General features: G+C 42.4%; 6 protein-coding genes and 2 long non-coding RNA genes across 27 annotated transcripts in view; 3 read left to right on the top strand and 5 right to left on the bottom strand.

Moving 5' to 3' along the window:
- NRXN3 (neurexin 3) overlaps positions 1-24,807 on the bottom strand; it is a 943,812-nt gene extending 919,005 nt beyond the window's left edge. For 5 of the 14 annotated variants that reach the window (XM_052693471.1, XM_052693477.1, XM_052693478.1 and 2 more), the window contains exon 1: positions 24,602-24,805. The gene's annotated coding sequence lies outside the window, so the exon portion shown is untranslated. Of the gene's footprint in view, positions 1-24,601 lie in introns of all 14 variants that reach the window. The other 9 variants (XM_052693472.1, XM_052693473.1, XM_052693468.1 and 6 more) reach the window with 6 other exon arrangements.
- A 65,408-nt stretch (positions 24,808-90,215) lies between these two features.
- On the bottom strand, positions 90,216-169,147 carry ADCK1 (aarF domain containing kinase 1). Of its 7 annotated transcripts, none has more exons than XM_052695566.1 (11): positions 169,127-169,147; positions 162,875-163,012; positions 158,897-158,980; positions 134,916-135,119; positions 117,245-117,403; positions 113,732-113,890; positions 107,028-107,144; positions 95,128-95,277; positions 94,694-94,891; positions 91,115-91,308; positions 90,216-90,582 (listed from the first exon to the last, which is right to left on the bottom strand). In XM_052695566.1, the coding sequence occupies exons 2-11, from the start codon at positions 162,998-163,000 to the stop codon at positions 90,414-90,416; spliced, it is 1,560 nt and encodes a 519-aa protein (XP_052551526.1). In that variant the 5' UTR covers positions 163,001-163,012; positions 169,127-169,147; the 3' UTR covers positions 90,216-90,413. The 7 variants fall into 7 exon arrangements, with proteins under 7 accessions (XP_052551526.1, XP_052551525.1, XP_052551522.1 ...); XM_052695565.1 differs by lacking the exon at positions 169,127-169,147 and adding an exon at positions 168,735-168,916; XM_052695562.1 differs by lacking the exon at positions 169,127-169,147 and adding an exon at positions 164,425-164,519.
- On the top strand, positions 169,012-186,007 carry SNW1 (SNW domain containing 1). Its single transcript, XM_052695560.1, has 14 exons — positions 169,012-169,129; positions 169,650-169,803; positions 171,953-172,114; positions 177,316-177,411; positions 177,506-177,612; positions 178,232-178,336; positions 178,430-178,499; positions 179,226-179,291; positions 180,508-180,624; positions 180,948-181,089; positions 182,729-182,825; positions 183,870-183,987; positions 185,006-185,169; positions 185,248-186,007. The coding sequence occupies exons 1-14, from the start codon at positions 169,116-169,118 to the stop codon at positions 185,450-185,452; spliced, it is 1,617 nt and encodes a 538-aa protein (XP_052551520.1). The 5' UTR covers positions 169,012-169,115; the 3' UTR covers positions 185,453-186,007.
- On the bottom strand, positions 185,869-188,322 carry SLIRP (SRA stem-loop interacting RNA binding protein). Its single transcript, XM_052695574.1, has 4 exons — positions 188,213-188,322; positions 188,036-188,094; positions 187,434-187,541; positions 185,869-186,070 (listed from the first exon to the last, which is right to left on the bottom strand). The coding sequence occupies exons 1-4, from the start codon at positions 188,295-188,297 to the stop codon at positions 186,011-186,013; spliced, it is 312 nt and encodes a 103-aa protein (XP_052551534.1). The 5' UTR covers positions 188,298-188,322; the 3' UTR covers positions 185,869-186,010.
- On the top strand, positions 188,268-201,381 carry ALKBH1 (alkB homolog 1, histone H2A dioxygenase). The gene is made up of 6 exons (XM_052695571.1): positions 188,268-188,507; positions 191,102-191,210; positions 194,264-194,426; positions 197,954-198,044; positions 199,240-199,433; positions 199,952-201,381. Exons 1-6 carry the CDS (start codon positions 188,268-188,270, stop codon positions 200,367-200,369), a joined length of 1,215 nt encoding a protein of 404 aa, XP_052551531.1. The 3' UTR covers positions 200,370-201,381.
- LOC128086693 (uncharacterized) lies at positions 195,319-204,194 on the bottom strand. The gene is made up of 2 exons (XR_008209480.1): positions 204,080-204,194; positions 195,319-195,606 (listed from the first exon to the last, which is right to left on the bottom strand). It is a non-coding gene; the product is annotated as an uncharacterized LOC128086693 (long non-coding RNA).
- Positions 204,195-206,298: 2,104 nt separating this feature from the next.
- On the bottom strand, positions 206,299-208,326 carry LOC128086692 (uncharacterized). The gene is made up of 3 exons (XR_008209479.1): positions 208,113-208,326; positions 207,887-208,008; positions 206,299-206,735 (listed from the first exon to the last, which is right to left on the bottom strand). It is a non-coding gene; the product is annotated as an uncharacterized LOC128086692 (long non-coding RNA).
- A 14,907-nt stretch (positions 208,327-223,233) lies between these two features.
- On the top strand, positions 223,234-284,206 carry SPTLC2 (serine palmitoyltransferase long chain base subunit 2). The gene is made up of 12 exons (XM_052695559.1): positions 223,234-223,411; positions 234,608-234,802; positions 241,746-241,900; positions 242,902-243,050; positions 243,354-243,478; positions 244,063-244,156; positions 246,700-246,805; positions 247,614-247,833; positions 249,599-249,725; positions 277,029-277,164; positions 277,931-278,060; positions 282,213-284,206. The coding sequence occupies exons 1-12, from the start codon at positions 223,286-223,288 to the stop codon at positions 282,330-282,332; spliced, it is 1,683 nt and encodes a 560-aa protein (XP_052551519.1). The 5' UTR covers positions 223,234-223,285; the 3' UTR covers positions 282,333-284,206.
- Positions 284,207-288,358: the final 4,152 nt, after the last annotated feature.

Genomic DNA, 288,358 nt, shown 5'->3' with positions numbered 1-288,358 from the left:
AGCAGATGATAGATCCTCCCTACATTTCTTCTGTTCTTCTCATACACATATAAAGTGTAGAGAGCCTACCTATTGCTGGGAGAGGAAAGTGATTAACATTAACCAAAGAATTAAAAAAGAAGAGAAATAAACTAATATTCATCTTTACTCAGAACAGAAGCAATTTTTACTTTAATAGTAAGGGTAGAAATTCCTTTTTATCCAACTTTTTTTTTTTTTAATCAGCTACTTAAGGCAGGGGATACTTTACAAAGACACTAATGAGTTCTGAAAATGGAATTTGGACCTGCTCTTTCTTCCTGAAATTTAACCAGGACATTTCCCAAAGACAAGTGCATCTCCTCAGTATTCAGTTGAGATCAGCAGCACCCCAAAAATGCCTATTCTATAGCAGGTGCAAACTGACACAGAAACACACTTTTCATCACCAGTCCATCAGCCTCCTCTTCTGGTTTAGATCAGTCCTCTGTCTCCTTTTTAAATTTTGATTGTAGATAAAGACCCAGAATCTGGTTAACTCTTCTAGCTCAGTTTAAAACTGCTGCCAATTTATGCCACAGACCTTCTGGACTGTGTTCTTGCACTTTCCATTCAGTCTGTCCCAGATGTGTACTGCAGGCTATAGCATTTTTGAGCTATCCAACTTACCTGTGTACACACACTCTGGAATGATATGAATATTACATGCAGCAGCACTTGCAGCAAGCAATATGTTAAGTCCTATATTTTTAGTGCCACTTTTAGTATGCCTATAAAAAGACTCTATGCAAAAGATTGGATTATGTATTTTTGCACTGTCTGGGAATAGGATACGAGTGAGAGATGTGGCAAGTGGGAATGATCCCATCCAGGTGCAGCAGCCTTTGGCAACCAGCACTTACAAAGACTGCTGTAAAACATATCTTCCTACAGGCACCACAGCTAGTTAAATCCATGGGATTTCTACATCTCAGAAGGTTTCCAACAGGCTATCACATGAAAAGTGCTGGTGAATGCTTTCCCTTGCAGTGAGTGGATTACATGCTGCTCTTCAATTTCTCTGCATCCACTCAAAAATATGACAATTTCACATCTCATAGTGTGCTCTCCCACAGCTCATAACAGAAGGCCAGAAGGAAGAGAAATGCCTGCCAGACACTTTATCAACATTTGATGATATTTGGAGCCTTCTCTCATATTTTTCCTTACCTCTTATGAACTAAATTAGGGCACACGAACCCATTAGAGCTTTGTAAGTGTCTCACTTTCTTTCACATCACTCCTGTTTCTGCACCTCAGCTTTGGCCTGGAGAGACTTCCCCAGCAGCAAGAGAACATTTAACCTCTATGATCTTTACAATGTTTGATTTCCTTGAGATAGCAAATGTACAAAACAAGCAGGACCGGGAGCACTTTAAAGCAAGGATAACTCAGATTACTGCAAGGCTTTTTTTCCTTGTCATCATTTGCCAAGAGAGACAGACATTCCTCCAACAGACAGCATTTTCTAACGCTGCTTTCCCCAAATAACAGAGAAACTTACCAGGTAATTAGGTGATTAAAACAGAGAGCCTGACACACAATGAGGGATGAATCGATAAGTGACCTTTGATGAAATGGAGCCATTGATCAATGATTACTTTTTTAATAAATGATTCTTTTCTTGTGTCAGCTGGGACTTCTTCCCTCACCTATAGCACTAACATTAACCTTTGCCACACAGGGATTAAAGGAGATGACACTATACAGAGCTGTCAAGCAAGATGCCAGCAAGAGAACAAATGGCAAAACAGAGGCTCAACTGAGCCACTGGCTCACTATTTCCCTTTGATGGTTTAGCTGATGATGCTCAATTTCATCACCACCATTCCACCCTCTGTTTGCTGTACACAAGCTCTGAGATGGCAGGTTGGTCAGAGAAAGAAGGCAGCTCTCAATGGGGTTAAGAAAGCTAGGAATTCAGGGATAGCCAGTGAAGGCAGATGGGGCAAGGTGAGGCATAACATTAACAACATGAATATATTGGCTGCAGAACCACAAGAAAAATCAAGTTCTACAATTCCAAAGCAAGCTGTGATGATCCAGTTTCCAGGCCTTTAACTGATGTCAGGCACAACCCTGAATTCTTTCTATTTCACTGGCTGGCTCCATCCCAAAACACTTCTGCCTCTATGCATGCCAACCTGTTTGACTTCAAGGCATTTGCTTCTCCTGAGTGGACTCCATCAGTCACGTCAAGCTGCAAGAGTTATTTTGTGAGAAGGGGAAAAAAGCCCATAGGGAAAAGCACAGCTTATCAAGTGTACGGTGCCTGGGACTTGAGTTCAGTCTTAACCCAGATGTCCTGGTGTGAAGCATGCACTAATCAGATGAGCCCTCTGACACCATGCCCACAGGAAAAAGACCATCTGGAAACAGTTTTTAAAACCTTAAACAGGTAAAAAGGCAAGCGTAATACAGGAACAGGAAAACCTCAGCATTTGGCAGGGAAGCAGCTGCTTTCTGTTTTTAATGGTGGTACCCTCCAGTATGGCTCCTGCTACAATGGCTCTGCTGGGTTGTCCATACACTTCTTTAGTTGACATGTCTCACAGGAGCTGCAGGGAGGATCATATACGGTCTGTCTTTGTTACTCCCTGTGTGTGCTGCACCACGGTCCCCAGTGGAGCAAAACAACCCCATCTTGGTCAAGTGCCATGAAGCTTCAAAGAATGAAACACATTCCAGGCAGCTCAGCCGTTAATAAAAGGGAGTTCAGCTAAAGGGAGTAACTAGAGAATACCTCAAAAGAAGCCTCTAGTTCGGCTTCAAACATCTTGTGCATGTGTGACTCATTGCCATCCATGACAACAGTAGACACCCAAGTATTGCTCAGACAAATCTGAAGCATCTCCCCACACTATTAGTGAAAGAGGGGACACAGTCAACTGAAGCCCCACCTCACTAGACATTTCCAATGCAAAAACAGCTTCACTGTGGACAAAGAGGTATGCCTTGTTCTTCCTTCTCTGAAATTGGTCAGTTGGTAATTTTTTAAGGCACCAGCTTGATATATCCAACAAAACTTTGTCCCTGTCAGAATACAATAAATGCCTGCCATCTTCATGGGAGAGAATCATTCTGCCCATGTTGCCTCATATTGTTTCTGTCCACATAATAATACAGGAAAGAAATAAAAGGGGATGAAAGGAAATCATTCCCTATGTAGAATCAGAGAAGAAAGGTAAGAGTACTGGTTACCACCAGTACAGATCTGAATTGTTAGGGTGAGGATTGGGAGCCTCACCAACTGCTCAGCACAAAAAGAATCCACTGGATATGACAAAGCTCTCTCAACTGAAGAAGAGAGTAGGCTCTCAAGTTTTCCCATAGCTTTACATTAAGAAAACTTGCTCTTGTAGGCCTCACTTCCAAGATACTTATCTGCTCAATGGTGTCTCCAAGGACTCAATCTGCACATGAAACTGCTCTCTACACTCAACTTCCTCTCTTCTCTCATCAGAAGAGAGAGGCAAGGGATCACAGTATTAATTAGATCTTGTCTTTTAAAGATAATACAGTGTTACAGACTAAGAAATTTGATGATACACACCACTTCCATGTCACTCCATTTTTGTGCTTCCCTACTGTACTCAGTAAAGTTATTAGGCACTACTTCTTCCCAACTCCTGTGCCAACTCCCAACAAGCAGGTCTCAGCAGCCTTGTCAGAGCCAGGAAACATTGCCAACTATGGCAACACTAGCTCCCCAAGGGACCTTTCACAGAATCACAGAATGGCCAGGGTTGGAAGGAACCTCAAGGATCATGAATCTCCTGCCACATGCAGGGCCAACCTCCACATTTAATACTAGACCAGGCTGCCCAGGGCCCCATCCAGTCTGGCCTCGAACACCTCCAGGGACGGGGCATCCACAACCTCTCTGAGCACTTCACCACTCTTCTGTAAAGAACTTCCTCCTGACATCCAACCTAAATCTCCCTTCCCTCAAGGTAAAACCATTTCCCCTTGTCCTGCAGTCATCAACCCTTTCAAAGAGTTAATTCCCCTCCTGTATGTAGGCTGCCTTTATGTATTGAAAGGCTGCAGTGAGGTCACCCCACAGCCTTATTTTTTCCAGGCTGAACAAGCCCAGCTCCCTCAGCCTGTCTTCATAGGGGAGGTGCTCCAGCCCCCTGATCATCTTTGTGGCTCTCCTCTGGACCCTCTCCAACAGCTCTCTGTCTTTCTTGCACTGGGGGCTGCAGACCTGGACACAGTACTCCAGATGGAGCCTCACAAGAGCAGAGTAGAGGGGGACAATCACCTCCCTGTCCCTGCTGGCCACCCCTCTTTTGATGGAGCCCAGGATACCATTTGCCTTCCAAGCGGTAAGGACACACTGCTGGCTCATGTTAAGTTTTTCATCTATCAAGACCCCCAGGTCCTTCTCTGCAGGGCTGCTCTCAAGGACCGCTCCTTCCAGTCTGTATGGATGCCTGGGATTCCTCCAGCCCAAGTGCAAAACTCTGCACTTTGCTGTGTTGAACCTCATCAGGTTCACCCGGGCCCACCTTGCTAGCCTGCTGAGGTCCCTCTGAATGGCATCCCTTCCTTCTACCGTGTCAACCACACCACTCAGCTTGATGTCATCAGCAAATTTGCTGAGGGTGCACTTGATTCTGTCATCGATGTTGTTGATAAAGATGTTAAAGAGCACCGGTCCCAAGACAGACCCCTGGGGGATGCTGCTCATTACCAGCCTCCACCTGGACGTAGAGCCATTGATGACCACCCTCTGTCTGCAGCCTTTCAGCCAGTTTCTTATCCATCAAGTGGTGCACCCATCAAATCCACATCCCTCCAACTGCCATACTGAGACAAAACAGAGTGGTTCCACAGGACAGCACCAGCCTCTACCTCTGCATGCAGAGAAGCAGGAAGGGATGAAGATATTTACAGATTATTACAGATTCTGATCTCAGTCCAGTCATTTGATGGACAGTATGCTTTTCCATTCATTCATATATCCATGCTTTGTCCTTCCTGACACAAGCTGTATGCCAAGTCCTTCCCAGGTACTTGGTCAGACCAATATTTGTAGGGATTGGAGAACAGAGATAAGGAACATCATCCTCTTATCCCACACAAACTTGCTCCCTCCTTCCATTTCTCCATGATTCCATTCCACAATCTTCATTACCTGCAACCCTCTATGTAGCTCATTCTCATCATACTCCTTACTATGAACTTGTCCTATAAATTAATGGTCCAAAATTGTACGGTTCCTCAAACCATGGACCCAGATTTTGAGACACAACAGTACAACTGAGTGGAATCAAGGCAACTGATAATCATTTCATTAAAAATTGCCATAATGGGGTTCTTCATTAACAGGTCTTTAGAAACAAGTGAAAATTTCTAAATTTTAGCGTCTTACACTGTGAAAGAAGTTGTGGATGCCCCATCCCTGAAGGTGTTCAAGGCCAGGTTGGATAGGGTTTGGGCAGCCATATCTAGTGGGTGGCACGAGGGTCGGAACTAGGTGGTGATATTTAAGGTCACTTCCAGCCCAAGCCATTCTATGTTTCTTACGCTGTGATTTCTGGCATATTTAAAACTAAAACCAAGAACACATGTAGCTTTCTTGCTCTTTGTCTTGGATCCCAAACTAAATCGTGAGTGGCAAATTATATTCCATTAAAGGACACCAATTAAAGATAATCATGCTTCTATTTGAATACTTTTTATCCGGCATTGTTACAAGCGACATCTAAGATTAACAGAATTGAAGGATTAGAAGGAAAAATGCCTTTCACCTAAATGCTTGCTCCATGAGTCTGACAGCATTCCATGTCAAGTCAGTTTCACTGTTTCTGCTATAAGCAGCCATTTCCCCTGTTAGTTGAGCTGGATTAGACTCATATAAATAGGAAAAGAAAAATACATATGAAAATGTAACTACAGAAAGTCAAATATTAGCAAGAGAGCCCAAGGAGAACACTTCTTTTTTTCAGCTGAGTAAAATGAAGCTGCCTCGTACTCCTTAAACAACACACACATAAAAAATACTCTGCTTCAAATAAACACACATTTCCCATCAGGCACAAAAACACATTCAACAGACATTGTCAATATTGGCAATGGCCTCTTTTTTTCTAATTTCAGTAAAGTGAGTGATCTGTTTTTTCACATAGTCTACCCTAGAAATATGAAATATCTATGATTCAACCTACCTCTCCAGTCATACAACTGAGGAGGAAGGCACATTGAATGTTTTGTGGGTTGTTTTTTCTTTTGTGTGGGTTTTTTTTTTTTTTCCATCAGAGAATAAAAACATTAAAAGCATTGTGGATTTTTTAGTATTTTTTTCCTCCTCAAAAGTAGACTCATCACTCAATATTTCCCTTCCGCATTTCCCCACGTTTCCCCCACTTCCAGCCCACTACCTGGCACTCTTTCCCTTCTCAGAGTTTGTCTCTTTCCCCACTGTGCTCCTTTGGGACACCCAGTTCAGTGCTGCCTCCTGGCTCTCCCCTGTCCCTCTCCATGCTGAGCTGACTGGACTCTTGTGCAGCTGCCAGTGGGGTCAGTGCATAGAGTTAGCTGTTACATGTATACTTCATACATCAGAAAGCTCCCTTTTGTGCTTTTAATTCATTCTGTTCAGTTTGAAACTCTATGTATAGTCCTTCACCCTTCCTTCTTCCTTACTTCTACTTCCCTATATCTTTTTCCCTCAGCCAAAGCTTGGTAATTTTCTTCACGTTTCTCTCTTGGTCTTAAAACTTCCCATTTCTTTCCCATTCTCCACCTACTTCCTCTGGCTAATTTTGTTACCAGACTCTGCTTTAAGTGCCAGCCATGATTTCCAGTACTTCCACAACTGTATCATTTGTTAGACTCCTTAAATTTTCTCGTTTCTTGGAGTTCTAACACTGCCAGTTCTCAATCACACAAACACCAAATCTGCTTCAAAAAGCGCTCTCCTTCACTAAGAATTGAATGTTCCTATAGGAAGCAATCACCATTTTCACAGGGGTGCATCATGATGCATCAGCGTTAAGAGGGTGGCTTACTAAGAACTGATTAGAAGAGATGAGCAATGCTTTGATAATCAAGGCTGAATCCACTTGAAGTTAAGACAAAGGTTTGGGCTGTCAGTTCTTCTCCCTAGAAACTTAAGAGAAAAAAAAAAAGACTCATCTGAGATACTTAGGCCATGGACAACGCTAACCAGAGCTATCAAGAAATTCCAAGGCAAGAGAAGTCAAATCAGCTATCTGCAGCAACCATTTACCTCTTCAGGGTCCAAACTCTACACAGTCAACAAGCAACTGCATAAGACAACTTTCTAGCAACCTAAGGAAGCTAAAAGCTAAAAGCTTCCTTAGGTTAGTAATACAGCATTAAGAGCACCACAATTTTCACCTGGAAAATAAGAGAAAGAGAGTAGCATCTGTTCAGTAGGCTGAATGAAGTGGTACACCTGGGACAAAGATACAGACAATTCCCAAGTAGTGAGATGGGATACAGCCTTTCAAAGTTTAAGGCAGGACCCTCTCTGACAAAGTTGTTTGCAGTGACCTGTTGCTCCCTCACAGCACAGTAAGGTTGCTAGTAGCATCACTGCATTACTGCAGTTTACTCCTTAACATGACATGCTGCCCAGCCAGACACAAATGTGGGTGTGCGGGTGGCACAGGAGAATGAACATGCAGGCAGCTGCGATTGAAAACTCTGAAAGTCTAAGGTCTCTGCAAACACCCAAGTTAAAAGCAGAGGTAGCCTCCTGGATCGATTATGCATGCATGCCACTGAAAATACAGGCAGCTAAAGTGCCAGAGCCCTGCTGGATAATTTATAGGCTGTTGTTAGTATTCACAGAGTGGTGGGCAGAGTTCAAAGGAACAAGGTAGAGAATAGAAGTTTGAGCCTTATGAAAACACTGTCACAGCCAGCACGAGCTTCTGCTCCATAAGGGGCGCTGCTTGTGCTAGGTACAGGCAGAAGCCAGCAGACATCAGCATAGCAAGAGCTGAGAAGTGCCATCCTGGCACAGGCGCAGAGCAGCCAGGCAGAGTGCACAACCAGAAAGCACTAATGTGCAAACTGTGAGTGTCTGAGCACGTAGCTGCTTTGCTTTTTGGAGAGTACAGGTCAGCTGTGTGGCAAACAGCCTGTGACTCTTCTTTCCCCACAATCTTTCCTTGCTATACCTTTGATTCTCCTACCTGCCACACCTTGTGTTTCAGGGGCTACTTCTGCCATAAACACCAAGCAGGGAATAACTGAGGACCTTCAGATGTCTTTCTTACTTAAGGGTTTCACCAGGATTTGAAGTCAGAACTTCAGAGGAAAAAAATAATCACCCTAAGCCACTTAAAACATGAGCTCTGTTCAGGTGAGCTCAAGTTTTTCAGTTTCACCACTGCCTGAGCCTCTTAGCCATTAAGTTAACAGAGAGAAAGACGAGAAGACAGTGAGGTCACCACTTTACCAAGCTCCCTGTCTGCTCACTTTTGAGATTACACACAACACCAACAGCATTAGCATAAGTACTGGGTTGTTGCCTTCAGGAAAATGAAAAGCAAAACCTCCCTTGCCTGACTTCTCCTTCTGCAAGGCTCCTGTAAAACCAGAGCTTGCAGGCAGACATACAGGGGCACTCTGCGTGCTGTTACTATTCGCCATCAACTTCCTAGCACAGTAAAAGGAGTACAAGAGAAGGCATCATGCAGACAGATAAAAGAAGGGATTTAGCCAATTTTATACCAGCACCTGTACATCCAGGTACATCCACTTTTAAATTCCACTCTCACATCACCTCTCCACAGCACCTAGCATATTCATCTTCAACATTACACATTTCCCAAGAGTCTTGTCTGAAGGTACAAGTACTTACCTGATCTGTAAACTTTTCTAAATGAAGCTCCCTAGCCTTTGCAACATGCATCTGAACTGAGAAGTATCACACACTGTGCTGCTTCAGAGACACCAACAGCTTGTAATGAAAACCTTTTGTTCTACATTTGGACAGCACCAAGCAAAATACAATCCTAGAGTATGAGCCAGGATTATGGCAGTATAATTAAATAACAGTCACTTAAACTAGTCTCCACTCCATACAAGTTCAAATACAACATTTCTTTCTTTTTTTTTTAATCTCTGTAGAGTCTGGAGGACGAGAATATTGACAGAGGGGTGTTCTTTTAATCATTACAGTCAATTTTTAATTAATTATTTTATTTTTTAAACAAAGAAGCTGCATCTTTATTCTCTTGAGCACTGGCATGGATTTTCAGTGTAGTATCAGCCAAACTATTGAATGCAGTATGTAACTTGATTAGCTCAGTTTCTACACATGTGGTGGTCATTGGGGTCTTGGCAACTAATCTATAAAAGGTTCACAGCAATATTTCAGGTAGATATTCAACAGAAATGTTATTAAAAGTCAGAGGATAGAAATACATGTTGAACAGCACGGAATTTTGAAGAGTGGCGGCATCTGCTAATACGTTTGACAACCATTAACTTGCAGAACAGTTTGGGATAGAACCTCAAATCAATCCTAAGATGAAGAGCACACAGAATGTGATTAAATAAATCAGTCCATTGTTTAGGATTTTCAACAAAGAGGATTTAAACTCCTTCTATTGAATTTGAGACCCATTTTAGAGATAAGAGATAGCAATTTGCTCTTGTCACAAAACAACTCCGTCTCAGAACAAAATAAAAGTTTCTGCCTCCCATCCCCTCCATTTGATTGTTTACCTCTGGCAGTACAGAATGGAAGCTTCAGAAAAGAAAAAAAAAAGAAGAAAAAAAAAAAGGAAAAAAAAATAATAGCTGCATTTAAATGCATGAAAAAAGTCTGGACAGGGTCTGGAATAAAAAAAAGATGGTTGGGTGGAGCTATAAAACAGACAGAAAAGACTTGTGTGGAAATAGAGAGATTTAATGTGTTTAACATGCAGAGAGACAAAAATTACAAAGAACAACCACATCTGAAATGACATATAAATCAGTTTACAAACAGAACCATTTTCCCAGTACAGTTATGGTGACAGAATAATCACTGGAGAGCTTTAAGAAATCATTCGCTGAGCACTTACATGGGATAATCTAGCAAGGGGACCCAGGAGACCTGGTTGATCTTCAAGAACAACCTCCTCAAAGCACAAGAACATCAGAATCGATGTGCAGGAAGCCAAGTGGGTGTGGAAAGAAGCAGGTGGCTGAATGGAAAACTCCTGATGGAGCTCAAGCATAAAAGGAAGAAAATTGAAGATGAAAGCAAGGGCTGGGCTCTCCAGAAGTAGAATGAAACTCTGCCTCAAAACAACAGGATGAAAACTAGGAAAGCTTGAAATAGCATGAAAATTCACAAAATGTGAAAGGTGGCAAGAGGGGCTTTGTAATGCACCCTTGCAGCAAGACTACACAAACTACAGGCCCAGAGCTGAATGGGACAAGATACTATAGCCAGAAAGGGCACAGAAAATACTTAGGTCCTCAATGCGTAGGTCTTTACTTGTGATATCTGTTCTCAGCCTACCTGTTCCACATGCCCACTGGAATTATCCAGGGGACAGAAATAATACCTGCAACAGAGGAAGACTGACTTATGAACTGCTGAAGAAAACAGAGCTTACTCAGTACCTGGAGACCAGACAACATGTCCCAGCCAGAGCAAAGGGTGCATGAACAGCTGGTGTCCTTCTCTGCCTTGTTTGAGAGGTCACAGTGAATGAAGGAGTCTCCTGATGACTGAAAAAGGTTAATATCACACCTCTACTCATGAAGGGAGAGAAGGATTCAGGAAATTTCAGACAGGTCAGCCTAACATCAGTCCCTGGAAAGACTGCAGCAAATCCTCCTAGAACGAGGCACAGGAATAGCCAAAATACAGCTGGGAATGACCAGCAAGAGTCTATCTAGGGAAAACTCAGGCTGATTGCCTTATGTGATGAGATTATTGGCTTGGTGAAGAAACAGCTTTTGAAGCAGCTTCCAACAGCATACTAGTAAACTATATAGAGATGGCTGGAATCAGAAGAGCATACTGCAAAGCACATGGAAAAATGACCAGACCATTGAACTCAAAGACTAGTGGTCAGCAGTACAACACACTAATGGTAGCCCATTAGTAATGATGTTCCTCAGGGGTTCTTTGCTGGACTTCTCTATTTCATCAGTGTCGTCTTTGTACTGTACTGTGCTGCATATGTGGAAATAATCCCACACTATGACATGCTGTGTGTGCTCTTGCCAACATAGTTCAGTATATAATTAGTTTTTACAATGCAAGAATCAACATGATGGGTAGGGGCTGGAGCATGATAGGCAAAAAGGCTGGGAGAGATGTGTTCATTCAGCTCAAAATAATATCAATATTTGGTCCCCATTCTCTCCATAGCTGTGAAACCTCACTATTCTCTAAGGGAGCATAAGAGACAAACTGAAACATGGAGACATGTTTTAAGAACCAAAGGCACAGAGTTTTTAATTTCTCGTTTCCAAAGGTACATAGAAGTCTACAGGAGAGCCAGGAACAAACCACCAAATACTCCAACTCTCTTTTCCATAAGAGCTTGCCCCATAAACGTGTTCTAGCACTAATGGTTCCATAATTTTGCAATTTGTCTGTATTGGAGGGTTCTTGCCAATCAATTCACCCACGGAAAGTTAAATAAAACTCAAATGGACAATTAAAATTGTATTGAAGTTTTACATGACATAAAACATGCAGCCACACAGCAAGCTGAAGTGGAAGGGAATTAGGGATTCCAACACAGTTAACATAGTAAACTCACTTGTAACACGTCTCATGTTAGCGTACTATGTGATGACAAGACATTACACAGTAAAGGACAAAGAGCATCACAGCGCTACACAGTTACTCAACTTAATGTTCATTAAAATCATATTTATTAATAGTCATTTAAAATTCAAAAAGAACATAAACTCCCCTCAAAGTTACCCATTGTCTATCCTACATTTTGTGGCCCTTGCAGAACCACTCTAAACAAGATATACAAATGCAGCCAAGCAAGCCCAAGGTCCCCAGGCAGTGCAATACAGCCTCACAACCGGAAATGCCACCCTCTGTATAAACAGTTCAGAGCTCTCCATGTTTTTGGGCAGCCTTGCACTCTCTAATGTACAGTGCCAAATATATAACCTATATGTATAACTTCATATGAATGGCATTAGATGTTTTTTTCATTACCTTGGTAGCACTTTGGCCAACAACCCTCTTGCTGCGTGCCACTTACTTTGCATACTCATCCTGCTGACAACCTGAGACTTTTTTCTCGGCATCCTTCTGAACACTCAGCATCAACATCATAATTACTGTCTCATTTTCTTTTATAACAAAATATATATATATATATATATATATATACAACTACCTCCTTTCTTTTAAAACCTGCACTGGTCAGTTCACTGATAGATCAGTATGTCTCCCTACCTTAGGGATTAGAAGGATGATGGGAAGTTTTGGGACAGAAAACTTCATCAAGTAAGAAGTAAGCTGTTTAAATACAACAGATGGGAGATGCACAGACACAAACTCTGAAGCAAGGGCCGCAGCTTGAATTATTATTGTAATCCTTTGCCACATGCCTACAGAAAACTTGACAACAGCTAAGCTGTCAACATGCTATCATACCACCCATCCTGCTGACCAATCTTTGTTTTTCTGTACTCCCCCAGTTATCTGTGTCCATCTGTTGTCTCTTGTCTCATTATTAGCTTGCTAGCTCTTTGGGGCAGGGAACATTTTTTGCCCTGTGTTTGATTCTGGACTGTGTAGGTTCTACCACAATAGGCAGGGATAATAATAACAAAAATAATTAGACTGTCTCTCACTAACTCCTTGGATTTGAATGTTTCCCTCCTAACTTCACAGCAGGGTTCACAAACAATTATTACTTCATGCAATATGGAGCATCATAAACAAATAACTATACCCCAGCCTATCCCTGACCATTTCATCAGTCACCCCCCTTCAGGCCTGCATGTGCTGAGCAATCCATTTGCTTCAAATGGTGAGCGTGTGTGTGAACTCAGCTCCAGAGGAAAATATTGGCCTTGTAGTGTAGCAGAACCAATGCCCTGGACATAACCCTTGGATAGATTTTCCCTGGACAGAACAACCTTCCTACATACAAACTGTTGCCTCCTACTATTATGTGTCAAGCCTGACTCATTTCTACTGCCAAGAAGTAGAGGATAATTTCTTCGTCCTCCACTCTGAAAAATGGCAAGAACCTGCAGTTACAACTTTATTTAAAGGCAGAAAGAGGTTTTATCATGAATTTCAAACACACTCAAGCAGTCAATCCCAATGTTGCCCTTGTTCAACAAGTATATATTCCTGGATGCTCTGCTCTTTGAGATCTGTAGAGGAACTGGATCTCTGTACCGGATTTGCTCAGAAATTCACACTTAGACCCGATTAATGCCTGTTTATGTACAACTAAGATGTAGAAAAAAATGAAAGAAAGACACCACATAATGTCTTGAATTGTTTTCCAGCAGCCACTGAGGAGGTTTTGTTAAGCCCTGAGGGAGTTAGAACGGTAGCCTCTCTGGAAGTGCCATCAGCCCCTTTCACAAGCACTAAAAGTCTATGTCTTTACTGGACCAGGCTTTAGGCTCCCTTTTCTCTAGCCATCAGAGTCTAACACACCTCCCTGCAACGCCTAACCCACACTACTTTGCTTTAGGTAACTGGAAGAACAGTTCATTCCACAGATGAAAATCCTTTGCCTTTGTTCAACATATTTCATGGAAGAGCACAGAAAAATCATTTTTCAGAAATGACAACACACTATAAAAACCTGCAGTGGATTTTAACAGGTACAAAGAGAGGTGGAGGTCTTTTTTTCCATCTCCAAATCATTTCTCAAAATCTCCCCAGCACAAGTTAGTCAACGACTGGGAGATGAACCTCTAATGTCTCCAATTTTTAGTTAGGAGAACATGGAAAGCTGAACGAGTCCTCTGCTCTTTATCCACAGGAACAGAAGGACTTAGTGCTGGATGCATATGTGACTCTGCCAAAAGCTACAAGCTTGCTCAGGCCTTTTTGGGACACACAATATAAAACTGATTATGCCAGGGACACAGCAGGTGCTGCAGGGGCATTGCAGAGGGAGGGTTACACCCAGGTCCTGCCTCCAACACTCTCACCTCAATAGAAAGCAACTTTCAGGGAGCCTAGAAGGAGCTGAAACCAGACTCTGGGGGTTCGGGCAGTCCATTCCTCTCCTGAATAGGTCAGAATTATAACAAAACAAACTAGATAAAATCTGGCAGCTCTATGTCCCACCAGCTCTTCAAGCTTCCTGTGATGGAGGCACCGCAGCCTCTCTCAGAAGTTATTTTCATGCTTAACTATCCAGTCACAAAGCTCTTCTTAGTATCCATCTCCACATCTTACTTGTCACAAATTAAGCTGATTACTCTCGTCCCATTCCCATTTGACACAGAGAACAATTAATCACTGTCTCTTTTAAAACAAGCTTTCAAATACTGGAAGACTTTTCATGTCCTTTGTCAGTCTTCTCATCTGTAGACTAAACTAACTGAATTCTGTGATCTTCCTCTCAACAGGTGACACTTGCTGCTCTGGGCACCTTCTCCTCATCTCCTTCCACCTTTCTGGGTTTGCTGCTCATGCTGGACACAGTGGCTGTCGCTTCAGCTGTGGCTGCTAGAGTAGAAAAACTACTGCCTGTGTGCTACACGTGACATTTCTGTTAAATATACCCTGAAATGAGATTTGCTTTTTTGCAATGTCACCACACTGTTGACTCACATTCTGTCTCTGACTCACTGTAGTGCCTCCCAGATCCTTTTCTGCAGTACTGTTGCCTGGCTTGTTATTCCCCATTTTGCATGTAGGCATTTGATTTCACCTTCCCAAGCACAGTACTTTTCATTTATCTTCAATTAATTTCTTCTTACTGAATTCAGACTGTTTTCCAGTTTATCAGGTATATGACCAATGCTGTGCCAAGATCAACTTCCTGCTTAATGTTACACGTGGGCAAACAGACAGCGAGAAAGAACTGTGTTCATACAAACTTCTCAAAGAAGTTATTAAGAGAGCTATTGTCTTATAAAAAACCTATCAATTTGTCACTCCCTTTTCACTCTGCAGTTCTATGTGATACACCATGGTCTTAGTAAGCAAGCAGCAGCTCACTGAAGCCTTATAAGATGCATTTATTCAATAAAATTATAATCCACTGTCAGAAAAGGATTGGATATCCCAAGCACCACATCACTCTGCCCAAGTGGGAACCAAACAGAGCTGCTAGCAATGTATCAGTGTTTTAACTAGGTCATATGAACTAACAAGAAGGACAAAGGAAATATTAATAAATAAATAAATAAATAAATAAATAAAAATATGCATTTTGGTCCACTGTTGTTAGATACACTGTCAAATATGTATTTGATTAATGACTTGTATGAAAATACATAGGGGATCAATTTGTTTCCTTGTATTTTCCCACAGAGCCCTTTGGCTCCCAGAGATGTAGCCGGTATTCTAAATGTATCTGCATGAAATTCTGTTGTATCGAGCCCTCTTTCGAAGCTAGCCAGACAAACCAGCATATTTTGATTCTAGAGCTTCCACACAGGCATATGGAGTTCTGCAAGAAGGCAGATCCCACCACAGAATTCCTACGTTCCCCTTTTCAGTGCTGTATCTAAAGCTTTTTTCAGTAGTGCCCTGTAATAGGACAAGAGTCAGTCGGTACAAACTGGAACACAGGAGGTTCTGTCTGAATGTAATGAAACTCCATTTTGTGAGGTAGCTGAACACTGGAAAAAGTTGCCAAGAGTGTGTGCTCTCACTCCTTGAAGATATTCAAAAGCTCTATAGCCTTGGTCACCTGCTTTAGATTACCAGGTTTGAAAGTGGCATTGGACAAGATAACCTCCAGAGATCTCTCCCAGCTTCCATCATTCTTTGGGTTTCACCAGTCATCAACAAGTCAAATATTTTCCTGAAAAATAGTTTTTCTGTGGCTTAAATCTGTTCCACATACTACAGTGGAAACTCCTGTAGTCTGATATTGAGGGATGGTGCAGAAAGAAATTGCAGCCAACAAGAGTTCCTTCTTAGGACAATTCTGCCATTTTGATTATTGCATAAACTGACAAAGATCTTTGCAAGAACACTTTAATTCGGACTTCTGCTATGCTCAGAAAGGTCAGACAGGTTATTCCCTCCTTTCCATTATTTCCCAGAACTGGTGAAGACAGAAAGTTCAGTAGTCAAAATAATTCAAACTGTTTAATGCAATACGAATGTATTGCCCAGATCAGCTGAAAGGTTTATTCCAGACAAGATCTCAGACTAAAGCAAGGACTCATCTTCCTTACGACACGAAAACGAAAGGAGTGCAGCATGTCCATTCACTAGCTCTTCCAGCCTAAATGGAAGAGAGTGCAACCAAGTAAAGGAGGAAGATCTTGTCTCACCTTCCACTGCTCCAAAGACCAGAAGAAAAAATATTAAATACACACATTGCAATTTTATACCTGTGTTCAGCAACTGATTTATCTACATGCAGAAAATGAAGATCAGTTGAACTGCTGTATATCTGGAAGTAATGAGAGCAAGCACACCAGTATGACCATTCCTTTAACTTGCACCACAGCTTAATTTACCCAGAGATACAACAGTAACTACAGAAGTAAAAAAACTAGAGAGTATCAAACTGATCACAAAGTTTCTTGAGTGATAATATTCCTTGAAAAATCTCTCTTCAACTTTGTGCTTTTGATAGAAATGCAGCCCCTATATCACTTCCCTCCACGGTCATGAAGACAGCTGACAGAAGGTCCTTCCACACATCCCTTACCAGATCCCATTCCTCCTTGCTCCATTTAGTTTCTGCAGTTCAAGCAGATTCCTCTCTTCTCCTGAAATCAATGTTTAATTAACACATTATTGGGGAAAAAAAAAAAAGAAAAAAGGGCTGTAACAGCAGACTGAAATGAAGCCAGCACCCTCCCTGCTCTGCAGATGCAGCCAGTCCCATCAAAGAGTAACCCTGCTGGAGAGCTCCTCTTCTCTCAGCTGCCAGCAAACATCATTCTTTTCCTTGGTTACTTTCCTTTGCATCCCCATGGGACTCTTCCCCTCCTTGGAGGTGGTACACAAGAACAGAAAATACAGGCTCATATTGCAGAGAGCAGAGGGAGAGAGCAGCAAGTGCATTCTGGGTAGCCTTACACTATGGCCAGTGCCTCACCTTTAACCCTGCCATCCCTGGTGGAGCAGCACACGATTCCCCCGATGCCCTTCCCCTTACTCAACACAGTAATAGGAGATGTACAGTTGATACAGGACAGTAAGCCTTGCCATGAGCTCTCAGGGTCAAATTCACCAACAGATTCTGGGACTACACACAGTTACACATACCCAAAGGCAGCAGAAAGACTACTGGCAGCTTCAAAAGATTTACATCATGCCTCCCCCCTCACCTCCTCCCAACTTCATCAATTATTATTCTAGCCCATTCTTTGGCTCTCATCCGGCTGCTGGGAGGTACTTGGATGTAGGGGATGCTGCAGCATTGTCAAGGGCATTGCCTGGCAGGCTTTGGGCACCTTTCCTGCTGAGTACCCAGGCACCCTCATGGCAGGGTTGGTACAGCAGGCAAGATACAAGAGTATCAATGAACTCCAGGGTTGCCCTGCCCTAGTTTAAAAGAGACATTGGGATCTTTGAAAAAGGCTACTATCCCAGCACTGCCATTCCCAGGATTCAAAGCTTCTGGTGTTAATTAGTTCCTGTGATGTGATGGATGACAAGCGGCAGGGCCGGGAATGACACAGGCAGATTGTGAACAAAATAAGCCATCCCTCACCATCAAGGGCAAAGGAAAGGAATCTGGAAAGGACAGGAGCTAAGCACACCGCTGAGAGATGACAGGTATGCTGACGGATGCCCCCTCATGCCTGACATCCCCTTCCGATCACCCCAGATAACTCCTGCTGCCAGCAGACAAGAAACAGGCAGGGGAACATGCCTGGGGAGAACTTGGGCACAGGGATATGAAAGATAAGGGGAAAGCTCTGAGAATTGGGGAAGCAAGGAAGATGAAGGACTAACACCCTCTGTGGTAAGGGGCTACATTTCAAGACAGACCTGAGTTCCTGATAGCTGCAGGCACACCTCCAGCACCCTCTGCAAAACCTCAGTGCAATGTCTGCAGCAGCCAGGGTCCCAAGAGGCTGCACGCTTTAGAGGGCTCTGCCAAACCGTCTGCATGGTGTGCTTTTTCCATCTGCTGTCCACAGAGCTTATACTGAGCCTTTTTCTGTGAATGACAACAAGAGGCACTGCATCCCCACCTTCCCTTAAGAAAACACAGGATCTTCCAATACCATTGGCATTTTCCCACTACGAGTTCAAGTTCAACTGCCCAACTTCTCAAGCATAATGCTAAGAAGATACCAAGTTTAATTTCTAATAGATTTCAGTAAAATCATACTGAGTATGAGTTACCCAGGCCTGTGTCCAGTTCTGGGCTCCCCAGTACAAAAAAGATAGGAATCTCTTGGAAAGAGTCCAGCAGAAGGCTACAAAGATGGTGAAGGGCCTGGAGAATCTCCCCTATGAAGAAAGGCTGAGTGAACTGGGTCTGTTCAGCCCTGAGAAAAGAAGACTGAGAGGGGACCTGATCCAGGTCTATAAATACCTAAGGTGTGGGGTCAGAGTGGCAAGGCCAGGCTGTTTTCAGCAGTGTGTGCAGATGGACAAGGGGAAACGACCAGAAACTGCAGCATAGGAAGCTCCACACGAATGTGCGCAAGAACTTCTTTTCGGTGAGGGTGACGGAGCACTGGAACAGGCTGCCCAGGGAGGTGGTGGAGTCTCCTTCTCTGGAGATGTTCAAGACCTGCCTGGATGCCTGCCTGTGCGACCTGCTGTAGGGAACCTGCTTTGGCAGGGGGGTTGGACTCAATCTCTAGAGGTCCCTTCCAACCCCTACGATTCTGTAATTCTGTGAAATACAGAGTACTAAAGGTGCTCTGTCCACAACAAGAAAAGTGGGAGAACTTTTACTATGCTGCCTTCTTATAGACCTGTCTTGTTCTGGCTGCTTGGATTGACAGCAAGAGTTCAAAACACCATCTTTGATGCTCCAAGTCCTTTATACATTTGAATTGTCTTAGTCTATGTCTATGCAAGGAGAAACCAGAGGAAAGAAAAAGCAAATTACCTGTCTCGAGATTATATAGTATGCTGGTTTCAAGAATGCAACAATCCCACTAGCACCTTGTTTCAAAAATGCTAGTCTTCTCTCCGTTTGTTGTATGAATGAAGAGCTGACTTTGCTAGATTGACAGATTCTGCTATTAACTGAAAGAGAAGGATGGAAGAGAAAGACAGCTGATAAAAGCTCCCAAAGTCTAACCAAAATTTGGGTGATTTCTGGCTCCAGTACATTGGCAACAGCCACAAAATAAAATTTGCCTCCTTATTCTGCCGCTGGGGGCAGGGCACGTCTCTTGAATCATAGTCAAAGGTCATTATTTATCCTTGTTTTGGTCATCATGAAGTTCCTGACTCACTCATTTTGTTCTCAGCCATACCATTATGTGTGCTCATCCTTGATACAGCATATCCCCTGCATGCCCAGAGACAGGAGAAGGCAAAGGAAAACTTATCAAGGGAGTAAAACACAAGCTGCTTCTCTTAAGACAAACTGGAGCACTGGATGAAGACAGGGAAGATAAAAGCAAGAAATTCAGTAGATCCAGTGAAATACCACTGCTGCTACACCAAGAAAGGGATAGAATTTTCCTTGTCAGGAATGTACTAGACAAGAGCCAGACCTTGTGTATTTTGAAGGTATCCTTTAGGGTGATACTTTGAACCCAGTCCTAATGCAGAGAGAAAAAGAGCTGGCTGATGCCTTGGTAACTGGCTCGAAAGAGGAGAAAAGTAAGGAAGTCACCTACCCATTTCCTTTTTGCTCTTAAAATCCACCATTATTACCACCACAAATTACCTCTGGCACCACTGCTCACCCCCTCCAGTGCTCTGCTAGAATTGAATTCTTCTCTCATATCTAGGGTGCAAATCACTCAGGATCAGGAGTTCCTTCCACTGCTAAGTGAAGTTTACCCTGCACCACCAGCTGTGCAAGCTCAAACACTGACAGAGAACCACAGTCTACAAAACTCACTTTGGAGTCATCGAGATTTACCTACTGTAATGCTTTTTTTCCAATTCTCCCTATCTCTGCTAACAAACAGTAAATACCTGAGAGAGTGGGAAACAGAGGAACCACAAGACCAGGGCTCACCCTTGCCCAACAGGGTAGCAAGGCAGCAGCCCTGCGTGGATACTGTTCAGCAAGCCACTCCTTCATCATTCTACAGGAGCCATGCTCAGCCCACAGTACACAGGCACCACAACACGGATTCTGAAGGGGCTGAGGAAAGAACATAGCAGGAAGAGACCAAAAGCAGCTCCTGCTGAGGCTGGCAGCTGAGGGGGAGTGGCAGAATCAGGCATCTCTTTGGTGTCACCCACCACAACAGCTGTAACACGCACACCCTACCCCATTGTCCTGACCCTGGCTTACAATTACACCCGAAGGTCAGATAGAAGGGATTAAAGCAGAACGCAAACAATTGCCCTGAATACACCTAGTTGTTGGGCTTTTGCTGACAGTTCATGAAGTGGAAAGATCCAGACTATGCCCATGAGCAGGCACAGTCACATGCAGGAGATGAGAAGCAGCGGCTGGTAGAGCCCTGAGAGCCTTTTTCCTTTGGTCACCCTCTGGTGAGGTTGCAAGCAGACCACAACCCAGTGGGGAAGGTCTCCACACCCAAGGAGAGAGGTGCCACGCAGGTCTGCAAGCCTCACTCCCCACCCTGTGCATCAAAGGCTTGCTGGGCCCTTCCTCTTGCTCCTGCTGTGGGAAGGAAGGAAAGAAGGAAGGAAAAAAGGGATTTATGTCTTCCTTTCTTCTTCCCACCCTTTTCCCTTGTTCCATGCAAACCCAAAAAGCCACGTCCCTCCTGAACATCCTATAACAGAAACATAAGCAGCTTCCCCTCCTTTCAATTCACCACCCTCCATCAGGGACTGCACAGAAATGGCGATGTTCCCGTATCGTCTGGATCAACAGCACGGACGAGCTCAAGGAGGACAAGGGAGGCTGGCATGGGAGGACAAGGCAGGAGGCTTTGTTTGGTGCTGGTTCCACCCCCTCTTTCCATTGCAATGCCCTCCAGCTCGGACACGTGAGGAGGCGGTGGGAAGGGAGGGGGCCAGGGGTGCCTATGAATTTTGTTCCCCCCGTCAAGGGGACAGTTCACTCCCCCGAGCACGCCTGGCTCTGCTAGAGCTCCCTGGAGTAACCTTTATTCCAGTGTGTCGCAAGCATGTATTTCACGGATGGTTACACTGAATCATTATCACCAGACGTTCATTTGACCAAAATAATGTTATTAGCATCGTCAGGTCCAATCCCCCTTATCTCTCCCTCCCTCCCCAGTACATACGTGCTGCCTCTAAGCCCCGGGTCCCTTCCATCCACTTAGGGCACACCCCTCCCCGGCACAAAATCTCATGATGTGTGACACAATGTCCTGGAAAAGAGAGCGGCGAGATGGGCAGGCGAAATGGATGGACGTGCCTTTGGCATTTAATGTGCTTCCAACCCTCTGCCAATGTTTATCAGCCATACACACACGCACACAAAGACATTCACGCAAAAAATCAGAATTAAATCACAGCCCATCCTAGGTACGTGACCACAGGCACCTGAGCATGTGCACGTGTGCCCGAGCTGTGGTCACGGTTCTGCCGGTCGCCCAGATCTGTGTGGCATGAAGCAAAGGTCATCGTGCCACTGTTGTGATGCACTAAAAACCACCGCAGAGCCATCAGGTTGTAACACAGAATTTTCTCGTCAAGGGACAAGAAACCTTGAGAGGGGTGGAGGCTGGGAGGAGGAAAGCGGGCGTGCAGATGGGGGGATGGAGGGAAATGGCAGAAAATGGGGAGGAAAATGAAGAATACAAAGCTCCACTTCGCTAATCCAAGATAGACAATCCATCCCTTCCCCCTCTCTATGCCCTCCCTCCCCCCGAAATGTTGGTGCAGATGGATTTCTGTATCTCGGTTTTGCAGCAGTGGGTCTAATGACTCCTATACCAAACCCCCTCGCTATCATAACCCCTCCCACTATTTTTTTTTTAGACTGGTCTGAAGAATAATGTGTTTTTAGAGATAATGGGTTTTATAAAAAGAAAGAAAAAGGGATGCAACGCAGACATTATGTGAGTAGGCTGCTCCCCGCATCACCCCCATCTTCTCCCAACCGCATATCCCGATTTCTCCCCCTCCCATCTTTCTCCAGCCTTCCCCATCAGCTCCCCCAAGGAAAGGAAAAAAACCCACAACGCGATCTGGGTAGCCGATCTCAAAATCCTAAGCACTAATCCGCTTGAATTTGTTCTTCCCCTTATATAAGCAGCAGCACGTCAACATGTTCACTGGAAAGGCAGCGTAAAATGAGGCCAGGCTACAGCCATGGAACGGGGCTGATATCGGCAGATATCATGTCTATCGAGAAGCCGTTCCCACCAGGACGATGAAAGCAAGCGTTGGGCTTTCAGTCCCTTCTCTTCGTTTATTTATTTCTCAATGCTTGTTCTTGTTTTATTTCATTTCATTTTGGTTTCACTCTACTTCATTTTCTAAAGGACAAAAGTGAAATAAATAATTAAAAGGCAGAGACATACCCTACCGGAAGGTGCCCGAATGCTCCAGAAAGAGAATCCTCACCTCCTAACTTCTTTTCCTCTTTCCTTTTTATTTTTCTATTTTTCCTTAACAAATTTACACAGTCCTGTTGCTCCCGTTATCCCCTAATATCCAACAACCCCACCTACTACACCCTGCTCCCAAAAACCAGACGCTTTCTTAGAGAGAGACAAACGTTTAGGAAACTGACAAAGACCGAAAAAGAAACCGATAGAAAAATGGAAAATGAGCTCTACAATAGTCGAGTTTGTTCAACGGATAAAAGCACGCCCGGTTCAAAATCAACAGCAATAATCTCTGCGACATCCTTTCCCCAAAACAAGATTCACCCTCAGATAAACTTGCCCAACTTAACACTGATGACCATTTTAACTTAAACCAACGACAAACGTAACACCCTCCCGGCTCACGCTACGATTAATAACCGACTGTGTCACCCCGACAAACAAAACCCTTCGGGATGAATTTTTCCCCTCACCTACCCAACATCTCTCTTAGACTTTTCGCAGCTTTGGGTAAGAGTTCGCCCCTTCAATAGCAGCCTCTCCAAAAATGCCATCAGCAGAGAGAGTGGTGAGCGGCCGCGTCAATGCCCGCCGCTTTGGGAGGGCTGTGTGCTCACTACAGAACAATTGCGTGCAGGAAAAAATACAGAAGGAACAATTAATATTTAGAAAAAATAAATAATTTTTCAAAGCTAGATTCAACGAAGCGTTGAACTGTTTTTCCACGGAAAGGTGGAAAGAGCTTGAAAAAGCAGAAGGTTGAAAGTACCCTTTTTAAAAACAATTTGGTGCTTTTAGCCCAGGTTTCTCCTCCCTGGTGCTTTGGTTTTTCTGCCACTGATCTCACACCTCATCTTTTTTATTGTTTTCTTTGAGATGGGGGAAAAAAAATGAGATTTTGTTTGTTTGTTTGAAAGAGAAAGATTTGTTTTAACAAAAGGAATCCCCGGAGAGACCTGCTCAAATATGTTACTTCCTAGCTACAAAGGACTACAATTAAAATAAATTTAAAGAGTAAGCAAAAGGCAAGTCACCTGCAAAGCACCAGAGTCAGTGCCCTTAGGTAGGAGAATTACATCACTCCCTGACTGCACGATGTCCTCTTTTAAATTATAAGGCAGGTGATCTTTATTTATTTATTTTTTTTTTAAACAGGAAAAAAAAAATTGAAAGACAAAAATGAAAAAGTGGGTATTCCACGTATATCTTGCACGAAGAAAGCATTGAACCAACCTTTAAGGTCACTCACTGCCTGAAAACCCACAGCAGCAGCTCACGGTGGAAGTTTTCAGGGAAGACGGCTACTAAATCATTAATACAAACAAATGGAAGGCGGGGAGGAAAGGCGCTACTGTAATAGATCCGAAGACTTGGAAGAAGAAAAAAAATATTAAAGCAAAAAAAAATAAAACTTTCATCTTCAGCCTCTCTTCGTTCTTCGTTAATAATTTTTCGGAAAAGAAATCCTTAAGCTTTAGTCAAACAAGAGGCTCTTTCTAAGCGTCTCACTGCCGTAATTCAGCGTAGCGCCTTCTTCTTTTTCGCGAGCCCCCTCCCCCCCCCCCGTATTTCACTCCGAAGAGCCCCACAGCGAGAAGAGCCGTTACCCAAAAAGTCGGGCAGAGCAGCCCGGGCCGGAGCGTCCCGGGGCCGGGGGAGCCAGGCAGCGCCCAGCCCCGCCAGGGCGGCCAGGAAAGAAAGCCGCTCCCCGGCACTTCTCTTACGGGGGAACAGCGGGAACCTGCCCGCGGAGCTGCCGGCCGGGCAGCGCCCGCCGTGCCGAGCCGAGCCGCCCCCCGCCCCCTCTCACCTCCGCAGCCGGGCGGCCGCCGGCCGCCGCGCCAAGTCGCGGCTCGCCTCCGCTGCGGGGCAAGGGGCTCCAGCGTGGCCCCAGGCGCGGAGGCTCGGGGGTCCCGGGGAGGCTGGGCTGGGCTGGCCGCGCAGAGCCGAGCCGAGACGTGCGAACCGCGGGCGGCCGCGGGCGGAGCTGCGCAGGGCTGAGCGCGCCGCGGTGCCGGAGCAGCCCGAGCCCCGCGCACGCCGCCGCCGCCGCCGCCCCCTGCCGCCGCGCCCGGTCCGGCCCCGCCCGGCCCCGGCTTTTAAAGAGACCGCGGGTCCGCGCCCCGGCACGGCGCGGCTCCGGCAGAAGCCGTCTCTCCCTGCGCGTCCCGCGGCGGCGCGGACACCTCCTCCGGGACGGGGCTGCCGGCCGCCCTCCGCTCCCTGCGCTCCGGCGCCGCCGTTTCCGCGCCGACGAAGGCGGGGGATTTCCGTCCCTCGGCCCCGGCGAGGGAACGAGACCTGCTCGCCGGCACGCGCAGAGCCGTCCCGGGGCAGGAGGTAAGGCGCTTCTCGGCTGCTTACTTCCTTGATACTCCCTAGAATCCTTGAAGTTCAACCTTTAAGGATTTTTCTTCTAACTCGGAGTTCTTCCAAAGCTCCTCGATATTTCATACTCATTTATGTGCTGCCCCGTGCCCAGTTCATTTAACCGGCCCCCAAATTACCCTATTAATGCTCTCAAACTCTTTACCCATTCATCCACTGCTAAAGCAGAAAAAAGGGCACCATCTGACACCATGGACAGGAAGGGTCTGAATTACCCGAAGACTGTACATATGTCAGTTGATTGCTGTTTCATCATTAACACTTAGCATAGTAAACAAGCTCATTCAGAGTACCTTCTGTAGGGAGCATCTTTGGGAAGTTTCTGAGTGCATTACTGCACTAAAAGTCCATCTCAAAGAAGCACAAAGGAGCACCAGGCATACAAAAAGCACACACAAGCCAAAGTCGAAGTCCCTGCATTTGGGCCCTTCTCTCAAGCCCCTGGGATTTTGTAATGTTTGTGAGGGATGCTCGTTCTGCAAAGCCAGACACTTGGAATTTCATTTTCCCGTAGTGCAGGCTGTAAAGCTGCCTTTCATTCTCTTTCACATCACTACATAACGGTTTTTGCCCTTCAGTACTTTGAATAGCAGACAGCCTACTCACAGCACATGGTAAATAATTATTTTATACAAAGGTATGCATCACTTTGTCCACTACCAAAATGAAGCGGTGCCTGAGGTGTGCAATAGCAACACAGAAACACTAGAATTCACGCTTTCAAGTAGCATTAGGAGTCCCCAGGGAAGTTCTTCCAGAAAACACAGTCCACCACAGCTCCCAACAAATTCAGATACATGCACAGAGAGGCTAATGGGACCTATATCAGGGAAGTGGCAATGGCCCAGCAGAGAAGCATCTTCCAGACTTAAAATCAGATTCCCTAGAGAAAGAATTTATCCCATTATGTCTGCACCAATGCAGGTTATTGTTGGCTTCCCGTATTAAATGGACAGCATCACAGTGAGAATTATCAATCCCTCCTCGGGGCATGAGATTAGATCCTAGTCTCAGTCACTGTGAAAATCAGGTACTGCCTTATTTGCTTCAAGAGTTAACTCCAGATTTAAAACGCACAACTGGCAATAAAATCTGGCTTCTGGTACCTCTCTGCCCCTACTGATAGCTTGAGCAATTCTGCGTTTTGTAGTTTACAGTTTATCAAGTAATGATTTGATGAGGCAGTCATCCAAGATTGCACCATCTCTGGCCCTTCACTCTCCAATGTCTTCTAAGACAATGTCCCTGCATCAGACCCTGGTCTCGGCACCTATCTGCCATGCAAAAAATCAACGTCAACAGCAGAGACTCCACTTTCAACTCTAAGCTAAAACTCCTCAGTTTGATGAAGGGCAAACAGCACATATCCAACAAGGGGAAAAAGAAAAAGAAAAAAACACACACAAAAAAAAATAACCAAGGAATTCTGGCTCACAGACAGTTTGGTCAAGAAAGTTGAAGCATGAGTGGATTCGAGTGAGGTAAACTAGTTTTCATTTACTTCCTACTTTTTCAACTAGAAAATCCAGGACCCCCATGGAGAAAGTTCTTATAAATCAAAAAGGGAGAGAAGAGGTTTCATCAGAGGAGCTATTTAGAGTGCTATATACGAAACAGGGAAGGTAACAACTGCTTTGAAAAAGTCTTACTGTGCATAACTCGGACACATAGACCTCTACTTCTGAATAAGTGGTACAGTTAGGTACCAAAATAGCAGCCATCATTTTAAAAATAGGTAGAGAATAGTGGGAAAATATTAAGAGGGCAGGGAAGCTTCCTCAAGGCTGCTTCCTTTTGCTGGAGTGCAGAGCAAAACAGAGGCAAGAGGAAAGCAGCACAAAAGCTGCACAAAAAAAGTGCAGCACAAGAAATCCCACACCCAGCCCACAGTACTCCCATTGCTCTACAGCAGAGCAGATTTTTCTAGTTCTTCCTCTCACATCTGTAGTCAAGCCCTACAGTTTGCAAACAAGTTGTACTGAGAAGGGACAAAAAAAAAAAATCATCAGGACAATGAGCTTTACAGCAGCTGTCTCTAATGCTTCTCCTCACCCCAGGATACACTGCCAACATCTGCCAATCTTGTACACTTGCATGTCCATGTAGATGATCAGTAGACACAATAACCTTTCTCTGGTTTCTTCATTAAGATGACAGCAAGATCCCTGTCCAAGGAGACTGGCACAGATTTAAACATCTGGTCACAGGCACTTGGCACCCCTCTGACATTGCTCCCACCACTGGACAGAAGAGGCAAAGGTAAGCATACCTGAGCATTAGCAGTCATTCACCATCTCTTGCTTCCTTCCTTTACAATAAAACCACAAACTTTTCACCAATCTCACCTACTTGTTTAAAAAAAAAAAAAAAAAAGCCATAGTTGTGCCATTAATTTGGAGCATTTATCAATACGCTGCACAGTCAGACTGTTCATTTTCAATGCACTTGTACTTCTCTGAGATATGGGGGCTGGTAACTCAATACAGTGGCTATAGTATCCATGAGATAGCATTCACTCACACCTCTGAGGGGAACAAGTTGGCTCACAGGAGCTACCCAGCTCCTTAAAGCAGTACAACCTACATGTGTTATTATCATCATCATTTCATCTTCTGTCCACTGAGGAAGGGTGATGATAGGCAGATCAGGGTTTGAGATGAGCCCTGGAGATAGAACTTGCAGGAATTACAGGCATCACCTGCCATGGCAGGCTATCCAAATGTTGCAACACTAAAATGTAGGTGATCCCATGTAAACAAATGTCCTGGGTAGAGAAGCAAGGCATGGGAAGGGAGAGTGCACCACAATATAGCCCCACTTTATATAATCTTCCAGACTTTTTCCTCTGTTTCTCTGAATAGTATTCACCAAACCAATGATTTCAAGCATGTGTGTGGTACTATTAGTGGAAGTGAGATTCAAGGGGAATTTACTACTGAAAAAAGGGGCAAAGTAGTCTATGCAACAAGACAGGAATGTTCTTTAACTATGGCTTTTCTTTTTTTCTTTTTTTTCTTTTTTTCTTTTTTTGGCCACATTAGCACTTTCAGTTCTTTTTGCCCAGAAGTTAATACCCAAGGTGAATTTAGAAGCTGCAGTCCAAACCGCAATCAGATCATCTTGGTTGTGCCAAAAAAAAGCTGATCTTATCTCACTTGTGACCTTATCCTACTTGAAAGAGCAAAACTCATTACAATAATAAGCAAAAACAGATGGGAAAAGAGTAATGATGGCAGCATCTGGTAGGAACTCACTTTGCCATCATTTTGGAGAGGTAGTTCTAAGCCTTTCTCCTGCAAACATCATTTTTTCCTCCAGCAGGAGGTGCAACCTCCAACATTATTCTGGCCCCTTGTTGCAGGATGCATCTGTTTATTCTTAATTCACTGCCTTTTCCCTGCTCCTCCTAGCATTTTCTGTTGCACCTATTAAATAGCTACACAAAAGCTTCCTGTGTAGACTTGTCCACTGAGTACTTCCTTGTTCAGCACTTTGTACACAGAACAGAAAGTATACAGGTACACATTTGTATGTGTAGCAGTGTATGAATGAGAAAGCAAGTGCAAAAAAATGCAACTCAGGTACTCACATGTGAGGAAGAGCACATTCAATGAGAGTGTTCTCAAAGGAGTAAAAATGCCTGAGAAGTCTTGAGGGTGGCCAGTGCGTAAATACCACAGGTACACAACCAGAGCAAGTTGTGTACGGAAAGAGAGTATATGTCATTACACACATTAATTGTAAATGGAGGGGGGGAAAGATGGTGAAGCCCTTCTTGAAGTCTTCTATATAGTTACCCATTATCTTTTAGCTGCATTGTGGAAGAGTGTCTTGTATATGTATACTTAAGGATATGTAAATATAATGACAACTGATGATTCCTGCACATGAGTTTGCAAGGAAAGAAAAAAAACTATACACACTTTTCAGCTAAAGTACATATCTAAAATCTGATGGTTGTTAAACTGGCTTTTATGACCTCCACTACTGAGTATTATATCTGTACTTCATTCTAAGACATAGACTTTCCATCATATCCATTCAACAGAAAAACTTTCATTCCCACCTTTCATATTGTCAACAGTCCCACTACTATGACTGCCCAAATGTTGGCTCAAAAGGAAGACAGTCATTCGTACAGCCTTGCAGGCCTCCACTCAAAAAAAAAAAAAAAAAAAAAAAAAAAAAAAGAATTAACCAACTCTGCTTTGTTCTATCCATCAGGAAGCGTCCAGTGAAATGGTCAAAAACAAAGGCACAGTAGAGTTAACTCATAAGCCTTCCAACGACTATTTCCACCTGTTTTGAACTCCATCCTTTCTTATTTGTTCAATCTTCTAACTCAGTGGGATCACTCCAGTTTCTGTGATATCATCAGCTTCTGCAAGATCTAGGAAATCCTTAATGTTTACTGTTTTCTTCACTTAATTCTGCCTCCCTTTCTTGTCTCTAAATGCTCAGATGGGGCTGTGAAAATTATCTGATGACATCTGTATGCTTCTCTGGCAACAAATACTACATCCTACCTATTTGTTCATCAGTACATTTGGGTAAAAGCAGAAAAAGTAGAAAGGAGTATGGGCAAGTACTAAAAGCTACTCTCCGAAGAGCTCCAATGATTCCTCAAGCAAGATTATTTCCACATTTCCCTTGACCTCTTCAGAGACACTGAAATACAGAGATCTCAATTGCTGAGTATCAGTGGTATAAGATGGGGATACTTCCTGCTGAACCATTTGATGATACTCCAAAATAAGGTAGGAAACGACCATTTTTCAGATTTTGGATCTAGTCTTAGGTTCATTCTTTTCAGTTCAAACACATATATATGGTCTGCTGCACCTAAGACAGAAACCCTTCTCAGCCAAGAAGCACAGGTGGAATAAAAACATTAATGCAGGACAACACCATCACTGGCTTCTCAAGATGACAGTTAACTTTTTTTTTCTTTTACATGAATCTGTAACTAGATTTAAAATGAGATTAGGAACCCCAAATAGGATTCCATTAAAAGTGGGCTGAGGAGAAGAACTCTCTCCCTGATGCACTGAAACACTGCAAGTGGGAATTTTAACATAATCAAAATCATCTAACAAGTCAAGAAGCACAAAACATATCTTCCCACAGAGTTCTCTATGGCAAGTTTAAAGCCTTGATTTTTGATCTTTAAAGCACTATATGTTTTGGGTTTTTTTTAATTAATACAAATTAGATAGCTATGGTGTTGAAGTTCTTTATGAAAACCCTTATGAAGATATGGGTATCTATCCAAAAGTAACCAAGTTTTGAAGCTGAATCTTAAATGGCCTGGATCCTAACCTCAGAGGAGGTTATTCTAGCACTAAATCCCAGCAACAAAAGCATGAGGGCAGTGAGCCAACAGTGTCAGTCCAGGCACTGCTTGCCCCCTTACACATCTGTGCCCCCTTACACATCTCCCCTCTAAGTCTCGTGGCTCTAAATGAGGCCATGAGAGTGGCAGCTGGTCTATCATGTCCAGTTACAGATTCTGCACACCAACCCAGTCAGTGTATACTCTTGTATTTTCTGGGCTCAGTCAGAGCTTTAAGACAGGCAGGTTGGGAAGCTAGACAAATGCCTGCATTTAAAAAAGGGAAAGCACAAAATGGAGAGCAGTTCCCCTTCTCTAGCCTGGCCCCTGTGTCCCAGACCAAATACAAAGCTTGCTTTAGGGCACTATATAAATTTGTATTATAAATTCAGATGGTGCACCAGGGAGTGCCTCATTCTGTATGATTGGAATCATTCTCAGGAGCAGTTCAGGCACTCAGTCTGCCACATGCGACTGCTGCCCCAAGGGCTGCCATTACAGATGCATTATTACAAAGCTCCGCAATAAAGCATGAGCTAAAACAACTTCATTGAAATGAAGATTAATACAGAACATGTGTTCACCTCCTTCACACTCAGAAGGAACAGTCCAGCAAACACAAGCACCACAGCACTACAGCTGATGGGCTAGGAGAGCAATGCAACTGGCCGACCGTTGCTATTGCTCAAGGCAAGCAATACATTTCTGTAGCATCTCCTAAGCATCCACAGATAGATTTAATGTAGCATCTGTGAAGCAGAAAGTGAGGCAAGCAAGACACGTGGAGTGCTGGAGCATACAGGGAAGCATGCTGTGTCTAAGGCAGAGGATAGAGAGGGATGCTTCAGACTTACAGAAATAATACTCTGAAGAGTGATCTATGCCTTTAGTTAACACAGACTTCAATGGATATTGAGGATTCTCAGCACTTCAAAGTGTCATATCCACGTGAGAGTTACAGGTGAGAAAAAAAAAAAATCAACGAAGGTAATGGCTTATCCATCCCCCTCACAATCAGAGAAGGGTTATTGCCCAAGATCTATTTGTTAGCGCTACTGTTGCCTCACTTAAACTCTCCCATACAATTCACAACATTCCTTTTCTGGTGCCAACAGAGCCTTAAATTTCATTACTGGCATGAACTCTGGGACATTAATTTGATCTGGGAAAAATATAGATGTAAACTCACGATACTCTGTTATGGTTTAATGGCTCAGTTTCCATGCTTCCTTTTCCTGATGTAAGTTTTTCATTCTTCCTTTCCTTGAAAACAGTGTGAGGCTCCTATTGAAATCCAGCTGTGGCTAGTGACAAGTCCTATGGGATTCCTTCATTCCATCAACCACATCAGCCCCCAGCTTTGAGTAATACACATAAACGCATTCAAGATAGACACAATGCATCGCATCCTGAATATGTGAATGACTCTGTCAATCCTGAATGTACTTCCCTAGATCCTTTTGAAGTATCTGGGATAAGATCCAGTATGAAGGCACCGTTTATGAAGGAAAAGAAAAAAAAAAGGCAGGGGGAAGAAATATAATATTCATGATATTTCACCAGAGGTAGAAAACAGGATTGGAGGTGCAACGTAGTAACAGAAGTAACAGATTCATAATTAATCTGCACGATGAGTATTTGGCACTTGACAGGGAAAAAAAAAAAACCAACCATCTTTTCTGAGGACGCTCCTCACTCAACTGAGACCTTCAGCCTTTGGAACCAACTGCATGCAAAGTCTTTTATTGATTACTTAATAGTGCTTAAGACCTCATAGATGGTCTATTGCCCCTAGACAGAAACATTGTAATGGATGACACAGGTACTCAAAAAAAAAAAAAAAAAGTCACACAGCTCTGTATATAGGATAGAAGTGAGTGGGGAGAAAGGATTAATTAAGAGTAGAGAACAGATGCCCCCATGATGCTGGCATTTCTAGCACTTTCTGTTTCTGGAATGAAAATATCATAAAAATAAATGAACTGACATCAAATATTTGAGTTTAAAAAATAAGATTGAAGGAGAGATAAAAATACACAGTAAACAAGTAAAATCTACAGTTATCAGGCTTGCCTCTTCTCCCCAAGCTGACTGGCACTACACCAATGCACCTCAGAGAGAACAAGATCTGCTGCATGCAAATGATTCCTAACAAAGCTGAAACTCTGCATTTAACACAGACGAGCGGAACTTAGGAAGATGCCTTTAGACAAGGCTGCCATGTCACTGGTCATTCAAAGGGCAATACTGTAAAGAAATGGATATAAATTAGATTATTTCACAGCAAGGTGCCATCCATTCCTACTTGCACTGCAATTTTGTATCCCAAAAATAGAGTAGCCTTCACAGCCCTCCTACAGTGCACCTCTCATACCACCACAGATACTGCTCAGTAATACTTCATTGGCATCAATATTCCCCTAGCTGAAGATGACTTAATAAAACATTCTTAGAAGCCAATGAACATGGCTTATAATTAAAAATGAACCACTGTCAACCTCTGTTGAATTACTGCTTTCTCTCAGCTCTCCACACTTCTACTAAACCAGACATCATGCTATACTCTAAAGTGGATCTATGCTTAATGTCTGAGCAGATTCTCAGTGTACAGACCTCTTTTTTTTCCTTTTAATTATTTTAATATGTAATTTCAGACTTGCACATCTCAGACTTACACCACATATAAATCCCAACATAGCTCCATGTGTTTGTTTCTAAATGTCTACATAGGCCTGATCCCCATGATGGAGAAAGACATGCGAATCTCATGCAAGCTTAATACAGAATAACCATTACATTTCTGTAATAAGCATATTCCTTCTAGGAAAATGCTATTTGGATCCCTAGATTTCATGCTGGAAACTCTGAACCTTCCTACCCTTAGGATCAGGTATGTGGAATGCAATAAAACAATGGTTATATCTGGCTAAACAATGAGGCAGTGCCTCTCTGTGTTGGTTTCTTGTAAATGACAGAATCTTCCCTACAGGAGCTGATCCCTCAGGTGAAGGGCAGAAACAGTCAAAAGACCTGCTAGATCTGAAGTGGCTATGTCTCCTAGTTGTATCCTAATAAAGAGAAGGCTTTCAACAAATTCCAACCAATGCCTAGCCTGTCACTGCCACAGCAAGAGGCCTAGGGTTGAAATCAAGGGAACTACTGCAACCTGAACACGGCATGGGTCAGTCACAGCAGAATTGCAGTGTCTTGAGTATACTGCACTCAACTCTGTACATGGAGTCACAGAGATCACATGAGGCACTGATTACAATCACTCTATGCATAAACATTCATAATGGAAGACTCCACATGAAACTACAGTTTAGATTTCTGCCACTCCTGCAAACAACAGGTGACAGAGGACTTGGATTATCTCATCTCTTTGTACTGGGCACAATCACAGGACTATGGCTAAATCTACTTATGGCACTGCTGATCATCACTACAGAAGTGGCCATGTCATCTCTGAACTTGTTAAGCAATAATTTGCTTTATAACAAGAAGCTCTTTCTAGTTCTTGTATGCAGGAAAGTTTCACTGAGCCTATCTGTCCAATTTCAGAAATCTTGTTAAACAAGCATTATAATTCCCTGTGCAGATGCTTGCTGCAGGAGTTGCTATTATGCTTTCCCCAGCTTAAACTCCTTTCCAAGCAATGCAAGATGACATGAGAAAAGTTCTTATAACAAAACAATGAAATTATACTAGTATATCAATTTTAAGTTCAGACTCGCATACACCAGTATCACTACAGAAGGCAGACAACCTATTAGATATGAAGATATAGCCTTTTCTGCAACAAGAAGCTACTTCAGATAACAGCAGTGACAGAGAATTATGATTATTTCTTGGTTCTTGCCTCCTACTTTGGGAAGGAAAGTGTGATTTCATGTCCTGTTGAAACAACAGAACACTCAGACTTGACGATCTGCAACCATATCTATAAGCCAGTTTCCTTCTCTATGCTCCATCTTTTCCAACTGTGAAATGAAAAGCATTTCCCAACCCCTCCCAATATATTTTCCAAAGGTTGACTTGTTAGTTCTGAAGAAAATTTATTCAGGCAGAAATTGATGGAATGCTATATGAGGAAAATATTTTGAGACACGAGAGTAATTACTGGACTCTTTCAGTGTTTTACAATTTCTTTTTGAAGTTATTTAAATGTACATGTACCAGATTTCCAAGTTGCAGGTTCTCTGGCAGCTTCAGTAACAGACGCCTGGTTTCCCCTCATCATTAAAGACTTCTAATATTATAATATGTATATTTTATGTATATCTATAAATATATAAACTATATATATATAGGTAAACTATATATATAGTTTACCTATAGTAAAACATCCACAATTACTCCTTTTTCTCTCTCTTTCTGTCTCAGAGAAAATATTTTAAGAAAAATGGAAAAAAGAAAAAACCTATTGTAAAGGGTTATGATGCATATTTAATGAAGGAGCCAAGAGAAGTGCCTGCCATACAAAGGAGCTAATCAGTCAATCAAGAATCAGCTCACCAGACAGAAGCCGTCAGCGCCTAACTTCTCCATCTCCACCTGTCCAGAGAAACAACAAAACAGCATGGAACATGCCTGACAATTGAGTGCAAAATAGCACAAGCATTTACGTATTTCTAAGCATTAAAGGGGCAAGACATTCTTGCAAATCAAAATTTTCAAAAATAGAAATAACAAACCCAGCACCACACGTGTATTGATGTGCATTTGAATAAGGCTGAGTGACTGCCTTTCATCCGTTTGAAAACACTAGCAGTCCTCACTATGCAGTAGGGCAAGAGGTGAGAATTGCTATAATTGGGCTAAATTGAATTTTTCTTTGCCATAAACTTGCCAATCTAGATCAGTTAAGTGAATGGTAACTTAGAGAACAAAATATATCTCTTAAAACCAAAATCAGCACAGTTGTGGGAGCTATATGGCTTTCTATTATTATATTTCTATTATATGGCAAAATCATAAGGGTCATAATCTTTACTTCCCAGGTCTAATACTGGCTGACTGAGCAGGCTGAGGCAAAACACATTTTATCTGCCTCAATTTCCCAGACTAGAAAAGGATAATACAGCCTACCCCAATTATATGGAGATGATTTGGTTTTGCAGCTGGCTTCATTAATATTCATAAAGTGCTTAGAAACCCTTGCATGAAAATTGCTGCCAAGTACGGGTTTAAACTTGCCATTTTGCCGAGTGCTCTCGTAAAGAGCTTCGAATTTCGTCTTCCCAGCCCCGCGCACTCACGCAGGTCGGCGTTCGGCCCGCACCTCGCTCACGCCGCACCCGAAGCACCCGGCACGAGCCGCGTAGGGCCGGGCCCTCTCCGTGGTGCTGAAGGCAGCTGCGCAGAGCCGACCCGGGCCCTGCCTTCCATCGGCACCACCGCGCGGCGCGGGCAGGCTGCGCTGCACCATGCACGTCCTGTATCTATAATTTTATTTTGGTTTTTTTTTTGAGGGGAGGAATAGAGAGGATAGTCAGTACCCCTAGATTATCCGTCTTCTCTTTTTATTCCAAGTCCCCACCAAGTCAGTTATTTCTATGATCACAGCTACTTGGGCCAGCAGCAGGCTGTAGAGCAGCAGTGCAGCTGCTCTGTAGGAAATAGCCTGCAAAATTGGGAGAGGGGAGGGGGATGGGGAGAGTGGGCATCTCATCTCTTTGATCAAAAGACAGTGCTTTGGAAGTGAAAGAAAGCAGCCCACAGGTAGGCTCACATAACAGGAAAGCCTACCTGAACAGAGAATCATAGTGTGAGTCCCAGGAAGGGACAGGCCAGCTGCATAATATACAATACTCTATACAAAACAAACTTGATATTTTGTTCATTAAATATACAGTAATCAGCCCCTAATTCTCCTCAGCCTTTCTGCTCACAAAGAACAAGGATGTCAGTGAGGGAAATGCTCTGGTTCCCATCAAGTCTTCTGAGGCCCATTAAGTTACCAAATGCTTCCTAAACTGGATATTTATGCCCTTTCCTTGTGGAAAAGGACAGCAACTAAAACTGCAATCCCCAGTGCAAGGAACAAACTGAACATCCTCATCTCGTACTTCTTTCAGAGACCACTTCCAGGCATGAAAAGGGAGCTGGGAAAGTACCTCCTAGCTTCAGAGAGGTGAGAAACTAAATTCAGTCATGTTTTAAGGCTCAGATATTACAAGAATGCAGGTCATAGAAAAAGCTTATCAAGAAAATTAAATACAAGATCCTCAGTGCCTACCTCTAATCTTAGGAACACTCAGGATGGGAAAGAGATAAATAAAATCATACTTGCTTTGAGGGTCAAGTCTGTGTCATGGCTAAAATCCAAATTGAGTAATTACATTCTGTCTCCTGAGTGTGCCCTTGAATTTTCTGCTAGGCATGTGACTTCCCTTCACTTCCTGTTGCCAAATTCTGTTACATGTACCTAAATGTCAGCTGTACTCACCCATACAACCTGACTTGCATTGCAGGAAAGGGAATGTTTTGTTCATCCCCACTCTGAGATATTCTGACTAAAAGTCTTGCTGCATTTTCATACCTTGCACAAATCATAAGAGTTGCAAAGGCATTTTACTAGGGTTATTTCTCTGTTAACAGCAATGCCATGTTTGCTCGATAGCACATTTTATGAATACCCTTTCACAGTGACAGCAATACCGTGTGTGTGCCAATCTCCTAATAGCCACAACTACCTCTTTACATTCCCTTACTTAACAGAGATGCTAAATAGGCTGAGAGTATGCTGGCTGTTTTCTGCACATGGTTTAGAAGTAATGTTCAGAGCAAATATCATTCTCTGAACTACAGAAAGGGCCTATAAAAACCCCAAACAAAATCTCCTTGTGATATTAGCAGAGCATTGAATTATCTCTTTATTGCATATTTACTTAGGCTTCCTTCTTTACAGTGCATTTTTTCCTAACGGGAAACATGTTTTATATCACCCCAACATCACTCTAGAGAAACCAGAATGAAGACAAAGTAAAGACAGCATCTACTTCTTGCAAGTTACTTGACTTTCTTGGATTGCATCTTCAGCTTATGAAATGCAGGGAAAGCATTTGATAATCAGGGCCTGGTCAGGTTAAGAATGTAGGATTCGAGATTTGAAAATGTCTCTGGGACAGGAAAAAATATGAATAGTAAAGAATAAAGTTGCTTCTCCTAAGCAGATTCCCAACTTTAAGAATATATAGATACCTTATTCAAATGGGTATGGATTACAGAGAGCAAGTTAAAAAATTGAATAACTGGGCCCCAGTATCCTTATTACTTTTTTCACTTGTCTTTAATTTTAATCTCTGGACCCTGCTGTCCAAGATATTATATCATCTTATAAAATCTTGAGACTCAAAATCAGAAGGCTTCCAAAAGATATAATAGTGCCCATGTCCAAACCAGCCACTTACATTTCCTAGAACCCAGGAAAAAGAAGAATACAATTCTGAAGCTGAATCTGTTACCAAGGATTTTTTTATTTTTTTTTTTTTTTTAACCCAATACTACGCAGCAGTGGGGAAGGTAGCTTTTCACTACCTGGAAAATAATAAAAATAATGAAGCCTAGATCTTCATAAATGTTTTCCATCCACATGTCAGTAACCTCTATTAATAGAAGAGAGGCCTGTCTTGCACTGAAAATCTGCAGACCCATTTAGCTTTAATAAAGGCTGTGGGCATCAGAATGAAATCTAGACCAGGGCCATCTGACAAGTATTTTGCTATATTGAGGGCAAGAAATTGCTCTCATCCTTACCAGTAAAGGAACTAACTGCCATATGCAACTTGGTATTCCAAGTCTCCTCTCATTAACTAGCAACACAGAAGAATACTCACGTCTTCTTTGAAGGAGCAAGATGAAAAAGTATTTGAACGCAAGCAAAGCAGTAGCTTTGCAAATCAACATACTTATATTTGTTACTTGCATGAACAGTTGGGAAGGAAGAAAGGGCAGCTAGTTCTCTGTGGATCTTTAAAGTCTTAAACCAAAACCATTCAAGAGAGGAACTACCTGGACTATTAAGTGTCTATGATGTGTACTTCATGACTGAAAGGTTACTAGTCATTGCTAGTGACTGAAGTCAGTGGTCTAGGAGATAAATAAGCAGTTGATTCCTCAGCAGTAAACCCAACTTTTCTAAACTGAACATACTTTCTAATATTTCTGCTCTCAGGTCAAGGTGTCTGTTCATATGATTAAACCCACCACTGTCACCTGTATGAATGGAAGCCTCTGGGAAAACACTGAAGATGTCCCATGACTGAGCTGAAACCATTTGACAGTGAGAGTAGAAGCAGTAAGCTGCTCTAAGGATGTGAAGTACAACAGCACAGACTGACACAGATGGAGTAGCATCCTTCCTCCAAGAGAACATCACTGCTTTGCACTATTTTCTCCTATTCGCAACATAATCCATACTCCATGATTTCAGCTAATGACCATGTTCCATGTTTTACTTGGATATCTACAAAAGTGAAAAGGCTAGATCTACATAAAGACATGACATAAGCAATTGTGCTGATGACTGCTTACTAAAAGAGTACAAGTAACCTCATGATCTCCACTCTCAGCCCCCTGTTTTGTCACTGTATTGTATAGAAGAATATCACGACAAAGTCACAGCACTGCACACTCAGAGGATTGATGTAAAAATCCTGCAATACATCATACACAGTTCACGTAGGATAGATCTTTAACTAGCCAATATGGACTTCATCACTGCTTTGTTTCCCTGCGTTGCCTCATCTCCCCTGTTGGACTCTGCTTTGCCTCACTGAACTCCCATTGTTCACAGAAGAACATGAAGGTTGATAAATTTATCCTCACATTACTCTCCGGAAGGCAGAGAAGTGTCAACTTCTCATCTGCAAAAGGGTGATAATTAAATGCTGAGAGAATAAATGACATGCACAAGGTCACTTGGGAAGTAAGTAGCAGAGCTGAAAATTAAATGCAGATCTCCAGAGCTGCAGGTCAAGGCCTGGAACACAAAATCTTACTGCCCTGCTAGCATAGTAGAGATCGGACTTCAAGAATATTATAAGGCACTCTACAGGAATGTGTGTTTTAAGGGAAATGAACAAAACTCCCTACATGCAGTTTATCAGTAAGAAGAACTGGATGAGTATCAAAGAATCAGATAAATATTAGAGATCAAGGAAAAAGGAAAACACCACCAAATCTATCTGAAGAACATAGATTGCTTATTCAATACCTTATTTGAAACAAAGACATTTCTGTAGACTTCTACAGTTGTGCATGTCACTAAGTCCAGAAAAAGAGCTAATATCAACACATAGCGTTTAATGTTCAAAAGTAACAGAATGCAGCCATAGAGTCATCTTTGCAAATTAACATAAGGCATACTAGTAGGTATAAGATTTTAAACAGCTCTAAAGACTGGCAGGGTTACAGTCTAATAATTATGTATCTGCACTTTCTTTTCTTCTTGTTCTTCATACCAACTCCTGCTAAGCACCCTCATTTAACCTTCCTTCTCTTTCCTTCGCAGATGCTCTCTGCTGCTCAGTACGATCAGATTTATCCCCTTCCTTGAGTGCAACACTTTTTTTTCCTCATAATGCTCACTAAAAAACTTTCTAACCTAGAGCTTTTTAAAGGAAAGTATCATCTCAGCTGTTAATATCCCAGTGGCACAGCTATATTGGGTTCCTCAACATGTTTAACAACAAACAGTTGCCAATTGATAACAAGCAGTTATCGTTGCTAAGTATGATTCAGTTGCTGCACTCTCTCTCTCTCTCTCTGACCTGCATTCTAAAGCCCAACTTGGCCTCACTTGCCATGGCTCAATGTCTTTTTTCAGATAATCACAGAATGGTCAACACTGCAAGAGATCTCTAGAGATCATCACATTCAATCCACCTAATCCACCTGCTCAAGCAGAGCCACCTGGAGCAAGTGACAATGTCCAGGCAGCCTTTTTATGTCTCCTAGGAGGGAGTCCCCGCAAGTTCTGTCACAAGAGCTCAGTCACCCACATATGAAGTGTTTCCTTGTATGTGGACAGAATCTGGTGCTTCACTTTGTGCCCAGTGGCTCTTATCCTATCAAGGGACAACAGAAAAGAGCCTCACTCTATTCACTTCACATATTTGTACACATTGGTAAGATCACCGTAAGCCTCCTCTCTTCTCCAAGCTAGAACAAAAGTAGTTCTCTCAGCCTTTCCTAATATGAGAGATTTTCCAGTCCCTCAATCATTTTTAGGGATGTTTGCTGGTTCTCTCTTCAATAGCTCCATGTCTTTTTGTACTGGAAAGCCCAGAACTGGAATCAGCACTCCAGGTATGGCCTCAGCACTGCAGAGTAGAGGGAGAAATATCTGAGAAAGGTTATCTTGCTGGCAAAGCTTCTCCTAGTACAGCCCAGGATATTACTAGCCTTCTTCATGGAAAGAACATACTACTGACTTGTGTTCAGTTTTGTGTCCAACCTCAGGTCATCTTCTGAGAAGCTACTTTCCAGCCAGATGGCCCCCAGTACATACTGGTGCTTGGAGTTGTTCCTCCATAGGAGCACGACTCAGCACTTTTTTTTTTTTTAACTTCATGATGTTTCTGTCAGTCCATTTCTCCAATCTATTGAGATCCCTTTGGATGGCAGCTTGACCATCTGACATATAGCTACTCCTCCCTCGGTTTGACACCCACAGCAAGTTTAAAGATGATACATTACAGAATCACAGGGATGGAGTCCAACCTCCTTGCCAAAACAGGTACCCTACAATAGGTGATGCACATAAGCATCCATACACGTCTTCAGTATCTCCATAGAAGGAGATGCCACAATCTCTCTGGGCAATCTGTTCCAGTGCTCTGTCACTCTTACCACAAAATAGTTTTTCTGCATGTTAGTATGGAACTTCCTACATTCCAGTTTTAGGCCATTACTCCTTGTCCTGTCACTACACACTACTGAGAAGTGCCTGGCCTCATCCACTTGCCTCCTATCTCCTTTTAGGTATCTACAAACATTTATCAAGTCTCTTCTCAGTCTTCTTTTCCCCATGCTGAGCAGATCCAGGTTACTCAGCCTGTCCTCATACTGGAGATGTTCCAGGCCTTTGATCACCTTTGTGGCCCACTGCTGGACTCCTCCTAGGAGATCTGTCTTTTTTGAACTGGGGAGCCCAGAACCGGACACAGTATGCTAAATGTGGCCTCACCAGGGCAGAGCATAGAGCGAGGATCACCTCCCACGACCTGCTGGCCATGCACTTCTTAACGCACCCATTCTGTTCTATCAACTCATTAAAGAATATGTTAAATACACTATTAAAGACTTCTGCATACACTGCTCACAACTATTTTTCATGACATTGATCACCATGCTGTGGGTCCATTTGTTCAGCCAGCTTTCAATCTGCCTTCCTGCCTGCTTGTCCAGGCCATACTTCATCAGCTGCTCCAAGAATCGTAGTGGAAACAGTGTCAAAAGCCTTACTGAAGTTCTGGTAGATTATATCTACCACTTGGTCGTCATCTACCAAGCTCATGATTTCATTGTAGAATGATATCAGGTTGCTCAAATACAACTTTCCCTTGATAATTTTGTTGTTGGTCTTGTGCCTGACAATTGCTTCCAGGATTAACTGCTCCTGTCACAGGGGTTTAGGTGATGGTAACTTGCCTGTAGTTCCCTCAGTCCTCATTTTTAAAGATAGGAGTGATACAGAACACATTCCCACTGCCTCTCCAAAGCTGGAGAGGAAATGCTGGGACTCTATAACCAATAAAGCCTCCCTAGGGAAACAGCAGGATGTCAGGAAGACAGTCAAGTAGCAGTGCATGCTGAGGTGCTACAAAAATGGAACTGGGTGGGAGCCTGTGAAGGCATCAAGATGGGTGCAGGCAAACAATCAGGGAGGGAATTGAGAAAGGAAGGAACTGACCCAGGTGGACACTGATCCAGCTGCACACCTGATCCAGCTGCATCCAAGCTCTATGTTTGATTCCAGAACAATCAAGAAGGTTGGAATTGAGAAGACAAGACAAAGAAATGAGACTCTTGAAAAGAAATAAGATCTTGAGAACTCCCACAGATCTCTATCCAGAAAGCAAAACAGTATTTTGTGATTCATTCTGTCTTAATCCTTTTTGGTTATCAGCACCATAAGGAACTTCATTGGTCCTTGCTCACCACAAACCCCAAGCACATTCTTTATCTCAGCAGTGATTCCTCCACACATGTAACACAGGTAACTACACCACTTTGCTGCAATCTGAACTCTGCTGTGAAGTTACAGAGCGGCTCTTGTTCTTAACACGTGCACAAAGGAAAGTCAACAGGCAATATTAAACAGTGACAAAAATAATAAATCAAATGCTGTCACCACAGTCCTTGCAAATTTCTACCAACTTCAAAAAATCTGCATTTGTATTCAAAAACCTCTCAAATTAAAAAGTTGCAGCAGCTTCACCTCAGCATTTCAGTGTTTCATATTGGACCCCTGTTTTTACGCAATGCAGAGTATTTCAGATGACAAAATATTTGGGGAAAGTCTTTAGCTACAATATCTTTACACCAGACATTCCACCAACAGAGCAGAGTTGTTTTGCTGGTTTTCAGTTTCTTTGTTTTGTGCTTTTTTGTTGTTGTTGTTGTTTGTTGTTTTGTTTTTTTAAGGAATACAAGCATTTATGCTCAGGAGAAACATCTGGGATGAAGAAAAAGGTCAAACAGCTAGAAAAAAAAAAAATATACCCCAAAGGGGGATTTTAAAACTTAGTTCAGTTTTTCAGCATATTAAATTATTAATGATTGTTTTTTCACTCTCAAACAATCCATTTATTGCTCCAAAGTAAGCGGGGGGGAAAAAAAGAAAAAAAACCCCACATTTTGAGGGCTTCTTTTTAAAACACTCATCTAACGTTCTTCACCCAGTCACTAGAGCACCTCATCAAAATATAATTTTGGACATTCAGTCATACTACAATTATCTCAAAGATTGTCCCCATCTGGGACATCTGCACTGTTCTGTATAAGAACCTGACTGTGCTCACTGTACTTGCCTGAATATTGCAGAGCACTCACAGACAAAACTGTTTTTATTTCAGTGAAAAATACAATTTGCTGCCCTGTCTTGGTCCTGGATTTCACACAGATTTTAGTTATGAAGAATACAAGCCAAGTAAATAACCTTAAAATTTTTCTTCCCCTCCTCTCGGAGGATGTATATGCTGATACATAAGGATAATGCCAGACTATACTCTGCATGACATTTTTATTAATATCGCAGCAGTACAGCACTGTACCCCATCAGTTCTATGTAACCATCTGCACACTGACTCCAACTGATTACATCCGTTTACAGTGTCTAGACATAGATAACTCTATAGACCTAGCAGACAAGAACTGCCAATGGCCCAGAGGTAATCGGTGGATTTCACTGCTAGAATCAAAGCTGCATACCACCTTTGCAGCAACACCTCCGCTAATCAGAAGGGAAAGAAAGGCTTACCACATTGGTAACATTAATGAAGAGACACCGTCCTCAACATCTTCCTTTTCATCCTCCTTCCCTCTCATCCAAATCCACTGCTCTCAGCCACTGCTCTTAGAGGGAAATTCCTACAGGACTGCACATAATAGCTAGGCAAAAGAAATGGAAAATACTAAGCCCAGCTAGGTCAGGTCTAATAACTCCCACAGAAGAAAACTAAAGTATTTTTAGTGTTGGTAGGGGAACTACAGGAGTAAGGGTAGTAGATAAGGGCTCAGGCTGGGCATCCCTTCCTGCAGGTTGCTACTTTAATACTCCTCAGAGAAAAAAATATGCATACCATAATGGGACAGCATAAACCTTACAAAGAGAGAATCCAGGCTGAATGTAGGCATACTCTGCCTAAGAGACCACTGAAAGCAATGCAATGTCCTGTTCAGCCCAGAAGAACTTTTTCAAGCACATGAATCAGACCCAGAATGCCTCTACATAGCAGATGCATGTTGCAGTTCATTTTGCATCCATGACATGCCTTGAAAAGAGCACAAAGCTGCAGATGGGGAAATGACATCTCCTCATTTCCATGAAACTTAGCTTGAGAGGTGATTCCACAGGGTAACATTGTGAGCGTACATAATTTTTGACCTGCCAACCCCAAGTGTGCCAGACACCATAACAAAGGTCCAAAATTAGGCACATAAAAATAATTAACTTTCAAATCGTGAAGGTTTCTCTTATCAGTGTAAACAGCCCTTCCTTTTGCCACAGTGTCAATATTTCTTACTTTTGAGGAAAACAGACTTTGAATATTCCTGTGGAAGAACAGAAAACTTTGGATGGGAGTCAAAACTTTGCAACTAAAGTGAGAAAAATCCCATGCAAAAATGGGGAACAACTGGGAAGCATAGGCAAAGTCACACCACCTTTTGCAGTTCTTGCCATCAACACACCCACCTTTCCCAAATACAAGAGGAAAGGCACATGAGTCTCACTGCAGCCCTGCTGGAATCACCAGCTTCCCACTGCATGAATTTTTGTCTCATACTCCATTATCTCCCACTTTACACCTTTTGGTTAAACTTCCTTGATCACCTTTCTTCTCTCCCTCTCTTACAGGTCATACTCTTTTCCTAGCTGCCAGCACACTCTTTCCCTCCCTCAGATGTACTTTGCTATCTCAGAGTTTTTTACCACCTTCCACACAAGCTCATTTTGAGCTGCTCCCACCCATACATCTCTTTACTCTCCGACATTAACCCCTCTCCTTCCAACCCTACAGTTCTAGCACCTTTCTCTGCTTTCCTCATGCCCATAGCTGTTACCCCTTTCCCTACTCTTCTCTGCTCAGCTTTAACCCACTCCTCAGCCCTTTCATTTCCTCAGTCCTGATCCATGCCTACATCATACTGGTACTTCTCAGGCCCTCTCCAATTCACCCTAGGATCACCTCTCCCATTAAGCCAACTTTTCATGCCTTTTGTTTACTCAGCATCAGACTTTCTCCCCCACCCCCCAGCTTCACATAAAGATTTGCCACATTTAGAGAGTAACCATGACCTACTTAGGGTCCCTGACCTACTTATTGCAAAAACACTGACTCTAAATACTCAAGAAAAAAAAAAGGCAGCAAGAGACAGGAAATATTATCTGTTGAAATGAAAACAAAACAAACTTACCAGCACAAGGCCGCTGATTTATTCCAACTCTGCCCTTTCCCCAGGGAAAGTGAATCAGCAATTCACCTAATATTGCAACAGTAGTGTGGCAATGGATCACCAGGTCTAGAAGTTACCTGGAAATACAGTTTGTATTCCCTTGCCAGCAACTCATTTTGGTTTCTTCATTCTAGTATCTTTGTCCCAGGCATTCTAGGGAATTTCTTCAGCCTCACCCAAAGAATATTACAGCAAATTTGTTCTTGCCCACCAGCCCTTCTCACTTGTGAGTCCAAGCTGCAAGACCAACCCAGTTCATTCAAGAACAATCTTCCTGCAGCTGAACTTCGTTTGAAGCAATGCCTTACAGCTGTTCACTTGACCTCCTCCTCTCTTTTATCCTCTTTCAGCTACCATCACAGTTGTATTCCCCATTCCCATTTAACCCATGTCATTTATCCACGCTGCTTTTCTACCTGATATCATGTTGCAATGCTGTTTCCTTTTTTATTCACCAGTTAGGGATGTGGCAAGAGTAGTAATAACAGTGGCACTGAGATAGAAAGCATGACTAGAAGCAATGATTCTCCTGATTTAGTCAGGAATTTCTGGCCTAGCAATACCCATTGGCTTTTGTGGTTTGTGCAGTGCCCATTGCTTAGTGGCCAGGAACTACTGCTTTGTGACAGCTGGGTCTGTGATTTGCTCCTAGCTCAGCTTTTAGTGTAGCCACTGTTAATGAATTTCCCTGTAGTGTTCACATTTTAGAAGTCCTATTGGCCCCGTAGTTCTGTGGATGAGCTCATTAAATCAAATTACATCTTCCTACAGCTGACCTTTTGTTCCCTGTGTATACAGCTGGCACCTTATTTGATGTTGGAAGCTTGCCCTCCACCCTGAACTCACAAGGTGCTCCCACCACTATTACTTAAAATCCTGCTGAATAGTCCAATGGAGACTCCCTTCTATTGCCAAAGCCCTGTCAAGACAAACAGTTGAACACAGCAGTTCTCCCATAGCTTTATCGTTTGTATCTACACGGAACATGTCAGTGTAGCTCAAGCTGCTTTTCCTGTGTGAAACAGTCAATTTTCAGTGTCAGCCACAGGTGGTCATTAGTCATTCTGCATCCATTTATTTTTTACCTGTTTGCAAGCTTCAGTTTCAAATGCACTTTTTGCTTATTGATTTTTTTGGGTCATTCACTAATCTACTGTACAAATAGCTTTGGGTATTTACTATGATGCCCCCCAAATCCCTGTGTTGCCATCAACTGCTGCTTGCTCACCGTGCACTTGTGAATATATTCAGTTGCAGTTTGGGCTCCTGCATTTCCTTTGTAGCCTTTGACTTCTCAGATCTGCCCCCTCACCCACTGGTTTTCCAGTCCTTACTGTGCTGTACCTATGTTTGGACATGTTCCTAGAAAGGCAAAGTAACTTATCCAAGTAAAACAAAGTCACTTCAACCATGTGCAGTTGACTGACAGCACCACATGTCACTCTCTGATGTCTCCCCACACATATCCTGGCCTATATCACACCAGCTTTTCCAGCCAAGTACCCTCATACCACTCTGATAGTGCCTCTCTCCCCCGACCTGCATCATACCACCTTTAGTCAGTCGACAGTCAAGTTCTCCTAATACACAGAATTGACATGCCAGCTCCACGATTTTGACCACTGGTGCCCCCTGTATACACCAAAGTATCTCCCACAGCAGTAACATCCTATATGGGCAGGAACACCTTGCATCTTCATCACCACCCCCTACTTGCATTTACAGAGTACCAAGAAAGGGTAAGAGGACTGTAAAAGGACACAGTTGTGCCTGTACAAGTTATGTGCAGAGGATTTCTGCCAGCTTCTCAAGATAGTATAAAACCAATGAATTAGACAATTCCAGACATGCTGATTACATTTGCCATTGCAGTTTCTGATGGGATTTTCAGATGTCTCTGAGCATTCTCTACCTGGCACATGTCAGCCACACTTCACTGTGCTGTCTTTATGTTATTAGTATTGACAGCCAGTCAGTTTAAATGGAGGTTAGGATTGAAATCCTGTCTCTTTGCTTATCTCTACCTTTTTATCTTGTTTGTTACAGAGAAGTCCTCCTTTTCATAAAGCCCCTTCAAATACCTCAGCAAACATAAAAAGACAATGCTAAATGGATTAACCCAGAGGTACTGGGGTCTGAAGTGTGCCTGAACAGACGCTCCTGTATCAATCAGCTGTGCATACCAACACCAATGGTCTGAATTCCTCTTGATATTTTTGGCAGTTTAGTGCACGTCCAATGGTGACCTGGGTGTAACTTTTCCTTCCAGGAGAGGCAGAAGGGAGGAAGAATACCTAGTCTGTAAGAAGAAGCTAGTTATTCTGTATCACTATAAGCCACTGCAGGATTTTAACACAGGCAGTGGCAAAGGAGTGGGTGTGTCACGACTACAGATTATTATGCCAAATTTGATCATCTCACTTTTACCTTGTTCTCTCCCCTGTTTTCTGGTTAACCACCATATGCTACAGAAACTGTCATTTTGTTCTTTTGGAAGCTGTTTGTGGTAGGGACTGTCTTGCTCTTATGGGCATGCAGAAAGCTTAGCACAGTAGCAGTCAAGTCCCAGAATGAGACCTCAAAGATATTACTGCAATATCAACAATATCAATAATGCTTTTCCATCTTTCAGTCCTTACATAACATTTTTCAGACATCAAATTAGTCTCCAAACATCTAGTGGCTGTTATTGCCATACTGTCCATCTATCTTATACCATTTATTTTAGTATCTAATTCACTCTGAAGCTGAGACATCTGAGGGGGAAAGGGGATTAAGGGACACCACCATGCATATCCAGAAAATTCTTAATCCATGCAGACACTGAGTATAGGTCTGTATGTTCAGCTGGCTGGGAGGGCTTCTGAGAAGGTCTGCAGTATCTTGCTATCAAACTGCCCCAGAGCAAGCAACTCAGGCAGTCCCTGCTTTTGGCAGCTCTGTGCCCTAGACATCAGAGAACTGCCCTCAGAGATTCCTCTAAATACTGGCAGCAAACAGCAGAAGCATTGTGATTCCAGGACCAAAGCTGGGTGGTGTGCTCACCTGTGCTACTTGAAACCTAGAACAGTATGAGAGTGTAATTTCCTTCACAGCAAGGATAACTCTTTCCAAAACAAGCAAAAAGATCAATTCAGCCCTCGATCTCTGCTAATACGAACAAGAAGGTTACTACACTACCTTACAGTTTCTGAGAGCTCTGGTACACTGAAAACAGGATGAGATGCTGCTATGCTGGCTGACTCCTCAACCAGTCATTCATTCTGACAGAGACTACAAGAACAGCTGAGCTTGCCTTAGCACATACTACTTATATTTCTTGTAGGGACAAAGTAAGGATGTAAACCCCCCACTAGAGCTAATAAGATAAACATGAGGTCTCACTTTGTGAGAAAATGGGTAACAGATCAGAAATAGGGCTTTTCAAGGTCCAGTGTCTCTAGTTTGGTCTACACCATGATTATCAAGTCAGATACCACTGGTTAGTGGCATATTTCACACTTCAAGCACCCACATATTATGGTATCAGCCCCAACTGAAAACAATTTTCCCTCAATTTTTTTTAAATTTTTTTTATTTTTTTAAAGAAAAGGAAGAAGTTAATGGCAGAGAATAAAACAGCTCACCACAAGAAAGTACACCTGTTCTAATACTACTTAGCAGCTAAACAAACCTATTCTCTAAACAAAAGATTTCACCCAAAGCAAAACTATATTAATGTTGATGTTCCTGAGGTCTTTGATTACTACTGAATGCAAGTTATGCAACAACCTTGCATGAACGTGAATCTGTTTCAGCTTTTAAAGCTAACAAGCAACTTTTTGTAAACCAACTTTATGTAAATGTGGCACAAGCCACAAGCACTACAGGAACCCAAACTGCAAGGAAAGGAAGTCCACTGCATACTGTTTTCTAAAGCATATATGAATCAGATAAAGTGTAAATTCAGCGTGCACCGTAATACTGCTCGTAAATCTCCAGTCTCATCCAGTAATGACTAACTTGCTTTTTTCATCCAGTAGCTGAACGTGCTCACTTGCCTCTGAAAGACTGGTGCATACTAAATAGATAGCAACTGCACTGAATGAAAGCTATTGGTGCATCACTTGGTACCATGACCAACTAGTGTGAACCATCTGTACACAACTGCCCAGACTAACCCACTGCACATATGGAAAGCAGTTAAAGGTAACATAGAAGTCATATTAACAAACTGAAAACATGTGGCATTCAGGATATAGACACACTACATCTGCTGGCCAACTGAAATGCCCTGAAACCTTTTTTTTCTACAACTATTTAAAAGCCCAACAAAGGCCACAGTTGGAAACATGCCATTCCCAACTCAATATGTTTAATGAGAGCTTGGTAATGAACGCTGGTGCTGCCTAGAGGCATTGGAACAGAATAACCAAACTAGAGGTTTTCAATCCTCCTCGTAGAACAGTAAGCATAACAAAGCTGTTACAAAAAAAAAAGAGACTATTCTAACAGGAAAGATATGCCAGAACAAGAAAACAGACGTGATGGTATGTGGGCTGTAGGAGGAGCTAAAGAACGTAGCACAGCTATCTATGATCATCAGTTCACAGTATTTCTTAGCTTTTACACGCTATATATTTGTGCAGAAAGAACACAGAAAGTAGTAGCTGTTTATACTTTGCACAGGTATGAATTGATGATGTTTGTGGTCAGGCTACAAACCAATACCTCATATTTCACATACAACCAGGACAGGTACAACCACTCTAGAGTTTACCTTGAGCTGCCCTTCCAACCTCGATGAGCCATTTTGATCACTCTTGAAGTTTTCCTTCTCTTACATAGTAACATCTTCATGATGAAAACTGACAGGCTGCCTGAGAAACAAAAGCAAAAGGGCAGCTTCTGTCAGAGCAGGAGAGTGGCTGCTGCCCTCATAAGGCCTGCTGCCCATGTCTCAGGGAAAGCCCATCCCCAGAACAGTTAATTTATACCATTGAGAGAGGCATATTGGTTCTGTGGACAGAAAACGTTACTGATATGGAGGGGATCTGCAATCAATTTAATTTCTGGCAGTTCTAATCACCAATTCTGGTACTGAAAGAAGCAAACAAACACCCCAGAAAAGCAATTTTCACCCGTGGCACACCTCTCTTTCCCCTCTCTGTTCCCCCCACACCTCTCACTCCACATCTCATCCCTCAGAGTCACACCTCCCAACCATATTCAGGCTGCCTCCCCACAGCTGCTCTTTCTCCATGGATCCAGAGAAGGATTTGGCTTTTCTTCCACTTCCCTTCTCTGGCCTCATAGTTCCCTTTGCTTAGAGCACACCACTCCATCTCACACACACCTTCACAGAGGGGCCACAACTTGCCCTGCTTGGGTTGAAGGCCTCACATATGCCCTTGAAAAACCGTCCCACAGGGGAGTTGGCCAGAATCAACTGCAGCTGTGAGTGCCTGTGATTGGCTGTAACCAGCTGTGCCTGGTGGAACTGGCTGGGGTCATCCCCAGAGGAGCATACAGCTCTTGCTGTCCTCCTCCCCTGCAGCCATCTGCAGCACATGATGGATTTTAGGAGCAGCCCAGTGGGCCACTGGTCACTCCAGTGTAGACCGATACGTACATTTTCCATCTATTAGATATACATATTGGTTTTCAGGGGAAAAAACATTTATTGCTTTTAGCACACTTTGGAGTTTAAATAAAAACAAATGTATCTATATTGACTATAGTTATTATGCTTGGTTTCATACAGTGTAAGTGGTTCAAATAAAAATAGATTGGTTGGAGTGAATGTGCATCAGTTCCAATAATAACACAGGCATCTTCAAGAAGCATATAAGTTTCATTTAACGTGTGCTGGGCTTACAAGGAAGAGGGAAGAAACATTGGTTTAGAGCAGCTTTTAGTCTACATTTTCTGTCCAAATGCTTCTGCATTTACCAGATTTTTGAAACAGAATGAGAGTCCATAAATAAGTGGAGAGAGAGGTTTATTAGGAGGCCTGAAGGGGGTTTACAAAGAGAGAAAGTGATCTACAATAAAATATGACTGTGAGGTAAAAATTTGCAACTCTATTACCCCTCCACTGTAAGTCCCTTACCCAAGGTATTATCTCCCCATGGGAAGGCTGTGCTTCCTAGAATCATAGATTCACATAAAGGCTTAGGTAGGAAGGGAATTTGAAGATCATCTGGATATCTCAGATCACTCCTTCATTTCACATGGACCTTAACATCTTTTCCAGGAGGATCTACTCTACGATCTTCCCAAGCATTTACATGAGGATCACCAGCCTGTAGTTTCCCAGGTCTTTCTTTCTCCCTTTCTTAAAAATTGGAGTGATATTTTCTTTCTTCCAGTCGCCAGGGACTTAACCTGACAGCCATGATTTTTCAAATATGATTGAGAGAAGCTTGGCAACCACATCAGCCAGCTTCCTCAGGACCCTAGGACACACATCATTGGGCCCCATAGACTTAATATACATTCGGCCTCCTGAGGTGATCTCAGACTTGCCATGTTCCTACAGTGGGAGGGATTTTGCTCCCCCAACCTGCTTAGAAATTCAGGGACCTGAGAAACATGGGAAACCAGACTGCTGGTGAAGATCAAGTAAAGAACTGAAGTACCTCAATCTTCTCCATGTCTGAGGAAGCCAGTTATCCTCATTAGTTGGTGAGTTTACACTCTCCCTTGCCTGTCTCTTCTACCCAGCGTATCTAAAGAATAACTTCTTTTCATTTTTCACATCCCTTGCCAAGCTCAGTTCCATCTGCTTTTCTGACCCCATTCCTACACATCCAGACATCATTCCTATATTCTTCTCAGGCCTTCACTGCCTGTACATTTTGGTCTTATCCCTCAGTTTGACCCCTGCTTTAGTGAATGCAGCAGCTGCTGTGGTCCTAATGGTTCCAGTGCATACAAATGGAAAAGGAGAAGACATCTCTGAGAGATATCAGATGTTCTGTAGAAATGTCCAGGAAACAATCTCAGAGGTAGGGATTCATTTTCAGGAACAGATGCTGATAGTTGAAGGGATAATTTCAAATTCACACCTCTCTTGCCCCAGAATGTAGATAAAAGAAAAAGTTGTGAATGTAACTGAAGAGCAGATGTTGAGATTCTTTCAAATCTACATGAATTCACAATAAACTCTTAAAGCCACAGATTTACACCCCAGTCTGCAGTCATGACAGAGATCTTCTGTGGTTTTACCCTGGGTAGTGCAGGAAGCATATCTGGGGGCAAGAGGGTATTTTGCAGGAACCACAGGAAAAGGTCCACATTTTATGTCTTCAAGTCTATGTGTTACATTAATTTCCCTGTTCATTCCTCTGATTTCTTGTATGTCCAGTAGACAGGAGTACACGGCATGTTGGAGCACACTGCTTTGCCATAGGTTAGAATAGGGATGTACCTAACTACACCTGCTGGCAATGAAAAGGGATTTTTCATGGTATTAGAAAAGTACCAAAGGAGAAAGCCTTTAGAATAGATCTGTGAGGGAAAGGGTGGTATCCCATCTCCCACCAAAAGCCTCTGGAAATTCCCAGCTCCAAGGCCATCTGTCCCCCAAGGGACCATCTGTTCCTGGTGAGCAACACCACAGGAAGGTGTGTTTACTAAGACAAGCAGATTTAAGCTTGGCAGAGTCTGTGAGTAAGCAATAGGAGGCCTTTAAATGCAGACTTTCTATTTGCAGTATGTGGAGTGTGCATATGTGTGTTTCCTTCAACCACCCATATACCACAGGGGAGAGAATTCAAAAGAGGACTCAAAATAGAATAAATAGTGTGACTCACAGCCCTGCCCCTGAGTTACATACTCACCAGAAATCCCAGGCAAAGCACTGGTAGGTGCTACACAGATTCTACACTCATATCAGCAAGAGACCACAAAGAAAAATCCAACCTATATGCATAAAACAATGCACTGTGTGCTGAAAGCATCTCACTCAACAGTGCTTTTACCTCCAAATGGTCCAGCAGTGCACAATGGAGGTTTGGTTCTGCTGGCTACACCAGATCTCTGGTAAGAAACAGCTGAGAGGACCAGCTCCCTCTGGTGAGCGAAATACAGTCCTGGTTGCCTTCAAGAATTAAGGCATGTCAAAATACAATAATATTAACACCACTGCCCTCAGCCACATTTCTGTTTCCTGGGATTTTCAATGGAGAAGGTCATTCTTCACTTTCACTCTTGAAAGGTGCTGTTGTGCTGTTTGATAGCTGCTGTGGTCCCCCTACAGAAGTTCATGCTTTAGGGATCACTGAGTCAGGTTTTTGTGTACAGAGAAAAAAAGGTCCTTAAGAATTGCCAGTTTTTGCCTGGTAATATGCCTTTCCCTGTCAGATAAACAGCAATCAGCTGAAAATTTTCTCCAACAACACAGTTCTGATAAAAATATTTTGACAAGTTTCTTGACGTTTTTTTCAAGATTGTCCAGTATATGAAAATATTTTGGCCTCTATTAAGAGTACTTAAAATAGCAAGAGAAAAAAAAAATTAAAAGCAAGAATGAAGAAAACTGAGGATTTTCATTGCCAAAACCTAAAAGCCTTGAGGACTAAGTAAAAATTGTGTCTTGGAAAAAGCTCATTTCATGGTCTGCTCCAGCCATTCCATTTTGCACCATGTTGGCCAGGTGGAATGAGTGATACAAATAGCTAACAGGTTTTGTGTGTGTACTCATGTCTCTCTCTAGTGGAAAGCCCTCATCACTGCACAAGTACAGATAACAGGCATGGGATCTTCAGTTCACGCAGGGGGGACTTGCTCCACAGGGACTCTTGCACCTCAAGGGCTGATGCTGCTGTATGCCTGGGGCAGAGCTCTCCTTCCTTGCTCAGGAACCTGCTCATTTTGCCCCTTGTTCCAAGTCAGGACTATGCCATTGCATAACATAACCACAGTATTTTGGAGGAAGGGAGACTTTGGTGTCATACCCAGAGCTAAATCAGTACTCAAAAATTATTGGCATTTAGGGATTTGAGCCAGATCCATTTGCATTGTGAAGAAGAACAATTAAGAAATCCTCAAATGCTACTTGAATGCATTTCCAGGTAGGAGCTACCCGAAAGAAGGAGTGAGACTTCATCCCAGTTCCCACAGCTGGACACCCATCACCTGCCAACCGACTCTGCTGACACTTCCTCACCCCTGAGGGAGACAGAGAAGCAACACCTAGCACAGCCTGCTGGCCTGGGTCCCTGCTCATGTCCCCATGCAGCCGCCCTGCTTTAGGCTCAGCTACAGAAGCTCAGATGTGAGAGGCACTTGTTCCCTGTCCCTTGTTGCACTGGTACCCACTGTGGCAGCATTGCTGCAAAGCCTCAAGGACAAGCTGCATAGGACCTGCAAACAGAGTTGTGCAGCACGATGCTTAGTGCCAAGCAGAGGCAGCCTGCCGAGCAGATGCCATGCTTGCACATGGCTGGGTTTTCCTCTCTGAGGTGACAAATAAGCAACATCATTCTGGCAGAGGTGGGAGCAGAGCTGTGCTGAGAGGGCAGCTGGCACTTCAGCCTCTCCCTCTGCAGCACCAGGGAGCCAGGGTCTCCTGCTTACTAGCGAAATGCTTCCTGCTTTGCTGGTCCCAACTCAAATGTGTTGTACTCCATTCACAAAGGGACAGGGAGCTTTGTACTGCATTTGCCCAGGATGAGCTGGGGAGCAGTATTTTAATGTGGAAGCTGAAGAGACATTCAGGGGCCTTGTGAGCAGCCTGATCATAGTCAATTCAGTGCCCAAAGAGTTCCCTGATGGAAGTGATAGGATCCATCTCTGCACTGTGCTGGGCCTGAGAGCATTGCCCAGAAACATTGGTCAACCCTGGGACAGCTGGAGGCTGCAGGAGGCTGAAGGAAGCTGCAAGGATCTAGTCCCATAGCCAGAGTGCACAGCCTGCAGTTGGCACCTCAAAGCCAGGTTTATTCAGGAGCATCAAGTCACCCATTGTTTACTTGCTGCCACACTATGTGAACAAGCTATTCTGGCCTTGAAGCCAGAATTAGAGGCTTCCCACTGAGCTGCTCAGCTCCTGCAGCACTGCCTCTGTTTCAAAAAGTGGAAACCGAGAGTCACTGAAAGCAGAAAGCCTTCATTCCAGCTGTGAGATGCCTCACGACAGGCCTGATGGACTGGGTGGGCAGAGCTGTTCGACCTGCAGGTGAGCCAATCCTGGGTTACCACTAATGAGGCACTCCAAATAACTGGGCAGTTTTGAAAAACCCACCTGATGTGACTGAGGTGGCAGAGTATGAGCAAGGTATGGCCTTGCAGGCAGCCTTCAGGGAATTCCTCTGGTATGACACCACGCTTTCCCCTCCTGTGAGCCAACATTTGACTGGAGATCTTAACCAAACTCATAGGAACCTGATTTAATTTATTAACATTTATTCCATGTTAGAGATCAGTATTAGGTTTCTAAATAGTTGTATGTATTTAAGTATTATGCATTTAAGTGTTCTAAGTATTTAAAATATGTTAGGAAGAGGACAATGGGTACAAATAAGTACTGAGAACATGAATGCCCTTCAGCTAAGTTGCGTGTACAGTGCCCTCTCTGCTTAGACTAAGCAAGGCTGAAGATTGTAACATACTTTACATGGGAGAGATGACTTTACACAGCATGAGCTTTGCATTGAAGACTAACAGGCATGAAAATATTTACTCATTTCATTTGGAATACAAAGTCAAGGGGCTACTCAAGAAAAGATAAAAGCATTTCAGAGGTCTTGAAACTCCCCCTGGCTTGTCTGTCAGAAATTGGCAGAAACCTGGAGTTGTACCTTTCATTACCTGCTTTGCAATATTCCTCTAACACAGGATGACAGCAGTGACTGGCAAGGCAAATGCCTCCCTTGTTTGAATGCAGCATTCGCTGTTTACTAATAAACTAATTGATTGAGCTTGGCTATTGAAAGCTGAGTTTTGTCTGCTCTTGAGCCTGTACATACTAATGCCTATCAGCTAGAAGTCAAAAAACAAAGGCATTTTCTCTCTTTCTTTTCTTCCCAGCCAGAACAATTTTTAAGTGATAGGTTTAAAGGTTCAAATCAGCTTTTGTTTCCTAAACAATCTTTTCCTCACATTCTTTCAAGTCACACTTTATCTCCAGCAGGATCTAAGCAGCACCTATTGAGCCAGACTCTAAATCTCATCCAGCCCTGGCTTTCCCTGTGGCCACAGAGGAAAATCTGTAGTGCTAGCCTCTCTGCTGCTTCCCGTCCTAACACAATATTATTTCATCGTAACCTGTCCAGTGAGCAAATTGCCTCTTTGGTCCCCTTGCCATCTCTGGTGAGGGCTGGGCTATTGATTGCAACACTGTGCTGGTGTGCACGGGGCAATTCCAGGAGAATAGGATCGATGAAGTGTAATTGCTACCTCGCTGGCAGCAGCTGAGGGAAGGAGGGGCAGAGCATAGCTCAGCTGCAGAAAAAGCTGACGCTGCTTCTGGAGCGTCTTCCCCCTGATGTCCCATACAGGGCCAGGGATACAGCCACACTGCCTCTTGGGAAACAGGCAGAGTGGCTGAGTGTCCCCAGGCAGCAGTTCTGCTTAGGAAAGCCGCTTACAGGGAGCAGAGAGCCGCAGGCCAGGTATTCCTGCAAGGTGTGTGTGTGTTGCAATCACAGAAAATCAGTTTGGAAGGGAGACTTTGAGGGTTATGCAATCCATCCTGCTGCTCCAAGGCAAGACCAGCTATACTTACACAATTGCAAGGCTGCAACTCTGGCTCAGGACAGTACACAAAGCTATAAAATGAACTAGAAACCAGAGTTCTCACCTGTAATATAGGAGTATAGGCTTCAAGACTGTAGCATACAGAGTGACCAAAGTCATGGCAATCTGTTATGTGTTAGAAAGGATCATGAAATAGGCAGTACCTATGCACTAAAGACAAACACAGAAAACTTCATATCTAATGAGTCTATTGGTTCTTGTTGCTCGTATTTTCCATGTTTTAAGTATCAGGTACTTCAAGTTTCCACCATCAACAAAGAAAAACTACATCTAAATTTGCCTAATTCTCTGATGACTTGGATGGTAAAAAGTCCAAAGTACTAATCAAAATAACAGCTGTGGCTCAATGGGTACTGCTGGGTGCCTCATTTCTCAACTTTGTGCCTACAAATGTATTTCACCATATATATATCACTAATGTAGAAAAAATCAAATTGTTTAGGTTCTACTGATCACAAAGGATCATAGTTGCAGATCTTACTATAAACGTTAACACATATGACAACAGGTTTGTCCGGAAAGGCCTGAGATGAGACAGCAACCAAAAAAGGCGCCCATCTTATCTTGGATGTGGTTGTATTATAATATACCAGAATGAAATTCTGCTCAAAGAGAAGGCAGTTTTTCCTTGAATGGTAGATATCATGAGCTAATTAAATGAAAGTGTTGGCCAGGTTTTATACAAACATGGATTCTACCAACATTAGAAGATTTATTTGGGTCATATTTGTGAAGCACCATGAAGATGAGAAGTCCTAAACATCATTCTTTTTCACATGATGCCTGTTTTTCATTGGCTTTAATTTCAAAGGCTCCTGAGAAGGCAGACTTGCAAGCAATGGTTCCTGCATTTGGCACCATTGCAACCTTTACTGAGCTTTCCAAACACAGATACAAACTCAGACCTGCCAAACATGTCAAACTTTGGAGAAACTCGACTACCATCAAACTTGAGCACATTCCCTACTTCAGAGACACCAGCTGTGCCAACTGCAACTCTGATAGCTTCTCCTCACAACATTTTTCCATCCTTTGGCTTAGTTATTACTGCAGCTCATGGAGAAACTTTGTTCCCATTGTGTCCATATTTGTTGGTGGCTTTCCATCACTGACACAGACTGCTGTTTGCACTTCTAACTTTATGGACTTGTCCAGGGAGTAAATGCTGGTGATTTATTGCCTGAACACCTACTGACAGCTGGATACTCTCATGCACTGACACAGCCAGGGACAGAGTATTTTATTTCACCTCCAATAAATCAACCAAACCTCCAGTAGAGGCTCACACCAGTGACACTCACACAGGAGAAATGTGGTGGTAAAACAGGACACTGAGGTTCAAGCAAGACTATGGAAACAAGTTCGCTCCATGTACTCCTGCAGTAAGGACTGACTGGGGCTATAGGACGGACTCAAAGGCATCCTGCAGATTAGGTAAGCCGGGACCAAAACTAGCACTGGATTAAAACTTCTTCAGAATAGATTGTTAGAAGTGGGGATCCAAGCTCGGTTTTCATTGGCACTATACAGTCATCAGATTTTTGTCTGCAAACACCAAGGTTGGAAATCTCTTCCTCAGATCTGTATTAACTGCTGCTGTTTTCAGTGCCTCAGTGGAATGGTAGCTGAACTTTGCCTCATATATACTAATAAGTGCAAGGAACTTCCACTGGAAGCAGGGTTCTGCAGGAATCAAAGACTACTTTGAAAAGTCAGGTACACCAGACTGAACTACACTCACTTTCTTCTCTGTTTTTATTCCATTCTAATGTCACAAGTCACTTTCTGCCAATCTGATGAAGCAAAATCATGGCATTAATGACACAAGGCCAAGAATGAGGCTAGGGAGTTACAGCAGCTCTCAAATCCATGTGAAAAACCAAAATTCAGCAGTGGCTTCATGCCAGCAATGAGCCTGAAGTGACGGCTCAATTTGCTTCCACTATACTTTACTGCTTTTCTCATGGTATTATGAACCATGGCTTGCTTGGCCTCAAGAGTTCTCCTTCCTCTTGCAGGCCTTGTGGATCCTGCATGAGGGATGAATTACACAGAAAAGCCCCAGCTTCAGATCGTTAAGTATTGCAAGAGCCAATGTTTGCTCTAAGTGCTGCCTATGTTACCCTGGCAGGGACTGGAGAGGAAAGAGCCAACACATGAGTGGTATCTCCAGCTCCATCTGGAGAAGGTAGCACCAGAAGTCCCACCCCATAATGCCAGACTTGGCAGTAAGGCAGGGAAGCAACATTGGGCTCCAACCACTGGCAGCAGGACACAGATGAGGCTGAACAAGAAAGGCAGGTATTGAAACAGAAGCAGTAGGCTGAAGGAAAGCACTCAGATCTTGGAGGCTCAGTTTTTTTCTACTCTAACATGCAGAAGAAAATGGGACCCAGCCAAAGCTTAGCTCTGCTGTTGCCCTGCTGGGACACATGCCTGTAGTACAGCTCGGTCCACACACAGTGAAAAAGAAGGAGAGAAATGGTACACATGTTCTTACATGAGGTTTAGACATCTTTTGTCTCTTCACTTGTCATATCACATCATTCTAGGTACTGGCACAATATATGTCGTTACATTGAGTTAGTGTAGAGTTGCAAAGTCAGTTGATAAAAAAGATTTGTTAACTCCTGTTTTCCCAAGCTTCACCTAAGCCCTGCACAGATAGCGGGAGGGAGAGAGAGGCAGACATGTCACTTCATGTTTTGATCAAAGATCTAACTATGTTATTGATTCATCCAAGCCCATTTACCTCCCTCCCACACCCAAATTCTTCCCAGCATCACTGACTCTGTCTCTGGTACTTAAACATCAAGCCAAAGAATTTCTTCCTCAGAACTGCTTGCTGAGAAAAAGCAAAGGCAACGTATCTTTCTGAGAAACTCAGTGCCTTCCACCACACACTGGCCTCCTGCCTTCAGGCTCAGCTTGCAGCAGGGAACAACTTTGTCATCACTTGTAATCGAAGGGCTTTAATGCAGACATCACTGAGGGAGAATAAACACAATGCACAGCGCTATTTTGCAGTTACTTCTCTGATATTCCCAACAGTATGTACCACTTATGTGGTGCTTTTTCTCCTAAGATGTCAAAGCAGCAGTCTTGCTGTCAATTTGATCACAAAAAAGGCTTCTGAAACAAAATACAGAGGAAGATGCCCATAGGGAAACAATTCTCCAGGCAGGAGGGGACTCTATGCTTCACCCATACAGAAGGCAACAAAGCTGCTTTGGCCTCTGAGCAAATCCAAGCATAAATCCTCATGAAGATTTGGCAATGATCTCATACCCTATATCACAGCACATTTGGAGAAAAAATCCAGATCAATTGCTATTCACATATTAGACAGGGAAACAGACAGCAGCTGCAGTATTGCCCACTTATTCTGAATTAGCAAAGACTGTATTGCAATTCAGCCCTTGAGCTTTTCTAAAACATGAGCAGGGAGAGACCATCATAATGTCTGTCATAATGACTGGGCGTGAGGAACAGGAAGCTGAAAATTATTTCTCCTAAACTCCTTTCTTAGAAGAGGACATGTGTTCAGATTTGGCTGGTCTGTCTGAAACTGTGCCTGTGTTCGTCTCTGCTGCATACCCAGTCTCTGTACCAGCACATACCATTATGCTGATTGCCATTTGACTATTGCATCAGAGAAGTAAAAATCACATCACAACCTTAAACCTGCCTTCTGCTACATTATTTAATAATTTAATAACAATTATCAACTGGAAATTACAATTATACCAAGCAGGAGCCTGGATAAGAATGCCAATTTGACTACATACTGAGAATATCTCTGCTTTTCAGAAACACAAACAAGTGCCTGTTGCAGATTAACATTATGTACCAAATCCCAACCCAGTATAAACTGGCAACACTATCTGCTGCACCAGTTCAGATGTACTGTTGAAGATGGGGTCCAGTGACATTCGAATAACCAGATCAGCAAACTCATCTACAGCATTTAGCAGAGCCATACACAGGATATGTATCACATATAGGGCAAACTCAGTGTGTGAAGAGTGAAGAGTGTGCACTGTGATGCATCCAGTCTTTTAATGTGAACAACAGAGGTGATACCACTGTTGTATTGAAATTGGAGATAAAGGCACAAATGTGCAGACATGGCTGAGTTTCATGACAGCTGTGCTAATAATGAAAGATTTGTGCAGTGCTGGATGTACAAGAATCTGTAATTTTCTTGCACTGAGAAAATACTTTCTGCATCCTCAGCTCTAGCCTATTGGTGTCTGAGGGCAGGGGAGCATATGTATGCCCATGTATGACATCCTTCCTTGCAGACTCCAGCTGGACATTGTATGATGTTTGATATGTGCCTGTAATTCTATGGGATACAACAGCAGTGTTAGTGGATGCAAACTGAGAGAAAAAGAGTGCCCTGGTCTTCCACATTCTGGACTGAACACCAGCAGCCTAGCCTCACAGGAGAGCTCTAGGTAGGAGGTAGCCTTTCTCTTACACCGCTAGACAAGCCAAATAGGAGCAGTCCAAGTCTGCATCAACAATGCACAGTCTCACTCCAGCTCTTAGCTGGCTCCTGATCCCTGTTCCCATTCCACACAAGCAACCCAATGCCTACAAATATCTGCAAAGGTAAAACTGCATCTTGTGGTGTCTGTACAGCTTTGCCTCTATATGTAATTAACAATGCAAAGCTGCACCCAGAGCAGAATCTGCATTTAGACCCAATGCACCAAAAAAGTGGCCTATTTTCTAACACTCTTATTAGCACTGAATACCTTCCCTCCTTACACAGATACATCACTGTGAAAGCAGAAGACAAAGGCTCTCTCCTTCGTGCATAATCAGGCAGGGCAAGCTATCTGACCCATGCGTGCCTCCACCTCCCCCCGTTCCACTTAGTGCTTTCGTCACGCCAAGCTCCTGCGCTGTGGTTTCCAGGCGAATTTCCACTCGGTGCTCAGAGAGCTGAAACCTTTAGATTAATCCCAGATCTGTCAGCCTCCATCATTTTCAAGCAGAGCTGTGAGCTCCAGGGCACCCAGTTACTTTCTCTTCCACTGAGGAGCCTTAAGCCTCTTGCTCTCACTCTCCTGGAGAGTGGACAGCTCCATTCCTCTCCCTCCCCATCCTGAGATGACCCTGAATCTGTGGACAGTCTCAATGCAACAGATTCTCCCTGAATCAGGTGATTTAATTTGTTTCCTCTCCTGTGAATTTTGACTTGCTCTGTGAAGCTGAAGCTAAGCAGGAGATAACACTGCATGCACACCCCTCATTTCCTCACCCATGGCTGCCCCAGTCTTTGAGCTGAAATCACTTTCACTGGCACCATGATCCTGCTTGTTTATTGCAGGTGTGGAAACAAGCCTAAAAACCCCACATGGAAACTCTACAGTGATTTCCCTGATAGTTCACCACTCCTGGAAGGGTCAGGTAGATTGAGTTTTTGCTCAGATCTGGCTTAGATTAGACCAAACCTGATTTGTTTGTTGGTGATTGACAGTCATGGAAATTTCTGTCTCCTGCCCAGCAGACTATCATTGCCAATTACTTACCCCTCCTCCATCTAAAACAGTGCACAACAATCTTTCATTCAGGAAATTTGCATCCTTCATTTTTGCTTCTCTCTGCCTTTTATGTTTTGCTCTACTATGGGCAACAGCAGTGGCAATTAACCCGAGGCTGCAGGTCGGTACTTTCACTGAGTGCCTGGTACCTAGGATGCCACGATGCCGTGTGGTCCCCAAGCTCTTTTGTGTCCATGAATCATATATGGAGCCATACATGGAGGAGAACACCTCCACCAAACTCTAACAAGGGCAAGAACTGATCTCTGCTTCACTGACCTATAACCCACCATGGCAATTCTTTCCAGCTTGCCCCAGTCTATGGAAGGAGGATACACTGACCAGTCTGAGACTGACTATGCCGACTTTCTCTCTTCCACTGGAACACAGTGTATGGAAGCACTCTGTGAGAAGCTACAGAGAGGCCCCTAAGGAGGTCACTGCTGCTGGAGGGGTGTCAAGTCATATGGAAGCAGCTGGCTGAACAAAACCATGCTGGTTCTGTCTACTCCATGTTTGATGTGGCCTTCCACGATGGTAGCAGCCTGGAGTCTGATGTGAGCAGCTGGCTCCTGCAGAGATATGCACCCCTGCACGAGCTGCTCAAGACCATCATAGTCCCAAGTGTCAATGCCTCTCAACCCAGTGCCAATGATAGGGAAGAGGTAAGCAAAGAGAAAACATGAGCCAAAGCCCACTGGAGGAGGCATGAATTGAATTAGAAATCAAACACAGTGAGGGATTGAAAGATCCTTCCAGAGGAAATCTTTGCAGATGCTAAGAAAGCCAGATAACATGAGCAGAGGGTTATCAGTAACTACTGCTCAGGACTCTGGGACTTTTCTGAACTGCTCCCCTTCACAGAGGCGCTCTGGGATGGGCCAGAGGCTCCTGGGAGAAGCCCCGTGTTCTGGGTACCAGGTCATGTCCTGTAATGCAGCACCACCAGAAGTCAGAGTAATCCCAAAAAGGCTTCCATAGGGACTGCCTGAACGTCCACATATCACCCAGAAAACAACCCCCCTTGCACTCCACCAGGGATGCTAAGTACACTGTTAGCTGTAAGCCAGGCCAAGCAGGTGATTGCCTCACACATAGAGAGGAGGTCTCCAGCCCACAGACTCCACAAGCCAGCCAAACACATGGCCCCAGGCTGCAGCCCTGCCCTCCATGCCCCAGGGAGCAGGGACACGAAAGCTCCTTGAGGTGCCAGGCTCACAGCTTAAGCAATTATCCTTTCTGTGAATACCTCCTTGTGTGCGCGTGGAAAGGAGAGATACTCTGGCATTAGGCACTGTGAAAACAGTTTAACCCTTCAGCTTGTAACAAATAAATCCCATTATTCCAGCTCTCTTGCTAGCGCTCTCTCCAGCCTGCATTCCCTGAATCCCTTTCGAGAGCAGCTGAATCAATGTTTGACTTGTACAAACAGCTGCCTGACTGCAATTTGGAAGGGATTCATACAGGGATTAAGGCAAGGCAGTGGATAAAAATCTATTACATGGCAGTATTTATTCTAGATCTCAGTGGCACTCACTGTGAACTTTGGCAGCATCTTCTGTTCCTTATGCACTGACACATGTGCAGGACATTGAAAAGAATCACTCTGGGGAGAGCGTGGAACAAAGCAGTGGGAGGAAAGGGCCTGGATCAGGACTAAGTACACATATCCAAGTCAGACTGACCTGGCCATGCAGTGCTTCCTCCCAGGGGCTGGAACATCTTTGGTTGAGGAGAAGTCACTATTGATAAAACTGCATTGTTCTGATAGCCTGGAGGACCTGAGACAGCTCTGTTTTACCAGTGAGAGATAGTTCAGGCTCAGCACGGTTGTATCTGAGATCAAAATGCAATTCTGCCTTTTTATTCTATGACTTTCCTATCTGGAAGGCTACCAGCCAGGTCTGGCAGCAGCACCACAGCAGCACCTTTGCAGTAAATCCCACATTGTAGACTGGTCATGAGGGGAGCAGTGCAGGCCCCTGAGATGAAGTCACCTGGGAACAGGACTGCAGAGGACCCCCTCATTGCCCCAGGGGTCTCCACCACAACACTGCTGTCAGCCTGGCCCAGCTGATTGGGTGCCAACTCCCAGGATGCACCTGCAGCCCACGGACCTCAGCCTCTCACCGTGCAGCACACAACCTCTGCTGGCATGAGGGAGGGAGCGCGGGGAGCACGGGGGCAGTGCTGTGAGATGTGCTTGACTTAACTGGCTGTGACGGGGCTGTCCAGCAGCAAGGAGCAGCGGCAGAAAAGCCACTGCTCTTGAAAAAGAAACAGAGAGGAGGGGTCCGATGGGACTGGATTACCCAGCACTGGCTTCAGCTTTTCCTGTGTACCAGATTTTCACCTGCCATATATACACCATGTATTAATGGAAACTCTATGCCACTGATGCCTTGTTTTCTCTGCAGGTGATAGCAGTAGGAGCAAAAAGAGCACTGGCGGAGGCCTCCTTGCCTTGCTGCCACCAGTAAGGCAGCACAGCACAGCACAGCACACACAGCCATCCCATTGCCTAGCAGCATGCATTTCTGGGCTGAGGAATGCAGAGTGAACAGTAGTAAATGGACTGGAGAGGGGCTGGGAGAGTCTGTGCCAGCTCAGGGGGGCTCAGTGAGGAGGGCCTTGCCCTGAGCACAGCCACAAAGTGCAGGGCCCAGGGGAGCCATGTCCTCAGCATTGAACAACTCCCCCTGGGCACCGCTCACACAGCTGGGCCTGGGCTGGCATCAGGTCACACAGTGAAGGAAGCTCCCCTGCAAGGTGCTTGTCCAAATACAGAGCAGCGGCATTTGCTAGTGATGAGCGCCACAAACCTCTTCTTGCTAAGCCGTTCCCCAGGCCCTGCCTTGGGCTCTCCTGTATGGCCACAAAGGTGACTGCCTGCATGGGTGGGCTTCACATCAGCTGGCAGTGCTGGGTCTGGGTGCAGGGGCATTCTCTTGGCTCAACCATTGGAACTTTTAGTTTGAATGTTGTTATCTGTAAACCAGAGGTGAACCTTTCCTGTAAAAACTTCAGAAACTTGGTGTATGGTTTTCAATGTGCTTTAAAATCGCCATGGAGGAGATAAACGAGATGGGCAAAATATTACTACACCTATAATATTTGTCAGATTAGAACAAATTTTAAAATAATTCATGCACCTACTCTATAAAGATGAGAATTACCATACATTATTTCTTAAGTGATCCACGTCTCACCAAAAAGAGCAAAACTTTGAAAAAGAAGCTAGCAGGAGAGCACAACTCACAGATTTCTATTGCAAGACTGACTCATTCCACATGGTCTTCTTTTCCCTCCTCACTCCCTCTTTTTCTACAAATTTTGTTACACTCCATTTCACCCTATCATTCTCCCTCCATTGTTGTGAAATGATTGCTTTCATGAAGGTTTTGCTTTCATGAAGAAGCCAACAAGAGTAACAAGAAGACAGAGATGCAACACCACCACGACAGCAGCATTTGAATCTTATCCTCTAGACACACAGATTGTTCTTTGAAAAAGTGATATAGCTACGAATCTAGGTCTCTCCTCCATGCTGTGGCCACAAAGGTTTCTGAAAGGACCAGGCTGATGTCCCCGCCAAGGAAATCTTCACCTTTGTACCATGAGAGAGCCTCCATCCTTGCGAGCATAATGTGGCCCATGCCAGTCTCCGAGCTGCTTAGGTTTGCCTGAACAAGCCCAGTAATTCCACCCAACGGGAGGTACTTAAACACTACACTATATATGAATATATATAATGCTAATGAAGTTGCTTTGTTTGTTCTATTGCTTAGGGGAATAAGTTAATGTGTTGGAATGCCCTTCAGCAGTATTTGCCTTTGTTTATTACATATTTATTTTACAAGATAAATGTGGATAAGGAAGGATTCCTTCTGAGAGGAGTCTCAGAGTCTCTGTATAAAATGTCTGTATGATGCTATGTTTTGGTTCTAGGAAAAAAATAATGCTGATACAACACTGGTGCTTATAGTTGCTGATAAGCAGTGTTGTACAGAGCCAAAGCCATTCCAGTTTCTCAGGCTGTACTAACAAAGGGCTGGAAGGGAACAAAATTAGGACAACTGACTTAAACTGGCCAAAGGGATATTCCATATTGCATGACATCATGCAGAAGGAGAGCTTTGAAGGAGGTGGGAGTTCATCTCTCTCTTCCAATGCTCAGGGACCTAGCTGGGCATCAATTAGGGGGTGATGAGCAATAGCTCGTGGGTATATTTATGAATGTATATAACAAGCAATATATATATATATTTATTGTCCCAACTATCATCCTTTTCCATTTCTCTATCTTAGTAAATAGTTTCATTTCAACCCATGAATTCTACTTTGTGTTTTTCAATTTTCTCCCCCATCCCCCTGGGAAGGAGGAAAGCAAACAAACGACTGTGTGGTGCTGAGCTACCTGCTGGCTTAAACCACAACAATCATCCATCCTTTATATTAATGTAAAAGATAAACAGCTTCATCTTCCTTAGTTCTCAGTTTATCCCCAATAGCCAAAAGAAAGTTGATCTCACATGCTTATGGGCATTGTGCTTTTCTCTGCTTGAGGACTGATATTCTTCCCTGCTGTTAGTGATGTGAAATTATTTCTTTTTCCCTTACCAAGAATGACCCCTTACTCCAAGCAACTTGGAGTCACGCAAGGCAGGAGGGAGCCAGGCCATAATACATGGGTGCAAATTGCTTGTGGTGGAAAAAAAAAGAAGATCCTGATTCAAGGAATGCAGCTGCAACACATGCTTCTATCCTGTTCTGTCAACACTTCCCCTCCCCACAATATATTCTGAGAGAAATCTGTACTGCTCTCAGGGCCACAACTGACATGGTGCCTAGAAGTCTTTAACATTCAAATGCCAGACTCCACCAAAGTGAAGTCTCCAGAAACCAGTGCACACAAAGTTCCATACCGAAGCAAGGATGAACTGCTTTAATGTCAGAGAGACAGAGCAGTGGATCAAGCTGCCCAGAGAGGTTGTGGAATCTCCTCTGGAAATGCTGAAGACCATCTGGACACCTACCTGTGTCAACTGCTGTAGGAAACCTGTTTTAGCAGGGGGTTGGACTCGGTGACCTCTAGAGGTCCCTTCCAACCCCCATAATTCTGTGATTTTGTTCAAGTTTCATAGAGATCTACAGAATCCGTCCTCCTCTTCTCTCCCCATTGTTTCTCTGTCAGCTCCTTGGAGAGGAAAGTCTTCTTGGGTGTCTGTTCGTAAGGACTGACCTCTAAGTCCTAAAAGCATCCCAACTCAAGCCTTCAACAACAGGGAGGGCAGAATTCTGGTTCTTCTAGAGTGAAAGTCAGTGCCCTGAATTCTACAGCACATAAACCACGGGACAGTCCAGGCAAAAAGAACACAACAGGTAACCAAGGCCAGATGAAAAGGATGCAAGAATTAACAAATACAGTGACACAGAGTCAAAAGGCTCATGCCACTGGGTAACTCCACTGGATGGTTAGACACTTCCTAAAACTCTAAAAGGGAATCCTCCAGGTTGCCATATCTCTGCTGCTGCTACAGGTTTGGCAGGCAGATAGGCAGGTATGGGCAGGGAGGGAAAGCAAGATTGCAATGGTATAGGAAACCTTCAGAAGTAGGAAGGAGGGAAGGAGAGAGTAAGAAGCACATGGATGGAATACAGCTAGTATTACTCCGCTCACCAGTGAGGCTGAGAGCAGCCTACACACTTGCTGAGCCTTTCTTCAGTATCTCAGAGGTGTGAATAAGTGGACAGAGGAAATACAGATAAAGGCAGTTTTAAGCACTTGTGATTAGAATTGAAACTGCAGGCTATCCTGAAGCTTTACAGGAAGGTCATGACAACTTCCAAACTTCATCCAGGGAGAGTTTGGTAGGTCTCTGCAGCCTAAAACTCACAGGAACTGCACTACAGGAGTGATCTAACTGCCATCCTAGTTCCCCCTCCTGGTTCCCAATGCCCAGAGAGGAGGTGGGAACTGGCACTGCTCTTCTGTATATCCATCATATGAATCAGACAAAAAATGACATCTCCTCTCTGCCCATGCACATGGCTGGGATTTGATTCAGGGCTTTCTGATCAGAGCTCACTGCAGCTATTACAAGGAGGATCGGCCCATTGTGTCCTCCCACTGGCAGGGTGACTCCCTTGGCATCTCAGGGGTGGGAGCAGCTGGAAAGAGGAATAGCTCTCTCTTCCTGACATGCATGGGAATAGAGCTGGGAAAGAGTGGTATGGATTCAGCCTTAGACACCTGCTATATGGAATGGGCAGATCATTATCCAGAGAGCTCTGTAATTTTGGTTTGCATATGCTTGCCCACTGGCATTGAGCCTGAGGAGGAGAAGGAGGTTGTTAGCAGCTCTGCATGCCAAAAAGGCACTTTACCATGCATAAGGCCACCAATGTTTCTACAGACAGCAGACCTTGCAGGCTTAACCCTCTCTGCTGCTCCCCAAGGCAGCTGTCATCATGAGAGAGGACTCCATCCCCAGGGTGCTAAATACACCAAGGCTTCCTTGGGGAAGCCTCATTTCTGTAAGTATATTGCTTACAACTGCAGCAGCTCCCCACAGCTTGCATATTTGTGGGCAAATTTCAGCTAAGTATTTGACATGGCTACACCTCCATCTGTCATTATGTTTTTGCAAGTTTTATGAAAACAGGCAAATGGACTGCAGAAAGAAGCCAAGTTTCTATGAAGCAACATGCTGAACTGTGAATTCAACGCTTATCACAGAGCAGAGAATCCCAACAGAGGAGTGCTGTTATGAAAACATGTCACAACAAAGTTCAAATTCCAATGCTGAAAAGTAGATTTTTAGCCAGTCATTCAGAAAAATCATATGATTTGAGGATACTAGACTTCCAGAACCTATTCCATACTAAACTTGCTCTCTCTCCAAATCAAACATGTCAACATCGGAAACATCTGGGGGGAAAAATGTAAGCTGGAAGGAAGAAAGCCTGTACAATCTATGGCCAGCTGCTTATCTCCTTACAACAGAACACCTGCTTTCTACATCACAGTCACTCCCAACTTCTAACAGTATGAGGCACAAAAAAACTAGATCTATTATAACAGTAAGCATTCATCCCAATTCTGCTGGTACTATTATATGCTCCAATAGCACTTGTGGCTTACAGCATATTTACAATGCTTAAAGACACTTTAAGAAGTAACAAGATGAGAATGTAATTTAATGACATTTTGATGAGTCACACTATTTTATCACAAATTTGCATCAGCTCTTATTTTTCTAATTATTTCTAAAAGTGTGCTAGGAGTTTTTCAAGAAGCTAGTTAGTGAATCATTGCCCCTGGAAACCTCCAGTTTGAACCCCTTCATCCTACATAAATATCTGGATGCTTGCTTTCAGCATCCTGGCTTCGTGTATAAAAACTGACAAAGAATGGGACAAAATCCAGGACAACCAGGAGTGCTTTACATGCTGGTGGTTACGATTTTTTTTTCTTCCCTTTCTGCTGAATTTTCCATCAACATCTCACCTACTTGCAATGTAGCTCAGGTGAGTTTTTACTTGGCAGAGCTGAGAAAATAAAAATCTTAACTTTAAGATGGAAGAGTCCCTTCAGTCATGCTAACACTGCCCAGAATGATGTTGGAATACAGCTGGGAATTAATGGGACAGAACAAAAAGTTTTCCCCAAATCAGAAAGAATATGTATTGCTGTTGAATTGCTTCATTTCTTTCCTAAGTATGTGAGGCAAAGTTCTAACCGATAGAATCTGAAGAAAAGGAAATTGTTAGACTTTCTACATTAGCAGTTTTCGTCATCTATTTGCTAGAAATACCTAAATACACTTATTGGGCAGAGGGGAGATCAGCATTTCAGCATTTTATCATCCAATTATCAAAGCAAAAAGAGAGGTAAACAACCACAATCTGAGATTCCTTGGCAGCTATCTGCGGAAGGTGCAGCATTTCCATGTCTGTGCTGCAGATTATGAGGAACCCAGGAAGCAGGTTGGCTTTGGTGCTTGGGATTCACAACCTGATCCCCATAGGTGGGTTAAGATGCAAATTATTTCTTCAGGGAATATGGGACTTTGTTTCTTTGAAGCACCCCCCCTTATGGCATCTGCTTGGTGCAAACAGCATCTCATGCAGCGGGCTGGGAGCTGCAGACTTGAGCTGCGAGCCTCTTCAGCCAAAGGGTTTTGGTAACCACAGCCAGTCCCATCTGATGGCTGCATCTCTGGAGAAAGCTGCTGTGGGACTGTGCTGCCCATATGCATGAGAGCATGCGTCCTTGCTCATCTGTTTTATGTTTTGGACCCAAACCAAGGGGCAAGATTTCAAGGCTTTTAGATTCATCTTCCTGTGAGACTAACTGATCAAGCTACGAAGGCTTTCTGGGACACAGATTTCCCTTCAGTATAAGTAACATTAGTAATATTAGCAAGTAACTTCTTCCAAATATAGAGTGAATTATATCAGTATACAAGATACTATACATGAAGTACTGAGAAGTCATTGGTTTAAAGCGCTTAGCCATATCTTTTCAATAGGACAGGAATGGGAAGCTAATGTAAAGTTATACTTATGAAGCAGCTTAACAGCTAGTATGGATTTGTAAGAGTAACTCTGGTTGCAGTGATCTACTTTCCTTTCCCAACAGAATAACAGGTTTTGGGAAGAAGCAGTGCTGTGTCTCTACCCTAGTGAAGTTTTTGACATTTTGACATCTGACTCACACCACTCAAGAAAAGATTGTCTACATAAACCTAATGTGGAATAATAACTTTTAGTTAGAAAACCATTTCTTCAAAATGGTTATCACTGTTTCATTCCCAGATGAAAAATGTATTGAGTGGATTCTACAGGTGTTTGTTGGTGAGTCCAACACAAGTCAGTATTTCATGTAATGACTTGGATAATGGAATGAAGAGTACACTTATTAAATCTGCAGATGACATCAAGCTGGGAAGGATTAAATTCGCTAGAGGACAGAAATAGAATATGAAACAATCACAGCAAATTGGATAAATGGTCTCAGAACACAAGCTGAAATTCAACCTGGACATATTCGTGTAATTAAACTTAAGCAGAAATAATCAACTTCATAAATACAGAAAAAGGAACAGTTGGCTAGATGGCAATTCTGCAAAAAGGAATCTGGAAGTTACTGTATGTCACAAGCTGGAAAGGAGTAAGAAATGTGTCTTGCTTTCAGAGGACAGAAGTACTATATTGGGATGCTGAAGTTAGTCTGTCAGACCTTGATGTAGGTTATTCCATGAAGTATTATATTCATTGTAGGGTAACTGACTCCAAGACAGAGGCGAGGTGGAGAGAGTCCAAGAGAAAAGAAGGGGGATGGCCGAAAGCTTAGGATCTCTGGCCAACAAGAGCAGATAGAACAGACAGCATGTTTAGGTAGAAGAAATACGCTTGAGAAGACATTGTGAGAGTTCTCAAATATCTGATGAGCTTCTACAAGGAAAAAAATAATCTGTTTTCCACACCCATGGTCCACACCCAGAGAGGTGATAGTTAAACTTCAGCATGGAAGATTTACATTAATCTGTTTAGAAAAGGGAAGCATTGGAATAGGTGCGCAGAATTTGGTCAAAATGTTGTCAAGGGCAAAGAAAGGGCAGATGTACATGCCCAAACAAGGAGATGGCCTAGATGATCTCTCAAAGCCCCTTCCAACCCGACTTCCTATCTTTTTTTTGATCCTTGGAAGCAAGTTTAAGCAGAAGCAGTTCACAGAACTCTCTATTCCCCCCTCTACATATCAGATATTTTTCACAATGAAAAGGGTGTGTTTTGAAGTTTTTACAGAACAGCACAATACTCAGTAGCTGTACAGATTCAGTGAATCTATGGGCTGTAGTCATAGCAGTTTCTAAATATACCAGCCACATATTTAGGTGCTCTCAAGTCTATGATGGAACAGAGCTTGGGACATGAATCTTTCAGCAGCAAAAGCATGAGCCTCTTCTAACAAGCCTGTGTAACTCTTCTGAGCAGTGACCATACAGCTGCACAGCCCTGCACACACATTCCTCTCAGCAGTTCTAGCTAGGAAACGTATTGGCATCCCAATGCACTGGTCTGCAAACTCCTCATCCATTAAATCTGAAATACACACTCACTAAGTGAGGTTCACATCTGAAAAGACAATAGAATCCTAAAACCAGTATTGGTCTCAACTTCTACTGCAACTTCAGCTGCCACAGGGTTTTCCTCCATGTGGAAGGATGTGGTCTATCACATCAGGGGCACTTATATACACCCATAGCATCCTCTACTCCTGAGATCAAGGGGAAATGGAGGCTGTGAGCAACCCGCAGCTTTCCATCTGGGGAGATGGAGGTCACCACAGCTGGTTTGCTTTGCTCGGCTTCAGGGCTGGCTCGGGACTGAGCTTTCCTTATTGCCATGGGCAGTGGGGACCCACAGGGCCATGGGTGCTCCTTGCAACTGGCCATCCTTCCTCTCCCATCTCTCGCCCACAGCATCTCCGTGTGATGTTCCCAGTGCTGGCTGTGCCCCTGCTTGAGTTAATTACAGTAATTATACCTGCACTCCTCTGCTCCAGCTCCCTTTTGTTGTCATTTCCCTGCCCGTTCATTTGCAAATCTAATCTCTCCATGGATTTTTTAAAAAGGAAAAGGGTATGAAGGGCAAAGATACAAATGAAGAAAGAAACTACAATTTTTTTTTTTTTTTCCTGTAGCAACAATGGAAATCGAGGAGCCATTGAACAGCACCAGATGTTTTATTTAGTGTCCCTGGGACGGCTGGATGCTGCTCCCTGCTCTGACAAAAAGAGCTGGCCTTCAGGCACTAGGTCTGATCAGGAAGAAAGAAAGAACTGCACCACCCTCCCCCAGCGCCTACCAAATTGCTTCCATCAGGGTTCACAGCTCAGGATGCCTCCTAGAGCTTTCATGAATACACTTTGCAGAGGGCAGGAGAGCTTCCTAAGAAAACCATGCACCTCTAGCAACTGCTCTTTTCAGAGCTTGGCCCTACACATTTCTTGAGTAGATTTCCTATGGGATTGGGTGCTGCAGTATCAGACGTCTGGTCTCACCCATGTGAGCAAAGGCTTTCCAGAAGTCACCTTAGAAGGTGAGCATGCAGTTCAGGTCATCTGCCTGATAAGAATAGCTCTGAGGTCAGTCCTTTGAACAAAGTGGTAAAAAAAGTGCAACTTGAACAAAGAATAACGGGAGGGTTAGAAACAGCCTCCTAATTATTTTCAGGCCTCCCTGTGGGGTGCCCTGCCAGTGGACACTGGGACCCTTCCTTTTACGATCCTGTATCACTGCCATAGGGCAGTGAGGTAGAGCAAGTGGTTTGTTTACCCAGTATTGTGTACACAGGGCATATCATTTTCCAGGAGAAAAGTACAAAACAGAGTTGTTCTCATTTTCTAGAGCCAACTGAAAGACAGAGTGAAAGAGAGTAAAGAAGAGACTCCCTGTGCACTGCAGTTTAATTGCAGTGAACCAATCACACCAGGCCTTACCCAGTTTGTCAGTGTAGCCACACAGTCCTGATCCTATTCACACTACCATGCTTGATGCCAAAATCCCCCTTGGTGCAATGTCTTGCTGCTTGACTCTAGGGGTGATTTCCCTCCATTTTCCTGAACAGGCAGCCCAGGTGGCTGTGGAAGTCCAGAAGTTTGAGCAGGTGAGAACTGAGCTAATTCTCCTGATGCCTGAGCAGGTTAGAAAATACTTTTTCTAGAATATTGAAAATAGGTAATATTCCTCATGGTCAGAATAGATGTTTCTTAACCACACACTTTGCACATGAAACATATTGCATATCTACATAGGCAAGAAAGAACTTCTAGTGAACAGGTAGGAGCAGAGACCTTTAGTGAAATATTCTAAACATTGTGGGTAGGCAGAAAAGTAAACAAGGAAAAAGATCTGAACTGTAAAGCATTCCTATTTTGAGGTAATATACAACTGGACCTTTTTTTAATTGTGAAGTGAATGCATCAAATTCATTTTAATATAGCCACATTCCCCTAAAAACAAACAAACAAACAAACAAAAACCAACAACAAAACCTCTCCAAAGTAATGCCTTGTTTTGGGGAAAGAAACATGAAGCAGAAGTCCTGCACAGCCCTGAGCAACATGTAACTGCAGCACAGCAAGCCTGAGTTTCCAAATCCTGCAGATGACGTGCTCAAAAGGATTTTCCATCTCCCAGGGGGCTGACTGAAGGAGGCGGACAGAAAGGATCTGCAATTAGATTAATTAAAATAGTGGTCCTAGTATGGTCTGTTTTTCACAGTTGCCAGGAGACTAGGAGGCTGGGATGAATTGCTCAACCTTTTTGTGGCAGAAATAAGCGTTTACTTCCAAACCATATGCATCTTGGGCCTCTCCAAGGCTGTGTGGTCTCTGTTAGTTCTCCAGAAAAAAAAATCTCACCCTAAATTCACTTCAATACACTTGTGGTGAGTTTACAAGTTTCAAAAACACACCAATACTTCCCTGCCCCATGTTCCTGATCCAGTGCCCAACTCCAGGCTCGGTGGTAACCATGGCTGTTTTTGCAGGTTTTACCAACTTGCTACATTTTCTCCCTTCCTTTTCTCAGCTGATACTGAAGTGGAAGGAAACAGAGTATTGGGCGGAGATGGACATAGTCTGAAGCACAACCAAAGGCTTCATGTCCCTTTTGGGAACCATCCTCAAGTTTTCTGGAAGGAAAAAAGAAAGAAAGAAAAAGAAGAAACAGAGAAAAAGAGAAAGAAAAAAAATAGTAGCAGAGATTTTCCAAAATTAAAAGCCTGAAGATTTCTTTGTTTCGATGTGTTTCTGCAGCCCGATATGTGCCATTTGCTCCAAGAAAAGTCTCATCTTTCCTAAAGCCAAATGCATTAATGAAACTGAGCCAATGTGCCTTTCTTATGGTTTTCTCTTGTCGATTTGCTGCTATAAAAACTGTCTGTCAAGCAACGTGTTTCCCTTTTCAATGCCCTGTTGCCAACACCTTGAGCAGCAGGCAAGGGGCTGTGATAGATGGATGGACAGCAGGCTTGACACTGCTTTGGAAAGGAAGGAGAGAGACCACAGTGAAGGTAGTAGATGGCAAAAATAGCAGTAAAATTAGTTCAGAGCTGAGGTCTCTGATACAGATGTTATAGAGCTTATGTGGGGGAAGGGAGTTTGAATTCCAAGAGGCTGAGGATCCTCACTCCTGTTCACACAGCAGCAATCAGGCAATAGCTGGAAAGAGCCATTTAAATCTCCCTGTGTAGCTGTGTTGTAACACAGCACATAATTACTCATCATGTTCTTTCCATAGCTTGCACAGGCTGCCTGCTGGAAGAGCTATACTGCACAGCCAGCTCAGCACGGCTTCTTGGGCACCCTCCAGACCAGAGAGTGGAGAATCCATGAGCACCTAGAAGTTTCCTGGTAAATCCCATAACTTGCATAAGGCTTCCATAGTCTCCACACCAGGTTCTCAGCTGTCTCATTCACAGGAAAATACAGCCTGCTCCTCAGAATAAAGACAAGCAGCAGAATTGCTACTAGGAATACCGCTTTGGTTCTTAGTCTTCAGGCACTTCGCTAAATCTGGCCTGGACTCCAGCCCTGCTAGCCCTTTCTCTGCATTTGCTCAAACACAATCGCCCACTATTCCAAATGAGAGCAAGCACAGCCAGGCACTTTGAAAAGGGTGACAGGAAGCACAAAGGGCACTTTAGTGGAGGTTACAAACTCACTCTTATTAGGACTAGAAAGAAAGCATTTTAAGAGAAGAGTTTCTGCTTCAAAACCAGCTTGACTGGATGTCAAGTCCACATTATCAAGGCAGGTCAATCCAGGTGTAAAGCAACGTGGCACAGAGATAGCAGTTGGAAGCCTGTCAGAGGCAAAAAATTCTAAGAACACAACCAAGAAACTTAAACCCAGCAAGCTCAATGTGGAATTACTAAATTAATTGCCTGCTGCAACCCCAGACACTAATTACTTGCTTATTTTAATTTTCATACTCAACATTCTTCTGTCCAAGTTTATCTAATTTAATGTCCCAACACAGTCTCCAATTGGCTTCTTCCTTGAAAGCATTTCTTGCTAGCTGGTACCTAGACATCACACCAAAACACCATTCTTTTAGCTCCTATGTGGCTTTTGTCTTACGAATTGCGAACTTGGAAGACGGACAGAAAAATGGTGGGAAAAGATGACAACTTTTGCCACTGATAAGAGGAAAGGAAGACATTTGTCTGAGCAAATAGATAGCTTTGCAGATGCAAAGGAATCCATGAGGTTATTGAGTAGCTGACATGAGAGGATTAACTAGAGCATGGGTTATCTTGGTAATAAATACAGCCTGCCATGGATCTCCATATTGAGAGAAGTTTCTCAGGGTCAGTAGGCTCAGTAGTTTTGGGTCAGTCAATAAGACCTAGTATCAGACTCAGAAAATGTGTCAACTCTTGCTTATTACAACATAGTTTATGCATTCAGTCTCCCAGAGACTTTTGTACTGCAAGCTGCACTCACGTGGCCAAACTCCTGCAAAGTCCAGGGAGAGAGGAAGGGTACTGGTGTAACAGAGACAGTAGTGTGTTGGGTCTGAGTAACGAGCTGAAGTACAAAAACAAAACTCCCTCAGTAACGTGGGGGGGGGAGAAAGAGAACGGGAAAGTGGGAATCAATGCAGAACATGGCACTCTCTAAAAGCCAAAACACTGCTTTACTCTCTTCTCACTTTCTCCTGACTGTCCTCAACTGCCATCACACATCACCCCAAACAACAGCCCATGCCCAAGACAGAATGAAGCTCTCTTTACATATTTTTCATCAGACTTGCAATTCCAATAAGAGATATGCTATCATGTTCAAAAGCAAACACCATCTCAGGGAGCAGGACTTTCCCTAGCCACACTTCTCTTGATGTTTTGCCAGACAGAGAAGCAAAGAAACACTTGCCTTCCTCCAGGTCACCAGGCAAAACCACACTTCTCCTTGGCACAGCCCCACAACTCCTGGCTCTGCCCCTTTTCTCTTCTTTCCCACATCACACAGATATCTTAGTAAAGGAGATACTGAAGCCTTCAGCAGACACTCATCTCCAGAGAAAGAAGCAGCAGCAATAACCCAGAGCTTCAACCTCGTTATGGTTTGTAATGAGCTGATGGAAAAATATATTTCTGCCTGATTAGAATGCTTAATGAGCTCCAGATTATTATGACTGCAAGTTGGCTGGCCCTGTGTTTTGTCCCACTGCAATGGGAGGGCAGCTTCTAGCATCCCTTCTGAATCTTTTCCCCTCAGTCTAGCAGGAAGAAGTACACTCAGTCCTCACTAATACGCATTACACTTTGAAAGCGGCGAAATTGAAACACTGCAGGTATTAACGCTCTGGCCCTTGCTGTAAATCAAGAGTTAAGCTTTCTGCTGCTTGGAAAAGAGCTTTTAGTCACTAGCAATGTCACCAAAGACATCACTGAATCACGCTGCATCCCAGAGATTGCTGGAATCGGGGTTTTGAGATCTCTTAGCAGGTGCTTACAACCAGAATGCTGCTCTTTTGTGATATTTTACCTATTGAAAAACAAACAAACAAAACTCCACTGAGCAATCTCGCAAGCAGAAGAAAACTGCACATTATGTATATACTACAAAAATATGTAGTCAGTACTGGCTTGTGTGGTAAGCATGGGCATGTGTCTTGCAAGGCACTGCCATGCATCCCCCAAGTTGTCCTCCCCATTGGCAACTTCAGAGGAGAGCAGAGAGTGGGGAGACAGGGAATGTCCCATCATCCTAAGGAGGATCCCCCGTAGGGCAGGTTTGTGGCATATCTGCAAAGCCACTCTCTGAATCACATCAAAAGTTACCTGTTTTTGTCTTCTTTCAGCCTGGGATGCAGACATCCCCATGAAACCCTGCCTTCTGGCCACCTTCGCATTCCTTCAGCACTGCAGGTCCACACAGGTAGCAGTGATCAATGAAATGAGCCAGCCCCTCTCCACCTCACAACTAAACTGAAACTTTATACCATGGAGGAATCTTCCACCGTCATCTCTGTCCATTTGCCTCCACCTTAAGGCCCTCTGCTCTATCTCCTCCAAATTCTTCAGTTAAGAATTCCCTTGCTGTTTGCCTTTTTGACACCTTCTCCAAATGTGATGACAGCCACCAGCTCCTCTTATTAAGCTATTTCTTTCCTCACAACAACGAGCAATGTCTTTTCTCCAGCTTTCCAACAGGCCTTTCTACAGCCAGAAATAACCCAGAGGAAGGCATAGGAGGTGACAGGAAAGGCTCTCCAAGTCCCAACTTACTTTGTAACACAAACTCATACTACAGTTCAGTGCTGCAACAGTCACAGGCTGCATCAATTTAGGTGGAAGGAAACAAAACACTCATTGTTCTGATTAAATATTAAAGGTGGAGAATAACTTACCGTGGTTTTAAAGGCCATCTTTTGAGTTTATCTGCACTTTACTGGAGTGACTGATCCTATCTTGGGAATGGAGATGCCTCATGGGGTCTCGGTGATTCAACCCCAGCCCACATAACTCAAGCATCCAAGATAATCTGCCGATATGAGTGAGCCAAGTGACTCATAAGACTAGGAGGGCCTGAACAGGACATTCTGGTAACCACTCTGAGTCAGTGTTTGCCTCTTCTGTGTCATAAGAGGTGCCTAGGCCCAGGTAGACACAGTCAATTGGTTAGTCACTGCTCTGTACCAATTACAAAGATTTCAAAGTACTCAGTAATCACTGAAAACAGTCACAGCAGCATTATATGTAAAGACATATATATTGATGTGTATTAACAAAAGAAACACAATCTTTCCTGTTAAAAGTTCAGATTTGCTACAAACAGAAGTATGGAGTAGAAGGAAACTTCTCGGTCTGGCAACTAAGTTTTGTCCATTCACAAGGCTTTTCACTTTTCTTGGGACCAACTAGAATGAACTACTTTTGGAGCCTGTAGTCTGGACTAGATGGAGCATTGGTCTTATACGGCCAGTAAGAGCCCAGTTTCATTTTAGAAATGGTAGCTATTAATTATAAGTAGTGTTAATGTTTTAATGACTTTACACCACTCAGACGTCACTTTGGCTACATCATGGCAGGTGCTCAGGGCATGCAGCATGTCCTTTCAGCAAAGAACCAGAAAATTTGCACCTGCGAATATTCTAAACATTTTTTCTTTTTATGCAGCCCTAGAGCTCATGGTGAAGAGGGCTTATTGCTCTGCTGAAGACCTCAGCCTATAACAGGAATGGATTTCCCCTGAAATATATTAATAAAAGACCAAAGTAGAACAGAGGTGCTTTACAAGACTCTTCCTCTTAGGGCTTATTTCTCTGCCCCAAACCTTCCAAAACCTCTGTGCCACTTAACATGCTACCACAGCCAAACAAGAAAAATAAATTGAAAGTCTATATGCAGTGGGATCATTCACTGGCACACGCCTTAACAATATAAACATACTCTCTCTCTTGACACTGGCTGTATGTTTTCAATTGAGACACTTACAATACTCAGCACTTGTAATGCTTTTAATCCATATATTTCAAGGAACTTCTGTGGAAAAACAGATACTGAATAGGCTGGTAGGAGCCTAGAGATAATCCATTCAGATTTGGTAACAGTGGCCAATATACTCATTGACCCACTTGAAGATGCATACAAAAGGAACAACATTCCCTGTCCAACATGCAGTTTGTTTGGTGAGAAGCCCAGAATGGCTTCCCTAGAGTAATGCAGTGTGGAGTTCAAAAATATCTTTATATGAATACAGTAGTAATACAGAGCTATCTTAAGTTAAATTCTTCTGACTCTATGTATAGCGTCCAGCAGAATTTGCTGTTTGAACCTGTAAGATATAGAATAGTTGTTTAAACACATCTTATTGTCAATCCAATACAGGCAATGGGGAGAGATATTAAACAGCATTCTACACTCTCAGTGGTGTAACCACGTAGCATGGTTTTCTGTGCAAAGGCTGCACAGAAACGTATGTCCTGCTGCAAAGATATCCCAAGCAGTTCTTTTCCACTGAACACGTGAGAAATCAATGACAAAAGGAGGGTAGTGGTGGTGGCTGAGTCCATCCTGCTTTAATACACCAGCCCTGTTCTGACTGTCCTAGCAAAAAAGAGCCCTTGACTTTTTCCCTGTGCTTTTATTTTCTTCTTTACTTCCTTTTGCTCTCCAAGCTGTGATATTCTCTCTAAGATCACAGAATTACAAAATTGTAGGGGTTGGAAGGGACTTCCAGAGATCATCGAGTCCAACCCCCCTGCCAAAGCAGGTTCCCTACAGCAGGTCGCACAGGTCGGCATCCAGGCAGGTCTTGAACATCTCCAGAGAAGGAGACTCCACCACCTCCCTGGGCAGCCTGTTCCAGTGCTCCGTCACCTCACTGTAAAGAAGTTCCTTAGCACATTTGTGTGGAACTTCCTATGTTGCAGTTTCTGGCCGTTTCCCCTTGTCCTGTCACCATTCACCACTGAAAAGAGTCCGGCCTCGCCATTCAGCCCCCCACACCTTAGATATTTATAGACCTGGATCAGGTCCCCTCTCAGCCTTCTTTTCTCAAGGCTGAACAGATCCAGTTCACTCAGCCCTTCTTCATAGATCTGAGCACTCTGTCCTTCTCTGACCATTGTCCACACAAACACGCTGCTGGAAGAAGCCAGGTGAATGTGCCAGGCTACAGCAACTATTTCATCTACTTCCATGCTGACAGGGTCACTTGGACAAGGCAATGGAGGCTGGCACAGCCTGTCACAGCTGGGCCAACAGCAGGTCTCTGCTCCACGTTCTTTGGGCAAAATGAAATGCATGGTTGTCTGTGATCAGATGTATTTGATACACCATTTGCTTGCGTGGTTTCCTTCTTGGTAATATTAGCACTGAACCGTGAATTAAACTCTGAGACCATCACAAATATTTAAGAGACCTATTCATCCCTCATAAAGGAAAGAGCATCCTCATTCCTCTTCACACCCAAGGAAACTTTATACTCCATGCTAGCAATGCTCAGTCAACCCCCTTAATGAGGCCATGTGTTGTCGCTAATGTTCCTGCTTCCTGTGCAAGACTTCCCACACCATCTCTGCAAATAAGCTCATGCCAGGTCACACCCTGACTCCAGCAAAGGCTGTGCTGGTATGTGAGTGCCAGCCAGTTCCTTCAGAAGATGTAGGCCTCAATGATACAGGTTCCTTCCAACTTGGGATATTCTATAAGTCTATGACTGAGTTCAGATCCCTGCAGATCTTTCATACTCAGCTTGGGAGAACACATTTCCCTTTGGAAAGGAAAAGGCAGCCCATGGAAGGGCATTAGCCCTCCCATTTGCACTGAAACCTCAGCAGTGCCAGCACACTGAAAATAGGAGTCGTATACCATCTTCTAAAACCAGAAGAGCTAGGATACTTTCCAAGACTAGAAGCAATCTTAAGGCCAAGGCTGATATTTCAGAGACTGCTGCCAATTAATTTAATGAATAAAATTCTCCCCTTCAGTTGCGGCCTCCGTATGCAGAAGAGCCAGATTTTTTTCCTGCCCCAGTTCTGGGTAGTAATTTTTGCTGCATTCACTAGGAGACATCTGCCTGTTTTCATGCCCACAGTGTAAGCTGCATCTGCAGAGGAGCCGCTGTACTCCATTATCCTGGGGGCTATTTCAGGGCAAAAATGCCTATTAACCGCTTACACAGAAGCACACAGTGGACAAAAGCATGAGCAAAGCAAGTAATGATGCATCACACCCTACACGCAACTCACCTGCCAAGGCCATGCCCGCGTGCTGTGGCAGTGAGGCTGAAGATGCTGTGCCCACCCCTCACCACTGCCCAGAGGTCTGGGTGGTGATGTGGGACTGTGTAGCAGCCACTCCCCATCCCTTGCCCGGAGCAGTGAAATGAAACAGGAATGAGCTCTCAAGCAGATAACAAAGTGAAAAAGAGCTACAGAAACCAGAAAGGTCGGGCGTGGTGTGTGTTTCAGGGTACGTGGCTGACTGGAAACAAAAACAAAATCCTTGAAAACTCAGAGAAAAGAACAAAAGGTGGGAGAAAACTACAAAAGCAATATGAGGCACTGAGGGGCTCTGTGTATTGATGTCTGAGACGGGCTCTTTAAAAGGGAAGATAATGACACTGGAAATTATTCCGAGCTTTTCAAAGGCATAAATGACCAAACTGCCTCCTGACTCCTGAATTACATTATCCAAAAAGAACTTAATAGCATGTTATTATCGCTTCTCCTCACTGACAGGATTTCGGCACTGAAAAGACAAACAAGAAGCGCATTCACAATGGCGGCCGCACTCACCTCTTCATGGCACCCACGACAGCTCATTTTGGGAACACATGCAGCGGTGTGTGTGGGGAGGCCAGCAGTGCTAATTAACCACGATGGATGGGTAATTGCCCCAGTCACTGCCTGGGGGATGGGACAGGAGTCCCAGAGGTGTTGGCCAGCAGGATCTGCAGCTGCAAGGACAGGCAGAGCCCTTAGGCATGGCTGCCTGGTGCTTCACCTGCCTCCCGGAAGGCCTCTGTGTAGGCCGCAGGGGCCCACTGCAGCACCCTGCCTGGCCCCACAGCCTGCCTCCACAGCAGGAAACTGCAAGGCACAGCCATCAGCGGCTTCTTGTGGCCCTTCACCACATAAAACAATCCTCTCACGGCCCCGGCTCACACCCGTGTGTTCCAGGTGTGCTGACACACCAAAACAAACCCCCAGCCCATGCCACCATGCTGCTCAGCCTTCCATACACTCTGTTGCAGAGCAGCTTTCTACTGCTCATCTCCAGTGCATCTTCTGTGATGTATGCATCTTACATTGCTGGGCATTCCTTTCAGCCTTATCAGCATGATGGATAGTTTAAGCCTGACAAAGGACAAGATAGTAATAACAACGGCTGTGATTACTATTTTTCATATTTTCTTTAGGAGAAATATTATATTACCAGACTTAGTGCATGTCACTTTATTTATTAGCTACCATTTAGCAACCTCTTCTGTCATTGGTTTATTAAAGTCAGAGGCATTATGAGGCAGTCAGCTGAGAGGCCAGAGGAACCTGCAGTCCACAGACACCACAGAAGACAGCCTGCAGGGACAACCACACTGGATAGACATTTGCTTGGTCACTTACATCCACACTAAACCTACAGCTGCAGCGCTGCAAACTAGCAGCTAACCTGCATTTTGCATGCATGCGCACGCGCACACACACACACACACACACAAAAAACCTCCTCCTTCCTACTCTATATTGTGCAGGCTGAATGGTTGAATGAACAGTTTTTAACAGAACACTGAAAGTGAGAATACCTGGAATGCAGCAAGTTGGGTCAAGAGGGAAGCTATGCAAAGACTGCAGCCAGTGATCTGACACTGCCACTGATCTGAAGTGTCACGGAGAACTCCAAGCAGAGGGAAGCTCTCTGTGTCACACAAGGCAACTCAGAAAGGCAGCTCCCTTTTGAGAACACAATTTTGAGCTTCACTAAAGCTCCTGAAGGAGGCTGGTGCTCCTGAACGTGTCACAGGTTTAGTGGAAGCCACACAGAGAGATGCAGAATCACCTCTTGCTTGAGCTGCAACTTTCAGAGATCATTCAAGCTTAGCTGAGGGTGAACACACTGCAATGATTCCTGGAGATGACAGAGGCTTGGATCACTACACTTCCAAGAACTGGCTGCAGCCTCCCAAGGAAATGCAGGGAAGGTCTCAGTTGTATGCAGGTCCTGCAAGGGGCTCAAACACCCTCAAATGAAGAAACAATGGGTGTTTCCAGCATGGGCCCCAATTCCCACACACAAAGGTCACTTAACATCCCTTCAACTCACTCAGGAAGACTTCATCTGGATGCAAGCAGAATTTATTCCTATTTTAAAGCTTCAGGCAGCCTTGGTGTAAGTGGGCTCCCAGCAGGATCCTGGAGAGGAGCACACAGAACCTTCACATGAATGCACCAAAACATGCGGGTTTCATCTAAGAAGGAACTGAGAAATGCTGGGCAATTCAAGCTGCAAGGTAAACAACCCAGCCTGGCTTCAAGCCAGGGCACCCAGACTCACAGCCAGTCTGCAACAAAACCAAACAAAATGGCTGGCAAGCACCAGCCTGGGCATTATTTCAGAGGAAAGACAAGCCCAGGGTGGGGAACTTTCTCTTTGGTTCCAGTTCAATTGTCCAAGGCATAACTTGTGGCCATTGGCCCACATTAAATTATCTGGCACTGCCAAGATGATTTTGGCTCTGTTGTCTCTCTAACTTCTTCTCAGTTGTTATCCATTATCAGGACGTCCCTTTGCTTCACCTTTGCCAGATTTAATAAGCCCATCTCCTTCTCAGGCTGTAGGAAGCAAGTCCTGGCCATGCTGATAGCTCTCCAACAGACCCTGCCCAGTTTATCAACATCCTCTTGACATGAGAGACTCAAAAGGGGAACAATGGTTCAGGTCTGGACTGACCAGCACCAAACAGAAGAGTACAACAATCCAGCCATGCTCCATATATAACCAAGGATGTGACTTCCACCAGTATAAATGAGAACACACTGCAAGCTCATGCTTATGTGGGTCCACCACAACCCCCTCCTGCTCCTTTTCAGCAGGGCTACGACTTTGCTGGTTTCTCTTTTCAGGAGAAAGGCTCTAGTGACTCTTCATGAAGTAAGAAGTCAGGGAATTTTACTGTCACCTGCATGATGTTTGGGAAGGATAATGTTTCTCAGGAGGGTAATTCATGAATTACTGATGCCACTCTCTCACTCTCCAGCTCTTTCACAGTCCTGAGCAAATGCCTGGAATAACAAGGATGTCCCCAGCCTGCAGGCAGGTTGGTGGAGCTAAAGTCAGGTGGCCAAGAGGGACTGCAGAGCCTTGCCAAGCCTCCCAGCTCTGTACCACAGGGAGCCAAGACAGGCCCCAAGCTGAGGGCTTCAAATGCACCAGCCTGCATCCCCATCAAGTGACAGCTGCTAGCTGACCAGCTGGAACAAAAAGCTCAGGAGAGCCCTCAGTCTCATATGGAGGAGGGAGGATAACAGCCACATGAAAGCTCCACAGAGACAAAGAAAAAAAAGCTCAAAAATGCCTGCAAATGGCTGTGCCTCAGCATTACACCACACTGCAGTGGCATGTGGGGTTGCGGGAGGGGAACTCTTCACTTTGTCTGCTTGTGTCTGGGCAACCTGCAAAACAAAAAGCACGTAGAGCAGACCAGAAGCTTTTAAAGATTATGCATCAGCTTACAGACACAACAGTTTTGGGTATTTACTAACTAAATGGGAAAGATGGCACATCTTTATTTTTCCTTTTTCCTTCCTTCAAGTCTCCTCCCTTCCAAACCTCAAGCTCCCAGTCTGAGCTAGAAACATTAACTGCTGGGATCACACAGCATCACACGGAACCTTGTGCTGCTCTCCGAAGAGCTGCCTGCAGCCTGGCAGGACTGCCCAGCACGGCTATTAATGGCTCACGATGAAGCTGCCAGAGCTGGTCCCTCTCACAGGCAGTGGGGCAGAATGGCCATTGCCTGCCCAGCCAGGAGTGCATGAAGATCAGCAAACCAGAAGCAGAAAGCCTTTGGGCTTTGCAGGTTGACCACATGTAGCATAGTAAGAGGCAGTGAGTGTGGAGTGGCTGTTGCCTCCAGAGACAGTTGTAGAGGGGAAATGGACAGAAGCAGTGGCTAGAGGCAAGAACCATACCAAGAGTTACGTAGCCCTAACAACCCCATTTGGAATCAACTTCAGTGGTGGCCAGGCTGAGTGGTGGTTGCAGTTCACTTGCTATGAGATGCAGACGGTGGCTAGTTTGGGAATCCTCTACACTGTGACTGCACCAGGTTCACAAGTCCTCCAAGATGGCAGATGGCACAGCGCAGCCTAAATCTGTACATCTGTATGCAGCCAACCCATTGTCATTAAAATTCACTGGACATGTTAAGTAAAGCTCTGGTGTTTAGCTTGGACTAATGCTCTCTCACTTTTTGATTTGGTTACGAAAGAAACCTGTTCACCTGCGACCCTAAGCTCCTGCACAGCTTTGCAAGGCAACACCATTCTCACTGACTACCCCCATTTTCCACCTTAAGCCAACCCAGTGATGCACATTTAAATATCAGTTGGAAGGCTTTTTTTTGCCTTCTCAGCACCTCTGAGAGCACCAAGAGCTATTAGGAAGGAAGACATTAGCAAGCTATAATGCAGTATTTCATACAATAGGAGCAGAAAGTGGCACATTAGTTTTGCATCTCTGGCTTCAGCCTAACCACCCCAGTTGTCTGTCCTGAGAAAGAGTCTGTGCGTTCAGGAGTCTGCTTTAAAGCAAATGCTCAATACCTGCACCAAGCAGAGAGCAGTTCATTCACAGCTAAACCCAGGCAGAGTGTCAACTTGCAAGCAGAACAGCAAAGACTGCATTTGCTGGCGGTGAGAACACCAACAAACGCAGGTTGGAGGGAGAAGCCAAGTGCACAGAACTGATGCAGGTTATCCATGTTCGACAAGCACAGTTGGGATGAGGAGGTGTCTTTTCAAAAGCCTTTTAACAGATTCACCTTTGAGAGCATTCAGCAAAAAGACAAAGCAAAAATGTTAAAGGGTCAAATGCTGGGTGTTTGCTTGTTCTTTCCTGAGGCAAACTCTCATTGATTGACTGTGGGAAGGGAGAGAGCTGAGCAAAACTGACTGAGGAGTCCCACTGCTAATTCTGCCGCACACAGCCTCCCGGCAGAAACTAATGTCAATAGACAAAGCTCTTTCAAACATACCCTGCTGTCTGACTGCTGCATGCTGCCAAAAATGAGTCTGAGGGACTGATGACACCCTTCCACTTTTAGAGCTCGCACCTTCCGCAAGCAGCATTGTTAGCAGTTGTGTAGCTGGGTCTTGGTGGGATGAAAGAACAGGGTTGGCTGGGAGCAGGCTGCGGTTCAGCAATCCACGCAGATATCAGCTGCAGGATCCTCAGGAAATGAGTTATATGACTAGGATCCCATTAAGGAATGAGCTTTCACAGATCTTTGAGAGATCCAAACAGCGCTCTGGTCATTATTTCTAGACAGGGCTTAGCAACAGTTTTTGCAGAGGCAGCTAAAAGAAGGGGCTGCACAGTAGGTGACTGAGTGCATTTGACCAGTTTTTTGAGCATAGCTCTGCTTGTGAAGAGAATGAGACAGGCATATCCCCCAGTGGCCAGGCTACCAGCTTTAACTGCCCAAGAAAGGTACTGATTCAGCAAGACTGCTCACATGACCAGTTTACTCACATCCAGACTGCAGGATCACTACCTTGGGATTCCTGTGACTTCATGTCGACTCAGGAGTCTCGTCATTGCAGTCACCTCCACTCTATTCCCTGATGCTATTACACAACCCAGAAGCAGGGAGAATCTCTGACTTGTCACTGCATAGGTGGGGGACAAGCTTTGTGAGGACATTTTTCTTAGTTTGCTTTCTGTTTTCGTGCTTAGCAAAGATGGGAAAGCACATCACTCCTGCTTGTCCCCATCATAGGGAAGGCTCAAGCAATTGACTGCATAGGAGACCAAAAACACACCGTCACTGTCACAAGCCACATTTCCACGTCACTAACTCAATATGTCCAAGTGCACATGCAGTCAGGTACCTTTTGTGAATAAATCCATTTCCTCTTCTGCACAGCCAGTAAGAGAGTCAGTTCACTGAAGACTCACACAGGTACTTACCCACACTTCTACCCCATGATTCCCTTCACATGCGAGTGGACATACTGCAAGGTGATGTTTCACAACTGAGCAAACTGGGAAGCTGTATGAAGATGGGAGGACTACATGCCTTTTTTGTGCCTTACTCTCAGGCACAGCCTTAATGATTCAGGGAACCTCAGCCAAACCTGAACAAGCTTGGTGGCAGCGAAGGAACATTCCCATTCAATCTTTGCTACTCAGCATGGAGCCCCTTTTTCACCAAGACAGCTGATGAAATAGCTGAAATGACTTCAGCAGTCACCTCCATCTTGCTCGCTAGTGGAATCCTCACAAACAGCGGGGTCACCTCCTAGGATCAGCAAAAGAGATACCACTGGGCAAGACTTCTTGGTAACCATCCCGCAGTTGCAGTGAGAGTCATCAGATCTGTCACTTGCACCACCGAGCAAGTGGCAGGTTTTCATCTGAGGCAAGAGCAGTGAAATGTCACAGGCAGTGACAAGGCAAAATGCTCAATGTGCAGCATGGGGATGGTGACATCTCACAGACGTGCTGCAGCACACTTCTGCAGACAGGGAGGAGGCAGGCATGGCATGGATCTGGCTGGCCAGGAGTGGTGTGTCCTACCAGGGGGATGGTAACCACTCCTCCACTCCATCCCAACACACTTGATGCAACAGCAGAGGATCTGGATGTGGAACAAACCGGTTGAGCAGAGGAAGGACCAAGATGGTATTTCATTCACCTCGCAGTTAACAAGCACTGCCTTGCATCACTCACTCCCCTGGAGACAGGTTTGAGGTTAGAGGTCACAATATCACCCTGAGTACAGAGCTTGGCATCCATCCTACAAATATCTTTGATGCAACACATTTATTTTGGCTGTGTGGCAGCATCTGTACAGTACACATACATTACCAGCAGCTTCAGAGCCCTGAGTTGTCCTTCCTCTTCCTATCCCTGATTTTTGAAAAAAGAAAAATAAAAACCACAAACCATAGGACCACTGTCTCCTTCATTACAACTGCAAGGAAACAGGACTGAAAAAGTCCAAAACCACATAGGCACTTGCTGACAACAGAAGAGATGAACCTCAGGAAGCCAGGGTTCCAGTCCACTGTTCTCACCATTAGGGTGCCCTAGTGCTGGAAGTAGAAGCCATAATGCCAGCTCTCCACAAGGTCTCACTTCTCTCTGAGAAACTCTCTGCACATTTGAGCAGATGTTAGACTAGGGAGACTCTGCAATAGCTAAAATACATCATATTGTAATTTAAAGGGATGGGGTTTGGGGGTATTCTAGGCAGGGCAGTGATTTTTTTAAATTTTGTAAGATTGTTTAAGAAAGAGACTAGAAAAGTCTTTTGCTTCCAGTGCAGTACCACTGGAATCTGTGTGGAATTTCCCCAGTTCAAATGTGGAGAGAAAGTACTATGCCTTTCCTGACACACAGTATACCATGCCTTCCTTTCCTAAACTATAAAGTTTAGGAAAGGACCCTCATACCTACTCCACAATCTTAGCAGAACCCTCATACCTACTCCACAATCTTGCTGCCACAGAGAAAGCTGTGTTGTAACAAGCAAGGACAGTGCAGCATGTAACAAGGAGCAAGACCCAAGAATAGCCCACAGAACAGACAGAAAAAATCATAAATGCAAATGTGCCATGGAGAGTAGAAGTGAGGGCGGGAACACTTGAGCCTCTCCCATCAGTTCATGACAGTTACGTGGAATAGTGCATCCGGCTCAGGAAAGCAATGACCCAGTTTCCCAGACCAGACCCTTTCAGCCACAGAAAGAGTTCATACAAGTTGATCTGCCATAGACTCAGTGCTTCTGTGAGTGAGATGTGGATCCTCCTGAAAATTGAGTGACTTTTGCTCCTCTGATACCTAGAATGAGAGAAACAGCTGCATTAGATCCAGCAGGACACAGTCCAACAGGAAGATGGCCTATCCTACAATTTCCTTCCGTACAACCAACCCTTCCCAGGGGAGTAGACTGTCCCACTCCTGGATAATCACCAGCTGTCAGGTCTCCTAGGAGTACAGATTTTCTCCAAACAGAAGTTCCTGAGGAATTGGAGTCTCCTTTTCTGGCACAAATTTGGCAGAAGAGACAGCCTGCTCTCACATGAGCCCAGTTCCCTTTGCACTGCATACAGTGCCCAAGGCCATGGCATCCTCTCCCTCCATGCCCAGCTTTACTTCAACAAGGACAGGTGCATACCGCTGTAGCCTTCACTGGCTGCACATTTGTAGCACTCCAGCAATCCTGACACACTGCTTGCTCACGTACTTGCTGTGAGACTGGTCCATTGGCCTGCTGGCCCTAGGATTCTCCTTAGCCCTCAGAGAGCAGCCAGCCTTCCATATCTGGAGGCTGCTCTGTGTCTGGGCTGCGATGTCTGGAAAAAAGACTTACGTAGACACGGCTCTGATGCAGCAGCGAGACATGTTGAGGAAGGAACTGGCACTGGCTCGTGTATGCAGAGCTGACTCAATTCCCCTTAATAAGTCATTGGTCTTCAGCAGCAGCAGCATCTGGCGGGGGACACTGTTGAGGAGCTGGGTGATCTGGGGTAGGTAAGCAGCAGCATTGGACCGGATCTCCACATCCTGCATTCAGCCAGGTCATGTCAGGGAGAAAGGACAGAAAAGCTGAGTGTGGGAAACTCATGTCCAGACACAACTGAGATTTGCAAGGAGGAGACAGCATTTTACCAGGTACTAAAAAGCAAAAACAACCAGCTGGTCCATGTCACATGTGTTCTGCTGTCCCATGAAACTGAAGGCTTTGTGATTTACTGGTAAAGCTATTTCCAAGGCCCCGTTTAGTCCTTGTTTTCAACACAGCTGAGTGAAGGTGAGAAAGCATTATGCATACCTTCACGTTAACCCAAAATATCATAAAACTGTAATTTGTAGGACCCTTGGTCTGACACACCTATATTTTGTCTCGCAGTAGCCATGATCAGATATTGAAAGAAGTACAAAAATCAAGGCACACACAGAGATCTTTCCTTTTCTTCAGCTCCTCAGCTTACAAATAAACTAACCAAGGTAAGATCTCTACCTAGGATGGCACAGCTCAGCAATTACTGACAAGCTTGAACCATGTAAGATGGCTACTATTGTAGCACATACAACAGCCAGCCCTCTGCCTCAGGCCTGCTTGCATCTGACAGTTTCACCATCACTCCAGGAAACGTAGGACAGGATGGTAGATCTGATTCCATATATACTCTGCTCTTACCTCTTCCTACAAAGGCCATGACATGAATTGGTAAACCCCCCCAAAAGTCCCTGAAACACTTGAAATAGCCAGAATCCAACAGGACAGATGTAGAGGGTAGTAAATGACTTCTTAAAGAGAGAGAGGGTCCTTTGTAAGGAAAGGAAAGGATTGCTATAAAACATTCTCTCCTACGGAATGACAGAATGTGTGTATGTGTACGTACTTCATGATATGAGATCTCATACTCAACTTTTGCAAACTTAAGACTCAATACAGAGTAAAAAGCCCACACAAAAGCAGTATGCAGGCCATGGTGGTCATAGGTATATCTAGCTCAAGCACCACCTCGGTTGCTTTGGTGTTGACAAATAAATTATAAATGATGTTCTGGCTCTATTGCTGACCAAACACATAAAGCTTCAGATAGAAGATGCTCAGTTCTCCTAAATGTTAAATGTTTCATTCCACTATTTGTTGGCAGAAAATTCTCTGCTGATATTCATTATCCTCACCAGCACCACAGCAGAGGTACTTTATCTTCCACAAAGAGGTTTTGTTTTCTCTTTCTTCTCTTTGTATTTTTAGCTCCAGCTGTTTGTACACACCACATAGCAGCCACATGATCTGTCATCAGAACTGCCATTTTCTGTCAAGAGTGAAGCCTGCACATGGAGGAAGAATTGAGATGTGCCACAGGACCTGAGAAAAGCCCCTTGGCTGCAATCACAGAGACAGCTGCGGGATGCAGCAAAACGCAATCATAAAATCTGATGAGATAGGGCTAGCAGCCACCTTGAGCAGTCAGCTGCCTGCCTTGGCTTTAGGCATGAACAACTACACCTAGAGAAATCCTCACACATTCGCCCAGCCTGTCCTTAAAACTCCCCAGTGATGTGACTAGCATCCTCCCCAGACCACTGCACCAGTATCTCACTACCCTTTCCATTAGATCTGGCTTTTCTCATATTCTTACTCAAATCTTCTTAGCTGAAATTTTATGCCCATTATACTTCCTGTCCTGCTTGCAGCAGTCTTTAACAGACTGAAATCACACACACAAATTCTCAGCCTGAACTTTTCTAGATTGCTTCTGCCCTGACTTACCTCCTGAGTTAGATCTGCTTGACCACCAGTCCTCATAGCTTCCCACTGGCCTCTCCCAAGTTTCATCAAACCTTCCTCCAGAGGCAGTGCCCCAGATTGGACATAGCACTGCAACTAAGATTTTGTATCAGGAGGGTCTCACAGAACATTCTCCTGTCAATCCACCCTCACGCACCCTCTCACAAGCCCCTAGCTGATGGCAGCTGCCTACCAGAGCCACTTGGCTTTCCCGGCTGATACAATCTTCCAAATTCACCTCTAAACTAAGGGCAAACAGCAGCTCATTTCCTAATGCCACAGTAAATCTGCTCAGCTCCCCATTATCTGCTACAGGATTATCTAGTTTCAGCATTAATTGTGTCATGTAGGCAGAGCCAACAGAGCTGGCTCCCTACAAGCAATCCAGTTCTGACAAAGTTCATTAGCCCACACAAGGCACCACGCGGCCATGGTTATATCTCTAGCATAACTTACATAAGCCGGTTTAGGATAAACATTGCTTACTAGCTCAGATTCAACACTGGCCTTGAAGTATTAGCCGTGTAGTCAGCACTGTGTTGGTTCACTTTAGTGCCCCTACTTTTTTTTTTTTTTTTTTTTTCCTGGAGCTATCAGCTTCAGAATTCAGCAGACCAAAGCACAGATCTGCTAAACAGTCATTAAATCATTTCTAATATGCACAAAATTAACTTAGGTAGGAAGCAATCAAGTTACCAGGGGTGTTCTTTTACCCAAAGTATCTGGCCTATTCACTACTGTGTGTAACAGCAAGCCAGCAGAGCAAATTCAGCCACATCCACCAAAATGAAATGCCAACCCACAGGGATTTCCAAAAGAGAATTTAACAGAACAATATTTTAATGCTACTTAAATTATTATCATCCTATCTACAACAAATGTTTGCAGATAAGAACAAAACATAGAATATAACATATTTCTCCCTACAGACACTGAAATCACATCAGTATATGCTCATCTCTAAAAAAAGCACAGCTGGCAGGGGCTGCTACTATTCTTAAGGCACTGCGTGCACGTAACGAGCGCTAGGAGGTGTGAGAAGGATCCCAGCATGTGCAGATAGGGAAGGGGGGGAGGAACGTAAGTCGCAATTTCCCGCATTTGTAGTGATTGAGTTGACAGAACCTGCAGTTAAGCAACCTTGACTTCAAGTTAATAGGTTTTGTGATTGGGAGGTAATTTCCAAGGGTTTTTAGGAGTTTGTATCAGTGCTGATAGTCATTTACATGAATAGTGATAATGCATTACCCTTCTCATGTCTTCTTCCCACTAAGACTTTATGTCTCCTCTGCCTCATCCTATCCTCCTTGCTGGTTGCCTGCACAGCTGCATTAAACACTTCTTTTTAAGAAAAGGCTGATTTGCCTTCCCAGAACTGGTGAACACTAACCCATTAAAATATCGTACAAAATTTAAGCAGCCCATGACAAGTGAAACTGGGAAATTAAGTTCAGCCACTATAAAACACATTGCAGAAAAATTCCTCACTTTTTTCTAGCTTAGCTGTAAATGCAGAATTTGCCATGGAGCTGCCAAGGGTTATCCAACATCACTGCGATAGCACCAGTGCAAGTGGTTAAAACAAGGGAAAAATATCCAAGGAGAAGGAAGGACTCCCAGTACGGAAGGGCCCATGAGTCCTACCTCGCTGGCTGAGACTGGTGACTGGTCAATTCCCTTGTTGACAGACTCCCAGGACCTGGCAGTGAGCATGCAGGCAAAGAGAGGGTACAAATCCCCTGCCCCGAGCCGCCGGCTGTACTTCTGCACCCTCTTCATGTCAGCCTTGATAAGGGCCTGCCAAAGGCGGCAGTAGTCCATGCGGAATGACTCGCTCAGCACCTGAGGAGAAAGACATGACCCCTCAGAAGTCCACAGAGAAGAAAGGAGGAGGAAAACTGCGTCCCCTAGCTGTGCCTTATCCCCCAAGTCAGGAAGTTTCCTTGGAGAGTTACAGGAAAAAGAGGAGAAATACATTCATACAGACTTCAAGGAGCAACAGAGCAGCTGGTTATGATCTTCCAGCCTGATATTCAAGGGAGCCCTGCAGAGACCTGGAAGCCCCCCCAGTTACATACCTGGTAGAGCCCATGGTCCAGGAGAATAATGTAGGCCTTGCCAGAGTCTGGGCACTTCTTCACCAGCACATTGCCTGGGTGTGGGTCGCAGTGGACAAAGCCATTCACAAAGATCATTTCACTGTAGAGTTTTCCCAGGTTGCGAGAGATCTGTGAGGAAACAGGAGCTGGTCACACAGTGCCACACAAAGCAGGGTACCTGCTAGGGACAGGAGCAGACCCTGTATGTCTCTGCAGGACCAAAAGGTTGGCACAAGCCAATGTCCTTATGCTGCCATCAACTGCAAAGTGATCAAGAATGCTTAGGGAAGGATCCACACAGGAAGCAACATGAAGATGTTTGTGGAGTCAGAAGTTATTTTAGAACATTTGCCCGGCATAAAAAAAGAAAAAACATCTGTGAGTATGAATAAGGTTTCTAGTAAGGAGGAGGAAAATGAGATGGAAGATATAGGCAGATAAATATCAACAATGAAGGCATGGAAGAAGCTGCTGAGATGGGTTCTAGGAGGACTCATGTTTCCACCCACAGATGACAGCAGGAACCAAAAGTGAATGGGTGGGAGGAGATTCAGCCTGTTCATTTGCTTACTAGAGCAAATGTGGGTTCCCTCTGCCCTCCCTCCATCACACCATTCCCCACTTTCACTCTTCCTTTCCTCTGTCCCATACTAATCCAACTTATAATATCTGTGAAGATGAAGCAGCACAGGAAAGCTGTTTAAATCATCCTATCATTGCTGCATACCTCCATACCAGTGCTCCTCATCACTCATAGATGTTATTCAACTTAACAATCTCCTGTGTGCAAACAAACAATACCAGGGCCTCAGATCAATCCCTCACCACGGTCACACAGAAGCCTCTCAACTCTGACATTCCACTGCCAGGCCTCCCTGCCACCAGAAAGTGGCATAATGCTCTACAACAGAGTGCTGACCAAGCAATTAAAAGCCAATTAAAAGACAATCATTATAAATGCCACCAGACGCACAGTGTAAGCAGCATACAGATAGCTGTCCCCATAAGCAGAGGTGATGCTATACTAACCAGTGCGTCCTGCAGAATGCCTGGCAGCCAGGCAAGGTCTTGTTTTACCACCTACAATATGCAGCAGCCTCTGAGAGGAGCACAGTGACTTCCTCTTTAGGTAGCTATAGAACAAAGCCACACTACTGCATCAGGACAAAGTATGCGAAGCTCCGTACCAACAGCCTGGAAGAGAAACTGGAAGACCACCAGCCACCAAGCTAAAACACCATCCTTATGAGGAATGCTCTCGTAACTACAAATGATAAGGAAGCATAAGAACTGTTTCTGCAGCACACCGACTGTAGAACAAGGAAGGATAGCCCTCCATGCCTCAGGTGAGTGCTGGAGCCATTACAGAATCATGGCGAATGCTGCCCTCACACCAAATCAGACAACCAGGTGGTATATCACAGTCATGCAGTTCCTTATTTCCACATAGGTATTACCGTAAGTTCTGACAGAGGGGAAAAATGTTTCCTTCTGAATTACCAGCACAGATCACTGAAGCAATGAAGGACAGTACAAGAGAGACACGGACATATGAAATATTGACATCCTGGAAAGAGATGCAAATATACTAGAAATAGTTCAACATAAGGCCATCCAAATGAAGAGACTGGAGCTCCTCTCTTGTGAAGAGACTGTTCAGATTGAAATGAAGAGGCTCAGAGGCACCTTATTGACGTCTGTAGATGCCTGAATGGAGGGTACAGAGAAGAGGAGCTAGGCTCTTCTCAGTGGCATTCACTGCCAACAAAAGAGGCAACGGGCACAAACTGGAATATGGGGGATTCCATCTAGAGATGAGGAAGCACTTTGTTACTGTGTGGCGGGTAAGCACTGGCACAGGCTGCCAGAGTAGTTCCACAGTCTCCTCCTTAGAGATCCATATTTCTAAGGTTTAGAGTGCAAAATGTGAATAGTGATCTGTCATTATAGCTCAGACAAAAAGAATTCATATTTACAGAAAGTTAAGAAATAACTGCAACCCCTTTGCATACATTCAATGCAATATAGCCCCTTAAGTTTTCAAAGTTGCATATGCTATATATGACCTCTGATACAAACATTTCATATATCCAACTCTGTAAGACTGACGTAGCTTCATTTTCTGTACACATTTATCTCATGCACACTTGCTGAAGGACTGAAATGCAGATATTCTGATAGGATTCTTAGACTTAAGAAAAAAATACTTTCACTAACCATTCTAAGTGAAAAAAATTAAAAAAAAAATTGAATTCTGTTTTAACCAGCTTCCTAGCTTTCTATTTCTACATCCCCAAAGAAGCAGTAAAAGGGGATCAGGACAAGGTTTGATTTTCGAATATTTATGGGAATAAGGTATTTAAAATACTTGTGGAAAAACAATTGGAAGAGCCTGTCATCTAAGCCACCAAATTTCCCACACGTGCTTGCCCGTTTTCTTTCTCTAGTACAGTACTCCATCACTATTGGCCTTCAGTGCACTCTCACTGAAAATGCCACTGGATAAATAACTTACAAAGAATTCATTTTGGAAGAACGCAGTCAGGTGAAACGAGAAAACAAACACACAAAAACCCCTACTGTGGTGAAGAGAGGAATTCAGCACGCATTTGGGCTGTGTAAGACCTTGAGGTGAAAGTGCAGAGCAAATTAGACAAAAGGTTACAACGATTTAAGTTAGCAAAACCAAAGTAAACACAAACAGACATTATGTTATGACAGGAGAGGTCACCATTCCTCTCCCTGATTGTCATTCAGTACAAGGTCCTTATGACTACCAGGGTCTACCAGCTTTGCTTTACTGAATGTAGTGAAAAAAAATTTTAAAATCACCCTTGGAATTCTACATTCACTTTAAGACACCTCATTAATAGAGACTCAGACAACATGGAATGTGTTTACAGAAAGCAAATAAATGAGCAGCATGCAAGAGGAATTTACTCAGGAAAAGGATTAAAATTGCTGAAGATTCTGAAGGTGGCTAAGGAATAGCAGAACAGAAGCACTCTAACAATTTTAAAAGGTTTGAATACCAAACAAAGAGAGGCACTTGTAGTGCTGAATGTGCTACAAGAAATATAAGTAAAAAAGGATGTAACTAAGAATGGGACAATTTAGGTATAACATACAAGAAAAATAACTACGCTTGTCAGCAAGCAGAGCTGAGCTTGATAGATCAAAAATGACACCAGACTGTCTCTGGCCAGAAGCAAGACCTTGTCCATAGCCAGAAGGTATGCTACTGCTTAAAAGAAGTTCTCCTGTGCAGCAGCAGAACATGACTATAGGCACCAAGTGAGCCAACAAAACAAAACCTCCCATCGCCATGTTACGTGATCATTGCGCTGTGTCAGGCAAGCTGCACGTTTTCAATCCATTCTTTTCCTTTTTGAAAACGTAGCTGAGGAATAAGTAAATTGTATGAAGACTGCTCCAAAATTAATGCCTCTGGTTTTGTTATGCTGGCCTGTAATGTCAGAGGTAGACGCTGGTGGCACAGCAGTAGAGGTTGAACCTTCCCACCAATATTCTGTTACACGTTGTTGCTGGGCAACAGACAGCAGCAGAGGGGCAATCTGACAAAATGGTGCCGGACAAGAAAGTGCATATGAAACAAAGGAGTGGAGTTGAATTTCTTTATGCAGAAAAGATCCCACCCACCCACATTCATTGACACTTCCTGAATATCTATGGAGACCAAATAGTGGATGTGAGCACAGCGATGCAGAAGGTGGTGCAGACTTCTACAAGCACAGCATGCACACTCTTCTTTATCACTGGCAAAAATGCATAGCTAATAATGGTGACTGTGCTGAAAAAAACTGATTTGCAGCTGAGAATTTGCTCTATAAAACAGTGTTAATGTTTTCTTTATATTTGTTGTGCTTTCCATGGAAATAAATAGCAGACATTACTTTCAGAGCAACCTATGCATTGGCTTGTAACTCAAGTCCTGCTTGAGTTACAATACAGAAGAAAATAAGAATGCAGTACAGACATCAAAATCTGATACTAATTTCAATCACATCCAGCTTATGTCAATTGCTTCCTTTTCTACCAAATCCCTTGAGTTTAACTCGTCCTTTCCCCCAACAGTGTGTTTACCAAAACAATAATTACCAGCATGAGTATACATGCTATACAGCATGAATACAGCCCCATTTCTACAGAATGTCCCTTTATCTGATGTGTTGAAGGAGTCAACCTACCTTTAACACAGTTGCACCATACTGGAAACATGCACTCTGCCAACTGAGTAATATCCCAAATTTAATTCCAATACGTCACTTTCCTCTGATAAACTCCCAGCATTTTTAAGAAACTCTTCTCATTAGTTTTAAGAGTACAGCTTTTCATTCGGTATTTCTCATTTTTATCCCTTTCTATCACTTCAGTCCTCAAGGCCACCAAGTGCTATTGCTACTTTAATCCTTCTCTATAGTGACAGACCCTCCCAAATTGGTGCCATCTGCAACCTCCTTCAGAAAGTTCTGCTCATGTCAAGGTCATTACTGAAATTACTAATAAAATCAGTGTGAAGGGCAAACCTTACAAAGTTCAGCTATAGTAACATTTTTCCACAATTGCCTCTATCCATTTCTTACCTACCTTGTGGCTTACCCACCTTTTCTAGTTATCTGACTCGTAAGTAGCACACCAACTGTTTTACCAAGTACACCTACTGCATTTCTGTCACCTAATTCAGAGGACCTCAAGCTGTATGGCTGCACAGATAGCAGTAGTGATATATTTCTTCTTGTACATACACATAGCTTTGCTGTCATCAGTGTTACCCAGCACTGCTGGACTACAGCTGACAATTTGGAAAGTATAGACAATGTTATCCTCCTGTGTCCCACTGCTTGATGAACTCATATCTCCTTGCAAAGAACTCTGTAGCAGCAAAACTCCAGACACACACCAGCCCCTGTAAGTAATGAAAATCTTAACAGCACAACCAGCTGACAGAACAACAAATAAAAAAACACTAGAAGGCTCATCACAAATAAATACCCTTACAAATACTAGGGCAGTGTGAATAATTATCAAGAAAAAAAAACCATGAGTGAGGGCAAATTTAAGCTTATGTACACAAGATGGCAAGTATATCATCTTTGTTGGTAGCTGCAATATAACCAGCTGGCTAGTGTCACCCAGCAGATGTCACTGATACTTTTATGGCCTCCTGACCACACTGCAGGGGTCCTGGCTCCATGGCACCAACTGAGACGAAGATGAAGGGCAAATTAAAAAAAATCTTGTGACATGGTCACTGTAGAGCAGATCTCTCTGCCTGCCCTGATAAGACCCATATTACAATGCCTCATAGGGCATTATCCTTTCCTGTCCCACCTCCATTTGTGACTGTCTCTTTAGATCAGGAGCAGATACTAGTCTCTGGCCTTAATTTGGCTTTAATATTTGCCAATTATTTTAAGAGATGGCGACACTAACTTCTATTGATCTCATTAAAAGTAAAGGTCGTTGTGTAGCTCATTTCTCAGGGCTCAATATTACCTCCTCAGGCCAAAAGAATAGCATTGATTTTGGAACCTTAATCGAAGGTTAATTGGATTGAAGTGTGTATTGGGTTTTTGCTTTCTTTTGCTGTTGTTATTATAGCCATCATCTACGGGTTTGCTTAATACTGCGAGGACAATCCTGCCCAATTAAACTGGTGTCAAATTAGCAAAGGGTGTGGATGGGGAATAGTTACAATTTGGAGCCTGCTTTTTGTCTCTGCTCTGTAATGGCTCCTTTCCATGGTCACACACAAGAGATCCTATTTCAGACTTTGTCTTCTATGATGCAGTTGTGAGGATCTAAACACAGTGCTCTGTAATGCAGCACCATCACTATGCACTGCTGGACACATAAGTTGTCATTAAGATACAAGAATAGTTTTTAGGATTCCTGGGGTGCACATCTAGCGAGCTCCAAACTCCCTTTGAGAACTGAGAAGATTGCTGTCCCATCGAATGACCCATCTTCCGTGGCACATAAGTGGAGAGAATTACTCAGACTTACCTGGCCAGGAAACTGAGGGATTAATTTGGTAAGTTTCTACAAAAAAGATCAGTTGGTGTTTAATTGCTACTTGCATATTAGCCAGACCTCAAATGGCTAGGGGGTTCACTGGCTTGGCTTCAAGTGTAGATATGTTCACCTTTGGTTTAATGTAAAGCAACTTGCTGAGATTCTTAAGCCATATAGAATTGATTTACACTGATGATTGACACTGACTTTCAACGAGAGAAGGGTTTACCTGTAATTTAACTCTTTATGTGGCATTTTTTGCATCTCCCTGGATTAAATTAGGAGGGAAAAGAATAATCATTTTCCCCACGAACTCCATGCTCCATTTCACCTAACACTTAAGTTTTATAAGCACAAAAACTTGAGACATGAGAGTTTTCCACACTTGCATTGATAAAGAGATTACAGTCTAGGAAATCCCACTTAAATTTTGGTAGCTTCAAGACAGCAGCTCCTGCCCCTAGGCAGAACGGTAAACTTCATACTAAAAGCATATTTTAAGTTGCAAAGCTGTTAACTACGGGAGGGTAGCAGGACTCTTTATCAGACTAAGAGATACTGTTGCTGTAAGGATTCTATTTAGTAACTGAAGGAAGCAGAAAGGATGGGGTGACAGATGGCAACAATTGCACGCAGTAGCTCATCTTAAGTACCTCAGCTGTTTGCTTTCACTTCTCAGCTGGACAAAACACTGACTTCTGAATCATGCACAGTCCCTGAAAAAGCTCTTTGCAAGCTGAAGCAAAGGACACCATTTCCTTTACCTGACTCAAACGTAAGCCATGGCAATCATGGTGAATACCCCCTCCAAACAATTAGAAGAGAAGAAGGTTATCAGGAGTAGTCAACATGGACTCATCAAGAGGAAATCATGCCTGACAAATCTGTTTGCCTTCTATGATGTCATCACCAACCGGGTAGGCAGGGGTTGTGCACCTTGACTTCAGCAAGGTGTCTGACATCATCTCCCACAACATTCTTGTTATCAAACTTAGAAAGTGTGGGACAGATGAGTGGATGGTGAGGTAGATTGACAACTGGCTGATTGGCACAGTTCTTCACAGAGTCTGGCTGGAGGCTTGTGACTAGTGGTGTTCCCCAGGGGCAGGCACTGGGTCCGATCTTGTTCAACATCTTCATTAACAACCTGGATGAAGGGATAGAGTCCATGCTCAGCAAGTTTGCTGATGGTACAAAACTGGGAGGACTGGCTGCCACAGTTGGGCAGGGAGGAACCTGATAAGGCTGAACAAGAGTATGGGCTGAGTCTTACGCCTGGGGAGGAATAACCTCATGCATCATTACAAGTTAGGGGCTGACCTGCTGGAAAGGAGCTTTGCAGAGAAAGACCTGGGGGTCCTGATGGAGCACAGGCTAGCAATGAACCAGCAGCATGCCCTTGTGGCCAAGAAAGCCAATGGTATCCTGGGGTGCATTAAAAAGAGCGTGGCCAGCAAGTCAAGGGAAGTGATCCTCCCCCTCTGCTCTGCTCCGGTGACATTTAGACATTTAAAATACTGTGTTCAGTTCAAAAATAGATAGGGATTTCTGGGAAAGAGTCCCATGCAGGGCCACAAAAATGATAAAAGGCCTGAAGCACCTACCATATCAGGAAAGTCTGAGTAACATTGGTGTGTTCAACCTCGAGAAAAGACGACTGAGATGGGACATGATTAAATATTTAGAAATATCTAAAGAGAGGCAGGAGGCAGATGGATGAGGCCAGGCTCTTCTCGGTGGTGTGCAGCAATAGAACAAGGAGTAATGGCCTAAAACTTGAACATAGGAAATTTCATACAAACGAGGAAAAATATCTTTACACTGAGGGTGACAGAACACTGGAACAGGCTGCCCAGAGAGACTGTGGAATCTCCTTCTATGGAGATATTCAAGACCCTCTGAATGCCTACCTGTGTGATCTACTACAGGGTACCTGCTTTGGCAGGGGATTTGGACTCAATGATCTCAAGGTCCCTTTCGACTTCTGTAATTTTATGATTCTGTGGTAAACTCTCCACTCGACTACCTGAACCGGCTGGTTAGTTGAAAGCAATACAGCATGCGCACATGTGCAAGCTTCACAGCTCCCTCAGCCTACTGACCCAGCAGCCTCTACTAAAATAGGCTTTCAGATACCAAAGTACCTAAAATAATGGATAGGGTGGACACCTATGCAGCAGATCAAAGATAACATCAAAATTTGTATATGGACAAAATCTCTCTAAATTGATCAGATAAAATCAGAATGGGAGTAAAAGAAGCATTTGTGCCACTTGGGTCTTCTTCAGAAGTACATGCTCTGCTTCCTTCCCTCTTTATATGGTATGCTACAAATGTGCTGAGAGCTCCACAGACCATTTTTCCTTCCTTCTCTGCTATACTCACATCCTCCAAATATATCTTCCCAAGCAAGAACGTAAATAATGTCTTAAGACAAGAATGATTCAGTTTCCAAGTGGTGCCTTTTTCAACCCACCACGGCCTGGACTTCTCTCAAAATTCATACCAGCTTATTTCTTCATAACTCCCCTCTCCAGCTCACTGTCAATATCCCAGCTGCATTCTCATCCTCTGCTACACTTGCACATGAATAAGTAACTGTTACACAGGCAGATATTTCAGTGTTTGCACTTGTCTTTAGAAATCAAAGCCTTCTCTGATTAAATGCCATTACAGTCCAGCGCTTGGACGGATCCAGAGAGATTAATGTGCTCTTGGGCAGCTTTAATGATAATCCTGCTACAGACGGTATTAAGTAAATGTCAGTAACCTGGTTTGAAGGGAGCTTTCACCTCAGGGATCTTTTCCATTTAGAGAAGAGAAGCTCAGCTTGATTTCAAGGCTGCGTTGTCACAAAAGAGAAATCCTGCTTACTGAATACCTCTCTTTCTCAGCTCAGTAAAACAAAATGGAGTAAGGTGATAGAAGGATTGATAAACAGATTGAAGTGATATATGGGGAACTAATGCATCTCCTGAAAACAAAAACTGCTGTATAAGTCACATCGTAGTTTTGGAACTTTTGTTGCCACCCCCTCCACAAGTTCCTTTCAGTGCCTGCCGCCTTTTGCTCATTTTGCCACCACGCCATGTAGATCCTTACCCATAGCATCAAGCAGCAGCAAATACTGGACTTTGGTCACTCCTGTTCCCATCTGCTGCATCTCACACCATTCCTACCTCACCTTACTGTGGCCACAGTAACAGATCTTATATCTCATCATATACTTCTCACAGGGCTGGTGCCCTTTCTTTTGTACTGTTACTTTACTGGCAGTCAGGAAAAGATGATCATTAATTTGGAGGAGCAGGGAGAGAAAGAAAGGAAGAACGGCTCAGCACAGGTACTGAAACAGTCAGCAGAAATGTGTGATTCTACCACTGAGATGAGCAACATCACACACGTGACAGACTACCAGAAACCTCCACGGCTTATACTTTGCCATAGTAAAAATTTGTTGACAACTTTTTTATAATTACATTTTTACAGGTCAGTAAAATACGTGGTTTCATTGCTGCACGGAACCTAGCCTGCCAAGGTATCACAAAACAACCTTCCCAAAGGAACAGATGAACAAAAACAAGAGCTCAATTTTCTAAATCTAAAGGTTCTAAATCTCTTCTATTAAAGCGAAGACCCCTGAAAGTTAGGGAAAAAAAAAAATGAAGTCAGCTTCTTCTGTACTTGATTTTGACATATACTCTCAGCAAAATATCCCATCGAAAAGCTGAAGTTATTGAGTTTTCCACATTGGCTGTCTGGAGAAAGCCCTGGAAGATTGCCAAGAATGCACTTCCCTGGGCTTCTCCATACAACTTTGAATTCTCAAACTGCTGGAGGCAGCAAACAACCAAAGTGTCAAGCGGATCTGCTGGGCTGGTTACCTCAGTCTCAGAATAGATCTTCTGTCCAAGAACTCTGAGGAAGCCCTGCCCAAAATGTGCATGTAAATATCGTTCAAGAGTCCTCCTGTTAAGGCATCAAAATGAGCCTGACTATTTCAAGGCTGGATATTGAGGAATATTTAGTCTTGTATCTAAGTGCTGCGGACTAGATTTGACCTTTGCCCATATAGCAGAAAAGGGCTTATGTAAGATATATTTGCTCAAAGAAACAACTCACTTTGGACCAGTTGTTTTGTCTGGGAAAATGGAGCTGACTGGTTGTTCTGAAGTCGAACTAGGCTTTTTAAATTTCAGGTGACAGAGAAGTCCACCAGCTATCATGTTCTTCTGAGTCACACAATGACGCATCATGCAGGAACCTACCTTGGTAAATATAAAGGAAGATAATCAGCACAAAATAGACACAATTGTGTCTACCTCTGATCAGTTGACAATCATTTCTCTGACTCCCTGATGGGAGTGAGGAGAGAAACTAATGACCAAAATGCTCCAGATGCTTCCTGATGGAGATGTGAAAGAAGACAGACTGCATTATATACAAGGAAGTTATTCAAGAAGCCTCTTTAATAAAAATTGATCAGACATCTTTCAGAGAAGTCATTCACTACTGTCCATTGACCTTGACTTGTTCATCATAATTAGAATGGAAAGAGACTCAAAATCTATTTTAACCTTTGAATTTTCTTTCCCGTATTTCAGTGGTGAAACAAGAAAAGGTGCCTGCAGCAGTTACTAGAAAATATTTTATTGGCTTCTGCTGGGTGTAAGAGCAGAGAAAGAAGTGTTCTGTCCAGAGAAAAAGGCAGGTTGTTTAGTCCTCCACCAGACATTTTTCTGTTATCATGGTGACTTAGGGAAGCAGCTGAGAAGATACATACAACATTCTCTCTTTGCGAGGCATACCAAACTCACTTTTCCCTTCCCCTGAAACACCCTTGGTATATCTTAACCAACATCACAAGAACTTTCTTACAGATAGAAAGAAGAAGCAGAAAGGAAGAAGAGTAAAGAGAGAGAGGAAGCATTCAGAAGTGAGAATTAAGTGGATGGACAGATTAAGTACAATTGATTTTGCTAGCTTTAATAGCCAATCAACCAAGTGTGGCTTTGAGGTTCACAAACAGGGCACAATGAGAAAGGCAAAAAGCACTGCCTCAGTCAGCATTCACTGACCAAGAGGGCTGGTTTTCCACATTGTTGAATGGCCCAAAACTCTTTCCTCAGGCACCTTAGCTTTCTTGTAAGTAATGCCTTGTTTCCTCAAGAATCTCTTAGCCACAAAGAATCCAAATCTTCCAACTTCATGGCACACAAATTATCTTATCCATCAGAGAAATATGGCTTCCCCAGGGATGAAATCTAGCAGTTGTTCAATGAGGGACAAGAAAATTACACAGTAGTATTGGAGCAAGAAACAAAGAAAAAAACTATTGAGTTACATTCAAAAGAAAGATTTCGGAAATCAGAATTGAACAATCCAAGAATATTATGCAAAACACCATGGGTCAAGCCACTCCAGTAACTAGGATCATACAGGGCCTATAATCTGTGCCTCCTAATGGGTTACAAAAGCTATATCCCATGCATTTGCCCAAGAGAAAGTTAATGCTGAAGAAAGATAGAGGAAGAAAAGAGACAAAAAGATCTGAAGCTGAAGCAGTTCTACTAGGATAACACAGACTGTCACATTGAAACAAAACATTGGTGTGCACAGTATAGAAGCATGGTTATCGCTCTGAAGATCTCTAGCTGTACAGTCCTACAGAAGAGTGTTCCCAAAAGGGATTGTATACATTCCCAAAAGCAAAAGAACTAAGATCTTTCAGATTGATTACTCTCTTCATACAAATATACGCTCCCTTTTCTGCCCCTTCCTGTCCTATCAGCCTTGGTCTAACATTGCTCACATGCCCAGTTCAGAGGCAGCTGAGAAAATACCTCATTGACATCAATGCCATTCTTCTCCATGTATGCCTTGTCGTTCACCTGTCCCCCTTCCATGAATTCCATGAGAAGAACACGCCTTGTTGAGAGCTCCCAATAGATTCTGGGGACCTGAAAAGGGAATAGATGGCTTTGGTAAAACAACAGGCTGGGGAAAGGAAGGAGAACATATCACAGTTCAGAAAAGGAACAAAAAAAGCAAGAGGTTGAAATAAGGACTTCTTTTCTCCCCAAGCACAACAGAGGTAAATCCATCTAATGGCACTGCAGGTCACTTCCTGGGACAATACACTGCAAAACAACACACCAATACAACAGTAGAAGAGTCTGTGCTTCTGGAACATTTCAGGCACTGCTCTATGAGAGTTTGACCTCTTCCCACTCCCACTATTGTCTGATATCTCTTCCTTATCTGCTTCACAGCTCCTAAAACCGACTTGCTCAGTACTAACTACAAGTTTCTGAATCATTCACTTGGTGCCTTTAGACAGGAAACAGATCTCCTTCACTACACACAGGGCCCACTTACACAGTTCTAGAAATGATAAGACATCATCATAAATTGCATCTCAGTAGTGCTCCTTGAAACACAAACGCATTTGAGCTGACAAACCCCACGTATTTAGGCCATCTGCAATCAAACTAGGAGAAAAATCAAGTGTCACAAATAAAAGGCATGTCATAGAAACCCTGGGATACCCTTAACTATCTAATTGCCAATGTGACACAGCAACGAGTGTAAAATGTCAAAGCATTTTTCATTCAATCCGCAGTAAATCAAGCTGAGTTAGGTCTAAGGAAGAGGCGCTGTATCACACAGAGATGCAGTGACGCAGTATAACAAAAGTCTTAGCTCAGGCAGGCCCCCCCTTTTCCAGTCTCTATGAGAAATTCTTTCTGTGCTGAAGCTTCTACTGTCAAAAGACTGGTATTACTGAAGTTCCCTTTGGATACTCCTCACACTGTTGCTCTTCAGTGTCTCAAGCCGTCCATATTTATCTTCATATGTAGGAGAAATTAGAGGGGTACGTTCTACCAAGGACATAAGAGAGCTCCATCTATTCCCACTACTGTACCCCAGTTCATAGAATCATAGATTTGAGTTGGAAGGAGCCTTTAAAGGTCATCTAGTCTAATTCCTCTGCAACAAACAGGGACACCTACAGCTTGATCAGGTTGTTCAGAAACCTGTTCATCCTGTCCCTGAATGCCTCCAGGAATGGGGTATCCACCACCTCTCTGGGTAACTTGTTCCAGTGCTTCACTACTCTTAGCATAAAAAATATTTTCCTTATATAACCACTCTTAGATTGAAATAATTTCCACTTATCCTGTCACAATAAACCCTACTGAAGAGCTTGCCCCCTTTTTTAAGGGGCCTCTGTTTAGATACTGAAAGGCTGCTCTCAGGACTCCCCAGAGCCTTTTCTTTCCCACACTGAACAGTCCCAGCTCTCCCAGCATGTCCTTGTAGAGGAGGTGTTCCATCCCCAGTCATTTTTGTGGCCCTCCACTGGATATGCTCTAGCTGGTCCACATCTTTCTTGTACTGAGGATTCCACATCTGGATGCAGTACTTCTCACCAGTGTAGAGTAGAGGCAGGATCACCTGCCTTGACCTGCTGCCCATGCATCTATCAATGCAGCCTAGGATACAGTTAAAACAGATACATATTTTGGATTCTGCAAAGAGAAAGACACCCATGCAGCTTCCTATCCTTATTCACAACTCAGCTGTGAACTTAAATTCACACACTTCAAATGTCCACCAACTAGGGTAGGGCAGGAAAAGATAAGAATTGTTATCCATCTAATTAAATCTAAACCGAAGTAACCAGCCAAGCTGCTTTTAGCTTTTAGCTTATCAGAACTCTTGAACAAACAGTGGTTGTTTTATACTCTGCTTGTAACTACTGACAATGCCTCAGTCCCTCACAATTCCACAAACTACCTGCCTCCTGCACTGTTCCTATTCTAGAGAGCTCATTTATCCAATGAGCCGATTCTACCTTACCACATACGTGAGACCAGACCAAAGAGTCCTTTGCTGGGCAATTTCAATAGCTCTCAATCTTGCTGCTCAACACTCCTAGGATACCTTGCATGTTAACCTCACATACACTTGGATGCTAAGGGATTCATTCAACAGGGATTCAGTCACCTGCACTTGTGGTGGTTTCACATTAATATACAGCTATGCTCCACCACATTGCTCTCTACTGTCAACAACTCTATATCCAGGTAGAGACCAGACACAGGTGCTATCTCCTAGTGCTCTTCAATATCTTTATCAATAACATAGACAGTGGGATCGAGTGTGCCCATAGCACGGTTACTGATGACCCAAGCTGAATGGTGCAGTTGACACAATAGAAGGGAGGGACACCAACCAGAGGGAGCTGGACATGCTCAGAAACTGGGCACAAAAGAATCTGCACATGGTTTACAGGCTGGTTCAGCCCAGTCTAATGGGGCAAGTGGGACCCATGGACCCAAGCCCTAGGAAAGCAGGAAAGGAGAAGAGGGGAAAAAAGGGTAGGGAGAAGGGTCTAACAACACAACAGTGGCAGTGATCTGAGGAGGAAAGTTAATTTATTAAATATAATATTGGAATGCAAGATAACACAATATACTACAATATAATTAAATTAAGGCTAAGAAATCAAATTAAGTGAGCAAGAGAGCATCCAAAACCAAAGACCTTACTCTAATGAAGACAAGATGGCCAGGGAACACAGGTGCAGAGACGAGCAGTGAAAGAAGGGCACATCTTGTGACCTGCAAACAGTTTTATCTTTCCTACTAAGAGAAAATGGAAACAGAATAGTTGAAGTCTTCTGGGAGATGTAGTTCTTCCTCTCTTCTGAGGACCACGTACCCAAAAATATCAAGAATCCATGGAACTGGAACATTAACTCTTTAACTCCCAGTGCACTGTATGACGTTACGATGCGATATACCAATAACAATCATAAAACCATGACAGAATCTAATCAGGTTTAACAAGGCCAAGTGCAACATGCTGCATTTTTCTCAAGGCAATCTCAGATATGAGTACAGATCAGGGGAAGAACTCCTCAGTTGAGAAGAATTTGGGGAGTTCTGATGGATGAAAAGCTGGACATGGGCCACCAGTGCTGTCTTCTGGCCTATAAGGTCAACAGTACCCTGGGCTCCATCAAAACACTGTCAGTTGCCCAGTGAGGTTGTGGATGACCCTCTATGGAAGCACTCAAGGCTAGGCTGGATAGGGCTTTGAGCAACATTGTCTACAGGGAAGTGTCCTTGCCTATAATAAAGGGGTTGAAAATAGATGATCTTAAAGGCCCCTTCCAACCCAAACCATTCCATGATTCTATGAAAAGAGCAGTGACCAGCAGGAAGGAGGAGATTACTGCCTCTGCTCTGCCTCCGTAAGGCCCCATCTGGAGCACTATGTCCAACCCCAGGGACACCAGCACAAGAAGGATGCAGTTGTTGAAGAGGGTCCAGAGGAGATCCATGAAGATGATCAAAGGGCTGGAACACCTCTCCTATGAATAAAAATTGAGGGAATTAGGCATGCTTAGCTTACAGAAGACTTCGGGGGAGTCTTCACAGGAGTCTCCCAGTATTTAAAGGGTGATTGTAAGTAGGAGGGAAATCAACTTTTTACATGAGTAAATAGTAACAGGACAAGGGGGAACAGCTTTAAAATTATAGAGGGGATATTGAGATTAGATGTCAGAAATAAATCCTTTACTCAGAGAGTGGTGCTGGTGCTGCGCTGGAACAGGCTGCTCACAGAAGTGGTAGATGCCCTATCCCTTGAAGCATTCAAGGCCAGGTTGGATAAGATATTGGGCAGCCTGGTTTAGTGGCTGGCAACCCTACCCATGGCAAGGGAATTGAACACTAGACAATCTTTAAAATGCCCTCCAACTTAAGCCATTCTATGATTCTGGGACTAGAACAGTGAGAAACAAAAACCAAAACGGTTTCATGAGACCTCATCTAGAGTACAGTGTTCAGCTCTGGAATCCACAATGTAAGAAACACATGGAGTGCGTCTAGAGAAATGCCACAACGAGCTCAAGGACAGACACAAGAGGGCTGGAGCATTTCTCCTATTAAGAAAAGGCTGCGAGTTGACATCGTTCAGACTGTAGAAGAAAGGGTTCTAGGGAGAACCCACTGCCACCTGTAAGAAACTAAAAGGAGACCAGCAAGAAAGATGGAAAGGGGCACTTAATGAGGAAATGTAGCTATGGTAAACAGGCCAATTGTTTTAAACTAAAAGAAGGTAGGTTTAAATTAGATACTAGGAAGATATAATTCACTAAAAGGGTCTTGAGACACTGGAACAAGTTGCACTGGAATAAGTTGCTCAAAAAAGCTGTCGTTCCCTCCCTGCAAGTGTTCGAGTTGGACGAGGCTTTAAGAAACCTGATCTACTGAGCAGTGTCTCTGACAGTGGCAGGGGAGCTGGAACTAGATTATCTTTAAGGTCCTTTCTCACTCGAACGCTTTTTTGATTCCATGATTCTATAAAAACACCTTCCATCACCATCCATCCTCTTCTTGCCTGCATTAGAAATACTGTGGCCAGCAGGAGCAGGGAGGTAATAGTCCTCCTGTACTCAGCACTGGTGAGGCCACACCTCGAGTACTGTGTTCAGTTTTGGGCCCCTCACTACAAGAAAGACATTGAGGCCCTGGAGCGTGTCCAGAGAAGGGCAACAAAACTGGTGAGGGGTCTGGAGCACAAGTCTTATGAGGAGCGGCTGAAGGAGCTGGGATTGTTCAGTCTGGAGAAGAGGAGGCTCAGGGGAGACCTCATCCTTTCTCCTCCTCCCTAGTGGTGCCAGAAGACAGAGAATGAGGATTACAGTCAGCCTCTGTCAGATCACATTCACCTGCTCTATGAGGAGCTCCTTCCCACTGCTGCAGGGGAAATTCTGCTCTGTGTCTGGAGCACATCCTTCACTCCTTCTTCACTAACCTTAGTGGCTGCAAGGGCTGCTCATCTGTTTCTCACTTCTCTCCCCCCCACTTCCCTTTTATCTGACATGGGTCAGTTGAGGGCTCTACTCACAAAGGCTACCCCTGCAGCTCTCATCATACCAAAATCCTGCCACACAAGTCCCATACAGCAATCTTCCCAGCTTATCTGGATGTTCACTCTTTGCAGAGTTATATTCATGAGAAAGCAAACAAACTCCAAAACAAGAAGCCCCCCAGAGTCCCTCTAGCTGCTGTGGTCTGCCTCCTAGACACAGATCCTCACTGCCTTAGATCATTTCAGACGACACTCATTCTTGTCTCAAGATTTACAGGGGCAAGTCAAAGGGCTTACAAAGAACAATCTAAGTTCTTGGAAATATCTCTCTCACTCATAGATGAATTCTTCAGTGACTTTTTTAATTACTCACAGATGCTTGGGTGTAATGCTAGTGCATGGAAACAATTTATCTCTGGCTTTAAAAGCTCAACCAGGTTCACAGCACAAAATCCACTTCTTGGCTTTCTTGAGTGTTTAGGAAAATTAATGATACAAGAGCCCAATTCTTCTGTTGCCTTCGGGTGATGAACACGTCTCTGAATTGGCAGGTCAGACAGCAGGATCCATTATTTAGTCATCTCAAGCCATTTGTTACACATGTTGATATCATGATAGCTCCTTAACCCAGCAAGAAAGTGATTGGCCGTCTCCATGGGGATTTACTTCACAGTCTCCTAGTTACAGCTGCAACAGATACAGCTCACCAAGGTACTTCTGATAAGTGCCCACCCAGCAAAATCATTGGCCTTTGGCCTTCTGTAACCCTGGTGGCTTTTAGCTATCTGTGTTTACAAAAAGGCCAGTTGCTGCCACTGAGCTTCAAAAGGCCTGCCCCAAACCTGGTGACAAGGAATTGTAGCCTTTGCATGGAGGAAGCAAGGAGAAAATGGACACATAGGCGTGTAAAGTCTAACAAAAACTCTATTCACTTCAGACATCCATCACTTCCATCTTGGGACTTCTGCATAAACAGGAGATCAAAATCTTGTGTTGGTATCTGTATGCAGGAGGGTCCAAAGGAACAGGTATTTTTTGCTGTCACTGGATATGTGCAAATGCAGTTATGTGAACTGTGGCTACAGGTCTACAAGCGCTTGAGCACACCTGGGTATTTCCAGAATGCACACAGCAGAAGCCTGTGCCTCATATGCGTCAGCAAGAAGATGCTCATACGCAAGTATGCAGACATGAGCACATCTGCAGACAGGGAGATGAGTGCATATCTGGTTGTACCTGAAACATTTGTCAGTGACCTCTGTCAGTGTGTGGTAGGAGAGGTGGCATATGTGTATCAGTGAGGAGAAACACCGTATGGGTGCAGCTGTTTGTGTATGAAGGTAACATGAGTGCATTAGCCATGGATGTGTAAGGACAACATATGCTTACTTCAGAGAAAGAATATACTGTCTTAAAGGAGGAAAGATATATGCAGACATGTTTCCTCCTGAAATATACACACAGTACACCAAACCCTTCTTGACATCCTCAGCCTTATTCTAGTTTGGTGGTCAGAATCAGCAGAGTAATCTAAGAACACAAAAGGACTGACCACCACTCTCCCTCCATATAGTTCTTCCAGGTGACAAATGAGGTGCATGAGAACCATAAAGTGAGACTATCAATGCACATACATACATGGGAACATGTATTCCCTCACCTTCAGGAAGTCAAAGTTCTTGAGCATCTGAGCAACCCTTTCAGCATTTCTGCCCTCATTGAGGAAATCCAATTCCAAAGGCAGATTCTTTTTTGCTTCATCCACCAGCCACATGAACTCAAAATCTGGAAAGATCTGCTTCACAATCAAGAGAAGAACCTGAGAACAATGAAACAGACAGTCAGCCACACTCCAGTTTCAAAGCCACACAGCTACCACAGTGCTGCGCTGGCAGCTACAAAAAGCAGATGCTGTTTTGACAGGATTATTCCATGTAACTTAAACATATAAAAATTTAAAAATCCACCTTAAGTACTTATAGGATTTCTGCAGTATTATAATACATTATATGGCTTCATGCCTTGAGTCTGCAACACAAATTTTGGCTTGCCCTTCCACACAGACACATCCAGGAGTGAAATAATCAGACACAAAAGAGTAGCAGCCGGAACCCAACTGCCTGCTGCCTAAAACTGAGTGATCAAAGCCCTGGAAATGAGAGGACAAGACAGATCTTTCCAAGAGAACAGCCCAGCAATTACTTTCTGTTGAGTCTTTAACTCTTTTAATTCCATAAGTCATGGTTTGGCTTCATTGGAATAGAAAAATTGGAATCTAAAAATAAGATTTATCACCTCTGTGTTACTTCTTCCACTACCAAACAAAAATTTTGCTAATTCAGAAAATCCATCAGGCAATTCAAAGAAAACAGTGGAATTCAGATACAGCGAGTAAGCAACATGTCTTTAAACAAACTTTTGGTGAGGAGCGAGTTGCCTCTCAGTGTCAGTGACAGCAACTCTGAGGTAGCATCCTCTTCTTAAGGGAACTAGGCAGCTTCACATGGCTTTGAAAATATCTACTGAAATGATTCTGGAAATGTTTTAGAGCAACTTGTACTAAAGGAGCCAGTGAAAGGCACTCCTTCCTGAAGCTTATCCAAGACTATGTGTCTGGATGGCAAAACCAAAGCTGCACAGCAGCCAAGAATGCTTTCTATTCAGATGAAGGGCCAGTTTCTCAGCCAGTGTCACAAATACAGAAAAGCTGACAATTTGGAGCACATGTTAAGGAAGAAATATATATATTTTTTAACTACTGAGTCATGAAACAAAAATAATACTTAATACTTAATTCACAAACTTTATCTTACTTGTTCTGTACATCATCTGAAAATGAAAACAAATATGCCATGGTGTTCCTGGACAGTTTTCTTTCTTAGATCTCCACCAACAAGGTGGGGATTCCTGTACTGCAGGAGGAACATTAAAACAAGCACAGAAAGCTGTTATCATTGAAACGTATGACAAAAAATAAATTTGTGAACCATCACTGCCACTGTTCAGCTATGTGAAAACATTTATTCTCCACCTCTCTCTCTCTACTTCTCTTATCTAAATGTCAGTTCCAAATTCAATGTTCCTTTAAAATGTAATCACCAGGTTCCAGACACTACTGAATGATTTTTACTGTTATATCTAAACCCACAAATCCTTACAAATTTATGTCATCCAAATGAAATGTAACCAACAATCTTCATGAACATGTACATAAACTTTATAGGAGCTATTGATGCTTGATGTGAGAAAATTCAGACATTGTTTTTGCTTCCTCTGAATGCTCTTTAGAACCAATTTGCCAACTTGACCATCAGCAGTGACATACTTGAAAAATATTTGGCTTGTCACTTTTCTGACATCTGTCTAACACATTGTCCTGAAATAAGAATTGACATAAGAGCAGAGGGATCTCTCCCTGGATTTATCAGATGGTGTCCTGATTTTTAAAGAGTCAGAAAATTATGTTACGAAATCACAAGTGAATTCAGGAATTTTCCATCTATATTCAGATTTTTTTCCATCAGTCTCTAAAGAAGACTGTCTCCAACAACATTTAAATTAACCTCCTATCTAACTGCAGTGGCTGATTCTTAAAGGACCAGAACCTCAGTGCATATAACCTAGCTTTAAATGCAGCCTTATCAAACACAGTTCCACGCAAGGATATGATGATGTATATTTAAACCAACACTCCAGTGGAGGACCATTAAAAAAAGACCAAATGCATCACGTTGCGAGGTATTTTCCCAAAAATGTGTGCACATAATGGAGCTCCAGTATGACAAACTAGATTGTCTGCAGAAAAGACAATACCAAACTGACAAAAGGATGCACACTGCTTTAGTTCTACATTTCCAAAGAGGATTAGTCCAAAAACAGGAAAAAAAAATCATTAAATTATTTGTCTGAATCTCTCTTAACAGCATAATTACCAATCACAGTGTCATAAGGTGAGGGGGGATTTTTTTCCTGTGGTGTCCACTGTTTACAGCACAAATGGCTGAAGGTGAATCTAGGTCTTGACTCATTCATACACAATTCTCTTACTGTGCTGATCTCACAGTCTTTCTTCATCTTGTTCAGTCTTGACTGCTCAGTTTCTGCTATGCTGTCCTGAGCAGGAATGAAGGATGCCAAATGACAACTCACAAAAGCAAAGTCATGGGGCAGACTACTGCAGTCAGTCCTGAAGAAAATCTGGATCAAATCCAAAACTACAACTGGCACCGAAGCCAGTTCAAACTGTTCTCTGTTCTCAAACAAGTCCAGAATCAAACATATTCCATATTAACAGAATATATATTTATCAAACTCCAAAATTTATGCTACTAGTAATTCAAAATAAATGATGCTACAATTTGATGTGCTCTAACTGGAATCAGCTGTGTTGGTTTGCAGACTACCAAGATTGCTCAGAGCACAGTGTTTTATTGGTTTAAAAAGTTTTAGTTACGCACTGCTCTCTGAAAGGGTGCTGGATCTTTGTTTCCTGATCTGTTGTGATGGAGAAGTGTGTCATTGCATCAGCAGTATCCTCAAAACTCTTATCAGGCAGGCTTCCTGAGCTTCAACTTCTCTTTAGTCCCAAGAACATAATGTCTACTAAAGATGTATTACATTGCATTTCTGCTATACGTACAGATATGTACTTATTGGAGAGCTAAAAGCATTAGTACTAGCACTTACAGATCTAACCTTTCATCTCTCCTCCATCTGAGCCCCACTTCCATTTCTGTACCATACCACTGGCATCCCTGATTATTACAATGCAAGCACAGTACCACAGCTTTTCTCCAGTTTCTCTCTTCAGTGGACTAGACTTCAGGAGATTGAGAGAAGCCACAGCACTGCACTGGGAGCACAAGCAGTGCCTACCATTCAGGAGAGAAACTTGTTCCTAGCTGAACCCCTCTTTTGTGCATCTGTTCCTGTTACGTTACACTCTCCATATTTCAATGTTTTTATTTCCACCATGAATCAGGTCAGCATTAAGGTGTCAATCAAGAAACAGAACTGAATCACACCAGCCTTAACCAAAAAAACACACTGACGTTGGTGAATGATTACTCTTTGGTTACTGTGGAAGTTCCAAAGCTACAGAACTGATTAATGTTATACCTGCTCACTCCTTGTCATTTGCATTACAACTGTCAAAATCACCAGGCAGCTTTACCTCCATGAGGAAAATATCCTTGGAGCTCTGAGCTTGGACCTTTGGGTGCTGGATTTTTACTGCCACCGTTCTCCCGTCCTGCAGCACTGCCTTGTGCACCTGGGCTAGTGATGCTGCTCCCAAAGGTGTGTCCTCAAAACTCACAAAGAGTTCTTTTACCTGTCAGGAAAAGGGAAAGAGGCATCAGCTTGGGGTGCCAGAAACCACCCATAAGGAAAGCCTTGACCACTGGTCAGAGGCAGTATGCACCAAATCTGTGCAGTCTCAGTTCTTTCATCATTTCTATGTCCTCTGCCTACCCTTTTCATTGCTTGGCCTCCCAATGAAGCCTGCCCAGCAAGGAAGTGTTCTTAGAAGTGGTCTGTTTATGGAAACCTATGTCAGAGTGTCAGCAGCACATGTCATCTAGGACGTGGAACAGCCAAGGCACCAGGAGAGGGACCACTGCAAGCTGTCTTGAAAACAATTTGGAGAAATTATGGTCAGCATCCTTGGCTATTGAGGGGTGCTGTAGCCACTATTAGCACAGTAGCATGATATCATCCTGGCAAACTAGGCAGGCTCCTCTGCTCCCCTAAAAAGGGGTGCCAACATGGTTATGTTTGTGCTAGTTTGCGTAATGCTGATTAGGAATTTTTGTCCTGCTCTGCAGAGCAAGATACACACAAGCTCTAAGATATCTCTAAGAGTCAGCAAAGAGAACACTTCCCACCCTTTGCCTGGGCTGGACTGATGTTGAGTGAACAGTTGAGAAACCTGTAATTTATGCAGCAAAAAAAAAAAAAAAAAAAAAAGACAAAGAACATCAGTGCATTTTTATAACCTGCTTTTTAAAAGGTAATTAAAGATGGAAGCTGCAGTGAGCTAGTAATTAAGTATGAATAAAGACTTAATAAGCGAAGTCTTCATGCAAAGTGTTAAACGAATATTCTTTTTGCTGACAAGGAGAAAAAAATACTATACGAGGAGCAGCTTGTTCCCTTCTGCAGCTGCCAGGGAATGAGCCCCCTCCTACACCACCCTACCCCCTTCCCTCCCAACCCCTTCCACAGAAATCTATTGGTAGCAACAAACTGGAGCGTTTGCAGCAATTAGATTCCAACAGTGGCTCAGCTGCCTCCAGCAATTCACAAGGAAGGTGTCTTATTTATTTATTTAATTCTGTTTGGTCCTGGCAGCAAAATCAATTAAGTAAAACAACTGCATTTAAAAACAACTAGTTATGTGTTTTTTAATTACAGCAGGTCCATAATTCAAACCTATTGACATTCCTGTCTCGTGAGAGAAAACGTTTTTTTTTCCTCTTCCTCCTCCCTCTTTTCTCTCTCACTTCACTGGATTTTGAGATTCTCATTTCAGATTAGTATAAAGAAAGAAACACCTACAGGATGACAGATGGCTCAAGGGATGTGTTGAGAGACAGATTTCTACCTTTGTGTGGTTTGTCTATCAGATGAAGAGGGAGCCCGTTAAGAAGAGACTTAAGGTGCCAGGAGGAACACATTGGATACTACGATATTCTTAAGGAAAGAAAAAACACCAACAGAGAATTTGCTACCTGAGGTCAAGCTGGGACTTTCTTCACCTCTTCTACTACACCACACCTCACATTAAAGGAAAATAGCCTTTACAGGATCCCAGACAACATTACCACTCCACCTGTCACAAAGACAGTAAGATCCTCCAAGAGGTTAAAGCACAGAACTGGGAGTGCACTGGCCTGAATCCATTGTAAGGTACATTTTTAGCAAAACTGCATCTAAACTGCATAAAATTCCAGCTGCTCTGGATCTCAAAAACTTTTAATTGCCTACACTGTCAATCCAATCATTTTCACCACTACTGAATGTGTACGGGGGGGAAAAAAGCTGCACATATTCCTTCTAGTAGGAATAATATATACAATATTCTTGTGTGACCAAGTTTTCCAAGGAAATATCATTTGAAGAAAGTTGTCTCAAGAAATTCTTTTGGGCAGAAGGATTTCATTTAAAATCTTTTTATTAAGGACAAGAAAGCCAAGTTAGCATTCCTGTCCACTAGAGCCAGCACAGCAGCCCTGCTGCAGTTCAAGGGGAAATCTGTGCTTGCCTGCAGGCTCCATGCCAAGACACCAGGGGGAGGGACCACAATGGGGTCAGAGAATTGATGGCTCCTATAGGAGCAGAAGAGGAACGCAGGCACACGAGGGAGGGAGCAGATCACAGCCAGACCATTACATGAGCAGGTGTGAGACTGAGATAAAGCAGCAGCAAAATTACAGCAGAGCTCCAGGACCCCACTTAGCAAATTGCCCTCATTCATTATGAAATTGTCCTTTTGCAGTGTGCTGGAGGCAACTAGTGCCTCTGAAGTGGGCTGCATGTCCCAGAGAGGCAAAAGTGAGTATGAGGCTGCGTGCTATGGAGGCAGAAAAGGGGGGAGCCAGGCTCCTACAGTGTCTGTCACAGAGGTCCTTCCCAAGCGAATGGGTGCACCCAGTTCTTGGAGCAGGCTGTATGCTCTTACTGCTCACGAGTACCCAGTGACCCTTACAAAAATTCCGCCCACCATTTCCATGGTGGCTAATTAGCAAACAAAGATCTGGGGGAGTTTTGAAGCTCACCTGACGTGGTACTTAAAGAATTTTTGTTCCAGGCCACAGCTCATCTCAAAGGGCTTTATCAAACTGGTTGTAACCATCTGCAATCCTAGCAGGAGATTAAACAAGCATGATTTCCAGACAGGTTTAATAAAGGTTTAAAAGAGAGAATAGAAACTTTACCAGTGTTCTTCCGAATGAGCATGACAACGAGCTGCACGTTTACAGCTGCAAAGGTGGGCAGCATCCCTACACACAATGGTTTCCCTCATTAGCTTTCTGTACATCCCACTCCACACTGGGCATGTGCTCAACCAGCAAATGAATATGTCATTGTACTTCACTGGTCGGAAACAGCCCTGGCTGCTTAATTCTAAAGAATGAAGCTTGTTTAAAATACGCAAAATCTTTTCATGATCGTTGGTATTAGTATTCACACCTTAGGGAGCTGATATAAAAGCTCCTTGCAGGATCCATCTACTCAGATGCTTCTTAGCATGCATTTGTGCTGAGGTTGCACCTAAGCACTGTTGTTAAGCCTAGAGTGCTATTGTACAAGGTGCAGAGCCATGCAAGCCCCGCACAAGCTCTCACGTTCTAGTTGTCCCAGGTTGTTGCCCACAATTCTCCTCATGCACTGAAGCATCTTCCCAAAGCACACACTGCTCTGCATGAGCTCCATGGCACACGTCAGCTGATGCTGCAATGCTGAGCAACAGAATGCTTCAGTTTTTTTTGTGGATCTTGTCCTTAAACACTTAGGAAATTACTGGAAGTCAATTGGATTTAAGATGCTAAATCCTAAGTCTTTTCTGAAAGCATTGCCTTACATGACCTGCCCAGCATTTTCTGAGAAGTCTTTGGCAGAGCTGGGATTTAAACCAGATATCCTGAGTTACAGCCCAGTGTCTTAATCTTCAAACCATAAACATTAAATGCACATGTCTTGCTAGCTAATTTCTTTTGAAGTACATTGCTTCTTAATCCCAACCTTTTTATATCCATGTGCCGTAGTAAATGGTCAAATACTGCTGCCAGGCTCCAACCTGCCCACTCAACGCTGAAGTATACTTCACTCTCCAGAAGGGCTGCCAACAAGCTATCCCCTTGAGCAGGATCTAAGTGATGGAACCCCCTTCCTGACCCAGCACTGAGAATTCTTCTTTTCCACATCTATTTATAGAAAAACTTTCCCAAGCTCTGCCAGAGCCAAACCAGTATGGTACAGGTGGGTTACTCAGGAGACCTCCAAATGCTCAGTATTTCCATGGGAAAGGGAGCTCTTCACCAAAGCATTTCAAGACTATCTTCAATTTATGTTTTTTTTTTTCCCCCCCTCAAAGGGCCATTCAGTGTGAAAAGAGACAACAGGGAGGGAACGTCACAGAGAACTTCAGTCACAGAAAATGGGATTGGCACCGTTCATTCGTTCTGCAGAAAAATTCAGGAGCAGCAAATTGTCCATTAACACACAAGATTAGCCGACAGCACCATTAAAAACAAGGAAAAAGTATTTTTCCCCATATTGCTGAAATAAGCCATGGAACTCATTGCCACAGGGGGTTACAAATTCCAAAATTCCTGGCAGGTAGATTAGCCAGTGTAGAAAATCCAGCACAAGTTACTAAACATGAAGATATAACCTCTGACCCAAGAAATAGCTAGCCATCAGATTATGAAAGGTGGAAGATCATATCAGGTAAAGCTTAATTGTATGCCAGCCCTGCCTTTATAGCCTTTCTATGGCACTGAACACTCCCTTCTAAATCACAGCTCCATGGATGGCAATTTGCAAAGGTGAGCAAGCTCAGACTGCAGCAGCTTTCTGAGATTTACACAAAGACTGGGCTGTCTGCAGCCTCCCAGATGGGACAGTGTGGAGCACAGTGATAATGAGATTTGCACGACAGAACCACACGTGGGAACAGGAGCAAGTTTCCCAGGGAAGTTTTGGGCACTGCAGCTGTCATCTTCACATAGCTTAGCACAGGGTCGCCCTGCTCTCTCATGGCAGAGTAGCCAAAGAGTTATTCAGCTCTAGGCCTGACACAGCATTTCTAAGAATTATGGCTCCTAGAACTTCTAGAATTACTGATAATGGGACCCTACTGCTTTCAAAAGTCTGGATGCCTTTCCTGAATCAGGTCCAAGGGATGTGAACCTACCTGCTTAATGGTCACCTTTTGAAGAACGGAGACCTAACTGTCCATGGCACCAAAAAACCACTGACCCCTGCAAGAGTGAAAAACCTAGTTCTAGGCAGGAGAAAATGTTACACTGGGTAGAGTAAGCTATTTCTCAGACAGCAGATGAGGGTTGGTTGTTTTTGTTTTTGTTTTTTTTTTCCTATTGCCCCAGCCTCTCTATCCCCTCTATGAAAACAAAATGTGACAGCGTTGCTCCAAGAATTATTAAGACAGCAAAAACTGAAAGATTAGATTTATCGCAGCAGACAGTGGATTATGAAGAATAATTTATCAAACGTCAGAACAAACAGCCTACAATTTATAGGAGGCTTTGTTGAGTCAGTGAAATCTGATTGGGCTTCTCCCCACCTAATGAATGCCAAGCTTAATTGATGGTTCCTAAATGCATCTGTCAAGAATATGTATTTATTAACTCAATATATTTAATAATATTGCAGATATACAGAGGATAGCACTTTTCTTCTGAATGGATTCCATCGTGTTCACATTACGTATACACATAAGTGTCCACGTATATAGAGGTATGTATTGCATCCAAATGAATCCAGGTAAAAGGAGCATGTGTATTCTGATGCACCAAAACAATAATGTAAGGCTTATTACACAAGATCCTTATGTCTTTCAGTGCATAGGAGGGAAAGCAATGTGGTCCCTTTCAAGGGGAGATCTGTTATACATTACGATGCCTGCCTTGAATTCAGCAGAGCTGAGCTCTAACATTGGTTCTCCCTGATATCCTCCTATGGAATGCTGGGCTACAACACGTTGCAGAGCATCAAATAACCACATTCAATGAAAAGTGAGGTCAGATCATAACAAACCAAGTCACCTGGCTTCACCAACCTATGCTGCTGAGGAGGTAAGATGGCAAATACTAGCTTTTGTTCTAAATAAAAGAAATTGCAGTATTCAATCCAGTAAAGGCAAGGACTGTCACGGCCAAATTGGAATCCAGCTGTCTCAGGAACACCTTCCTGTGTTGTGACAAGGAGATAAATTTTTTTTTAATTTATCAATGAAGCTACCAGGTGTCCTCTTACCTTCCCAAGCCATGGAATGCCAACATTAACACAGCTCAGCCACCCAAGAGTAAACATTCAACAGCAGGACAATTCCTCTTTATTCCATGTGGCCCATTGAAGCCAAAAGATTGGACAACCTATACACTGCCTAAACTAGTCAGAAGCTGCATCACAATGACAAGCTGCAAGTCCACTTCCCTTCCCTAGAAGCCAGAAGAAATTCACATCATTGAAATGAATTATTTCCTCAAGACACCTCTGAATAGCAACAAATTGCCATCCCCTCTAGTACCTTGGTATGGACCTCTTTCTAGATGCAATTAATCAGAACAGCAACTAGGCTCCTTCAGCATTGCACTTCCTTCCACTTCAGAATACATATTTGATGCAGTTAGTCCCCTGCCTGCTACCTTAAACAACATCCACAGCTCACTCTGCCTGTAACTTGCCTTCAACAGCAGCCAGTGTTTTCCAATCCAGAGTCAAGCTAGTCCTAGCAACTGCACTTTTGGGGAACAGAAGGTGGAAGACATGCACACTAAACGGTGTACCTGCACACCGTTTTGCACAATATAAGCATCTATGCAAAACGCATAGAACAAAGCAGAGGCATATAAATATTTATATTCCCGTTCACATCCTCCCATTTCATCACTCTGAAAAAGAAAGCAACTTGTGAGCCCCTTTCTCTCTCTCCTATGGTGCAAGCCATGGGGAAAAAAGATGCCCTAACTTGCCCCATGTTTCAGGCCCTCCTTTTGCACATATAAATGATACCTTTTTTCTTAATTTGCTCTTTCATCTTGAGCTGTCTCCCACTTGAATTGAACAACGTTCATTAAATCCACTCTTTTATCTCTGTCGTTTTGGAAAAATATTTCCTCTCTTGCATCCTTTCTGTCAGTGAGGATAGAGCCACACATGTCAATCTTTGAGACAGATTGAAAGCACGGTTCTTCAAGAGCACACAACTTGTCCACTCCATACCATTTTTTGTGTTTTAATTGAAAAGACTTTGTTTCTCTTTTTTTTCCCTGCTAATAAATGAGGCTTCCCATCCTTGTTATACTAGTGAGCAGCGAAAGCAAGGCAGAAGACAACTGTCTGCTGCCAATAAATGTTCTTTTGCATAGTGTCTGCTCAAAGGGTTTCTCTTACTCCATGATTCAGTAGAGGGACTCCTTCCTACTGAGATCCTAGGCTTTGAGGTTTACTGCGTTCCCTGTAAGCTCCTCTTCTGCTCCCAGCCAATAGAGCTGAAAGTGCTAACAGCAGGAACACCCCTCTAACTCCTAAGGAAGACATCAATAGTCTTCTGCTTTTCTAACAGGTCTGTTAGCAAGTCTGAGAAGTATCTTTACCTCTTTCCTGTCTTTCTAGAAACATTCCACCAAGCTTTGCCCGCAGACACTACCCTCACCAGCACTTCCAATGTCATAACTCACAAAATCCTCACCTCTTTTCTTATGACTGTAGATCAGACTGCCACTGGCCAAACTAAAAATTTCAGCTCATCTCTCAGATATCTTACAGATATCTGTCTCTTTGTTTACAGACAACATTGTGAGAGTACATTTCCTAATATTCTTACTCAAACCATCCCTTCTGTTTCCTTTCTCATTGCAATAGGCAGCATCACCAACCTGTCAAGTATGCCTGCAATCTTGGCCTTTTCTTCAACATAGACCTTCCTCTAGATTTCACTTCCAGGCCAGGTCAAAATCTTACATGTTTCGTAAGAACAACACCTCCCTCCCCCAGCAGTTTTTTCAACACTAACACTTAAAAATATCTAAAGGCCAAGTGTCAAGGACCAGGCTCTTTTCAGCGGTGAACAAGAACAAAACAAGGAGCAACGAGCACAAACTAAAACACAAGTAGTTCCATATGAACATGAGAAAACTTCTGTCAGCCCAGTTCCCATCCTGTCACACTTGGATAGCAAAACACCTTTTTCCCTGGGGTTTGACATACACACATTGGTCTTGTCTGGACCATAAGTATTCCAAGACAAAAAACAACCATCACCCAACTTCCTCAACTCACTCTGTCTTACACCTTCCCCGTCACCATGCTCTGTTTATAATCTTCCAAAAACCTTCTATCTGCTGACCAAAATTGTCTGTTTTCCTTCACCTTCAAGTATTCATGACTTAATATCAACCTGACAGTCCAGGATGGTTCCTGCCTTTGACACTCTGCCAGCGTTGATCTGTTGCACTCTTACATCAAGTCTGCAAGCTTTCTAGGATAGAAGCTGATTTTCAGTCACACCTGTATAGTGCCTGGCATAGTGGACTCTTGTCAATGACTAGAGCACCAAGTACTAGAATCTTAGAATCATAGAATCACCAAGGTTGAAAAATACCTAAAAGATCATCCAGTCTAACCGTTCACCTATTACCAATAGCTCCCGCTAAACCATGTCTCCCAACACAACATCCAGTCTTTCCTTGAACACTCCCACAGTCGGTGACTCCACCACCTCCCTGGGCAGTCCATTCCAGTGCCTGACCACCCTTTCTGAAAAGTAATACTTCCTCATGTCCAGCTTGAATCTCCCCTGCCGTAGCTTGAAACCATTCCACCTATGAGTCACCTAGTGCTGATGGGTGACAGAAATACAACTGTTCTGCCCTTTGCCACTCAAAGTTCCCATTCTTCCCAAGCCACACATGCAGCAAGATACATAGAGGTATCCAATACTCTCATAACTCCTTGATCACATTCCCAAATACATATTCCAAGCACCATATCTCTCCTACAGTTATCAGTGGCCTGTCGCACATTTGGAAGGAAATGCTCCAGAGATGGGGCTAAGCTGGCATATTAAGCAAGAAAGTGAGATTTAAGAAAACACACAGAAGCAAATGAACTTCCAAGACCATTTTGACTCCTGGCATAAATACATTCCTGCCACAAATTGGCTGAAAGTAGAGCAGGAAAGGGTCAATGGATCTACAACAACAGGCTCAGTTTAGTCATGGTCAGGAAGAGGGAAGGCTCTGCTGACTGCAAAGACGCCCCAAGGGCCCTGTCAGCAGTAAGCCTGAACTACAGCAGCAGTCCTGTGAGAAATAACCAACTGCCAGAGCCTGAGGATATATAGGGACCTTTGGGAGCAGACATCACCTGTGCCTCATCTTAAACGCCTCTGATTCAGTTTTTAATGCCTGGGGGCTTTGAGAAGCATAAGAGAGAAAGGACTGGGAGGAAACAGGTTTATGGGCAGGTTTACGTGACTATGCAGAGTGGTGAGGAGTTGAGATAGATGAGTTACAAGCATCTTAGCAACATGCAAATCTGCACACAAAAAAGGAGATAGCACAGCACAGTGCATCTTTATGCACAGTTTGTGTGAGGAGTGGCAGATGAGATCCATAGAAAGCCACGTAAAGAAGAGGGCCAGGATGGTTGTTGGAGTGTCTCTGAAGAGGTAGGGTGTGCACGAGAAACAGAGTGCTGCACTGCAGGGTACAGATCTGGGAGGACAGCACTGCTTACATGTGAGTGTATGCTACAACAGACCTATCTACTCCACCTCCTAAAACTGACAGGAGAGGGGGTGGAGAGAGGAGAGATCAGTGCTCCTGTGAGTACTACAAGGATTACTCCTATGTTTCTTCAGAAAGGAATGACGTAGAAATGCTTCTAGGCCTAAGACAAAAAGCAGGAATGGCAGAAACTGCATTGCACTGCCCAGCAGCCTGTCACCAGAGTAGACAGAAGTGTGACACAATAAAAAACAGGCAGAGTACAAAGCCCCAGTCTTAGCTAGATTCTGCCCAGCTAAGTTGCTTCGTTGGGCTCTGGACATAATTATATCAATGCAAGTGAGATAAAGTGTTACTGATGTAAAACATTACTCAGAAGAATATGGAAGAGTCTTAGAAGAGCAGCTTTGAAGTAGACATGGAAGTACATGCAGCCTGGTAGATAGGGCTATCAGTCTGAATTGCATGCATTTCATGAAGCAGATATAATGCACTCAATACATTAGAAGAAAGATGCTAAAAGACAGTAAAGCCCTGCTGGAGATGTTAAACTCATCACAAAATGGTTTGTGTTGGAAAGGACCATAAAGATCATCTAGTTCCAAAGTCCCTGCCAGGGACAGGGGCACTTGCCTCTAGATCACACTGTTCAAAGCCCCATCCATTCTGGTCCTGAACATTTCCATGAATGGGGGATTCACAGCTTCTCTGGGTAATCTGTTCCAGTGTGTTACTACCCTCATAGTAAAGAGCTTCTTACCAATATCTAACCTAAATCTAATCTCTTTTAGTGAGTCAGTTACTGGTACTGATTATATCTTGATGAAATATTAAAACACCTGTACATCTGGCAAGAGGCACAGCTGTATAGTCCACCCCACATAGAAAAGGTGCAGTGACTGAAGGGAAGCAGAGGTAGGGTAACTGTATGGGACCCTGGAGTTCATGTCCTTGGCAGCATACTCTCAGAAAGAACATATGGAGATCCAGAACACTCATTCAAAAGAAATAACAACACAGCAAATGAAATCTACAACTGAATCTCTGCCAAAAGCACCACTGACACCCTGCTGGGGAAGGGCAACAATGCTTCCCCTAGTGACGATGCCAGAGCTTTCAGAACTAATCCAGGGAAGAAAGCCCTGTGCGAAGCCAGCCACATCATTTCCTGCTTCCTTCTTGTCAAACTCCCCTTTGAATATCAGTCTGTCCTTTCCACTCCTGCCCATATTTCCACTATTATTCATGGCTCTACTCTGATACATCTGCTCTTTTTACTGTTTGTTTATTCTCTGACCCTTCCTCCTCTTCCTTCCATGTTTCTTCCCTTGCCCTCAGATCTTGTTGGGCTGCCAGGTCTTGAGTTCAGTGACATAACTCAGCTGATTTACCCTCCTTAAAGCAGTGTCTACTCTCATGTAAATCACCCTCCAAAACCCGCCTGTGAAATGGGCTTGTTCACTAAACTCTATGAATAGGAAAGTAGGCACAGCTGGCCTATTCATAATCAACATAAAAAATAGATTAGCACTTTACAGATTAAACATTATCGTTTCAACAGTTAACATAAATCAACTGCACTTACAGACCTAGCATTGCTGCTGCCACTGCAAGGTGACAGGCGTTGCAAAGGGAAAGGCTGTGAGTCCGGGGTGCAGTGGTGAACAGCTCATCTGTCTTCCACCTTGATAAGTTCTCATCTGGCACCCCAAGGGTGCACTGCCAGAGGTTGTTACAAGGAGAAAAATTGGCTAGGGAAACAAAGGCAGGGGGTTAATTTTTATTAATTCACACGCATTTCTGAGCAATCCAGCAACCCACAGTTCTAGGGCCAAAATCCAATTGTCCTACATCCCTCCCTAGGGCTGATGCAGCAAAAAACAGCACAGAACAACACAAAAAGAGCAACAGAGTCAACTCCTGGAACAGAAAGAGATCAGTCACTCTTTAGAGGCTTCCCTGTTACCTAGCTCTGTTTTCTATAGCTCAGAATCTTTGGGCCCTTGTGGCTGAATCAAAGCATTCTATCTAACGTAAGCAGGGACACCCATTCAAGAAAACAACAACAACAAAAAAAACCCTCACCATTAACTGAGGGAATCACCTCATCAAAGAAGGGCCAAGAACTGAGATTCACTCCATTGCCCTATTGTCAGCAATGCTAGGAGAGTGGACCAGAGTTAGCCACTGACCAGGCTACACCGGTTCCTTCACCAGGTAATGGACACCAAGTCACTGGAGCTGTTCTGCCATGCACACTGCCATCAACATGCTGTGGCTGTGTAGTCAGTGGAGAGATAAGACCCACAGAGCCAATACAATCAGTATCATTCCCTTGCACCCTGCTCACACACTGAGAACCACTCAGTGTCTCAAAAAGCTAGCTCAAAAAAGCCAACCTGAAATTTCTGAGCTGGTCCTGATGATTCTAAGTGTCTTTAACAGGACATGCTCTTAAGAACTGGTCTCAGCTCTTTCAAACAAAAAAGAAAAAAAAAAGAAGAGGGGCACACAGGAGCCCCTCAGGGACTTAGGTATCTCCTTGCCAGCAGGGTCAAAGATGCCAGCAAGCCACAAAGGACAGGGCAGCAAAAGTTACATTGAGTATTTAGTATAAACCCTTTTAACAAGCCATGGTAATTTTAATTGCTCTAGCCTCTTTCTGCCCTTTCTTGATAAATGGGAATAACAGTTAATAGACCTGAACCAATCCATTACATCCAATAAAATGTTTGGCAAAAATTAGCTTTGTTCTCCACTCACAACTGATACCACTATGGTTCCATCCATTATCAGAAATGAGCCAAGTAATGTATATTTTCTACTAATCTTCTGGAATTTGGAAGGGCTGGTGCTGAACAACCTCTTCAAGAATTTGAGATGGAGTGGTGATGTGAGTTTTGTAAAGGAAAAGAGCATTGGTTTGCTTCAGCTGAGCTCTCCTGGCACAAGCTGTAGGTCACGTGATTTTATTGCTTCAGTTGTCACAGACAGCTTCACGTGTTGGCTCTGAATCATGCATCTTGTAAAACCAAAGCACTGCAAATCTTACAGAAAATAAGTGCAAAATGTGCTTAATGCTCACAAACGTAACTTGACTGTTATACAGAGAACATTAGAAAACTTTCTCTTTTCAGGCTGGCCTGCTTAGTATGGACTGGAACACTTGGCTCACTAATGGTGGATAGAACTTGGAAACTCCCAAGATCCCAATGCTTGCTTCAATTTTCAAAGCACTTTTGCACGTAAGGCTTCCCATGTGGAAGATTTGCCATGTTCTCACCCACAGCAACCCTTTTACCAGAAAGAAAATCTTCAGGAAAGATTGAAGCTCAGCATCCCTTCACAGAATCATAAACTCTCAGACTGATTCCATAGTACCAGAAAACAGCTCACCAGATTGCCTGCACACCTCAAAAACTTAAAAATGCTGTGTCTATTCTACATGTTAGAAAAATGCAGACACACCAAGCTGAGGCCCCATAACTCGTTATTTTATGTTATGTCCTTTGTTTTGCCTACAGACAACCTTTTGCCAAAAGATGCCAGATTCACCACGTTGTGTTTTTTACTTTCTTGATGGGTCAAGAGCTGAACAACTGGACAGACCTAAAATTCTGACAGAAAACAGGAGATGCAAATGGGGCACAATCAAGTAGGAAATTAGCAAATCAGTGGATGGACAAGTGACAGGAATCCCTGCTCCCTAAGAGAAAATCAAGCTTGTTTTACCCAGCCTATGCCTGTATCAGAGCATCAAATAGACCTCTGAGCGTACAGCAGATACAGAAGCCTGGAACTGGAACGGTGACCCATGTGCTGAGATGTGGTTTGTGTCTATGGATAGAGCACTGCTGAGCACATCCACCACCTTCACGGGGTGAAAACGTGGAGCACAACCTGGCACAGATGTGCTGTGCATTACCAGCTGAGACCTGCACCAGGACAACACTTCAGGTGTCATCAAATCTCTCAGAAAACTATACTGAAGAGATCCTACCATCTGCACACGAGACACACTGAGCCAATAAATTCCATACAGGTAAGCTATATATTAACCCCTATGCACCTAACTAATCTGCAAATTAAAGATTAGTTATTCTGCAATTAGTAATTCTGCAAACCAGAATTACTCCTTTCCATGCCGTTCTTCATTGCATTTTCTGAACTCAAATATTTCAGTTTCTTGCAGAAGGTTAAAAGAAAAGTAATCCCTCAGAAATTTTGCTGTCCAACTTTTTTTTAATTGTAAATCAGTAAAGTTAAAGGATGACAAAGAAGATTAACCTCTCACCTATACATCAAAACTTTCCTTTTCATGGGCAATGGGGCTTAGTGCACCTGGGACAAGAAAAAGTCTCCTCACGCAGGGCAGGAGGGAGCACTCTGTCTCAAAGCTCCCTAGGAATAAAGACACCAGCTTGTCACTGGTGTGGCATTAAGGATCAATAACTCCAGAGCCTGAAAGCAGAGCATGCAGGAAGACAAGTGACAGAGCAAGAAGGACTGCCTGACCCACACAAAGCTCCCTGTTTGCTTTCCCTCTGCATTTAGCACTGGGGCCCTGGTTTTGGGCAGCTGGCACCTGCATGGTCCCTGTGCAGGGGCAGCTGTACTGAACTCCACCAGCACCAAGAGGCTCATACCCACAGAATGGCAGAGATGGGGCACAGTGGAGGCTGTCATAGCAGCAGGACCCATACAGTGACTGTTCCTGCCTTCCAGTTGAGTAATGCAAGCCCATTTGTTCTGGGTGACATTAATGCTATTCACCATCCATCTACAGACTCTTTAAATTACCTATTTATGGCCAAAATCCCTTTCATAATTGATAAAAATCTCTTTTTTATAACTTAAGTTATTGAAAAAAGTGAAGATTTTTATTCCTCATTATAATTTTAATACAAATGTGTTTTTTTTATTGATAGCTGCTTTAAAGCCCTGAAAGGCCTACTGAGAGAGACTAGAAGAGGGGTGGGAAAAGGGCCAGATCTTCCTTTCCCACAGCCAGCCCTGTGCTCACTACAGCAGCATGCAGAGTTATTGCCATCACAGCCCCCACTCTGGGGTGTAACAAGAGGCTGGCAATGTCACAGAGGAACAGGACATCTCCTCTGCTGGATACAAAACCCACAGCAGGCACAAGAGGCTTTCACTGACCTAAGTGCAATTTCCCCGTGTCTGGTATTCATGTACACGAGGGCCAGCTTCAAAGCACACACCTGGTACAGCATTACTAGAGGGTGCTTAAGGTGTACTGTTAGAATCAGGATCACAAGCAACAGGAGACCTGGACTCAGAGGTTTTGCCAAGGCATATACAGCATGTTTGTGAGAGCCATCTGGTATCAGACGCACAGCATCAAGAGTGAGAGCAACTAAGCACTACCTGAGCCACAGCAGCACATTCACACAGAGCACTCTACCACTCTGTGCAAACCTGGGGTAAACAGGCAACTCCCCTGGCATCCTGGTCTGGTTTAACAACACTGCCAGCCTGGGAGGTGGCTGGCTGAGGCCATATCAGGATCTGCAGCATCATAATCTGAAGACCTTGTCATCTAGTAGGGCAAGTGAATCTTCTCCAGCATAACATACGGAGTCAGCTAAAGAAAGTGTTTCACATTACCTTGGGAACAACTTGGATGCTGCAGGACATGCAGTGTAATACCCCACAGCACACTAAGTCTTTACTACTTTCCCACAGAGTCAAGTACGCTTCAACAGTCCTGCACATCAGAACTAAGCATGTGTCTTGCAGTGCTTAAAGAGCAGATAAACAATTCCTGAAATAAAGGAATCAGACTGTCCTCTCTGCCATTGCTGGCATGCAAAGGCTGTCATGCTGTACCAAGAGTTCATACAGAAATAACAGTAAGAAGAGATTCTCCTATTCCTGCTGTCCTTTCTCAGACTGCAGCAGCTCAGTGGCAGGGAAGTTTCTTGTTGTAGTGATTAAGGTCGTCATAGCAAAAGCCAGGGCATTAGTAACTTGCTGCATCCAAGCTCTTTTCCCTGGTAGGTTCACATGGCCATGTGGCATTGCATGTGACCATGCTCCCCTGGTGTACATGCTTGTATTTCAACAGTGCATGAATAAGGCCCATGTACTCAACAGAGAAACTGTAGGGATCTCCACAAGCAATTTAAAGTAGTGACAAAAGGGCAAGCCTCCCTCTTAGCAACAGTTTTTGTACAAGGATAACATCTTCTCAGACAAGAAGTATGTTTCCTCTTGCACAGCACTAGTGAAATGCCAACACAAGGGTAGGAACACAAAGAGAGCAAAGCCCATTGACTAAGTAAAGGCTGGGTCCTCCAAACACCGCTGTCTGTAAAAATACATCCTGATTCAGAAACCACAGCACAGGACCACTGCCTCACCACTGCTTTGTTCACTAATCATAGTAAAACCACTAGTGTATCCCACCCTGCTCAAGCAGCAAGCTCCATGACTGTACGGCTGCAGGAGGATTCTTACAAACGGTAAGCTTGTCCTTGCACTGGTGTAAAAGCCAGTTAATTAACTGTGGGTGGTCTCCTTGGAGGTGCAGGCTAATCATGCAATTAGAAACTACTTCCCATTATCAGTGCTCCCACAAAGCAAGGCTGGACTGACATCCTTCTAAATGTATGGCTTTACACCTATTCAAGCTCCTTATACGATTTGCCTTCAACAGAGAGAAGAGTCAACCTCTGGCTCACCCCAGCGCTTTCTCCCAGCTTTGAACTAAGCGAGCAGTGGAAGCAACAAACTCAATCCCTGCCAAGTTCTCAGTAAGGGCCTGTTTTGCCTTTCAGTCTTCCCTGGAGCCCAACAAACTCTCCTGCAGTAGTGTAAATGTATGCTGATGTGAGAAATTTTGATGGTCAAAATTTCCTTTAGCTTAACAGCAACTGAGACTGCTCCTGTTCCTGCAATTTTCACTCAGCTCTTGAACAGCTTCAGTAGCTGCTTGTGAGGGGCCAGAATCATTACAAAATCATTACAAAAACTAACAAAATCCTAAATTTACCACCTTGTAACTAATAACCATGGACATTTACCTGTGATTTTAATACCTCCCAGTTTCACCAGTTATTCCATTTTCATATATTCCATTCTCTTTCATTTCTCTCTTCTTTCAATCATTGTTCTCTTTCTCTTTAGCATTTCCTCTTTCTCTTCCCATTCCTATCTTTTTATCCCCCCTGTCTCTTTAAAATTAAATATCGCCCAGCACTGCCCATGTGAGTGCTGTGAATGCTAAGAGGAAAAAGGGCTGCTGTGGAGACTGGATTCAAGCTGTCTCGCTGGGAATCAATGAGGCATGGAAAGCTTGCCTAGCTCCCAAAACGCTGAAAGAGACCAGGATATGTCTGTGGCAGCTGAATAGAAGGACGGGCCCACCTCCTTAGCATGTGGCTCTGCTTCTGAGAGACACCACACATGCAGACAGGGGTGGCTGTTTTGATCATTTAGTAGCAGCTAACCTCAAGGTGGTTTTTCCACATCTGCAGAAGTGAGATTGCAGGGTGAAGCCCCATAGAGCAGCAGGAAGCAGACAGCCTGTCCTGCTCCATCTATCCACTGAGCTATGAAACACAGCTGGTACTGGCCAGGCTCTGAGGACACAGCACCAAGAAATGAAGCATCTAGCTTGCAGGAAGGCAAAGAGAATGCAGGCCAGAAGCTGACACTAACCCTGCCATTCAATTGCAGGGAGATACAAACTGTCATTTCTAACAACCACCACCACATCCAAATCCATCCACAATTTATCTACTAGGTAGGTGCGAATACTTCAGTCAAACCCCCTTGTTCTCTCCACACCTCCTCACCACACGGACTTCCTGAAACACCCCCAAAGAGTCCCATAAACCTCTTTTGTATCAGCAGCTCTGTATGTACACATTGCTTCTATTCTTCAACAGCCTGTCTCTCACCCAGCAATTCCACCTTTTCTACTATTGCCTTTGCACAGTTTCATCCTCCCTCCCACATCAGCTGTGCTCCTTGAAATGCCCCTGGTCAGCCTGGGAGTTGTAAGGCAGATCTCTTCTCATACAGGGCAAGACAAAAAGCAGCAGAATGCTCTCTTTAAATATCACAGTTACTTTCCTTATATCTGATGAACACAGACACCCACCTCTGATCTCAGTGATGCAGCCTGCTGGGGGTTAATGGTTACAAATTCCTTGGATATTACGCTACCTGACTGCAAGCACCGAAAGTGATTTATGCTATTATTTTCTTCGAAGGTTAATTAGGGGCTCAAAAATCTAAAGGGTTGTCAGTGCCAGCTGGAACTGATCTACTGCAGTCAAGGGAAAGCAGTCGTTCCTCACAGAGCCCTGCAAATGCATCTTTGTCCTGAACAGCCTTTACCTCTTTGCCCAGATCCTCACGGATGACTTGCTCGATCTCTTGCCTGGTGCTCTGTGGGGCCTGGCTGTGCAGCACCTTGAGCGTGCGGGTGTACTCCTCTGGCAGCAGGTAGTCAAGTGCTCCCAAGTGCTGGCCCACCTTGATGAAGGTGCCTCGGTTGGCACAGCACAGCTCTCGGAGGCGCTCAGCAGAGCGCAGGTGCACCTGCAGAGAGACAGAACATCAGCCAAGCCTTTTTGCTACCTATTGCATGCACAGAACCACATGTACACCTTCTATTTATCTGCTGTTGAAACACTCTACGAATTTCCATTCTTAATTTTGGGCTTCGTCTGCATAAGTTAACTATTAGGACTCCACCTTGATTTAGTGGGACTGAAGTAGACCAGGACAAGATACTCCAGAGCATAAGGGACTTCCATGTGTATCTGCACAGGCACCCTGATCACGGGCATCCAAACAGCTTTTGGCTCTGCCCAGGGCTACATCTTCACACAGAACGTAACGTCTACCATAATTATTATCCACCACTGTGATGCACAGGGAACTCTCGTCAAAAGACAAGTGTCAGTACTACAAACAATACTGGACCATCTTTGAAAGAACAAAGAATTCAAGTGAGAAGAAAATTGCAGATACCAACCTAGGAATAATCTGGAGCCTGGAGGAAGAGTCTATTAAAAAATATTATTAAAAATAATTAAAACTACAGATATCTCTGGTAGTGAGGAAGGGCATTACGTGGAAGTTCTTCACACTCCTCAGCGAAAAGGAGAAATTACACCACTCGAGTCCAGACACTTCATAGTCTTACTGCTCACATTGCCAAAGTGACAGTAGTTTCATGGACTGGGAATTAGGAGACTTACTAGTTTTGCTTACACTAGCCAGAAAGCATGCAAATGACAAAAACCATCATCTACCACCTGCCCATTCCTGAGGTTCACTCTGCCTCTCAAGAGCCAACCAGTTACCACGTCTTTTATTGACAATAATTTATTCTGCTATTATTACTCTCAGTAGGAAAGCCTCCTGCCAAGGACAGAGCTACTCAATATTCTTTCATAAACTTCAGATAAGCTTACCCGATACGTTAATAAAATCTAAGCAAATCAATGACAAAAAGCAACTATGTGCCCATCTCCTGGCAGTGCTCAGCATCTGTCTTCATAGAGGCCCCTAAATTCTTACGGCTTCGACGCTGTAAGTCACTGAAGGTCAAATCCCACAGTGCAGACCTCGTCTGGCCAGGAAATACCAAGATACCGGGGTAAGGAACTCTACTGAAAGCCTTAAAGTACGTGGTAGAGATGAATACCATCACAAAAATGCAGAAATGCCACTACATGTACATCCACACCCACAGTCTCTGTTTAGTGGCCGCTTCTGCCCTCTATGCAAAGCAGTGCTATGTCACTCCACAGGGCATGGCAAATGTCTTGCTTCTGGGAATGTCAGGGGACAGGCTGGGTGCTGAGCTGCAAGTGCATGAAATGCAGGCCAGGGGGAGTGTGAGGAGAATGTGAGAGTCTCTCACACTCTGCATGTGAGATCTGACAGCTTGATGCACACATGCACGCATACACACACACACACTTTCCCTAGGTGGCCACACACAAGCAAGCATAAATGCACAAAGAACATGCTTATCTCAGCATACTGCCTGCTCAAAAGCTCTCACAGAGGCATAGGTAGAAAATAACCTCCACAAGCAGTCCTGAAGCCTCCCATATTCCTGTGCTAAATCTTACACACCTCCTTTGAAGCTCTTGCTGTAACGAGCAGGGCTCTATCCTGGTTGCTTTCTGCTTTTCCCTTCCATGTGCAGAAGAAAAAGCAGGCCAAAAGGGGATATGGAGAAGAAGCTGTGAAAAGGACAAGAAAACAAAGGAGAACACGGGAAGGGAACAATGGGATGAAAGAGGAAAGCAGGAGGAAGGAGGAAGCCAGAGCAGCTGGGTATTTTGTCACTGCACAGGGAACTCAGCCCATTACAGGAATGCAGCCTGCAGCGCAGCTTTGATAACTGCCCTCTGCATAGTCCTCTAGCAGCAGAGGAAGTCCTGCTGAAGGCTGAGTGGGGCTGACTCCCCAAAAGTGCTGGGCCAGCTGCAGCCCAGGGCACAAGAAGGACACAGCACCAGGCCTGCCTCCTTGCAGATGCACTCAAAAACCTCCAGCACCAAGTGAAGGCCAGCACATGGACTGTGATCCCCAAAAGATGCAGCAGGAGCCCATTGAGCTGTGTAGCAGCCCAGAGCCTTTCAAAGTAAAGCACCAGACATAGATGTCAGGGCTGTAAGACAGGACTGTCTTACACTGGCCAGCTGGGACCAGAGGCACTGGCCCCAAAGTATTTTGCCACCTTGCAAGGATCACTGGGAAATGGCTGGGTGGTGAATGACCAAAGGCAGCTGGGAGGAAGGAAAGCTCAAGTAACTGCATATACAGTCAATGCAGACACACTTGGATGCAAGGTGTATCTTCATGCCTGTCACTGCAGACATGACAGGAAATTTTAGCCCTCCCAAACTTATCCATCCAGCAGAGAACCTAGTTTTGCCTTGTTATCACAGCAATCCTTAACAACAGAGACAATGGCACTCTGACAGAAGAGTTAAATGGATCAGGAGCCCCACACCCAGCACTCTCCGCAGCATGTTTATGACTGGTCTGGCTGACACTGAGACAGCTGCCCTAGAGGCTGTCAGGATCAGGGACCAGCAGCTCCTGCCCAGAGAGAGTGTTCACTGAACAACATATATTGGAAAAAGAAAACCTAACTGTAGCCTTCAACTCAACAAAACTTCAGTCTTCATTAAAGGTGAAGGTGAGAATGAAGCAGGACTGCGAATCTTGCTGTCAAGGTCTCTTTTCTTATCACACAGGACAAGGTGTTCAGGAGAAAAACATTCTTACTGCTATTAATTGATCTCAAGTCAGGTCATGGTCCAAATGTAGTATTTGTTTCTTTCATCCTAGCCATAGGCAAAGTAAGACAGCCACACTCCTCCTACCGTGCCTGCCTCTGTTGACCCACGTTTCTGCCCCATCTCAAAGAAGCTGCACAGTGAACAGAAATCCCCCAGAATGCTCAGAGCTTTCTCCAAGGAATCTCACAAGATACTGCTTTGCTACATAAGCAATACCTTGAAAATTCTTCTTATCGGGGAAAGAGCTAGGAACAACAGCTAGTTAGACATGGACCTGCTTGTATGCACCCTGCCTAGGAGCATGCTGCAAAGAAAGGAAGCGTTTCACATACAGAGGATTACCAAGAATAAGCCTCCCTCAGGAAGCACTTCAGATCACAAATGCTGTCTGAGCGTGCAGATGGCTGTTTCCCCAACCCACATGGGCATCTCTTTCCCACTCCCTACTCTCTCCAAATTTCAGCACGATCAATTGTCCATTAGCTTACAGCATGGCTATCCAACCTATGAGGCTTGCCTAAAGCCTGGGACTAGACTGGGACTAACACTAATTACTAAAATGGTTCCATGTGGGCCATAATGAAAGCAGGAATTCTCAGATTTAGAGACACCTCTGGTATGAAGCATATAGTCTCTGCAAGCAGGAGAGCACAAGGACATTTGTTAATTTACTCTTGATGTACAAGCAGATCTGGCTGCTCAGCCATTTTGTTGCTTTTGAAGGAGTCTTTGCTCACAGAGAAACTGGCAAAGCAACAGACATGCAGGTGCCACAAATGAGCAGACATTAATCTGACCTTCAAATGAAGGAACTAATTTAGAAGATAATAAACACCAAAGCTAAGATTTCCTGGTGCCAACTTGAGTATTTTATCTAGTGATAGAACTGGCAACAAAAGAGCTCAGAAAGGCCACTTAGGACAGTAAGTGGCAGAAGCATTCTTCATATGAAAAACCCTTCAGAAGAGTCATTCCAACCTTGAGGGGTATACTCAAAGTTGGCAAAACGTGAAATGAGGATTAGGGATGCAGAGAGAAGAATCTGAAATGCAATTAGTCAAAGACATAAACAAGTCAGCAGAAATTCCTGGTGATAAGAGCTGCCTACAAGAATATTGCAACCACAAATTCCTCAGAAAGCCCATCAGTCTGGATTTTTACAGGAAGATGGGTCTAGAACAGCTGCTCCTTCCTCTCACCCCCACACAGGGCAGCACACTTGGACAGGTGAACAGCAGCAGTTCCACACTGCTTCCTGCCCATTCGTTTTTACTTTAAGGCCTGGTTTGATGAGGTCCTGGGCAGCCTAGTCTAGTGGGTGGCAAGTCTGCTCACAGCACGAGGTTGGAACTTGATTTTTAAGGTCCCTTGCAACATAAGCCATTCTATGATCCCCCCTACTTCTCAACCTGAGCAAGAGAGGGGGGTGGAGATGCCTTCTCTTGCCACTGCCAGATTCTGGGAAGTCTGCCATAGGCCTGCCCATCACTGCTAACAGTGGGGATACGCTCTCCACATCAATATTTTTAAAAAGCTGAAAACATCAATCATGTAAAAATCACACATGATTTCAAAAGGTAGCTGAAATGTTAATAATGATAACAAAGAAAAAAAGACTGTGCATTAAAACTGTTAGCTTCCAGAGAACCAAAGGGGAACAAATGGTCTTTTGCTTTTAAGAAAGTCCAGAATAATCTGGGAAATTACCATCTTGTTAGCTTTTGTTCTGTATCAACTAAATTAGCTGAGACACTAATTACAAAGAGCACTAAAAAAATCATCTTGTTATCCATGATACCGATGTAAAAAAGCCAACAGGAATTTGGGGAAAATAAAAAAAGAAATCATTCTTCACCAGTCCACTAAAATACTCTGAGCACATTAATGCAACAGTCAATACAAGAGAAAGGGGGGGATATTCATCAGGGCTTTCTAGTGCCTTTCAATAAATTCCCCCACTAAAAGTGAAAGGAAAAACAATGAATTATTGGACAAGATGTAAGAGCATTCTTTTACATCGTTTGCTCAGTTGTCCCATTCCATGCTTAGAATTCCATCTTCACAACAACAAGCCCAGAGCACTATGGACAGTAAGATTGGGAGACTCTGGATAGGACAAGGGTACAACACGTAGCGGTGTTTTCACCACAGCTTCATTCCAACTTGCTCTGAGCAATTTTAGACAAGGTGATACTGCAGAAGTCCTGTCCACATTAGCACCTGCAATGCTGTTATTCCATTGAGGCTAAGCTAGCAGCAAAAACACCAAAAAATGTGCTGAAAAGGGAAACAGGTAGCACCCATAAGGCAGAAGGGGCTACAATGGGATGTTCTTCATCACTGTTGAAAACTAACAGTAGTGTCCTGTTAATCCCCTCTTACCCTAAGTTTTAATTTCCCTGCTAGCAGTAGAAAGAGAGAGAACAGCACAGTGACATAACTTGCAGGAGATACAAAAGAAAGTATTCAACACTATGGAAAAATAAGTGCTGCCAGGTCCCTCCCATAGAGAGGTAAACGATCAATAGACCAGCAGATCACAGTCAGCACTTACCGCTGCAAGGTTACATGTATCAGAAGGAGCAATGTATCCTACCCACACACTCTGGTGGGTTCTAGACTACTTGTAAGCATTGAACACATGCATCATGCTGCTGCGGACAGCTAAGCGAAGGCACCTGCACAGTGCACCCTGTAGGCCTCAGAAAAAAAAAAAAAAGCACAAACCAAACGGTGTGTAACTGTACAAGGAAAGAGAAAAAGACGTGAGAGAGATCAAAATGCTATTGTATAAACTGAAAGCACAAAACTAACCTTAGATTCTGGACATTACATCACAGAATGAGGTACAGAAGAAAAAGCAAAGAGGGCAGAGAAAGGCAAGAAAAAAATAACATGCATTTGAGAAGAGACCATAAAGAAGCGATGTGAAATGTTAAGAGGCTGTTTTGATTAGAGAGAGTTACTGTTCAAGAGAGAAAGGAGGTACGTGAAATAAGAAAAGGCAAATCTGCCATTCCTATTTCCAGTTCTCACAAAACAGCAAATAATGTGGTATTCCACAAAACAACAATCTTTAGTCATTTTTTTTAAACACCATTTTGTACAGTGTTCACCAGGGGCACTCACTGTCCGAAAAGCCAAGAGCTTAATGGTAAAGGCCCAGACATTCATGATAAAACAACCATAACCGATTTAATATGGAGCTTTTCATCTCTGGAAGTGCTTTCACAAAGTTGTTTTTTTTTTTTTTTTTTTTTTTTACAAAACTCAGGATTGCTGTCCCCCATGTTACAGACTCACAAGATCGTTACCTGTAATAAAACGTCTAAAGGGCTTTAAACACTCTTGCTCAAGGCATCAAGACAAGAATCACCCTATTGATCAGCCGCAGTGAGAGATAGAATGAAATGGGGTGGCTCCCACCATCATTAAAATCTCTGAAGAACCCATTTGGTGCACTCAGCTCCCATATTCCAATAACACTGGGCAACCTTTTTGCTGTGACTCAACTGGTTTCCAAGGATCTTCTATATTTATTAAGTTCTCTGCCACTGTAAAGACTTGGAAATCCTGATAACGGTGGGGCTGCACGCACATGACTAGCAGATCTATAGAGCAGCTTTAAATAACCCAAGGCAGCGCAAACTGGAGAGGAACAGAAGGAAGTCCACCCCACTTTAACGCTGTGAGCGACTGAAATCACATGCCATGACAAATATTTCTGTACTTCTGTGCTTTAAAAACAACAACAGAAAGCCTAGAACCCATTGAAACAACAGTGTGGTTGCATCCAAGAGGCTGTTATCTCCTTTAACATGTCTGAATAGCATCCAGTTAATATAACTACTACTGCCTTCCCTAACACTATCCACCTGGTAATCAAACTGACTGACAGCAGGGATGTGGCACTGAGACACAATACAAAATGGAATTCTTATTGCCTCCTTTATACACTACCTTTTATTCCTACTATTTACAAAGCTCATTCTTATGCACACCAGAGACTTCCCACTCAAATGCTTCCTTCCACTAATACTAACTGATCGCGCTGCTGATTGCAAGCTGAAAGTGTATCTTTGGAACTGGAATACTCCTGATGCAATGCAACCCACAATCTAATAATTCATTATTTGTGTAAGTCATGTACAACACTTACAAAAATTTCCCTGTGGGTTTCTGTCTGCCCATAGGAGATGAAGGCGTTCCACATGTTCTCACTTAAGCAGGTAGGTTGGTACCTTTTCAGTCCTGTACATTTTAGTCAGCTGTGTTCAGGGGTAAGAGAGCTTCATCCAAATCCCAGATCAGACTGCTATACCTCATAAGAGTCCTGGCAGAGACCAAAATCCTTCAGAAATTCCAGCACAACCGTAGGCAGCCAGTGAAACAGCCAGAAAGCGGGAAAGAGAGCTATATAAGGACTGCTCTGAAAGTAATGCCTCCTATGACATCAAAGGCAGATGGATGGCAGTGATGGTATGGGAGCAGAGACTGAATTTTTCCATCATTTTGTTACATACACATTACATTTTGTGCCCTGTACAAGATGTCAGCAAAGGGGCAGTCTGACAGAACAGCATCTGACGTGCTATTGTGGATGAAGAAAAGGTGCATCACTGAATCCCTCCCCATGAAAAAAAAAATAGCACCTATTAACATTCACCAATGACTGCTAAACATTTATGAAGACCAAAACCACAGGGGTGAGTGGTGTGTTTCAGCAGAAGCAACAGCAGATCACCTCCTCTGGTGAAGTTTTTTGTTTATACAGCATATAGGAAATTATTCACTGCTGCTGAAAATGCTGATAGTGGTGACTATGTTTCAAAATTGTGTTTTGTAGCTGAGAATTTGCTCTATCAAATAGTGTTACTGTGTTTTTTGTATCTGTTGTAGCTTCTGTGAGAACAAACAGGAGGCATTATTTTTGGAGCTACCCACAAAGCTTGCAAAGGATAAAGGACAGAAATGACTTTTTAGACTGAAGCAACCATTTCACAGCCTCCCAGTTCCACGAATACAGGAGCAAGGTGTCACTCAGCTAGCACAGGCAGTGAACCCTGACAAGATGGAAGGACGATCACAGTGAACGTGTCAGTTGAAATCTAGTGTTGCTGCTGGGGCCTTGCATCACAAATGCTTGAAAAGCTGAAATTTAAGCAAAGGAACACATTTCATTACTTAGGCAAATTTGTGGAAATCAGGAAAAACTTTTCCTAACATTCCAAGGCAGCCCACTCGCAGATATACAAGCTGCCACCCTTGAGGTCATCAGAACCACAAATTTCCATGCACAAGCACACGCAGACAGCTCACATCTACATTGCACATATTCCCACACTAATACCTTTATTCACAGTATGGTTTTCAACAATAAGTATAGCTGACAAAGGAGAGGTCCAGCAACAAAGTCCTAAATCAAAACACCACATAATTAGGGAAGCATTTCTGATTGGCTGAGGTACATCTCTTCCAGCAGTCACTGGAGAAGAGGAAACAGTGCTGCTTGGCCACAGTCACCTTGTTGAACTCTACCCTTGCTGACTGGTGCATGCACAGCCAGTGCTGATCATCTGCTTATGCTCCATCTTCATTTTGCTCCAAGCTCGGTCATTTGTGCTCTGATTATCCCTCATTACTGACGACCTTGCTGTAATGAGTTATAATCTGCCTCATATTAATTAGAAACATTTTCATTAGCCAGCTCAATTTTAGGTAAATAGCTAATAGAAACAACTGAGCAGCAATTAAGTTATCTGTGGGGCAGTCTAGGAGAAAAATCAGAAGGGAGCAGTTGATTCCCCTCCTCTGTGATACACAGTACTATTCTTCCTAAGTCTCCTTAGCAGAAAGAATAAGAAGCATAGGGAAGGGACGGCCACCTCCACTGCTCCAGCATTACCTGCCTGTTCTCACCCACTCTTGAGTATGGGAACCTGAAACTGACATCAAGTTGAGCCCTTTATCTACAGACATCACCTCCAGTGAATGTGTGACAGCTGTGCCAAAATAATGATTGATTTGATGCTACAGACAAGAGGTCTATACGTCAGACACAATTTTGAGGGCTTGAAAGTACAAACATTCAGAAAACTAGATCTCTGCTGCAAGGAACAAGTAAGACATCCTTCAGCACAGATCAGCAGTAGAGTTCCTGATCATTTGAGTAACTTAACCACAAGGAGGATAAAATCAGCTGTAATACTGTGAGGTGATGGTGTATTTCCTGTGGTAGATACAGGCACTGAATATACTGCAGTATTGGACACAAGCCATAAAAGCAGCTGTCAGCACCTAATCCAGAGGAGAACCCAGTCCACTAGTTCATACCCACACTGGTTTCCGAAAACTTAGCAGGAGTAAACTCTGCAGTAATTCAACACAACAGATTTGATTCAGACACATTCAAGGAGCCAGTGGAGGCAAGGGCCCTTATGCCCCCCTGGCAGAAATATACTTGAGTTCCATAACAAACTTTAAGTGATAGTTCATTCTGGATGGATTCAGAGACATCTTTTGCCAGCCAAAATTATTATTATTTCCTTAAGAGAAAACCAAGACCTCATTTTCCTTTCTCCTTCCTGAAAGATACTGTCTGTAAACAAATCCTCAATGGTGGCAGCAGTCCCTGTGCAGGCCCATAATCTAAGATCATTTAACACTATTACTGCTAAGTTTATAAATACCTCTGAAAGCATTTCACATTGGTAAATCTCCATTCTTCCTTTTCAATCATAAAAAAAAAAAAAAACCTCATATCAGCAAAATTATTTGAGTGGGTCCCACAAAGAACAATGCTGTTAGGACTGGGAATAAAAATCAAAGTTCCCTGTTCTGTTCTCATTGCTAGATTACCTACCTAATTCACCAAAAGCAAGACGACAGGCAGAACTGGACAATAAAAAACCCTGTTACTGGTTAGAATTCTTAGAGACATTTTTTGCTTCTGGTTTCTACGGCTCTGTTTGAGATGGTTACTCCTTCACAATTAAAAAAGTTGACGATTTACTGTAAATGAACATTGAAGTAACACCAGAGCATTGCCTCACTAGAGATATAAAAGTAAAACTTCAGAAGGTAAGAAAGGCAGAGGAATTTAAAACAGTAATATGTTCTAAAGCTTCTGGGTAGAATGGCGAACACACATTTCAAAGCCTAAGCTACTTCATGGGAAACTTGGAGGGCAAAACGAAGGCCAGTTTCCACTCCATATGCCAAATCAGACTTTACATTTCTCACACAAGTGAAATTCTCTCATAGCTCTGTGCAGCTCTGCGCTCATCCCTTGATCTAAGCCTGCTGAGGACAATGGGTACACAAGGGTGTCCTGTGATTCTCTACAGAGTACCCACAAATGAAAGGAAGTCACTCAACAGCATGGCTGCAGGAAGCAGAGACATTCACAGAAGCTGCAGTGAAATTAGGCACATCTCAACCCACTGATCACATCGTCTGCAGCTCTTGTTACAGAGTCAGGTGAAACAATAATAAATTTGACACAGTATCTCAAATTCTTGCTAGCAAAATTAATTCAGCTCAGCTTAGATCAAATCATGAAGAAAAACAAGCTGAGGGCTGTGAAGACACTGTCTTAAACTGTCTTGTTTATAGCTGTGGTTGGGGGCTCCCAGTTAAGTCCTGCTTTAATTGCTTTCAGTTGTTGTAGGTAACAAGATCAACTGAAATGTGTTACATTCAGAAGTGTTCCCTAAAGGAGAATTGCTGACACACCCTATGGAAACTGGAGACTAATGAACTAATGGCAAGAGATTATTTTTGCAGCAAAAATGCTCTAGTGTGATACTTTCCAGACAGCTATACCTGCACAAGAAAACATTGGGTAGGAATTAGCATGGGAAGTGACTTCTAGCCCTAGGCAACAGAAAGTGAGGGGAAACTAGCTCAAACAAGGCCACAGTAGGATTTAGTTGCCACTGGTCCTTAATGGCTATGCACAGGGAGCCTTTGCAACAGGGACAGGGGCGTAGAGAAGGTCTTTTCACTGGAAAAGTCCCAAGTCCCAGGTATAGAGCAAGCAAAACAAACCAGGCAGGGAATGACAGGGGCCACTGCAAGACAGCTGAGCCAGGATAGTATTGATGAGAACGAGTTTCATGATTTGCTCTCAGTAACAAAACCAGTGATATCAAGAGTATTAACTTGGTAACATCTCCCAACTGCTCAAGCAATCAGACACTGTAAATGCGAAGGGAAACATACAGAGCGTTAATGGGGGCAGAGAAGAGGTGAAAAATGAGATGAAATGAATATCAAGTTAATCTGTTCAATACTGAATATTCCTGACTTTCAAAGAGAAGCAACAGACCCCAGTAGCAGACACAAGGATGGGCACTTGATTGCCTCTCTAGTCCCCTTACCCCATCCTGCAATAAAATGGAGCTGGAAAAGTCTAGAGGAATTTCTAAGATACGCTGACAGACGAGATTTATAAAGATGGATGTCATATACAGAGAAGGAAAGATGAAGAAAGCTCAGCTAAATCCCATCTAGTTCAGCAGCAGCGGCGCAAGACAGTAGCTTCACACAGTCTGCTCTCCTAGTGTGGGTGTGCAGGGAAGAAGGAAGAGCAGAGGCAGCCGTTGCTGCTGGAGGGGAGAAATCATCACATCCACTTTGTCAGTGCCGAAGAATCTGGGCTGACATTTTTTTCTTCCCGACAGTCGAATCCCACCCTACCAGCTGCATGTCACAGCTGACCTCCAGTCAGGACCTATCTCAGTCAAAGTCAGCAATTAAGCCACGTGACAGCAGCTTCTCCCCCTTCTACATATGCAGCTTCACTCCTGGCAGGTCACTACAAAGGCCAGGAAAGCACAGAAAACAAGTCAAATTCCTCGGTGCCAGTCACACAACAGCGTTTGGTTTGGTCACAGAATCCGGAAAGAAGAATTTCCATTGCAATCTCTCTAGAGATCTCAATAAATCATTCCCTTACCAAACTGACACAGGCAGATTCTTCTCCCTGAAATGCCCTGACCTTTAAAGCACAGCCCTCTCCCCATAAGAAAAGGGTGCCTGAAGAGGAGAAAGAATGCAATACATGAAATACCTAGAAGTGATTAAATTAGATTGACTAGGAACTCAGGAAAGATAACCATGGGATTATGCTGTCAATTTAAAAAAAAAACAATTGCTACAACTGTCATAGCACTACATCCAACCTATAGAGTGGCTGCAGCGGCACTAAATCATCACCAGTAGTAAAGCACAGTTCTAATTTTAAAAGGCCTGTGTTGGGAAAAGAAAAAAAGCCCGCTTGTTACTCAGCAGATCTGATCCCCTCTGGGTATCAGAGTTGCTATCTTCAATGAAAAATATATAAATGTCTCCAGCTTTTTTTTTTTTTTTTTTCCCCTCTAGTTAAGAGCACACAGCTCCACACCAAGAAAGGAAGCTGCATCAGCTAGCATCCCAACAGTGACACCACTATGGAGACTGAGCTGGTGCCTCTTCAGATTCATGTACAAACAGTAGACTTGCTAAACTGCAATTAGAAGGTCAGATCCCTCCTCATAGCCACTCCTCTGCTTTGACATTGGAAACAGCTGGTCTGTGTAGTTGCCAATCAAAGCAGAATTTGGAAAAAACACACTGATGTGGGTGCCCCTGGAAGTGGCATTTGGTCTGCTGAATCTTCATGGATGGTACGAACACAAGAAACAGTGAGAACTCGCATTGACTTTGAGGGTGCCACTTAAAAATAGCACAAGGTAGCAGTTTAAAAAAACTAAAAAGTATGAATATTATGGCATCACACTGAGATTAACAAAAGGACAGCCCAAGTGTACCTGTAGGATGTTTGGTCACTATCCAGAGCAGATTACTTTCGCTCCCACATTAGGCAAAAGGAATTACCCTCAGCAGTACCAGAGGCAATTGACTTTATTTTATGCAGCATCACAACAAAAAGCACTGCATGCGTTCACCCTGCACTTGGCTATGGCTCACCTAGGTTGTGAAGGGAATGAAGTTGAGACCATCTTAACGTACATCTATATTTTCAACATTTTGCCCTTTCCATTGCCCAGTTGTTGAGTTTTACCTCTCACCTAGGAGATGAATGAGTATCCACAAAGGCAGGGATGCCACATTTGTAAACATCAAATATAAGAAACAAAAGTAAAAAATTTAGTAAAGCCGATGAATATCTTGTTTCATTATAATTTTAATAAGATGAAGTGCCCAATCCCACTGTAGACTCACTGTCAGCCATTACTCTACTTATGAGGAACTGGGTTCAACATGAAATAGTATCAGTGCACAAGAAGCTGGCACACGTTCAACAAGAAAAGGAGTAGAAAGACTTCATTTCCAGGTTATCTATTCTATCCAGGACCAAAATGTTTGGTCAATAGTCATTAAGAGCGGTTCAAACTGGGGCATTCTAAAACAGATCTTTTCTTCATTGCCTGTGGAAAAATATCACCATCCTTACTTCCCACTCTCCCAGAGAAGCAACTACATATAGCAAGAAACGGGTTTTATCCAGTAGAAATCTAAGACAGATCTTTTCTTGATATAAGAGATGCCAATTACTACAAATAACTTTTGCAGGTAGCTGAAGAAGCGGGGTAAGAAGAGCTTGCTCCTTCATTACCCAGTGAGAACTCCTCAGTGGAGAATACTGCTAAACTGACCATACTTGTCACAATTTAAAAAACAAAACACCATCTAAACATCCAGAGGCTTCAGTTTGAATCTCACATGAGCAAAAGTCAAGGTTTTCCTTTGCCAAAAGGAGAAGAATCTGTATAGGAGGCTAACGCTGGACAAGAAAAAAAACAAAGATGACACTACAGTAGAGACAGACAAGTCAAAACCAGGCACTTTTTAATGCTGACTAGAAGGTAAATAATAAACTCCAGACAAATGGTCTATCATAAAGTCAATCAGTATGAGACCTGACAGAAAAAAATAAAAATAAATATATATATATTGAAAAAGATTCTCAAATGAATCAGACCTTGCTGGCAAAACACAATCACTGTGAATAAGACCCAAAGACAAATTTTGAGTGACAAAAAGGACCGCAGAGAATTAAGCACTGCATAAAATGGTTGTGAAGAAAGCAATGAAAGCATTATTTACGGATTACTAGCATCTGATATCTATGAGTTCTTACTAAATTTGCATACTTCATCTGGAAATCCCATAAAAAAAAGTATGAAGTTAAAATGAAACTTGGAATTGACTCCAGAAAACAGGTTAGCATGGAAAATGTGATAGATATTGTCTTGGTTTTGTCTCCAGAAATAAGAGAAGCTTCTATCTTCTCCTACTAGGAAGATCACGGCACAAAGGGGAGCTGTACCACTGAGGATTTGATCCTTTTGAAGGAAGGGAGAGAGTGCTGTATAAACAGTTAGCGTTGATAAACTCAAGAGAGAGGATGCTGGTCCCAATTAGATTTTGCTAAGTCACTGCTGCCTAAGAACTTGAGTGAGACTTCAAACAAGGTAAAGCTGATGATACGAATTCCCCCAAGAGGCTTCTTTAAATCTACATTATGCCTGTTCTAGAGCATAAGACAGACTCATTTTTAATTGCGTGCCCATCAGCACGTGATTTACTAACATCCTGTAGTAGGCAGTCAATTATGAGATATAATCTAACTGCCTCTTTGAAAGCACAGAAAACAAGTCCACATGAATTACTGTCCAGACTACATAAGATGGGTGAACTTCTAAACACAGCCACGAGCCATTCAGTTATTTTCAACTCCTACTCTCTTGGGCTTGAACAACACAGACCTTATGTCCTTCAGAACAAGAACCCTTAGAGAACACAAAGTAGTTCAAATAATGACTTGGTGCCTCATTCTAAAACCCATCAAATTCACAAGTCTATCACTGCTGCTGGACCGAGATCCTACTGATTCAATACCAATCACGAAGACCTCCCCTCCATATGGCAATGCCTTACCTCATGCTTATTTTGGCACATGATATTGGAAAACCAAAAGCTCAGTTAAAGTAAGCTTGGAAACACTATTTCTAGTTTTGCATATCCCTCATCTCCAGCAAAGCACATCTTGGTTTACAGAAAAACACATGATCCTAACAGTTATATGGGAGCTGCTAGATTTTACTATTCAGTTGCTTGAAAGAAGAAGAACAAATCTCTGTTGGCCTATTAATCTGTCATAACGAGACTCTTCATAATTAATTTGTCCCTAACAGTTGCTTTGTAATGATAGCAAGAGAATATTTCAGGAATGGCAATTACCTGTGGTGTCAAAATGATGAGGAAAACAAATGTTCAACCATCAACAAAATGCAGGGCCTTTTCCACTCCCATCTGATGGTGGGTGACAGCATTGCACATCAGAATTACAGTGTGGTTAATTACTAGGTAGGTTGCAATTGAGAATTCATTCCCCTTCTTGAGATGAAATTTCTTGAGCAATGTGGGTAGGAGGAGGGGCATCTGTTACTGGGATGGTGGTTGTGTGACTTATCTACACATTATTTCTTTAATTAACTACACATATGTCCAACAATTATAAGCAGTGAACATTTTTTTGAGATATTTTAAGCAACCTTCCTTCATTAGCTGCACATATGCCCCCACCATTTAATGGATTTTGCAAAAGGACAGAACCTTTTTTGTTGTTGTTGTTGCTTTATTTGCATTTAATATTTTTCAACTAGAAGCCATATGCCTGTATTAAGTCTTTCATAACTAATATGCAGTATAATGGCTTCTGTAGGCTGTTAGTAATTGAAAGAGTTTCTCATGCCATGAGCTCATCAGATTTCAGCAAACTATGGAACCTGACACTGAACTTTTTCAGGAGTGAAAGTTCCAGGAAAGAAAGTAAGGCACAGCTGCTTGTGACTCCAGGTCAGGACCAAGCTCAGGCAGGTCCAGGACGCTACTCCAGAAGGGAACTGGGAAGGGGAGACCTCCTGGCTCAGCTGCCATTGACAGAAACATGTGAAGTCGCAGCATATGAGACCTGACTGAGCCTGGCAATGAAACCAACCTGGGCTTGGGTCTCAATTTTCTCTGAAAATTAATTCTGTGGTGAACCTTTGCCCTGTGAGCAACCAATGAGTGCAGCACTGGATGAAGTAAGTCGGTATCCCATCTGCCAGGAGGCAGAGAGCAAGGAAGGTGGCAGCCAGTGCTGGAGCATTAGTAGTGGGAGGCAAGAGCAGAGCTGCAGCAGGCTGGAAGTGAAGCAAGAGAACAGGAAGTGAATCCAGGCCAGGTACTAACCTGCCCCTAATCTGTGGCCTCTGGGGCCAATAGAGATGAAGGGAAGCTACAGTGAATCTACAACCTGCCAGTCAGGAGCAGGTATAGCACTTGGGACCCTTTCACAGTCTTCAGGCTGCAGACATGTCATCTTCAAGCAAGCAGCTCAGCACAAGCACCAGCACAAAGCAAGGAAAGCAAGGTCCCTGCTAACAGCCCTGCTGTTGCTAACTCTTTACCGCATAGAAACCATCACGGGCAGTGAACATTCAGACTACAGTAGCAAAACCTCAGCTTACTTCAAGAAATAAAAGTAAGGAAGAGGAAGAGATACAGAACAAGCACTACCAGGGCATTTCAGAGATGAAAAACCTCCTGCTGGGTTCTGGAAATGCCCAGCTGTGCTGCCTAACTGTGAATACAATGGAAAGGGCTCCAGGGAAGAAACTGCACCTTCCCTTCTTCACGCAACAATTCTACAATAAACAAGTGGCAGTGCAAAGCCTGCTGCCCTTTAGCAAAGCTAAAAAAAAAAAAAATAAACAAAACACCTGTGTTCAGAGCAGCCCTATGATAACAAACTGGATGCACAGAGTTCACAGGCTACTCAAAACCAACACATTTTCAAATAAACTGCAGGGGCAGTAAAAACATTTTAGGATCTGGTTTGTTGTTGCCTTTTCATTGTTGTGTGGGTTTTTGTTTTGTTTTTTAAAACCAATTCCGCCACTAATCTTTCCAGTGAATTTTCCTCTAAATTCAGCAAAGCTGGCAAGCCAGTAAACAAATCCAGGCTTAGCAGGAGGTATTTCATAAAGCACTGTGCACGTGTGCTTACGTATAGGCTCACACACAAATTCATTGTTAAAGTGGAGCTAGGAACAGAGTTGAGGCTGTATAAAGACGACCCCTGTCACTATGTTTATCTGCTCCCTGTGGGCCCCTTGCAAGTCACATCAGCTCAGTACACTGACAAAAACAAGTTGTTACTGGTGTCAGACTTGCCAAAATGATGCTGCTGCAGAGCAAGGAGCAGCAAGCTATTCTGAACGGTGCACCATCAGCAGAATTTGCAGTTGCTGAAACTGGACTCTCTCTCAAAAAAAAAAAAAAAGCAGGGAGGGGGGAAAAGCCTCAAACCAGTTCCATGAGACCAAAAGTAGGCTTAACTAGGCCAGACGTCAAGATTCACTCCACCAGAGACATCTTGGATTCTGCCTTGGAAGTGGCTTTTTCAACACGAATAAACCCTGGACATAGGCACATACCTACAGGCAGATAGATACGCCCGCCCAGATGCACTAAAATGCAGACATGTACTCACATCAGCAGATTTTTCTAGGCAGGGCATCTGAACACCCCAATCAATAAATGAAGGGGTTGCTTTCAAACCCAGTACTGAACTCCACATTTTGTTTTGTTTCTAGACTACATCAGCAGCTGTTCCAACTCAGAGACACACTGCTCCCTTTTTTCTAGTCCACAAGTCTTCCCCAGCTTCACAGACTCCTGCCTGGCCCTGAGACACTGGATGGAGGAACACAAAAGAGTTCCCAACAGAGGCACTGTAACCTCAAGAGTGCAAACTGGGTAGCCCTCACACATGCAAAAGGATTAGCCTGAAACCCACTAAGATGCCTTCAACATTGCTAAAAGCTTCAGGGAATTGTTTGCAAGACATCAACCAGCACTCACTTAAGAAACTAAAGACACTGGCTTGACAGGTAAGATAACTGTGTGCTACCCTTCAGCACATTCTTTTATCAGATACACTTTGGGGATAGTGCTGTAAGGTCACTAATTTAGCATATCAAATCTACAGTTTTCATCCCTGCTCTGAAATTCCAACCTGTCCTGATATCTTCTGCATGCAACAACAGTCTTTCTACCTCTGTTTTTATATCACCATACTCTATCCTCACATGACTGATTAGATACCTATTTTACCAGTCTCATATACTCATATAACTCTCAAGCCAATTCCTATTTTTTAAAATACGTAAAGCACTGGTTACTTGTCATCCCTTCTGATTTCACAGGCAACCTACAACAACCAAGTTGTTTCAGCTTTTGTCAATTCCCATGAAGGGCTGGACCTGGTGGTGTTCCAAGGCCCCTTCCATCCTCGGCTTTATTATGATTCTATTAAGTTACATAAACTGATTAGTAGTCTGATTAGTAGTTGAAAACTACCATATCTTCACTAAGAAAACATCCCTACATAGGTACTGATCCAAACTCAGAACAGTCTTAAGTTACATACTGTAGCAACAATAAGAAATCTCACTTCCTTTTTGCTTCCTTCCCTCTTCAGATCTCTAACAAATCCTGCATGCATATCTATTTGCACCATTCAAATCCAGGGTGAAAATCCAGGCAAACAAGTCAGTCTAAACCCTGAGCTCTTCAAAGCCAAAGCCAACTCTTTCCAAGTCTCCGACTTTGCACCACTTACTGTCTATTTCACACCAAGACTCAAGATGTAGTCTAAAACTAAATAAAATTATTTCTTCATGTTCCAGTTGCTCCTCTCATGGTGCTCCTCATGATGCAAGCTCCTTGCAACCCACATCCTTCAAGAGTTTCCTAATAGGTTCCTCTCCACACCAGCTGAAATGTTCTTCAGATGTTCCTCTGGCTATTATGTGCACCCCAGCAACTATAAAAAAGCAATGAGGTCCTCACGGATTCAAATACAAAGGGATAGCCCCACCTGGAGGAGAGAAGGCAGAACGTTCCCAAGCTCCACAGTTTCACTCCAGTCGGGGAGGTGCCTGAAAGACACATGACTACTTAGGCAATGCTTGCAGATCAGCTGCATACCTGATACTCAACACTCATGCTCCTTGTGAGGCATTTCAGGGATGAGAGTGCTGAGTCAGCAAGAAAGTGCAATGATTTAGGGATCATTTCCCCTCACTTCTCTCCTTCCTTCTCCTCCAGAAACACCACAGTGAGATGGCCTATTTCTCTAAATAAACCTGTGCAGAGAATTGAAGGACTTCCTGCTTTGTAGGCACTCACCCTAAAATGGACCTTCCGCGCTACAAAATTAAAACCTAGAGATGCTGTGGCCATAACGTTCAGCTGGCTGTACTCTAGAAAATAGGAGAAGGAAAAGGAAGTGTCTCAAAACTTTAAGATCTATTTTACAGCTTATGCTATGTGTTATGTGTTTCTGGTGCAAAGCTTCCATGCTTTACGAGTTGGCAAAAAGTTTGCTAGACAGGACACTTGGAAGTGGAGAGTCACCAAGGCAACAGCTGGTTCTGCTAGTAGCTTTTTTTAGGCTGCATTACTGTCCATCATTCCATTTAGATGAAGATAAATCCTTGGGAGAACAAGAACGGGGCAGCCCAACATTATCAGCTCAGGTACCGCAGACAAGCTGTGGAGTTCTTTATCCCCCTTACTGGTTTCCCATTTAGCTCAATGACAGAAAGTCACTACTACCTAACAGCTACTCCATGTCTCTTATGGAATTTCATTCTTCTCAGCCTTTCCAACTCAGTTTGAAGGCAAAGAGAACCACCAGTGCATGCACCAACTGTGGTGGAGAACAAGCCCTGGTCCCCACACAGAGCCATCAGTTTGCAGGATTGCCGTGGAGGCCTCCCAGGCATCTCTCTGCAGGCACAGTCTAGATCCAATGTGAAGAAACTATTTTAGTATATTTCTTCCTATAAAGACACACAGTATTACTAGATCATGGTGGAAGGCCACAGACACAGGCTATTTTGCTGGTCTATCAGGAATTGTATGATATTATAAAAAAAAACAGCCAAACATACGCAGGCACATTCATTTGTTTTCTTACCTGGGTGGTAGGGTCCCTCAGTCAGGCAACATCACTCTAAGACTTTTTTTTTCCCCTCCCAAAATACTCACCTCACCATGAGAAACAAACATAACATACGACCATAATAACTGAAGGAACAAGAAATACTATTCTGTTTAAACGATGGCACAAGGTCACAAGGTCACACCTTCAAAATATTTGTCCAGGTACTGAAAGCCCAATAACCAAGAACCTGAATGAGAACATCCACATTTTGTTCTCTCTAAAGGAGGAAGTTAATTAACCTCCCCAAATGGCTTTTCCCTGACAAAGCAACTCTATTGCCAAAGTTAATTCAAGAATGGATTCTTACTGTCTCCAGAGACACCTTGACCAAAGATCCTCTCTCTCCTTTCTGCCTCTTCTCTGTTAAAAAAAAAAAAAAAACTGTATCCACAATTGCAGCAGTAACTTCTGCCTTACATAGTAAAATGACAAAATAAATGCCCTGCTCAAGATTTTTAGCTATGATCACTAGTGTAGAAATTTGCAAGCTGAACAACCCACTGCAATCCTCTTACTCTGATGATGGTAACTTTGAAGTCCACTGACATCAGTTCTTAAACAAGCGTGTTGTGAGATACCTCCTGACAGCAGGATCAACAGAAATTGACACTAGCAATATAGGAAGTGTCAAACAAGGCATCCAGGTGCTATGATGAGAGGAACAATGGAAATGTCAAAGGGTAGGCTGACTCAGGACTGGGGAAACAACTGTTCAAGGAGGCAGGGGGATATTAAAGAAATGTAGCCCTTCACATAATAGAATTGTTTATTGAGAAAGGAATACATAAGAAACAATCCATCTGGGAAAGGGCACCATACCCTCATGATTCCTCTGATTCTCCATACAACCAAAGGCAGGAACAGAAAGAAATGTCCAAGCTCATACGTGCAAAAATGGTTAGAACCATTTAATAAAAAAAGGCATGTACTGAAGAAAGCTTGTACCTTCCCAAAATCTTTCTGACACTAGACTACAGACATCCCACATCTTGAGTCTAACTCTGGCTACCACTGGCCCTGGTATCAGTATCCTAGCAATATCTTCACATGCAGAAGAAGAACATGCCAGAAAAGAACTTTATCTCAGTATGTCCAGACATCAGCGATGAGGTGAAGGAAGCAATGTTATGGACATTGCTATGGTCTGACTTCTTGAGTAGATTCATCCCTGCTACAGAAAGCAGCAGCAATGGAAAAGTTAAGGCCTCTTTTCACTACTGTTGAAGAAGGTCTATGAGTGCCTTCAGAAAGGCAGCTCCTCACATCTTGTGGCTGCTAGGAAACACACAGACACACAAATGATAAAACCAACCCCAGGGACACACAATGAAATTCCAGCTACTGCTTCTTGCCCTGTAGAAAGTAGCAAATACTTCACCAATCTACTGACCATAAAAAGATGCTTAGAACTGACTAGCTGAGAACATTAGCATCAAAGTGGCCCATGAGGGACAGAAAAATAGAGTAAGATTGAAGAGGTTTCCTTGGAGCTAAGCAGGAACCTGGCTAAAAGCCCTTGAGGAACCCACTTCCTTCTTAATCTGATTTGCATTTAATTGCTTCCTAATGACTGTGCCCCTGTTTCACCCCAACAGGCTTAGGCACTGGTGGTGCTGCCTCTGAAGCTTCTCATCTCCCATCTAAATTACCCTGTGGGTAATTTAGAGGCCCCAGTTTAATGGTTGACAGAGGATCTGAAGAGAGTTAAGTACTATTTGCATTCAAGCAGCACCCACCAGTATACTGAGTACTAGGACAATCTACACCAAAAGTAGCCCTTTTTGATTCACAAGATATATCCCCATCTCAGACATGAATGCAGCTGCATGCATCCTATCTCCAGAAGGAGAGGCACAGTAGCTGCACCTGGACCTGCTGGTACTATACACAGTCCTAGTGTCACTAAACCCAAACCTCACAGAAACTCTGCTCTAAGCACAGCACAAAAAAAAAAAAAAAAAAAAGCTGGAAATCAGTAACCAACTCATACACATGTTTAAAAGGAAAGTCCAAACTCAGTATATGTTCACCTGGCTTCACTGGAAGGACAGAAAGGCAGAAGAATGCAATTCATGGCCAAGAGCACCAAAGATCTATCAAGAACAGAGGCAAGTACAAGTACAAAGCATCTGGATAACTATCCTTCACACAGAACACTTGGGAGGAGGATTCATGTTCTCTTAGTCTCATCCAGTGCCTAACCTTTAGAATCAACTTCTTAAGTATCACCCTCTTCAGAGATGGTTCCAGACCAACAAACTTTCTTTTTTTTTTTTTTTTAACATTTGCCAACAGGAGGACAGATCTTCACAGGTCAAAGAATTTTGCCAATTCACACTATGTCTGCATTTACTCTCTCCTCTCCATCTCCCCAATCATTCCTCTTCACACAGCCAAAGGCTAGCGCTGGCCACGCCACTCTGCCACAGACAGATGCTGACTCAGCTAGCCTTGGCTGCCTCACAAGGAGAGCACAGCTCTGAGCAGCATCAGCAAACAGGGCCTGGACCAGCTGCAAAGGTATGAATTGACAAACCACTGAAGCCTGCATGACAGAGGTTAATGAAGTCATGGACACATACAGCAAAAGGTCAGGAATTTGCAAGGGCTGCTACAAAAAGCTGCCAAATAACGAGTTGTCCACAGTACTGATGACTCCATAACTTGGTTGTTGCCCAAGAAAGCTACAAGCAGTCCTTCTGCAAACCAGGCTTCAAAGGCAAACAGCAGAAACATGGGCAGGTGGAAAGCAAAGCTCAGGAGTCCAACAAGCCCATCCCTAATTTGTGTCAGGGTATCAGTCCCACTCACTTAGGATGAAGCACTGTAACAGAACTGCTTAACATCTTTACATAGGAGAGGATGAGAACAAGCCTAGAGAAACTGCTCTGTAAACTATCCTAAATACTCTTTAAGACCATGCTGTTGGTGTCAATTTTCTGCCAGAAGAACCCAAAGCATGCTTAAGTCCAAATGCCATTGATTTCTAATTTTGGATGAGGTCTGAACCAGTATGGCTGACACACACCTTGGTACGATGCAGGAAATGGAGCCCAATGCTCAACCACAAGGCCTACTGCTGTGTCCAGCTTTAGAGCTCCTCTGGTCTGAGAGTCCCTGGAGAGCACTACCTCATGCATTTCAACCACATCAGTTGCCTACATTTTGTACATACTAAGAAGAAAAAAGTTAAATATCTTATTTTAAAAGTATTGCACAGACTTGTCTAATTTGGTGTAGACCATATTTCTCACTCCAACTCAGCCCTGAGCTTGAATAGAAGAGAGACAGTGGCTACACTATACAAAGAGAAGTAAAACTTAGCAGCAGTCACAGAACAAGATATTGTATAGCTGCAGGATTGAGACCTGTGCTGCACCTTTCACTCTGAGGAGCAACAGGGATTCTTATATTTCTCACTCGAAATGCATTTTCTATTCACATTAGTTAGCTATATCAAAACACAACAAAATAGAGTCTTACAGTGAAATGTATCATTGCCCAATTACCTCTGATTTCTTGAAAGACTGAAAGGCCTAATTCATCCTTATTATTTCCTGTCCAAAACTCTGCTTTTACTTAAAAGTCTCAGCCTTCAAGCATTATATGCTTGGATAAACAGTATAAGAAACCACTGCCAGGCCATTCTTTGCTCCTGACCTCCACACAACCACTCCAGACAGCAGGGATCTGGTAACAAGGCCCATACAATAAGAACCTGAATCTCCAACAGGCATAAGCAAGCAGTGGTTGCACGTGCCTCCTCTTGACAAAGGAACTTCTCCATTCAGCAATGCAGGTATTGCCCAATTCTTATCCAGAATGCTCCACAGTTTGCCTCTGCAGTTATCAACAGTTTGGTAGAAGTTATGTTGAATCATTAAGCTGACAGCTTGATAGCTTGTTTTATGGTAATGGCTTTGGCAACACACCTGTGCCTCAAAGAGCTTCCGAGGAACACAACCAGTAGTATAACCTACCTGTGATTTGAGGAAGTCATATTCCTCTGATCCATATGGGACATTGCGAAGGGAGGTGAGGTAGTCATAGGTGATAACTGCCGTCTGCAAACAAAAACAGAAAAGTTGATCAAGCTCTGCAGTTATCTTGGACTGAAAAACAACAAACCATCTGTTTAGGAGGATGTATGTAGTTCAGGCTACAAAGTTTAAGCTCTACAGTAGAGTTCACAGTAATAAACTGTAGAAACAAAAAAAAGCATTAAACATTTAGAGAAAGCAGTACAGGGATCTCAGTGGCACGCAGCTATTAAAAATAGCCAATGTTTGGCATTTCTGTACTATCTTCCTTTTGAGAAGTTCTAAGCACTTTCATAATCTCTGTACTGCACCTTGCACCGTGAGCTCAGATTTTAGCCAGCCATCTGGGGTTTCCACAATAAGGTCTGCAGCTAGTAATGCTACAGAAGCCCTGTTTGTGCCCCACCCATTATCCTACACCTGATCTTCACACCTCCAGCTTGTCTAACTGCACACTGGCACATAGGGAGCTCGGTCTAGAAAGAAGGCTCAGCAGGGAAACAGAGTGGCTCTACACAGGCTCACTGATAACCACAGGCAGTAGTACTGGCAGGGATACTCAACTTCATGAAGGACTAGAGGGCAAAAGGGTCAGATACCCAATTACAAAAGAGCAGTATGGAGAACCAGCTAAAGCTTATTAGCTAGACATAGCCACAGACAATAAAACGAGATTTCCAAATGCCTTAATTTCTGAAAATGAATATTGGGTATTTCACAGTTTTAACCTTTGACTGAAGTTCCTCTCTTTCCAACAGTCAGGCCAGCAAATGGAACATAAAAACACAGCTCATGCCCTCAAAATTTACTTGGAGGTAGAGAAAGGAATGTCACTTAAACTTTAAGATCCTTGCCGTAAAGAACTATTTGTATGTAACAGATCTATAGCTTTCCTAAATCCTCCCTAGCAAAGGGGTGGCATCTCACTGCAGAATGGGATACTTGGCCTTCTTTCACTGCACATGTGCTTAGGAAAGGCACAGATGAAACACCTAAAGCACAATCAGAGGATCAGAAAAGTCAGGCAGAAATGGAGATTCTATCTGTTTCAAAACAAAGTGACTGAAGTCAACAAAGCAACAGTCAAAGGCTCAGAGATGCATCCATGAGGAAACCCAGCTAGGAATGAGATATAAATAGATGTATTTTTTCGTTGTGGAGTTTAGGTTTCCTGTTTTCCAGACTAGAAACTGAGCAAACCAAATTTTTTTTTTCTGGTTTTTCAGGCTCTCTTGCCTCTTATGAATTCATAAGGTGCACAGCTACACAGACACACACTCAAAAGAAAAATTTTTCAAAGTATCTTTCCAACCTCAAGCAACAACTGTGAAGTGAAAGGATGTTCAAATCAGTCTTGCATGAATGCTTGAGTTGGTTTGTATTTTATCTCTAGTCTGTGAGGGTAATTATCACCTCCAACTTGAAGAGAAGCAGCTAACAGATTGGCCTGTATTACTGAGGACAAGGGAATTAATTAACTATTTGCTAATTACATCATAATCTTAAACACTAAATTAGTATTACGATGATCCTGATAGTCCTGATAGGCAACACTGACATTGCCAAATCCCTGTTACTGTGTGAGAAATATTCCAGCTACAGCACAGTGCTCATTTCACATACTCAAAACAACTTGGGCTACCCTCAAAGAAATATGGCAAATGCGCAACGCTCCGCCAGGCTTCTGACTTTATCAGAACACAGAAAACTCTGAAACATGATGCTGTCCAGCCTACCAAATTAATTCTCAACCAAGAATAGTTCACATTACAGAGTGAGACTGAATCTCAGAGACACAAAAAGACCTACACAATCAACTGGTCCCTCCCTTCTCCAATGCCAGATTACTTTCTTTAACTGATGTATCCAGTGCAGTGCTCAATGTCCCAAAGGCTTGGCCTTCCTTTTGATTCTACTGACCCTCAATTCCTTGTGCTCTTCCCACCACTCCTAAAACCATCCTCAGATCTCACCAAATCATGGTACAACGTTCCCTCAGTTGTATGTATATGTTCCTACATACAAACAAAAGCCAGTTCTCTCAGCAACTGGGAACTTCATCAACTTTCTGATGAAGATCAGCAAAGGACTACAGAACCACTATGCATTAAGTACAAGCAGATTCAAATCTTTCTAATCCATCTCAAATGAAATTTGTCTGAAGTTTTATAGTGCTAACCCAGCTTTCCTAACCACATATCCTTTCTCCTAGAATTTTTTTTTTTTTTGGTTACACCATACCTTATCTTAGATTCTTGCATCTGCTGCTGCAAAACTCACTTCTTAATTATCAGGGAGGTTGCTTTCCCCATCTACTTTGCCCTTGTGAGATCCCATCTGGAGCTCTGTGTCCAAGTCTGGGGCCTCCACCTCAAGAATGATGCAGAGTTGTTTCAGTAGGTCCACAGGAAGCCATAAAAATACACAGAAGGCTGCAGCACCTCTTTGATGAGGAAAGACTAAGAGCTGAGCTTGTTCAGCTTGGAGAAGGCTCCAGAAAGATCTCACTGAAGCTTTACAGTACTCAAGGAAAGCCTATACATAAGGAAGGACTTTTTATAACATCTGACAGTGACAAGACCAGGGGGAATGGCTCAAAACTACTGGAAGGGAGATTCAGGTTAGCTGTTAGGAAAAAGTTCCTTACTCAGAGGGCGGTGTGAATGCCCCATCCCTGGAGGGATTCAAGACCAGGCTGGATGGAGCCCTTGGCAGCCTGATCTAGTGGCTGACGACCCTGACCATAGCAGGAATCTGGAACTGGATGGTTCTTAAGGCCCCTTCCAACCTAAGCTATTCTATTATTCTATGAATTACAGCCTTTCAAATACAGCCTGCTTTTGGTTGGATATGCTCCAAACCAGAAACCTGGCCAGACCTAGATCAGAGGATATACAGGTTAGGTCCACATAGACTCCACCAGTATCGAAAGTTGCTTGCTACAGAACCTCAGTTTTCATTTACAAAATGAGCAAGGCCAGGAAATGAACATGTATAATTACTCTGTGTATAATCAAAGAATATTAGAATGTTATAATCACAAAATAAAGGAGAGTTAGGCAAAGTAGACTATGATAAAAAAAAAGAGAATAAATAGAAGGCTTACCCCTATCCTGAGCTCACCCACAAAACACCAGCAGAGGCAATCTCCAGAAGGAATCCTTCCCCACTGGCAGTCAGCTCTTAAATAGGTCTAGGAGGGGTGCAGCCAGGCTCCACCCCTTCCTGCAGCACAGGTGAATTGCCTTCAGCTGTGGCTGACTCATTGCTCGCCTCAGGTGATCAATCAGAGGTTCAGGCCATGAGCCAGCAGTTCCCATATAATCTGGTAGATTCAGCCTCTTTGTGGTCCAGAAATCAGACCAGTCTGCACTATTCAGATTAGAGCAGATCCCTGAACAGATCTTAAAGTGGAAAGGTAGAGATCACTGATGCAGCAGAAATGAAGAATCTCTCAAGACAAATCTGACCATATACAGTCCCATATATTAAAGCAACAGGATTCCAAAAGAAACAGAAAATTCTTGTTTGAATAATATACAGACACACAGACATAAGCACATTCTGCCACCAGAGCATTGACAGTACTTTGGGGAGGTCACTTCTAGCAGCAATGGATGCAGAACCCTCAAATGGATTTAAAAGCAAGGCCAGCAAAGGGCCACAACTTGTAACTTTACTGAAAGCATGCAATGTGAAACTCAAGAACGTTTTTAGGTTTGGCAGCATTTCAACTATAAACAAAAAACATCAGTGTCAACAGCACTGTATCAACAACTTGAGGAGCTCCCAGCTGACCTGTTGACACTTGGGAGCTAGTTAGCAACTGAAAGAGAGGGTCTGTACAGAATCACAAGTATTTGTGAACTCCAAATCTCTGAAACCCCTCTAGGAATCTTTCTGTACTATGAAACTTACTGTGGCAATGGCTCGGCCCACACGAACAACTCCAAAATCATTGGGATCCATGAACTTGTTGCCATACAGATAGATGCCAGAAGCAGCTGCTGCCAGCGAGGCAAGTTTCAAGGCCCTTCTTGCCATGACTGGTGATCCCTACTGAGACACAAAACAGCAACAGTTACATCAGAGAAAGACATAGTAATGCCTGGAGGGATCTGATTATCCAAGTTTTAATTGCTCCTTTGCTAATGATGTGCTGCTAGCACTGCCCCTAGCTAAGAGCTCGTGCAACTACACAGCAGCCAAGTGCAAGCTGCTCTGCTCTAACTTCATTATTTTTTCTAACTCTACAGTGCCTACAGACCACTAACCCAGAAGTGGTCTAGACTTTGCATATCCACCACAAAAAGATTTATTCGTGGTCCCAAACATTTTACAACAAGAAACAACAGGTGGACAGAGAAAAGGCAGCATATGCTCATCGTAAGTTGGTTCTTTATTACAGGAATAGGCTGCCTCCCTATTGCAAATGTTTTGAAGGTATGACAGCATAGTGAAATTATAAGGGTCTACTAGAAGAATTTAAAAAGCAGAGTTTAAAGAATGTTCTAACAATATTAAGAGAGGGCCCAAAACTGATTGGAAACTGCTAGGCTGCTTGTGAAAGCTCCTCAGTATTGATGAACACTGGAAAGAAGACGCGATGCATCCCTGCTTGTGGCTCCAGATAGCCGCATCCAACGTAGGGGATGGGGTCCTGATCAGTCACCAAGTGAGTGAAACTTGCTTTCTCATCAGCTCATCCAAATGCCAGGCTAGGAATGCACTGGCAGAACAGACAGATGCAGGCACCAACAGCCCAGGCCTGGCTCAAGCAGGGTGGGCCTCGGATGCATCACTTTTTTCCTCACCCCCCTTCCTCTGGCAGATGTGGGCAGAGATAAAGTTGTCAACCACACTAACCACTTTGCAGCGCTGTATTCCTTACTTACGGTGTGCAAGGCAGTGTAAGCATGTTGTTCATTAAAAATATTACATTTTTTTGTCTCATTCTGTCACTTTATAGGATTTAAACCTGAAAGAAAAACAATGGATCTGTGGTATTTTCCTCTCCTTCCTCTTATTAGTCAGACAGAAAACACAACTGAGCGGTCTTTCTGCTTACACCATGAATCAAGCAGCACGGATGGCTGCCTCACTCTGCAGGCTCTCAAGAGAACCTTTGACAGAGTGCAGGATTTTTACCCCGTGGAGAAGGACCGCGCTAATTGCCTTCATTCCAGAAAGTTTCCTGCTTCTCACTGTGCCCCTTTAGCAGGGTCTCCGGCTCGTGCCTTTTCTCTCAGAAGCCTAGTAACCAAAACACGCATGCAGCGACACGGGTCGCTGTTTCCAAAAGAACATCCGCTCGCGTCCTACAGGCCCACAACCAACCCCGAGCTGCCGGGCCTGGCACTGAGGGGGCCCGGCGGGCGACCGAGCGGGAGGAGCTCCGCCGAGGGGCGCGGAGAACGGCCCCGCCGCTCCTCCCGCTCGGCCGCCCGCAGCAGGCAGCGCGCACTTACCGCCCCGCCGGCTCCGCAGCACCCGGCGCCCGCTCCCCCCGCCCCTGGCACATGGCGCGGAGCTCCCCGCGCGGCATGCCGGGACGGGTAGTTCCCAGCCCCGGGGCGAGGCCGCCCGAAAAGAGTTGGAGGGAAGCGGCCCAACGCGCGCGGAGCGGGAGCGCGACAATTCTTTGAGTTCTTGTCTCCAATGGGATTCTGGAATCGACGATGGAAATTCAGTAATGTGCCTCCACGCTGCGTTCGTATTTGCGTGGATGCAGTTGCACACAAAGGCAGCCGAGAGTAAAGAGGGATTTAGGAACACGTCAATTACAAAGCAAAAGATGCAAGTTTATTGAGGAAGGAGTAATTGACCACGATGCTCAAGGACATACCTTGATGCCCAGCTCTCGTCCATGACGAAGGCAACCTGCCCATCTGTACCCTGGCTGTGAGACAATGCTAGATTAAAGACTTCCCTAAAAGATCCCAACAATACTGAGGGTATTTGCTGTTCCTATGAGGTTTTTTCTTTTTCTTTTCCATCCTCATGGACATAAATGCCTGCACAACGTGGTCTTACAGGTAAACATTCTCCTAAGAAACAAAGCATCCACAACTTAGGAAAGGCAGAACTACGATGTTTGTGTTAGTCAGCACATTCACCACCTCCACGGCTGAGGCTGATATTGGGCATAGCAGTGAAGTATCCGTTTAGAAGCTATCACCCTACTGTATCAAAGAGATCCGAAACAGGGGCTGTGTCCCCAGCACTACCTCTGATTCCTGACCACAGCTTGCTGGTTCTACCCAGGATGTCCAAGAACACGGCCCAGCCCAGGCCCCGCTCTGACTGCCACAACACAGGCATCGGCCGCATTCGCAACAAAGGGAGCAGGTCAGCACCCGACTTTGCCAGCCTCTCCTGGAAAATCTGTGTGAGGTTTCTTCACATTAATTCTGTTTTTGCAGCTCTCCATTAAACAGGCTGATTCTGGGTCTGCTGGGGCCAAAAAAAAAAAAAAAAAGCTTTTGTAGTATAACAATGCCATGTGCTGAAGTGCAGTGGGCAATTTTGTAAGCAATGCTCAATCTTTCTATAATTAGAACAAGCACCTAGCTAGAATGATCAGAGCTCTTTTGTGCGAGCCTCCACAGGGTACTCAAGAAAGAGCTTGGCTCAAAAGAAAGATGATGGCTTGATTTCCGCTTCCCTTTCAACTGGTGAATAAATTAAATCTCAGATTACCCCAAATTGCTGTGGAAAACGAAAAGTGAATAGTGTTTCCTTTTTTTTTACCTCCCAGGTGTGCATCTTATGAAATGCTGAACCATACACAAAGCCTCGGGCTTCACTGTCCAAGCACTGGAGTGGGAAGAGAATCAGATTGCCTGAGCAGAGGACCAGCCTTCATTGCTGAGAATCAACCTCTTTTTTAGATTTCCTATGATGAAAAATACAGAAAGCTATATGGAAAGTATCACCAGCATCTGTGCTGCTTGGAGAGCAGTGCTTTATATGAGCTGCAAAATCCACTTGTACTACTTTTTTATCCCTCTCCGCAAGAATCAAAGCCTTTGCTCAGCACTGTTGCCCAATGTCAGTTTAGACAAGTGCACTCCACCTCCATACCCCTCTCCTATAATTTCTGCTGGCAAAAAAATTCCTTTGACTCTGCTTTCTAAAGATGCGGGGAAGTTTCAACAGGCCACCAACATCCCCTGTCCAAAGAGGATATTTATTAGCTGTGAGTGGAATGCATAACCATGTTTACAGAACCATAGTAACAGAAAGATTACTATCACCTCAGAAGCATCTGAGATGATTTTTGCCTATCTGCAAAATTTTAATCTTCTAAAAATTATAACGAATATTAGAAATTAAACCAGTCTCCCTTTAAGTCATTCCAGATAATACAGACACAGCTTGAAGAATTTAAAGATTCTTCCAAAAGCACTAATCTAAACAGACCTGAGCTTTTTCCCCCAGCTATAATTATTCCTTCTGAATACTGCCTGTAATCCCAAAGAAGAGCAGGGGTTGCTGATGTTGCTGAACTTTTCCATCTAGATAAATCTCTTCTTTTTCACTGTTTAGCATCTTACCTGTGGCATAATTTATCCCTTGAGTTAAGAAGTGACATTTATTTTGATCATTTTTATTCCACAATGCGCAGTGACTATTAGGCATACAGGTATCTGATATTAGCAATAGCTTATTACATTACTTTGTATTGTCATCTTCATTTGTTACAAGATATTTCATGAGCCATTTAATTCTGCATTTGCAAATGTGGAAAGTGCTGAAGTAGATAAAAAATGATGGAGAGGATTTAACAGCCTAAAGCTACCCCAAAAGACTCCTTGGAATGCACCAGAAATACACACTGGAGGAAGTGTTCTCAAAACCAGCTGTGGTATTCACATGGAACTAAAAATGTCCCCACTGACAGCCAAGCCAAGGATGAAGTGCCTGAATACTTTACTCACCACACAGAAGATTATTTTGGCGTACTTGTGGAAATTGATGCACGTGTGAGTCTGATAGCGTTCCTGCCCAGAAATGCTAAGCAAAAAAGAGCATGGTAAAACAGAAATGAATTAATCTTTCTTTCCTAAGGATACGTATACTTGGGAAAAAAAGGGTTTAAGAATCTCAGATCCATTTCTTGCTTAATGTTTCTTTTTATCAAAGAAGAATCAGCCAGAGCTGGCATCTCTAATCATAAATAAGTCTGGTGCACACAAAGCCCAGAACTAGAGGATACATGAAGATGTATGGAAATGGTCAGCTCACAGAGCTGGGAGAAAATAGTAACTTTTCTTGTCTGACGCTGTGTATACTGTGGGACTTGATGCTTCACCTGGCCGTTCATATACAGACCCACGCACCCCAGGTTTGTCCGAAGGAGTCTTGTAATACTGACAGCATCTCTTCCCAGAATGCTTTCAGCTTTGATTAGAAGGTAACAAGGAATAAAAACCTAAACGAAGACTTTTCACAGTTTTCCAAAGCTTAATCATTCTCTTTGTTAAGTGTTTCTGCCTAATTTCTCATTTGAATCTCTCTGATTTCCTGTTTCCAGGGACAACACATTCTGTACTTAACCTCCACTCCTGATATAAAAGTTTGCATGATGTGGTATTGGATTTTATAGTAAACATGCTGGTTTTAAGAATTTACCTGCTCCCAACAAATGCTGCTTTAAACCAAAGCTTGAAAGTTCCATTTGGAAAATATTCAAATTTTCCAAACTTTCTACATCGACTTCATAATTTCTCAAAGAAATATATTTCAGTAAACATTTTTGTTCAGTTAAACCATTTACATCAGCATTTTTTAGTTTTGACATGCAACAGGTAATGCAGTGCAGGCACAAGAAGTTATCCACAGCTGAATTAGCAGCACATGCCTAAAATACAGACAGAGATGAGCTTACAGAGCCATGGGATTTTGAATAAGCCCATACAGCCTCATCATACCATACAGTCCGGTCTACACTGTGCTATGAACCCTACATACATGTAAGCTCTACATCAACCAATTTGCACATTAAAAGCAAACCACAAAAAGAAGCGGGTTCAGGTGAAATAAAGTGTTGAAAAAAGAACTGCTCCTGCTTATAGCCAAGGCAGCTATAAAGATCTGCAAACACAAACAGCCTACTGCCTGCATGGAGAGGGCAACCATGCAGCTGTGAGACTGAGGAAACCAGCAAAGCAGCAGCAGCACACTGCCCACATTCTGTTTTAGTTTGTGTCTGCCTTACAGGTTGGCTGCAATAGATCCCAAAGCTGTGTATTTACCACACAATGGTAGATGATGCACAGGAAGAATCAGGAACGCAGGAGGGAGAATAAGTCATTCCTCAACTCCAGACAGAAACAGGCAAAGGGCTTCTGACCAGGACCAGAACTGTCAGACAACAGCAACTCTGCTGCTAAATGACTGACAGGCAAGGGTAGGAGAGATGGCAGGTGAGCTTTGCTCGTGACAATTACTGATAAACGATATACGTCACAGTCTCATATGCTCAGCTTTGTCTGAAGAACTCCTGAGAGGCCCGCTGTCCTGGAGAGAAGGCAACAACTCTGTCACTCAGAGACGATGACAGAGCTGCTGCCACCAAAGCACAAACGCAAAACCCAAGTCCCAGCCGAGACAAGGTGCGCTTCAGCACAGGATTGCAAAGGGAACTCCTGACTCCTCCTCCAGCCTTCCCTTCCTAGAAATTCTGGCGGGTGGACGCGGGCTGCAGGACAGCAGGCAGCGCGCACAAACTGGGACACGGGAGATTCCATCTGAGGACTGGGGAGCACTAACTCACTGTGCGCGTGGCAGAGCGCCGCCACAGGCTGCCCAACGGGATCTGTTCATTGCAGATCTTCAAATGCCACCTGGACCTTGAACCACACGCACCCACAGGGTCCCGCAGCCTCCCCAGCTCTGCGGCTACACGAGGCGCCACGAGGAGCCTGGAGGCAACGCAAAGCAGCACCGCGCCGCGCGCTACCCGCCAGCCGCCACCCTCCGCACAGGCACCGCGGGCCTCCCAGCAGCCACTGCGCCGTCGGCGCGCGCACGCGCCCGTTCCGCAGCGTGCCGTCTCCCTGACTACAACTCCCAGCTGCTCGCCGCGGCGCACGCGCGTCTGCGGCGCGCGTCCCTCCCCCGGCCCGCGGCCTAACTCCGAGTGAGCGTTGGCAAGATGGCGCTCACCAGGTGCGTTCTTCTGCCTCCCGTGCTGTTCCGGTCGCGGTGACGAGGCGCTGGCGGCGGTGGGTGCGCAGCCGGGCGAGCGGCCCCTCCTGGATGCGGGCCGGGCCCGCGGGAGCTGCCCGCGCTGCCCGCTTTGTGCGGCCTAGAGCGGGACGGGGCCTCCGCACCGCTGCGTGCTTCGGCGGGCCTCCGCGCGTTTTCTGAGGGAGAGGATTAGGGCCGCTGTGGGGTATCTGTTCTCTTTTCGGCTTTTCCTTTCCGCGAGCGAGGCCTTTGTCGCGAGCTGCTGCCCCGGGAGCGCGGCTCCGCGGCCTGCCCTGCCGTACCGAACGCTTCCTGGCGGTGCGCGGAGGGCGGCGGGGGTGCGAGAGTGCGGCGTGCCCAGCCGGGGCGTGGGAGTTTGGCTTTGTGGCGAGGTGTCCGCCTGGGGAAAACTGCTCGCAGGTTTGTCTGTGGGAATTCACCTTTCTAAGATTTACCTTTTGATGTGTCTTTTTTTTGGTGGCTGTCTGGGGACGTGCAGTTTTTTACCAGCTCCAACCCAGCTGTCCCAAGACCAGCTAGAGCTAGAAGAAAGAGCGAGGGCTCAGAGATCCAGGCAGACTGCTCTGGTCTCATCACGAAGGGAGCCTCCTCCGTACGGCTACCGGAAAGGATGGATACCGCGGACACTAGAGGTGGGTGTTTAAACTCTGGTCGTACTAACACAGCTGCGTTAGCAGTGATAAAAGTGTGTTTTTCCAGAGTAGAGATAAACCGTCACGTTTCCTGAGATTATTACAGAGAATTGTGCAGGTCTATATGCAGAATTTCCATCCAGACTAATTCTTTGTTTGGAGGAAATTGTCCCAATTCATGCAGTTACTTGAAAAGTTTGGTGGTAAACAGCAAATTTTAGAGTTTCTTCCCTTCTGTGGTTGTCACCATGGTAATGTGGAACTAGGTCTGTCCCCTTTCTATTTAAGGACTGCAGATTCAGTGACCCTCCGAGAATGATGCCCGTACCATTGCTCTATCATTATTTGTTAATTACATGTCTGGATTACAGGTGGAATAAGTGAACAGGTGCATAGTAGAGAAGAGAATGCTCGTGTGTTCTGTGTTCTTAGGGTAGCAAAAGATAACTGCTGTTGGGGAGTGGTAACAGAGAAAAACTTGTTAGGTGTGGGAGTGCTGGATAAGGTGACTTAAAGCAGTAGTTCTAGTGGTTCTCTAAAATAAAATATTTTTATGGAATTTCAGCATTTAATTAAGGTCATGGTAACTAAATGCATAGTTTAGTTTTTTCCTTACAGTGCTCATTACTAAAGTTACTGTTTGAGTACTTATTCTAAATGTTAGGGGAGGAAAAAAAAGAAAAAGAAAAAAAAAAGCCATACTTAAATTAGTTCAATCAGTTTCTAGCTGGCTGGGCCAGAAAATGCTGCACATCTCAGAAAGATTGCTACAGACTTCCCTTTTTGCCTCATAGATAAAAACAAATTCTTAAAGAATAATAATTGCTTGTATAGTTTTTATCTGGTTATCCAGAAATGCCATAATTGAAGAACAACATCTATTCTTAATGGATTTGGTCGTGTAGAAAAATCTGAGGGTTTGCTGAATTTAGTTCTGGGTTATGCTTTAGCATTGATTCTGTAGTTAACTGTTGAACGTGGGGCATCCAGAGGAAGGCTTTAAACAACTGAAGTTGAATTTCAGTGGGTGCTTGAGACTAACGTGAGTATGTGCTGCTTTGGAAAGAAATGTTGTGCCTACTTGTTCCAGTCTCGGCCCGTGCTGCCTGCTGCAGTGGTGGTAGCTGTTTGGTCTCATGGTGAATGTGTGGGAGATCAACCTACCCAAGACAGCCATCCTTTCTCCTTGCTGTGGTTTGCTGTTGGGCAAAATGAAAGCCCTTGCAGAAGGGTGAAAGGAGACAATAGTGTTGCTTAGAGAAAATGCCTCCTCTGGAGAACTGCTTTTGAAACCGTAGCCTGAACTTGGTTTAGCAATTGTGTACCAATTCTGTTTGCACCTTCAGTGTTAGTGAGCCAGGATGGCCTGCTTAAAGAGGTCTTTAATTTATTTTGCTCCTTAAATGGTTTTGCAGCAAGAAGTTGAACAAGAGGAAAAGTAAACTGTTAAGAACACCAAGCTATTGGTTGCTTGTCCAGTTTTCAAGTCACGTGTCAAAATAAGGGAATTGGTAGCTTGGCATTCATGCCAATGTAAAGCTGTGAGCTGCAGGCTTGGGAGTGTTGGAAAGCTTTTTAAATTTTTTCACATAATTATGATAGGATAACTAAAATTACAAGAATAGCAATTTTATGATGGAAATCTCTAGTGGTTCATTTTTGCATGTTTCAGCAGTTGCTTTATTGCAGCAGATAAATTCTAGAAGTTCTAATTAATAACTTGCATGTGAATTAAATACTTGATCATTTACTGCCAGTCATGCTGTACTGCCTGCGTGCCCTAGCCAATGATACAAGCAATTTCTCTGAGTAAGGAGTAATTCTTGAGTTTCCTGCAGAATGTCTTTGTATTTCCTTTTGACAAGCATAGACTCTAGTCATCTTTTCTTTTACAAGACAGAACAGTAATGCTGCTAGAGCATTTTAGCAGTGTTTCATTTTGTTAAAATCAATCCACTGTTTTGTTCCGTTTCTCACCCGTGCAAATGTTATTACCTGCTCCAGTACCAGATCTGGAGGGTGGTGGCCCTGCCTGAACTTGATGATCCTAGGGGTCCCTTCCAACCCAAGCCATTATATGATTCTATGGTTGTACCACGTTTTTGTCTTTCAGTCATTCCCACCTTTTTTTTTTTTTTTTTTAATGTAGGATTTTGGAGATGGAGGTGCTTTTCCAGAAATTCATGTGGCCCAATATCCATTGGATATGGGCCGAAAGAAAAAAATGTCCAATGCTTTGGCTGTTCAGGTGGATGCAGAAGGAAAAATAAAATACGACGCAATTGCTCGACAAGGACAATCAAAGGACAAGGTAATCCTGAGCTCAAAAGTGTGGACTGTGACATACACACATACCTGGAGAAGTTGCACGTGTTGCATAGACTTGTAGTCACTGGTTTGACATTAGACAAATGAATTACCTCTTTGAAATACATTCCTGTTTTTCTTAAGAGCTGAAATGATGTCAGACAGATGTGAGCATTTAGACTAGGAGGATAGAATGAGCAAGAATTTTGTTGCCGCGTGTGTGATGCTGTTTTGCAGTTAAAAAGAGGAGATAGAAATGATGAGAGTCTCTAAGGAAAACATGATCGATGGCGTAACAGCTTTCATGAGAGGGCTTTCTCATGAAGACAAGAAATTGAAAGCGGGCCTGGTCACAGATAGCCTTATTTCAGTGTGGAAAGAAAAGAGGCTAAAAAGTCAGAAAACACAGTGTAGCTTTCAGAATACTGAAATGCATCTTGTGTTTTACTAATTTAGTATTTGAAGCTAAATTATTATTTATTATATTATTATTATTTATTTAGAAACTTAACTATTTTTAAATAAGTTGCAGCAGAAAGCGTTGCTGGCGCTTATGTAGCGAAAATCCTGTGTTAGGTTCAGTGATTTCACTGAGTTTAATGGAATCCATCTTTCATTTCCCATCTGCAGTTGTCTTTCTAAAACAAAGAGGTTATATTTTGTCTTGTGCAGCTCAGTCTAGTGTTGATGAAACAGTTTGATGTCTTTCAAGTTCCTTCTGTGGAATATCTTACTTCTGCTTTTTCAAGTATAATGAAGTGGACTACATTAATTTTTTTATTGTTTCTGAAGAGTGTTGGTGGCTGGAAATGAGGCATGACCAAATGTTTGATGAACTCCTTGTTATAGAGAGCATCTCCTGTAAAGAATAGGGCAGCTCAAACAAATGAAAACGTGGTGATTATTGTAGTTGATAGATGTGAATAGTTGTTTTCAACATAATATTTTGGTTTCTCATCCTTCAATTTAGATTGTCTTGAAAATCTTAAGGGTCTGTAATATGCCTCTTAATGCTCAGGAGCAGAACGTGACCATTGTCTCACAAACAAAACAGGGCAAGCATTCGAAGAATATCAGTGGGATTCTCTGATTAAAATGGGCTTTTTTTTTTGTTTTAAATTGGTCCTACAGTTGCTAAAGTTGCAGAGTTAATGCCAATAGGATTTCCTGTTTAACTAATATTCAGCTGAGTGTTAGAAGCGTTACAAGTTGTATATCCTTGTCTCATGCATCTTAACTTACTGCAGCACCTTTGGGAAAAGAAAGAGTTCAGATCAGTCAAACTGCATGTCATATGGATGGGGAGCAGTCTGAGAGAAAACAGAAACTAAATATTGAGGGGACTCACGCTGGATTTTAATCAGACCTTATGTAGCTCTTGAAATATTTGTCAGGAGAAGGATGCTAAAGTAATAATGACACAAAGAGAATTCTGTGACACTGAATACTTGATAAATAGAAATTTTACTTATCCCAAAATGAGGGGAAAAAAAAAAGTGGAGAAAAAGAGTAGATGGGAAGTGACAGTCATACCTGTTTTAAGGAGAAAGCTGTAGGACAAGTAAAAAGCGTGGGAGGGGAAGGTATCGTTAAACCCAAAACCTTTACAGCTTTGTCAGAGATAGATTCACTTATAGGATCAGATTGAATTTTAATATAATGGGCTTGTTCAGATTTGAACATCAGCATCTAAATGTATTTGAAAAAAAATATTAGAAATTGCAATAAACTTCAGGGGGAAAAAAAAAAGACCAATCTCCTGCTGTATGTTATTTGGTTCAGAATTATGGCAATACTGTAAAGAACAGGTCTTCATGGTAGTGTGCCTCCAGCATTGCTTTCATCTGCTAAAGAATGTCACATAAAAGCTTAGAAGAAGAGCTTGATAAGTGCTATGGGAAAACTAGGAGAGTTGTAGTAAGTTTAACTTCACGCTGTTAACGTTTGTCATATCAGTTCCATGAAGATCTGTAGCAGCATTTGTTACATGACTCATCTGTTCCACTTGTGTAAAGAAGCAGGGATGTTCCTGTTTTGTGGCTGTGCTTACTGGTGTGGCATAGCTGGTAGCTTTTCCAAAACCAGGCTCTGTTAGCAGTTGAACTAGAAGTAGGGTTTCCTAGCTTCTTTCCCTCAGCTCTTCCTTCTGGTGCAGTTTAATTCTAACTGCACCCAGCTGGATGTAAGTGCTGAGGTTAAAGACGAGTTGTGATTCAAGGAGGAGTAAAGTTGCAGGAAAATACAGTATTTGAAACAATTTCACTGGAAGTCACAGAAGTGTTATTGCTTGATTTGTTTTGCAGAGGGCCTGATAAAGTATTAGTAAATATGTCATAGGGAACTATTCTTCAGTGATCAGGGATAAGCTGAATCATGCTTTCTGTATGGTAGCGCTTTGAATAGTGCATATTAGTAGGATTACATACAGACGTTTTATTATCCTGAGAGCAGCAGCTGTAATTCAAGTATTTCTTCAATTCTAATACTTAGAGCTAAGAGAAACAAATACTTAACAGACTACCAGGAACAAGAAGGATTTTCTGATGCTCTTCTGTGAGTTACTTGTTTGGTCTGAGTTAAGAAGCAGATTTTGCTTTTGCAACAATTTATGGCTTATTTGAGGTTGAATTTAGTATTCTGCCTTCTTGTAGAGGCAGCAGTTCCATCATCCAGACCCTGCATCTAGATGGCTTGTCAGCAGTTTGTACTGTTGCACTGGTTCATCTCTCTTGCATCTGTTCCTTTACAAATTTAAAAAATAGTTGCTTCAGAGAATTTTCCTTGAAAAATGCTGACATGATTGAGATTGCCTTTCCCAAACAGAAGGCTTGTCAGTCTGCAATTCTGCTAGATGTGAAATGCTGAATAATGTTGATGAATCTGGATGTATGACCTTACATATCTGAGGATGAAGTTCCACGCTGTTATCCGGAGAAAGGACTTTCAGCACTAGCTGTGTCATTAGGTCTGGAGAGTTCTTCCAGTTCTTGTGCTCTTGACAAAAGTCAGACTGAAGTAGTGCTTGGAGCATTGATAATTGACCTGCAGGTTGGTGAGACTGATACACTGTCTCCTTATTGGGAGAAAAAAGGGATGTAATTGCTTACTGTGTTGTTATTAGGTCAGTAAGGGAACTGAACTAGTAGCTCAGTTACTTTTTTTAATGGCAAGAATGGTTTTTCTTTGTGGCCCAAGGCTGTGGCTTAGATGGTAATGGAGAAGAAAAGAGCAACAAGCCTTATCTAGAGTTTACTCTCATTATTGTGACTTCAGTTGAAGCATTCACAGGAGAGTGGTTCCATGCTTGTAGGAACTCCTGTCACAGCAATAGGACAGGTTAAGAGACTATGAACTGAGCTAAAATAATGTCAGAAGCATTCCTTACTCATAATGTTATTTGCCTTCTCAGTGGAGTTTGGTTTGAGAGTTTGTTGCTAGATTTCCCATAGTATGTTTGCTAGGCTTCCAACCAGATAATTGTGGTGGCTTCTGAAATGGTCTGTACTCTGTATGGAGAAGTCATTCTTTGAGGAAGGCATTCAATCTGCCACACTTAATAGTAGCTTCTTGACAACACGTGGGATTGATGAGAGCTACACAGGGCTGTTCTGGATAGATAGAATAAAATGTATTGAGATGTTCTGAGTGTTAAATTAAGAAATTGCTGTTAAGATACATGCCTCTGTACGTTGTCTTTTGGAACTGTGAATGTGACTCACGGCTAAATCCTACCGTGAGCTACTTAGGTAAAATTGTTCTCTTTCTCATGGCATGTGGCATGCAGATTTCTGGTCACTGACTGAAACAGAAAAGGAATTGCCTGTCTGTACCAAAAATTGAGCGTTTAATTTGTAGCTAGAAGGCTATTCTGCTTTTCAGGCCCTTGCTTCCTTTTAAATTCCCTACGTGAAAATAGTAGGGAATTAGCATATTAGAATATCAAAGTGCCCCAGTCTCCTTACCCTGGATCAATAGGACTTCTGAATATTAATGTTAAAATAAGATAATGTCTGGAAGAACCACGCAGTGCAACATCTTTCGTTTCTCTATGCCAGCTCAAAAAAGGGCTCCAGTTAGAACATGCAGTCGTATCAGTTCTTCAGATTTTGATGGAGACAAAAAAAAAACAAATCTGGTATTCCCAGGCAAATTCCATCAGTATTACTGATTATCTTTTTTTCTCCGCATTGCCGCAGTTTTTCTTTTGTGTGCAGTATTGTATGGTTTAACTAGTTCATGTAGCTCAGTTGTACCCCATCATGTGGTAGGTTTGAGAAACCTCTTAGGCTTTTTTCTTCTCCTGCCTTCAGGAGTAATCAGAGTTCTTGCAGCATCCTTGGTTCTTCATGCAGCAAGACATTTGGATTTAGAGTTGCACAGAGAAATGCTGCTCTTCAGGTCTCCTTCATTTTGAGATGCTGCAACACCATTGTTACTAACCTAAGGGATTAAAGTGTTAGCAGTGTCGGATGAGAAGCAGTAAATGGCTTTTGTGTGCCAAATTAATACTGAGGCAGGTCAGCTTCCTAGTTAGATGTGGGCTTTATACATATAAGCTTAAAATAATGACTTAACTCTTTGAAGACTTTCGCATGTTACTGTAATGGATAAATGTGCAACATTAATGCAACACAGTGGAGCTTTTTCCCTGTACTTCTCTAACGTTCTTTCAGTGTATTTCAAATTTGGGCCTTCAAAGGTAGTAACACCCAGTTGCATATTGTATGAAGACTGAAGTACCCATGTAAGGGAAAGTGGTGAGAACAGATTTCTCAAATTTTCCAGGAATGTACAAATGAAATGAAAAGAATCTAAATGCTAAAAAAAATAAAATAAAATTTAAAAAAAGCATATATGAAATTAAGTTAATCTTGGAAACAGAAATAAAAATGCAAATTTTCTGTCTGCTTTCGATCCTGAAGAAGGAAAAATGTGGGGAAAGGAAGCAGCAGTTTGTGCCTAATCCCAGTTCCAAGAGTGATTTCCATAATTGTATTCAGTTAGATTGGTTTTCTGTGATTATCTGTAAATTGGGATGAAGAGTGTTTCCTTGTTCTGTGGAAGTCACTGAAGAATGTGTAATTATAACGTGTTTATTTTTGTGTACAAGCTTTAATTAGTATCAAACCTTTAATCTAGGGCTGAAGTATTGATTTTTAAATTTTATTCTGTTTTCCAGCACTAATAACACATGTTGTCTTTTAGATTATTTACAGCAAGTACACGGATCTTGTGCCAAAAGAAGTCATGAATGTGGATGATCCTGAACTGCAAAGACCAGATGAGGAGACAATTAGAGAGGTGTCGTATGCACTGATGTGCCTCGTTTACCTCAAGTACATTGTATGTCTTGTGTGTTCCAATGAGATGCAGACCGTGGTGTTTTCTTCTCCAGATAACAGAGAAGACGAGAGCAGCCTTGGAGAAGTCAGTGTCCCAGAAAATTGCGGCCGCTATGCCAGTTCGAGCGGCAGACAAACTGGCTCCTGCGCAGTACATACGGTGTGTAGTGCTGGTGCATGCACCAGAGCTTAGGTACACAATTAGGATGTTCCCTGACACTCAAGTCTGTCCTTCTGGAGGTTCTACGAAGCTAGTTTGTGTGTTATGAATTAACCTGCTCGTGATAATTTAGTTTGAAGTGTGTTGAGGTATGTCTGAGTGCATCATGAGTGGCAGTGCTTCCAGTGGCTTACTGCCTTAGCAGTAAAAACAGATCTGTCACGGAGGACTGTGGATGATGTACTTCTGGAAATAGGTTCCTCACTGGGAGATTCAAGCTGAAACAAAGTTTGTTGCAAGATTCGTCCTGTAAATAAGAAGTTCAGTTGAAAGAATTTGTAATTATCAGGAAGCTAGTATTTGTGATAACTTCGTGAGTCCAGGTTTAAACAGGAGAATAGAGCCCTGGGGAGATGCATTCTATCCAGTGCAATTGATTACTTGCATATAGATAAGTGTTCTCTGTGAGGTTACTTGCTCCTGGCATTTACAGTGGAAATGTCTTTAGTTGGTATGGATAAAGTGAAAATGCAGCCAGAGCAGTGAACTGAGGGAAAACGGTGGTAGGAAGGGAATACCTGGCTGCCTGCAGAAAGCTGAAGCACTTCCTTTTATTCAGGTACACTCCATCTCAGCAAGGTGTTGCCTTCAATTCTGGAGCAAAACAGAGAGTTATTCGGATGGTGGAAATGCAGAAAGACCCCATGGAACCTCCAAGATTCAAGTAGGTATTCAAAACTTCTTCACAGCAAATAAAAGATTCTGAAGTGTATTTTCATACAACATTCTGATTGCATTTGTTTTGTTAATTGTTCAGAATTAATAAGAAGATTCCACGTGGACCACCTTCTCCTCCAGCACCTGTGATGCACTCTCCTAGTAGAAAGGTACGAAGTACCATAGCTACCTTCTCACTTCTAGCTGGAATCCTAGATTGTACATTGTTCTTGTACATTGATCTAGTTCATTTCCATGCACCTTTTCTTCCTTTCTGTCCTTGCGATATTTTAAGTGACAGATTTGGTGCCTGGTACAGCCTCTTCTTTATTCTTTTTTTTTTTTTTCATTTGGACAGTTCTAAAACTACCTCTTCTCCTACATAACTTGTCAAGGGCAGAGTAGATTGCCCATGCATAGGTTTGCATTGCAGGACTTGTCTGTGGCATGGGTGAGTAGACTGAGGCTTTAGCCTTGGTGTGCTCATTCTACTCTCAGAAAAACAATGGGGCATTTCTTGTACTGAGAAGGATTATCTTCTCTCAGAGGTATCTGTAGAGGTTCTTCAGTTTCCTACAACTTGAACTGCCATTTAATGTTCAAATGTTAACAACCTGACTGTAAGTTCTAACCTGTGTGGTGAAAGTTTAGGTATAGCTAAATAGCCATACCATAATGTTTTGCTATGTTAGCAAAGGTACCATGCAGGAACATTTAATTCCTGCTAGGAAGAGCGGTGGTTTTTCTTTTTTGTGTGTGTGTGTCCTTTTTTTTTCTTTTTCTCCAGTGAGTGCCCTGAAGCTCATTAATGTCAGTGGTACTACAATTGCATTTGAGAATGGAAACAATATTTCCTTTTGCTGTAAAACTAAAGATTATTTTCTCACTTCAATCAGATGACTGTGAAAGAGCAACAAGAGTGGAAAATTCCTCCGTGCATTTCAAACTGGAAAAATGCAAAGGTAATCAAGTCGTCATAAAATCACCTTTCAAATATTAGACTTTGCTGTTAAACATACATTTTTGTACTAGTTTTAAACACCCAGAGTTAGATAAACTGTTTTTTTTTTTTTCCAGCACAGAGAATACACAGTTGTACAGCTCAGATTTTTTTCTCTCTGGTGCATTACAGTTGTCAAAATGACAACAGTATGGAACTGAGAATACATGGCTGAGATTATACACTTTGAAAGGAGAAAAATGGTATTAGTTAAAATCCCCGTAATAGTGCTGTATATGGAGCAAACCAAAGTCTCTGGAGCTGATGCAGTAAAGCCATCTGAACTGAAAAAAAGGAAAGTTCTTAGAGAATCAAGCAGGTTTCTTCTTAATACTTGTCTGAATCTCCAGCAAGTTGTCCTTCTTGCATTCTTATACTAATTAGTTTTTATCATAGGCTAGCTTAGCTATTTCTTGTTTGAGTAGTTATGTCTTATACCTTTTGTTTAATCAGCAGGTAAGTTTACATTCAGAGGGAAATGAGAACTTAGAACATGCTGCAATGACCAATCTAGTTCTTGAACTTCAGCTGTTATTGTGAGACAGCCTCTTCAAATGGAGAAAGGACAGCTGCATGCACTGATGTTATTTTTCCTACCCCAACACAGCTGCATCACTGGGACTGACACTAATTAGTAGATCAAATTTTAGGTTACAGATGCTAAAACCAAAGCAAAAATTTTGTAGAGTTATCTGAAGAATCTTAAAATATCTATAGATACTTGCAGATTTCAGCGTCTGAATGCAGGCATGTAGTGTCTCTTGCTTTTGCTTGCAGTCTTGACCCGTAATTTCTCATTTTTGAGTCAGCTGATCTCTTAATGAGAGCATTTCAGGGAAATCGAGTTTTGAAAAGAAATGGTAAAACTACCTAGAGAGTAGGAAAGCTGTCACCTACAATTCTGAAAGCAAAAAGCAGAGCTTAACCAGAAATTCATTCTCACTCATAGTTGAAGGGAAAACGTGATCTAGATTTGGGGTGGGATGGAATTGGAGGAAAGCTTAGTATTGCCTGATACGAATTTGGAGTACATCTAAAGAAAGTCCATGGAGGTAAATTAATGATTGGCTGAGTTCTGTGATAGGGTATTTTTTTTGTTGTTTTCTTACCCGATAAATGTAATGAAGTTTGCTAATAAAAACCTTGCTAATTTCTGTAACTGCCTGCCTCCCCTTTAGGGTTACACCATCCCGTTAGACAAGCGGCTGGCTGCAGATGGAAGAGGACTGCAGACTGTTCACATTAATGAAAACTTTGCCAAGCTTGCTGAGGCTCTCTATATAGCTGACAGAAAGGTCAGTTGGTTGTTTAAACTGTTCTGTTCCATGTGGTTTTACCTTTATTGTGTGTTTAATTCCTTGGGAAAATCAGCTCGGGGAAGAGCTATAGCTTTTTGGTCTCCTGCTTCTAGGCTCCTGTAACGTTTTTATCCCCTGTATGTTTGAATCAGTGGTTCAGCATGGATTAAATTATTGGAGGTCATGTCTGTTGTTCCTCAGCTCGAACTGTGATATTTTCCTGGTTTTGAACTTCAACTATAGGACTCAATTCTTCCCCTGTTTACCGTGTAACTCCAGCACAGATGGTCTGGTGCTAACTAGGGGTCTCATGTGTGCAGGCTCGTGAGGCTGTGGAGATGCGTGCCCAGGTGGAGAGGAAAATGGCTCAGAAAGAAAAAGAGAAACATGAGGAAAAGCTCCGAGAAATGGCCCAGAAAGCAAGAGAAAGAAGAGCAGGAATCAAAACCCATGTTGAAAAAGGTACATTTCTTTGTTGCTGAGATACTGTGGGGTTGTCTGTTGGGGGATTTTTTATTTTTTTTTTTTTACACTCTCTGAAGCATAGGTTTGCAGAAATAACCTGAGAAATTAAAATAACCAAATGTTAACTATAAATGTAACATCTGGTTTTTACATCTTTCCTTGAACAGCCAACATGTTTGCTTAATTTGTGGGGATCTGAATTTCAACCCCAGGTTTAAGGAGATTGTTGAGGAATTGATCACTATAACTGGATCAGTACAAAGTAATGGCTTTCATGGACTGTTCTAATCTAATTTCTTTTTCAGGAATGGCTTGTTTTGACTTTGTCTATGAGAACTAAATGATCTTTTAAGTTTCCAAAGATGGTAAATGCAGTATTCTGTCTCTGATGTTGTTATAATTGGTCTTAAAGAGAGGCAGCTTTGGCTACCAGGCTCAGAATCTAATAACCTAACTAAATTGTACCACTGTGGTGTCTTACGTCTTGATTGAAGTGACATTTCAGAGATCAAGGTGCTGAACTTACAAAGCAGTTCTCTTAATGTCACTTAAAGTTGGAGAATATGATCATATACTGCAGCTGAAATGGACTAATCTGATTCTAGCAGTACAGGCTGAGAACTAGCAGGCTGCAGAGCAGATCTGTTGAGGAGCACCTGGGAGTCCTAGTGGACAAAATGCTGAAGAAAAGCTAGCAGCATGCCCTGGCAGCAGTATTCCTAGGGGCATACTAAGCTGCATCAGCAGGAGTGCAGCCAGAAGGACAGGGTTGTTTTTCCTTTACTGGTCATGTGCTAAACTGCATCTGGAATAGTGTCCACTTACGAGACTCTTGGTTCAAGACAGGCATTGATGAACAGGAATGACTGCAGTGGAGGGTCACCAAAATGGTCGGGTGGGCAGAGCATCTGCGTGATGAGATGCTGAGAGAATGAAGTGTGTTCTGCCTGCAGAACAGAGAGCTTGGTGTTAACCTGATGTCAGGCTTCCTATGGAGAGATCAACAGCTATACCACGGAAAAATGAGTTAATGGTTGAAATTTCAAGTGGGTACTTCAAACAGTGTAGGAGGAGAAAAAATTCCCATCAGGACAAAAAAAACAAAACAGTGGAATGGATTGTCCAGAGAGGTTGAATGTCTATCCATGGAGGGTTTCCTGATCTGAAGGGGAAAGCTCAGAGCAATATGGTTTGATTTCAGCATTCGTCTTGCTTGGAGCAGGGGTAGATGTATTCCAGCCCAAGAGATTTGGTGATAATGAGTTACAGAATGTTCTTCAAGATGCCTGTGTTTGAATGGCATTTTTATACTAACATGTAACACAGAAAAGGGTCTGATACAATCATCAGCAGGTGTTTAGGGTGTTAATTTGTAGAATGACAAAAATTCTGAGCTCTTTAAAGTTCAGAAAACATGGTTGTTGTGTATGTCTGCTGTAGGTCTTTTATCAAGTATGTTTAAGAGAGCAAGTTAGTGTTCTCCTTATGTCCGGTTAGTTAAAACCTAACATACAGTGCTGAGGGTCACTTCTCTTTTGGAAATGAATTTTGAACTGGATCACTGTGCCAACGTCTGTGCTGTAGTTAATTCAGACTTCAGTAGCTGTCTGTAATAAGCAATCTTGCATGTGTTCAGAGGATGGAGAAGCTAGAGAAAGAGATGAAATAAGACATGACCGGCGCAAAGAGAGACAGCACGACAGAAATCTCTCCAGGGCAGCTCCTGATAAAAGGTGAGTCACAAACAAAGAAGCTGCTTTATTACTGTACTGATACAGGATTCCCCACTATGGAAGCTATTGCATACAGCTTTCTCCATTTCCTTGACATCAGTACCTGGATTTTACGTTGTGGAGATGCTCACTGGTATGAAATGGTATAACTGAGTTAGACTATGGGAGTGTTGTGTGATAAGGGCTTCAAGCTCTGTTATATACTGGCTATATACAGGAAATAGTTGGATTGCAACCATAACACTTAATGAATGTATAGTAAGTGTTCTAAGTTGAAAGGAAGTGTGGGGGTAAATTTTAGTCATTAACATAGCACTTGTTTGTAGAATCCATGTCTTTGGAAAGTTAAGCTTAGACTATCTGCAGTCAGACATGGCTGATTTAAGAAATTTTGATTTTTCCAGATAAAGAGAAGACTTTCACTATTTATTTGTTGTTGTTGTTTTGGGTGGGGTTTTTTGTGCCCTTCTGGGAGAGGAGAGGGTTGGTTGGTTGGCAGATCCTCAGCATATTCAGACTTTATTACCATGTTCACAGAAGGAGGTTGATACCTGTGTTTTCAGTGAGATTGAAATATAATCAGTAGAATTTTCTTGAAACTGTACATTTAAAATGTGTTTAGATCAGTGAATGTAAACGGAAGTAACTTGTTTGCGCAAGCTAGATTTCTTGAGGACAAATGGTTTCTGGAGCTTAAAATCTCTAATATCTTAAAATTAGATTGCCCAGCCTTTCAAGAATATAATTGTACTAGTTTGTGCAAAAAAAAAAAAAGACATTTTAGCCCAAATCAACTTGATATAAATTGCAGACAGTGGAAAGTAAATTTAAATGTCATGCTTAGCCTGAACATAAGTTTCCCAAATGTCTCCTTTGCCAGGAGACAAATTTTAAATGTTACCTAGTGAGAAACAGTACCAGTTAAAATCTGGTATGTGGGGCAAATAGTGAGCAACTAATAGAGAAACGGGTCGCAATTGAGCATGTTTTTTAAAAACAAAAAAGGCTTATCTGATTTTACAAAACTCAGAATTTTCATTTCAGGTCGAAGCTGCAGAGAAATGAAAACAGAGATATCAGTGAAGTCATTGCACTAGGTGTACCCAACCCCAGGCCATCTAATGAAGTCCAGTATGACCAGAGGCTGTTCAACCAGAGCAAGGTAAAAATACCTTGTCACAGTTGTGTAGTTTTGTGAGAACAAGCAAACGCCTTCCAGCGGGCACAGCTAGAGTCCAGAGGGGACCTTGTTGTAATGGATGGTGTGGATGAGCTCTGAGGAACCTCTACTTAATGGGTAGCAAACTGCTAATCTCCCTACTCTGTAGCTGGTGCAACAACCATTGGGATATTCAGAATGTGTAACTGTTCTAAAGTGGATTGGGTCTGTGGGGAGAAAAGTAGGAGAGAAAAGCTATTTTGCCTTCAAGTTCCAGTAGCTTTGCTTTCTTTTGTGTAATTGTACTGATTGAATAAGGAGAATGTGCTCTGAAAGAGCAGCAAGTAAATAGTTGCCACTCTCATTACTGTTTATAATATAAAACCTTCTGAATATACAGATAACAGAAACACTTGTCCCTGAAGTTCTTACTTTTGAGAGATTAAAAAGAGAGGTGAGGCTTTTAGAAGTCCCACAATAGTCCTGCAGCGTATCAGTCGTTCTTTTCCATGCCTGTAACAAAAGACTTGTAGGCAGAAGGGAGAGCTGACAAATCAAAATTGAGCAAGCAGGCATCTCTCCTACTTCCATGGCTTACATAAACTTGTGTGTGATTTAGATGAGTCAGCTTAAATCACATTTGCCAGAAATTCTGATTAATATGCATTTCTGTATGGCTGCACTTGGCTTTTATAGCCAGCTGTACTTGCAGGGCAGACTGAGATGATGGATTATTCTGAAATATGAATGGCCTGCAGTCCTTCCTGCTGGTTTCTGGCAGTGTAGAAGTAGTCTTGACTGAAGCTTGTAAACATGGTGTTACATTGTCCGGACTTTATCTCAGACCCAAAACCACTCATAGCATATGAAGAGCTTGAACTTGATAGAAATAATAGTAAATCATATCATGGCATGTTTTCATATCTGCATGACAGCAAGCCCGTATCTTGATGTTAAAATAAAGTAGCTGAAGTTTGGCACTCATTTGCATTATACAGCTGTACACCTTTCTCCTTCACAGGGTATGGATAGTGGCTTTGCTGGGGGAGAGGATGAGATTTATAATGTTTATGACCAGCCCTGGAGAAGTGGCAAAGATATGGCTCAAAACATCTACAGACCAAGTAAAAATGTTGATAAGGATATGTATGGTGATGACCTAGAGGCTCGCATTAAGACCAATAGGTAAGAAAATAAAAACAGAATACTCTTAATTACTGTTCTGAAGTCCCAGACACTGGAGTATAATATCTTCTCCCACAGGTTTGTTCCTGACAAAGAGTTTTCTAACTCCGACCGTAACACCAGAGGAAGAGGCAGAGACGGACCAGTTCAATTTGAGGAGGATCCTTTTGGTTTGGACAAGTTTCTGGAAGAAGCTAAGCAACACGGTGGTTCTAAACGGCCCTCTGATAGCAGCCGCCCTAAGGAACATGAGCACGAGAGCAAAAAGAGGAGGAAGGAGTGAGTGCCTCTGTACCTGGAGTAGCAAGGAAACGGACTGCAAGCTTGGACTTCATTTAAAAAAAAAAAAAGGTGTTTTTAATATCACAGAGGTATATAGGGTGATGCTATGTAAAGAAGCAGTTCAGAACTCTTTTGCTGTGTGGAGATGTATATACACACACTGGTTCCTCTACCAAGGAGTTTCCTATGAAGAATGGAGACTGCTTGGAAATGTTTCACCGGGGAACTGTTCTATAGCAAGTTCTCTGACTTTGCTAATTCCCTGTTGCCCAGCATCTCAGGGTAAGAATGTAGCCCCTTCCCACCACCATGGTTTTATTAAGTAGCTGAAGCTTTGATTTCATTTGTTACAAGCTCTCCCACTGTAAATAATTACTGTATCATGCTGTAATAGATGCTAGAGAGCTTATACCTGCGTTTCTGTGTTGTTCCATAGTTTATTTGAACAAGGAAGGGAAGCAGCTGGATTCTGTTTTAAATCCAATACTCACAGTTTCTCCATAATCTTTATTTCAGTTTCTTTACATTTAGTGAAATAAAGCCTCTTTCCACAGTTCATTCACACTGATTCTCTCTTTGGTTGAAGGTATCTTCTACCTTGCTGTTGTCTGAGAAATAGCTGAAAACAAAGGAAATCGTTCACGTTAGGCAAGAAACCTTGACTTCTTTTTATTTCTAATTTTTCTGAAATGTTTATATGGAAGATGTTAATGTGTGAGATCTATAGTGACAGCTGCTGAGTCCTGGAAGGAATATTAAATAAAATTTACTGATAAGACTAGCTGTGGTCATGCAAAACACATCTTAAAAGTTTGGAATTTCAAGTGGAATTAACAGAAGTGCTCATGTTCTGCTTTTAGAGAGGCTTGTCTTTTTATTAAAAAAAAAACTAACTGCCTTCTGTTCCACTAAAAAAAGCAGCATTTTAGCTCTTGTACCTCCTGTTAACAGTCCATGGCTTCACTGGTAGGTGAGCAAATATGGATATCTTGCAACTTCAAGAGTAAAATGCAGCACATTTTGCAAAACATTGAGAATCTCACACTAAAGACTCACCAGTGGTAGTCACAGTACTTACTTTGGTAACTGTCTACAGATAACATCCTATGTTATTTTCAACTCAGCTTACCTAGTATCAGCCTATTGCCTGGCTTATTGCATCTTAAGAGCGAATTCAGTAAACTACTACTGAAGTTTTGCTTTTCTTCTGCACTGTTGTTACCTCACAGGCCAGCTGTAAGACACCATAAAATAACTACAACAAACAAAAGCCAGTTGAAGCAAAATGCTTTACCATAATCAGCGTTTTGCAAGACCCCCTGAAGTCTCTTACAAACTGGCTGTACTCTTAACATTGCTTATCAGAACAATAAAGCCAAATTCATAATGTGTATTTAAAGTCATTAAGTGATAATATCTCTCCTGCAGCCTGCTGGTTGCTCTTTAGCTAGGCCAGCTGAAGCATGTGCAAGTCTACAATAAAAATCCCCTTAGTAATTCACCTTATTTAGAGACTACCAAAAGCAAGCTTCCAGCTGTCACTGCACTGTCACTTGTTTTTACTGGTTTAAAAGCTTAGCTTTGTATTCTGTCACATTCCAGCTTCTCCCTAGAATGCAAATTTGATGCTGGAGTCTGCTTGCAGAAAACTTTATTACAGATAGATAAAGGGTTGTACAGCAGTTCCTGAAGAACTTTACCACATCTGTGTTCCTTTAGCTTAGCATAATGGAAGACCTTTATGTCTGGACATGGTTTCTCTCTGTGGGTCTATTACAGTTACACAGCTACAAGTAGTCAAGCTGAGACAATGGAATAACCAACTAAATAATTTTCAAAACACTAAAAGTATACTGAAATGGCAAAATGCTTAATTTCACTTGAATAAGTATGGCATTAATTTCATGTTACAGCATCCACTAGGGAGCAGAATTAAAGACCCAGCTCTGTCCGCTACTGCGCTAAAGGAGTGAAACCGTTACCTTGGCGCCTTCCAGTATGTGGGAGTCCTTCTGGAGCACGTTCTGAACCTCTTCTGGAGATGAGAATTTAATCCAGCAGTAACGTTTGTGAAAGCCTGTGTCTTTGTCCTAGTTACAGATGAAGGGAAGAAGCTGGTTACTGTAGGAAGTTTTTATTACATAGGCTGTTAAGCTTTCTATCCACGTCCTGTTTAAGGATTCAGAAATAAGAGACCAATACAACTGTTTCAAAAGTCTGCTTCATACTTTACAACACGTATTTCCACTGACAGCTGGGAGGGGGCGCGAGCTATTACAGTGGAATAAAGCAGGGCTGGTAGTCTCAAATTGTCCTGACCCTGCAGCCCCGCCTGAGCTTCAGCAGGGATGGAATTTTTTTCTTTAGAGCCCCCGCTATGCCGCTCTGTTTTGGGTCTGTGAGAAAAACAACGCTGGTCGTTTCGCGCCTGCCAGGTTCAGCCACAACAACCCGGCTTTCAAAGCCCGCGGCAGCCGTGAACCCCGAGAGGCCTGGGAGAGCCGCTGCCGAGGAGGGCAGAGCCCGCGGGCCGGGCGCAGCGGGGGACGCCGGGGGGCTGCGGGAGCCGACGGCGGATACTTACGAAGGGCAGCTGGCACCTCTGCACCGACCCGAACTGGGAGAAATACTCCTTCAGCTCCTCTGCGGGAAAAACGGACGCATGGTTAGCGGCTCTGCGCCATAGGGGACGGAGCCGCGGCAACCCCGAGAGCCGGGAGGGGAGGGCGGCAGGGGAGGGAGTGAGTCGGCGCGCACTCACTGCTCGACACCGTCCAGGGAACCTCGGCCACGAAGATGTCGAAGACGCGCCGGGAATGCCGAGCCGCTCTACGCACCGCCGCCATCTTGTGAGCTGTGGCGCTCCCCCGCTCCGCCCCGCCTCGGCAGCGCGCGCGCCGTCCGACCGCGGCGGCGCAGCCAAAATGGCGGCGGGGGCGGCGGCGCTGGGCCGGGAGGGCGGGGAAGACGCTTTCCGTCGGCTCTTTCGCTTCTACCGGCAGCGCGACGCGGCGGACCTGCGGGGGGTGGTGGATTTCTCCGCGCCGGGGGGGCAGGTAACGGCGCGCCGTCGCCGCCCTCATAGTGTGGGGCCGGGGGCAGCTGGGTGGCACGGCGGGGCCGCGCCGGCCTGCCTCCACCCGCGGGAGGATCCGGGCTCTGTCCCTGAGCCTTTCCCGCGTCGTCGCGGCGCCGAAGGGCCTTACGGGGCCGGAGGTGGGCGCCTTACGAAGGGCAGTGCCTACAGAGCCCTACGCGATGGGCTGCGGCGCCCGCCACGGAGCGGCCCGGGCCCGGGCACCGCCTCGGCGGAGCGCTTCGTGTCGGGTGTCACGGCTGGGGGTGGTGCCGGTGTGCAGAGCTCCTCCACGGGACCGGGGGCTGTGAGGGATGCTGGTGTCCGCGGGCGTATCCCCGAAGCTGCCACAGTAACAGAAATCCTCTCTGCAGAGATACTATTTCTGCTCATGCCTGCTTATTGCTGCTGCTAGCTAAATTTCAGCGCGGCAGTGTGATCTCCAAAGCCTCCACCAGAAGTGTGTGTTACTTGAGAGAACCAAACAGGCTGTCGCTGTTTTCTGGGCCTGCCAGATACCTTGGGCCTGGAAAAACGTGGAGAGCCAGAAAGGAGCCAGGGTGTGTTTCTGCCACCCGGGGAACACGTGGCTGGAACTGGGGCAGCCCTCCCCTCAGCGAGGATCCTTTTCCTGTTGTCTCAACAACCTCGTGGTTTAGCCGCGAGTGGGAGAGCCTCTGAAAGCTGTACCTGTGTGGTTCAGTAGTTTCACCATGTGGGTGAAGCGCTGTGGAAAGCGGTCCTTGGAGCTCATCTCCTATTTTGTCACCTAATAAAAGGGTAACAGATCTCTCCTGAAGAAGTATTAAAATTTGGATTCCCTATGAGACTATGCAAATAATGAGGGTAGGCGTATAGCTAAAATGAAACCTGACCTGGTTTTTCATATTCCCAATACTTAGCCTTTTATTTTTATTGTTGTGTTATAATACATACTTCTCTGTCTTTTCAGACAATAGTTTTGATATCGTTAACTGGACACAAAACTTGACCTATAGGAAATTGTTCAGGCCAGGCATTAGCACTGAATAGAGTAGTTGTTAATATTTCAGCCTTTCCTGAGCTTGCAGCAATACTTTATCAAAGGATTCTGGCGTTACAGCCCTTCTGGGAAGTTTGCAGTCCTCGAAAGCATCACAAGCATCTGTCCTCTCTCTTGTGCCTCTTACCTTCTGGGATTAGCTGACAGCTTTTTAGTGAAAGAGTCTTTGATTCCTCTTCCCCCCAGGTTAATAGCATATAGTTTTTCCCATAAAGAAGGACTGCAGGCCAGCCAGATTGGCCTAGATACTGTTGTTCTTTTTCTCCCTGAAGAGTGCTTCAAGTGATGGAGATTTCCAGTGAAGTGTGACATCCCCAGCTGCTCTGCTACAAGGCATATTTTACTAGTTCAGCACATACAATCTTTCTGTTTAGGAGCAGGTCTTGTTCTTGGGAAGCCCTGGCAGCAGCCGGTGTGTAAGCAGTTGGAGAAGATGGAAAAACAGTAAAGGCTCAGTCAAAGCAGTTTCCCTCTTGGGTGTGTTCTGCAGACAAGACTCAGAATAAAGCTCTTCAAGGCTGGCAATTTTGGCAGAATTGAGAAGTTGGTAAAACTGAGTATGTTGCCAGAAACTGCCCCTCAGTACTGGTTTAGAGTTGTTTTCTCAGCCTGTAGCAACTGATTTGTACCTCATTTGCCTCATTTGGGAGCGCTCACACTTGGGCCTTAATTTCATGTATGCTTTAAACTGGTACAAAATGAAGTCTTGTCTACCTCCCCCTGCTTATTTCCCCAATTCCTAACATAAAGCTGTATTTCTGCACAGCTGTACAGAGAACAGGACTGGGGAATTGAGCTGCAACAAAACCAGTGTACCTCTACTATGTCCTCCCTGGGAAAGTTCCCAGACCTAAGGAAAGCAGTGAGAATGAGGTGGATATGTTTCTTTCAGAAACAATGTGGACTTATTACAGTTGAAACAGGTATTATTGCAATCCAGTGTACTACACTGAAAAAAATACATCCTGCTGATCCCTGAGCTCCTTACCCTAGTGGTAACAACGTGGTATTCAGCATTTATAGGGTTTCTGCAGTCCTTTACATCAGACTGTTTTGGCAACTTCATCACTGTCCCTTTTCTCTTGTAATTATAGATGAGAACAGTCATTTATCCTATGGAATTCTGAGCAGTAACTGTGATTGGAAAATGCTTTGAAGATGTAAAGTGTTACGAGAACTACGTATTGTTCTCTCATGGAGATTGATATTCAGCAAAATGGTTTTTACAGATTGAGCTGTGATGTGGAAATGGATAAACAGTGCAGATCTTTTTCTTAATACAAATTGTTCTTTATGAATGAAGGCTGTCTCTCCCAATTCCTAAGTCTTGTAAAATCTGTAGATACTAGCTCTTTTGCAGCTCTGTGTGTCCTGTTGTGGTTGCAGTTGTTCAGACAACAGTTCCCTTGTTTTCACAAGGTTCCCTTTATTTGAATGGAATATGGTAGCACTCTACAGGTGCTGTTTTTGAATGAGTTTTGTGTCTATTGCTGCTTTTTGCTCCATTTAACAGATCTGCTTTCTTTTACCAGGTGTTCAGATCACAGCTCAGTGTTTCTTCAGTCAGTGACCAAGATGCCTGCAGGGCAGGACTGCAGCCAGTTAGCCGGTGGAAAGCCTACGGCCTCAATGGGTACCCAGGTAGGTGCTCTGATTTCAAGAAAAATAATTGCAACATTGTTGTTTCTGATTCAGGCATCCTCCATTTTATCTTTCTTCCCCTATCTGAAAAATCCACTTAGGTTTACCTCAGCATAATTTAATGTTTGTGATGTTGATTTGTTGGGTTTTTTTTTTCTTCTTGTTGGTTTGCTGTTATGTTTTTTGTTTTTTGGTTTTTTTTTAAGTGCAGGAGGACAAACACATCAGTTAAAGGAGGAGATGCAGTGATACATGGAGGTTAGAACAGAAGAACCAGTAGTTTCATGGTATCTTAATCAAACAGACCATCCCTTATGGGAAAGAATCCACATTGCCAAGGCCTTTGATAGAAATGTTATACTTATGCAGCATCAGCTCCTCCTCTTCATATATCATAAACATTAGATAAGTGACTGAAATACAGCCACTTCAGGCCTGAAGCATGGCCCCTATTTACTGGTATACGGGAAGTGAATACTGACCTCTTGTCCTATGTAAGGTACAGAATAATTTTGTTAGGTTCATTGTTTAAATAAACTGAAATTGATACTAGATCTTCAGGTCACTTATTAGAGACATAGAAAGATGTCAGGTTGGGTGGGACTTTTGGAGATCTCTGGTCCATCCTCTCTGCTTTAAAGCAGGGCCAGTTTGAGAGTTAGATCAGGTTGCTGGGAGCTTTGTTTGGGTGAGTTCTGCAAACCTCCATGGACAGAGATTACTTTCTGTGCACTTGATCCAGTGCTCAGCTGTTCTCATTGTGATTTCTTTTTTTCACCTTTTATCTAATCACAATCTGCATTGCTGTAATTTGTAACTTGCTTCCCATAATCTTGCTGTGCACCCTGGAGAAGAATCTGGCTCCGTTCTTCGCAGTTCCTCTTTAAGTAGCTTTTAGTCATATAGGCCAACGTGCAATCAGCCTTAATTGCCACAAGGGTGCACTACTGACTCAGGCTCAATTTGTCCTCCAAGACAAACTGCTTTTATGACAGGCTGTTCTCATTGACACCTGCTTGTCTTACCAAGATTGAGGCTGGAGACCTTCATACTCAATGTGCTGCAGGATTCTGCTGCAGTACAAAAACTGCATTTGTGTCCTCAAGGCAGATTTTATTATTATACAGATCCCCAAGGAATTCCTCTTTTGCTTATTTCACTTGGGCTCTTTCAAGGCCAAAAATGTTGCCTTTGATGCTTGAATTCTTGCTCTCAGTTCTGTGTGTAATTAGCCCTCCGGGCTTCAATTCCTTCATTAGCACCTGGAGGCAATACATCCCTAGTACAGTGTAATTCATATAGGTAGTAAAATGTTTTAAAACTGCACATCAAAAGCTGTTGACAGAAAGGGCAATGTTATTACTCTGTTCTATACACCGGCCAACAGAAAGTAAATTTAATGTTTCTGGCAAAGAAACTTGTTGTAATCAGACCTGTAAGGAAGCTACCTGTAGACTGAAGGTGCAGGGAATAGAATGGAGTGAATGACAGTGTCTTATGACTATACTGAAGGCTCTTTTTCTAACCACTTAATTTAATTTTCTGAGGTCTGTGAGATATGCTGGCAGGAAGATTTTTCCATGCTTTTATTACCGCTTTATAAAGGCCACGAGGCAAGTTTGTATCCTGCTGAGAAACCTAGACTTCCTTCTTCCTTTTTCATCTATTGTTGTCTGTGTGTCTTGATATGACTGCAAGTTCAGAAAGACAGAATAGGGCAAAACCTTGAAACCTCCTTTTCCTTCGTTCCTGCTGTATCCTTATCTTTCTTTGTATGTGAATGTGTTGGTGAGTCTTACTGAATTGGCAGTTTTTGAAAGAAAGCCTTGATTCTCAAAATAAGTATGATACAGATTAATAGCATCTTCTCAGCACTCTCATTCATCAGTGCTGTCAATCTTGTCTTGGAAGGAAACACCCCTGGGGTGTTGGGGAAAAAATCCAGTAAAGAATCCTAATATGCTTGTATCCTTATATATCCTTAAATATAAGACATGCCTAACAATGGCATATCTTATGGCAAGGACTCCTTTCTGTTAAGATACGGACCAAACAGATCCACAGTTACATCTGTGCTAACCCTCTTGTTTGGGCTATTGCTTGAAAGCTGCCTGAAATGCTTGGCTAAATCACTGTGCTCATTAGCTACTTATTTACTTCATTTTGTTGATAGATTTTGCAGTCATTATTAATTAATAGACGACAGCAACGTAGCTGGAATGCAGTTTGATTTTCATTCAATTTGAGTAATACCATGCAAAAGTGTAAAGATTGATATAACCACACGTGCTTGGAAATAAGCACAAAGCAAAGGAGAAAACAGTTTACGTTCTAAGAACTTTGTCCTGTGGACTGCTCTCTGCAGTTCATGACAATGAAGGAGCAATGAAGTAGCAATAAGAAGACAGAATGAGTTCTGAGACTTAATTAATGAGTTCTGAAACGTAATTCCCTTATTTAAAAAACAAAAGTAAAAACACCCCCCCCCAACAAAATTCAAAAATGTGTCAGCATCATGAATACAGAATGCTGATACAGCACAACTTTGTATGCAGAAATGAAACTTGAAAGCTGTACACCGAAAGCCTTGCAAAATTTCTTATTGTGTGGAGGTTTATTATTGTGCTTTATTATCCTTTCCCAGATTCAGGAAAGGGGGGATGGGGAAAAGCTACAAATGGTGCTGTGTACAGGTTTCCAAGCTTAGTGTGGTTATAATCTTTAAGATGTCAGTAGGAGCAGTTTCTGGTTCTGTGCTGGGCCGTGTAAAAGAGGAAGCACTTGGCTTTTGGGATGATGCATGGGGATCTTTGTGAAGTAGAGGTACCCAAGGTGCTTAGTTGAGCTGTGCTCTGCAGCTGGGGAAGAGAGATTGAAGCACTTGGTTAACAAGACTACACTGCAAGAAATGTAGGGAAAGAGGAAAAATGGGACTCTGTTTTAACTATGATGTTTTAAACATCTGCCTGTTGAGTTCAGCTCTTATCCTTGTGTGGATAATGGAAAAACCATACTTTCTCACCCATCCCCTCTACCTTCTTCTTCCTGGTCAGGGTTTATTTTCATACAAAACCCTTTCCTTCCGGGCTGCCAGCGTCACTGGGTGAAGCAGTGTCTCAAGTTATACACCCAGAAACCCAATGTCTGCAACCTGGACCTGCATATGGCTCCTGAGAAGACCGCTGATCTGTGGGGGCAAAGCAAGGAAAAGCTGAGGTGAGTCCCAAACAACCTTTGGTCAAAACTAACAGAGCCAGAAGTGCTCAGCTCTGAGAAGGCTGAATTAAAAATGGCAAGGAAAGGAAGCTGAAAAAGACTGAGTATGTGCTGGCAGTATACAGATCATATCAGACATGCCAAGTTAAAGATGTATCTTTGTGTGATGTGCATCCTTGTTAAGTCTCTTCTTTTACATTAACAATATGATTTTCTAGTAGCAAATTATGCCAAATCTGTCAGTCTAGGGTAAAACAGCAACCCTGGCTGATGTCATGGTGCTCAGAAGCTTGCGAAGCTCAACTACAAGTGGAACCATGAGGTCTCCTTAAACCTCAGTTTTTCTGAGGCAAAGTGGATCCTTTCCAAACATGCTGTGCCTGCTAAGCTCTTCTTTCCAGTCAGCTGCTGGATCTACTATGCTGTAATTGAAAAGCTGTACGTTCACTTTTGTGTATATGCACTCAAATTGACCAGTTTCCATGTTTCGATTTTCAGATTTTTTCTTTCATCCAGTCTGAGATGGCAATTAAATGTGTGCCATTTTAATGTCAATCTTGTTTACTCTGAAAGATCCCCACAGGATCAGAGTTCTGTAGCAGACAAAGCTGCCTTTCTTCTACCCAATTTGGAGATTAATGGAGAATTTGTCCAAGTTTTAAATTCAAACAGGAAACGTTAAAATCTAAGCTTTTTTAAAAAATAATAATTGTAAAAATAAAAGGAAGTTAGATGCTGTTTACAGTATACAATCATTATTTATCATTGTTGATTTAATTGCTTATTTTTGATAAGGCTGTGTCATGTGCTGGAGTGACCAGATTTCCCTGCAGCTCTCATCTTTTGCTACAGCCTGTTAGGAAAATGGATGTGCTGAGATTTTTCTTAAAAAAAAATAAAATAAAATAGAATTCTTAACATCCAGAAGAAATGGATTTGCCAAAGCAAAGTTTGAACTTCTAAATATTCATACCTGAGACAGAAGTTAGACTGCACTTGAGTCTTCCAGGCTCAGTTGGAATTTGTTACAGAAGTTCAAATGCCTTTTTTTTTTTTTTTTTCTTCCATCACATATGAAAAAAATATTCTTGGAAAGCACTGTGGACTGTGCCCTACAGCTGGAAAAGGTTGGGTACTATTCCAGCTTGACAGACCTTTCCCAGCAGTACCTCCTGCACACCTGGAATGATCAGAACAGAGGTTAATTTGCAGCTGAATCTAGTTCAGTTGAAAAGAGCAATTGGAAGAGCAATGGCTGGCAGGAACACCATGTTTTATTAAGCATTCGGCTTGCTCTTTACATCTGCAAGCTGCTGTATCTATGCTTTACCTAGCAGGAAGCAGATCAAACTAACAAACTTGTCTGGTATTAGGAGTGAGAACTTTTCAGAGAGTTGAGAAAAAGCATGCTTAGCTAGAAGGAGGTCAGTTGCTAAAGCTTTTTATCTTTCCATCTTCTTCTTCAAGGCTTTTTAATCTTCCATCAGATAGATACCTAAGTGTGCTTGGATCATAACATATCTGCTGTTTGCAGGAATCATAAGGTAGGGAGAGTCCATACAGTTCCTAGAAATGTACCTAGAAATGTAGCTATGCTCTCTCTGCAAAGTGGAGGACTTAAAGTGTAGAGGACGCATGTCCTTGCGAGGGATACATATGCCTGCATATGTGAGAAAACAGTTGGGAGGATTTTATGGATGGAATCATTTATCAGTAAGTAAAGAAAAAAAAGAATGCTTCAGAGCATCTCCCCTCATAATCTTCAGTCTTGCTCTCTTTCTAACATAGCTTAGCCTGAACTTCACAGTGTCTTCTTGCAGGAGCACCTCTGCTACAAGCTTAGGAACTCATTGTTTCCAAATACGTAACACCCCAGTCTTTCCCCTTCTAATCAATCACCTGTGAAATCATGTGCAAAATAATAAATTCTGGGAATCCGGACCTTCTGAGCTACTGTTCCTGCTTCTGTGTGAACATTAACACAGTAGCTAAAGAAGATGAAGGGCATTTTCAGAAGGCAGGTGAAAAAATGTTTAATTATGAACATTAATTTACTGTTTGGAAGATGCAGAGGAATGAGTTGTGGCCTCTCAATTTTCTAAATGTTGTTACTTGTTGGTAGGCTCCATAAACTGTTCCAAGCAACATGCATTTGATGCTTACTGTATTGCTGCATTATGGCAATTACAGTTGCTATTACCTTGTGACAAAGAAGGAAACTGGAAAGATGACTTTCTTTCAAGATTCAGTGAGCTGTGAAAAAATCACTACAGGTAAAGAAACTGGCCTTTAATTCCTGTTCCCAGCTTAGCTTACAAGCTACTAATACTAAAGATCAATAAAGTGAAGGGCAGAAACAAGCTGTGTATCCAGTAGAAGCGCATGCTGAATGCACATGCTTGGCTGACACTTGACCATGGCAGCACAGATACCATTAATTCAGTTTTGTAAAGATCATGTCTTGCTGAACTAATGAGGCTGTAAATGAGAGCCGACCATCTGGCACTACTGTTCAATTCTGTCTCATCCTTTCCTTTCTTTCTTTATCATATCTCACGACTAAGCATGAGAAAAGAAACTGAAATTTCTGGTGTAAGTGGACTAGGAGATACGTCTACCTTCTTTTCTGTATTTGTCACTAGCATGCTTCTGTTTGATTTACTACAGTAGTACTCTGTGGTGTAACTTTGTGAGGACTTTTCTTTAAGCCATAGTAGAAGCCCGTCCCTGAGGTCTCTTCCTGCCTTCCACATCTTCAAGTATGAAGGGAAAATAGTTGTGAGCTTACAGGTCACTGCATTAGGGTTATCACTTGAGGAAAACAGTTTTGTATGCATTATGCTGCTCTTTCCTAAAAAAAAAAAAAAAAAAAATCGAGAGTACTTTTGGTCCTCTGTGACATCCTGGATAGAAAACACCCATAGTCTAAATTCCTTGACATTACAAGATGCATATAGTCATATCTGAAGTCACCTTACAGAACTAATTCATCCTAAGGGCTTCTTGTAAAAGTACCGAGCAGCAGAACTAATGGCCTCTTGCTTAGGAGAGTGTTTTACAGCTTCATATACTTCACTGTCAGCTAACACATTTCTCTTGTAATTCTCCATTAAGTGCCTGAAATATTTCATTCTTGTGTTTATACGTTTTAGATCTTTACAGATTCTTTTTCAGCTGCACAAATAGTACATGCTTAATTCTGACTTAAAAGTGTGTGCCAGTTCACTGTGTTTTCTCTGTATGATATCCCAGCTTAGGCACCAGAGTACAAACACAACAGCAATTGGCAGTAGACTCCACAACTGGTGCAGGTTGAATGAACTGAATTTTTCGTTCTGAAATGCAGTTCAGAAACAGAAAATTCAACAATGAACAGTGGCATAAAAGGAAAATGAAAATAAAAGTTTAGCACTGATGGTTTTAACAGGCTGACGTGGATGAGTGAATCTCATTACTGCACACTATAGTATCATGAAATCTCTCAGAAATTAGCATGTATCCTGTTTCTTTCAATTTTGTCTCTGCAGAAGGAAAGGTTCCAGTAAATGTGAGCCCAGAAGCTTACTGGAGAAGTTGCGCTGGGTGACCCTTGGTTACCATTACAATTGGGATACCAAGGTATTGCAATTTAATTCCTTTCCATTTCTTTTCTTCAATGTAAGTGCTCAGGATTGCAGACAGAAAGAGGGTATTATGGAATAAAATTTAGTAAGGTTCACAGGATCCTACACAACAGTCTGGAGGAAGGGCTGTAACACCGTGCTCTTAAGAATGTTTTCACCTTTTTGGATTCACTGTGGAGGATTTGACAGCAAAAGCCCATTGCTGCCTTCTTTGCTTCAGAAGGTAACACAGTAGCATGTGCTTGGCTGTAGACCTGTGACTCCATTTCAGCATAAGTGAGCATTTTTACCTTTCTAAAAGGGAATGTATCAAAAGCACTTGGAGCAAGATTGACCTTCGTGTTTGAAGACAGGTACTTCTGAGAAATGCTGCTCCTCAGTGGAGGGATGAGAGCAGGAAAAGTCTGCTTAAGATGCAACTTTGAACTTACAACCTGAACCAGTATAGTACAGTCTCACCAACTAACAGCTATTCTGGAGCTCCTCAATAATGGAGACAGATAAACTTGTTCAGCAGATTGAGTCAGATAGAGGCTGAGACAGGACAGCAGGGTGCTTATGTATAGTCTATCAGTGTATTACAGACACTTAAGCAAATCAGATTGCAGCCTTATATTCAGATATAAGATATATATATATATATCTTATATATATATCAGATCTATCTTATCTATATATCAGATATATATCAGATCAGCATATTATTTTGAGGCCTAAAGAAAACTTGATTACTCCCTTTCACTCTTGTCAGTCAAAATCACTGGAGGAAGAGAGGGAGAAGTGGGTTTGTCTTATCCTTCAAAGGAGCGAAGATGTTTGTTTAAGAGCTCTGAGATGAGCTCTGTTGGTAAGATACAGAACTCTCAATTAGCAGAATTAGGTGGTGACTGAATGACCTAGGTAAATCCTCACGATGTTCGTATATCAACTTCAAGTGTAATTATAATGTTCAACTCCATTATTAAAATGAAAGACTGTTAATTCAGGCAGATTCAGCATAGGCCTAGCATTAAATGATTTGAGGAAAACTTCTTTTGTCATACCTATGTTGTAGTCCTTCTTTATGACTATTGCCAGATTTCTGAGATATGATTTGTTGTTTATTTCCGGTTGCATTTGCTGTTCTGATGTTCTAGGTTTGCTCTTTTTGTGTTTTTGTTTTGTTTTTTTTTTCACTTTCCTTCCTCCAGAAGTACTCAGCAAATCATCACACTCCTTTCCCCTCAGACCTTGCATTCTTGTCAGAACAAGTGGCTGCAGCCTGTGGATTCCGGGGTTTCCAAGCCCAAGCAGGGATCTTGAACTATTATCACTTTGATTCTTCCCTGGGAATTCATGTAGATGAGTCTGAACTAGACCATTCTCGTCCCCTTTTATCATTCAGGTGAGTCCATTTGAGTGTTACTGAAGGCATGGTGGATTTACTTATTTATTTGTTTTTACCATGATCATATATGGTTATAGGAAGTTAGTATGATGCGCTTAGTTAATTGAGCATATAATTATTCTCCAAAGACCTGAATTTTGGGAAGCTGTAGCTCACGGACATAGGTTGCTTGAAAACTGCTTGAATAGTATGGATGTGGCATCTCAGTGGAATTGCTGTCAGTACAGGGCACGGTTATGTTCTAAAGCAGCAGAGTGGCAATTTGGGTACTAAGCAACAAGCATGAAATACCTCAGCAGAGCAACTGCTCACACTGTGTCTAAAGTAAACTAGTCCTCTTGGTCTGTTTTCCATGTTCTCCGTGTTCTAACAAGGAGTCCATTGGCATTTTTGGTGTAGTTTGTTTTTGTTGTTGTTTTCTAAAGAAATGCAGTTGCTGCTAATATTTTCCTATTGTACATACAATTTTCTCTACCTCAATTTGTTTTCTCTCTCTATCCTCACACCATTTTTAGTTTTGGACAATCTTCCATATTTTTACTTGGGGGCCTGAAGCGGGAAGAGGCCCCAACAGCAATGTTCATGCACAGTGGAGATATCATGGTGATGTCTGGCTTCAGCCGTCTGCTGTACCATGCTGTCCCCCGTGTCCTTCCCAACCCTGAAGGGACAACTCTGCCTTCGTGCCTCGACCAGGCACTTTCTACAGACCTTCCTGTTGGCTCAGTCATTGAGCACAGCTCTGATGAGGATTGGCAGGTCTGTGCCAAGTACTTGCAGTCTTCCCGTATCAACATGACTATTCGACAGGTGTTGGCTGAGGGTCAGAAATTTCCAGAGGAGTCTGCGACAGAGAGTCGGGTACCCTCGGAAGACAGTCACCATCAGGAGAACAGCAGAGCCAAGAGACGTAAACCAAATATGGACAGCTGAGACCCAAAGATTGTGCTAACGTGGACCGAGTGGACAAGCTCAGTTGTACCAGAAGTCTTTGTCTATACAGGCATTCAGAAACAGCTGTAGAATAAAGCAGTCCTTGCTGCTGTAAGGAAGAGGTTGGGGTCTGGGATGAAGAAATAAAACAAGAAAGAAGGATAAATTTAGGACTAGGACTCAGAAGATGAACTTTGCTGTGGGCATTTATTGTACTTGGTTCCCTTTATGATGTATTCTCTGCAGCTTTCTGATCTGTATGCCAGAACTGTAAGCTTGGTTCAGTTATGTTTGTAAAATATTTTGAAATAATTGGGCAGAAAGTGCTAGCAAATGATACCGTTGCTATTTATTAAAGAAGCCAATCAGGCTAGTAAAGCTCAGCTGGAGTGCGTTAACAAATGTGAGGGAGAGTAGGTTGCTATGAAACCTACCTGCAGCATTTCCAAGTGAATTACTTCTACTGCAAAAACTGGTTCAGTGATCAGAAACTAGCAGCTCCCTTGAGCAACACATGGTAAGCTTGTTCTAGCCTTGTGCTCTCCTTCTGCCTGCTTGCAGCCCCCCCAGCTGCAGCAGAAAATGATTTTGAGTGGATCTGGACTTCTTGCATACCTCAGCTTTTAAAGGGAAATGACATGGGGCAGCATTAGAATACCATTTGAGTATGTCCTATACTCCCATTCTTTCACATCTGCCTCCTCTAAGTGCCTGCAGATTAGGGTCCTGCAGCCTCAAGCTAGTATCTGTAAGTTACAGAATGTCCTCCAAGTAAAAGCAATGAAGTTGTAGACTGAGTACATAAAAAAGAAAATTATCAGTATCTCTGCACAAAGATATACTGAAACAAAGAAAAGTACTGGCTTTTGTCCTCTTTACGACTCAGACCTTCCTATCGATTTTTTAATGCAATTTTAATTGTTGGAGTGGAATGCTCTATCCCTAGGGTATTTTGTTGCACTTTCCAATGAATAAACTTACTCCGTTTTTAAATTAAAGATCTTTATCAGTTTGGGGCTTTTTTCTTTTTATTTTTCTCCCTGTTAGTTATTTCAATGTATTGTTCATGCTGTTGCTGCATCCCTTGTACTGTTTCCTCCAGGCATCTCTTAGATCTATTGCTCTGCCATCTGCCAGCTCTGGCAGAGAAGCCCTACGTGTATTTCTGCAGGGCCACTTTGCTTAAGAGCTCTTTTGGGCTTGTCAGATAGTTCCTGAGTGGCACAGCTTGCGGTATCAAAGTCCAATTTAGTGTATATATGGCATCTTTTCCTCACAGGAGTGTGTTTGATTTGCTTAATTCACTGCAGGTGAATATTTGTGTGTGCATCTGTATGGGAACTGCTGAATCATGGCCTGAACCTCTGATTGATCAACTGAAGTGAGCTATGAGTCAGCCATGGAGCACAGGTGTAGGCAATTCACCTGTGCTGCCAGAAGGGGTGGAGCCTGGCTGCACCTCTCCTAGACACATTTAAGAGCTGACTGCCAGCGGGGAAGGTTCTCTTCTGGAGATCCCTCCTCTGGAGTTTTCCAGCAAGCCCAGGACGCGGGTAGGCTTTCTATCTATTCTCTTTTTGTTATTATAATCTGCTTTGCCTAACTCTCTTGTTTATTTCATAATTTTAACATCTTTATATTCATTGATTATACAGCATCTGTACAGCTAATTCTGCATACAATACTGCAATGAGTTCCATTAATTTAGTGAACAAAATAATCAGATATGGTGTTTAGTATCTTACTTCCAAATTCCGTGCCAGAAGAGTATCCTTTCTATGTCCTAGGTAGGTTACGTGTAGTTACAGCTAAGCCCTTGAAGTTTGAATACCGTTAAGAGAGAGGTTACAATATGACCAGAAGAGAAATGTTAACTCTCTGGGAAGGTCTGGGAGAGTAGCTGAGGAGCTCCATTAGTGGCTTTAGATGGAGACAGGGAGGGGAATGCTCATCTCCCTTAGATGAGATGAAAAGGCAAACTCTGTTCTTAACTCAGAAAAAAATGTAAAACTTACCTACACCCTTATCACTGAAGCTGAAAGAAGAGGGGATGCGTGGATTTAGACAGTTAAAAACTAAACCTGACTGAACCAGGCTGAGATTGGAGTATCTTTACATTTTCATTTCTCAAATGCCTTCAATTCCCTACAAATATGATAGATCATAGAATGGCTTGGGTTGGAAGGGACCTCAAGGATCATCAAGCTCCAACCCCCCTGCTACAGGCACGGCTGCCAACCTTCATATCTAATACTAGACCAGGCTGCCCAGGGTCCCACTCAACTGTGACTCGAGAACAAGAAATCGTACTATTTGAAACTGTAGTAAATGCTGAAACACAGCAATAACTATTATTGATGTCCATCCCAGCTTTTTATTTAGATATGGCTGTGCTGAAAACCTGAGATACAAACTTGCAGTCAAGCTTACTATCTAATGCTACTGTGAAATACACTCAATATAATTTTGTAAGACACCCACAAAAAGAACAAGAAATGGGCATATCAGAAATGACCCCAAAGAAATGAAGTCATCCATGTATGAAGACTAGGAATATAAAATGGAAGAACTTCCTGAATAGCTGTTAATAACAGCAGTGTTAAGTCTGCAACTGTGCTCGCAGCAAACAGTAGAGTACAGATGGACAAACCACAGAACTTCTACAAATTATAATCCTGAACATGGTTTTGAAAAAACAACATCCCTTGAATGACAGAGTAATGAGCCTCCATCCAATAAGTACTCCACTAATTTTTCCTTCAGGGCAGAATGACTAGAAATCAGTGGCCAGGTCAATACCAATAACAGGCTGTGGCGTTTGCACTTTACCTGTTAAGGTTTGCAATGACTCAATAGGATTTTTCATAGCCCTAATTTTTTATATCAATCAATACCACAAACATTTGCCTCTATTCAGAGGAGTACATGCTGAGATAATCTCTGTAAGTTCCTTTTTTTTTTTTTAGAAAGAAGCACTGTCCAAGTGCCACAAGCTGAAATGCTTCAGTACCATAGGTGTCAGTCTTCTAGGATGCCCTGCTGTGTGCAGTTGAGAGGAAGGAAAGAAGAGGTCATCTAGTCTAGCTCTGCAAGAAAATGTATGTAATAAGCTAATTACCACAGGATAATGATGTGTTTAATTCAACTCCACCTGGAAATGAAACATCTTGTTTAGCGTATGTACTCTGTTTACTGTGTGATCAATAGATAAACTATCTGTCCAAAAGAATATAAACAACCACTGATACATATTTTTTAATGTTCTACAGTAAAGGAAAAATAAAATCTGCAGTTAAATCAGAATCAATGTACAGTGGGATAAATATTGGAAGTAGAAGAAAAAACTGCCTGTACAAACCTAGCATTTTATTGCACCTGATAATACTGTGCTAGAGAAATCCACTGTTATCAACGGGGCTGCACAGTAGTGCCCAACACAGATATACTGCATGTCTTTTTTCTTGACAACCAGGCAGTAACTTACTGGCAAAGCAGTCCCTAGAGCTGTGCCTGCTGCCTTAAAGATTCTGCTCTTAGGTATTTTTCCTTTGAGAGCTTGTTGATGTTTTTTTCCCTCAGTGTTCCATGTTAGATAAAAGATGGACCTAAGGAGTAAAATGGATCTAACCTCTGCTGTTTATGCTTTGCTGAGCTAGTATATAGGAGAAGCTGGTGGATGGGGAAGAAGCTGGTTAGTAAGAAATACCCACATAGCAGCACAGTATCTCAATCTTACTGTCGTGCCTGTAAGTCCAGGTTGAAACTGGCTTGCATTTTACCAACTTCAGACAAGAGCTTGCATTTATCTTCACTTACATAGGTCACTGCCATTCTCTGCATTACAGCTCAAGCAGGACAGATTTAACACAAAGAAGAAAGTAATTAGTGACAAGACTTATTCCTATTCAATGAAGATAAAAAATTGAGTTACAACTCAGTGAGCTCTAAGCTTACTGTAGTTCCGATGAAATCAGAAGACTTGCCTACATCTGAACGTGTTACATCAAAAAGTTAACAGATGTACACTGAGTGTGGGAATTAATGATCCAGAAAAAGAAGTTGCTGGAGGCCTCAAAAGACCACTACATTAAAAAGCTTTGGACTGTGCCAATGCCTCTATGCATTGTAATAACCCAATCTAGTTGATCTGGTACAAGAGCACAAGATGCTGTTGACACAGTTTTAACATGGTGCAAAATAAGTTCAGCTGTTTATACTTAGTAAATGACAATCACAAATACCTTAAAATAACTTTCCTATGCAAACAACTGAAGACTGTCTAATAATACGTTCACATACACTATAATGGAGTTGAGATAAGATCAAAGTAGCCATTGTGTGAGTTACAGCTTAGCTCATACAGGTCTTTCCTTGCATCAATTGATACCTGTAGTCAATGGGCTACAGAAACAGTGCTTTTAAGGCATCTCTAGAATTCTCATCCAACCTCCCTCTGAAAGAGTACTGTTGCCAACAGATTATCCATGCTAGACTTTGAAACCTCCCACTATGATGACTGCCGTTTCTTTCAGTAACCTGTACCAACGCTGCCCCCCTCACCTTATGAAGAAGTTTTGTCTTATGTCCTGCCTGAGTTTCCCAAAACACCCTTTCTTTCCCTTGCTTTTCTCTTACCATCTACTACTACCACTAAGAATTTGGTTCCACTGCCTTTGTAACTCCTCAACCTTTGGCCTCCTCTGTGCCACACAGAAGAAGGACTCAATGCCCACATTTACTTGCACATCATCTCCCCTGCGTCCTTGGCTCCTTTGTAACCCTCCTCTACACCTTTTCCAGTTTCAGGCGGTAGACCAGCCTCTCAGCTAGTGCTGATCTCTATTACAAACAAGGTGCCAACAACAAATGAATGACTGAATCCTAGTTCCCAAACTCACTAGATTCACTTAAATGCACTGGATGGATAGGGTGTTTTGTTTTTGGGGTCCCAGTGGACAAAGTAACAATCTGAAGTGCCAGAGTAATTCTAGCCCAATTAGCTCTATCCCCATCCAGTTCCTGCTATTTTAAATGTAAGACCCATCTTAGGAGGCTCTGACTATGCACAGAGATGCTGAAGGAATTAACCAGCTAGCCATGCATCTCTCTAAGGTGTAAGTATTTAGAGGACAGCAAGGAGTCAGATCCAACTTTTATTCACATCCAAGAGTTTGTGCTCAGATAGGTACCACAGAAAATATCTACTGCATCTACTACTACAAGGAAAAGGACAGGGGATGAAGTGTAAAAGTCTACAGTAGCTTTCCCTCTCTTCAGAATAGAGAATATGATTACTCCACATCAGTACAGTGAAAGTTCGAACTTCGAACCCTATTTAGGCATTTCCCATCTTATTTCCATTCCATCTCTGACTTTTTCCTATATTGTTCCTATGTTGCTGATGAGCACCTTCCACAAAAACTCCCATGTGCAGTGGACTGTACCCTGTATGCTACCTGGGGGTTTCTTTGGGTTGACTCCCTTTTTGTGCCTGTAATAACACAGCTTAGCACTATTGTGAAATGAACCGAATGGTAGAGTCCTCCTTCACGGTCCCTTGATGCTTATTAACTCAAGTGCTCAGTTCTGTTGACTGAGCCAAAGGAGGACATTTGCTCGTAACAGCTTTTCTAATCACCTTCATGCACTGATCTCAAGGCTCTTCCAAGACCATTACTCTTTGGAAAGTCACAAGCGATGTCAAGTTATAGCCAAACACGCTAAAACTGAAATAGAATTAAAGCAAGGTACAAAGAAACATTCACCACAGAGAGAATAAAAAGTGAATCAGGTGAGAAGACACTATTCCTTTATTCTTTCATGTTGGGAAGTCAGCACTTCACGCTTGCTTTTAGCTTCCTTCTAGGTGAATTTAAAACTCATTCTATATTTACTGAGAAAGGCCAGAAGAATCAATAAAAGGCTCGGCTTTCTAGACCTGATCTTCTCACCAATCATTTCTGTCTCTGTTCTGTGCTAAGGGCTCAGATAAGAAGGCTTTGTTTTTGTTTTCAGTCTCCTTAATGGATAGGTTTCTTAATTACGATGGGGGAAAAATGACTGCAATTTTGCAGTGGTAAATTAAAATCAAAATGAGGTAGCAAAGAGCAGGGTCTGGAGGGGAGGGGTGCAATCAGAAACAGCTATTGATTCTGAAATGATGGAGGAGGCCAGGGGAGAGCATACAGACTGGAAAGGAGACTCATCTTTCAAGTGCTGCTCTTGCATAAAAACAATCAGGCAGCGGTGTTGGTTGTTGCTGAAACTTTAACATTAGCTTTGTTCTCAATCTGAATTTAAATTTTGGAAACACTTGCCTGTTCATAAGGGGCTGGCTCCTCACATGAATCTTGAGATGATGGAAACCTGAGTGTGAAGAAACTTTTAGTTGTAGCAGTAATAACAAAATATTTGGAAATAATTTATTCTACGAAAAAACATCACTGTTCACAGCCAAGTAGGCAGAGAAAATGCAACATCTGTATGCCGAGTACAGGACAAGCTGCAAGATCTAACACCCTTCTCACTCACAGTTATTGCATAGGATGTCCCAGCTTTTCTTGAATAGAGAGGACTGATCTGGCATTGTCTTACCTCGTTGCAGTGACTGAGACCAAGTGTGGGCACAGCTTTCTGCCACTCCAGACAGCACACTTTCATATATTGTGGCCTTTTTCCCTTCAGCTTTTCAGCTGTTCCTTTAACAATGAAATCAGATGGTAGCCTGACATTTTGTCAAATACAGCTAGCACCTGGACAGACTGTGCAACAGTACTAATCTTCTAATAACTGGTTTGTCTGACTGTTCTCATTGCTGTGATGAAGCCTGACTTCATAAAAATGCTGATTATCAGGTGTTTGGGGCATAGAATCAGGAAGATTTTGACCCCACTATTGCAAATAATATTCTAAATACAGCCATTCCAAATACAGCTGAATGCTTCAAATAAATAAGGCTCTATTTTCAGCACAGACAGCTGAAAACACCTTGGAGGTCCTCTGAAAGCAAGAGGTTTGTTGCACCATGCAGGAGACATCTCTTCCACTCTTCACACTAACACTGGTCTACAAAATCCTCATCCCAATGCTGGTGACAACATGGTGTTTCTCTTGCTCCTCCCACAGGGGCTGGCATTTTGTATGACTATGTCCTTGTTAATAAGCCATTTTCCTCTCATTCTCCTCCAAGCAGTGCAACAAAATCTGTTATTTTCTCACTTCCTCCATCTTTGTAGCCACGGTTCTGCCATGTCACCTGTACCCTGCCTGACTCCCAGCAGCAGGGATAATTATCTGGCAGTGAGAACTCCTCATCCTTGCCTAATACCCTGTCCTCACTTGAGAATGGCAGAAGCACACCTTTCCAACGACTGTATCTGTGGCTGCTCCTGCCTTTGACAGCTGATCCTGGATATCAAACTGAAGTGCAGGACAGACATTTCTAAGCCCTTCCTGGCTGTCATTGTGCTCTAGAGAAATCTGGATTTGGCACAGTGCTTGGATGCTTCAACACTTACCTGGGCCAAAAATGGAATCAGTCCACAGATATCTCCCTCATCATCACAGGAGTTCTACGCAGCACAGCAAGTCTTGTATATTCTTATCACTACCACTGTCTAATTCACTGTCAGTTCTTTTCCTAGGACAAAAAAAAGGACAGAAGTTAAAAGGAAGAAAGATTCCAGGTGAGCAAACATAAGAAGTGAAGATATGGCATGCTTCTGAACTCTATGACCTACTTACTCTTTCCCTGAAGCTTCAATGATCACTGCTGCTTTTTAGGGAACAGCAGAGGCTACTTAATGCTGAAGGCTGCAATCCCTGGCTCCACAGATCTCTAATGCCTCCTCTTCCTGGTATTCACACAGGAAATGCTGCTTTTTCAGGTGATATGGAACCTACCAAGAAACCCTGTATCCTATTCTTTGATTAAGTGTGCAGGTACTCAGTGTTGTTATCATTGGATATTCTTTTCTGCAACAGAAAAGCAGGAGAGAGAGAGAAAAATATTGGTCAGTGTTGCTTAATTGAGATCTAATAGCCAAGGTCAGTGCTAAGCCAAGAATAGACAGCAGAAGCCTCCCATGATATATTTTTGTGATGAGATGTTCATAGCACACAGACTGATCTATTATTGGTTTTCACCATGAAAAATTTAGCTATTGCCTGGAATATTCTCAAATCTATTTTGCATTATTTCCTTGCTTTTTCATTTAAAAATATGTTTCTAATGAGACCTCATGACTGTGTGAATTAGCAAATCTCTGCTGAGTAGAGAAATTGCTTCACATTGCACAATTGCAGCTATATGTTCTTCTGCCAGACCTCTGCAAGATGACAAAACCTGTTTATCTGAGTCTAGCATGCTCTTCTGGGCTAGAAACAAAAACCTTTAAAGGGAAAGGTGAAGACTCAATTGCCAATGTGCACAGGCACATCTGTGAGGAAGAGCACTGAGCAGTTGCCTCTAGCAATGTTCTGCACATCTGTAATGTTACAGTGCAACAGAAGGAATGTGATGGTCTACAGCACCTCTCTGGTATTATGTGGCACTTCAACCTACAGACTGGCCCGACCACCTACTCGCCTTGTTCTTTCCAATATTTGCATACAAGTCTGTAAAAGATGCATCAGTGCTCCTCCCCAGCCCAATCATTTCCAGACATCTTAGGCTTCCTCCATTTTTTGTTTTCCCCTCCGCAGATCACAAAGCATCCTGCTCAAATCTTTAACCGAGAACACAGGAGGGAGATGATTCACATGACCTCACAGACATGTGAATACTAAACCTAGAGAGCTGATGAAAGAGTTAATTCCTCTGAAGATGAAAGGAATAAGGTCTCTGAGGAATGCATCTTAGTACATCTATTCCCTAGAAGATGCTGCTCTACTTTCTCTGCCAGCGTCTATAGCACAGGATATGGTCCGATCCTACTCAGTAAGAACAGAGAACACAGTCTGCATAGGCATCACAAAAAACATGAATACAATAGGTGCAAGGAAGCATTGTCTTCTGGTGCACGGTTACCTTGTGTCTACCTTAGAGCCTTCTAATACCTATCACTGGAGAGCTCCAAGCTCCTATTGCTGCTATGGTTGAAGCTGTTCACTGTGATGCTCCCTAGAGCACCTCTCTTGCAGTATGGGTGCAAAGTCCTCCAACAGACAGCTCTCTGCGCACACACACACACTATGTACCTAACAACTGCCAACTGGCTCACTTCACTGCTCCTGAGAACACTGTGTGGATGATGATCATAGCGGTTCAAACCACAGTTGTTCCGTTTCTGTACTGCACCAGCAACTAGTGTGGAAGGTGCCCAAATAGCAGCCCTCTTTTACTACACCCCCATGTTCCCCACTTCTTCAGTCCAGAGAGAGGGCAACACAATCCTCAAACCTTCTTGTAAGAGGAAGATTGGGTCCAGGCCTTCCAGAACAACATGCAAAAATAAGTGCCTAGGAGCCTGGCATCTAGCATGGAAAGGAGAGGAGAGTGTGGTCGCCATGGTAATGCTGTGCCTCATTTAACTGCAAAGCAACCTCTCGTGTCCTTACATGCAGCCATTCCCACACATCTGCCCCATGCATAGCACAGGCAGCAGACTGCACATGTAACCAGACACAGGCATTGCCCCTCTGCCTACATCCGCCCCACACAGGGAGGGCACGGATATATTGTAACCTGCACTATCCCTCATATATGATGCACACAACACATACTTGCTGAGCAACACACATTCTCTCAGCTCTCTCCCACTCATGCACTCTCTGTCTCAAGAGAACGAGACAGACTTACAGTCTCAGCTCCTACAGCTATAGGCCCCTCTGCTGCGTAGGTATAAGATGCTTTATAAGCACAAAATCAATCAGTCTGCCAGCCACCAAAAGCTGCAGACTCTTTGCCTCCCTCAGCCTTGCCACAACACCTGACTATGGATCCTATGCAGATTATTTTTGGATGCATTTTGTTTCAGTTCCATGGGATGAGCACAGAATAAAGGCCCCAGGAAACTGATTTATAACAAGGCCATATGCCACTGTGCAGTACAAAACCCAAGGGAAGCTGATGGTTAGATCACTTGGTGCTTCAGATTGGATCATGCTGCACTCACTTCTTGTCAGATAACCATAGGAAATCAACATCAATCCTGTTTCTCCTCAACATATCCTATGGGTACCTGAAGGAAAATCCAACTCCCTGCTGATAGCAGGAAAGCACAAGCACAGCAGCAACTCATTTCATAGCAAGAACAAAGTAGGTAGGAGCTGTGAGCAGCATCCCTACCCCCCTACCATGCAACAGACAGGTATCAACAGATATCAGGTAACAGTCAGCTGTCATAACAAACCATTCAAACTCAGCTTTCATTTACATCACCAGACAGCCTGGAGTCCTATCCAGAGATGCCACTGTCACAACATATTCCATGAGTTCTTCAAGAAGGTACTGGCATAGCTAGAGCTTAGGCAGTGCCACTGTGGCAGGTACAGACCAGCCCTCGGTGAGTTCAGGCAGCAAGTAGAAACTTCTCAAACACACATACATGGCAGCTCCAGCTAACAGGGCCTGTTGGGCCCGGCAGGCACAAAGTTGCTGGAGCCTGAAGTTTCTGTATCACACAGTACCAGTGTCCTTTTCTGCTCTATGCTGCAGAGAGTTTTAATCAGCCCTTGGCAAATGACTGGCATCTAGCAAATGATGAGGTAGCTCATACTGTACCAGCCACTGGGGTCCAAGCAGTTGCAACCACATTCCATTGCCACTACTTTGTTTGTGTGCTCTACACACGTGGCTTCTAAAATGCTCAGAAAACTGCCCCAGGTAATGTCTCCTTAGACTGCAGGCAGGATGCCTGCCCATATTCTGTTCTTCGTAAACCTCTCAAGCTCCCCCTGCTTACTTCAGCCCACTTTTGAGAGTGTGATCCAGTTAATGGAAGAGTGACCTGATGTACAAGCACACAGCTGAAGTAGATTTCCCTACCTGCTGGCTCAGCACCTCTGGACAAGGTGGCCCCAGTTATCTCAGTACTGGTCAAGATTGCACAGCACATCCTCCCCTCTCTCCAAGAAGGGATAAGCACATAATTCCCATGCATCTCCTTTCTCCGTTCACTCCCATCTTCACTACCTGTATGCCTGACTATACCTGACCTCGGGTACCTCTCTGAAAGCAGAGACCCCATGTGCAGCCCCACACAGAGGTAGAACCCGGGAAGGGTCTCTGCAGCCTGCAGAGCCTACATACAGCCAACCAAGCTGACATCGCTCTGGCACAGAGAAAGGCATCTAATGTCTGAGCACACACTTCCCCCTTATGGCTATGTCTGATATAGCAACGGCCCAGACCTGCAGCACCTTTGCCAGGCTTGTGATTTTCCCATGAATGTTGAATATCTTTCTTACACTTGCCACACACACATCTCTCCTTCTTCTGCATTAGGGGAATAAACACAGAGCCACTTTTACCAGCCTGTTTGGCTGATGCAGATCAACACACACGGTGAGCAGCACAAGAAAGCAAGACAACTCCAAGCACTCAGTATGTGTCCTGCCTCAGATGTCACACTGTCCCTCTGACAGAATCTTAAGCATCTATCCCTGGTTCTGGGGCACACTTCCCCTACTGGAACGTCTTTCCTTTCCCCAGATTAAATACAGCTTTTACTTTGATTTTGAATTGAAAGTTTTTAAGTAGATAGTTATGATTAATGATTCTGTTCAGTTTCTCCCTCTCCCTCCCATTGCACTGCATGGCTAAAGTCTCTCTCTTCTTATCTGAGTAATAATGTCTTTATCAAAAAGAGAATCAGCAGTCTTTATAAGTCTTCTGGTTTCCAGTGCCCATCTTCTTCTCTGGACTAAGCTTCAAGTAGCTGTTTCTCTCTGTTCTCCCATCACCCCAAATACCATATTTGTAATTCAAGAACAATTTGCTTCACAGGAAAGGTAGTTTCCTCTAACATCTACCCTATGACCACCTTACCCTTCCCCCACTCACCTCTTATTTCTGTTCACTGCTCTGAAGGAAAATGAGTCAATTTTCTGGCTGATTCTTTTCTGCTGGATCATTGAATTGAACTGACCTGTTGCAGATGGACACTGAGGTACTGCATGCTTCACTCATAAGAGGAAGGCAGATATTTACTGATATAGATAAATGGTAATTTGAACAACGAAGACAGCAACTTAACAAGATTCAAAATGGCTAGATATCCTTGACTATTTGCTATGCAGAGGGTGGGGGATGCATAATGAATCTAAGATCAAATCTTAGTGAATCTAGTATAGCTTAAAAACAATGAATCATTTGTCATCAGAAAAATGCAAAAAAACCTACTGACCCCTATTGCTAAGGGAACCTATATCACACTTACCAAGGATCTGTCAGCAATGCATCACCACATACTGGGTGAATTCTGCACAGGCATGAAATGACCTTGAGAGGTGTCCCCATTCAAGGAGAATTCTTCTCACTCTGGAAGTAGAAAGGTGGGTATATAAAAAACAGCAATAACAACAAATCTTTAAACCATATCTTCTATCAAGCTTTTCCTCCCTTCATCCAGGTTTTTCTAAAGAGTACAGGAAGGAGAACAAAAACCTGCAAAACTGTGTGGTACCCAAAGGGGGACAAACTTCTTCCTTCATTCCTTCTCCAAGCTAAGGATTGGTCACTGCTCTCATGCTAGTATACCATCCTTGCCACCTCTCTTCTCTACAGGATGTTCTCTTCTCATGTGTCATCTATGTAAAAGCATAAGGAAGGGATGAAATGAACGCTATCAACAAAGACATGTTTTCAATGGAACACTGCAGCCCCACGTGCCCTCCTACTTCAGTCAGAGGACAATATGCCCAGTCCTGACTCCTACATAATAAACATATAATGCCTGTTGCCACTAATTCCCTGGCTGATCAAGCTCTCTGCCAAACTGACAGACTTAGCTGGATACCACAGTTTCTCACAGCTTTGGCTCTATGACCTTTATGGCAGCTCTTCAATGCTAAATGCCGAGGTGAGGAGCTGTGATTTAATTCCCTTAAGTTAAGGCATGTTCAAAGGTCAGTGACTCTTCGCATTCCTCTATGGACTCGTGCCAAGTGCTCAAGGTGCTCTCAGCTGACAAGAATTATGTTATACCACAATCTTCATGGTCAGAAACTGGGGGCTACAGGGACATGGAGTTGAAGAAAAGAGGCTGTGTCACAGTTCAAAAAAGAGGCTGTGTCACTGAGCCATGGGACCAGGGACAGTGGCTACAAAGGAGAAGGCTTCAGCAAAGGACAAGCATCCTCTGATTCTCATACATGCTGCAACCAAAGGGCTGCAAAAGTCAGGAGCTGGCACAGAGTTTCACAAGAGGAACAAGGATGGCCACCCAAGTGACACTGCATGGAGCATTCTCTTCCACTCCCCTATCAGTAGTGTCAGTGGTCTACAAGGGCTTTTAGTTCTGCTCTTCACATAAGACCTGGTGAATAAGGGGGAACTTGACCGCTTTCCTGTGGTACCAGCAATATTGTCAGAACAAGGAGAAACAGCTGCAGTTCTCCTTGAAGTCAGCCATAACACCCTCTGCCAGTGCTTCTACCCATTTCTCAAAGTGCTTGCAGCTACTGATAAAGGCCGCATCTGTTCTGAACTTGTTTGCCAGGATATTAGTGGGAGGAGCGTTTGGTTTCTCTTCCATATAGCTAAGTCTTAGGCCCAGGCTATCAAAGGCATTTAAGTGCCTAGAAAGAAGTTAGGAATTAAACTACCGTGAGGCTCTGGGTCCTAATGAGGATGCAGTTATATTGGTATTGAATGTTTTTTGCTGATTTGGCTGACAGTGCTTGGAAAAGTTCTGCTAAAAAAAAAAGAAAAAAAAGCACCCCATTCTGCTGACATAAGCTGCCTGCACATAAGGAGGGCTTCACTGGTACAACTCTGCTGCTACAGCGATATCACACACATTTACATGTAAATTAGGGCTTTGTTTATTATGCCGCACAGATGCAGCCTTTCTCCTCGTCTTCCATGGAGAGGGTAATGGTCTCACTAAACTGATTCTATGGATGAAGAAAGCAAGCCACAAAAAATGAAAAATAAAAATCAACTTATTGGCTCAGTGCTGACAAAAAAAGCACAGAACCTGGCCAGTGCCTACAGGAACAGGACTTTCTTCAGCGCTAGAGCTGGGATGACAAGTGCGCATGCCATTAAAAAGGAGCCCACATCACATCAAGTATGCAGGATAAAATCCTGTGTTTGAGGTGGGAGAGCTAACAGTGAATGCTCTAGGGAGTCCCAAAACGGACAAGAGACTGAGGCCTGTTTAGGTGCAGGAAGCATTATCAGCAAGGAAACGAATCCAAAACCTAAGGACAGGTTCTACCACACTGCCTTACCACGCACCAAACTGAGCAGCCATGGGTTGGGAAGCAATGGCTTCCCATTTCACTGAAAGCCCGGCTAATTTCTCCAGGCAAACATACAAATTCTGATCCAAAGATTAGTGAAAAGGTGAAACAAAAGCTGTGGTGATTCTAGAACTGTGGCATTCACCACAGAAGGCTTCAGGGAGACAGAGTCTTTCCAGAAGCAGAAACAGAACTCTCAGCTTAGCTAAAGTGGGCACAAGTGACAGTGAATGTCCATGGAAGAATACGAAAGCTGAGGCAATACAGACGACTAACAACATACCACAGGAACCACATATGAGACCAGAAGCTGCTGAGATTACCATGCTTCCAACCACTGTTTCAGTTATATACACACTTATTTTACCTCCATTCTGCCTGTAATCCTGCATCTTGACCACACTTTGTCAGACCACACTGCTGTTAACAAAAGCTAACACAAGACGAGAATGATGATAAAATAATGAGTTTCACCTCAGCTGTTCATTCCCAAATCTGCCATTCCTGCTCTTTTAACACAGCTCACTGTTTTTTGCTAGGATAGTTTTAACTCATATCAACTCTTGTCAGTGGTGAATGTAAGGCCCTATTTTTGTTGGCCCTATAGTGCTAGAGGGAGACTTGAGAGAGGACACATCACTACGTAGTTCCACTGTGATGGCATAAGAAAAGATTCAGACTTAAGACTCCAGAAAAAAGCAGGTGTTGCCAAAGGCTGGGTGAAACAGTGAAGGTGGGTGAATGTTACTGCTGGCCTTAAGTCAACTGTAACTAACAGTTCATCTCAGCTATGGAGAAATGTCATTCTCCACTCTAAAGTACTACACAAGTCACTGATCAAATGAAAGGCACATATCCAGAAGTTTGAACCGGGTGGAAGAAGGTACTTTCTGAATACTATTTTGTACTGGAGTCTTGAAAATGGAGGATGAGAAGAAAAACAGATAAATCACAAAGGCTTCAAACAAGGCGAGGATGACCTTGGCAGTCAGCCCCAATTGAAACTTGCAGAAAAACAAATCTTGGGTACAGTTAGTTACCTACTTCTTTCTTAACTGAAGGATTAAAGCTGTACGTAAAAGGAGTAATAAATGTAGGTGGTTAAGTAGGTGGTTAAAGTCATTAATCCCCTCTAATAAACTGGATTCCCGCCCATGCTTAGTTTTGCTGGTCAACACCCAGATCCTACACACATCATCTACCCCATCCTACATCAGTTTTATTATGGCTCATCAGACCCATATTCATACACATTTTTCAGTACCTACATCCCCTCAGGCCTCTTGCATCTCCAATCACAAATCTCCCATCCTGACTTGCTTCCCATTTCACTGAAAGCCCGGCTAATTTCTCCAGGCAAACATACAAATTCTGATCCAAAGATTAGTGAAAAGGTGAAACAAAAGCTGTGGTGATTCTAGAACTGTGGCATTCACCACAGAAGGCTTCAGGGAGACAGAGTCTTTCCAGAAGCAGAAACAGAACTCTCAGCTTAGCTAAATTTAAACCAGCTAACTACATTGTTAAAAAAAATAGTGGTACCTATTTTCACTTGCCTGCTTGCAGCAGAAGGAAGCAATCTGTTGTGAGCATTCAACATTTACCTAAGCTGAGGACAGAAGAATTGTCACTCATACACCAGACCAGCCAATCTCCCAAACAAGCATCATTCCCTCTTAAGGGCTACTCCAAGTCCTCTCCAGCTTTCCAGGAAATTTAGCTATTGTCTTGACAGATTCTCCTGGGACACTATTATTGCTCTGTGTTTTCTTAAACTGCTATTTAATTCGCTATGAGATCCCCAAAGAGCTTTCCATACTCCTGCTGATTCTTTCCCTAAACTTCAGACACATGTTCTGCCATTCAGAACTCGAGCTAAAATTCAGTGCCTCCCTGGAGTTATTTCCTTACACAGTCCCTGAAGGTTCAGTGCTAAGGTACTGTAACTGTAAAAGAAAAACAAGAAACAAAACCAACACCCACCTCACAGCACTGCAGAGGTCTGCCCAAAGTGTAGCTTTTTCAATTACACCTTCAGTAGTGAGTTCACGTTTAGTTCAGCTTCACCCGGAGACTGAAGATGAAGGAGAGATACTTGGAGACTGTGGACTGTTCCTTCCCAGAGCAACCCACCTGCTACTAACCGCTTTGAATGCAAGCGCTGAATCACGACTTATTCTGTCTGAATTGCAAATGTGAAAGCCAAAGATTTAGGCTCATTTCTGACTGTAGCCACCTCGAGATGTTCGATTCCCCACAGAGCTGACTTCATTCACATAACTAGTTTTGTCTCAGCTGCCAACTCTCTCCTCAAAAGAAATTATAGCCCACAGACATAAGTTCTGACAATCTCTAATTATTGTAGAAGGAAGGCCCAAGTTCTGTTTGGGACACGGAAACACAAAAAATTTTTCTGCTACCTAAAAATAAACGTCCCACTGGTTACCTAGCTGCTCCTTCCTGAGTTTGTTTTCTGCTGTTCAAACTTCACAGCTCTGTGATCCCCAAACCTACAGATGATTAGCAACTGTATGCACTGATTCATGCCAGTGATGTAAGCTCTCTATCCATATGAGTTCGGAGTGCAGCAATCCCTGACTAACTTGTTACTTATGGTCTACTCTTCCATTTGACTCATTTCATTTTTCTTATACAGTTTCTTGCTTCATACAGATGGCTTAGTAAGACTATTTGCTTTGCCAGCTCACAGGTAAAGAATCTTAGAATCATTAAGATTGAAAAGACAACAAAGATCATTTAATCCAACCATCAACCCATCACCATTATGCCCACTAAACCGTGTCCCTAAGCGTCACATCTACACTTCCCTTGAAAACCTCCAGTGACAGTGACTCCACCACTCTTTGCAGCCTGTTTCAATACCTCAACACTCTTTCTGAGAATAATTTTTTTTCTAATATTCAACTTCAACCTCCACTGGTGCAACTTAAGGCCATTAGCCCTCATCCGATCCCTGTTACCTGGGAGAAAAGACCAGCCCCCACCTCGCCACACCCTCCTGTCAGGAAGTTACAGAGGTCTCCCCTGAGCCTCCTCTTCTCCAGACTAAACAATCTCAATTCCTTCAGCCATTCCTCTTAAGGCCTGTGCTCCAGACCCTTCACCAGTTTTGTTGCCCTTCTCTGGACACACTCCAGGTCCTCAATGTTTTTCTCGTAGCAAGGGGCCCAAAACTGAACACAGTACTCGAGGTGTGACCTCACCAGTGCCACATACAGAGGGATGATCATCTCCCTAGTCCTGCTGACTGTACTATTTCTGATACAAGCCAGGATGCCATTGGCCTTCTTGGCCATTTGGGCACACTTCTGGCTGACGTTCAGCCAGTTGTCAACTAACATCCTCAGATCCTTTTTATCCATTCAGATTTCCAGCCACTCCGCCTCTAGCCTGCAGTAACACATGGGCTTGTTGTGACCAAAGTGCCACTTGGTCTTATTGAAGCTCACAAATTGGATTCAGCCCATCAATCCAGCCTATCCAGATCCCTCTGCAGGGCCTTCCTACTTTCAGGCTGATCAACAATACCTTCCAACTTGATGTCATCTGCAAACTTATTGAGGGTGCACTCCATCCCTTCATCCAAATTATCAATCAAGATATTAGACAGGGCCAGCCTCATTGCTGACCCTCATGGAACACCACTCATGACCGTTTGCCAGTGGATTTAACTCCATGCACCACCACTCTCTTGGAAAAGCTCTCCAGCCAGTTTTTACTCAGCTAAAAATATAGCTGTTTATAAGCCATAGGCTGCCAGCTTGTCCACGAGAATGCTGTGGGAGACAGAGCCAAAGGCTTTACTAAAGTCTAGGTAAACTATATCTATAGCCTTTCCCTCATCCACTAGGCATGTTGCCTGGTCACATAAGGAGCTCAGGTTGGTCAAGCAGGACCTGCCTTTCATGTACTCATACTGGCCAGGCCTGATCCCCTGGTTGTCCTGAACATGCCAAGTAATTGCACTCAAGACAGTCAGTTCCAAGACCTCCCCCAACACCAAAGTCAGGCTGACAGTTCCCCTGTAGTTCCCCAGATCCTTCTGACCCTCCTTTTAGATGGGCATCACATTAGCAAGTCTCCAGTCATTTGAGACATCCACAGTTGACAGGGCTGCTGATAAATGATGGAAAGTAGCTTACCAGTTACTTCCACTAGCTCCCTCAGTATCCCCAGGTGGATCCCATCTGATCCCATGGACTTGTGACAGTCTACATGGAGTAGTGAGTTGCTAACTAATTCCTCTTGAATTAGGTGTTATTCTCCTCCTCATCACCATCTTCCAGCTCTGGGGGCTGAGAACTCTCAGGATAGTAAACACTTTTTTTCCTGGAGTATCAGCAGAAGCTCTCTGTTCAAGCAGGCTGGTCTTCTCCTGTTGGGACCTAAAAGGAGGTTCAGAACTTCAATTTGTTCTGAGTTTATTTAGATCATCTTCTGTGCAGCCATGTAATCCAGAGACACAAGCTGCAATCACCCATATACACAGGTACCTCATATGTCACACTGAGCCTGATCCGAGCTGCCCACAGATATGATACCAGGAGCTCTGTGGGATGTGCTTGATGCTGCTTATGGCATCAGCTGTGCCCTGTGATGCATCCCCGTGCTGGGACCTGTCCTCATGGACATCCTGGGCTCTTCTGTCACTACAACCCCAGGGTAAGTGTGGCTTTCCCTCCTCCCGTTCTGTACCAGAAGGGGAAAGGTGTCCCTCAAGCTCCATGTTAGCCTGGTTCATTGCAGAAGACAGGGTGGGTCTGAGGCCCCAGGTGCAGAGAAGCACTACAACAGCTGCATGAGATTGCCAGGTCCTGCAGGGGTTTATCAGCAGGTTCCTTAATGTTTTTTCTTTCTTGTCATTCCTAAACCAAAACTGAAACCATTGTATTGTACGAGTCTGTGCTAGTTGTGTTTCAGGACAGTCTGCAGGTGCCCATGTGTGGAAGGCGTCTGGGCTCTCTCATTGAACAGGTAATGTAACAGCGTGATCCAATGCCCAGCAGCAGAAGCAGCTTGTCCACTCCAGAAATGAGGCATCAGCAAATGAAACTCCTGCGTACACAGTGGGCAGGGGACAGAGGGTGTTGCCTCAGACATTCCCTGCAGGTGCTGGCTGATGGGCCATGATCCCATGGCACAAACTGGCCAGTACGATTCAATCATTTCTGTTCAGGTGGAGAGGAGCAGGAAAGAAAATACCAACAGTCAACCATGGCAACAGGGGGAAAATCCTTCAAAAAAAATGATATAGTATGAGGGTCCCTAGTACGCCTCTCTCACTTGCTCATTCATTTCCTTGCTTTTTCATTCATAATCTTCTTTACATTTCCTCAGAAGTAATTTCAGCTCTACAAAAGCTCTCTGCTCCTTCTCCAGAAAAAGCTCAGCAGCAAGAGCAGTCCACGTGCTTTACCAACAGCACTAACTGCACATGCAATGAAGCAAGTCCACTTGCCACAAACATCCAAATGCTGAGCACAGGTGATTGCTGTTCTGATCGTTAGAACCTTCCTAGCAGCACCAGCTTCACAGTCCTATCTTGTAACATGAGAGAGGGGACGTGGCCCATCCCATCCTTTGTCTCTGCTTACTGAAACCAGGTGAAGAAAGAATGTTTCTCAGACAAGTCTGTACGTGCTCCAGTGGCAGTCCAGATACGGGAGCAGCCACAGCCCGTAAGAACAGGAATATGGCCTCACACAGATCTAACACTTTGTGCCCTCACACCCAGCCTGGACTTGCAATCCTTGTGCCTGTATTTGTATCCTCATTATGAAAACCTCTCGTGTCCATAGGTGAGTCAGAGATATGAAGCATGTTGGACATGCTGCTCTGCCCATAAATGGGCTGAAAGAAACTGTAAAGCTCTCTCAAGCCTTCCTCATGAAAGAAAAATGACTTCCAAAAAAACTAATTAACTTCTGCTAAGGACCCTACATTCGTATCTAGCTTGCAGTGAGATTCACGACAGAGACCCCAGGATGCAACTACAACACAGGAGAAACAAAGAACAAAACCCACTATCAATAATTGCAAATTAGAAGAGGATGAGACTATTCACTCAACTTCATCCACCTGCTAAATTTGCATTGTGCTGAGATTTACTCTGGTTGTTTCAAATTACATTCTAGTAAATACTACAGCCCTTCCCTCTCAATTACTCTGGAGAAATCAAAGGTCAAACTCTTCTACATTTTCAGTATGTACTTAGGCACTTTAGTTTTATTGCTCTCCTCCTACCAGCTGTTTGGTGGTGTGGTTTTCCTTTTGTGGGAGTTTGTTTTTATTGGTGGTACCAGCAAAATCTGGGAATTAAACTTGCCAACCCAAATTACAGGTTGGAAAGCCAACATTATTTCACTGCAGGACTGGGTGCGTGGGCAAGCATTCCCAGTCAGCGTGCATACCTGTGATCCAAAGCACAGAGATTTTACACATTTTAACATGGGAATGTTCATACAATTTCTATGAAGTACCTGCCTATTCCTGGAATCGCTGTACATAGCAGAAATGTACTGTGTTAATTTAAGATTTGAGTAGGATGTCTTTGGTGACAAAAGGTTGCATGTTACACAAACCAGGTGCCACGTATCTTCAGAAACCTATTTACAAAAAATATGGCTGTTGACTAAGTTTTTAACTGGTGCTTTGATATAGTTATGGCGCTTATTATCAACCCCAGCAGAGAAGTTTAACTCTTCCACAGAGTTGGTGGAGTATTGAGTCTCTGCTTCTTAGGCTGCAGATGTCCTCCTTATTATCTAGGAACAAAAACTTTCCAAAGGGAACAGTTCCACTGAGGTGTTCAAATTACTTGCTGAAAGCCCTTAATTTATTGACAGGGAAGGCACAAAATCTGTTAACAGCTATCAGAGGTGGTTTTTTTTCATTTGTTTCTTTTGAGGGGAGCTATGACAGTAAACAAAATCTCTCAACCTGCAACTCAGCAACCACTTCTTGCTGCCTTCTCCATGCTAGCCCCTCAGGCTGTAAACAGCTGTTTACGAGGGTTGATAGTGACAGGACAAGGGGGAACTGTCTTAAACTGAGACAGGGAAGGTTTAGGTTAGATATTAGGAGGAAATTTTTCACACAGAGGGTGGTGATGCACTGGAACAGGTTGCCCAAGGAGGTTGTGGATGCCCCATCCCTGGAGGCATTCAAGGCCAGGCTGGATGTGGCTCTGGGCAGCCTGGTCTATGTTGGCGACCTGCACATAGCAGGGGGGTTGAAATTAGATGGTCACTGTGGTCCTTTTCAACCCAAGCCATTCTATGATTCTATGGTGCTGAGAATTGGCAGAAGTTGTATAAAACAGGGCGCAGATACAGACGCTTTTTGGTTTCCTCTGGTGTGATGTTTGCCAGCTCAGACAAGTAATATGAACCCTCAAAACTGAGGACAGAGCATTTAGTTTGTCTGGTCTCAGGACAAATGTATTTCCAAACCCCATCAGAAAATTCATAGTCAAACATACAGTGAGTCTAAACACAGGCAATTATCAGCCTACCAGCAGCCAGGGTACCACCCCAGCAAGGCACTCAGGCAGACACAGCTTGAAGTCCCCGTGTAAACGCTACTGACTTCAGCTGTGTGTGGAACTGGTCTGCAGGGTTTGTCTGTCGGGTCACCTGCTGTCCAGGCAAACAAGGGCCAGAACTGCTCCTCTCCCTGGCAATCCGAGGGCATCAGCAGCTGACTTTAACATCTTAAAATCGTTGCTTGGTGAATCTCACCCAGTAGCTCTCCCATCCCAACGCTCACTGACGGCTTCTTTTGTCCCTCACGAAAGCCGCTGTGACCCAGCCCGAGGCCCGCTCGCCAGGGACAACCCCACGTCCCAAGGAAACCCATTCCCTTATTATTTCTTTCACTTTGAACAACGAGAGCGGGCACGGCGCTTATCGGCCACAGCTCTCCTCCTGCTCCAGCGACCAGAGCACCGTTGGGAACAGCAGGAGCACCAACTGGAGCAGATGCGCACACGGACGAGCATCGACAAGCCAGCCCGCCCAAGCGCCCCATTGGCTGCCGCCTCAGGCACCGCCCTGCGATTCCCCCTGTCATTGGACACAGCCCGCAGTCCGGTTCGCGCCCGCCCTCCGTCTCGTGCCGCCATTGGTTTCCTTATCCCCTTCTCTTCGTTCCCGGTTCTGTCTCTGAGGGCTGATTGGGCAGCTCTCACCATCTGGCTCCGCCTCGCTCCGAGCTTTATGCTTTGCGACTGGCCGGCCGCTCCCTTCCCCTCGTTCCCCGCTCGCTGACGGGCGTGCTGCTCTCCCCATTGGGCCGCGCCCCCACGCCCCGCTCCTCCCCCCGTGTTCCACAGCACGCCGCGTTCAGTCGCCGCTCGTCTCTTCCCAGAGCGTGACGTCTCTGCAGCCCATTGGGGGAAGCAGCGGCTCGCGCTTCCGGTGCGGCGCGGCGCGGCCGGGTGGGGGCAGCGGAGCGGGAGAGGCGCGATCGTGTCCGGCAGCGGCGGGATGGAGCGGCCCGAGCGGGCTGCGGCGGCGCCGGGCGCTCAGCCCCGTGCCAACGGCTGCAGCGGCGCGGCCCACGGAGGGCTCCGCAACGGCTACGTGCGCGGCCTGCCCGCAGCCGACACCCAGGTCAGCGCGCCGGGAGTGTCCTGCCGCCCGGGCGCGGCCGGCAGCGATGCGAGGGAGGAGGTGGACGGGAGGGGAAGGGAGAGGGGGGGCAGGGCAGCGCCCGGCTCGAGAGTTCGGGGCGGGCGAGGCAGCGCCTCCGTGCTGGACTCTGAGCGGGCCGAAGGCAGCCGGCGGGGCGAGGGGAGAGCTGGGGGGCTGCGGCGGAGCCCCGCGGAAGTTCGAGTCTCGCAGCCCGGTAGTGGCCCGCAGCCCGGGGGCCCCGCGGGTAACGGCGGCCGGGCCGCTGCCCATGTCTGGGATGCCTGGCCATCCGGGCTGGCCGTCCCGTGCCGCTGGGTTTCTGTGGCTTTAAGCTAGAATCCCGCTCCCGTGTAACAGGTCCGTGCTTTAGCAGAAAGCGGCAATTAGTTCCTTGATACTGCTCTGTTGCTACAGGTGCAGTGTGTCCTCTGAGCAGGAGCTTCCTAATCCGGGAGAGTGAAGGGCTTTGTGCAGTGCTTCTCATCTTGCTGTGTTATGGATGTATTGCTAGGCATTTGCACCTTCACAGTTCCAGTTGTTGTCCTGCAGAGCACCCAACTTTTGTGTGATTATGTTAGTGGTTCTCCCAGAAGCAGTCCCAGCAATATGGAACTTATTTTATCAGAGGTCTACACCTGATACTGCTGCTGGAGAGAAGCTTTCCCCTGCTGATGTCCTTCCTATTGCTCCCTATTCTCCCCTGCGGTTCCTCAGGGAAAGTTCATACTGTCACTGAGTGAACCAGGTTGAGAACTGATGCAGGCTAAAGGCACGCTTTTTGTTTTTCTTCCCGGGTTTAACCCAGGTCATTTCCTGCATTTCCTTCCCTGGGTGGGCACTCATGGTCTCTCCCTGGCACTCGGGAGCAGATAGCAGCACACTGTTGGGAGTGAACAGTCGGGGGAGGTTACGACACCTTTTCTTGGCAGCTTATCCAGGTTTATTGTTGAGGAAGTTATGGCACTGGCAGTCTTGCTTTGCAGGCACCAAAAATTGCTCACTATGAAGCCTTAGGTTTAAATCTTTGTACTAAGCACGAGTAGTGGTGGTGTATGTTCTGTTGTTCTTCTTTTCCACCCCTTCCCCCAGCCCGTTCCACACATTTTAAGTGGAGGTTCTGCTTTAGAAGAACAGCAAAGAATGGAGTGAGGGAACATTTTCTTCAAGGATTGTATACAGCTGCATGTTTGGAAAACGTGAAAGATGGAGTATGTGAATGGAAAAGCTGCTGATGTCAAGCTGAAGAAGTTCAGTGTGTTATGAGAATTCATATTCATTTGTTGGCTTGTGTATGATAGTGTGTTTGAATATGTCTTGCAAACCAAAGGCACTTGAGATGATTGCTTCTAGAGAGAGGAACTCTTACTGTAGTGCTGATGATCATTAAACATCTTAACAAAAAGCTGAAGTCTAGTCATGCAAGGTGATTATAAGAAAGCTTTAAAGCTTTCTGGCACCTGCTTGTTGATCAAGAAGTTGTTTATTATTAGAAACCATGTGTTCCTTTCTCCAACATCTTACGTGGTCCAGATCCCTGACTTTCAAATTGAGGGTCTAAGTGTTAAAAGTCCCTTAATTGATGCTTGGGACTGCTCAGGGCTACTCATACTTCACAGGTTTTTTTTGTTTGTTTGTTTTTCAAATATCAGCTGTTCTAGGAGTTTAGGACCCCCAAAGATACTGTCACGAAAACAACAAAGATTTGGCTGTTTGGCTTTTTTTTTTTTTAAAAAAAAAAATCTTCATTGCTCTGTCTCTCCATAGGAGAACATGTTAATGCTTGTCGTGCATTAAATATATTTGTCTGTGTAGGTAAACGTTTGCATGTATGTATGTATCATATATAACACTTGAGAATATGCAAGTGGCAAAGTCTGTGGAATGCAAAGTAACTGAGTACCAAAAAGGAGGTAGCTTATAGGTGTAGTAACTGGGTAATAGAAAAGAACAGAAAAGGATAGACAGGGAAAAAGATTCTTTTGCAAGAGTGCCTGTTTGGTGCCTGACAGAAGTAAGAGGCAAGAAGAGAGGTAAGGTCTAGAGAAAATAAATATGTTGATGGAAAGAGGAAGGGGAAGAAAAGCCTTTGGTATAAGGAAGTGTTGCAAACGCTGATGATTTATCTGGAAAAACATGGAGCTTGTGAGAGTATCACTCAGATACATCACCACACCTTCCTGTAGGGCTATGTAGGACAGGCAGACTTTGTCTTTTTAACAGTGTAGAAAAATAGTAAGATTAACTGTACCTAAGATGTCTGTGCTGTAAGTTGCTCAAGTAAGCTTTATTTTATTCAATTTTTTTCCCCTATGAAAAAGTTCAGGTTCAAGGGGATTATCTTTACAGCACAAACTTCAAGTTGTGCTTACAGCTCTCACCACAATGAGAGACTGATATTTAAAATTGAATGTTCTCTACTGCCATTCCATCATGAACGGAAGAGGGGGGAATGTTCACCTTCATTTTTAAATGCTACTTTGTCTCCTGCTGGGATCTAAACTGCTCATCCTTTTTCTTGCGAAGAGAAGAAACCTGCCTGCTGAAACTGTGGGAGCTGACTTTGGCTGCCTTGGAGATAATGAAATATTATCAGTAGCTCAGAAAGGAATAATTTGAAATTAGGATTTCAGCATGTAAAGAAAATCATTCTGTTCAAGTACCGAGATAAAGAAAGAGCTGTTATTTTGCTTTGCTAGGAAGTCCTGTATTCAAAGTACTTTGATTCTGCAAACAATCAATCTCTTTAGAGATTCAAATTCAGTGAGTGCAACAATCCCACTGTAAGCTTTTTTTGTTAAAACAGGAACAGTAAAAATGGTTGAAGAACCATCTAGCAATTAAAAACTGTGGAAAGTTAGTGAAAAAAGTGAGCAACTTCTGATGCTGTGTACATTTAAGAGCGTGTGATTAAAATAAACTAATATTTGAGTTCTTATGCTTTAGTGTAATACCACACTAGGTAAGATGAAGGTCTTGAATAGAGGAAATAAACATAACTGAGAGAAAGAAAGCAAGTCAAGTAAAATAATAGCACTCCAGGTTGTGTGTGATTCTGCTTTTTTTCTGTTCTTCTGGTCTCTTGGAGAGGGTGCTAGGTGGGCTCAGTAGAAAAAACAGTAGTGAAGTTTTATCAAGACACTTTGGAATGCTATTTAGAGTGCAAGAATAATCACTTTTCCTTTCTGTGATACAATCTTAGGCTGGGATATATTTCTCCAATGCAGTGTCTTTCTCTGAAACGAACAACTAAGGATTTTTTTTAAGATTGTGTTAAAATAAATAAATTCTTGCTTAGAGCAGGGAGATTGGGACCTATTTAGTAAGACAAGATGCCCATGTTGACTTACTGTAATCTGTCTGCTACTTTGAACAGAAGTTCACTAATGTGTTTTTCTGGATTTCTTAATTGAGCTTCTCATATTAGGATGGCTTCTTTTACAGTTTTAGATGTTGCTGGAGAAATAATCTCAAACTAAACAAACAAAAGAAAAAAAAATGGAATATAGGGTTGAGATTTCAAGTTTTTCATTTGTTGTGCACAGTACTTCCAAGTCAGTTACGTAAGTGTATTGTACAATACACTTATACAAAGAATTATACAAAGAATTTTTAAATTTCTGGATGATTCCAGGTTTTCAAATACTGTGCTAGAGTGATCTCCAGATAGTGTATTACAGACATCCTTTAGTAAACAGGGTTTCACATGACTTCCTCAGGAAGGGAAGAAATACTTTGATTAAAGAGAGGGGGATGACTGAGAAAGCTGAATTCCTTTAAAACTGTTACAAGTCCTGAATTCTCACAGCATTAACACCAGCAGCATAAGCTTTTTTCTAGTAAGTTTGGCGTGTGCATGCTGAACACAGCTTCTGTGGTCCTTTGAGCTTGCAATTAATCACATTGCACAAAATCATCTCATGAAGTGCTTCAGGGTGCAATAGAATGCTGGCTCCATCCTCATTTTATAGATGCTGTTGCTGGAATCGGATTGAGACTTCTTTGGGAGACTGTACTTCAGAAGAGGAGAACAAATACTGGAAGTTTTTCTCATGACAGCGAGTTCATGATTGCAGCGATATGAATAACCTTCGTTCGAGGTGAACGAATAACCTTCACTTGAGATGAAGGTTAAGATAAAGATTTTTTAATAACTCTGTCTGCTAATTTTATATTAACATAAGAGGTTTGAGTATGAAATTGGTTGGTTTTTTTGAGCCTGTGTGCAAATTTTAAAATGCAAGTACTTCATGACAGACAGAAAATGAATGCTCTTGGATCTTAAGAACTAAATCTCATGAACATACTCACGAGGAAGTGAGAACACATGGAGCACTGTGCCCGGTACTGAGCTTCCCATTAAGATAGTCACGCATCCTCATCGGTCTATGAAACTATTGGAGGGCAACAAGAGGCTGAGGAAACTGAAGCATACGAGGTATGAGGAGAGACTGAGAACTACATTTCTTAGCCTAAGGAAAAGGTCCATCTGGTTGGTTGGAAGTTGCAGAGAAGATGGTTCCAGGCTTTTGAAACTGTGTGGCAATAGGATGAGAAGCAATATGTTATTTGGAAGAATGAGAAACACTGACTAGATATTAAGGATGTTGGTTTTTTTTCATGAGAACAGTAAAATCCTGGAAGGAGTTCCCCAAGAGGCTGTAGTCTGTCCTTGGAGGTGTTCAAGTCTAGGCCGAATGTGGCCCTCAAGACCCTGCTGTGCTCAGACCTCCTCTGAGCTGGGGGTGGACATGATGGCCACTGGAGGTTTCTTCTGACTGGAACTAGTCCATGATTGCACAGATAAACTCCTGGACTTTAGGAATGTGCCCTGGGTTAGACATGAGTGTTTCATCCTTGAACCCTGATAAAAATGTAGATGTTAGGGTTTTTAGCATGTATTCTGAGGCTTGTGTCAGGCACAAAGAAATTTATTGCGTTCTGTTTCTAGCTCGGCTTTTTGATAATATGTTGCATCAGTAACACAGAACTGAACGGAGTAGAAAATTGGCTGACCTAGAAAAGACTGTGATCTCCTTCAGATGTTTTAACTCACAGAACTATTTCTGAAAAACCCTATCTGTGCAATGAGGATACTTTCCTAATAACAAATATAATTATTAAAGTCTGTAAGCCTTTGTGGAAGGAATAGCTAAACACATCTTTCTAGCTAATGAGTATTAGTAGCCATCATATTAAATTAGTGACTGTAACATCAGTGTCAGACTTGTCTGAAAATTTCTTTGTCCATACTAGCAAAAGAACAAGCCCACAATATAAGAACAAACCCACAATTAATGTGACTGGCTTCTCTTAAGTCTGTGTGTGTGTTACTGAGACCAGTTTGAATCAAATTGAAATAACGTTGAAACTACCATTTTAAATTAAGCTACTTTGTTCCTTAAATGCTCCAATAACATTTTATAACTATATGCAAAATCACTTTTTGTTAAAGCAACTACGTGAGTGGGATCATTTTGAAGCAAGTTGTTTTCCTGTCTTAAATGTATAGCAAAAGCTGTTTTTCTTAAGTAAACATCATACTTTCATACTCTTGACCAGAAAACCAAAGCTTTATTTTGACTTTTTTCTATTGACCTCAGTTTCTCTAGGAGCACAAATTGGGAGCCATGCTGAAGCTGGGGGCAAAACTCCCAGCCTTCATTAAAACATCATTCCTCGAGAAAGAGCTGTTCTACCTTGAGAAGTGCAGCCTTGCTGGCTGCTTATAGCTGAAGAGGCAGGAGCTGAAATATGTAGGAAGTGGTGGGTTTTAGTGTTTGTAAAAACCTGAGAGCCTGTGGCTTGGTCTGTTAGTGATCCACTGACTTGTTCTGTCTTTGAAATTCTTCATTGCACACTTAATAACTGAATGTATGTAAGGCATGTTTTATCAAAATGCTGTGTATGTTGGACTGATTGAACATATTAGATAACGTAGTAGATCTGAGGTAACAAGATAAACTATCAGGAAAAAGTGTATTCTCAGGAGAGTTCTAATGGTCAGTTGTATACATGTAGGTCAGTACTAATCACAGGCAAAAATAGCTTTGATTGTATCACTCATTTAAAAAAGGAGGTATACATTTAAACTGTGAACGTGTGTGAGGGATTTATACTTCTTGCGTGGATATGGCAAAGGCATCCTAGTTATCAAAGGAGTGTCAAATTTGTTGGGAAATAATATTTGCAGATTCAAGTGTTTGATAATCTGCACCAACAAGAAGAAATACTTAAGTGGCAATACACCCCAGTGATAAAGTTTGTTGTGTTAAAAAAAAAAAAAAAAAAAAAAAGTACCTCCAATGATATTTTTTTTTTCTTTCTCCTGAAAGATTAAAATGTGACTCAAACCAGTGCCTTCCAATTTTGGTAGTGAATCTCAGTGTTTTTACCATTGCAGCAGTTGAGATGTGAAGGCTAAGAACAAAGCAGCACAAGAAGAAAGTCTGGAGGTGACAGGGAGGAGTTAACACAGAATAAGTAATAGCTCAGGTGAGGCTGCCTCTGGGAAATTACCATTTAGTGCTGTAGTTTCTTTCATTCTGATTCTCTTGATTCCATATAACAAATGTGACTGCTTTTGAGGTACATGCCCTGTCTTTCCATGTATTCCCTGTAGCTGACAGGAATCTTTGACAAAAAAAAAAGCAAGCAACATTGGGAAGTAGTAGTATTATACATCTAAAACCAGAAGCTGTATGACTCCTAGTGGAATGTCTGCAGTATCTGTGGTACATGTCATCAGAAACTGCTACATTTTAATAGGAATTTTGCAAAGTTGTCTTCCAGCAACTTTTAAGGCATTTACATAAAATCACTGGGCTCATCTGGCTTTTGTTTTTCCTTTCAGCAAGAAGCAGAGCAGTTTAGCAGTTTTTTTTAATACGGAGTGTTGTGGTTTTCCTAGGATAGCAGCATAAGTGCTTATGGTGTTCACTGTTAACTGTGTTGCATGTGCTGTGCTTCTGTAGCATCTCTGCCTGAAGTGTATGCCACTTGTGCAGGGTATTTACCATGGCAAATGTTTTTAATAAACAACTTTAAAAGATTCATTGATTAAATCCTGTCTGTACTGTCTGCACTGGTGTCTATGCATGTTCCTGTGCTTACACATGGCTTTTGTCTTCTTGCAAAACTTCTGTAATGGAAGTTTATGTGCTGTCGTCCTGCCCTGCAGCTGGAATTTGGCTTTTGCATGCTCCTCTGCATCCACCTGTTTCTGCCATGCTGACTTTGATGAGAGGGAGCTCTTAGCCTAACTGGCTGCTGACATAGGTGTAGTACATGCCCTGAAAGCCCTTTCTCTGACTGACCTTGAGAAATAAGCTTTTCATTAACAGATAGGTTAAGAATAATGCTAGCTTGATATGTCCTGTTTTGGCTGCTTGCAGTGGGAACTTAATAATGCAGTCTATCTGTTTGCTTGATTCTTTTTCTCCCCTTTGTAAATCCATGATAGGATGACACATGGAGGTCCTTCTGTGAAGACCTGTTCAAACTTAGAAAAAGGGCAGTTGTGAAGGTGCAAGTAAAAGCAAGTTTACTGTTAATGACTTTTATCAGTTGCATTTTTCCCTTTGATAACTCTGATGGAATTATCTGTGCTCCTAATAAGACAGCAGAGGTCTCTGCTGGTGAAGCATGCAATTAGCTACATATCTAGTTGTGAATTTATGTTTAGTGGGGTGACTTAAATGAGAACTGTGTCTGTGTAGAAGACACTGCTCTGTCCCTGATGTCAGGTGGCCTGTAATCGTGCTAAGAGCTACCAATGTAAGAATGTTACGTGAGAATTTGTTTTGTACTTGTCATTGAAGAATTTGCCTAAAGTGAGACAAGAAGCAAGACCTTTTCTCTGTGGAGCTGGAGTCTGGTTCTGGTGGTCCCTGAGCTTAAGGCACTGCAAGAACTGATGCTATCTGTAGGACAGAGTGTTCTTTAAAGCACAACTTTGCACAGCACTTAGGTAAGAATGTAAGCTGAGGCATGCTTACAGTGTGTGTGTACATCCATAATCCCATCCTCTGTACCAGAGACACTATCATGATAACTGTAGGAATTGTATGTAGGTCACTCCAAAACTAATGACTCCTATTTATTTCCACGGGAATCACAACAGTTACAAAGAACACTATAACACTACTTGATAGAGCAAATTCTCAGCTACAAGATGCTGTGTTTTTGTTGGTTTTTTTAACATAGTCACTACCATCAGCTATTTGCTGCATTTTTACCAGCTGTGAACAACAGCCTGCACTCATCAAAATCTGTACCAGCGGAGGATGACCTCCTGTTGCCACTGCTGAAACACATCACCCAGTGCCTCAGTGTGCTCACATCCACTGTTTGGTCTCCATAAACATTCAGCAAGTCTTGATGAATGTCAGTGGGTGCCATTTTTTCTGCCTGGAGGAATTCGGTGACGCACTTTTGCTTTTTCTTCAAACACTGTTTTGTCAGGCTGTCCTTCTTCTCTGTATGAGCATAGTGGTAGAATAATACCAGGAGGTGAAATTAATTTGTCTTGAATCTATGCTTATATTACTTAAAGAGTCTTTCTTAATGAAATGTTATTTTTGACAATGCAAGGCAACCTTAATTTTAGCATTTTTCACAAGCAGGGGCATCTCTAAAAGAGAAAAAGTGTTACATACTGTTTCTGATTAGAACTGATTTATTTATTTATTCATCAGTAGCTATTGGTGATTAACCTCAACTGTTAGTTTGTAACCTTTTGTCTCTTCCTGAGAAAGGCATTAGAAGCTTTGATGTGATCTCCATTTATTAGGTGCTAAGCCATTTGAGCTGTCACTGCCATCTGTCTGCTCATCCAGAAATGAGCAACTACTTACAGACAGCTATAGGTAGTAGATGTTACACATCTCCAGAGTAGCTGCTATTCGGAGCCCAGGCTGTCAGCTTGAGGACACCAAATTCAACTGTAATTCATCAAGTTTTGAAATTGTAGTAACTTGGGAGCTTTGCTGCATGATGCAGTAAGACTTTGTGGTTTCATGAATTGGAGCTACAATAATAAAGTTAAGAGGTCTTGAGAGTATTAGGGAAGAGAAGGCACTTGTGTTTTTTTTTCCTTTGACTTACAGAGCCTGCTGATTGTTGTTTGCTTTTACCCCTCCCCAGCAGCTGTTCATTCTTGTTTGTTGAGATCTCTTAAATGAGTTTGTGGAGCGGTGCTGTGAAGATTGTTAGAGTCTAATAAATAACTTTCTGCAGATCACTGTATTTGCAGCCTGCATCAGTTCCATGTTGTTGGAGAGATGCTGTGCTGAAAGTCAGGTTAGCTTTCATTGTGCAAGCCAGAGGGTGGTGCAGATGGCTCAAAGTGGGAGTGAGTGGGACAAAGGGAGACGCTTTGGTTGGCACTGTTTGTGAGGAAAACATACTGTGAAACTCTGGCCTTGATAAAACTTTTAAGTTGCCTTCATCTTAGCTGCAGTGTAGTAAGCCTAGGGGGATTTCTACACTTGTCCAAAATTTTCTAACTTAAGCCGCCACTGTAGGCAGCATGTTTTAAAACTACTTCAGTATTAAACCTTGCCTCAAAGCACTGCAATTCTGTTATTTATATCTGGCGTAAGAGCAGCTGCTAAAATACATTTCTACAGTATCTTTGTTTTGTTTCCACGCATGTACGAGTTCTCAAGTCTTGACAACCACAATCACTACACTGTGAAATTCTATATTGCTCTGCAACCACCTGGGTGTGTGTTGGCAAAGGAAATAGGTAGAAATGGGTATTGGGGGAAAGGCAGTGTGAAGTTCGTGCTCAGTTATTGAATGCGTAGCTATAGCTTGATGGTATCTTATGAAGCTTCTAAAAAATTAAGCTTAAGATAATAGTGTCACACTTGAAATACAGACTTGCTACAGCATCTGGAATGAACAGATGCTGGTTTCCAAAGAAAGTATTGCATGGAAAGCTTGTGTGCTTTAATTGATTTGTTAGCTGTTAAATAAGTTACTTCAACTCTGGCTTCCCTTCCCATATGATCCTATGGATGCCATGCAAAAATGACCTGTACTGTTCTGCTGGGTATGGTTATCATTCTTTGATGTATTTAGGACCATCCTTTTCCCGAAGTGTTGATGTTTCTTTGGTTACAATGTTTTAAAATAGACTCCTTATTGTATTTGCCTATAAACTGAAATTTGAGAACAGTCTACAGAAATTCAAACATCATTATTGACCCGGCTCTTCTTTCAGTGTGCTGTTATTATTAATGTAGTAATTTATTGAAGCTTATCTTGGTTTCCTTCTTGTCATCCAGCCACTCCCTTGCACATCAGGCAACACCCTCCATAGTAGGTTTGGAGAAAGTTACAGAATTGTATACTAATAAGTAGACTGTGACATTCTTATAGCTGTGGTGTTGCCTTGGGTGAGCACTTGCCTTGTTATTTCAAATATTTTCTGTAACAGTCACCAATACAACACATCAACCATAATTGAGGTGCACACCTATTATGCAACTGGTCAAATTCTTTTTTTCGGGAGATAGCTTTTAGGTTACAAGATGATGTGCTGTGGGGATTTGATGCAGAAAGCTTTGCTCTGTTCTGTGTTCTGACATATATGCAATGTTGAGGCTGTGTATACAATGAGTTGTTTGTCTGTGATGCCATGTCCACCACATGGATGAGTACAGTGGTTATGTCAGCATCTTTAGGCTTAAGGCTATGGAGAAACACAGAGGATACTTGTTTTCTTACAGCAGTGTAGGCTTCCATAGCAGAATCTTGTTTGAATATTGTCCAGTTCTTTTGGATCTCATAATCCTGAGAATGCATTCTTTATCTTATTGAACTATTCATTTCTGTTTCTGGATTTCTATGGGTTTTGTTTAGTTGGATTTTTATTGTGGGTTGGTTTTTGGTGTTTGTTTTTTTTTTTTTCCTCTTTAGTAGGTCTTGAAAATCTCTGCTCTGTGAATTCGGTTATTTGAAAGTCTTGGTGGATGAGGAGGCTTTTTCATGCCAGCCTTGTATATGGAGACTAACAGTGTTTGTCATGACTGAACCTAGCTGGAAGAATTAGGATTTGGGCGAGGGGAGGGCAGAATCAGTTACAAGATCAGAGGGATTACTCAGAAATGCCTGTTTGATGTTCCTTGAATGAGTACCTTACAGCTGCCTCTCTTTAAATTTTTACTTCAGATAGATCACATCGTGCACAATGGAGGATTATACAAAAGACCTTTCAATGAAGCTTTTGAAGAAACACCAATGCTGGTTGCTGTGCTGACCTATGTAGGCTACGGTGTTCTCACACTCTTCGGGTATCTGCGAGATTTCATGCGGCAGTGGAAGATTGAGAAGTGTCAAAATGCAATAGAAAGAGAAGAACAAAAGGTAAAGACTGAGAAATTTCAATGTGGAAATTGTGTGGCTGAGGCCTCTAGTTTAAATATTTATTTGCAGAGCAATATTGTTCAAAATTTTTTACTGTTCTTGTATCTGAAATGCTCTGTGTGTTATGCTGGTACTGTGATATGGTTAAACAAAACAATGTTTTTTTTATTTGGGTTATTTTTTGGTGGCATAGTTATATGGTCTGTTTTACTGGAAACTACATCAACAATTATGTCAATGTGCTGAGTGATGCCTCGGCTGCAGAAACAAGTGCTTCAGAGAGAAACGCCTCGTATGCCAGCACAAGTAGCAAGAGAAATGCTTCTTGAAGGATCGAGCTGGTGTTTCACAGCAGTGGTATGCTTTCTGATGCTGTTCTGGTTGCTGTCTGTGTTTTGATTTGGAAACATTCTCTCCAGCCCAAGTATCTGTAAAGAGAAGCTTGCAGTAAGAGCCAGAGTGTAAATTGGATGATTTTGAATTAACATGAGATTCAAAACGGTGTTGGGTTAGCTGGTGAGTAATTTGAGGCACTGACTCACTGATAGCATTTAAAGAATTTTAAAAGCCTTTTAGTGAAAGTTTCTGTTAGCAGTTAAAAAGTCTTGCCATCTCCAGCAGTAAGTGTAATACCGATAATCTTAAATTGTTTTAAATAATTTTTAGAGGCTTTTAGTCCCCACTCAAGTTACTGTTAAGGAGCTGCCACTTAAACTGGCAGTTTGTAAGCTATTTCTGCTAACTCTCAGTGTGAGCTGTCCTAGCATAGTGTGAATACCAGTGAGGTTTCCTCCGAAAGTCAAAGTAGATTGGCTTACTCTTGCTGACCAGGGTTCTGTTTTTCTCGGTCACCGATCCAGCTTACAATACTTCAAGGCAGTTTGTTTTTCGCTTGCTGGTTTCTGGTTCTCTAGGCAGCCACACAAGCAGTTGGAATTGGCTAGCAGAAAATGAGGGTGGGGGGAAGCAGCTCAAGAATGTAAACAAATTACTAAGGATAGGAGGGTGGAAGGAGGAAAGACAAAAGACGACTTCTTTTAGAGGCAGCATGAGACAAAGTTTGTATCATGCTGTGGTAGATGAGATAAGATGCAGTGCTGATGCCTAAAATGATTTCATGGTAGCTTCTTCATATACTTATAGTAGCTTGTGGTAGAATTAAGCTGGCTCATGGTAAGACACATAATTCCAAAACAGAAATATTATTTCAGGGATTTAATGAGGAATAGATATTTCATGTTTGTTAACAGTGGGGAAGCTAAATTTATACTACTTCCAAAACTAACTTCTGGAATCTAGAAGTAAAACTTTTATTCCCTTTCAATATCCAAAATCTGAATGAATATTGCAAGCTAAATCTCCATTTGTAACTCGATGCATTGTTTAATTTGAGCTACTTTGGTTTATATCACTTGAGAATATGACATCATTGAATTTTTCTACTTATATCCTTGAAATTGATGCAGAAAAGAAGAGCAAACAGCTGCAAAAATATACCAGTGCTAGATGTTAGGAGTTTAAATATTTGTACTCATGATACTTGAGGATTAAAAAGAAGTAACTGAAAGATTGGCTACTGTATTTCTGTGAAATGCTTGTTCCCATACCAAGTGGGAAAGGTGCCTGCTTACAGTAGCCTTTTTCTGAGAGTGGTGATAACTGTACGTTCACTTCTGTTACGGAAGACCTCAGGCAGCAGTTCTGATGTAGCGGTAGGTTATTGATATTGGGTTCTCCATAAGGACTGTCACAGGTGACACAAGCAGAGAGTTTGTTAGCAACTGATTATCCCAGTTCAAAAATAAATTTAATCTTAATTTTTTTGTTTTCTAAATTAATTCTAGCATTGCATCTTCTCCTGAAAGGCTTCTGTTAAACAAGTAAGTTTCCCAGACAGATGAATTGAAACTCCCTGTGTGTTGACCTTGGCTTTCAGGGAAGAGCTGCATGTACTGTGTTTTTGTTTTGTGCATAAGATTTCTGTGGCTGGATCTAGTGAGAAGCACTTCTATCTGAAGGCTCAATTTGCTGTGTATCATGTCATGGATAGGCTAGTCTATACTGCATATGGATGGAAAATAAGAAGTCCTGTTCAAAAAAGTTCAGGAGTGAAAGAAATGCCAGTGTAGTGTACTTCCCTAAATCATGTTTTTAGTGCTTAGGAACAGCTGTTTCTGATTCTGGACAAATAGAAAAGTGATCATGTTAGATCCAGAACTTGACCTCACATTTTGATGCTTTGAGCTTTTTTGTCTGCAAATGGATTGATGGTAAGATGTTGCAGTGTACCCAGTGTGGGAGCCAGGTTTTGTTGTGGTACAGGGAAGTGCTCAATATCTTGGTTTGAGACATTTTGTCATTTTCACATACTTGAATCTCTCAGGCAACTGGCTGACATCCCTACTGTCCTTTAGTGAAGAGGTATAGATACCAGCGTGCAGGGAAAGCTTAAAACTCCTGTTTTTTAAAATTAATATATCAGAGAAGCCCTGGTGTAGTTTCTAGCAGATTTAGGTTCAGTGACCTCTTTATGTGGAGTACTATTTCTATTACATGAATCTCAAATTGATTATAATTTTCTTAGCAATCAAGCAAAACAATTAGCCTTAGTTTTCTGAAATAGTTTATAAAGCACTTTGTAGGTGAAGAGCTCAGAGCAAAGGCATTGGAAATAACTGTGTAGATTAGCAGTATGAAGATGTTCTGTGTGAGCAGAACTAAATTACACTCTGCAAAGAAATGTCCCATATAGGGCCGAATGATGCGTCCTGAAGTCATGGAATTGAAGTATGTGGATATTTCTCGTGGTGTGTTTCTGAAAACGATTGAAGTTAACAGCACTGAGTAAGCTTCAGTCTGGAATGTGGTTTTAGGAGAAAAAAGAAAAAAGAAAAAAAAAAAGGGGGAGAAAAAAGCCTTGTGATTTTTTTGTTTTGGAGAGCACTTGATTTCAGTAGATAAGTTCTTGCTGAAACTGTTACATCATATTGTGTGCACCAGAACTAGAAAATGGAACTGGACAAAGATAACTGGAAGAGTAGGATTTCTAATACATGTATGTTGGGACTGCCTCTGACAGTGGGTAAATATCTTGCAACTTATTAGAGAGCAGCACAAAGCAATGAACGATTCTAGAAAAAACTAGTATTTGCCAGCACTACACAAAAAGGTAAAGGCTTTGCTAGTGTGGATTACCAGGAGGGTGTAGTCATTGTGTTTTGGCATCAGTTCAAATATATCCATCTGGGCTTTTCCTGGAAACTGGTATGTGTAGCATATCCTGTCAGAAACACTGGTCTGTTTTAGGCATGGGTGAGTAGAAAGATAAAAACTGCCAGTTACCCTGGAATCACTGTATGTGTACTCAGTTTAACCTGATGCTCAGGTGTAACTTTTTCAGTAGCCATGCTTGTAGCATTTCATAGGTAAAAGGAAAACTGCTTTTATACTTCTCCTGATCTGATTTACCTACTAATTACATTGTCTATTCTGTACATGGAAGCAAACTGTCTGAATGGGAGTGCTAACTCTTTAATGTACCTCTCTGTGCTTGACAGCTTCCCTGTGCCAACAGTATTTCTGGTATCTGAAGCTTTCAAACATTCTACAGTTGGATTTGTGGGGACAAGTACGTTTGTGGTGGTGAACTGGAGAGTTCTGCTCAGTATTGTCTTAGCATCTGCAAAGCTCATTGTAGGCCTGCGAGAATATAAAAAATTGCCCACAGTTGCTGCTGGACTTTTTCTTGTCTCACATAGCAGTGAGATGGAAGCAGCCTTTTTCATATTTTTTTTTTTTTTTTCCTTTTAGAAGCCTGTTTGTTGCATTTGCCTGCCTGATTTCCATTCAGAGTTAGTTTTGTTTTATTAGGGGAGGGATACATTAGTTGAATTGCAGGTAAGCCATGTTGGTGCTCGGCACCATCTGTTAGCTTAGATGTAATGCTGTAAAAACTTGGCTCTAAAAGCAACATAATTGCTGTGTTTGCATGTTACTGTGCTCCAAGCTAATGGTTACAAAGCTCTCATTTTGACCTTCACTTATATTACTAATTAACAATATGATGAAATCTTGGATTTACGAGTTGCCTGTGCTAAGGCACTGCACCCCAAGGGAGAGCTTTATTCTTCCCTTGCTTCAATTCCTTACTGAAATTGCTATACTTTTCAGGCTTATGGAAGATCTCTAGTCCTTAAGTTTATGCATCTGGGGTTCTTTCACTATTAATGTTCTAGGTCTTTAATGCTTCCTTAGCACTCCTTAAAAAGTAAAGCTAGTCTCCTGTATTGGACATGAGTTCTTTTACTCATAATTTGTTCCTTGAATTTCTGTTAACTTTTGAAGCACGCTTTTTTTATTTATCTCACAATAATCCATAAGGTTTAAAGAACTTCACAATAACGTCTTCAGAATTTAAAGGTTATGTTGCTTGTCTTGTAAGATTGTACTTGCATTATATCTTGGTGATATCGACCTGTTGCGGGTGCCTATCTTTCTCTCACCAGTTGAGCTTGTTAGTCTTCCTGCTTTGTCACCTTGTTTCAAAATGAAACACGATTTATCTGATTAGAAACATGAGGTAAGATTGGACTGTATCAGCCCAGGCATACCTGCTTGAGTTAGAACAATGACTAATTTGCAGCCTCCATTCCTTGCCAAGAACCTTGGCTAAAATTTCAGTTGACTTCCTGGGTCACATAGTTAATGTGCTTCAATAACTACTGCAAAGTCACATTCTTATGCAAAGTGGTTAAGAAAAGCTGGAAGTGGTTAAAAATATCTGAGGTTGTAACTAAAGTTCAAATCTCTTAAATTTTGGTGGTTTTTTTTTTTTTTGTTTTGTTTTTTTTCTGCTTTTTTTTTTTTTTTTTTTTTTTTTTTTTTTACCTCCTCACTTCATCCACCCCTATGAAAGATGCTGTAATAGAGCTTTCAAACACTTACCAGTTAACTATTTGGAATCTTAAGTCATGAATTGGGATCTTAGTGTACTGCTCCAAGTACTGTTGTGCTTATCACCACTCTGTTAGAGTGAAGTAGCTATGTAACTTTTCATATATGAATTAAGCTTTTGGATGTGTTGATGTTTTTTTCCACTGCAAAAGGGTCAAATCTGTAAGTGCTTCAAGCCTGAAACCTGCCATCTTTTTGGGACAGTGAGATACTGAAGGTGAGGAAGGTTAAAGTTGTGTTACTTCTTCAGAAAACTAATGATTTTCCAGATGATTATAACATTATTTGTTTACTTTCCACCTTATTAATCCAATTTGATGGAAGGCCTTCAGAGAAGACATGGCAAAAGTGAATGCCAAACTATACTTGAGTAAAGGAACAAGGAAGAAATAATTCAGTGCATCGTAACTCTTTGAAATCTCATCCCCATTGTCTTCCTTTGCTGAGGAAGGACATAGAATGACTTGGGTTGGAAGGGACCTTAAAGGTCATCCAGTTCTGACACTCCTGCCATGGGGAGGGTCGTCCCCAACTAGACCAGAGCCCCATCCAACCTGGCCTCGAACTCCTCCAAGGATGAGGCATCCACAGCTTCTCTGGGCTGCCTGTGCTGGTGCCTTGTCATCTTCTGAGTAAATAATTTTCCCCTAACATCAATCTAAATCTTCCCTCTTCTAGCTTAAAACCATTTCCCCTTGTCGTATCAGTACTGGATGGTGTAAAAGCTGATCTTTTATCTTTTTCTTTATTCTGTGAAGGGGAGATCACTGGCTAAATCTCGTTTTTCCATAATTGAAATGATGAAAAAGAGTATCTTTGTGCCTTCTTGGCGTGTCATTATGTGCAAGCAATTCAGAAGGGAAAGTAGATGCAGCAACATTTACCTAGAAGCTGTCTTTCCTGTGCATCTTCAGGCAGGAGGATGTAAAAGGTGAATCTAGATGGTTTGTTTACTCTAATCTAAAAGTTATGAAACTTGTTATGAAACCATAAAATGGGGAAGGTAAAGGAAGGAAAATGTACTCTTCTTTCAGTTGAGCACTGCAAGTAGAAGCTTCTCAGTACTTATTTGTGTGAATTGTTGTTAAAGAAACTGGTATAAATGCTCCCAGTTCTGCTTCCGTGTTAGAAATACCAGGCACTTGTATTCGGTCAGACAGATCTTCTATCTTATCCTGCCACCTAATTAAAAAATGCCTCTCTCCATATTTTCAGTTATGTTGTGAAAAACAGGAAGAAATGTGATGCTGGCTCTTTACCTTTGTCATAAGTCTACATTTTCCTTTTGTAGTGTTTTACAAAGGCTTGTTTTTGCAACATTAGCAAATGAATTCTGTATTGTTATGATCGCTGAATGTCAAACTTCCTTTAAATTTAATAGTAGTGATGGAATCTCATGACTTTCAAGCATTTTAAGTAGGCCAGAAAAACACGTTCTTGAGTGCTCAGATGTCCGTGCTCTCACACTTTGGGTGACACACAAGAACGTCAAACTGTTTTCCTGAAAAAAGTTGGAAGGGAAGCTGGAATTCAGGAAACTCTCGTGCACAGAAAAATCCTGTGGGACTTCAGTCATGATAAGCTGTGGAGAACAGAGGTGCCATAATGAAGTTTAATTGTTTGGCTCCTGAATAAAAAAAGTGATAAGTTCTAACAATAGCTCTGTAATAACAGTAATGCTGCTTTATTATATGCTTTTCTAACATACAGAAAATATAATAGAGTGCCTCAACTTTCTCAGTGCTTTCTCATTTCCATGTGATGTTACACTGGCACATGCTTTGTGAAGTAACAATACTGTGTTTAACAAACTTTGGTTGGAATTTTTTTCAGGACTTAAGAATGAAGAGTTCTCAACTTTTTCCTGCATTTTCTTGATTTATTTTACTTTATTTTACAAATTACATTCATTGATTCGGAAAACACCTTGTTCCTTTTATTTCCAGTTTGCTGTATTGTATTGTTTCCTTTCATTATTGATGTGTTTCAGGACTTTGTCCCATTGTATCAGGACTTTGAAAATTTCTATACCAGAAACCTCTACATGCGCATTCGAGACACCTGGAACCGTCCAATTTGCAGTGTGCCAGGGGCCAAAGTGGACGTGATGGAGAGAGTTTCCCATGACTATAACTGGACATTCACGTGAGTCAGATTGAAGAAAAGGCTTCCACCACCTACTTCTAAGTAGGGTCTCTAAAAGCACATTGAAGGCTTTGAGGTTAAAGAAGTGATGAATTATGTTTATTTTGAGATTTACACTGGCTGTTTTAAGCCACGTCTGGCCACCAACATGACTGTATTTGGTATTAACACTTACTGATGATTCTGCATGCATTAAGATTTCATATGTAGTCTATGAAATCTATATTCCAGTGGTAAGATGTACGGTTTTGTGTGTGATGCACAGAACCTGGAGTAGGTCCTTTGGATTGCCTGACTTCTCGTGCTCACTTAGAACCAGTCCAGACACTTGTAAATTTGTGAAACACAACCAAAAATTAAGGGCAGATGTATTTTGTTGTCTTCTGTTTTTTTGTTTTTATTTTTAAATTGGAAATGACATAGCACGAGGCTTGACATGAAGAGGTTTGCAGCATAGTATTTGGTGAAACTAGTCATATTTTCTTGGCTTTCAAGGGGAAAATAATTAAAACTTCTTTTTCCACTAAACTTCTTTTTTAATCTCCTTGTCACGTAGCATCAGCACAACAGTGCCAGATGTGTTTCCTTTCCATGGTTAGAGGATATCCTGCTTGAGGGGCTGCCAAGTTAACTGATCTAGATATCTTATTTTCTAATTGGACAGCAAATTGTGTGTTTCTGAGATGGAGGAGGAACAATTTTGAAAACAAACTGTTTGAAAATCCTGAAGTAATATTTGATATAATAGCATACCTGCCTTTTTATATAAACTGTTGCAGGAACTTCCATTTTTAGTTTGCAACTATGAGAGAAGGAGAATGTGTTTTTTGTTGCTGGAGTTTGATAATGGGGGGGTTGATCAGTGCTGAAAAAATTTAATTGTTGATTTTATAGACTTTTTACTAATGTTTCAGTACATACTCTATGAAACTCAAAGAAGAGTCTTCTGGCTGAGTTTTGCAATATTGTGTGTCCTAATTTTTAATGTTTTTTTAACACAGGTACACGGGGAGAGTGATAAAAGGTGTTATTAATATGGGTTCTTATAACTACCTTGGATTTGCACAGAACAATGGGACTTGCCAGCAGGCAGCAGCTAAAGTTCTGTCCCAGTATGGAGCTGGGGTGTGCAGCAGTAGGCAAGAGATGGGTAAGTTGGAGGAAGATAGGACGTTCCTTCAATGTTTGTTTCAAAGTATTTAATTTGATCTCAAATCTTCTAAACATTACTTATTTCAACTCTGGAACTTTAGACTAAGCAATAAAGAAATCATTGTTTTAGTGAAGATAAATTGGCCTTCTGGGTTTAGTTTATACAGCACAGCTGTTGATTTGTTAATGTTTACAGTCTGGGGTTTTGAGTAAAGACTGTACTGGTTGATGAAGATGTTTACTGTAGAATACAGCAATAGTGAAAGCTTTTAACCCTGAATTTCTTCTGTTTAATGTGCAGGAAACTTGGACAAACATGAAGAGCTGGAAAAGCTAGTTGCCAGATTTCTAGGTGTGGAATCTGCAATGGCATATGGCATGGGATTTGCAACCAACTCTATGAACATTCCAGCCTTAGTAGGCAAGGTATGGCTCAAGTTACTGGTAAGAGCATATCTAACAAAGACTGTGGGTCCAGTTTTCTAAAACCTACTTGTCTATTTTTTTTTACTTCCGTGACAGCACCTGCAAATATTCTCTGTGGAAACTAAGTCACAGAAAACATTGCTAGCTTTGCAAAAATCTTTGGGCAGCAGCATCCTATGGACCAGTAGCACTCCAGATCTTGAAAGAACAGCTTAGCATGTTATGGCTTGCTTCCTCAGGCTACTTGTTAGTATAGTAAATGGTGGTTCATTGACTTAAAGATATTTTGATGCTCTTGAGACACCAAGAATTAACTGTCATTCTGCAGGACTTCAGTGGGTGGTGAAACAAGTAATTATTTAAGCTAGCAGCAGTTGTGTGTCTTTATTTACCACATTAAGGCTGCAAATCATTTCTTAGCCAGTCTTGCCTGAGCCAGCTGCATTTATGTTGGATTTTTTTCCTTTGGTTGTTTGGGTTTTTTTGTGTTCTTATATTAGCTCTGAGCAATTGAGAGTTTAAAGGTGTTGCGTGCTGTGAAACTTAACTTTTTCAATATCTTTCCCCTTCCCCTTCTAATTCAGGGCTGTCTAATTTTGAGTGATGAACTGAACCATGCATCTCTAGTACTTGGGGCAAGACTGTCAGGAGCAGCTATTCGAATCTTTAAGCACAACAGTAAGTATCAAATGGTGGACATTGCCTTTCTGCTGCGTCTTCAGATCAGATGGAAACTCTTTTCTAATACTTGGAAATCCCATTTCATATAAGAAATCAGTTGCTGGTTACCTGAAAGGTCTGCTGCTGACTGCTGCTACTATTCAGTCATTTTGAGTTGGAAATTGTTTTATGTATTCAGTCTCAAATAGTAGGGCTTAGATCATTAAGATGGGCTGACTTGCATCTCTGCATGTGAATAACAACACATTGCTCTCTGGCAGGTTTACAGGCAGTGGTGTTCTAACGTAGCTTCTTGTTACCTGGTTAGCTCAGCACTGTCAAGCTCATCTAATAGTCCGTGTCACGTAGTAACGTAGTCTTGTAGAGGTCTAGGTTATGATTTGAGGCAATAGGAAAGTTTTTAACTTTAGGATGAGATGCTAGCATGGTCCTACATCTAGAGAACTTTAACAATAGAGATGTCATGGCTAAACTTGACAACTGTGTGCTCATACAGTGTAGCACAAAAGGGATTTCAGGACATGAAGCATTGATTAACTGCTACTTGTGTGTATTTTGAAAACAGATACTTAGAATTGTCCTTTTGCTGGTTTCAGCTTCCTCCAAAGGAGGCGTTTTATTTTTCAAATTAAAAAAAAAGACTTTCTTCTTCTTAGTCTCAGTGACAGATACACTATCTTCCTAATTCATGAAGTCACTACCTTCATTCTTCAGTTACTTATAACTCGTAATGCACTTTTTATGTTATCATTCTCTGAGATCACGTTGACTCTTCTTCCTTTGAAATCTCTGGTGGTGACAGCAAAGTTTGGGTGGCTCTAGTTCTTTTTCTTTCCTTGTCCTACCGGGTGGTAAACCCTTTACTATGTTTCTTTGTTTATTGTTTATTGTGTTTATTTAGTTTTTCTTGCTTTCTTATTCTCTATTGTTTGAGTGCTTTTCCTTAAAGAAGTACAGAGAGTACTGGTAACACTTCATTATTTTTTTTTTTTTTGTCACCATTCTTCATCAGTCTTGAACGCAGTGCGTTTTGGTTGCTGGGCAAGATCACAAAAACTTTGCACTTATCTTCTGTGTTTATATAGGCATATTTCTGAATATTGTCCCATGTTCCAGAATTTTAGGGAGCGCTCACAGAAATATAGTCCTGGTTATTATGTGAGAAGGACTTAGAAGCTCTGGCATTATAAGGAAGAACAGATGTGGGATTATAGGGTACAAACTAGCAATGGTGAGCCTATGGGTTACTCTAGAAACTTTCTACATGTTGGAGATCCATGAAAGAGAATGGAATAGCAGATTAGAATCAGAAGGTAAAATGCAAGCAATAAACTGCATGTATCCTTAGTACTATCTTGTTATGGTCTATGCTGCTTTAATTAATCTCATTTTTTCCAAGGCACGAACGGCTTCACTCATTATTTTTAGAAATTCTCATTTTTTCCCTACTTCATTGTGTAGTTTGTCCCTTTTATTAAGGTTAGACTTATTTTGCAATCCTTCTCTTCCTTGAAGGATTAGAGCAGAAGGCATTTACTCTAGTATTTTCCATAAGTGCACTAAATTCATCCTTTTTTCCATGGGGGAGATATTGGAGAAAGGGATTATTCCACTGTTTATTTGATCTTTGTCTTTTTTCTGATCACTATTTGTAACTGTTAAGTAGACCTGTTTTATTCTCTAATTTCTAGTCTAGTTCTACTTCATAAGCTCCACTTGCTGCTAAAATGGTTTTAGTCTACTGGTTGTCTTGTCATGATTTATGAGGTTCTTTGTGCCCTTTTATTTGCTTGTTTCTTGCTCAACATTTTAGTTTTTATGGCTGGATTGCTGCTATCTCTGTTTCTTCCTCACGATTTTTTATCTTCAGGACTGATTTCACATGTATGCATTTGTTTATGTTACACTGTTAGGTGTACTTGGATTATGTCAAGTGTTTTTAGTCAAACCTAATAAGGTTCAGATTACATGTCTACTAACATCATCATCCATCTAGCTTCTGGTATTGCTTAGCATTGTCATTATTTCCTGCACTCGTTCTCCCTTTTTCCTCCCTGTTTGTTTTTGTAGTTTCCCGTTCCACACCTTTTGTCTCTTTGTCTTTTAAACAGAAAATCCTTGTTCTTCACTGGTCAGTCTTCTACTTTGGCTGATTGTCTTTGAGCTTGCTCCTTATTTCTATACCTAAAGACACTGTTGCCCCTTACATTCCTTTCTCTTTTCCTACCAATGGTATGCCTTCCTCCACTCCGTATTCATTCTTCCTCTGCCCTCCTAGGCCTTCTTTGCAACTTGTGCTACTGCTTGTACTTTTAATTTAGGATGGTCAAGTTCTGCATCAGAGTTTGTGTAATCACCCAGTCCCCCTGATCTCATCTATAGGCCTGCAGCTAGATGAAGCCTATGCTTACTGATTTATATGTGGTCTCTCTTCCATACATAATCCATTTGTGTGTTTTTGGAGTGATGCTATCTTTTGTCATGTTAGAGCTCAAGCCAGTAGCTTTTTCAGTACCATTTAACAGTAATTTCTGGTGCAGATATGCGAAGCCTGGAGAAGCTGCTGAAAGATGCTATTGTGCATGGGCAACCTCGTACACGGAGGCCCTGGAAAAAAATTCTTATCTTGGTGGAAGGAATATACAGGTACAAACTATACTTCATATTCCTAAGACCCTCCGCATATGATCTAGCTGCTTAGTGTTTGGGTTCCTTTGTCAAATCAAACTGAATATTATCACTTCAGTTATTTCATGGATCTCTTATCTGAGGTTTAATTGAAGTATGTATGCTTCACATCCTAAACTTTTTGTTGCTAGTATGGTAGGTGCACCTGGTATTATCACAGTGCTCACCACGTCTAGATCAGGTTTTAGAAGTTAATCTAAATTGATATTCATATCAGAGCTGAGGTCTTAAATTGCTTGTCTATTCCATTCTTACTGTGCTCAGTGGATGATGCTGATGTGAATGGAATTATGCAATGTGAAGGTTTTTTGTAAGTGTGTAGGGAGTATGTAGTAGGTTTTACTAATTGGCATTAAAATCATCAATGTGACTTTCAGCACAAAACAGTTCAAGACAATTCTTAGCCCTAAAAACAGTAAGCAAGTAGGATGTCAGATCAAAATACTGATGTTAGAGTGGAAGTAGAAAAGGGATAATTAATTTATTAAATTATCAGCAATGACATTCCTTTGCCTCTTATTGGTACTGCTACTGTTTTTTCAGTATGTCAGCATCCCAAAGAGGTTAAACAGGTAGTATATAGTTACCTGAGCAGTAGGTCCAAAGAGGACTTGTTTTTCAACTCTGCAGAAGAAAAATGCATATAGAAAGTTCTATGTGGTCACAATTAATAAGAGTAAAGAATAGAAATTTTAGTGATGTCTGGCTCTGCAGAGAGAACCCCAACCATTAAGTCAACTCACAATTAATTTCTGTTTCTCAACAGTATGGAGGGATCCATAGTCCGTTTGCCTGAAGTGATTGCCCTTAAGAAGAAGTATAAATCCTATCTGTACCTTGATGAGGCTCATAGTATAGGTGCACTGGGTCCTACTGGTCGGGGTGTAGTGGAGTATTTTGGACTCAATCCTGAAGATGTAGATGTTATGATGGGAACATTTACCAAAAGCTTTGGAGCTGCTGGAGGATACATCGGGGGCAAGAAGGTAAAAAGCTGAAAATGTTATGGCTGTTTGAGGCTGGTGTTGTAATTCTTTATTAAGCATTTCCCTGTTGATTTGTTTCTTAAATTGCCCTTATTGTCCATTTGTTTCATAATTTTACTTGCTGTCTAGTACAATGAAAGTCTGTTCAGTGCCATTGAGCCTAATCTAATAAAATACCTCATAATTCTGTAGTTTGCATGTCGTCAGTGGTGAGCTTAGTTTTGCAGAAAGTCTGGTTAAGAGTGTAGTATGTTAGGAACTGTTAGGAGCCAGGAAGCAGGAATTTCTCAATATTACTTTTAATGAAGAAGGAAGAATGCCAAAAGCTTGAGGTTTTTCAGCTCATTTGAAAAAAATCCATTTCTTAGCTTAGCGTAGTGGAGATGATTTCTTATGGATGTCAGAAGTTTGCTTTTGAAAAGACTTCTTCATGTGTATGGGTGCTGATTCTTTTGTATTGAAAGGTACTACTAGAACATACTGGCCTTTGTCAAACTGCTCCTTTTGGCAGGGATGATGTAGACAGTTACATGTGTCCCTTCATATATCCTTGCATGTACATTACAGATGAGACTTATAGTAAACCTTTAATTCAGAGTAAAACTCTACTGTTTTCCTGTCAGGATGATAGTTGTTTAGATGCAAATAGTGATGTACTTCACTCCGTCCGAATGGGGATGGGACTCGCAGAAGTTCTTTTCTGAGATTTTACTGCAACTGGCATAAAATGAGTCTGACATCTTAACCAGAACAAAGCACCATCTTATTCTTTTTCCAAGGTAGCAGAATTAACTCCCTTGGTGTAAGGTGAAGCAGCCAGGAGTCCTTCATGGTTGCTTTTTAGGTACTCTGTTTGTGGAATTACTTCAGAAGAGGCCTTAAATGCTCCTGCCTTGGGTTATTTCAGAATCCTTTTACAACTTCCTTTAATTTAACTCTGACTCCAGGCAGACAATAATATAAAATTGAATGATTCTGCCTCTTTATAATATATTCCCTGCTTGTGCTGTGGATGGGGCAATCTTAACAGTTTTATGATGGAATCTGTCCTGGCGTTTGTACTGGTTTTTGTGATATTTTACTGGAGTTGTCTCATCATTATGAAGGGTTTTGTTTCAACTAAACAACAAGCAACCTGGATCAATGGTATGTTTGTCTTTTGTTCCCATATGACCTGTCTTTACCCCCTAACCAATCTAGAGTGTATACTTAATTGGGAAGTGCAGGAGTGGTAGCCTAGATTCTTGCAATCTTAAAGAGATTTTATTTATATTGCAATAGTAAATGGGAGAAAGTAGTGTTTTGTAGCCTGTGCTCTGTTTGGTGATTTCTTTTATGGGAAGCAATTATATTGAGCATGATACATAAGCAACTGTGGATACTGCTCCCCGCTATTTCACTTGTTTTATACTCCTATGATTATAATAAATGCTCTTGAAATAAGGGTTTGCACGCAATTTGAGTAGTGCAAGACACCTCTTTGCAACCTAATGCTGTTGTTGTTGCTAAGCAGATCTATCATAGTCACTTATCTTTCATCAATGGATATTCTTGCCCTGGGGATATAATTATAGGTAGTCACATCTCTGCTGCTCACATCTCAACTGTTCATTACTTATACTGTAAAATAAGTCCCTGAGCTATCTGTTCTTTTCCAGGACATGCTGGAAGAGGTTTGTTATAATGGCCTAACTTACTCTGTTGCTAAAGCATTCCTCTGGAATGCTGAAAAAGCTGTGTCTGATGGCTTCTTGCGTTTTTCTAGGAGCTGATTGATTACCTCAGGACTCACTCTCACAGTGCTGTGTATGCAACATCACTATCACCTCCTGTTGTGGAGCAAATCATCACCTCCATGAAGTGCATTATGGGTGAAGATGGTACAACTTTTGGTGAGTCTTTGCAACATTAAGCATGTGGAAGAGGGCAGAGAAAATTCATTCAGCAAATACATTCATGATTGCCTGTAGGCTTACTATCCTACTTGGCATATCAGCATAATAAACGTGTAAAGTGTTTTCAGCTAAAGGTAAGTCATCCTAGGCTTACGCAGGAAAGTATTGTTTTGTATTGATTTTTTTGTTGTTGGTCTGTATGTAGCTTTTCTAGCTTTCCCCTCTTTTGTTCTTCTGTCCATTGTTATTTTCCCAACTTTTTAGAGTACTTTGTTGTATATTTTACAGTCTTGCTTGGTTACTGGAGCAGACAGTGGTTTCAGTTTTTCATCTGTAGCGTAGCTTGATGTTTTCACCTTGGTTAAAGTAAACGAGGACATATTTTTAAAATCCCTTTTTACTTAAGGAGCTAGAGGCAGAATTCAAGATCAGAGGATTTAATACACTCACGAAGGTGTGTTCAGCTCTCTTGATTCAATTTTTTTTTTTCACGCTAGGTAAGAAAGGGAAGATCTGTAGAATTCTTGATTCATGTAAAGTCCTAAAGCCAAATTTATGCAACTTGTTTACTTCATAAGTAGAGGTTGTTTTTTTCAGGCATGAAATAAATAACTTACACATCAGAAGGGCAGGCAGCCTTGAAACTGAAATTGTACAGCACTTTGCACATAGAATACTTTTCCATCTTCATTGTTTCTTAAAACATTGTGAGCAGCTCACACAGCATGGCAGCATAGCTCACAGAGGATCTCTCAGTGGCTTTCAATTCAGATGCTCTTAGTATATTTAAGCATTTGAATTCTCATTTACAGCAGTTTCAGGCATCCGGCCACAAGGTGGTGGTGTGTACTGACGAGTGGTATTTGCTTTTGAACTTGGATAACCTGGTCAGTTAACTTAGCTGGTAACTCTTACAGTAGAAAAGTATACTGGTTAAATAACTTTAAAACCCAAGTTGTCCCTGTGAATGCCCTCAGAATAGATAATAAAGTAATTTCAAACTACCTAAAAAGTTGTGCCAAAGTGCTGCATTTTGCATCTTAAAAATGACTGAGCTCTTTTTAACTACTGATGTGCTCAAGTGTCGATTGATTTGGGTTTCTTCCAATATCTGTTTGGCATAATGAAGTTGAAAAAAGAAATGTGAAACAGAAATCAGATATAAACTGTGCCATTTTTGCCCCTTTCTGAGGCTACAGGATAATATTCATTCAAGCTGTGAGGAGGGAAGCAATGTCCGTGGTCTGCCTTTCTCCTGTCATTATACCAGCAAGACCCATCCACACTGAAATCGGGAACCAGTCAGTTAAAGTAGCCTTAAAACTCAAAATACCTTTTTTTATTGTGTTGCTTAATATGCACATCAAGCTATATCCTGGTTTGGTGGATAGGACTGCCAGTATTCCTAGCCACTCTTTCTACTGCAAAAAAAAAAAACTTATGGTGTTTGAAGGCTGGATCATTTCAAGGAAGCTTCTACTTCAGAATTATGATTGAGTTTTAGCGCTTTTTTTTGTAGAAGTGCTGGGTATAGCAACTGAGTAGCCTGTATAATCAATGAATATAAAGGTGTTATGAAATAAACAAGAGAGTTTAGCTAAGCAGGTTAGAATAACAAAAAGAGAATAGATAGAAAGCTTACTTGTGTCCTAGGTTCGCTGCAAAACTCCAGAGGAGGGATCTCCAGAAGAGACCCTTCCCCGCTGGCAGTCAGCTCTTAAATGGGTCTAGGAGAGGTGCAGCCAGGCTCCACCCCTTCCGGCAGTACAGGTGAATTGCCTACACCTGTGCTCCATGGCTGACTCATTGCTCACCTCAGGTGATCCATCAGAGGTTCAGGCTGTGATTTAGCAGTTCCCATACACTAGCCGCAGTTCTGTCTGGTCAAAAAGGATTTCTCAGCTACAGCTCTAGTAAAAGCGTTAGTGTCGCTGTAATTATCTAACTCAGACTTTATCTAGTGTAAGTTCCTTACAAGAATAATTCCTGCATGGAGTTGTGGAGTTGTTTTTTTTCCTTTTTTTTTTTTTTTTGTGTGTGCAATGCTGTTTCCTAGTTAAGCTCTTTAACTTCTTTGAGGCTTTAAAGATAGTAGTACTTCATAGGATTTTCTGTGCCTGAAATTAGCTATTGTAATTGTGTGAATTGAACAGCTGCTTAGTGATAACATGACAAAGGCTTCTCCTTATTTAAGGGATTTGGCTGAAAAACTTGTGGTTTTGATTCTGTGGAATTGTGTTTGAGGGTCTGAAGAACTGCTGTCTGCATTTGGCTTGACAGAAAGTCTGGAGTAGTTCTGGAGAGTTGTTAACTGTGAAAGGCATGCAAGAAGTAGTGCTAAACTGGGAAACTGGGTTGCTGATAAGCATCTCTGAATAAACCTAGCATTACAAAAATGTAACTACATTTAAATTAATCAAGCTGAGCTAATAAATAAGGTGGGCTGAGATAGGACAGTGGGTTTTCTCTGTTTTCTAAGGGTGCAGGAGATGGAGCTGAATCAGAATGATAAACTGTTTGCTAGATCCAAACCTTGTTCATTCACAACTAACTCTTTTAATGGCTTCAGGAATGCTTGCTTGTAAAGTCTTTGTGGTTTCTTTATCTGCCTGTTTCTCTTCACCACTGCTAGTAAAAGTAACCATTCTCCATGCCATCAAACCTTTGTGGAAACTGTGGTTTCAGATTAGGATGGTCTGTAACTGAGGAATATGTCATAGAAAGTAATTTGTTTTTATGGATAAAAGATTTTTGTGTATTACTTTGCAAAAATAAATTAAAATTATCTTCTGTGTTTAGGACTATTTCTGAATTTAGTGAAACATCTAGAGGCTCTGAATTTTCAGTACAAGGTGTTGTAGTTACTAAAACCTTACATAACTATAAAAGAAAACATCTAGTTTTCAGATCTTTCTAGCAAGCTGCCAGAGAATAAGCAAAGTATTTGTAATAGGCAGTACGCACAAAATACAGATGCTATGAAAAGTTGAATTGCTGTTCACAGAGAATGTAGAACTGACAGTCTGCAAATATGCTGCCTGAACTGGGACAGCAGTGTCTTGTGTCTTGGATTCATTCAGTTCAAACTAATCTGTTAATTCCAGGTACTGTTGATGCATGTAAGTGACTGTCTGGACTCAGTCTCTGAAAGCAGTTACAGGAACACATTTGGACATAAATGCAAGCATATTACTTTGCCTTTCAGCCAGATTTCAAAAAAAACAAAACAAAACAAAAAAACAGTTTAACAGACAAAATGATGGTGGAGCCCTTTCTTGATTAAAAAATGTTCTTCCAATACTACTTCTGAAACTCCTCTACACTACTTGGTTACTGTAGTACATCTGTCCTATTTTATTTCTCATTATTTCTCTTACACTTGAAGACCAAGTAAATGTGAAAGTAAAACGTGCTTAACTTGTGATTACTTTGATAACTTTTTCAGCAGAACAGTCCTTAAGAGTGGTGAACATCTTAGGCATGTTAAATGTCTTCAGGGAGCTCTCCGGTCAGTGATAATGTACCACAGTCATTGTATTTGATTATGATATGTAGTAGAGTGAGGAGAAGGGATGGAGAAAGCCTTTTCCACAGGTGAATTTTTGGTGCTGGTGTTCCAATTCAAAGTCATTATGACTGAGCCACATACAGGCAAGTGTTGCAGAAACTTGTCAGCGGCTCAAGGTGTGCTTCTCTGTCTCTCTGTTCAAGTCACAAAGTTGAATAAGTTATGGCTGGTTTTATAGATGAACACATTTTCATAACAGTGATAGTAACTGAAAGAAAAGCCATAAGCAGCTTTTTGGGAGTTCACAGTCAGTATACACTAAGATGACAAAATGATTCCTAGAATGGGGCTCTGAAAACTTGTAGGGCCACTGAATTCTTGCCATTCCCATGGAGTTTTGTTTATTTAAATTGACTGGGGAAGACGAGTCACCTGGTGGTTATCCCGGTACATGAGATATTGTTAGCTTATATGGTATTAAGTATTTAACCTGCCTTGGTGAATTTTTCAGACTCAATTGTTCTCTTTGAAAGTTGACTTTTTGCTGTTACAAGCTCTCTAGGACTGGGAATCTAGTTATCTCCTTTTTTTTGTAAGAGATACTAATGTACCTTGTGCAACTGGGGCTCTGCTAGTATTGTTGGTTTTCAAGACCCAGCCTCCTTGTTGCCCTGATAATGTTGCATGGGGACAAATGAAGAAAAACACATAAAGGAACAAGACATGGGTAAATTAAAACATGCAAGATGAAGCCAGTCTAGGGACTGGTTAACCTCTGTCAGAGATAAAATATAGTTTGTTCTCCTGCATATTAAAAACTGAATGTTTAATGTTTAAGTTTTAACTGTTCATAGCTTATAAAAGAGGTGAACTGCTTCTTTCCATGTCCATGGGTGTTAGTTCAGCAATAGTAGTTATGCATACAAGTTTACTGTCATGCATTTCATTGTCAGGAGGTAAGTATCCCATGCCTTATCAGTGCTATACTAAAATAGCATTTGTAGAATAAGTTATGGAGACGCCTTCAACAAGATAGTGTTTCAAATTTGTGTGAATATTGGCTTCAGCGCTGTATAGAAAACCAAGTTTACTATCTTATATAGCTCTAAAGTTTTAGACAATGGAGATGGAAGTATTGCAGTTTGTCTGAGCTGCTAAACTATCAAAAACAACTAACTTTTGAAGGCTAGCCAGTTAGCTGCGTCTAGTTTGATAGGTGTTTGCTATCTTAGCACCTTAAATTTGAGTAACTAGTAGTGTATCTGGTCAGTTTTAATAATTAAAAAAAAACAAACAAACATGATTTGTAATCTTGCTGTTGTTCTATGCAGTGAATTTGAGTGAATTAGATTAAAAAAAAAAAAGTGTTAAACCAATTATTACCAACAGCAATTAGGATGTACAGCTGTGTTGGCAGGGAACTGTGAGCTTAACAGTTCAGAAGGCTGGATCATTGCTATGATTTTGATATACCCAGGAAGATACACATTGGAAACTAAACTAAGCCTGACCCCTGTAAATTTTAGGAGAGAAAAGACTGGAATTATACTGTATAGCGAGAAGGGACTGTATATTTAGTTAGGCCCTTGAGTGGGTATATGACATCAGCTAAATCAGCTGCCTTACCAGTAGGCTTCTTCAAGTCAGATATTCTGTAAACATTCCTCTTTTCCTTATGAAAATGATCCAGAAATATATGCAAATATACAATGGCAGTGGCAAAGAAATGGCTCACATTATATTAGTTGATATAGAATTCTGAATATTGTATAGCATATTTGTAAATAAAGTTTATCTCTCGTCATTGGTAGCAGTAGACAAGCAAAAGGGGAGCTTGAAGGGGGAATAAATACTCCTTGTACAGGCTGAGGTTGAAAATGTTCAATTAGCATTAAAATCGTTTCGTTTGAATTTCCTCCAATAATGCACTTGTTAATGAGGTGTTAAATTATCACCTTGAGAACCCAGGTTCCAGTCAAAACTAATTTGAGCAAAGTGAAAACTTTTTTTGTTTCTACCCTTGAGAATCTCAAGCTGAGCTGGGAAAGGGTTGGAAAAACAAATACTCTAGGGGTTATAAAGAGAATTTCCTGCTTCTCTCCAGGGGACTGACAGCTTTAAACATCACTCTGTATTTGTGCTTCCAGCTGGGGATCTTTTAAATCCAGCTTGTTGCTGCATCCTTACCTCCCTCCCACTGTGCATGGCAAACTAAGAAAAATTGCTTTAACTTGAGCTGAGGAGGAGAAATCCTTCAGCTGCTGGTGCTTTGAAGATTGTTTAGAGGCATTAACAGAGCAGTTCCCATTGTTTTCTGCATTGGAATGTGAAATTCTTCAGTCCCACTTCTTTTGAACTTCAGTCAATATTGTGATGTTTGTGCAAGAGCTCGTAAAGCTTGATAACTCTGCATTTGCTTTGTTCTGGTAATATCCCAATACATGTTATTTATGTTCCTATATCTACATAGCCTAAATATTGATCCATCATAGCAGAAATAGGACTAAGAACAGAGCTTTGCTGAAGTATTTTCATTTTCTTTCAATTTGTTTACTATGTTTGAATTGAAGTGTATGGCTCTCTTTTTCCTCTCAACTCTTGGTGTCACATTTCTACAGTATGTCTGTAGAGTGCTGTTCCTACTGGGAAAGGAGGAAAGCAGTAGGCAGCAGCTTGCTGGCATATATTGTTGGCAGCAGAGTAACTAAAAATGTTGTTAGTCTGTGAATGTCAAAGTAAAGCATTTGAAAGGAAGTAATCACAAGTAAGGTCACGTGCCCTCTTTTGGCTAATGAGGAAATTGGGTTCGTGATTCACAGTAGTTTACAGCAAAATTGGTTTGTTTCTGTTTTTAATACCTGAATGCGACTAAGATGATCAGGGCGCTGGAGCACCTCCCCTATGAGGACAGGCTGAGGGAGTTGGGCTTGTTCAGCCTGGAGAAGAGAAGGCTGCGGGGCGACCTCATTGCAGCCTATCAATACCTGAAGGGAACCTACACCCAGGAGGGGAGTAAACTCTTCAGAAGGGCTGACAACAGCAGGACTAGGGGAAATGGATCCAAGTTGAAGGAGGAAAGATTTAGGTTGGATGTTAGGGGGAAGTTCTTCACAAGGAGAGTAGTTAGGCCCTGGAACGGGCTGCCCAGGGAGGTTGTGGATGCCCCGTCCTTGGACGTGTTCAAGGCCAGGTTGGACGGGGTCCTGGGCAACCTGATCTGAATGTGGATGTTTGGTGGCCCTGCTAGGCAGGGGGGTTGGAACTGCATGATCCTTGAGGTCCCTTCCAACCCAGGTGATTCTGTGATTCTGTGATTCTGTGACCCACGTAAAGAGTTTCCTATCATCAGTCCTGGCAACTGCAGCAATTTTCTTTGTAGAAAAGTTAATACTAGTATTACAGTGTTTGCAATTACAGGCACGTGGCAAAACTTTTTTCTGTGAAGTACATTTAAGGCCATTTCAATTCAGAGATTACAGGGAGAAAATAGATAAATTAACAGGTTTTTTTGATGTATTAGTGAAATTGAAGGATTGTTTGAAGGCTGGCATAGAGGGCTTTGGAAAGATTATAGTAAGACCTAAGGTTATAAATGCTCAATTACTTCCCTTACTGTTTGAGAGTAGGTTAACATGCAAATATGAGGCCTATGTAGTCCATAGGTATTTTTATTTTTCCCTATAGTGATGTCTGATGTGGAGTGGACTGGAGCCTTTTTCTTTATGATATTCTCTGTGTAGATCAGATTTGTTAAACATTAGCACAATTTTTTGAAAAGATGGTTTATAGTACAGATTTTTTTGTTTTTGTATATTCCTGGATGAAAAATATGTGGCTTTCTACACTATTTCTGTTTCTGTAATGTATGTAGAGAATGTCTATGCTTCGTAATCTAGGGTGAGTTCCAGCATGGCAGCAGTAATGCAAACAACATATAGCTATTGTTTGTTTTTTCTCTTTGAGGAGGATGGCTTCAGAAGAGATTTTTTAACTACTAATGTGAATGAGCTTTAGAGATGAAATTATTTCTTAGAATGCTGTCGTTTTTGTTCTTCTCAGACTTAAGGTGATTCTGAATACATGTTCTATACTGAATATATCCTTACTTTTTGACTATAGCTGTCTTTAAAATGTGGAAGTGGGCTTAGTGGCTGATCTTACGCCTGATATTCGGCTGGAGGTGATAGTCTGTATGTTTCTGTGTAGCATTTTATGACATTTGGCAATGAATAAAGGAAGGTAGTATGTTAGGTTAAACTATTCACAACTCATCCTGGTTTTAAAAAAAAAAAAAAAGCAAAACATGAAGAGACAATATGTTTGATCATCTTCTCTTGCACTATAATGGCACCCTTCTTATGTTGGTGTTAAAAATCCCAAAGCATAATTAGCTTTGATATTAATTTCCATTGTAGAAAAACAGTATGCACAAAACAGATGGTAGATATAGTTTGCACTCGTTGCTATGTTGTAACGCTACTGAACTGTCTCCATGGAAGTCTATTATAAACATCCTTTATATAACATGCTTTGTCAAAGCTTGCACATTCCTTAGCTTGTAAAGAAGTGTGGTGTTTTTATGTGTTCCTGATGTTCTTTCTCTCTGGTGACTTCCAATTGGCCTGCCAACTTACTTGTATTGTACCAAGGTTTGAATATGTTTATTTCTCTCTTCACTGGTGCTTTGTCTTATTCACAGGATTAAGAGCAAAGATACATGCATTTTAAGTTCCAGTGTACCGTAGCAAAAACAAAATTGAGTTCTATTTTTCTATTTTTTCCTTTGGGAGGTTAAGTTTCACTGATACTGTATTTTTCATTTTCTTCCTCCTTTTTGCAGTAGAGGCATCATGGTTAGTTCAGAAGAACAGTCTGAGCACACATTTCTTCTCATCAAGGCACAAGAATAGCTGTCAAGTAGGATATTTGCAACTGTCTTAGCAATGGCTGTGAATGTTATTCTTGGGACTCTGCATTTGTGAGAATGCACAACTTGAGTCAGTAGCAGTACCACCAATCTCACAAATCCTTTCAGAAGTTAACATACAAAGTCAGATAATATGTGTACTCAGGCAAAACAAACTTAATTTGTTTGTTCTGGAGTGATACTCTAAATCTCATTATTTAAAATTATTGATCCATCTGATCAAAAGCATTTTATATTGAACTTCAAAATAAAGAGGACTGCAAATCATAATCATTAAGATGCGATGAATTTTATGCATGTCACGGGTGTGTAACCAGATTCAGCTAACAAAGCACATTAAGCACAAACAGTTAAACAGTGCCCATCCGTGGAGGTGTTTAAGACCAGCTTGCATGGGACCCTGGGCAATCTGATCTAGTACTTGATCTAGCAGTTGGCAACCCTGCCTGTGGCAGGGGGTAGAGCTTGATAATCTTTGAGCTCCTTTCCAACCCAAGCTGTTCTTTGATTTTATGAATTCACGGTAAGCATAAATGAAGAATGTGAGGTGTTTTTCCTTCAGTGTGTGAATTTCAATAAAAACTGAAAAACCTTTGTAAAACTGAGGAGATGGTATTTCTAGGTGTACCTGTTTTTGATCTGGTATAATATTGTAGTTACTGTTGAAGTAAAATAGCACATACAGGCTGGACTTAATTCTAGTAGCTGTTAAATAACCAGTTGCAACAGTAACCTTGTCAGCAGAAAGTCCTTTCCAGAGTCTTAAATAAACAAAAACACATTTACTTTATACCAGGGAAAAGTCTCTGTTATGTTCTCCTATCTAATGAGAATAAGTTCTTGGAATAAATACAAGTCATTGGCTTTACATTTGAGGATGAAATGGTTCTTTGAGTTAACTCAAATAGGTAACTTACATTGATACGTATCTACTATCTGGCAATTCCTATGTTTAAAATCAGTGTGCTGCTGACAATAAATAATGTATTTTAATTTGTATCCTCTCTTATATAAAATAAAAGCTCACATGAATACGGGATTGTTCTGAGTTTCCTAAACAGAAGAGCTGCACATTTTGTTTTTGTCTTTGTTCTTAGTGCTAAAACTGTGTAATTCAGTCTTTTGCAAAGCAATGCTTACCTCATGGTAATTTAGGTTCAGATCAAACTCTGATATGTGCAGTCTGTTTAGCTGTTGTCCTTAAACATTGTCTATAGCATCACATTTTGTGGTGGCCCAAGTATTTCCAAGTTTTGACAGAGAAATCAAACATAAGGGAATGTATGTCCCGCTGAATAATCCTTCTCTAGGTAATCCTGCAGACTTCAAAGACAGTTTGAGGTCAGCAAATATCTCCTTTCATTAGCATACAGGGAGTCTGAGATGCTAATCACTCTGTATCCCTGTTGTGTGTCACTTTCTTATCTATATAGAAATAAAAGGCAGCTTTTTAAAATCAGGAGAGGGGAAAAAAAAGCACTGTAGCTCAAATATTAAGTCTTATGAATGTTACTGCTACAAAGTCAATGGTACTTAATGTGTCTTTCTTTTTTTTAAGACTTAAAAATGTAAAAACATATTCTGTTGAATTCTTCACAGCTGGAGTAGGCAGTTGGTGTCCCTTTAGATGTGAACTTCAGAGGACTGTATGGTGCCTTAGAACAAAGAAATTATTTTGAAATTTGACACTTGAACTGGATGATCTCGGAGATTTCTTCCATCCTTGCTGATTCAGTGAAATAGTCCCATGAAAAAAGCTCTAGACTTGGTGGCCCGATAATCTCTTCAGCAATGTGAGAACAAATGTGTGGAAGGAGAAAATATTATGGGCAACGGATCAGCTGATGCATCATATTTGAGGGCACAAAAAACATGAGCTTCACTGACTAGTATGTTACATGTCTCAAATGCCAAACTGGCATAGGAATTATCCAGGTATTATGACAGCTGAAATGTTTCCATATCAAATTACAAGTAATCCTGTCTTTTGTTTGTACCAAAGAGTGGTGGTCTTCCTATTTTGGAGTGGTATTTTAAAATGTGAAATGTGAAAAAATACATCTACTAATTTCAAGGATGAATTGTAAGCTGTTTTGGTGGGTTGCTTTTTGTTTTTGTGTGTCACAATCCTGAAGGTATCTTCTATTTTTTGAGAATTGTAGCTTGCATAAGTTTTGCAGACAAATGGAGCCTTTAAAAAATTTGGACTCCCAAGAACTGAAGTTCACGGGACATAGGTCGGTAAAATTGACTGTGGACTGTGTTACATTTTTTCTGTTATTTAATATAATGGCATCTCAATGCAAATATCAGTCTGCTTGTATGGCAGGATGGATTGGGGTTTTTCAATTAATAATGAGTTAGTTGCTGTCTTTAGAAATTTCAGGTTAATTAAGAAATGCAAGCTAAAAGGAAGAATAGCAATAAAACCTGTAGCAAAACTATTTAATACAGCAGAGTTGGAGAAAACAATATAGTACAAAAGAATTACAGTGTAAATGATTCATTATTAAGGTAAGATGATGCAGTTAGCATGTGATTGAAAACAAACAATGTCCCTTACCTTGTGTGTTCCTGTATACACCCAGTAGGAGATGCCACACACTCTTCTGTGTATTCTTAGGGATAGCCTGCAAAATCTTCATTGGAAGCTACTGCAAAGGTGCAAGCAATGCTCAAACTCTAAGGAAAGTTAGTCATATTAGAAACAGAAACATACATCTATTTTTAGTGAAGCTTATTTGTTGACTGTGTTGTCATGGCCTCACAGCATACGTTCATTAATTAAGAACTATAGAATCTTTACCGTCCCTAAGGTAAGAACTATCCTTGCCTGTACACAAAGAGGAGGCAATTTCTTTTTCCCTGTAAATTTTTTGTTCACGTGCATAATTGCTTCTTAGAGGACTGAGAGATGTTGTGTATTATCTTATCCCCACACACACCCTTTTTTTTTTATTATTTTTTTATTTTTTGAGTTGTAGTATTCTGAGTGGCCAGCCTCTAGCTACTGGTGGAGGTAAAAGCAGAAATGTGCATCAGTTGTGTGCAAAGTCATCTCTTCAATTTTGGGCTTTTTCCTCCTCTGCTTTTTTGTGCATTTTTTTCTTCAAAGGCTGTAATTTATATGTGTTAATTTGATCTTGTTTAGAGGATCATTTGAGAGTAAATTGAGCTAAACCATCTTTTAATTACACTTTCAACAGACTTTGCTTGTTGCCATTCTAGAATTAGAACTACATGAATGTTTCCATTCTATTTTGTTCTATGCATTTCCTGGAAATGGTCAAACTTGGGCTTGTGGCTCCCCTTTCTTTTCCTGGGCCTGACACTCACTCTAGCTTTCCAAGATGAACAAAACATTCCTGTGTTAAGAAAAGAGGATGTGTTTCTTAATCACTGCATGGAATATATACTATTGAAAGAAGGGGAGAACAAAAGTAAAAAATTTAGCTTGGAAGCAGATTCGGAAATGTTTTGTTCAAGTAATTATTGCTTTTTATTTGACAGAGTTTGAAGTTCTAGCGTGATACAGTCTGTAAAGAAAATCATCCAGTCTCTTATTTTGTTCTAAGAGAAGGTACTGTTTGTGTTATTACTTAGTTATTCTTCAAGTTCTAGTTCTCTGAATTATCTGAATGTAGTTGGGATGTGTTTCTAGATGTGTTAGTGGAATGCCAACTAGTGGTGTTTTCATCCAAAAGAGGTGGAAAGCTGCTCGTCCTTCTCCAATTAATTTTGTTAGCTAGCCTCTAGTTCTATGTTTAAGAACTCTTGCATACTAGTTCTCAGAGAATACAGGTTGCTATTCCTGCTTTCAAAGTGCAACACTGTGGAGAAGAGGTACATAACCAGGAAAGTGATAATCTACTGTGGTTTATTTAAACTTCAATCTATGTCATGGACTGTTTAATGAAGTACATCTAACCTTCTGTAAGACTTGTTATGGAGGAAGTTGAGGTAAATAGCTTTTAAAGATAATTCAAAATGTCTCTCTAGGTTTTTTTTGTTGTTTGTAATTGTATATCATCAGTGTCCTTCATGAGAGAATTGAGTTATGCTTTTCAAAAAGTGATCTCCTTCACTTCTGTGAGTCTAGTGAACCCTGGAGCTGCACAGTAGGAGCCTGACAGACTGGAAGTTGCATTAAACAGCTTTGGGTTTTTATTGAAAACACTGTCCTTGGTTCAAAGGGAAGGTAATTATTCTGCCCTAGAGTGACAGCTGCCCTTTTATTGACAGCATACCATCTGGTTGTGGTAAATTATATGACTCTGGCAGGACTGCAGCTTTTTGGTAGCAGTGGGTGACTTAGATGCTTCGTGTCAAGATTGATGGAAAATAAATGAATATTGTTTATGGTAATGATTTATTCCCCTGTTGTTGGGCACAAAGCTTTTTGCTTCTTTTAGTGTCTTTTAAACATACCTCTACGGGGGGAGGGGAGAAATAGAAAGCAAGATGGTGCATGGGGTTTTCCAGCAGCGAATTCTTGGTGCAGGTTCAGTTCCTTTAATCTATTGAGATAGAGCTCGAATAACTGGTAGTGAAAATCTTGTGTGCTTCACTTGTAATTGGCACCATTTATTGTCCTTTACCACCCTAGGACTATTAACGTAGTAAGGAAAGTGCGTATTGTTAAAGGGTTTTTCCTCAAGGAGTGCTAGTATTTAAACTTGTTGGTTGCTGTAGCTTCAGGGAGGTAGGTTCTTTTTCTGAAAACTTGCCAAGTAGTGAATTTGCATCTATAAGTAAAAGGTAAGAGTGATGTTAGATAGCTTGTTAGCTATTTCATCCTCCTGGCTACAACTGCTTTTTGCTGTCCCAGCCAAAGTGTTATTTCTTCTAATCTGCCTAATTTCATGATATGCTCAGGCTCAGTTCTGTGCTCTGGCAAAAAAAAAAAAAAAAAAAAAAAAGTCTGAGCCAAAGATGATTGTTAAACAAATGTCTGCGTGGGTCTTGGGGAAGAGAAGCAGCTTTGATTCTTACATGTAAATTACAGCTCCCCTCTAAGATGGGGTTAAATAATTGCAAATGGAACACGTTGAATGTGAGACATACTGTACTGTATGATTTGTTGAGGATGTTGGATGGTCTCCACTTCCACATTTTAATCTTAGTTCAGAACATGATGATTTTTTTTGTCACGGATTATAACTTCTGCTTCAGAAACCCCCTCCGTTTACTGTTTGTATTTGCTTTTTGTAATAATCACATCAACGCTGTGTTGAAGCCTTTTCTTGCCAGGGTATGTTGATGCCTTTTGTGAGGCTAATTGCTGCAGAGAAAAGTGTCATCAGCCAGTTCTGCAAAGCATTTTAGGGTTTTCTTCACTTGGCAAAGGTAGTGGTAGTAACGCTCGTTACCAGTTCTTACTTTTCTACCACTTCTATTTTTAGAGCTGGAATTCTTGCAGTTATGTTTGCACAGGGTAGCATGAATAACATTTATCTTAGATTTAGATGTAAAGAGAAAACACTTTGAACTTTGCTTTGCTATGCTTGTTATTTCTGTGGCTAAGCAGTTTGGACATTCATGGGGGGATTGGCCGCAGGTTAAAGTAACTGGAGCCATGTTAAGTTGTAACTAAAATTCAGCCAAGCATTTTACTCATAATGAGCAAAGTGCCATGGCAACTTTGACTTGCTTTTTGGCTGCCAAGATATATAAGAAACGGATGTGTATTATTTTGGGGTTTAGCAGCGTTGGTCTGCATCTTTTGTGGGCCAAATACCTCAGCAGCTTAAATCCATTTGGGGTAGATGGCTCGTGTCGCTTGTGCGCCATGTTGATGAATAAAAAGTTGCAGCATACTGATTACTAGTTTGTCAAAAAGAAAGACTTCAAATGTCATCATCTGTTGTGGAAGCTGGCTAAGAGTGCAAGATGGAAAGGAGTTAACATAGGTAACTGCAGGTGTTTTCTGTACCTAGTAAATGATAAGTTTTGGATAATTTTAAGATTTATCAAAGAGAATGGAGTAGGAATTCCTGGAAATTGAAATGTAAGGTTGTTCAAACGCTGGAACTAGGCTAAGTCATAGAGGTTGTGGAATCTCCATCTAGGACAACAGTCAAAACCCAACTGGTTATTGTCCTGAGCGGCTCGCTGTAGCTGACCCTGCTTGGCTTAAACCTTAACTTAAATCTACTCTTTTTCAGTTTAAAACCATTACTCAACGTTCTGTATTTGTACAGAACATATCTTTGTTTAAAAAAAACAACACCTTACTTCATCCGTATTACAAACCCTCTTTACTTATTGAAAGACTACAGTAAAGTCGTCCCAGAGCCTTCTCTTCTCCATGGTAAACAACTTCAGCTCTTTCAGCCTCTCTTCATAGGGAAGGTGCTCCAGCCCTTTGATCATCTTCAAGGGCCTTCCTTTGAACCCTCTCCAGCAGATCCACGTCCATCTTAAGTTGGAGCAGAACATAACCACAAAACTGAACATAGTACTCCAAGTAAGGTCTGCAAAGAGTGGAGCAGAAGGAAGGCATCACCTCCCTCAAGCTGCTGGTTAAACTCTTTATGTTGCCCAGGATATGACAGGCTTTCTGGGTTGCGAGCATGCATTACCAGCTCTTGTCCAATTTTTCATTCAGCAATACCGCCAAGTTGATTCTTGTCAGAATCGCTCTCAATCTATTAATGCCCAGCCTGTATTCATGCCTGAGGTTGCCCCAGTGAAGGTACAGCACTTCGTGCTTGACTTTATTGATGGGTCCACTTCTCAAGCACATCCATGTCCCTCTGGATGGCATCCTTTCCTTTGACTTTCGACCAAGCGAATACATTATCTTGCATTTCTTGTTTAAGCCTTCTACTTCAGGACCAAACCTTTTCTTCCCACAATGGAGAATAAGGAAGTTCTCTCCAAGACATCAGTTCACTAGTGGCTACAGTCTGTATACTGATTATTGGGACCAGCTACTGCAGATTCTCCTCTAGGAGTGGAAGCATACTTTGGTAAAACATTCTGACATAACCTGAGCTAAATAAGGCTGTCTTTCTGACACTTGTAGGTCAGTCACCTCATGTTTCAGTTGCAGCTTAATCAAAATCTGTCACTGAAGCATCTGGTAATGATGGTATGTTTGTTAAAGCAGCCCTTCGTTCACATACTTCTTAATGACTTGGACCCACTTTTGGCTAATTGCAGTGACAGGGAGTCATTCTTTCCTGTGGATTTTTTTGATGTACCATTCCTAAGGAATGCAAATACTGAAGGATGTGCACAGTAACCTCCCTCTGAGTCCTTAAATGTAGAATTTGATAAGAATACAGGATGTGAATTAGTGTGACTGAAACAAGGTCAGCCTGGGGAAGATGCAGGTTGATTTTAAAAAAAAAAAAAAAAAAAAAGAGAGAGAGAGAGAAAGGCAGAAAGTGTGATGGTTACTGATGGTGTATGTGCATAAATGAATACTGGTATATGAGATGCTTCCCACTGCCAATTCTGTGAATAGTTATGAGGCAGCTAGAATATACTTCTAAGGACTGGAGTGACTAGTTCAACTGTATGCAGAAATATGTGGTGTTGAGGGTGGTAGACAGCTCTTAAGTGTGGAGCAAGTTCTTAAATCTTTATCTGCCACATGGCAAAGCAGCAGAAGTTAACAGCTAGGGTATGTCCAAGTGTTACTTTTCTAGTTCCAGAAATGCCACTGCTGTTTTTGATAGGTGTTCGTTTATACAAAAATGGTGCTGAGTCTAGGCAAAGAGATAACATTTGTGTTCTTTCTTTAATGGCTAAGGATTAATAATTTCAAAGTTTCATTGTTTACTAAACATCTTTCATGGAAAGCTTATTACTAATGGAAATTACTCCTTTTGTATATTCCTGTATATTACTACATATTTTGTTTATGCTGGTTTGAAGCTGGTGAATTTAGGGACCAACACTAGACAGGTTTGAAGCTGGAGAGTCTTTTAACCCATCTTATTTTTTGAGCGTTGTATCAGTAGCATTATACAGATTTACTCTCATTTCTTTAAAACATGAGTTTTTGGACTGTTATAGCAGGTATTTTCTTGTAGAAAAGCTCTCTGCTGTAGCTTGGCAAACACTGGCTTCAGTCAAGTCAGTTGCTTTGTAATGCAACTATTATTTAACTCCATAAAATATTTATTCATGTTGGTCTCTAACCCTATGCTGTATGTCAAAGTGCCTGCACACATAATGAAGTCTGCTGTTTGTGGCAAAAGGTGCCTCATCAGATAACTGTAATACTGTCAAGGCTGTGCTTGCATGAGTGACTGTTTTAGTTGATTTTATTGCCGTGTTACGCAGCACCTATTTTGTCACAATTTCTCTGAAAGCCTTAGGTCTGTTTGCTTGTGTCAAGAAATTACAGTTTAAATGATGCACAGATTGGGGGAGTACAGAAGAAAATAGATAATATTTCTTTCCAGTGTTTTGAATGCATATGTAACCTGCTCAGTCAGGTTCTTTTGTGATCACCAGCATAGACTTTCCGGGAAACCGGGGCAGTGCCTGTGTTACACGTCACCATAGTTTTTGAAACCTCTTTTAAGTTTGAATGTTTTAAATGGAGTTTCCTTAGCAGATCGTATTTTTCCATTCACATCAACAGATTCACATGATCTCTTTGTGGTGAGAGCTGTATCTCTTTATGATGAAGTTTGTGGTGCTAACAGTCTGTCTTGGCGAACTCTGAATGCAGTTGGGAGTTGCAAACAAAATCAGAAAGTTCAAATATAAAAACATCCATCTGGGCTTTGAAATATGCCAAAGGCTTCATTCTCACCAGTATATGTAAACTCAGTGAGTACACAATACATGCACCCAGCTGTTTTTTGTCGTGCCTTTAAACTCTACTGGAACTGTTTAGCTTAACAGCAAATGCAATGACAGATACTTCATATTAGCATAAGTTTTATTTCTCTGGGACCTTTCAATGCTAGGAACATTAGTCGCCGTCATTTTTCTTTTCTCATTTTTCTATTTCTGCATCCCTGGCTTTGCTGTTGCTTATTTATTTATTTATTTAAAAAAAAACTGCTTTCTTCTCTTCTTTACAGAACTGGGCATTTTGCTCTCCATTGCGCTGGTTCCGCTGTCAGCACACTCATGTAATCCAGGCAAATCCCCTGCATACAATTGTGTTACAAAACCATAGACACGAGGTTAACTTGGAGTGGTCGTTAGCCAAGCCCTCCACTGTGGCTCCTAAAATAAATTGCTGCTAATGCTGCTGCCATATGGCTGACAAACATGAGCTCTCTACAGTCTTTTGATTTCCTAGCTCATGCTTTCAAGTGTGCTGGCTCTTAAACAAGGCTTCTCCTACCACATTATTTGTAGTTTATCTCCTGAGTGGTGAACTCAGGAAGCACGCAAGTGTGTCAGAAGAATAAATAACTTGATTCAGCTGTCCACCTCGGTTAGTGGCTCTGCAGTGTTGGGCTGTCTCCCGGCTGCACTCGGCCGGGCTCTGGCCTGCCGTGGTCTGGGCACCAGGGCGTGCTGCTTGAGGTACAGCTGTGAGAGCAGAGGGCTTCAGGTTACCCCTGTGTAGCACTGGCCCCTAGTGGAAGTTCCTGGACCCTCCATCACGTCGGGTTCGCTGTTAAAGCGTGCTTCCCATTTCCAGATTGCTTTTAAACCCAAATAACCCAGCAGAGCTGTTGCTTCTCTCTTCAAACATTTTGCTAAATACTGGCATTTGAGTTGTTAAGCAGCAATACACATCTGTAGCACTGAATTAAAGGATGATATTAATTACTTTCTTTTTTTAAAGTTTCACATTGCTTTGGCAGGTTCTCTTGGCATTTGCCTACATAAGCTGTTGCTTAATAAAGCAAAAGGGAGTATAGTATTTCACCTTATATTTTTTAACATGTCTGTCTGCCATCTCAGATCACTTAGTGTAATTGTATATAATACTTAGCTGAAGACTTGTAATGACAATCTGCAGACAACATCTGAAATGAAAGATGTAGAATTCTTACTGCAAATACTGGCACCAGTGCAGCATTCACGAGTGCAAATTCAAAGGAGATGGTTTGATCTGTGTGAAGCCACCCGGTTCTTAGAACTCAAACACTGACATAAGAAAAGCATGTCAAAGGAGACAAGACCTGTCATGTGTGATGACATTTTTACTCTCATTCCTTGTCATTAGCTTTTGTACTATGATCTCAGTACGAACCAGGAACACTGTTGTAAACCTTCATGTTTTTTTCTGAGCTGTTGTAATTCTGGTTCAGGGTTGCCTTTGTGGGGGACTGAAAAAAGAAAAGATTGCTATATGAGAGTGACCATTCTGGCTGTGTACAGGTCAGGGCCTTTGGCAAGATTGATCATTGATTGATTCCTCCCTTTCTGCCTTGCATGTGAGTTCATGTCATCTTTCTGACAAATGATGTTACAAACCTCTTAATATCTAGCAGATATTATGTTCCTGAGTCGTTAACATTTATTATGGCACTTGAGCATCATCACACTCTCCCTGTGTAACTTTTCCTTGGAAGATAAGTAGTATTTAATGAGTACTGAAAAGGAATTTTGCTCAGTGTTCTGGTATTTTATACTTTAAAATCTCTCTCCTAGTTTTCACCTTGCTGGCTGTAGCCCACAGATAGGTACTACCTGGCTTTGAATCTGCCTCATGTTTCCACTCAGATGTTCTTAACTGTCCTTTCTTAACCTGTCCTTTCTGCCATTTGGCAAATCTAAAAAAGTTGTGCTCTTTTGTTTTGTTCTGCAAATGTAACCACAAATCGTGCTGTGTGTTTTTTAGGATAAGTATTGAAAAAGGAATTTTCTATACTGTATATGAAAAATACTTTTATGTAAGTAAAAAAGAAAAAGAAAAAAGGTACCTTTATGCCTGTTCTGCTTCTCTAAGAAGTTGTCTGTGTTTTTTAATGTTGAGATATTTACAAGTTTAGTGTGCAGAAAACAACTTGAGTTAGTATGTTAGCATTGCAAAAGATCTTCAAGCCCTCAGGAGGCAGCTTAACTTCAGAAAGCTTAGTGGAGAATCTGTTAAATCAGCAAAAGAATATTGAGTTCCTGGTTGAAATTTGAAAAATGCTTGTTTCCAAAACAGAGTATGTTGAATTATGTCTTCCACTGAAATAGCCAACCAAAAGACAGAAATGTAGGAATAATAAACAGAATAGAAGTGTAAGCCTTTGCAAAAACAAGGGGATTTTAATGTGGAAAAATTTACAGGCATGAATATATTATAGCATCACTCAGACTTGAAAAAACAAAGTTCTGGAGGATGATATGTAACCAAGTTTTCATCACCAGTTTACGCAGTTAAATACTTCAAAATGTCAGAAACTACAGGTTTTCTGAAGTAGAAATTATTGCTGTCTGGCTTATTGATAGAAACAGATATGGGGGAAGGATTTCTTACTATGCTAATGAAACAGTGTTCTATCTTCAGTTGTTGATGCTGGTGCTCTCAAAGGCAAACAAAGAACATTACAACTTGATCCGTATCTTTTCCAAGTAGCATGTATTTAGACCACTTTAATTTCTGCTTAGGGAGCAGGACATGATGGCATTACTGTTCTGTCTTCATAATGGATTGTGGCTGGTGGTTTTTTTTTTTTTTTTTAGTGTGTTTTCAGTGATGGATGGATATTCTACTGTTTTTGTGATCTTTTAATATGTACAGGTTTTGTGCAAAAATAAAAACTTCTAAGCTGTGCGTGGTGAAGAATTTCCATAAAATTGGGTTGTATGTTAGCCATGTCATTGTGGACTGATGATTAATGGTCAGAACAGTCTTTCCACTTTTATGGAAATATGGATATGGAGGCTCAGTTGTTACCAACAGCAATCAGTAAGCATTATTGTTTGTGTTATCAAATACTTTTTGGTGTTGTTTCACAAAGAAGGAACTTGAGATCTGCTTCTTTGCTGGTTTTTATACGCACACATTTTCTCTCCCCAGCTACCGTAATCTGCACAAGCACTTTTATTTGACTGAGAACTTTTTTCCTAAAATAAGAAAATTAACTTCAGTCATGCAAAAGCATTAATAGAATCATAGAATCGCCAAGGTTGGAAAAGACCTAGAAGATCATCCAGTCCAACCGTTCACCTATTCCCAATAGCTCCCACTAAACCATGTCCCTCAACACAACATCCAGCCTTTCCTTGAACACCCCCAGGGTCGGTGACTCCACCACCTCCCTGGGTGGAGTCCCTGGTAATACAGGGAGAGGGAAATTGTTTAATAAATTCTCTAGATAGATCATGACCATCAGGATAGGAGAAGCAAGAGACCTGCCTAGGTAGTCCTGTAAAATCAATAGACATCCTAGCAAACTGTTTCTGTGGAGGTCATTTTTACATAAGTATTGCTGTGGTATTTTTCCATATTTCCACTTCTTTTCAGTGGTCTGTGGGGACAGGACAAGGGGAAATGGCCATGAACATGATCACTGATATGTGAAGGAACTTCTTCACAGTAAAGGGTGACGGAGCACTGGAACAGGCTGCCCAGGGAGGTTGTGGATTCTCTTTCTCTGGAGATATTCAAGACCCACCTGGATGCCTACCTGTGCAGCCTGCTGTAGAGAGCCTGCTTTGCAGGGGGGATTGGATCTAGTGATCTCTAGAGGTCCCTTCCTGCCCCTACAATTCTGTGATTGTGTGATTTTATTCAGGGTAAACTTACTCTGGGATAAACTCCTTCCTTGACTGAAATAAGCCATACTAAGAGAAATGATTCTGCTACAAATGAGGGATGGTACATCTCTCAGTAGATGGTTTAAGGCTTCTTACCTATACCTCTGCACTATCAAGAGTTTGTAAGGTGGGTACACCTGAAAAGTGTGAAACAAATTGCATTAGAGATCTCATCTGCAAAAAGTTAACGGAGAGTTTCCATCTCGTGCTAAGATTAACATGCCCTGATCTTTACTTGGTTCTGGTAACTTAAAATATGTACTTAAAATGCTGCAGCCAATCTTCAAAATCTACTTATTAGATGCATGCTGTTTCTTATCACAGGCAGTGTGCTGTTATTAATAAGTATCATTGCAGGTTCTCAGGAAATTTTTACAAATACTTACTAGTGTTTATCACATATAAAAAGTGGGACTGAGGACATTCCTTTTTGTTACAGCTTCAGCTGTTTCAGTGAGACTGAGTACTTGGAGCAACAGATGTCTGTTTAGAGTGGAATAATTCTGCATGTACTGAACAGCAATCTGTTCATATCCAGAGATCTCTTTTTTTTTCCTGTCTTTCATTTAATCATTAAAACTGAAGGTGTTAGCCTTCACATGGTATGGTAGATTCAGATATGAAATTGCTCAGTTTAACTTTGTTGTTCATGTTGGCAACAAAATACATGTGGAGTTAAGAATGCAAGATTGAAGGTATATTGAGCAGTTACAAAATTAGTTAATGAGCAAGTATATAGTAATTTCAATATAGCTGTCTGATGTGATATATTTTCCATTGACTGATATCTCTTGATCAATTAGAATTGTACAGGAGCTTTAGCATACTGATAAGTTTCACTAGGAACTATTTTATGTGTGTCTTGCTGTGTTGCTTTGAGGCCTCTGTATAAGAATTAACTGAAAACTTTAGCATTTAGTTTCCTTTGCTACTGTTTCACACACTTTTGTTTCAGATCCAGGTGACAGCGATCCCTGGTGTAACAAGCAAATAAAATCCTGCTTGTGGAGTGGGTTGTTTTGTTGGTATTGGCTTTTGTTGTTGGAGGGACAGAATGCCGCTCACCCCCTCCCTGAAGTTGGTTTCCTCCTCTAGGAGTGCAGTGTCGGTCAGTAGACAGTTTATGTACAGTGCAACATGTCTTTTATTTCTCATGAAGCCCCACTGTTGAAGTGTTGCATTGTTTGGAAGGACAGATTTGTGACTGTTTTCCAATTACTGCCTTGAGATCATAAGAGGAGCAGAAAATAAACGTGTCCTAGTTGAACTAAATTTTCCCTTGAGTCCAGTGCCATCTATGTTAACTTATTCGTTAGCCTTGATAGCTGACAGAAATATTATAAATATTAGATATTTGTAGTGGGGCTTTTACTACAAATTCTAGGTCGTCTTTGTTCTTTGTAGAAACTATTTTTAGTTTGGAGTTGAGAAGTTACTCAGATATAAAAGGGATCCATCTTTTACTTTATTTTTTTAATATATTCAGCCTGTCCGTGCAAAAATTCTTGGATAGTTTTTATTAATCTGCTTTTTCACTAAATAAAGAGTTGTCCAAGAATCCTTGCAGTGTTTGGACATTCTGTTTAAGCACAAGCTTCTGTGGTTTAAAGAGCAATGTGGCTAAATGATTGTCACTATTTGTATTTAACCAACTCACTGCAAGAGTTTAGATTTGGTGCGCTGGCATGTGCAAATTTTTTTCGTTGTTATTTTTTGTTCTGCAGATAACTAAGGTAAGCATCAACTTCTGCTTCAAAATTCTTGAAGTACTTGCTTGAGTATCTCTTAGATTGTTTTCACTATAGCTAAAGTTTATTTAAATAATGTGATCCATAAAATATGGTAGTCACCATGGTGATATATCATCCCTCTCACCTGTGAGAGTCTCCTCTGGCAAAGATGCTGATTTACTTTCCACCAGTGTTATGGTAGATATCCATCTTATGTGTGTTGGCTCAGCTTGCAGTACAAAACACTCCTGTTGCAGTCAAATCACGCTTCAAAGGTTCTGCACTTGATGGAATGGGCAAGTAATTTGCTTAGAGTTTAAAAATATAAAAGCATGCATCTGGCATTCTTGGCTGTGTAAAGTTGATAGCAACCACAAGTGCTATGGGCAGCACAAAGGCATTAGAGGAGCTTTTAGTTACTCTCAGTCCTGCTGCTGTGGGAGTTTGCATGTTAATAATGCTTTTGAGGGGGGAGGAGGGGGGACCACAGCTCTATCGGGTATTCTGCATTCAGTGTGTACAGCAAGCTGTCTGTTGGTATGAAAATGAGCAGAGTAGGTTTAAAGTGACTGATGCCATCATGAACTGGTATTAGGTTGTGTCAAGTAAAAGCACATTCCTCCTCTCTGTCAGCAGTAAATGTTGAACTTGTTTTAACTACGTGAGCAAAGGTAGTTATTTCATTTCTTTTCTCTGTTCTTGTTTCTTTCTCTGCTGAATCCACACAACTACAGCTCTGAGCTAAGGGCTGTAAAGGGGGTGTGTTTCTCCTCCTTTGATGGCATGTGACCTTTAATTCCATGGTAGCATGTTCTTTAGGGGGGTGGATGTAGGGTTTAGGTTAAATGATGTCCTGACTGCTATACGTGTTTTACTAAATTGCAAGAGCAATCTTGTTAGAACTGCAATAAACTTGTAAAAGGGTACAAAAGCAAAGGACAAGTTATTAGCTAATACTCCTAATTCCAACATAGGTCTGTCAGTAGTTAGTTTAAGCTATTTAGAGGGCCCATAAGGGACTTGAGATCAGTTGCTGTGATAAGGGGTTCTAGTTTTCCAGCCTTCTGAAGAATTCAATTCCAGTAATCCTCTCTTTCTTCCTTCCCCTGAAGGTCATCACATTCCACTTTCCTAGATTAAAGGATGTTACCAGAACTGTTGCACAACTCCTGTGCAAGAACAATTGGCAAGGGTGGTGTCTGAGTAGGCCTTCTCTGAGTGATCTGAAAATGAAGCTGCGCTGGAACTGCCAGGAAAGCCAGCTGCTGGAGGAGTGTTGCAGGCCTGGCAGTCTTTCTAGGCTTTCAGATGAGTAGATGAGGACAGAGCTCTGAGCTTTAGAAAACACCTGGGCTGGGAAGGGATTTTTGAAGATCTGTCTGAATACCTGAATGTGATTTGGGTAGGTGTGGAATTAGCAACACCGGTACCTGGTAACTGCTGTCTCCAAGCAATGTGTGCTTCAGCTTTGTGCTCATGGAGTCCATGGGCAAAACTGTAGAAGCAGGTAAGAGCCTGCTACACCAGTGAGGCTGAATCCCTGCTCATATTAACAAAGATTAAGGCTGAGCGTATGCTTCTTGCTTTATACTGTAAACTGTACTGAAAGTAACACTTGATATTCCTCTATAGAATAGTAGAATCCTTAGAGTTGGAAGGGACCTTTAAAGGTCATTTAGTTCAGCTCCTCTGCAGTGAACAGGGATGTGCACAACTAGATCAGGTTGCACACGGCCTGGTCCAGCCTCACCTTGAAAGCTTTCAGGGACACGGGGCATCAACCACATCTCAGGGCAGCCTGTTCCAGTGCCTCACTGTAAAAGACTTCAAGTGCAGAATTTTATATTGGTGTAGAAGACTAAGCTCAATGATGTGCAGAGGAGAAGAGCTGCATACGGTGCAGGAAGAAGGGAAGCTAGAGGAACCTCTGCCAGGTTCTTGTTCATGCTATCTGCACGCTTGACTTCGTTCACCACAACTGCCATTCTTTCTCAGACAGTGGTAGTGATGCATGGTAGGTACTGAGAAGTCACCATTGGATATACTCTTACGATCTCAGTAATTTTGTTGTGTTTGTGGCAACAAGTTTTTAGAGAGAGAATCACTTAATTAAGCTGACAGCTCTGGAGCAGAGTAAAAGCTGACAAGCTTCTCAGGCCACAGGCCTTTGAAGAATGCAGCTGTCTTCCAAGTTTGTCTGTTGCTTTAGTAGTTGCTTATGTCTCTGTAGAGAGCTGTGCATGAAACTCAAAGCACTCTTCGGTATGTAAGGACAAATCTAGAATCATTAACTCATTTTATGAGAGTTTATGGAAGACTGTGGAGCAATTGCCTACTACAAATTAAGGTTGCTTTTTCATCTTTAGCCTGGAAGGTTCCTGGCAATTTGGAAAACTATGAAGGTGTGGAAGTTTCATCTTCTGCTTAGCTGTATGTAAACTCCGTGCTGTGTGGTATGGGAGAATCTGCATTCTTGGCTGTGTAAGAGGGGCAGATCGCAGCAGTTACATCCAGCAGTGTAAGTTATCTCAGTGCTCCTGCAGCCATGAAATTTCATGTTTATTTTGATAGAATTTAGATAGAACTGACATGAAATGTTGTCAAAAGTTGTGCATTTCTGTACAGGGACAAGCAGATGCATTTTTCTCAGGAGATAATGTGTAGCTTTTTTTTTTTTCCTTATATATAGGTTGTTCTTCTAAGCTGACCTTAGCCATTTGTGGTTTTATGGTTTGCCTGAACGTTAGAAATGCAAGCAATGCCATTTAGCCCACTATCTCTTGTCTCTGGACTAGGCCTAGTTTGATTCTTTGTTTGTGGGATTTTTTGTTTTAGGGTTTTGTGAGATTTAACAAATACAACAAAACATTGCAGGCTGGGGTATCTGAATAACCAAGTCATTAGTTTGGAAACATAGGAAGAAGCTGAATCTCAGCTAGAGGGTCTGATCTAATGTGAGCCAGTTACAAAGTAAGTTTCATAAATGCAAGAAGCATTTTAATGAAGTCTTGCTGGTTTGGGGTGAAGAAGGGAAGAAAAATTAAGCTCCTTTAGAAACTCTAGGGGATAAAAGATTAAGAAAGCAAGCTGTTAATGGAGGAGAAGGGAAGTTTTAAATGGCAGCAAATACAATTAAAAGTACCAGCTCCTGCCCACAAATAACAGACCAAGTTTTGCAAACTCAACAGGTTTCATTCCTTTTTGTTACATTTCTTTGATGGGATTTTGCCTTTGATTGCATGGTGGTGGGTGGAATGTCTGATACTCTTGGCTACAAATACTGTATAGGTTCTTAAAACTACATTTGTTCTGGCATAGGAGCTTAGCTGTGTGGGTGTGAATGTTTCTTTGAGGCTTGGTGTTCGTTTTGGGTGATCACCTTATGTTATCTACAGCTTTAAAGGGGAGGCTATTGATATCTAGCAGCCAACTTCACTGTGGTATACGTCAGCACTGCTGTAGATTTAGTGCTTAAGTATATTAATTTTGGTGAAGGTAATGTCTAGATGATCGATTATCCAAAAAATACACTGTGTGGACCTGAGACAAGCAACTATAAATGTTACCTATCATTGTCTTATCAATGGCATAGTGTTTAAACTTTTAAGCACATTAGAATACTAGCTAATCAGAAATGTATTATTGTCAACTGCTTAGGAAAGATGGTGCGGATCTTTTCCTGGGCAATACAGAAAAGTAATACACTGTGCTGGGTTAGAATTTAGCTGATAAATAGGTTATTCCATGCATATCTGAGTATCTGGGATATTTGAATTTTACTAGCAGTCTAATGTCCTGTGTGCACATTTTGCCAGGTGTCCAAAAAAAATCAATTCAGAATTGGCTGATCACATGATAAATTGACTGCTGCTGCTTGTGCATAATGAGCTGGATTATCAGAGGTAATCTGTTTAATTTAAGCCCAGCTTGCTGTCAGTGAGAAAGGTTACGGAGCAGCCACTTGATCAGTTCAGCAGGCAGATCTGAGAGGAATGTCGTAATTCTGTCAGTACAGACAGGCAGGAATATATGGTGAGAAGCCCCAGCTGATCAATATAATGATACCAATATTCGTTAGCTATTCAAACTATAAGCCAACCATTCTTTAGTATGCAGGTATCAGTGAATTTTGAACAAACTTTGCAGCTTGTTTAAAAGCGGCTTATTGTACTGTTTTGTATCTCTTGATATGATTCAGGTATGGAAAAATTAGGGGGAGTAGATTGGACAGTTATGCTTGTTCTTCTCCATTCAGTAACAGCCTTATCAGAAAATGAGAAACTAATCTTGATTAAAAGAGAAAGAAGAGACTGAATTCTAGTTTGTGTTTAATTTTAACACTTCTGTAAGCACAAGTTGTGCATTTGTAGTCTGTACCTAAGTGAGAAGAGATCTTGTGCTGCAGTTACACATGTGGCTTATGAATGTTGTTTCTATTGTCTTCATTTCTTTTCTAGGGAGAGAGTGTGTGCAGCAGCTAGCAGAGAACACAAGGTATTTCAGGAGACGACTGAAAGAGATGGGCTTTATCATCTATGGAAATGAAGATTCCCCTGTTGTGCCTCTGATGCTGTACATGCCAGCAAAAATTGGGTAGGTTTAACAGATATTTTTTTTTTGTCCATCTGCTTTAAAGTTAGCATGCTACGAGAATATTAAGACTTTTCTAAATGTGTAAAGAAAGACTGTTTTAAAACATGGCATGTAGTGGCAAAGCTTGTTCTTATTCAAATATAGAGATTTTTGCATCTTTCTTAAAAATGTTTGGCATTAGATTAGATGGTTTTTTGGTGTTTTTTGTTGTTGTTGTTGTTTTGTTTTGTTTTTTTCAATTTGAGTGTTCCTATGATAAGCACTTCAAAAAGCAGTACATCCTGTGGCTCTGTAATGTGCCTCAATTGAATTTAATTGGTAGAAACAAACAATTTTGAAATAGCAGAAGCATTTGCTTTGGGATATTGCAGCAGGGGGCATTCCTCATATAGTCAAACTTCTGAGCCTTAGTTCCTGTTTCCTATCTGAAGGATTTTCAGGCTTAGGTTACAAATCCATTTAGAAAGAGCCTGCCAAAAGACCAGCCTCTGCCACATATAATCTTTCAGCTTTGTTAGAACTTAATACAGTGAAAGCTTTTGAGGAAGACCACCTTGGGATTGAATTAAAGAGAGCCTTTGTAATTAGATGTTCTACCTCCCTGAGAAAGAATTGGAAGCTCCAACTTGTGGTGTTAAAGGCTTGTTTAACGAAGGCATGTATAGGTAAACACACTAAGACCTTTGTGCTGTCACTGCTCTGTCTCTAAGGTGTCATTCTGACCAATTTTCCTTGATTTATTTATTTATTTATCTATTTTTGGCAGTGCATTTGGGCGTGAGATGCTAAAGCGGAACATTGGTGTTGTGGTTGTGGGCTTCCCTGCAACTCCCATCATCGAGTCCAGAGCCAGATTCTGTTTGTCTGCAGCTCATACCAAAGAGATGCTTGATACAGTAAGTGTCTCATCTTGTCTCTGTCTTGCTCGTGTCTTCTGTAAACAGAGATAACAATTCTAGTTTTCCTGGGTTCTTTTTGTTGTGTTGGGTTTTTTTGTTTTTTCAAAGAATGGCTTGGTATATGATTATATGATTTGTGTTTGGTATACAAATTAATTAAGCCTGATGTTCAAAGTTGTCTGTAGTAGAGTGGACGCCATCTCCAACAAATCAGAACAGCTGCCTTCAGTAAATTTCAGGGACTTTTTCCCATTTCACATATGCAAGAGAGATGGTCTGATTCCCTTGAGATACTTTTTTTTCCTTTGTTAAATGGGAGCATAGTGACATTCTCAATTAGCACTGTGAAAGATCATGGTTGATTGGAAGAGGTGCTTGAGGAAAGACAAGAATATGATCAGAGGAACTGCAGGCTGGACAACCTCACTTTGATCCTTGGAAGGATGATGAAGAAAAAAAATTCCTTGAAACTAAACTATTTCCAAGCCTATTACGGACAAGGTGGTTGGGAATAGTTATTGTAGAATTATGAAGGAGAACTTGTGCCCAGTGCTCAGGTATGATCAGGTGGAGACACTTTATAATGTGAACAGCAAATAGGAGTTGTAGTTTAAGCAAATCCTTACCAGCATATCAACAACAAAAAATGTAGTCTTAAGCCTTTAATCCCTAGCTGCCACACAGTTTCCACATCAGTAACGAAAAATGGCCCTTCTTGATTGTAGATTTGCTAGGAAGAGTAGTAAGGCAGTAGCATGTAGAGTTTGATAAGTGTATCAGGTGCAGCTCTGTACCACTAGAACCATTTGCTTTATAGCTGTGGTGCTGTACTTACTGCTTTTAAACTGTTTCTGCCCTTTAAGACCTGAAGGATTCCACCCTGATCCTCCAACAACCAGCTGTTAAAGGGGTTCCTTTCCCAGCTACTTGTCCTGTTACTTTTCCTGTAATTATGCTAAGTAAATTGTTTCTGTTCTAAATAATTCTGAAATGCTGTTTTTTGAGAGCTCTCTCCTTCTCTTTCTTTTCTCTATTGTAAAATCAGTAATACTAGACTTAAATTACTTGGAGCATAGCATTAGAAATGATTGCATTGAAACAAATGGGGGAGCAATAGCTTCTGATCGGGTAGACACAGGAGAATGAATGGGAAATAGGTGGGAGGAGGGGGAAAAAGAAAATGTAAGTCTCTGAAATCGTATTCCTGCACAGTGAGCTGCAACTTAAACTGCGCAAACTTGATGTGCTGATGCTATCTGAGCAATCACACCATCTTGCTGTCTGCTACTCTGTCTTCTCCTGGTGACTAACTGGCTGGTTTCACAGGGTATTTATAGGCACTATACTTGCTCTGTTCTAAATCCAATCTGCAATTTTTATTACTCTGCCTAAAAAAGCGCTCTTTTCTTATCAGTCTACTTACACGTCTTCTAGCTTTCCAGAAAGTTTTGTGTGTTTAGCTCTGAGGACTCACTTCTAAAGTATACATCTAGGTGCTAAATGCTCCAAAGCAAGGAAGATGCTTGTTTAATATATTGGGGTTTGTCTGCCTAAGAAAATTAATCCAGGACAAAATGTATGAATTTTGAAGTGAATGAAGAAATCTTGATTTTTATCTTGGTGTGTGAAGGCTTTGTTCCAAGTTGGCATGAAGTGCTTCGGAGTTTAAAGTGACTGCATGCCCTGAACCCAGAACAATGGCAAGTGGAGTTAACAAGTAGCAAGTCTTTGTGTCAGTGACTGTGTTCTGCTTTTCTGCTGACACAGTGAAACAGAATCAGCTTCAGGCAGCTAGTAATTAAGACCATGGTCAGATGGGTTCCCTCTGCTGAACTGTGGCAACGATATCCAAGAGGAAAATAAATGAAGTGAGTAGAAGTGGAGAGAGCTGGCACAGTTTCCACAAGTCAGTGGTACAGAGAACTTGGTAGCCCATCCATGTGTGCATGGATACCAATGCTGTTATTGTGGCATTTTTTTGTAAATAAAATTAATCAGAGCAAGGGGAGGAGAAGTTTATCTTATACTTGTATAAGATATATACTTGTATACTTGATATTTGTAATGCTTCCTTGTTCTTATTAAATAAAACCATGTGATGGGGAACAGTTCTCAGTTACAATTTTAACCATTTTATGTAAATAAAACTTTCCTGCCTGAAAATATTTGGCTCAGGATCAGAGTGAGGTCCTTCATAACCTGCATCCCTGTGGGTTGGTGCTTTCTTTTTAGTGATGAATAATATATATTACACTCTTGAAATCAGAGTTCACCAATGCCATTTCTTTTGTAGTCTTCGTTAGTCACATGGTTCCTTTTTGTTTTAAATTAATAAAATCCTAAATCTGCATTCAAGAATAACAGTTAACAGACTCTTTCAACAGAAATTAACCTTAAATTGTTTCCATATGGGGTCTTTACTTTAAGCTCTGGCAAACTGTGCCCACGCTCTTGTTTGGTTTTGTTTTTATTGAGGTCTAACTTCTGGTCTTGTCATTCCCCCAGATTTTAGAATGGAGAGGTTCTTGCTGCCAGATATAACAAGCATGAGGGGCCATTGTTTAAAGAAATAAGAACTTGGACTATTCATCCAGGAAGGAAAAGCATGTAGGGATATTAACCTCCATCTGCCAGCTATTCTCAAGAGATAGGCATTTGACCCAGAACATGTTAAAATTGGAGTGTTGTTGTTGAATTAATGGCATTCTGAAAAAATGCTGAACGTACCTATCTGAACAAATCTAAAATGTAAGGGAGTGCAGAATGCCAACCTTGGGAGTTCAGAAATCTCACTTAAGTTGGAAGTCATCTTCTGCACATATCTTTGTCACTCACTATGGATAAGATAGATAATTAGTATGACTGTTGCACATTTGTCTTCAGCAGCTGATTTATTTTTACCACCTTGTTCCGGGGATGGTCTCCAGAGAAATAGAAGGTTAAGGTCTGACTTCTAACAAATTCTACTGTGAGCCAGTGTCTTATCAAAGAGATTGCATCATTATAGAGGAGATTCAACTCTTTGAAAGGGTAGATAGCAGCAGGACAAGGGGAAATGGTTTGAAATTGAGGGAGGGAAGGTTTAGATTGGATGTCAGGGGGAAGTTCTTTACAGAGAGAGTGGTGAGGTGCTGGAGCAGCTGCCCGGAGAGGTTGTGGATGCCCCATTCCTAGAGGTGTTCAAGGCCAGGTTGGATGGGGCCCTGGGCAGCCTGGTCCAGCGTTAAATGGGGAGATTGGTGGCCCTGCATGTGGCGGGGGGGTTGGAGATTCATGATCCTTGAGGCTCCTTCTAACCCTGGCCATTCTGTGATTATCTGAGCAGGGACTTTCCTCATTTCTTATGCTAGCAAGTGCTTGACTTCTTAGAACTTCGAATGATTAGCATTCAGGTCATATGGTGAAAGGTTTTGCAAGCTCATTAGCAGTGCTCTTGGCCACCCGTTGGCTAGGTGTCCCTCTATGGCTACAGTTAGAGAAAGCTTCTTTCCAGGTGGAAAAAAATGCTTGGGGTCCTATTCAGAATGGCTTTTCATTCCTTGACAAAAAATATCCCATACAATACTTAGCACATCTCTAATTGCACATGGGCAACACAGTCTAATCAAATACAGATATTTTAAAATGCACCAAGAAAAGCTGCTAGCATAAAATATACTATTTTTCACTATCTTGTAATACAAAAATTATGGTATTTTAGTAGTAAATAGTATACCAACAAATACAGTATTTTCATACTGAACGATAGAAAAAGAGGCATCAAACCTCAAGTACGTTTTCCTGTTTCAGCTATCTTAACCCCCCCAGAAATGGAGGACTGCTTTTTCTCAACTGATCCACGTATGGACAGGCATGGCTTTAATCAGACTGACAGTGAAAATTAAAGTAGTATTGCTAGCTGCAATATTTGTGCTTTGGAGTTGGAATAGTCAGGTATGTTCAGAGTCACTGTTGGTGAAATTACTTGTGCCACTCACTTGGTCTGGAGTCTGCCAAATATTAAAACACAAAAAAATTGTGCGTACCTGAAGCTACATCATTCTAGTCTGGTAAATTTCCACTTGGCCTGTGGGCATGCAGAAAGGAAGATGTGCTGATAGCTTTCTTGCATTTGTTTCCCCTGCTGATACACTGTGGTCTCTTTCTCAGGCTTTAAAAGAAATCAATGAAGTTGGGGACCTTTTGCAACTTAAATATTCCCGTCACCGTTTGGTACCTCTCTTGGACCGGCCATTTGATGAGACTACATATGAAGAAACAGAAGACTGATCTCCCTCCATATGCCTTGGTGGGAGGGACATACCCCCATGGGACGCTCTGTGGCATGCAAGCCACAGTCTGTGAACAACACACTTCTGACTGCTTAGTGTAAAAGACATTTCCTCTCAATACTGAAGTGGCCACCATCAACTCTAAATGGCATTTTGTAAATAGAGAGAGGAGAAGGAGGGGAAAAAAAAAAAAGCTTTGATTCATGTGTCTTCAGGGTCTGGCCCTAGAGGTGCTTGGCTTTATTTCTTCATGTTGCTTTTTTTATTTATTTGTCTCAATAAGTTCACAGCAATCCATGTTGGCTGTGACTGATGAGCTCAGTTTTTGTATGCACCAATAGCCTCCCAGATGCTGGCTGAGATGTTGTGAGCATGTGTGATGCTGGCATGGCAGCATTTCCAGTGTCACTGCTACGTGTCTGACCTTGTAGTAAGGGGTGAGCTGACCTGTCTGTTGATTGGAGACTTCCTAGAGAAACTGTTGATTGCTAACTTTGACATATTTAACAAGACTGATAATCAACCAAAGCTTTTTTCTTTTGCTGTTACTTGCTTAAAACTTGAATATAGCATTTTTTAAAATAAATGTGTTGCTGACGCATCACTGACAGGACCATTGTTCCCAAACATTATTTAGTTTTACAAGTCTCAGGCAGTAAGACTTCTGGGACTCCAACTACTTTTCCTTCCCAGTATGGATACCAGATTGTCTCCTGGGTTTGACAATAATTATCCTCTCCAAATAGGCTAAGTGATGGAGAGATTGTATTGTTGCTAGTGAATTTTAAAATGGGGATGATTCGTCTTTTGTCTGACATACTTCTGTGGCTTTTTGTTTTGTTTTGTTTTTTTAAGCTGGTCTTAATGTGTATTGCTTTCTTGATTTCTCATCTTCACATTTCTTTGTCTTTGCTTTAGAACTAGTATGAAACCACAAACAAGCATATCTAGTAGCTGCTAGGTTCTGGAAAGATGTTCTTGGAATTAAGTAAACTATAGCAAGTGTTCTGCTGCTTGTTAAGTCTAGGACCTTTGAATAATCAGACTTACGTGATGGACTGGAACTACTTATCTCATACAGGTCTGTGAAAGAATGATTGCTACCCTCTGCCACACTAATTCACTGTTTCTTGTCATGTATGGGATTTTGTTGTTGTGCAAGGCTTTTATGCAGAGAGTATGAACAGCCTGGATCTGTATCAAAATGCTTCAGCTAGCCAGCAAAGTCTCAGTTGGTAGCTGCATATCATGTCTATGTAGGCCTTCCCTGAAAAGCAAATGTCTTCACAATTGCGATTAGTTTGAGATGGTTATTTTTTTGTATTTCTGTTACTGTGACATCAAATCAATGTTCACTGAGCCAATTGCTGTTAATCTTTTCTTTCCAAATTCCACACTGTCCTACTCTGATCGAAGTTTTGAATAGCCTCCTTTGCTTTAGCACACCTTGGAGATGGACTGTATCATAGTCATTGTGTCTTGAGTTTTTTCAGTAAGCAAAATGGATTGCTTAAGTGATACCAAAAAATGTTACAACCAGGATCAGTTGCAGGATAGTTCTTGGTGTGTTTTGGTTTTTCCTTTTTACATACTCCTTCCTCCTTCCAGGCATACAGATTATCTGCAAAAATACTAGTGCTTTAACATTGCATAATTTGGGTTTGGGTTAGCATGATGTTCTTTGCACAAGTTTTTAAACAAATTCTTCATCTTAAAGTTAAAGCAAACTGCAGTCCAAAGTAATGTGGTGTTTATATAAGTTATTTTATGTTCCTTCTTGCAAGTAACAGGGAAAAAGCTCTTTGGTCCCTGGAACCAAGCGGTTCCACAAGTACATATTGTTGATTAAAGCAGAATTGGTTTCTCTTTTACGCAATATCTTCACATATTTGTAGATCTTTTTAATATAGCTAAAATTAGAAACACCGTTTTGACTTCTACCATTGCATTTCATAAATTTAATTAGATGAGAATTAAAACTGCTTTCAGAATAGGTTTGGGTTAACCATTTCTGTTTCAGTCCCCTACTGCTGATTTGCTGGCCTTCTGGAGCAAGGTGTGTGCAACCCAAGAAGTCTGTAACCTGCATGTGCAGCCTTGCTAGCTATGAAGTAATCTCATTTGTTCAGCCACAGAGTAAACTGCAGTTACGTGAGTTTACTTTAACATTCGACCTTTTTCACCTGCATTCTGCCCAGGACAAGCTCTGACATTCCAGCAGATGACCTGCTTTCTGACTTGAAGCAGCTTTACCTCAAAGAATTGTTCTTTTCCTTTCTTGTTTGTAGCAGGGAACAAGAGGAGGTTAGTGCAGGAATCCCCATTCCTGACTCCACTCCTGATACTGTTGACAAAATGGAACAGCTTGAGCTGACAAAACCAGCTGACTCAGAGACATAGGCCATGGATCAGTGGGGAGCTGTTGAGCCTTCTGAGATGTACAGCATGCTTGTATCTGCAGTATGGTCAGCCAATTTGAACTTTGATGTGTTAAGTTAGAGATGGTAATAGCAGACAGTATAAGTCTCCAGTCTTAATCTTGTTCCTGAAATTCAGTTTTTAGGGCAACTTATTTTTGGACAGGAGGAAAATGGCTGAATAAATTTCAATAATCCAAATAACTCCTATGTAATGGGTCTGGAACTGTCAGTGTTTTAAAGTTATAAATCACCATGTTGGAATTCCTGTTGTGCTTGTCCCAGTTGTACTTGTTTGAGGAGATGGTGTTCATGCTAAACTTCAGCCTTTAAGTATTTTTCTTCTGTGTTACGCTGTCTGCATAGGACTTTGAATTCCAGGATTCAAAGACATTTTGGAAATCATCCAGGCCATTAGTAGCATTTGCAAACTAACTACTTGGTCACATTTCATTGCCATGTCCTTTTGGAAAAGCAACATTTCCAACCTTAACATCGCCAGAAGGCGGTTATTTAGGGGAACCTGCTTTGCTGAACTTTGGTACCTCATAAAACTACTCCTGAAAATGAACATTTCTAACAATAGAGCTTTTTTGTGTAAACAATTCACCGACCTTGAAAGCCAGGAAAATCATTTCATACCTGTTGAAACACTCTGCTCCCACAGGTGAAGGAGCAGACCACTACTGATTTGTGGTAGGTAAGCCTATAGCATGCACACTGTCATTGTGGTGTACAGGGAGGACTGCTGATCTGATATTTATGTACTGACGAGAAATCCGTCTCCATTCATTTCTACTGTTAGGACAAAAGGAAAGAACCAATCTTGAGAGATCACAAAGAAAAGCCACTTGAGAAATAGACTCCAGTCCCTGCCAACTTCTTTGAGACATTCTAATTGAAAATGACTCTTGGTATTTCTTAAGAGGGACAAAATTCAAAGGAAAATGAAAGCTACTTTTGAGCAAAGGATTTTGCCCTGTATTGTACATTGTCTAAACTTATTCATAAATATACAGTAGTTACTTTCCCCATGCCTCTCTAAAGAACTTAGCAAGAAAGAGTTTGCCTCTGCTGAGCTGGGTGATAGAAGTTCAGAAGACTTTAGAAGCTGCTGATCTTATTCTTTTAAGAAAATAGACACTCTTATTTCCCATCAGTGAAGAGTGTGAGATCTGATGCTTGTTAAAATCTGGCCTTTGCAAATCAGAGACCTTTGTCTTGAGGAGCCTGATTTGTGTTTTTTCTAATTTTTTTTTAGTTTTTTGGCAGAGTGGAAACAAAGTAGGGTGTTTTTTTTTTCTGTTTGTGTTTGTAACAAAATATTCAGGGCTGCTTTTTTTAATTGCTTTTGGTTTTTTTTTACACAAGATGTGAACTCATGTATAATATATGTATACGGTGTATTTAACTTTCAGTTTCTGTGTTTTTTTCCTTTTGAAATAGCATCTTTAAAACTATTTTGGTTCTTGGTTTGGTGGTGTAGTATGCTTGTGCTTTAGGCAAAATCTCAGGAGTGAACCAGCCAAGCATCTTAAGGTGATGAAGTCATTTAGTGAAGGAATCACATCATCTGTCCTCTTTTGCTGTCTCTTTAAAAAATGTAGAAGTGGAACCTGCTGCACCTTCAAATAGAATAGGAAAGGGGAGTGTTCCAGTGAAATCAGTGATCCAGCCCTGTGCTGTGTGGATGAAGGAAATCTGACTTCCTGATACAGCAGGGGTGGAGAAGGGGGTAGTTGGTCATCAGTAATTCCCAGTGTGCAGGGATTTTTCATGAGTACTGGAACAAGGATCCTTAAGGTAGGAATGCAACCTCAGTGCCCCAGAGGGACGCTTCTCTAAAACGTTTCCATGCCAAGTAATCAAATACTTTTCCTGCGCAAATATTTATTTCTTCAAAACATCCTTTACTTATACCTGTCTTCTCACCAGAAGCCGTATGATCTATTCAGGCAGATCATAGGAGAGGTTAGAGAAAAGCTGTGAGCATGAGCTGTGTGCTTCTTCTGAGACAACATCTTGCAGCATTGTATTTGGAATGCATGAGCTCCCTCAATTCATCACAGAATGGAACTTGTGCAGATTTACTCTGCACTGAGTAAATTGCTTAGTGAAAATGGCTGCAGTTCGTATGCAGCCTGTGAAAGCCAAGCACACCGGGATCTGTGTGGCTTGCAGCTTGTTTGGAGCTCAGAGGTAGTGGTGTTCTTTTCTAATGGTGGTGAAGCACTGAGCTATCAGTGAATGCCTCATACTCATCCCCCAGCAGGGGAATTGCTGGCTTCAGAGCTGGTGTTGGACACCAGTTGGGAAAGCACTAAAGTTTGTCTCTCAAAGTTTTAAGAGGAAGAAAACAAAACCCAGAGCCTCATATGTCACTGTGATAGTTTGTGTTCCTGCAAGCATTCCCCGTCTCACAAGTTGTCTGTTTAAGGGTTGGGTTGTGAATTTAGAGCGCAGCCATGTTTGTGTGAGTGCTGTGCTTTATCTGTGACAGAGGGAGAGGTGTTTGGTGCAGACACTGTTTACATCCCCGGAAGGGGTGGGTGTAGGAGTTGATGACTGTGTGTTGAAGGCCTTAAACTGTGACTCTTGGTATGAAGAAGTAAAATTAAAACTGACCTTGGAAGATGCAGTGGATTTTAACCCGTGTAAGAATACTCTGGGCTCTTAGCTAAGCAATATGTGCTCCTGTTTCCTTGTGAGGGGAAAGGGCCAGCTCTGCTTTCTGAGCCCAGGCAGCAGCTGCTAAGGAGCAGGGAGGTGCATATTTAAGGCCAAAAACAGTGCAGCTCTGCACTGATGTTCCTATGTAGTAAGCATTGGTGACTGGCCCTGGGCTGCTGCGAGCATGAAGATAACTGAGAGGGTTGGGGATGTCAGCAGCAGTGGCAGCTAGCTACGATTGCAGCGGGAAGTGACTGGGTCTCACCTGAGTATGTCACAGGTTGGTGTAGTTCCAGAAATACCCTCGGTGATGTAAAATGTGCACCAGAGCAGCTGGTTTTTATTTTTATTTGCCAAATCTCATGCTGTCCAGACAGCGTTTCTGCTACCCCCTACCGGTATACTGAGCTAACTACAGCCCCAGCCTTCCGCTGTCGGAACAGCGAGAGGTGAGCAGCACTGGAGCCTGAGGCTCTGGGCCATCAGCCCGAAGCCAATGGTGGCCCACGTTTCCACGAGCCCTGGGCAGCATTACCGAGTCGCGGCACTTAATCCTGAATTGCACTGTGTTCCTATGCCTCTGTGTTGCTATAATGTACATATCTATTGGATTCTTTTGTAGATAAGACATTTTAGATAAAATTTTTAAATGGGCTCCCCCCGAAATATTTTATGCCAGATGTCTAGTTTTTTTTACACTGGGGATTAACATGAGGTTGGATGCTGTGTGGACAGGGAAAAGATAAATGGATGGTACATTGACTTTAAAAAGGTAACAATGCATGTTTTAAAAGAAAACTGGAGGAAAAAAAAAAAACTGCTTGGGAAAAAAAGAATCCATTCAACTATATTCTATGTTCTGCATAATAAAGAGTTTAAAAAGAAAAGCTCTGCTTGCTCTTCCTTAATGCCGTCTGCAGGGCTGGGGGAGCTGGGC

The sequence above is a fragment of the Tympanuchus pallidicinctus genome, unplaced genomic scaffold (assembly GCF_026119805.1).
Source record: "Tympanuchus pallidicinctus isolate F22 unplaced genomic scaffold, pur_lepc_1.0 scaffold3, whole genome shotgun sequence".
NCBI classification, from domain to species: Eukaryota; Metazoa; Chordata; class Aves; order Galliformes; family Phasianidae; genus Tympanuchus; species Tympanuchus pallidicinctus.
The sequence above is the reverse complement of the archived record's forward strand: the minus strand, read 5'-3'. Positions and strand labels throughout refer to the sequence as shown.

Bases quoted from the DNA above. Each gene is read 5' to 3' on its own strand.
- ADCK1 (XM_052695561.1), bottom strand. From the start codon at position 164,137: ATGAAGGCAATTAGCGCGGTCCTTCTCCACGGG. The intron at 107,145-113,731 runs GTGAGGGAATAC...TTCCCTTTTCAG, and splicing joins AGAACTTTGACTTCCTGAAG to GTCCCCAGAATCTATTGGGA. The intron at 95,278-107,027 runs GTATTTTCTCAG...GTTTCCTCACAG, and splicing joins ATGGCATTGATGTCAATGAG to ATCTCTCGCAACCTGGGAAA.
- SNW1 (XM_052695560.1), top strand. The intron at 172,115-177,315 runs GTAATCCTGAGC...GTTGTCTTTTAG, and splicing joins AAGGACAATCAAAGGACAAG to ATTATTTACAGCAAGTACAC. The intron at 180,625-180,947 runs GTCAGTTGGTTG...TCATGTGTGCAG, and splicing joins TCTATATAGCTGACAGAAAG to GCTCGTGAGGCTGTGGAGAT.
- ALKBH1 (XM_052695571.1), top strand. From the start codon at position 188,268: ATGCCGAGCCGCTCTACGCACCGCCGCCATCTTGTGAGCTGTGGCGCT. The intron at 194,427-197,953 runs GTGAGTCCCAAA...TTGTCTCTGCAG, and splicing joins CAAAGCAAGGAAAAGCTGAG to AAGGAAAGGTTCCAGTAAAT. The intron at 199,434-199,951 runs GTGAGTCCATTT...CACCATTTTTAG, and splicing joins CGTCCCCTTTTATCATTCAG to TTTTGGACAATCTTCCATAT.
- SLIRP (XM_052695574.1), bottom strand. From the start codon at position 188,297: ATGGCGGCGGTGCGTAGAGCGGCTCGGCATTCCCGGCGCGTCTTCGAC. The intron at 188,095-188,212 runs GTGAGTGCGCGC...TTTTTCCCGCAG, and splicing joins TCCCTGGACGGTGTCGAGCA to AGGAGCTGAAGGAGTATTTC. The intron at 187,542-188,035 runs GTAAGTATCCGC...ATCTGTAACTAG, and splicing joins AGAGGTGCCAGCTGCCCTTC to GACAAAGACACAGGCTTTCA.
- SPTLC2 (XM_052695559.1), top strand. From the start codon at position 223,286: ATGGAGCGGCCCGAGCGGGCTGCGGCGGCGCCGGGCGCTCAGCCCCGT. The intron at 223,412-234,607 runs GTCAGCGCGCCG...TTTTTACTTCAG, and splicing joins TGCCCGCAGCCGACACCCAG to ATAGATCACATCGTGCACAA. The intron at 247,834-249,598 runs GTAAAAAGCTGA...GCGTTTTTCTAG, and splicing joins GATACATCGGGGGCAAGAAG to GAGCTGATTGATTACCTCAG.